This window comes from Thalia democratica, chromosome 6 (genome assembly GCF_965202585.1).
Source record: "Thalia democratica chromosome 6, ktThaDemo2.hap1.1, whole genome shotgun sequence".
Taxonomy (NCBI): domain Eukaryota; kingdom Metazoa; phylum Chordata; class Thaliacea; order Salpida; family Salpidae; genus Thalia; species Thalia democratica.
This window is the reverse complement of record NC_139170.1, coordinates 21,065,921-21,354,278: the sequence shown is the minus strand read 5'-3', so window position 1 is coordinate 21,354,278 and position 288,358 is coordinate 21,065,921. Positions and strand designations below refer to the sequence as shown.

Genomic DNA, 288,358 nt, shown 5'->3' with positions numbered 1-288,358 from the left:
TTTTCTAACACAAATTATTAATACCTCATTCTCATTTTTCTTCTTTAATAATAAAAGGAAGGTTGTATGTATATGCTTCTGCATTAAATTTATGAAAAAAACTGTTTTCAAAAACTCAATCTTAAAAGATTTAAACCAATTAAAAACTAAAAACTAAATTTTTGCACAACTTTATGTAAACTTGTTAGTTAACTTTCTACATAAAAGAATAAAGTTTAATTTGTTTGACATTTTAATTGACAGAATTTAATTATACTATAATAATAATTTCACATGAAGAACTCACTTAAATGCATACATAATAACTTCATTATGACTTGTATGTCTTTCCTAGCAACTGTTCTGAATGCAGTAAATAAAACTTAAAAGTTTAACATTAATGTAAAAAAACCTGCAAAAAGAAAGTTTAAAGAAATAGCTAAAGAAATATCTCATATCGAAGTACAACTTAATACCTAACAACTGATACAAAATAATCTAAAATTAAATTTTTTTTATGTCTTCTAGATGTTTGTACACAATATATTTTAAATAACTGAAAACATAATTTTGATTTTAAAACAATTTCACATTACCCAATAAAAAAATCTTAATACTGTTTTTTTAAGTATGCAATTTCTTAATCAATAGTTTTAATTTTATTTTCAAGTTTATTTGCGTTGTCCTTAGCAGCTATTCCTCTTGCTAATAATTCTTTCATTGCTTCTAAATCAGACTGTTTGTTGGCATCTGCAGTATATTTGTCATAGTCTTCATTCAAACATTTGAGTTGCTTTGTAAGTTTACTTTTTTTGTTCTCCTAACTTGCTCAAAGCATCACCTTTATTTGGAACATTTTTAGCAAAGCGCTGTTGCTCAAGATATGCCAAATATTGGGCCCTAGAAGATTTTACAAATTTTAACAATTCAGAACTTAGTTCAACTGTGCTTGGTTCTAGACTGTTTGCATATAGATGATCTTTGATCATTCTTCGGGACCTTATTGTCATCTCTCCCATATTAGTTGATATTACTTCCTTATTTAAGCTAAAGCCCCGTTCAACACTTGCCTATTTTACTTAAGTAAATATAAATTTAAAACTTAAAAAAACTACAATGTTAATACTAAGAATATTGAAGAACTAGCCGCAAGGCTAAAAAGATTCTAAATAACCACTTAAATAAAAAAAATTACTACTTTTGAACAAAACATTGAAACTGGATTAACTAAACCTCATTCTAGATCTAGAAAAAAATTTCCCTGAGATTTTCAAAAACTTCCCTGAAATTTAGAGATAAATTAAAACTTCCCTGAGTTTCCCTGAGTTAAAAGAAAAATGCCAAAATTCCCTGAGTTTCCCTGTGATTTTCTACAGTTTGAAAATTCCCTGAGATTCCCTGAGTTCCCTGAGTGTGTGGCAACCCTGAGTGCAGTAAAACTGGCTAGTGCAACAAATCATCAATATATTAATTTTGAGTTTTAGATAAAAAGTTAAAGTTAAATTATATGTTATCTGCATTAATTTATTTATTTTAAAAGTTTAATAGTTATTAAATTTTTTATAGTTTTATTACACACTAGATAGAAATTTATTTAATTTTTAGTTTATTGTTTAAGTGGTTTGAAAAGTATTAGATATCTACAAGATCTTCAAGTGTTTTATAGTTTACTCAAAAAAATTTGATTACTTACTTCTTAGTTGCTTTTGTACTAAAGATTTATAAAGTTCACTATACTGTTAAAGATAAAAAAACAGTTTTTGTTAATTTTTTACAGATGAATAATAGTAGTAATTTAAGTATAATTCTGGGAGATTGCCTACCAACAACTTAGGATGTTGCTATTAACATTTTTAACATTTGTTCTAACCCAAAATCACAAAAGATGAAAAATTGTGTTAAGGCGTATGCAACAGCTCTCATTTTACAGTGGACCAAAGCATTTGGTGAAGAATATGTTCTGAAAATAAAACAAGTACAATCAAAGTTGTTAACTGTAGTAAATAATTACTTTAGTAAAGTGTATAAGGAGCAGACCCGAGATAAATCAGGTGTCAAAAAGAGTTTGAGGCAGCTCAACAAAGAATGGAGACAATCTAATATATTTACAGGTAGACATAAAAACGTACCTCTAGTTGTTAACAAGTTGTTTGACATAGGCAAAAACATGGATACTCTTACTGGAGATGAGGCATGTTTTTATACTGATCAACTAAGTTCCCGTTGTGGCCGTATAAGTGAAGATGTTGATTTGAAATATGTAACTGAAAAGCAAACTGAGTTAGAATTAGCACAAGCAGCTCTGAAGCGAGACATGTGTGAGAAGTCATACATTTCGGAAGTTGATGTTGAACCTTCAGTTTCCAGTTCAAATGATGGTAGAAGTACTATCATTAGCACTAATCATTAACTTAATGATGCCATAAAAAATTATCTTGCCTATAATACACTATAATTTTTTAATGTTCGGTTATTTATTTTGTTGTTATACTAATTGAATAATTATCTAAGAGTTTTTTAAACACTTATGACTAAATGAATTATGACATCAAACATCACGCTAATATACATACCAGTACCACATCATTTAAATCTTTAAAGGTAAGTAAGAAGTTTGTTTAAAATGTTAAAGTAACTGTTACTTTTAGAATAAAAAATTTTAAATAGAGCTATGCTTATTAAATTTTTAAAAAGTACTATTTTATCGAAAACATTTACATATTTTGTGTGATTATGACATCATAATGTAACAAAAACAGTTGAAATGTCTTTAAATGTTTGCCTATAACTGTAAACTTTAATTTAAGATAAAAACTATAAGTATAGGACATGTATAAGTGACTTTATTACTATTTAAGTCAAAAATAATGAAAATAAGTGATTTTTGGGGTCAAAATCAATTTTTGGGTTCGGAATTTTTTTTTTGGCAATTTTTTTTTTTTAATATTAAATTCTTCTTAATGATGCTAAAACACATCTAAATCAAAAAGAAAAATATAAATTTTACAACATGACCAAAAAAATGTGGTGTACTCCCTACCCCTAGCTTTAAAAATAAAGGAGGGGATAAATTTTTAGTGAAACAGTCTTTTTTTGCGTTTTTAGTTGTTGCCTTCAATTAGGAACCTATTGAAGTCAACAAATTTTATTGCTCATATCTCAAAAACTACTTTGTATTTTTTCAAGGAGTTAAAAATTTCTGATAGCTCAGATAAAACTCTATAAGTAGGTCAACTTGTAAAAATAAGAGGCATTTTGAATAGCTTTTAGAAGGTCTAATATACTTTATATAGCAAAAAAAATATCAAAAACACTTCAGTCTTTTATTTCTGAATAACAACATAGTAGATATAGTAGTTGTTTAAATACTTTTAGATTTTTATCATCAAAAATAGGACAATAATGTCCATCTGAGTTTTTTGTAATTGGCTATTAAAGCTTTCATCAAAATGTGTCAATTTTTTTTAAACAACTTTCATGCAAAAATGTATGTTTCCACTCATAAAATCATACAAAAAATTGATGCTAAAATATTCTTGTTACAGCAACAAGAATATCTTTTAAATGCTCTTTATGTTTTGCACCAAAAAAAAAAGGGCATATAACTCTAAAATACAAATAAAGCTTATAAAACCAAAAAATACATACTGGTTATATTATCACATAAATTTCAATCTTCAAGCAAAACAACGTAATTTCTAGAGATTTTCAGATATTTTTCAATTTTTTCTAGAGATTTATAGGAGTTCTTTAGAATATTGCAAATTTCTAGGGATTTATAGGGAAATGAAAACATTGTTTTTTGTTTTAAATAAAAATTTTACTACTTAACATGTAATAATTGTTTAAAACTACTGGTTTTTTAGTTAAATTTGTTCAAAATTCTAGTTTTTTCCAGGTCTTTTAGCCTAAATTGTCAAATTCCAGGTTTTTTCAGGATTCAAGGTTTTGTGGCAAGCCTGTTATACACTCTGAAAGCTTGGATTTTTCGGAACATATTTTTTATCAGAACTTAATTTTAATTATTATTGATCTAGTTTTTATAACTTAACATACTCCAAAATACAAATAAACTATTACTTGAGCACAGTTTATAAGTTTTGTAGTTTATATGTTTTATTATTATTATTACTTAACAATCTTTTGTGCACAAGAATTATTCTTAAGTTAGCTACTGTGCACAGATTTTTAACAGTCAGAAAACTACTGACTATAGTTTATATCACAGTGTCCACATTTTAAGTAGCCAAAAAATAGCTTAATTTACATCAAGCTCTCCTGAGTTTAGGCAAATTTTGTTATACATGGGCAAAAACAGAAAAATAATTTCTTTCAGCTTAAACATTTTAAAATATTTAAAAATAACAAAATGAAACTTTAAAAAATATAAAATTTAAAAACTTATAATTTTGTAAACCAAAAAAAATTCTGAGGTTTAAGAAAATATTAATACTTGCAAAAAAATTCAAAATCAATTAAAATAGGCCTTAGTTTTTTTTTTAAAGTTATAACTATTTGTAGTTATCTGGCAATCCTGAAATAAAACTTATCCATTGCAACTTGGTTGCTGACAACTTTTTAAGAAACTTAAAAAATCACTAAAATCAATATAAAAACTTTCTTATTTTTTGATAAACATACCCCAAATTCTTAAGAAGTGTCCCCTGCAACAGTTAGCAAATTGTGTTTTTTTTAGGATCACTAACTTTTTATTATTTAATTTATTATTAATATTAGTTTTAGTTGAAAACTTAAGGGCATAGGGGGTTAACACCCTTTTTTAATTTTTGATCTTATTTAATACAGATTTTACTAAGCTACAAGATGCTTTTTACAGATTCTAAAAATTCAAAATAACTTTTGAGATATAGCCAGTCAAAGTTGGAGGCAACAATAGGATCATTATGGGAGGCGCAAACTAAAACAGCATATAACTAGAAATCACTAAAAATCTATCTCCTCCTAGGTTTTTTGAGATAACTACTTTAAATTTTCAGGAAATGTTCCTTGCAATATTTAAAAAAATTCTGTTAAAATAGAATTTTGTAAAATTTAAAATTTTTAACAAGAAAACTAAAAAAAAACTTTTTTTTTTTTAAATAAAATTTAGATTTTTTAATATTTTTTAAATTCTTTCTGACAGAATTTTCTAAATTTATTAAAGAACGTTTCCTGAAAATTTGGGGAAGTTATCTCAAAAAACATAGGAGAAGATAGATTTTTAGTGATTTCTAGTTATTTGCTGTTCCAGTTTGTGCATCCCATAAGGATCCTATTGTTGCCTCTGACTTTGACCAGCTATACCTCAAAAATTATTTTTAATTCTTAAAATCTGTAAAAAGCATCTTGTAGCTTAGTCAAAACTATATAAAATAAGATCAAAAATCAAAAATGGGTGTTTACCCCCCCCCCCTATGCCCTTAATAACTCTTTCTATATTTAAAAACTGTAGAAGATAAATTTTATTGATAAAGTTTTTTTTTTGCCTTGCTAGTTTTGACTTTGATAAAAATATTTGATATGTCATAAGTTACTTTTAACTTGATTAAAACAATAAAAACCAACTGGTAAATTAGTGAATAAGAAAACTAGCCTAGTTTTATAAACTAAAATAAATGAATAAACAAACAAACCATATGATGCAGCTTTTTTCTAACTCGGTAAGCTTATAATATTTCCTAGTAAGCAAAAATATTCTTTAACATAAAAATTTATGCTGAAATTTATGTAAAACTGGTATCTTAATATGCTATGTAACACTAAGAAAATTAAAGTCAGCATGAGAAACTAACCAAAAGCTAGCTAAAGTTACATCAAGCTAGCCTGAGAAAAATATTGAAAAAATAATTTTATTCAGGACAGAAACTGAAAAATAGGGTTATTTAAAGTCATAGGGGGGTAAGACATGTTTTTTACAAATTGATCATATTTTATAAAGTTTTTTCTAAGCTTCAAGATGCTTTTTATCGTTTCAAAAAATTAAAATTATTTTTTGAGATATGATCAGTCAAAGTCAGGCCGCATAATAGGTTTCCTATGGGAATAGAAAACTAAAACAGCAAAAAAAGACTACATCATTTAAAATCTATCTCCTCCTACATTTTTCAAGCAATCTTCTTCAAACTTTCACAGTCTAATCTTTACACAATAACAAAAAAAAAATACTTTGGAATTTAAAAAAAATTTGTAATTTTTTTTTTTTCTAAAAAAAAACACTTTTTTTTTAATTTCTGTGATAAAATTTTTATTTTTTTAAATTACTAAAACTCTAAAGTAACGTTTTTTCCTTTTATTTCAAGGAACATTTCCTGAAAATTTGAAAAAGATTGCTTGAAAAATGAAGGAGAAGATAGATTTTTAGTGAATTTTAAAATTTCAAAGAAAAAGGACCCTAAAAAATTTGCGGTCCATACGTTTAATATAGGAAAATTTTTACAAAAAATGAAATATCTCAATTAAATGATATTTAAAACTGGCTTGTAATTTGTACTTAAAGCTTTTATATAAAAATCAAAGTTAATTTTTGTAAAAAAAATGTTGGAACCCCCCTATGGTCTAAAGCTTGTATACCTAAAAAATTCAGATTAATAAAATAGGGACTAAATAAAAACATTTTTAAGAAAAAAATTATATCAAGTCAAAAAACAGAATTGTATACATAAAGCTTTCTACTTAATGTTTACAGAATGCAGTGAAAAATACCTTCACTATATAACAATATAATTAGCTGCAAAGACAAAAAATTAGATAAAAATAATTAAAACCTAAAATGTAACTTAAGCACATAGGTGAACATATTTTTTACAAACTTATCTTATTTCAAAAATATTTAAATTAACATACAGTTGCTTTAAACCATTTTCTATATTTATATTAGTCATTTAAATATGAGGGTGGTTCAATTTGGAAGGGGCAATTTAAAAGAACAAAAAAAAAAGACTATTTCATTTTAAATTTATTTTGCTAGTGTTTAGATTTTTTTTTACTTAGTCAGTCTAATCTTAACTAAATAATTTAAAAAATTGTTGTAGAAATTTTGACGGATCCCTTCCTTAATAAAATTATTTCAAATGTTTTGTTGTCATTTGGTCATAAAATCCTCATGTTTTCCATAAAGGATTTTTTTTTTATGCATTTCTTAAAAACTCAAGGTTAATTGCTGAAAAAGTTTTGGAGATAGATTTATAATGGAACTTTCATTTTCAAAAAAGATTCCAAAAAAATTTAGTCTTCATGTTTGAATTGGAAGTATTTTACAAAAATGACCATATCTCTCAAGTTAATTTATTTATTTATATTGTGTAAATGCTGACTTATAATTTTTTTTTTTTTTTTTCTAAACTAGCTATTGTTGTATTTAGTAAAAATATTTTTTTTATGAAATCTGATCTCCTGTGCCCTTAACTATAATTAAAACATAGAACATAAGTTAACCACAAATATCAAAATACATAGTTAAATTCAAACTCATTTAGAATATAACATGGTTGATAGTGTTTGAGAAAACAATTCAATAAGGGATACAACAAACTAGCTTTAATCAGCCTGAGTTTATGAGAAATTTTAAAAAAGAACTGATATTATCTATAAACTTTTCAAAATTACTGCTAATCAAGCTTATATACCTAAAAATACCAAAACAATTACATAAGGACTTACAATTTTTATGAAAAATAAGATTTTAAGTCATAAAATATAGTCCAAGATTTCAAAAATATATTCAAACTGGCATAAGCAAGTTTGAAAAATCAAACAAGCCTGAGTTATCTTAACATTAAGTTCAAACTAGCTAAGTTAGTTTAGTTTCTCAACAAATTCACAACTAGCCTGGCATCTCAAAAAAACAAAGCTTAGTCACAATTTTGTAGTTTTAAAAACATACCAAAAAGTTCAGACTACCATAATTTCAAACTATTTTTAATATCATGAGTGTGTGTGTGGCAACCCTGTTAGGGGCATAGGGGGGTTAACACCCTTTTTTGGTCAAATCAACATTTTACCACTTAACATACAGATTTTGTTTTAATTCCAGGTTTTTCTACTCTAGGTTTTTTGGTGATTTTTGTTCAATATTTTAGTTATTCTAATTTTATTACAAAATTTCTCAAATTTTAGGTTTTTTAGCCTAAATTGTCAAATTCTTCATTATTCTTTTTTCAGGACTCCAGGTTTTATGGCTATTAGGTTATAAGTATTTAAGTAGTGTGCAACTTGATACCCAAAAGGTTCTTTGTGCACTAAGTCCTAGAACTAAATATTTTGAGTTTTTATAGTTATTAATAATTTATTAATTTAGAGAAAAACAATTACAGTGTTTCTAGGCAAAGCAGATTTTCAAATTGTAAATCTATAAAAAAAAAATGATAAAAATGGCAAATAAATAAAATTTTGTATGCATTAATCAAGTCTTTTGTTAAGAATACTAAAATTAAAAATTAAAAAAAAGTTAAGAAAAATATTAATGCTAAAAATATTAAAAATATAAATTATTAAAATATAGGCTCTAAACACAAACAATCGAACTACAGTATATTTTTGTTATTCTGAAACTAAACATGATTTAAGTTTTAAAATATATTTTATCGTTGTTAAGATACTGTAATACTATTTTAAATGTATCAAAATATAATAAAATAAAAAAATACTTTTTGTGTTTATTTCTCTTCTAATTTTTTTTTACATGATAAATATTTTTTATTCAAGATTTTCTAAAATTCCAAGCTTCTTTTAGGTTTTTTGGCTAAATTTTCAAATTCCAGGTTTTTTAAGAATTCCAGACTAAATTAAGATGAAATATTGTAGCAACCAGTAAAGAAAAGTAATCTCTTGAGCAAATTCATACAATTTTTGACTTTTTTTTTTCAAGTTTTTTAATTATAAATATTTTCTAAGACCCTTCTTTTGTGATAATTAGTTATTTTTATTCAAATTTTAAAAGTCAATTTAATTCTATTTATTCAAAAAAAAAACTTTCAACTTTATACAAAATTTATCTAAAACATTTGTCAATAAGCAACCAATTAAATAGCACATTTTTTAATTTAAATATAGAACTTTTTTTTAAATACTTATAAATTATTTTACAAGAACTTTGTTTAGTTTTATACAGGGTTGCCACTCTTTTAGTCAAAAAACTATCCAGAGTAGCCAATAATTTTCCTGAGCTACCTTAAAATGTCCTTAGTTAATTTGAGTTTTTTCAATTTATAAAAACTATTAAAAGTGGAGTTTTAAGAACAAAGTTTGTTGTTAAGTAATAAAATATTGAAACTAAATTAACTTAATTGTTTTCAAAATCAATTGGTCAAAGTTTATAAATAGTTGCATGCTGATAAACTTCTAATTAACTATTAACAGGGTTGCCACTTGTTTTTCAAAAACTTTTCCAGGTTTTCTAAATTTCTTCCAGGTTTTTAAAAGTACACATTTTTGGGTCTATTTATGGTTTAAAGTTAATTTTTATAAAAGACACTGTGTTAAATAGTACAAAAACATTTAAGAGATGCTGTAGAGCTACTTTAAAGGTGTTTTTTAATAAAAAACTTTTTGATGATGACAAAAAAAATTTATTTATATGATTGATTTTTTCTGTCAAATTGAAATTTTAGTACTGAAAATGTTAAAATTATTAAAAATAGGTTTTTTGATCAAAATTCCAGATTTTTCCAGTTTTTTTTCAAAATTTCTCAAATTCCAGGTTTTTCCAGGTTATTTTTGCCTAAATTGTCAAATTCCAGGTTTCCAGGTAAAGTGGCAACCCTGTTTTTAATAAAAAAAATTTAACAATGACAGTTTTTTTTTTATTTATATGATAGATTTTTTGGGTCAAATCAAAATTTTACTACTGAACATCTGAAAATTGTTAAAATTTCAGGTTTTTCCAGGAATTTTGTTCAAAATTTTAGGTTTTTCACGGTTATTTTTGCCTAAATTGTCAAATTCCAGGTTTTTCCAGGTAAAGTGGCAACCCTGCATTAAGGGCATAAGGGGGTTAACACCCTTTTTTGGTTTTTGATCTCATTTTATGCTTTTTACAGATTATAAAAATTCAAAATAATTTGAGATATAAGAGGTTAAAGTTGGAGGCAACAATAGGTTCCTTATGGGAGGCAAAAACTAAAATGGCAAAATTAGACTATTTGACTAAAAATTTATCTTCTTCTACGTTTTTTGAGATAACTACCTCAAATTTTCAGGAAATGTTCTTTGTAATATTTAAAAAATTCTGTTAAAATAGAATTTTAAAAAAAAATTAAAATTTTATATAAAAAATAAACAAAAAAAAAATTTTTCTTTTTTTTTGTTATAATTTTTTTTTTTAATTCTGTTCTGATAGAATTTTCTAAATATTGGAAGAAACATTTCCTGAAAATTTGAGGTAGTTATCTCAAAAAACGTAGGATATAGATTTTTAATGATTTCTAGTTATTTGCTGTTCTAGTTTGCGCCTCCCATACAGATCTTATTGTTGCCTTTGACTTTCACCAGCTATATCTCAAAAATTATTTTTAATTTTTTAAATCTGTAAAAAGCATCTTGTAGCTTAGTAAAAACTATATAAAATCAAAAAAGGGTGTTAACCCCCCTATGCCCTTGAAATACAAAATTTTTGCTTTTCAATAAAACTTCAAAAAATTGTGAATTTAGTGTTAAGATCAATGGTTTTCTTATTGAGAAGAGTGATTGTATAAAATACTTGGGTGTGGTTTTGGATGATAAGCTGAATTGGAAGAAATATTTGAGTTATCTGAAATCAAAATTGTCAAGTGAGTTGTTATGTTTTGTCAAAATTGAGATATTATTTGGACACAATTTCTTTTAAACAAGTATATTATAGTTTGTTTTATCAGCACATATAATATTGTATATCTGCTTGGAGTGGTGCTGCTGACCGTTACTTAAAACAAATTTTTTGGATGCAAAAAAGAGTAATCAGCTATTTTTGTCATGTGCCTACCTTGACCACAACAAACCTTATGATTAAAAATACTGGTGTGCTAAAATTAAATGATGTGTATAAATTGCAAATTTGTAAGTTGATGAGTAATACTATAACAAGGTTTGATGTAGAGCACAACAGATTTACACTTGCTAGCTCTGTTCACTCACACAAAACAAGATTTTCAATGAAAATGAATTTTATAACTGAAACACCTAGAACAAGACTTGGCCTAAACTGCTTGGTATTTGGGTCTCAAGTTTTGGTCTAGTGTCCCTGAAACTTTCAAAAAATTAAAAATTAAAAAAAGATTGTTTTTAAATTAATTATAAAAACTTTCTGTTAAATGACTTCAAGGAGTAGATCTAGAGTGCTTTTACATGTGTGTTATGTTTGTGTTAAGGGATTAGGGGGTAAACCTTGATTTTTACAAGTTGTTCTTATTTTATAGAGTTTCATTTGAGCTATCAGACATTTTTAATGTCCTAACTGAAGGCACAAACTAAAAACGCAAATAAAGACCATTTCACTAAAAATCAATCTCCTCCTTCATTAATTAAGCAGTCTTCTTCAAATTTTCACAGAAAGTGTAATGTTAAATTTTAAAAAGATTGAATGCAGGAATTTTTGAAATTTTGAAAAATAATTTTTTTATTAAAAAAAAACCACCTATTTTATTGTTTTTTTTTTTGGTCAAAAAAGTTTTTTTAATATTTCTAAAATTCCAACATTTAAAGTCTTTTAAACTTAAAAGGAATATTTCTGAAAATTTGAGGTCTCTAGCTCAAAAAATGAAGGAGAAGATTGATTTTTAGTGAAGATTGATTTTTAATGATTTTTTAAATTTCCAAAAAATTGACCCCAAAAAATTTGCGGTCCATAAGTTTGTATCAGAAACTTTTTATAAAAATTACAATATCTCAAAAGTTAAATAAGATTTTTTAATTTCATAAAAACTGGCTTCTAGCTTGTACTTAAAGCCTTCATATATAATCCATTGTTATTTTTACTAAAAATAAATGTCAGACCCCGCCCCTATTCCCTTAAACTTTGATTCATGTTATATGGGCATCAGATTGTGATGTGTGGGTCTTTTATTTTATAGGATCCTTGTAATGAAAGAGTGAAAGAAAAAATACTAAGATAAATTATATTTATTGACTTTTTGTTACTGAGTTAGATTTAAGATAGATCATTTTAATATTAATTACTTTATTTTTTTTTATTCTTTAGTATAATTTAGAGGTATAAGTACAAAATTAATACAATTTTTTATTTTTCATTATTTTGTGAGTTTTAATTTCAAGTTTATACTAACAAAATTATATAATACTTACTATTTTATTGATTTTATTGTTGATATATTTATATATACTAAATACAAACAGTATTTATTTTTGGCTACTTATATTTCTCTATTTTAACTTTTTTTTGTAGAACTTAATACTTTCAATTAAATATTGGTTTATTTGAGTTTGTAACAACTGATTGTAAGTTCACACTGGTGGCAGTGATCACATGATTGGATTATTGATGTTTTTTTGTTGTGATACTTGTTTGGGATTTGAGCTTCGAGATTTTCCCACACTCTGTAGATTTAGTGCTGATATTCTAACCTTGTGAGTGTTTGCTAAATGCCATGTCACCAAGTTAATTTTTTCAGTTAAATAGATTTTTTTTTGGTTAGTTTGGTTTCAATTATAAAATGGAGGTATAATTACTGGTGATGACAAATTGATTGCTTGAACTTCAAAAACCATTTATTGTTGTAGAGGGAAAAGTAAGTCTGATGTTTTTCTACCATTAAAAAAAGTCTACTTTAGTTAAACTTACAGATCTTAGTATTAAAATCAGCAATAAGATGGCAGGCCACAGTTTATTTTTAACCTAAAACAATTTAGAAAAAAATTAAAACTTTTACAAAATACAATACTAGTAAAGCTAAATTTTCTACACATTTAGCCCATTGAGTTTTACTTAAACAGTACAGTATTGTTCAGATTGGCTCTAGAAATAAAGTACAAAAAAGAAAGCTAAGCAGGGTAGATTGAATATTTTACGATTCTTAGTTTGATAAACAATTTTTATTTTATTTAAATAAGAAAACCACAATACACCTTACAAACCTACCATTTCAACATCTTTTTTTTTTTTTTGCTTATGACTAATCTTTGTATTTATATTCCTAACGTCGACGTTAGTAGGCGATTAAAACTTGGTACAGAAAAGTCACATGACGTCACAAACAATCAATAACAGATTTTGATTTTAAAACGTCATAAAAAAAATTTCAAGCTCCATAATTTTTTCATTTAACTTTCGGTTATAACTTAAATTACATCGCAGCATTTAGTGTAGTATTCGCAAAGTATTCGATGATTAAAAAAAAAATATCTTATAAAAAACTATAAAGTTAAAAAAAAAGAACCATCTTGTTGTATAAGGACAGAAGTTTAGAAAATATTTTTTACTTCTGCGTATATTTTTCTTAAGACATTTTCAAATACGTCACAAAAGAAATCATTTTTTGTTAAATGTAGCATACTAAAATCATATTTATCAGCTATTTTTTTTAAAAAGAGTCATATTTTATCTTAAGAATAATTAGATACTTTTTTCTTCAAAGTCTTTCTGTAGTTTTGTACTTGAGTCTTTGACTTTTTAAGTTATGTAAAGTTTTTTTATAAATAACATCACAAAAATGTCAATTTTCGCCTTGAAAATATTTTATAAACGATTTACGCTTAAAAGTAAATTTAATCTTTATAAATAGTATAAATGTCTTTCTCAAGATCTTTAATTCTGCAAATAAGTCTTTGGTTTTTTTTTTTACTTATTTAGTTTAAAAATAAAGTAAAAAAAATAAAGTTTTTTATGTTAGTAATCTTATTTCAATTATCTTATAAAAGTCAAAAATAATCTTTAAAATGGAATGGAGGGTCTAAAGCAGGGGTCGGCAAACTGCGGCCCGCCAGCCAATTGCGGCCCGCGAAGGGTAAATCTGCGGCCCGCGAACACGTTATTTTTTTGAATGGAATGCGGCCCGCGAAAGAAAATTTTGTGGCCCGCGAGCATGTAAAAGTGGCCCGCTGAGCAAAAATGTATTTCAAGTATAATTTTTTTGGTAATTCGATTTAATTTGTTTAGTTAGGTTTAAAGTCTCTGTATAACATTTTAAAATAATTAGAAGAAGTTGCTACTTTAATTTAAAAATGTGAAAAAGACAGATTAGCATTCTAACAGGATATTTTTCTGAGTTTCATAATAACTTCTATTTTACAACAGAAAGTAATTATCTGAAAAAAGAGTACTTGAATTTAATAAGTTAGTTATATTATACCTATTTATCAAATAAACTAAATGCAAATGTTTTCCATTTTGTACAAAAGTAATGCACAGTAATTAACTAAAGTGTCATATCTTTATAGCTTAGATATCCTTTCCAATATTTTTTATACCTAAGTTTCTTTTATATATTTTTTATTTGTAAATGATATGTTTTAGTTTAAAAACATTTAAAATAACATAGTAATAAGAAAAAAAGGTTTATTTAAGTTTTGTTTTGACACATTTTAATTTTTTAGAAGTTTTCTTTGCACTTGAACTAATTTATATGCACACCAACGTAAAAAAATGCTCATATTTTAAACCACTTTTTGTAAAATACTTTAGTTAGTTTAAGTTTAGTTTATGCATAATTTTCTAAGTTTGTTTTTTCTACATGTAATATCTAAATTTGTACAGACACAATTAAAACAATATAAATGACATAAACTAATATAGTTTTTGTTAGGTATACATTTTCATTTTTCAAACATTGATTTTGTCAAACTAAGTTAACTTTTATGCTTTGCATATCAATACACACATTTGCTGTTTTTTGGAGCTACCTATTTAATATAAACTAGACTTAGGGATAGTTTATAAACATTGACACACACTCAGACTATCACTATTTGAAGACTTCAAATCTCAGGCCAACCAAGTCATTTTATAAGTTTTTGGCTAGAATTGTTTTTTGTATACAAAAATATCAGGTATGTTTTTGTTAATTCAGGCTGGCTTTTTTGCTTAAAAGAGTGGCGAATTAAACTTATGATGTAAGTTTTGCTCAACCCAAAGTATTAGTTTCAGTTTTAATATATGTTATAATATATCAAGTTCAAGCTTTGAACTTGAAAATTTATGCTTAAAAATTTTGGAAAAATACTTGAATTTGAGAATTTTTGAAAAAGCCTGGAGTTTCAAAAAATTTTTACATGTAAAGTAGTGAAATTTCGATTTGACACAAAAAATTTAGCAAATAAACATTTCTTTATTAAAAATATCTTAAGTAGCTTAACAGTGTTTTTTAATATTGGTATACTTTATAAGACACTTTTTAAACTTTATTAAACTTTTTACTAAACATAAAAGAAGGAATTGTACTTCTAAAAACTTTTGGTGCATTGCACCTTTATTTGTAAAATTTCACCGATTGTTGTGCTTTGTGTTTGAACTAAACCAAGAAATTATACTAAAGTGTCAAAGTTAAAAAAACATCTCTAATGAAAATTCTCAGATGAGCAATAGTTTTTCTATCAGTGCTCTCATCTTAACATATTGGTTAGAGTCATATTTGATTTATGCGACTTTATAACCTTAATGCATTTCCTAAATAGAACTTTTTGTTGTCATTGAAGAAATAAACAAAAGTTTTTCATTATTGCCAACAAAAATTCTTTAAAAAAGTTTTCAGTTATAAACGGTATCTCATTATTAATAATAAATTTTGCTACTTTATAACTTGCCTTAACAACTCTTTCTGATAATCTGTAGTTACTGAAGATAATCATGTGCTTTGTTGGAACTGATTTTGGTGATTTGTTTTTTTATCGTTTCTCGCAATAACTCCTAACTAACGTTTTTTTTGTTGCTCGTCTTTTATTTTACAACTAATATTTTTAAATTCTTATTGCAGATAAAGAATTGCTGTAATGATTAATAAAAAAGAGGTTTTTATCTTCGCTAATGACTCAATTAAGTTTTATACTTTTGTTAAAAATGTTAAAGAAAGTTATTTGTCCATTCCAGCTGACTTATATTTTTTTGGCATGTAATTTGTTTACTGTTAATAAGTTTCGTTATTTCTTTATGTTTTGAACTTTGTTTTAACTGGGTTGCTACACAAACAGGCTATTTTAAAAGCTTTAAAACTCAGATGTGTGTAAAACTTTTATTTTAAACACTTTAAATAAATTTTAGAATTCCAAGAATAGTTTTTATGACTATAGTGTAGTTTACTAATTGTAGTTTTTTCTTGTTTTTTTACACTTTGTGTACTTTTTAATGATGATGATATTTTTACTAGGTACTTGAGCTTGATTTACAACGATTTACTAGCTTTTTAAACTTTTAATGAACTTAGGCTGGTTTGATACAACTCAGACATTTTTCCTTTTATGTGACAACCATGTAAAAGACTAGTTACTAAAAAGATATTTTATTTAAGTATTCGAGAATTAATTATATTAAAGAATTTGTTCTAGCTTTCTATAATACAAACAGGTATTAATTTTATTAAATTAACTAATTACTAAATTTTAAAATGAATGTAAACTATTTAACACGCAAAAACTTTTTTTTGAAGTTAATATTTTTAGAAATATGAAAAAAGGGGTTGATAATATAACAAATATATAAAAGTAACTAATAAATTTTTTTTCAAGTTTTGTTTTTATAGAGAGTTAAATTGTATGTAAAATTACAAAAGTATTTAATTTAACTTAGTAAATGCTTATGAAAGTACATAGTTTATTAACACTTAAGTATATTAGTCAATGTAAACTTTATTCTAATTTTATCTAACTTAATTTAAATAGTCATTCTATGTATAGCTAAAAGTTATTTAAAATGATAAGGTGAATAAAAGTAAAACTTTTCTCTAGTGTGACTAAAACTAAAACCAAAAGATTATTCAAATGTCACTAAAACTAAAACTGCGGCCCGCGAAGACTTTGTAAACTTGAAATTTTGCCCGCGACCACCAACTGCCTGCCGACCCCTGGTCTAAAGCAAGGTCTGTAGGAGTTGATCAAGTCAGTGTTTTATTTTAAATTTGTTGTTTTTTCGATATTACTTAACAAAAAATGCAAATTTTGGACTTAAAAACCTTGTATCAGCAAGTTTTATATGAAAAGTCTAATTTGGTTTTCCTAAAGTTAGTTTTGCACTTAAGTTTTTATTTTTTTATAATTTACTTTTTGTTTTCAAAAATGACGTCACAAAAAAAAACTGTTTCAGAAATCTTTTGTCAAAAAAATTCTTATTTTGAGTCAAAATTGATCTTTGAAAATTGTATAAGAGTCTTTCGCAAGGTCTGTAGTTTTGCAATTCAGTCTTTGACTTTTAAATTTTTATTAATTTTGTCCTCGACAAGACAAAAAACTCTATCTGTGATGTATGACTCGATAACCGAAAGGTTTTTCCTACATCAATTCCTTTGACATAACTTTTTGAACACACTTTTTATTTTTGTCGTTGAATAAACAGTATTCTTTTATTAATGTTTTCCAAAAATGACGTCACAAAAAAGTAAATTTTCGTCTTTAATTTTTTTTCGAAGACTTTTCTCATGAGGAGCAACAAATGGTTGAAAAAAGTCCAAGAATTTTTACCAATGTTTGTAGTTTTGCAAATTAGTCTCTGAATGTTTTAAAAACTTGTCTAAGTTATAGTTATTTGACTACAATAACATATACGCCGAAAATATTTGGTTCAGAACCTGGTGCACGAAGAAACTTTCGGTTTTCGAGTCGCCCATCACAAATACATTTTAAAGTCTTTTTAAGGACAATGGTAGGAAACACCTCAACTTTTTTGATGATGGCGAAATAAATACTGATTAAAAACGTCTAGAAATAAAGTTAATTTTAGTTTGAGAAGATTATATCAAAAATTTATATATTTAAAAAAAAGTTAGTATAAAAAAAATTTTTTGTCGTGTTCCTTTAAGTCTTGAATTTTGCAAGGTTCCCTTTAATTTTAAATTTTATAATTTCAAAATTAAAATAAAATAACTTTTTAAAATTTCTAATTAATATAAAGTGAACTTGTATATTTTTTTTTAATAAACTACTTTTTAATACTTACATTACAATTAGATTTTTTTTTAATTATGTTTTTTACAGTAAACAAAGTTGTAATTTATAAGTATTTCACAATATCAATTAAATATATATATTATGTGTAAAGTATAAGTACTAGTAATGTAATTTAAAACTATAGTTAATATAAGGCACATAAAAAAACTATCTATAAAAACCGATAAAAAAGGTTTTATCCTATTAAAGTCGAAACAGTGTCTTGAAACACTAGTAAAATAAAAAATAAAGTTCAAGCTTAATTTTAACATATTAGTTTAGTAACAAAATAGCAAATTAAGTAGTTACTTACAGTAACTTTTGATTTTTTAAATAAAATTTATTATGTAATTTTAGTTTTAAAGTTTGTTTTACCATCTAATCGTTAACACTTGTGTTAATATTTTTGACTCATTTTACGAGAAAGCTGTGAAAATTAAATTAAGAAGAAGTTCATTAATTCTTAAAAGTTATTTTTTAAAGTAGTTAATTTTTAGCTTTTAAGACTTGTTTGTATTAGTTTTAAATACTTTTAACTTTTTTCAAACAACTTAATTTTTGAGAGCGAGTACTAAAATATTAAATTTTGTATTAACGTATTTAAAGTTATTAAATTATAAATATAAGCTAATATTTGCAAGAAGAGGGTGTCTTGCCAAACGTGAACTTTTTACCTTTAAATAAGGTGGCTTCGCGTTTAGCCACTAAATCCTTTGCTCTACTATGCACGAAAGATAGACTTTTTCAAGAGAGTGTTCAACGTTTAAAAAAAGGTTATTGTTATCTAACATAAAAAATTATTATGTAAATAGTTATAAATAGTTAAATAACGATGAAACCAATGCGTGTTTGATAAATACAGTTCCAGTATCAGTTTTAAACGGACATTCTTAATTGTTTTTTACAGTTTTCTTACACTACTTTATCTAACTTTCACTATTTATACAAATTAGTTATGTTGTTTTTTAAGTTAAAATATCTAAATAAATATAACTTTATTTCAAAATTACATGTAAAAATCAACGCTACCTATTCAAAAATTAATTTATATATAAATAAAGTATTAAGATAAAATGAATGTTTTTAAATAAAACTTATAATAATAAATAAAAGTTTTAAACAAGAAAGATTTAAAGTAAAATAAAAATACACGATTTAAAAAAACATTTTAATATAAGCATAAAATAAAATATTATATTTAAAAATAAATCTACTTACACAAAGGGATATATTTAAGATAAATTAATTTATTAATTGTATCTTACTTAAACATAAACTAATAAAAAGTATCATTTACTTACTTTTAGTATAATAATAAATTTTATATAGAAAAGAGTTTAGATTTTAAGATATGAATTTGATTAAAACTGGTAAACAAATATATTTTTTTTTCTTGAAACTAAAATGAAACTGTTAAAACATAATAAAACAAATTTATAGATTAAATGGTTGGAATTCGATCAGTTTTAACTGAAAAATCATATTAATAAAATTTATATTGAAAAAACAAATATGTTTAAACGTAATAAATAGAACCAATTTTTAGTAGTTTTAAGTGTTAATTTTAAAAGTTTCAATTTAATGTTTTTAATAATAAGTTTTTCAGTTAAAATAAACCCGAAAAACCGTTTAAACGTCCTTATTATAACCTTTTTGTACATGATTAACATTAGTAATTGGTCGAGGCATGGCTTTATAGGCAATTTGAATAGAGAATAAATGTACTTTTAAGGTTTAATAGACACGAAAACAAAGTTATTGCATCCAAAACTTTAAAATATTGTTTTTGTACATAAATTAGACAGACAGTTTTAATAAAAAAATAAATAAGTTTACTTTTTAGTAACAAACATAAAAACGCTTATAAAACCTATTATGTAGAGGTTTGTCGCACAAAAGTTAGATAAAATAATAAAAATGTAGTTTAATCAGGTATAGTATATAAACTTACAATAAATAAACTTTTTAACAGAAACAAAAACACAATTAAAGCGTCTTTAAAGTTATTTTTAACAAAGTTTTTTGAAAAAAAAATCAATTGCTGTATTTAATAAAGAAAATAACTTTTCATAAAACTTTTTGTCTACAATCCTTATTTACAACATATATCAATTCAGATAGTCTCATAATCCGTTCGGCAGTTAAACTTCGTAACAGTTTGTATAGGTAATATAATTTCCTATGATAATAAACAATTTAAAATTGTTTGGTAAGCAGTTATAAAAAAGATAATCTTACAAAGTACAAACTTTTTGGTTAAAACAAATACAAAAAAAAATTTTAAACGTCCTAAATGGAGTTTTTTACCACATAAATAAGAAAAATAGTTAAAAAATGTAAGTTGAACATGTTTAATAAAATTTTTTACAATAAATGAACTTTTAGGCTTAAACAAATACAAAAGAACATTTAAAACGACTTTTAAGTTGTTGTTAACAAATTATTTCTAAAGTAAATAAGTCTGTATCTTAAATTTGTTTAAGGAATTAATTTTTCATTTTGTTTTTTTGTAATATTAGCAAAATATATATATAGTTAATTGTTTTATCATATATTCGTTGAACTTACATTAAGAATATAATTGCAGTGCTGAAATTTTTGAAAAACTTCTTAAGTTATAAAATTTATAAAACCTAAATATGAAATTCAAGCAAGGCCCAAGTTCCAATCAGTTGAGGCGCTAAGCCTTCAATCGTTATAACCTCAAATGTTTGGGTTGAAAACCCGTCACGACTAATTTTTCATCATTTATTGATGACCCACTTTTTAGGATCCGAACCGATTCTAAACATTTTATGTTTCATGTAATTTTAATAGAGAAAAATAAACTTATAAAAATAAATTATAATAACTCTTTTATATAAATATTATTTATAGTATATACTCTAAAATTTCAAAGAAGAGTCAATGTATACATTGTAAAAAAAATTCCAACTCCCTATGACCTTAAAAAATGAATAGTTTAGTCATGAGCTTCTAATTTTTTTTTCAAACTGTTGATATAGGATTTTTTCTACTAATGCATGAATCACTTCCTGAAAATTTGAGGTCAATTTATTATAAAACTAAAAAGAAGACAAAATTTTAGTAATTTTCTTTTTAATTTAGAGGAAATCATCAATGAAAAGTTAAGAACTTCAACTAAACAAATAGACTTAAAATACTATAATATTCACATTATTATCACATTCTTAGATTAGACTAAAATCATTTTTATTTATCTATGTGCTGTTAACTGTGTCACAATTACTACTGTTTATAACTTCAAATATTATAAGATTTTATTGTTTCACTAAAAAAAAATTATGTTGCATTTACTGTTTAGCATCAATTTATACGATTGAATGATTTTATCTAAATGAAAAAAGCTATCTTTCGTGCTCAGTAGAGCAAAAAATTTGATGGCTAAAAGCGAAGCCACCCCTATAAATATACACCAGTTTTTATTGCAGGTTTAATGGTATACTGAGCACAAAATAACATTGTTTTAGAATTACAGTAATAACAACCAAAACAAACAAAGTTGAAAAACAATAATGAAGTTAAAAATATCCTAAACTATTCAAAGTAATGTACAAGAAATCATTTTAGTAGATTTTAATTAGGCATAAACTAAGTCTGGTGAATTTTTAATTTTAAAGGGAGATTGTTTTGTCTTTAAACTAAGGGTTGCTGTGTTCGTTTAGCTTTTTATTTAAAAAAAATAATTTTTTGGCTTTTAACTCAAGGTGCAATGTTTGTTTAGTTTTTTAATTTAAAAGACTAATTTTTTGGCGTTAAGCTCAGGGTTGCTGTGTTTTTTTAGTTTTTTAATTTAAAATTAACTTTTCGGCTTTAAACTCAGGGTTGCTGTGTTTTGTTAATTTTTTTATTTAAAGTTAAATTTTTTGGATTTAAACTCAGGAAACTCAGGATGGCATTGTTTATAATAAGACAGTTATTTATCTTATTATTAAATGTGCGCACTTGGTAGTACTAAGTTTTTTGTTTTTTGACTTAAAGTTACATTAACATAAATATTTGGTGCTATCATTTCCTTCCCGTTGGTCACTGCCGTTACGAAGTTTACCAAACTACTTTATATTAAGAGTATATAAAAACTTATAGGATTAGTCTTAATTGTTTAATGTGATTAGTTGTTTAAACTTCAAGCCAAAGTCCACTTAGATAATAATAACAAAGTATAAAAATTCAGAATAGTTTCTGCTTTTTGAATCTCAAGACAGGTTGACTCCAATTTGAAATATTAGGGGACAAAGTCGTTCAATAAAAACAATTTCTTTTCAAAATTCTTTATAGCGTCCATTTTCTGTAGTTGAAGCTAACTGATTTGTTGTATATAGTCTTTTAACTAATTAAAAATACTATTTTCAAACAGTCATACAGTTAAAATACACACTAAACAACATTTTGTAGTCATAAGTACAAATAAAAAGCTAAATATTTTTGAGGAAACAATGGTCTAAAATGATCCACTGATCAGTTTTGAACCCTTTAATCATAAAAAACAAAAATATTTAAAACGCACTAGACCGCTCGGCCATCGTGACTTCTGTGGTAAGGCAAGTTTTGCGAATATATATTTGATAAATTTTGCTTTTTGAAGACAAAATTATTTTTTGCGGTTATACTTGATACACATCTATTATTTCAAGAAATATCTAGAAAAATAATTTTTTGTTGTTTGTAAATAAAAAATAATAAACTTAATTTAAGACATACTATTGAAACTAGTATAAAGTCTTCAAATAGTTTTTATTTTCATCTTACTTCTTATTCTATACTACTATCTTTCACATTTAAGTCATTATTCAATCAATATACACTTGAAATAGGTTGTTGAGATTGGTATAATTACTTAGGTAAGTCAATTGTAAAAGGGTATAGCTGCAGAGCGGACTTTTCTCCTTGTGAACTACTGCTAATTACTTAAATAAATACAAATGTAAAGACATTGAATGTAGTTTTTTTACATCTTTATATTTTATTGTCATCAAACCTAAATATTTGCAAATTAAAAGGCTGTTTAGTAAAACAAAAAAATTAAAAGAAATTTTATTTTTGATTAACCACAAATAAAGTTCTTTTTTTTTTTTTTTAATTTACATTTTTAATAAAGCTATACATTTGATTACTCTTTTGGGCTAATTTAGTGGCAATGGGTAGTCCACTAGACCCTATTTTAGCCAACATTTTTGTTGGATATTTTGAATCAATGCTCTTTTCCGAGTATCAAAAACAAATAAACTATATTAGATATGTTGATGACATTTTTGTGTATTACATATTGATTATGACATTGAAGGATTATTTAGCAAAATTTAGAATTTACACCCGAATTTAAAATTTACAATTGAGAAAGAAAAAGACAATTGCTTACCTTTCTTGGATGTTCATCTGTTACGTTTATCTTCTGAGTTGCTTACTACTGTCTATAGAAAACCAACATTTGCTGGCGAATATATTCCATTTCAGTCATTTTGTCCTTTATCCCAAAAACTTGGCTTAATATCCTGTTTAGTATTCAGAGCACACAAGATTTGTTCGAAAAAGTTTTTAAAGGAAAGCTAGATAATATTAAAAATATTTTTGAAGCCCTTGGTTATCTATTAAAATATAATCAAAAAGACAATTAACAATACAATCTCAAAACTTGAAAAACCTGTTAAATTTAGTCCTAGTAAATGCCCTGTATATTTAAGACTGTAATATTTTGGTAAAGTAGCAACTGCTCTTGAAAAGAATGTCAAAAACACAGTAAGCTACTTTTTTAATTCTGAACAATTAAGAATCAGTCATGCTACAAGAAAGCCCTTAAATGGAATTTATAAAGATCATACTGCCGATCTCAAAAAAAGTAAAGTAATTTATAAGTACAAATGGCACTGTGACAGTGTGTACATCGGCAGAAAGTCCCAGAGATTCAATATAAGAAGAGACCAACTTGTTTTTAAAGCTCTCAGAAGTTGGATGGACACGGGTTAAAAAAACCATCTAACAGATCATCAGCGATTGCCGAACACTTATTAAACAATTCAGGTTGTGCAAAGAACTATAGTGATAGTAATTTTTCAATTATAAGTAAAGCTCGTAATGATTATCACCTTAGTGTTTTAGAATCTTTATTTATAAAAACGTTCAAACTTAATTTGTGCAAGCAACAATACATTTGTAATTCTAATCTTTGTAGGTTGTTATAAATTGAATAAAATAGAATAAAATTTTAAATTTTGTTTACTTTTATTCAACTTATGTCGCTTGTTTTATTGTTTGTTTTGTTATTATTTATTATCTTAGTTAAATTACTGATCAACTGTTTTTAAATATGTATTTATGAATTGTGAATGTCTAATTAATTTTTGCTCAATTATGCTAATTAGTGTTAATTGATTGGTTTTTCTGATGTAACCTCTAATTATTTATTTAACCAAAATTTAATCTTAAAATTAGTTGCTAACAAAAGTATTTCATAAGCGTTAGCCGAAATCGATTTATTTGTTGTTTGCTTTGATAAAGATGTTTTTGAATGAATCCTGTCTTATATTTTTGTATAATATATGTAGTACTAAAAAGTTATATAATAAGTTTAATTTTCTTTTATATAAACAAATATATAGTTTAAATTACAGAAAAATTAAATTTAATTCTATTAAAAGGGTTGATCATGCCAATTCGATCATCAGACCACAAGTTTCGGTAGACTGAGACCGGTTTCGTCCTTATTAGGACTCATCAGTCAGTCACAACCGAAAAACTTGTAGTCGTCAATCTACAAACGGTTTATCATGCTTTCGCATGAAGCAACCATTTGCTGGCAATGATTAGTGACGTCAGCATTGTCTTTGCCGTGCAACGTTTAAAACATTGTCCACTAGGCAAGACATCTGGTACGCTCGTTTTAGTACAATCAACAAAATCGGCGAAAGTCTGCAGAACAAGTCCGGACTTTCGTTTGCCGTGAGACAAGCTCAAATTTAACAAAAGGGTTGATCATGCCAATTCGATCATCAGACCACAAGTTTCGGTAGACTGAGACCGGTTTTGTCCTTATTAGGACTCATCAGTCAGTCACAACCGAAAAACTTGTAGTCGTCAATCTACAAACGGTTTATCATGCTTTCGCATGAAGCAACCATTTGCTGGCAATGATTAGTGACGTCAGCATTGTCTTTGCCGTGCAACGTTTAAAAAGTTTTTCGGTTGTGACTGACTGATGAGTCCTAATAAGGACGAAACCGGTCTCAGTCTACCGAAACTTGTGGTCTGATGATCGAATTGGCATGATCAACCCTTTTGTTAAATTTGAGCTTGTCTCACGGCAAACGAAAGTCCGGACTTGTTCTGCAGACTTTCGCCGATTTTGTTGATTGTACTAAAACGAGCGTACCAGATGTCTTGCCTAGTGGACAATGTTTTAAACGTTGCACGGCAAAGACAATGCTGACGTCACTAATCATTGCCAGCAAATGGTTGCTTCATGCGAAAGCATGATAAACCGTTTGTAGATTGACGACTACAAGTTTTTCGGTTGTGACTGACTGATGAGTCCTAATAAGGACGAAACCGGTCTCAGTCTACCGAAACTTGTGGTCTGATGATCGAATTGGCATGATCAACCCTTTTGTTAAATTTGAGCTTGTCTCACGGCAAACGAAAGTCCGGACTTGTTCTGCAGACTTTCGCCGATTTTGTTGATTGTACTAAAACGAGCGTACCAGATGTCTTGCCTAGTGGACAATGTTTTAAACGTTGCACGGCAAAGACAATGCTGACGTCACTAATCATTGCCAGCAAATGGTTGCTTCATGCGAAAGCATGATAAACCGTTTGTAGATTGACGACTACAAGTTTTTCGGTTGTGACTGACTGATGAGTCCTAATAAGGACGGAACCGGTCTCAGTCTACCGAAACTTGTGGTCTGATGATCGAATTGGCATGATCAACCCTTTTGTTAAATTTGAGCTTGTCTCACGGCAAACGAAAGTCCGGACTTGTTCTGCAGACTTTCGCCGATTTTGTTGATTGTTAATTCTATTAAATGTAACTTCGTTGATGGAGTAAACTAAAACACAAATGTTAAGTTATTTGTAAGATTTTTTTTATTAAAATTTACCTATGTGTAGTGTTTATAGTGCTGGTAGAATGAGTTAAATAATATTACCTTGCTGAAAGTTACAAGTTTTTAGCATTTAATTTAAATACTTATTGTATGTATTAAGTAATTATTAGGTTCTAATTTTCATAAATGAGGTGAGGATTCTAATATTATGAAAAATATTTCTAGCAATATACAATTTTAATAAAAAATTCTAAAGTATGAACAGATCTTTCTATCTATTTAGCCTTTTAAGTACTAATTATGTTTATTATTTCAAGTATTTATGCTTAGAGTTTTTTTGTTTGAAATATTAATTTTAAGTGTATAATTAGATTAGTATTTTTATTAGTCAGGTAGTTTTAACTTAACTAAAAACTTAACAAAAATTAAAAAATTTACTATCTCTTACAAAATTTCTTTTATATAATATACACTTTACAAATAATCGTAAAAATTTATGCTTATTAAATAAACCAATTTGGGTTATTTTTTAGTCATTCGAAAAAGTATTTACAAAATAATTTATAGGCTCGGTTCGGTTGTTCTAGTTTACCAAGTGAAAATATAATAAACAGTTAAAAAGTTTGTTTATAAATCAATTTAGTTTTTAACGAGATCAAATTAAAGTATTTTGAATTATAACTAATTTAAAAAAGAAAAAAAAAAGCATTCAAAAGAATTTTTACCTGATTTACAGAACCTTCTTCCGAAAGTTAGAAAAAAAGTGGAATTTTGTTAAAACAACGTAGAAAAAATAAATATAGAATTTAGTAAATTAATTATTTTGTAAGGCATCTACATCATACATAATCGTTTTTTCAACATAAAACTAAAAAATTAAATATTTTTTATAGTAATTATGTTTTATAATTTATTATTTTATTTTATTTTTTGTTTACATACCTTCTTTAGCTAGTTAAAAAATTAACGATATTTTATAATTCACTTTCTTTTTTTGTTGTTGCTAAATTGATTTATAAGCTTACATATTGTCTTTAATTTGTTTGAGTTGAACTTTGAAAAATATTACTTAACTGCATATTTTGTGATGCTTAGTGAACCACTAAAAACTGGAGTACAGTAACCTCTCGCATCTTTACGTACTCGTGACGTTACGCACTCTCGTTTAGTTACGCATTTTAAAATTTCTAAAAAATTCAAAACATAAAAATTTAATTTTTTTTATATTGCTCAAATTAAGTTTATTGTATATATATATTTTTTTAAATATGCTTTTTAATGCTAACTCACCTCTCTTTATCTTTAGACTTTGTAAACTTATGTTCCTTGACTAAATAATAAACATTTAGTTTTAACCTCAGTATATCACAAACTTCATTCCTACTCAAAAAATCCATTAATATATTTTTAATACAATGCAAGACAAGTTTATCCTTATGTTGGCAAAGGTCAAATTAAAAAAAATTGTAGTAACATAAAAAAACATATTAAACATTTTTTTATTTTTATATTTTTTTGTTCAAAACAAGAAATCCATTACAGCACCAAATGCATATTTTTATAAAAGGCTATAGAAACAAATTTTAATATAGACACCACATTATTTCTTGATTGTAAACAAACGCTTAATTATAAATTGAATTTGCTAAGTAGAGTAAAAAATAAATGCTAAGTATCAAATAATTCACATATAAATAAAGAAAAAAATAAAATCTATTTATTATTAAAATTAGTAAAAATTTTTTACATGTATTATTGTTTTATATAAATTTAAATTTTTTTTATTATATGTATAGTTTTATCCTTTGGTTTCATACTTATAAATAAAGTAAACAAATTGTTTTAAGTTGGAACGTCCCCAGTCTGCTTTTAATTAGAAGCAATATCAAAAAACAGCCATTATAGTAAGAATATTTGGTACCTCTCGTATATTTACGCATTTTTTATGTGGACGCAATGTGCGTAAATAAGCGAGAGGTTACTGTATATTCAAAGGAAAAAATTTCGCGTTTGGCAAGACACCCGCAAGAACATGCTAAAAATTGTGGTGTTTATGTATTTAAGTTTGGAATTTGGATTCAAGTTACAAAGTTTAGAGTTTCCTAAGATAGACAATTAGTTTAACTGCATATTTTTAAATATTTCTAGAGTTAAGCTAATTTCTCATTTAATAAATTAATTATTTTTAAGGAAACTACAAGCAGCAACATACTTTATAAAAAAGTATCCATGTTTTACGCAAGAAAAAAAGTTGAAAACAGATGAAACAGAACTTAAACAAAAGAGATTTATCAGAGCTGCTATTTTATAGCAAGATGGAGTTTTTTTTTAATGTTGTGCTTTTCACAGCGTATCTTTTATAAATTTCATAAATTATGTCAAAAATTTTCTTATTTTAGTTTAAGTGCTGATTAAAAAATTTAAAATAAATAAAAAATTGAAGTATAGCTCATGTTTTGCTAATAAATTAAACTAAATTTGTAACTGCCAAGTCAGTGACTTAATTTGTAACTATTCAAACTTTAAAGCTTTAATCATAGAATTAATCATTAAAATAGGGTATTTGTGCGCAGTAGGTATATAACTATTTTAGTTTTAAAATATATGAGTATTGTGTAATAAAATTATCAAGTAAATAAACAAGTATAAAACAAAAACCAAAGACTGAGTTGCAAGCTACATATAAGACCTTGTGGTAAACGCCCAAACTTTAAAAAAAAAACATTTTTGACTTCTTATAGGACAATTCTCTGATATAAGGTTTTAAAGCTAAAAAATGAATGTTTTAAAAGTTTTAATTTACCAACCTTTATACTTTAGATTTTTTACAAGAAATATATTAATATTAAATTAATAAAACTCATTACTATTAGCCAAGTATTAGAAGTTTTTTTTCAAAGCATAATTTATCTTATAAAAAATTAAAAAACTCTCAAAAATATCAAAACAATTATGTTCTAAAAGGACTGAATTTGCAGTAAACAGTTTACCATTTAATTTTAAATGTTCTAGTATGTTTATTTAACAGTTGAAAAAAAGTTAAATTTTTAAATTTTCTAATTTATATAAAGTAAACTTGTATAGTTTTTTTAATAAACTAATTTTAATACTTAAACTACAATTATATTTTTTTCAAGTTCTATTTGTTACACTAAACAAAGTTGTAATTTACCAATAAGTTTTTTGCAATTTCAATCAACTATATATAACATGCGTCAAGTATAAGTAGTAGTATTGTAATTTAAGACTATAGTTAAGATAAGGCACATAAAAATACTAAAAATAAAGATTGACTATCTTTTTAATCTTAACTTGAAAAATTAGTTTAAGATTTAATTAATTTAAAATCGTAAATTAATAGGTACTAATGTACCATATAAAGGTTTAGTATTAACTAAATTTACAAACTATTTAGTATAATTTTTCTACCGCTTCGACAACTATTTATCTTTAGTTTTTGTAAAAAAAAAATAGTTTTTTAATGAATAATATAAATTTTCTTATCTTTAATTAATCTAATTAATAGTTTAGATAACTTTCTTTTTTTTCTTACCTAGTCTAACAACTCAAATTTTAAACGAAAATATTCAAAAATTCCAACTGTAGTTAAAACTTCAAGGTTTATAAAATTTATATTTTTGTCCTGTACAAGACGTTAAAAGGTATCTGTGGTGTGCAACTCTATGACCGAAAGGTTCTTTGTGCATTAGACCTAAGGACCAATTCTTTGAGCGTCTTTCTAAATGTTGTTCAATAAATTATAGTATAGCCTGTTTAACATATAAATAAGGTTTTTAATTTACCTACTCTGACTAGAAGTAAAACTATACTACAACTTAACTAAGACGAGATTTTTTATTATCAAAAATCTAAATCTATCTGATTTTAATTATATAAATAAACAAATTTTTATTTATATTGTAAAAACTGTTTCAAATATTTAAGTTAATGAATATATAAAACTTAAAACTTGCTCAAAAACCTTGCTAAAAAAATTGTCATAAATGTTAAGTTAAAAAAAAATAATGTTTATTTAACATTACAAAAGTATAAATAACATAAAAACAATAACATAAAAAGTAAATTTTGTAATATTTGCTTACTAAGCAGTGCTTAGTAAATAAAATCAGATAGTATAACCCAAGTAATTAGAATTCGAGTATTGAGTAAACCTAGCAGATTTAAATGTTATTATTATTTGATTTTAAGCAGGGGGTAACGTGGGGAGGGACACTGACGCATGCGTGCCACCCAATAAAAGAAAAGAAGTAAAAAAAAATGTAATATCTTTATCCTTTATTGTTATTTTTTTGCTTAATTTGCCTTTTTCAACTATGATAATCTAGTATTCGAAAAGTTAAACAAAATTTTGAATACTAATTAGTGACAAGTTAGGGAAATTACCCAATATACTGATTCGGTGCGCAAGCGAAAGTGCCTACCGATGTTGATAAAAAACTCCATAAGAAAAAAATTTATAACTTCATTAACTTCTTAAGAATTTAGACTCAAAAAGAACGCAACTAATTAGTGCACCACAGTATTATAACCCTATTATGACAGATTTTTCTACAAAAAATTTACTAAATTACATCACGCTTAAAGGAAAATTAAACAGTATTACAATTTTTTTTATTTATTTTACAATAAGTGTTAAAACTACTGCTAGTTTTCTGATCTTTATATTTGTAATCATACAAGAAAAAGCGTGTCGGCCTATGAGAAATAAACTTTGTTTGTGATTTTTAGTTTAAACAAATACAATCAGATGATTAAATTTAAAAACTATACTTTTAAATTTTATACAAGATTGTAATAAGTTGTAATAACAGTTATAAAATTGGTCTATTTTAACTTATGTGTAACTTTATTTAAATTATGTGCAACGAGGTGTTGTTATCACTGTTGTATTGTATGTTAATAAGATTGACATTTTTTTCGTAATTAAAACAGATACATCGTTTTATTGAGTATGCTATGTTCATTTTAAAAGGTATAAAGTTGTAAATGCAAATTTTATTTAGTAAATTAACATTTGTAAAAGTTTAAGTAATTCTAATGAAATTTTGAAATTTATCCTTTTTTTAATTGTAAATTTTGTAGTATATAAGTAAATTTCAAAACAGTTACTTCGAACTTATTTTACTTAATGAGTTTATTTCAATTATATTACTTATAAAACGATCTTTTTATAGCTAATTACAAAAGTTTTAATTTAGGGAATTTTTTGAGAAAAAAAATTGAGCACCTCCTGACCAAAATACCACGCTACGCCACTGATCTAAGTAGTCAAGTAAGAGTCTAGTCTCGAGAAATTAAGATAAAAAACAGAAGTTTTAAACAGCTAGACTAGAATTTGACAGACATGTTTTAATAGAAAAATTAGGAGAACATTTTATATTAAATTAAATTTGATTTATTTTTGAAAGCATACTATTGTAACCGACGTTTAAAAATAGGCGTAAGAACATTTACTGTCTAAATTGATCTTTAAAAAGGAAAGTATCATTATAATAACAAAAAGAGTTGCCATTGCTAATAAATGTTACCGAAAATTATTCGAGCATAAAAATTTAGATTAGAAATTCAATAATGAAGCTTGTTAAGTATTCAGCGTTCACATTTTATTTTTAGAAAAGCTGATAACGAAGGCTAGTAAACTAGAAGATCAGTATGAACTGAAAAAAGCTGAATCAGCAAAAAAAGCGTTTTTTTCATTTTATTTTTATTTTAGTCATTAAAACTTTATTCTTTGATAAATTTTTTATATGTTTTGTTAAGGTGGTTAGGGATATGATATTTTTATAAATAAAAAATAAATAAAAGCTGTAAATAAAAATTCTGACTCAACTTTTTCAGCTCAGACTGATCTTGAAGTGTACTGTAGTCTGTACTGTACTCTACGATAATGAGTAAATATGAATTTATTTCTTGAATCATAGTTTTTAAGTTTATAAAAAAATCCAAATAGAATTGTGAAATTTGAAAAAAAAAAATCGAGGAAAGGTTTTTAAATTTATTAGATGATTTAAATTAAAGAAATATTTTAAAAAGAAGATTTAATTTTTTTTAAGATGCTTGACAAAGAATTTAAAACATTAGCACTTTTTTTAACTGTTATTAAACTACTGAAATTATTTCAAATTACTTTGTTTAAAAAACTATTAAATTTTGAATTGAATGGTTAAGCTCATATTTATTTTTACACGATTTCTTTTAATAAGTCTCTCTTGACTCTTGATAAACTTTTATGCAAGTTTTAGAAAAGGTAATTTTCTTACGCCTGACTAATCTAGACTGTAATTCAAAAGTACTCTCTTAATTGTTAATGCAACCATGGGGTTGATTGATGACTGCATTGAATGCTTTTCAACAAGATGTTTCTATGAAGTTCTTAAAATATCTAAAGATGCAGTAGATACACAAATAAAAAAATCTTATAGAAAAATATCTTTAAAAGTTCATCCAGATAGAGCTTTAGCAACTGATAAAGAACTAGCAACTACTAAGTTTCAGGTAAGTAACTTCATATTTGTTCCATCTTTTTCAACTTTAATTAGAAAGGTTATCAGGATTTCATTCTTCTAAGCTACCTTGTAGTAAAAATTGAACATTAAAAACCTCAAATTTTGTTTTTAGCTTGATGACCAAAAGCGATTTTTCACACCAGGTCTTTTGACCATATTTATAAGAAATGTTTTTCTGTTTGACAAACTTGTTATTTTTTTAATTAGCACTATATCTTATTTTATATATTTCATGGTTGTCACAAAATATATTGATAGTTGTAAAAGCCCTTATTAAGCAAATAATGAAATATTGAATATCAATACATAAATAATGAACATCAAAATGTGTGCGGACCTTTTGTACTCAATAACCAAAGTATTTAAGTTTTTAAGTCCTTAATTATTATTGTGTTTAGTACTAAAGAGGTATTTGTATCCTCTGACCATGTTATGTACATGGTGTGTTGTATAATAATTATGGTTGCTAAAGGTCAGTAAAAGTCAGGAAATCAGGAAAAGTAAGTAAAAAATAAGTGTTTTTGAAAAAAAAGTCTAGAAAAGTCGGGCAATTTGACAAAATTTAAAACAAATTTAGATTTTGTAGGTTTAAATTTACAAAATGCCATATTTTCTAAAGCCTTCAAGTGTTGAAAAATTAATTAAAAGTCTAATGCCTTAATCTGGTATAAATTAATAAAATATCCTTTGTAAAACTGCAAAATTTTTCTATTAACATATTAAACAACTACCCTACTTGAACAAGCAGTTTTTGTACGCTTTTTAGTATTGATGACCTGTAGCAAGGACACTTCCATAGTGAAACTGTGATATAAACACATAAGTTTAACTAGCATAATTTTAGAATCAAAATGTTTTTTTTATGTAAATAATTGAGTTCTGTATAATTAATCAGTTACTTAAGTATTTTATGTAACAAGTTGATGTGTATACTTTACCTCTTTATAATTTTTTCAAAGTTGTTTAAATTTGTAAAATAAGTTATAAGAGAGATATATGCCATAATTAAATTTACTTATTTGTGTTTTTTGAAATTAACTTGAATTTTTGAAATAAATATGAGTATATTTATTTGTTACAAATTTAATACAAAATGATAAGAAGAAATTTTTTATATAGCAGATATATAGTTTACTTATCTTTTTTTACAGTTACTTAAGTGTATTCTTTTTTAATTGATTTTAATTTAACTATTTTTTATTAAATGGTTTAGATAGTGTTTTATTAAAATAAGTGAACAATTTATATAGGTATTACATGTTTTAGATAAAAAAATTTATTATTAAAAATTATGACCTTCTAGGTAGTTTTAAATTTTTTATGCCAAGTCTGAGTATGTTTTGTTGATAGAGTTGTTTATTAAAAATACATCAATCACACACAGATGGTTTAAATGATGTAATGGAAATTAGATGATCTAATTCCGAAAAAAAAAAAAAAAAAAATTGTTGTATTAACCTAAATAATAATAAGGTTAAAGCTTAAGATAGTTTCAGGAAGTTTTTAGAATAAATTTAAATTAATGAGTTTGATTTAGAAAAGTCAGAAAATTTTAGTAAAAAGTAAGATTTTTTTTCAGTTTGAACTAAGGCAACCGTGAATAACATTGAAAAATGTCAATGTTTTAAGTGTTAACAAGTAGTTATTAGGGCCATCATCAACAGAGTTGAGATGTTTCGCGCCATAAATAATAATTAATGAACTTAAATGCAAGATCAACAACAACAGCATCCGCAACAACCTACAACAAGTTTTGTCCTAATTAGGACTCATCAGGCAGGCATAGTTGCATTAAATTGCTGTTGAGAACTTACTAAACGGGATTAAGTACGAAGTACTGAAGTGCCCGTTTGTGGGCAATGTTGAAAAAATTATGGCTAAATTAATAAACTATTATTGATTGTGAGAAACATCTTAACGCTGTTGATGATGGCTGTAATAACTACTGGTTAAAACTGATAAAACAAGCACAGACTGTAATCTTGCAATAAGCTGACAATTTCTGAAACGTTGGGCTGTGAATGATTTAGCTGGTCAATTTTTTCAACTTTGCCCACAAACGGTCACTACAGTACTTTGTACTTAAAGCCCGCTTGGTTAGGTCTAAACAGCAGTTTCACGCAACTATGCCTGCCTGAAGAGTCCTAATTAGGACAAAACGGGTTGTAGGTTGTCTTGGATGCTGCTGTTGTTGATCTTGTGGTTAAGTTCATTAATTATCAAGTTTAACTTTAAAAGAAATTAGTTGTTAATTTTAGAAAACAGATACTAAATAAGCTAAAGTATTATGTGATACTCTACTTCAGTTTTCAAAAACTATTTGATAATTAATCTTACATTAAAATTGTAAGTTAAAATATAAAACTTCACAAGTAAATAAAAATCTAGATAAAAAAATTTACTTTGTTAATTTTTAGGTGTTGTCAAAAGTTACTAAAATACTGTTGGATAAAGATCAAAGAAGTTTGTATGATGAAACTGGTCAAGTGTTAGATGATTGTGACAATGATGATGTTATAAACTTAAAAAACTGGAACGATTATTTTAAAAGTTTGTATAAGGTGAGATTTGAAATAAATTTTGATAAAATTAAAAATAATAAACTTGAAAATATATGATACAAAAAGTATCATGGCTTTTTAAGTTTCTGTGCACCATGAATTAAATTCTCATCACACTACTGTGATCAATAAACTAACTTAGTTTACGTACCGACTACTGTGGACATTAAAAAAAATACTTGCTTAGCAGTAAAACACAAGTAAACAACATAAGTTAACATATGATTGCCACACACTCAGCAAAACTCCAAATATTTTGAAACTCTATAGAATCTCCTGGAGACTCAAGATATTTCGATCTTTTTTTAAAACTGTGTGACTCAAGACAGTTTTGATTTTTTATAAAAATTTCAGAATAGTTTCAAGATTTTTTACGTCTCAGGATAGATTTTTTCTAGATCTTGAATGAGATTTATTTGATCCATCTTTAATATTTTGTTAGTTGATATACACCCAATTTTATCAAAAAAATGTTTTTTTTTTGATTTTGGTTTGATTAATTAAATTTTTAAAATCTTGCGGCTGGGTAGCTGTCAAATTTGCACGAGTGTTCAAAATTGCTCAAGGAGACAAAATTTCACAAGCGCACAGAATTGCACTAAGATACTTTTGCACTAAGACACTTTTGCACAAAGACACTTTAACACTAGCAGACAATTGTGCTCTGAGAGATTTTTGACGGGTTGAACTTTATTTTTTATAGTTATTTAATAATAATTTTTTTATTTTAATTTTTTTTTGTTATCACTGTTAACCTTAACCCTTATCCTCAGTTGGTAACTTTTTTTCTTTTTTTAATTATTATTATTTTTTAAATAACAATTTTTTTAATATATATATATGTATTTTATACTTTAACTGTTACCTCTAACCCTTACCCTCGATTGGTAGCTTTTTTTTATTCTCTTTTTAATTTTTAATTTTTTTATAATTTATTTTTATTAGTTAGTTTTTTTATCTTGTTTTACTATCACTGTTACCCTTACCCTTGGTCAGTAATGTTTTTTTTTCTGTTTTTTCAGTATATACTTTTTTGTTTTTTTTAATCTTGTGCAATTTTGTGCCCTTGTGCAAATTTGTCTTTGTGCAAAAGTATCTTTGTGCAATTTTGACCAGTTACCCTAGCACTTCAATATTCTTAGAAATAATAACATAGTTTTTTTCTAAACCTGAAATTAATATTTATTATTATTTGAGTATATATTAAACATAAAGTGTTGAGAGATATGAAAATTAATTAATGCTTAAAAATTTTTTATTATACATTATAATTCTAGTTATATTTATAGTTATAATAAGTTAGTTTGTTTTCTACATCTTTAAATCATAGACAAAGTTGTTGGTTATATACACATACAACCTTCCTTTTAGTTGTTAATAAGAAAAATGAACATGAGGTACAAGTAGTTTGAGCCAGAGGCAGTTTTTTTTAAGGATTTGAAAAAAAATCTCAGGATAACTCATGGCAGTTTTTTGGCTCAAAGATTGACAACCCATAAAAATACACTTTTGGTCTTATTTTCACAATTATTTTTATTTTGTTGTTTAAAAAGCTTTGGTTTTTAAGCAACTGACTGCCCTTTAGGTTTTTTTTCTAAATACAAAACAAAGTATTGGAATAAGGTATGACAATAGCAACAATCGAAACTTAAAGAGTATAGGGGGGAGGCCAACTTATTTTTACAAGTTGATCTTGCTTAGTATAGTTTTATCTTGGCTATCAGATATTTTTTACTGCTCAATGAAATTCAAAGTAATTTTTGAGGTATAAGTGATCAAAGTTGGTATGTACAATAGGTTCCTTGTTATTATATGGTGCAAATCAAAAACGTTAAAACAGACTAATCATTAAAAACTTATCTTCTCCTTATTATAACCCAGTTAGTACATAACTTAAATTTAAATAATTTAAAAACTGTTTTTTTCTTACAAACTAAAGTTTTATTAAAAAAATATATTTTAAGTTTTTTATCTAAAATTTATAATTTTATATAAAAATAATATTTTTGAAAATAAAATATTCAAAGTTTTGTAAACTATTTTAGGAATTTTTTTCTAAAAGTTTGCGGTCTTTAACTCAATAAATGAAGAAGAAAAAAGATTTTTAATAAGTTTTGTAAATTTCCAAGAAAATTGACGGTGAAAAAACTTCTCTAGATACATTTGTATTCTATTATTTTTATTATTCTCTTAAAACTGACAATTAATTGCTACTCTGAGCTTTAATATAAAAACAATATAAAATTTTGTAAAATAAGGTTTACTCCCCTATGACCTTAAAACAATTGTTTTCATTTGTTGAATTTAGCATCACAAAAAAACTAATAAATCTGAAAAAAATTAAAAGAAACGACAATAAAGACAACACATAATGGCTTTTTATAGTAAGGGTGGGCAACATTTTTTAACAAAGGACCGGATAATAATAAAATACCTTTTTGTTGAACAGAGTATTTAAATTTAATTTAGTCCATAAGTATTACTCAGCAATTTTGGCTAAATTCTATTTCAGTGTGACCTTTTTTTACTCTTTCAATCTAGATTAAGTTTTACTCTCCATTTTTTAGACCTTTTTTATTTTTGTTTTATTATTATTATTATATTGTTTATTGTGTAATGTTGGACTCAGGCATCAAAACCTGAGCCACTTAAACAGGACACACAAAAAGAGAAAAAGAAAATAAACTTATATTTAAAGTTTTAAGATAAATTATATATATATAAACATAATTTAAATAAAAACACGAAGTTAAACACAATATGATATACAAATGAACTAAATTAAAAATTCAATTCAAAAAATAAAAAAATTTCATAGTATTTAATTTGGATTAGCAGACCAGATTTACAAGTCCCTGGCCACACACTTTTTGGGGGTTAGGTTTAACGTAACTCCATAGGGGGTCCCAACATTTTTTACAAAAAATAACATAGGCTTTTATATTAAAGCTTAATATGTAAATTACAAACCTTTTTTTTATAAAATGTAAAAACTTAAATAAATTTTTGAGATATTAACGCTTAAATAAATTAAAAGTTTATTAAAAATGTATTATCACCTTTACTTGTTGTTTATTGAACAACAAAAAAAGGACTCAAAATATTTGGCGGTCGAACCTGGTGCACCAAAAATCTTTTATGGTTATCAAGTTGCATACCACTTGAATACATTTTAAAGTCTTTTCCAGGACCTTTTTTTGACCTAGAGACCTCAAAATTTCATCAAACATTTCTTTTGTATTTAAAAAGACTTAAAATGTTGGCTTTACAAAAATGTTAGAAAATGAAAGTTATATTAGATATAAAACAAAAAAAAAAATTAAGTGGTTTTTCTTAAATTAATTGTTATAAAAAAAAACCTGCATTAAATTGATTTATATTATAATAATTAACCTACTGTGAAAATTTGAAGAAGATTGGTTAAAAAATGGAGAAGAAGATATAATTTTAATGGAACAGTATTTTTTACTGGTTTTGGTTTGCGCCTTTTAAAAGAAACCTATTGAGGTCATAGACTTTGATTAGGATTTTTTTGTTGAGTTGTTAAAAATGTCTGATTGAAAACTACAAAAAAAGATCAACTTCTTGTAAAAATTAAGGTGGCTCCCCTTGACCTTGGTTTTGTAAACATTTAACAGTCATAAAAACTGCGGGCTGTACGTTGCCCACCCCTATCTTACTTGCAAAGTGCAATTTGAGCCACCTGAAATGTTAATGTATTTTGTTTGTATGCAGTTATGTAAAAACTTCGAAAATAAATGGAAAATGGAAGTATGAGAAATAACTTTAAACAAGGTAGTGTAAGTTGCTCTGCTCACCCTACTACCTCTAGTGTTGCCACTAATGTACTTCTATTAAAACGTTCATTCTAAATAATCACGGCAAACGAAAGTCCCGGGTTCTGCTCTGTTGACTTTTGCTGATGTTTTTGTTGAAAATAACCACAAAAAACTCAAGTTTTAAAAAACTAAATTAGATTAGTATAAACTTGATTCTTTTTATATAATTCTCTGAAATACAATGTAAAAAAACTCATTTAAACAAAAGTTCAAGTTAAAGAACTCTGGTTGTGTATTTGTATTCATATTATATCTATAATCCAAGGTTAATATGTTTCATGAAAAGCTTACTTAAATATTTGTTTAAATAAATTTCTTAAAAATAAGTCAATAGATCAATATTGCAAAACTTTCACTATCTATATTTCCTATATCTCCTTTAGTTATGTTCTCTTGTTTAGTTACACACTATTGCTGTGGACGTAATGTGCGTAGATTCGCGAGAGGTGACTGTAATGTTAAGTTTAAATGTTTTTTATTTGAATTAATTAAACTGATAACTGTGTATTTATTGTTGTATAAATATCAGGGTTGCCAAAAAACCGTGAATTCTGGAAAAACCTGGAATTTGACAATTTAGGACAAAAAAACCTTGAAAAACCTAGAATTTGAGAAATTTTGAAAAAAAAACCTGGAATTTTGAACAATTTTTAGGGTTTTAAGTAGTACAATTTCAATCAATTCTATTGTATTGATAAGTTTTTTTTTGTGATCCTCAAAATTATTTTTCATAAAAAACTATGTTTATATAAGCTTAGATATCTTTTCAATGCTTTTATATTATTTAGCACAGTACTTAACCTGATTTTAAACTAAAAATAGACCCTACAACGTGTAATTTCAAAATTCTGGAGAAAATTTACTGAAAAGATTTGGCAACCCTACTAAATGGAAAGACTAAATATCGGGTCATATAAAAAAAAAATTAGTTAGTGCAAAGAGCATTACTTATAAATAAAGAAGTTTCATTTTTCTAACATGTGCTGTATTTAAAGCTTAAAGTAGGTTAACGGTATCTTTTCAATATTTTTACATTTCTTAACATAGTTTTTAACCTTGAACTTAACTTAAAACTAAAAATAGTCTTAAAAACGTGTACTTTCAAATACTATGGAATAAATTTTTCAAAAACCAATAGAAACTCTGTTAAAATAATTAAAAATTACTTATGTAACTAGGTATGCTTGGATATAAATAATAATAAATCAAAAACATTTTAACTTCAACACCTGTTACTGTGGTTACTACACTTCACCAGTATGATTTACAAAATAAGTTCAAAAAAAAAGTTTATGACAATATTATACACAAATTTCAAACAAAGTTTTTTCAAAAAATGCAACTATCCTGTCTGCAATTTATTCGTTTTGCTTTAGTTACTCCGAATTGTTCGTTTTTATCTTTTCTTTCTTTTCAGTATTATATACACAAAGACCGTTTTAAAAAATATATCTTATGTCTTATTGATTTTAAATAATTTTAATAAATTTAAAACTTTTCATTTTATTTTCATTTGTACTGAAAAATTTAAGGATACACTGTATTTTGTTTAGTTTTTAAAGTTATACATATTAACTCTAATGTTTTCTCAATCTTATATTTTCGTTCGCCTATAACACAGCTAGATATCTCAGATGTTAAAAAGTTTCATGCTGAGTACAGATACTCTGACATAGAAGTTGAAGATTTGAAGCAAAATTATGTTGATATTGAAGGTGATATGAATAAATTATTTGAGTTTCAGCTTTGTAGTGAAATTGATGACGAACCTAGGTTCAGGTATAAAATCTTATTTTTCCTACAAATTTTTAGCTACTTTAAGTTAAGTTAAATTTAAAAAAAGTATTTTTACTGTTGAATTAAGTTAAAAAACCTTAATGTAAAGTATTTTGTTTTTAAAAGAAATGATAAAAGTAAAATTTCAAACGCAAGTTTTTTTTTTTTTGTAAATTAGATTTGGTCATTTAACATCGTTGTTAGATTTCAAAAGTAGCAAAATTTGGAAAAAAAGTATAACTGATTTTGGTTTTACTTTTTCCAAAAAGTAATTTAACTTAAGATTTAATCAATGTTTTTAGAAATTAAGAATAACATTTAAATGAAAGCTTATATTGAATACTGTTGTGTGTAATTAAATACTTAAAACAAAAAAAAATAATTTAATGAGAAAATAGTATTAAACAATTATTAAAAACAAGACTTAATAAAGATATATTTTCATATTTAAAAATTCTATACATATATATGTATATAAATAATGAGAAATGTTTTTCAACAAGAAATATATTACTACCTAGACGCAAAGATTAGTTAATATTGTAAACTGTTTCTATAACTTATTAAATATATCACAATTTAAAAATACAACAAAAACAATCTAGTAAAAAATACGAAAGAATATCCCGAAAAAATGACATTCTTCAACAAATTATTTATTTTTTTGACAAATTGACAAACATTTATAAAGTGGAAAAATAGTTACAATAAACTTTTAAAGAAATACATTACAAAAGGATACAATAAAGCAGAAATTGACGCAATCCATAAAAAAAAAAAAGGTATTTACTACCTTTTTTGACACTTCGATGTAAAAGGTAAAATTTAAAAATAGAACTAAGTGCTGTAATTATCACCATAAATGACCATGAATAAATTTTTCCAAACGAACTAAACTGTAGACTTTTAAATGCTTCTAAATTTCCTTTTAACAAATTTTCTGAATTTAGATTAGACACAACAAATAAAATAACAATAATATATGAAATAAATCATGTGAAAAAACCAATGCCACAAATTTATATTGGTAAAGGATCATACAATGGAGCTGAGATATGAGACACAGTATGAACCTTTTAGCCAAACATAATTAAAATGTCAAAATTGAAAAAATAAGACTAACTTAATTAGTATGATACGTTATGATGTGTATGTTTGTAAAGTTTGTAATAATTCACTCAATAAACTTAATTTTATTTTTTTCTTTGACAATTGGTGCAATTAGCAGTACTGAAAAAAAAAACAGTTTTATGAATATTTTGTTATACTCGAGATAAATATAGCTAGTTACTAGTAATTCAGGCCAGTTTATGGTCAATAAAGGTAAGTTTTTTTCTATTTTGAAAAGTGGTTACTCTGAAACAAACACACGAATACTGTAATATTTAATTATTATGAAAAATATAAATTAAGTATTTATTACTGTCTATATTTATTGTAACAATACTAATAATAATTTTAATGTTTCTTCAGTTAAATTGATTACATTTTTCAATTTAAAATAAGTTGAAACTTTTAATTACTTTTTAAAGATACGAAAGAGAAAGCAAAATCATTATTAAATTCTTCAAGTTAACCTAACTTGTTTTGTTGTCAGTATATTTGATGTAGCTAGTATAGATTTAAAGTTCTCAACACTTATAGTTTTGTTGAACTTAAAGGTTCATGTTTGTATATATTATAGGATACTTATTTTTCAGCTACTTTTGGTTTTCCGGCTGGAAAGAATTTAATGCTCCAAAAATATCATAAAAACAACCTGTGCAAAATTTTAAATGATTTGAAAAAACTTTCACCTTGGCTCCAACTCATTTTTTTAAAAACCACCCCAATGCAAAATGTATGGGATCCAAAAAAATGCGACCTTACAGTTATAAGCTGAAATTTTTTATACATGTGGCTAGTTATCACACAAACACATTGCGAATAATTTTAAACGATTCAAAGAAAGTTTTATGGTAGCATTTCTTGTTTTTTGAAAATAAAAGTTGTAAATTCTAGAAAACATATACAAAGTGAAAAAAAATTACATAAAATCAAGAAATTCAACAGTGAAAATTTTTTAGAATAATTTTAAATTGTTCACAATGTATTTGTGATAATTAGCCACATGTATAAAAAAGGTCGCATTTTTTTGGATCCCATACATTTTGCATTATGGTGGTTTTAAGAAAATCGGTTGGAGCCAAGGTAAAGTTTCTTCAAATCATCTAAATTTTTGCATAGGGTGTTTATATAATACTTCCAAATCAAATTTTTTTTCCAGCTGGAAAACTAATAGTAGCTGAAAAAATAAGCACCTTAATATATTAACATCCTACTGCAGTAATTCATATTTATATATTATGTATAATACTATTCCAGTGGTTATCTACTTATCCGGACATGTTAGGCAAAACTTTTCCTGAAAATATATCCGGATAAGTACAAAAAGTATTTTTTTTTAAATAATATAACTGCTGTATATTATGAAATGCATAATATATAATAAAAGCATTACAGTAAAAGCAAGTAGTAATTGTGAATAAAAGATAATAAAATGATAAATAATAATTTGAGGTAGAACGATATCAGACTTACTAACCTTTTGCAATGATATACGTTTTTTGAGGGTCAAGCAATTAATATCATCATTTCTTATTCAACATGCCCTAAATTTTAGTTTAAAAAAAGATGTTTAAGAAAAAATTAAATTAGATTAACTTAAAAAACAAAAACATATTAATCAAAATGTTAAACATTTAAACCTTTCATTAACTTAAAACAAAATTGAGTGTAAGGTTTAGTAGTATTATTACATCATAATTATGAACTAAATTGCAGAATTTTTAACTACACTGAAAATTTTCTTAAAGCATGGAAGCTTAAATATTTGTATCACAAAAAAATCTATGTGTGTTATAATGAAATATTTTGAATTTTTTTCTCAACTAAAACTGTCCGGATAAGTGGTTAAGCACTGTACTAGTATTCTATTATTATTATTATTGTTCTACTTTAGAAAAATCATTGACGAAGCTATTGAAAAGGGTGAAGTTCCTAGCTTTGATAAATATGTAAATGAAAGTGAAGCGAAAAAGAAAAAAAGAAAAAATAGATGGGTGAAGGAAAGAAAAGAGGCTAAAAAAGCTATCGAAAAAATGGGCGTTTCAGGTGGGTTTCTTACATTTAAGTAAACTACAATCAAGATTCCATGTAAATTTCACAAAGTGAATATTATTTTTTACTTTTGTTCTTCAATAACTTTTATTGCTTTTATACATTCAAGTCTTTTTTTTAACTTCCTTTATTAGTTTAATTTAAACTATGATTTACATATATAGAATATTTTCGCTAAGTAGAACTAGCTTAAATTACATAAACTCTCTTTTACGAAATTTAGTACTAGTTTTAACTTATTTATAAGATTAATTAGTAGTCTGGTATCTAGTTTAAAACTTTTTTTAGTGGATAGTCCACAGTGCCCCCTCTCATTAGAATTTAGCTCAAAAAATCATTACGGAAAATAACCAATAAGTTGTTAGCAATTTTGAGCTAGTAAGATTACAAAATTCAGCATTAATAATAGGTAGAACCTGTTTTTTTTTGCAACAATGTTCATAAACTAAGTATTATGTAAAATTTAATAGCTTCAATAAGTTAATGACAGTAACAATCTTTAAAAAAATTCCTCTATTGATTTTTATAAAAACTAAATAAAAACAAAGCGTTACTATTTAAAGGTCAATTAAACAATGAATAAACCAATGATTTATTTAAGTCAAATTTACTAAGGTAAGTTTACTCAAAATGCAATAATATTTTTGATTTTATTAGTCTTGCCTTCTATAAAGAACATGTTGAACTCATTAATTTTGATCCTTGGCATCTCAAATTTTACCTTAAATTATGTCAAGCAATTAAAGTTTTATGATGGTGTGATCAAACTCTTCTAATAAAGATCAAATTAAAAAAAAAAAACTATTTATACCTCTATAAATATAATAATATTTGTATTATACCTTAGATTGAGTAAGATATAAATTTTCAATTGATTACTAGCTCAAAATTGTTAACAGCTAGGAATTTAAATTTCTTTAGTCCGTTCTATACAAATTTATAGAGAATGAAATAAGCTTAACCATAATGTATGAGTACTGGGGACACATTAGTGCTCGTATTTCATTTTATATTGTTACACAATGTTTGTGACTTAATGAAAATGTCCGATAAGTCACATTGCAAAAAGTTTTATAATAATACAAATGTGTATGATACCATTTTAACCATTTCTTAAACTATTTTTGTAAGATACCATTAAATTAAATATTAGTTTACAAAACTTAGTTTTAAGCAGATTGCCATTTTTACTTGAGGTAAAATTTAAAATAAAGTTAGAGCTTTTCATACAAAAAAAAATTCTTTGTTTATAGATCTACTCTATAAGAACCAATAGTTTTTGTTTAGATTAAATATTCAAATGAATACGTTTTTTAGAAATCTGTAAGTCTAAATAGTTGTATTTGTATGCCATGAGTTGTAAACTTAACTAGTTGATAAGATTCCTTATTAAGTATTTTATTTCAATGATCAATTGAAAATTTACAGTTGATCAATCAAAAGAAGATCTTAGTATGATGATAAAAAACAAGAACAAATCACGTCAAGATAGTTTTCTTGCTGAACTTGAAGCTAAGTATTGTAAACCAAAAAAAAAAGCTAGAAAAAAAGCTTCTTAGTTGTACAAGCTGAAGCAAATTAATTACTTCTTGTATTAGACTAAATGTATTGTGTACAGTGGAAAATGAAAGTATATAAGTTTTTGATTTATAACAAATGTTGTAGCAACATTGACATTAAATATTTAGTTTTGAGATTTGAAAAGTTATAAAAATATCATAAACTCACATTATAATGTCAATTAAGCAACTGTATAAAGTAAATTTTGTATTAGTTAAAAATAAAGTATGTTGTTAATTTTTTTGTGACTTTTTGTGTCAAGTTATTAATTTAAATAGTTTTTTGAACTAATTGTTTATTTTCTTAATGGTAAATAAATAACCATAACTGAACGTTTTTAATAGAATACAATTATTTATAATAAATATTATAGAGATTAGAAATCTACGACTAAATAAATTGATATATTTTTCAAGAATTCATTAGTTAGAAATTGATCAGTAGTATGCTTATTGAATTTTAAAGATAAGTGATCTACCGCACTAAAAAAATTAGTATACGGCTAAATCCGAATCTCGTTTTAAGGTTAGTATCCGGCCGGTTCCGAATCTAACTTTGTAATCAAGGATCCGGCTGGTACCTTTAAATCTCTTAGATTTCCCGTTATATCTACTGTAACTTTGAAAACTACCCTAAAATTCACCTAAGACTAATTTTTTGCTCTTTATTATGCACTCCAGAGTATCTAATAGAAATTTCAAAACCTTCAATATATCTTTAATTTTCTTATTGAAGAAAAAAATTAACGAATAAATTATCAGTGACCTACCAGGTTTTAGATAAGGATTCGGCCGGATCCGATTATTATTTCAAATTAGTATCCGGCCGAATTTGAATAATTTTTTGTAACTAAGATCAGACTGGATCCGGATACAAAAAGACATCTTGCTGAATCTGAATACTAGATACGGTAGATCAGTGCTTCTGAACCTTTCTCTAGTGGCGGAGCTCTTTTATAAAGTTAACTTTTCCGCGGAACCCCCAATTTTAATTTTATTTAAAATGTTGAATTAATGAAAATGTTGAATTAATGTTGAATAAATGTTCTTTTTCAATTTCGAAAGGCTTAGCGGAACCCTAAGGTTCCGCGAAACCCCATTTCAGAAGCACTGCGGTAGATCACTACTTTAAATTAAATTAAAACCTGGACTGTTTTTTTAACTTAAAAAAAAAACTTTTTTTATCTGTCTGGAACAATTTGTCTTTTCGTAACGTGTTTGTATTTAAGTACTCCGTTAAAAAACACTAAGTTGATAGCGTTAAGATAATAAGAAGTAAAAAATTACTATAAAAGCTTTGTATGAAATAAACGTTTTTGATTTTAAAAGTAATCTTTACTTTTTTATTTTAATTTGCATTCATTGTTTCCAACTTTTCAAAACAACTTCTTTTTAGGTTAAGACAAATAACTATTACAACTTCCCAAAAGAAAATATCTGGAGTCGAAAGATAGATAGTGAATTCAATTAGCTTAATAGTAACCGCAGTTAGGAATTTGAACTAAGAAATAGTTCTAGTAAATAAAACCGAATGATACAACCTACTTTAAGTCAAAATTTCAGTCTTATTCAAACTAGCCTTAGGTTTATTGAAAGAAAACAAGCCTGTAAGATATATATGTGTAGAGGAGTTATGTTTAACTTAATAAATTTAAAAAAATGTTTATGAATTATGATTTTTGCTTATTAAAACTCGCTTATAAATTCTTACCAATGTACACAAAGCTGAGTGCATATTTGTAACTTTCAGCTTATTAAAGTTGTGCCTGTTCAAAGAACTATAAAAATTTTTATGGAGCCACATTTACATTTTGTAAAAAAGCCTCGATTGATCCTCTTGCTTAAAAGCTAAGCACTATATATGAAAATTCAGAACTTTTTTTATTCGAAGGCCAGGTTTATGATAAATTTTATTTTGAAAAATCAGTTCCAAAATTTACTTAGTTAATTTTTACTACATTTTAAGAGCTGAAAAACCTTCAAGCAACTTTATATCTCGCTGTTATATTAATTTTAAAGCTAAAGTGAGTTACACTAGGAAACTAAATTACTTGTTGTAGTCTTCTTATAACTCAAACTGTTTGTAAAATTAAAAAAAAAAGTTAATAAGTTTAATTTTAGAATAATCTTTTCTTATAGGAATGCACCAACGTTATGCAAAATTTAAGTATGAGCTAAAGAACAAAAAACGCTAATTAATGAAATAAACAAATAAAAATAATCATAACAGTGTATTTATGAATTAAACGTTTATAAAAAATACAGAATAAATATTAACATCATTTCACTTTTTTATTTAAATTTAAGCTACATTTCTTTCCTATTAGATTTTACATTTTGTAACTTTGGTGATAGTGTACTTTCTTTTCCATTGAAATCTATATTCACCGCATTTAAATATTTAGTTGTTAGTAAGACCACTAAAACTCTTATCTTAAACAGAAGAACCAGACTAAAGTTAAAAACTAACATTTTATTTTGAGGATTTTTACTATAACATTTTTTTAACCATGTTTATGTAGTATTTGAAAATTTAAACAACTTTTCGAATACAAAATACACTGATTCAGTGCGTAAATATCATTATGTACCGGCTTTAATGAAAACTTTTATAAGAAAACTTTTATAAGTTCATAAACTCCAAAAAAATTTCGACTTAAAAAGTGCACAGCTATCGTAGTGAACCACAGTAGTATAACAGTTATAATTGATTTTTTTATAAGGAAAAATGCGAACATTTTGTAAACAAGCCTTCAAGCTAAACCTATTCTATGGTAATAATGTATCAAGAACAAACAAATTTTGATAAAAATAGAAATAATTAACTACTAATAAAGTAAAAAATAACAAATGATAAAAACAGATAGTATAGAAAACTTAATAAAAAATAATATGAATAAAATCTATAACAATAAGCAAAACAATATTATAAATGGAAGTTATAATAGTAGTCAATAAAAAAAAAAACAAGTAACTAATAAACACTAAACATTTCATACTGTGATTACAGTGTTAACCTTATTTTATAATTTTTTTTCTAAATTTCATTAAATTAAAAATTTTAGTAAAAATAGTTGCTAATTTACTCAAATATTGAAGAAATCAAAGATTGTTATTCTAATAACCATTATAATTAAAAAGTTTAGCATTTTTGTAGAAAATTAGTCAATAAATTTTTTTCACTTATCTTTTAGAATACTATGACTCTCTATTTTCATCAGTTAAATTATTTTCATTTTATGTAGTTGTGGGTTAAAAAACTAAATAAAGTTTTAACATTATATTGGTTGCTTAAGGACCAAAATTTTAGTATGTTTAAACTAAAGTTTAAGAAATAGTTTTTCATATGTAAACAAGTGTCTGGTTATTAAAATCAACTTTTAAAAAAGAAGGGTCTCTGAGTTCTGGTTTTAGAATATATATTTAACTAAGGAAAATTAAAGTTGAGTAATAATTAAATCTTAAACAATTTGATAAAAACAAAATTTTAATTTTTCATCAAGTGTTTTTTGTCTACAAACTCTACAAACAATAAACTATCAAAATGGTCATAAACTATCAAAATTTCATTTATAAAAGTTTGCTTTCTAAAAACTATTTATGATGTTAAAAAATGTTTTCAAAAAATCTTTTTTGAAAAAATTAAATAAAAATAATCTTCTTTTTACATTTGAAAAAAAATATAAAAAATTTACCTTTAAATATTTGCTTTTTATACACTTGTTTAGTATCAGATACTTTTGTAAAACTGGTTATATCTGAGAGTTGCCACACACTCAAGATTCTCAGGACACTTAGGATATATTGAAGTTTTAGAGAATGTCTGTATGACTAAGTACAGCGCAGAATATTTGGAAACTTTTTTTTAAAACTCAGGCTGAATCAGGATAGTTTTGTTTAATAAAAAAAACTCAGGATAGTTTTAATATCAATTTAAATTTTCAGGACAGTTATTTTTTAAAGATTTTAAATGAGGTTTACTTAATTTAGTTGCAATTTTGTTATTTTATGACCAGTTTTGTTAAAGAACTCAATTTTAAAGTTTTTAAAAAATATAAATAAAATTCAAGGATTTGTAAAACCTTAAATTTAATGATTTAAGACTGTTTAAGATCTTTTAGGACGGTTTTTAATTACCTCAGGACACCTTTTTTGTCTTGAAGAGTGGCAATCTAGACAATTTTAAGTTAAACAATTTTTGTTTGTTTAAAAAAAGTATATAGTAGTTTATGACAAATTAAATAATAATGCTTCTTGTTTATTACTTAGATTTTTTATAAAAAAATATGGAAAGTAGTATCAGTGATATTGTATAGAAAGTTGCATAATTAAAAAATAATTATTAGCTAATTGTCGAAGTTATCAAGATCAAGTTAAAAAATAACAGACAAACACCAGATGTTTCTATTGCTTTAAATGAAGTTCAAATGATATGAAGTTTGTTCTATTAATTTTGCTAAAATATTAATTATTTTACAACTTTCCATCTACAAATTTTTACAAACCTATGTATAACAAAGGTTAAGAAAACCACATATAAAAGAGTCTATTATAATAAGTTTTTACAAATTTTAGTTTCGTAAGTTTACAAACAGTAGACTAATATATCTGTTTTAACTTCCTTGTTTATTCTGTGTATCTAAAATTAAGTATGACATAATTTTATTTTTTTATAATTTATTTTTAAATTTTATATATTATGAATCAAAGTTTTTTATACAAAAATAAAAATTTAACTTAAATTAAATCTAATCATTTTTAAAGTGTTTTTTTACTTTTTATTTTCTTAGTTGCAATTGGTGAATTATTAAAAATATTTTTCTATGTTTGTTAATTGTGTTTATTCAAAGCAAAGTCTGAATAAAATCTGGCTTCTAATTTTTACTTGTATTGAGAAAAGTTTTGACTTTTTGAAAATTATTACATTTAGATAAATATTTTTTGATATTAGGTGTTACTATTATCTGTAGTTTATATTTTTTGCTAAGCCTGACTAAGCTTTATATTTTATTTTTTTTATCTTACAATGTTGTTTACCTGTTTAATTTATATTTTTTATAAGATATTAATAATTTTTTTAATGTTTTCCTAGTTACTTGATAAATATTTTATTTCAATATTAAAGTTATTGTTTATTAATAATAAGTTAAGAATTAATTTTATGTTAATTACTTTACATTTGTCCAAGTACAAAAAAAACTCTAATTGAATTAAAAAAAAATGTTAGTTATAGTTGTTTATAAAACGCTTAAATTTGAAATAAAACTTCTTTTTTTTAACAGTAACCTAGTACTTTTTGTATACTAAAATTGTTTTAGTTGAAGTACGTAGAATAGGGTTCTTATATAGCTTAAAACAAAAGTTTTAAGTTAGTGAACTTTTGTCTGAAATTAGTATATTTTGCGCAACTCTTTATCAAATATATCACGCTACGCCACTGGCTGAGATGTTACAAAAGTATTGTTATTTTCTTAAATATTTTTTAATCATATATGACATTTTTTTTTAAAGTACTTTAGTTTTTTCAATGCTTAACACAAAACAAACATTCAATTTATTTTACATATGTAAAAAGGAGTTTTTTTTTAAAGACTGAATTTCCAATGCCAAAAATGCATGTCTAGGCTTTTTTAAGTGGTGTAACATATTTTTGTTAAATACTAGAAGATCTTGTATAGAAGCTTTTAATATAATAAAATGATGTAGTGTAGGTACTAAAAGTCAAAGAAAATTGTTTGTTACAATTAGTATTTATAAGTATTTATAATTTACAATTTACATTTATAATATAATAGTATTTATAATTACAATAAGCATTTATAATATTAGTATTAAAATAATAATAAAGTATTCTTAATCATTTATTTAAACTTATTTTTTATCATTTTTTTAAAAACAGTATCTCACTTAATGAGCTCATTACTATACGTAAATCTAATAAAAAAAAAAGTTTCTTGGTGTTTAGTTATAAGAAGTAGAAACTAACTATAGCCTAAAAATCTAATATAGGACAAAATAAATTATAGTTAAAAAACAAATACTATACAAGTTTTAAAAAACAAATATTTGTTAAGTATGCAGATTGCAGGTATTATTAGAAGATACTAGTAGTGGGTTGAAAAAGACACAAAAAAATATAAATCATAGATAAAAACTAAATAAGTAAAAAATGAACAACTAATACTTATTAAATTTATAGATAGCGTATTAGAGATTAGTCATTGGTTTTAATTTTTAAAACAAAAACAAATAGTAAGTAAAAAAAAAAAACTTACATTAACTATAAATTAGTAACTAAAAACTTGAAAATTACAATTGTTTAGTTTAAAAAAAAAGTATTGATTATCAAAATTTGAAATGCTAAAGTGAAAAATGTACTGCTTTAACATTAAGATTATTAAAATATGTTTAAAAGATAAAACAACATAAAACATTTAAAGACAAATCCTAAGTAAACTAAACATTATTAAATTACAATTACAGCTTTTACAAAATACCCTTAAATACTCTACTACACGATTTTTAAATCAAATTCGAGCCAAATCAATTATCGCCTGATCAATTCTTACCCAAAATAATTGTCACTTTTGTAAGGGTCTTCACTTTTGCACGGTTTCATTTTAGAACGGTTTCTATTTTTTCTCTTTAATCGTTATTTACGTATGGCGTAACTTTTAAACAAGTCGTCAGCTAAGCACTAGTCGTCACTTTTGCACAGGTGACACTATCGACGAAGAGTCAACTTTGTAGATTTGAACTTTGTAAAACTAAAACTTAACTATTTTTAAAGAAAATAAATTTTGTTCAACTGTTATTTCACATATTAAAAAAAGTCAAATGTAATTTATTCCAAAACTGTATTTTAGTTTATAATGTAGTAAAAAATAAATATTTTTAGAATAAATTTATAATGTTACAAAAACTTATACTTGAAAAAAAATTGATTTTGAAAAATTGCTTTCAAAAATTCATTTATAGGTAAGTAAGAAAAAGAGTTGATTACTTTATTTTAGTTGTTTTTTTATATAAATATAATTAGTAAATTTTTAAAGTTTCTTTTAAATTTTAATAACAAAAAAGTCAACCTTGCAAAACTGTCATTTGCAAATAAGCTTTAAAAAAGTCGTGGTTCATGGAAAAGTGATTCCTATGCAAAACTGACACCGTACAAAAGTGCCTTTCCTTTCAAAGGTAATGCTGTGCAAAAATGACGTGGAAATTTGATTAAGAGGAAGTTAATCTTGTGGGACTAGATTTGGGTAGGAATTAATTCGGTTTAGAATCGATCGGGTGAAAAATATGAGTAGTTTTAAACTGAGTGTGTCCCGTAAACTCCCGTTTCCGTATTTTCGATAAAACTTTTTTACTTTGCTTTTATCTACAACGTAAAAAAAAATAGTACAAATTGTTACGTATCTAAGCAACATTTGGCTAAAAAGGGGCTTATCAAAAAAAAGCTAGTATTTTAATAAGATTGCTAACAGTTATAACTCATAAGTAGGATGCATAGTACTTGAAAGTTTGCTGTTCAATTTATGTTGTCATATGAATTATTTTTTACAAAAGGTAACAACATAAAATTGTAATGAATTTTACTTGTGTTTAATTTTGTTACTCATTTCTTTATAGTTTTATTATATTATTTATTTTAACAGATTAATAATATTAACATACTTTGGTTTTTGTGATACAACTGTTTCACTAGTATTTTAATAAAGAAAGTATTACCAGCCTCTTAATAAGAATTAAATAAAATAGTAAAGATTTGTTACTACTTTACAACTTATATTGTTTTTGGCAGAACTACTACATAAAACCTTACTTATCCTATTTTCAAATTTGTTCTAGCAAAAAAAAACATCAGTTTCATACTATATTCTTTGAAATTATATACATTTTCTAGGCAGAAGCCAGTGTGTTACATCATGTGTAATTTTATTTGCCTTATTACTACTTAACTTTTAGTTAACCTATAAATTAGAAAGAAAATTAATTTTATTTTGTTTCATTATTTTTTAGATATACTTAATTAATTACTTTTTATCTTTATTGTGTTTAAAATTGTTTTAATTGTTGTTTATTCTGTACATAAATAATCATTTGTTAGCACAATACTCATAGCCAATTTTGGTTGATAGCTAGCTTATTTTATTAATAACATAAATAATTAAAAAATGCTATAACCCAGACTGAATCAATGTTATCTGATTTAGATCAACATAACTATTAACAACGACCAGCTAGAAAGATAAATTTATCTATCAGTATGACTAAAACCATAAAAAAATAGTATCTCATGCAAATTTTATATTTTATTGTTCAATTGCTTTGTAAGTAAAATATTCCTCAATAAATTTAATTATTCTAAAATATTTCATATTTTACTCCATAACTTACTACCAACATATGCAAGGGACTTAAAAATGTTACTTTTTAAAGGTGTTTCTGGATTTATCTTTTGTTAAAAAAGTAGAGTGTGATCTAGTCTTTATTTAAATTAGGAGTAAGTAGTAACGTTTGCAGGGTTGCCAAAAAACCTGTAATCCTGAATATATCTTAAATTTGACAATTTAGGCAAAAAAACCTGGTGTTGCTGATGGAGGTGTTCTATTTATACAATGTTAGGGGCCTAGTTTACAACTCAACGTGCGCTTTAAATTATATAAGAGATGTTCCCAAGCTAACACTTAAACTATATATGGTAAATAATCTAATATAACTTAGTACTTAATATTTATTAAGTACTTTGTACTTAATCCCGCTTGTTAAGATCACAACAGCGGTTACTTGCTACTATGCGTACCTTATGAGCAGGGTTGCTACTCGGTCAGGAAAAGTCAGGAAAAATTAAAAAAAAATGTCAAAAGTCAGGAAAAGGCAGGAAAAAATGGGAGGTTTTGAAAAAAAGTCAAGAAAAGTCAGGAAATTTGATAAAATAAAAAATAAAAAAGTCTAAAAATGTCACTTTAAATTTACTAAATTCCTTGTTTTCCAAAGCCTTCAAATTGTAGAAATTAATTAAAAGTCCTTTAAAGTCAGAAAAAATTCCAAAATTTTCCTAGAAATTTACAAAAATATTTAATTTTATTTCCAATGCCTTCATCTGGTATAAATTAGTAAAATATCCTTTATAAAACTGCAAAAATTTTCTTTTAACATATTGAACAAGTACTGTACTTGAACTAGCAGATTTTGTAAGCTTTTTAGTATTGATGATCTGTAGCAAGGACACTTTGATAGTGAAACTGTGATATATACACAAAAGTTTATCTAGCATTATTTTAAAATCAAAGTGTTTTTTGTTGAAGTAAATAATTGAGTTTTTTATAAATTTTTCAATTAGATTAGTATTTTATGTAACTTTACCTCTTTATATTTTTTTCAAAGTTGTTTAAATTTATAAGATAAGTTATGAAATTGAAAGCTTTATATAGTTTCAAGTGTTAGATTATGTAATTTAGAGTAAGTTTAATCTAAAAGTTTGATTTAGAAAAGTCAGGAAAGTTTTGGTAAAAAGTCAGGAAAAGTCAGGAAATTTTTCTCAGCTTGATCAGTGGCAACCATAGATGAGTCCTAATAAGGGCTAAACCGGTCGTAGTTTGTCTCGGATGCTGTTGTTGTTGGTTGTGTAAAGTTCATTATTTATTGTTTTAATTTATAAAAATGTTTTTAACTTTAAATTTAACTTAATACCAAAAGTGGACCAAAATACTTTTTTTTTTGAAAACCTAGAAGAAATTTACAAAAAAACATATGGAAATCTTGCGTAAGGCTAATGATGTGAAAGTGCCTAGCTTGCAAATATTTTCAAAGTTTAAGTAGAATCCGGCCCACAAAAGGCCCTATGAACCAAAGTTTTGAAAGTTACACTAATTATTCTTGGGTTTGAAATGAACATCAAATGAGTTGGTAGTTTTCATGAATCAAATAAGATTGAAATGCTCTGTCCTGCAAAGAACTAAGATTTTTCACATCTATTCAGTAACTAAAAACATTGCTAACCCCTAAATTAAAAGCTAGTAGAACAATTGTCTAACAAAAACTGATTATTTTTATTATAACTTATATCATAAATACATAAATGTTCAAAAGTATGGCTTGATAATAATGTTTGCTAATAAAATTCATAAAAGCTTGGTTTAACTAAGCTAGTAACTGCACAGAGAATCCCAAAGTTAATACTTACAAAATAATGTAAATAACCTAAATAAACCTAAGTTTTGTGTCAAAAGTAATCAGTTACAAGTTAATGTATATAAATTTAAGAATGACCAGCAAAAAAGAAAAAGCTGCTCCAAGAACCGGCCCAGGTAGTACATATGATGCTGTACCTGAAGTAACTAGGGTACACTTAAAACGAAATGGTAATAAAATCAATGTGGATATGAACACTTACTTATTAATTGTTAGTTTTTGTATTAATTGTTGTTTTATTTTAGAAGTGTAATATAGTATGTATAATTTGTTTAAACTAAATGATTATTTAGATAATAGTGTTCCAAGTTTAAATATTTTTATATTTCTGAAAATTGCAAAAATTGAAGAAAACTACTGTACAGTTTCAAAATAATTATCTTAAAAGTTCTTAAAAATTAATTTGTATTTAATTTTTTAGAATGTTCCTGAAGAAATATATGCTAACGAAGAAGTAAGTAGAATGATGGAAACTTTAAAATTACCCCACAACTATCTAAAAAAATTACCTCCAGCTATAGAAAATTTAGTTAACTGCACTGAAATTGACCTAAGTGGTAACGGTATTGGTAAGTTTTTTTAGACAAAATTTTTATTTTTTTAATCATATCATAGTAAATGAGTAAAAAGATAATTCAAGTTAATAAATAATAGATATAAATTTAGTCTCAACCCATCTAATATTTTATTAAGGTATAATAATTTTTTGAAAATAAATTAAGAATACTATTTATATTAAGTTACTGTTTTCTTTACATACAGCTTTATGTTAGCTGATTAGATAATATCTGTTGGCTTATTAAAAAAAATAAAAACTTTGACAAATAAGTCTGTTTTGAAAAAAAAAAGTTTTTTATAGTAATTAAGAATAAGTCTAAAAGTTTGTACAGCTTTGTTTTTAATACTCTTGAAGGAGGCATAATTTGAAAAAGTTGTTTTATTTGTGGTTTTAGTTAATACCTTCTAGATTTTCTAACTATCTGAGTATTATCCTTATTGCTTCAATACGTTTTGCTTTAAAAAGATCTTGTGTGCTACAGAAAAAACTACAAAATAAATCTAAGTTGTAAAAATAAAGCTGTTGTGTGCTCTTAAATAAATAAATTATTGCAAAAAGTTTTAATGATTTTATAGCAAAAATACCTAAACCTATTGATAAACTTCGACGACTTGAAACTTTAAAAATGGATGGTAACAATCTAAAAGCATTACCAAAAAGTATATGTAAAACACCAAATCTAGAGCATTGTGAGGTTTCTAACAACAAAATTAAAAAGCTTCCTAAGCAAATAGGGAAAGCTGCTTTGATGAACTGGTTAGATGTGTCTTATAATGAAATATCGTCTCTGCCTAAAACAATTTATAATTTACCAAAGTCTTTAGACGCGTCTGGTAATAAATTGTCTGCTCTCCCTGAAGTTAAGTACAAAGGAAAAAAGTTTGCGCCAATTGGTCATATGGATTTGTCAAATAATAATATTTCACGTATGCCTAAAACAATGAAAAAGCTAGTAAGACTTTCATCAATCAATTTAGAAAATAACAACATAGAATCTTTCCCAGAAGGTTTGTTTTGTTTTAGTTGTTATCTTGTTTCACTATTTAATAAAAAAAAAAACAGATATTGGGGAGTTGAAATACTTGCACAAACTGAATGCTTCTAAAAATAAATTGAAAGCTTTGCCAGATTCATTCTATCAACTTGTGTATTGTTTAGACACTCTTAATCTTAGTGAAAATCAGTAAGTCTGTTAGTATATTTAATAACAAGTCTAAAATTTTCTATATCAAGTTATATTTATATAGAATTTCTTACAAATTATCACATTCAAAATTAACAGTAAATTTTTTTATGAAGTTTATTGCTATAATCCTCAGCTGTTTAAATGTAATATGTATATATTAGTACAACATTAAGATTTTTTTAAAGAATTAATTCACTATTCTGTTAAGACCATAGGGGGTCCAACACTTTTTTTTACAAAAAATGACTTAGGTTTTTATATGAAAGCTTTAAGTACAAACTACAAGCCAGTTTTACAGAATACAAAATTATCATTTAAGTTGAGATATCTTATTTTTTGTAAAAAGTTACCGATACAAACGTATGGACTACAAATTTTTAAGGGTCATTTTTCTTGGAAATTTTAAAAATCACTAAAAATCTATCTCCTTCTTCATTTTTCAAGTAATGTTCCTTAAATAATCAAAAATTTTTTTTCTTTCGTTATAAGAAAAAAAAAACATTAATTATGAATTTTAATAATTTCAAAAAATATCAAAAATTTAAAAAAAATGTGTTTTTTTTTAAAGGTATTTTTACTTAAAATTTTTCAAGTCTAAAGTAACAATATTTTGTTATTGTGCATAGATTAGACTGTGAAAGTTTGAAGAAGATTGCTTGAAAAATGTAGGAGGAGATAAATTTTAATTAAAATAATATATTTTTGCTCTTTTATTTTTCCTTTCCCATAGGGAGCATATTATGCAGCCCGACTTTGACCGGTCATATCTCAAAAACTAATTTGAATTTTTTTAATCGGTAAAAAGCAACTTGAAGCTTAGTAAAAACTCTATAAAATAAGATCAACTTGTAAAAAACATATCTTACCCCCTTTGGCCTTTAATATAATAGATTATCAGTCAGTTTATTAAGCAGTTATTAAAATAAAACATAAATTAAAGTACACGTTAAATTAAGCTAAAAATTTAGGTAATTAAGCTGTTTATATATTTATATTCTTAAAATTTTTATTTCTATTAGCATATAAGAATATGAAAATTTCAATTTAAAAACAGTTATATGTTTCTTTTTATACTGCTATATTTTAAAGGTAATATTTAAAAAAATTTTTGTACAGTATAATTTTACTCATATAGAGTTTAGAATAATTGTTTTAGTTACATTTAACTGTAATCATTGTGTTTTAAGTACGTTGCGTTCTTTTATTTTTTTATGAAGACATTAAATACTCTGTAACTAAATAAAACTAAACTTGTTTTAATAAATTACATTTTAACTTAAATTGTTTTTTTACTTTTTACTGATCTTCATGTTTGATGATGTTAAACATTTTTTAATGTGAATAAGTTAATACCTATTTTTTTTATTGAAAATTTAACTTTTATTAATATGTTAACCTTTTAACATTTAAACAAATTTATTTCTTTAATGTTTAATAGTTCAAATTTGATTTAAACGATATTTTAACTTTAGTTATTGTGTATTAACTAAGTAAAATTTAAACTTTTTTGTTTGGTTAAATTTGTGCTTAATATTATTAATATAGTTCTAAATTATTTTGTTTTTATTTATTTTGTTACATTTTAACTTGTTTCAATTTTATTAATTTAATAATATACTAACTATCCTTTTATTTAATCTAAGCCTTTAATTTTTGTCTCATTTTTTTTGTGATGTTTAACTGTTTATAATTGTAAATTTTAGGGTTTGTTTAATCCAACAAAACACTGTTTTTTACTAATTGTTATACAGTATTGCTTTATTTAATATATCATATTCAAGTAACACACGATCCAATTTTTTTAACCATAATTTTGGATTTTTAGTTTTTATAACTTAAATTAATCAATTCTTGCTAATTAAATACAAGATTTTTTTTTCTAAAACATGTTCACTTTTTAGATGCAAATTACTAATTAAGTCAAGGTGATTTACAAACTAAAGCAACTGTGACTTGAAGCCCCCTAAAGTACTACACAGTGGGCTGAAAAGGGGGTCAAGTGGCATTTAATTACAAAAAATGTTTTAGACTAGAAAATAAAACATAGTATTTTACATAGTTTAATAGAACTGGATTTGATTCTTTTTTGCTTTAAATATTTTAGAAGTTTTGTTATTTCAAATGCAGCCAGTTTTAATTATTTTGAGCTTCAAATATTACTTCTTAAAGTTTCATCATAAGTTTTGTTAAAAATTGACTTGCAAAAGCTACACAAACATACCTCAAATAGTTATTTACTACTAATTTGTCTATGTTTTTTTTGTTTATTACGGTATAGTGTTTATCGAAAAACAACAAAAGTTTATTGAAAAATTGAAATTTTATATTTTTTTTCAAGTAGGTTTTTTTTTGAAAAAATCGTAAAATATTTTCAAAATATTGCGTATGAAAACGTAAAAAAAGTTTTGTACATTTAAATTGAATTTTATGAAACTTTTATATTATTATTTTTTATTATTTTGTAGTTCTAGCCTTAGACAAAAAAAAAGGATGGTCTCTCAATAGGTTTTTGAGTTTTGTGACCATCAGTCTTTCCTTAAATTATCCAAAAAAACATGTGAGTCAAAAAAAAAAAATATTTTTTAAAACACTTATGTTAGTTTTCAATGGGAACTATTACATATCAGATAGAAAATTTAAAAATAATGTGTATAAGTATTTCAGGTGCTTTTGTGTAGTTGTTGCTAGCTATAATTTTGACGTAAATTTAAGAACTATTCTGAGTAAGACTTGAAGAGAAAATTAAAAAAAGATAGCCGCATTTAAATTCTTATAAGTTCTTGAATAATTGAAGCTGAAAAGAAACAAAACCAGTTTTGAAAAGAATAAAGTCCGTTCTTTTCATCAATGTATAAGTCTCAATCATCATGAAGTTATTTACCGCTTGCCAGTTTGGGTGTACTACAACTAAAAAAGCTGAATATCTAAAATAAGTAAAACGGTACTACTAAAAACTTTATTTCGATAAATCAAAAAATAAAACAATATTATCACTGTTAAACTTAGGTCATTAAAAAAGTTGAAATGTCACAAAAAAAAGATTATTACAAATTAACTTGAATTTGATAAAGAATTAAGTTTAACCTTATGTACTTTTTTCTTTTATATTACATAAAAAAGAAACCAAAAATGTTTCAGTTGGAAGAAATTAGTTTAAGGCCTTATGGAGAAAGATTACTGATTTTTACGAGTTTGTCTTATTTTGTAGAGTTTAGTCTGAACTACCAGACACTTTTAACCACTTAGAAAAATTCAAAGTAACTTTCACGATATAAGCAAAGTCTGTGACCTCAATAGGTTCCTTATGGAAGGCGCAAACCAAAAACACAAAAAAGACTATTTCACTAAAAATCTATCTTCTTTATTTTAAAATCAATCTTACTCAAATTTTCACAATTAGTCCATAAACAATATTTAAATCGATTAAATACAGGAATTGTTTTCAAACTGTGAAAAATTAAATTTATGTAAGTAAGATAACCACCTCTTTTTAATATTTTTTTATTTGAAATTTACATTTTTTGATATTTTAAAAACTCAACATTAAAAGTATTTGAAACTATAAAAGGAATGTTTAATGAAAATTTGAGGTCTCTAGCTCAAAATATGAAAGAAAAAAAATATATTTTTAATTTCTTTTTAAGTTTCCTAAAATATAAACAATGCAAAAATTACTGTCCATACTTTTGTATTGAAAACTTTTTAAAAACAAGTTTATTTCTCAAAAAACAATTAATATAAATATATTCTATAAAATTCTATAAAAACTTACTTATATTTTGTACTTAAAGATTACATTTAGTAATTTTTGTATAAAAAAAATGTTGGACCCCTATGCCCTTATGTTGAAATGTCATTTCAATAGATTTTTTTAGTATAGTTTTAAATGCGAGAATTTTAGTTGTCCAAATTTGAAATTTTTATACTTGAAGTATCATAGTTTAAAATGTCGTATTTGATTTATCTTATTTTGAATAGTCATTTTTGATAGTTTGAAATTCGAACGTTTGTTGTCATAATTTGAATTGTGAAAATTAAAATTATTATAGTTTAAGTGTTCTGTAATTTGAATTGTCATACACCCTATAACTATGTAAGTTTAAAATTTAAATCGTTAAACACTATCTAAGAGGTATCTTTTTTTTATGTATGTAAGAAACCAAAATGTACATTGATTTAAAAATAATACATTAGTTTCTATACAATATTTTAAAACATAAATATAAATTTGTTATTTAGATCTTTTTGTGTACATTTTCTATATAGTAAAAGTGTAATAAAAACATTTTTTTTACAAAATTTAGGCTTGAAGAATTTCAGCCAGAGATAGGAAAATTAGAGCGTTTAAGATTTTTCCAATTTAGTCATAATGAGATAAAGAACTTGCCAGATGAAATGAAAGATTTAAAAAGCTTGGAAGAAATAGATTTTTCACACAATCATGTTGAAGTGTTCGATTCATTAAGCGGTGTGTTTAAAATTTGTTTTGTTTAAAAATAAGTTAAACTACAGTAACCTCTCACTTATTTACGCTCATTGTGTCCACAGAAAAACTGCGTAAAGATACGAGAGATCGTAAAGATACGAGGGGTACCAAATTTACTTACTATAATGGCTGTTTTTTGATATTGCTTCTTATTAAAAACAGACTGGGGACTTTCTCACTTTTCAAAAATTTGTTTAATTTATTTATAATATGAAAACAAAAGATAAAACTATACATATATTAAAAAAAGATTTAAATTTAAATAAAATAATAATGCTTTTAGAAAATTTATACTAATTTTAATAATAAGTAGATTTTATCTTTATTTATATGTGATTTATTTGATAGTAAACATTTATATTCTATTCTACTTAGCAAACTCAATTTATAATTAAGCATTTGTGTTAAATGTAAACTCTATATATTTTAAGTATCACTGCTACTTTTTGCTAGGAAGTTTCATAAGATTTCTTTTTTAGATATTTGTTCATATATAGGACAAGAGTGCTTTATTATTGGTTTGTGTTTTAAACTTTCATTATTTCATTATACTTTCATTATTTAACACAGTCATATTTCTTTCAGAATTTTAATTTAAACTCTTATTGTTAACAAAATTTATGATATACTGACGTATAACTAAATGTTCACAGTTAGTCAAGGAACATAAGTTTACAAAGTCTAAAGATATAGTGAAGTGAGTTAGCATTGAAAAACATATTTTACATTAAAAATATAAAATAAACCTATATTGTGCAATATTAAAAAATATTAAAAAAATTTTGTGAATTTTTTAGAATTCAAAAATGCGTAACTAAACGAGAGTGTGTAACGTCACGAGTGCGTAAAAATGCGAGAGGTTACTGTAACTATTTAATTATTATTGTTTTGAATCTATTTTTAAATATTTTATGAACACAATGTAAAATTTAAGCTTAAAAGCTACTTGTCCTAGCCGTTAAGTTTGTTATAGCTTGAAAAGAAACTAGAGATTTGTTATTAAAAACTACAAGTTTTTTTAAATTAAAAAACTTTATGTAGGATCAGTAAGTAACTAGGAAGTAAAAAAACTTAAAAATATATAATAGGAAAAAAAAACTACTGTTCGTGTAAACGTTTGAAACATATCCTGATCAAATAATAAGTGCTGTGTAGAAGTTTAATTTAAGCTACTTAAAAAGCTTTATTTTGAAAAATAAACGAAAAACCTGTGATAGTGAAACATTTTAGTTAAAATATTACTAAAAAATTTACAATTAACATAAAATTGTTTACTAATTTGATCTAGAAAATTTAAGGTTTGTACATAGTAAGAATTTTAATTGTTTAATGTTTTCAGTGATAGATTATAAATATTTTCAAGGAGTTTTGTGTGTAAGTCAGTTTTAGAATTTAGTCTTAGTTTGCCTAACTTTTACCAAGCTACCACATGCTTTTAACATTCAAAGTAATTTTTTGAAATCTAATCAATCAAAGTTGGTGAGCTAAATAGGTTCTTTGTGGAAAGAGAAAATTTAATCAAAGGAAAAAGACTGTTAAAATAAAAGTCTACTATGTACAATTTTAAATCAGTTGTTTTTAAACTTTCGTAGTCTAATCTTTATTAGATGATAAACAATCATTTTTTAGTTTTTTATTTTTCGTTAAAAGCACTAAAAATAAACATACTTTAAAAAATTTTAACCATAAAATGCTTATTTTTATTTTTTTTTTTTTAATTTCTACAATTTTTAATAATCATGCAAGGAACGTTGCTGAAAGTTTGAGGTCTTTTACATAAAAAAACTTAAAAGATAGTATTTTTATATTAAGTTTTTTATGTTGAAAAACTCTTGAACTTGAGCTAAAAATTGTAGTGTTCTATGAACGATAAAAAAGCGCTCAAAAAGTTTGGTCTAAGGACTGGGTGTACGAAGGAACTTTTTGGTTATTGAGTCGTACTCCACATTAGGGCAAAGACATTTTTATTCAATTTTAGAAGCTAACGTCTATACTTTTGTATTTCTTTGTTAATATTAATCTAAAGAATTTAGGGCAGTAAGTCTTAAGGTATGACTGTTCGGCTCTGTATAAATTTTTGTTTATTTTTTCTACTCTTAGTTCCTACTTATTGATAATTCAATTAATTTTCACTGATTTACCCGTTTAAGAATTTAAGGGTATATTGAGGTACAAAATATCTTTATCAAAAAGAATTTAGAAAAATATATATAAAATAAAGTATACCTGAATCAGAAGTAAAAGTTTTGTTTTATTCATAAACGAGCATTCTGTTTTCAGTTATAAGAATTTTTGGCTTTCTTGGATTGTGTCTTTTTTTAAGGACAAGTATACTAAAGTAAAAGAAATCGAAAAAGCTATCGACTATGTCTCTCATTGCAATTCAACAAAAATATATCCCCGTACAAAATTCATAATAGTTTAGTTAGTTAGTTCAAAGAGTTTTTTCATGTAAGGACCCAATAAGTAGTAATTGGTAAAACATTTTCAAAATTTTTACCTATTCTTACTTAGTTAGCTCCTCAAAGAGAGGTTATTGGTCCACTTTTATTTATAGTATACATAAATGATATAATTTTGGAAGTTTATCCTATCAGCAACATTAACCTCTTCGCAGACAACAAACAAATATTTTTCCAGTCAAACATAATTTTACAAATGCTTTTGATAAGATTTACCATTGACTAAATGAAAAAAAGAAGTTGAATCATAGTTATAATCCTCTGCTGTTACAGTTGGGTCTGATAACACATCGTGTTGGTCAGGAACTGCATCAAGCTCGGGATTACCTTTATGAGTTTGCCTACTAGTGCCTGATGTCTTCTCGGCCGGTTGGGCACGCTTAGCGTGCTTAGCAACTAGCTTTGTAAGGCTATTGGCTGAGAGCGCCTTGGGCTTTTTACTGGTAGTAGTCATAGCTTACTATAAATAGAATATCTTATTTGTGACCAACTAGATCGTATCTACGTTTAACTAGTTGTCTTGAGATATTCTTAATGAAACGTTTTATACAACTCTTAATATTAACTATCGTAATTATTTAACCTAGTCCACGAAGATTCTAATATTTACTTAATATATAATCTTAAAATAGACTAGAAAGTAGATTCTTAATTTAATCTTAGTGATTTCAACGTATACTTCACTATATAGTTTTAAAAGAGAACAAAATACGATACATTAATTAGATTAATATTACGCTTACTTAATTACCTTTTATTGTTAATACTAAAAGTATAGATTCGGCACTCTAAATTTATTTTACCATGTTTAACCAGAAGCCCAAAAAAACAACACTCACACGCATGCAAGTCGGAGCTTGATGATTTGTTTGCAAAGCAACTTTATTAAATGTATTAACGTTTGTTTAGTCCTCAGCTATTCTTACTGAAGTCAGAGCCAAGTTAGTACTTGAAGCGTATGAAACGTCTAAAAGTCCGCTTTGGTTAAACTACAATAGAAGTTTCTACTAGAGAAACGGTTGTTAAAAAACAACAAGCTGAAAATCACTTGCTTCCGTTTTTCAGCGATTCTTACAGGAGTATAATTCACTGTAGAAGTGTAAAGCTCGAAAAACGGTCGTAGCGATCAACGAAAGCTGGGAAGTGAAATGAATTACACTTGCTTTCATTTCTCAGCGGTATTAATTAAAGTCAGTAGACTACAAAATAAAGTGCAATGATGAGCAATAGTCGCTAAAAAACAACGAAAGCTGAACGTATATATTCGCTAAAATACAATTTAAGTGATATTAAATGTGATTCTAACAAAAACAAAGTGAAAGCTGGTTCACTAGGAATCTAAAAAGTGTTTGCTAAAACAAAAGAGCGTTTGCTTTGATTGTAGCGTATTATAACTATGCTTGCCAACAATGTCAGCTAACCGAAACAAAAGCGATAACGAACGACCCTTCTCTCGTGGCGTTTGGCTTTTTATAGCCACGCTACAATCAAAAACTCTTCTTTCTTTCTCTCGGCGAGCAAGCGATAGTGCTTGCATAGTAAATGCTTTGTTCCAAAATTTATTAAATTTCTCAAACCGTTCTTCTGGTATGTCAATTATCATTTGTAATTTTGTTGTCTTTATCCTAGTTGTTATATATTTAAAATTGTTGTAGTTCATAAAAGTCAACAAAGCTAAATGCTTTTACCATTTTATACTCATTAGTATTGCAGTCATCTTTACTTTTCTCAGAAAACTTGAAATTTCATTAAAATTCTACCTGTTTTGTTTTTTGATGGTGAAGATCTCAAATTTCCAAGAAGATTTCCTTGAAATATCTAGATAAATCTATCGAAAATATAAAACACAAGTTTTATTGCAGAAAAAGAAAAAAACTTATTTTGAAAAAAAAAGTCAAAACTTAAAAAGATTTAAGAGAATTTTCTGAAGTTTATAAAGATTAGACTAAAAAATTTATAAAGTTATTGCATAGAAATTTGAGGAAATTATATATTTTTAGTTAAACAGTTTCTTTTTTCTTACCATTTTAGTTTGTGCCTTTCGTAAGAATCCTATGAAGCTCTTAAAATTTGATCGCTTTTAAAACAAAAATTAAATTAAATTTACAAACAGTACGAGTAGCTAGTGCAGGGTTTCCCAAACTTATTTACTAAATCGCCCCCTTTTCAGAAATTTGAAAAAAAATCGCCCCCCACGATTTTACAAAGTAGTTTATCTCTTGAGTACAAAATTTTAAGCCAAAAAAGTTGTGTTTGAAATGTAATTCAGTCCGGTACTTCTTATGCACGCACTTTTGGGCTATGTTTAAAGTAGTTTACAGGGCTTTAGAAAATAATCTACAGTTATTTTCTTATAAGCCCAGTAAAGTATATAAAAATACTTAATTATTAAAAATCCTTTAGTAACTTGTAATCAATCCTTTTTAAATATGAATTGTTTCAAAAATAATAAAACTTTTAGGTTAGTGGTGGACAACTTTTGTAGTCAGCAATTCATATTTACTAAAAAGTCTTTTCTAGTTTCAACTCGTTAAAAAATAAGATTGCGGGCTGCATAATTTAAAAAAATAACGTATAAGAAAATAAAAAAACTGGAGGGAAATTGTAATAAAATGTTTAGTATTATTGTGATCTAAGAAATACTATTGTGAACTGATACCCAAGTTGAAAGCGTATTTCAAATATATTAAGTTTCAAAAAACTAATTTTATTTATTTTTTCAGAAAATAGTTTTCAAGTTATTTAGCGGGTCAAAATTTGACTGAATCTGAACCGTATGCTACCCATCTAAAATCTTAACTGAAACCTGGCATTGTAATAGTCTCTCATAATGAATTTTGGACATTTAGTAGTTAATACTAAGTAACTTATTTAAGCCGCACAAAATACTTAATTTTTTTTTATAAATAGGCATATTCTAAAATTACTATACCAGAGATTAAAAAACTATAAAAGAATGAACAGTTTATTTTACACATAATGAAATTAATATTAAAACATAATTTCTGATCTTGTTTGAGGAAGTTTGACCGACTGATTGATTATCTCACATGAAAAGTAGTTTCATCAACAGCTTCAGTTAATGCAGTAAAATTATAAATTTCAATGCAAAGATATATTATAAGCAAGTTAGCTGTAAAGTTAAAAATTTAATTTTAAACATTTTAAAATATATGTTGCGTAGTAGAATACCATGAAATAGTATTTGACTTGGAATAACCTTAAGGATACTAAACCTTAATTCTAACAATTTTTTTTATCTTAATTTAAGTTAAAAAAAAAATCAAATGTTTTACAGTTAATTCTGTGAACAGATAGTAATCAATTAAAAAAAAACTGTTAATTAGGTTAAAATTTTGTTTTGTAACTGTAGCAGTCTTTTTGATGGCTTATTTAGTTGTGTTTTTTTTTCTAGCTATTAACCTATAATAATTTATCAGAGAAAAATAGTGAAAAACTAAAAGCTAGTGTTGAAATATTAAAATAAACAACACATTCTAATTGCTAAGATACTTTGAATTAAGATAAAACAAAAAACAGTTGTATTAATAGTTTGAAAATCCTCAATATATGAATTTCTTAACAATAATAAATCAAGTTAGAAAATAAAAATGAGTTTAAGAATCTTTTTGATGAAAAATTTTAAGTCATCTCAAATAAAGACCTTAAATCTATACTCTTTTAAAACCAAAAAAATCTTTTTTGACATAAAAACTTTAATGGTTATCAAGATTTTTTTATTTATTGAATAAACAGATTAAACAAGATTAAATAAATATTTTTCAAACAAATATTTTAATCACTATGCTTTAAAAACTTTTAGTGTAATGTAAAACGACAAATATAAACTACAAAATTAACCAGGTCAAAAAAAAACTATTAACATTTTTAAAACATAAACCATCTAATAGTTTCAGTAGACTTCCGCTTAAGTTCGCACTTTGAACAAAATCGAAAAAAGGCGAACTCAAAAATGCATTATCATTTATTTTTACAAAATGACAAATTTCAATATGTTATATGCAATAATGTTATGAATAAACATGAAATCCACTAAAACATAAAACAAACATTCATTTAAAAAATAGATCTATATGAGCTATAAAATATTATATTTTTTTTTGTTTTATTGATACTTAGTTAGTAATAGACTTTTTTTTATCTTAAACTTAAGAAAATATAAATTTGCACTTTTTTTAGGTAAAAAGTGCGAACTCAAGAGAAAGTCTACCGTAATTAATATTTATTAGGCATTATGCAAACCTGTTATAGAATAAATAACTTAATAAATTTTTAATATAAAAAGACTACTTAAATACAATACAAACCAGGTTAAACAAGAAGTATTTTAAAAGATCAAATAAATAAATAAACTTTCATAAAATAATGTCTGCTACTGAATTCAAATATAATGCGAAGGATGAGGTTCATGAATTCTTGCAAGTTTTTTTTAATCTGATTCTAAATCAGTAAAATAAAGCTTTAAGTCACCTCCTTTACAAATATCTAGATTAGATCTTCTGCTCAAAATGTTAATAACTGAACTGAAAGTTTTTTTAATACCATAGCTAGAAGGAAAATCTATAAAGAACAATCTAAATTTCTCTTAAATGATTGGAAGCTTTTGTCTTAGTTTTTGTTGAGTCTAAAAGCTTTAAGATCGTTCTTTGGAAAAATTTACTTTAAGTTCAAGGTCAGTTTGTAAGTCTGAGAACGTTTCCTGTAAGTCGTTTACTTCAAAAAGATCTGCCTCAAAATGATCTATATTTTTATCTATATGATAGCTTTATTGTGACAAATCGAAATTTTACTTTTTGATAATTCAAAATTGTTAAACATTCCAGATTTTTCCAGGTTTTTTTTTTGCCTAAATTGTCAAACTCCAGGTTTTTCCAGGTTTCTAGGTAAATTGGCAACCCTGTATAGTTTTATTTCTTAGTCTAACGTAGTAAATTTTCAAAAAACAATTGGAAATATCATGAGGTGATACTTAATAATAGACACCATAGATTTTTATAAACCATTTATGATCACAAATAACATATATGTCAGGTTATAAAATGTCGAGATGGATTCCGATCGTCTATGATTTATGTAATTTTTAAGTAAAAAAATATATGAATGAAAATATGTAATTTACTTGAAAGTAGGAATCACAAGCAATTGGTTATTTTCTATATTTTACATAAACAAAATAAACTTTTTTGTTTAAGTTTTACCTCAGGGTCAAATATTTAATAGCAAGCTAAAACTAGTAAAAAAGAAAGATAAAAAGTAAAAATTTTATAACTGCCCAAAATTTTAAAATCGCCCCCTTTTCGCCCCCTTACTAGTTATCGCCCACCCTTTCGCCCCCTTACTAATTATCGCCCCCCGACTTACTAAAATCGCCCCCAGGGGGGCGATATCGCCCACTTTGGGAAACCCTGAGCTAGTGACTTAATTATTTATGCAAAAAAAAGACTAAAAAAAGTTAAATATTTTTTTATTTCGTTTAAGCCCTTGTTTTTATGTTAAGAAATATAAAACCTAAAAATTTTATTATATTATATGTCGTCGTAATATCTGTAATTTTAATGTTTAAATTTTTAGTACACACCAGAAGCTTGGCGTGGTATTTTTATTAGGGGGTGCAGCAAATTTACGAGTATTTAAAAACCCTTAACTTGATAATTTTAAGAACTAATTTAGGAGAATAAAAATACTACAATTACAACAAGGCGTTTGTAAACTACAGTTTATTTAAAAATAATAGTTTTAATAGGTGTATAGTATTATAATAGGTTTTTTTAAGTTTCACAAGTGGAGCATTTGCTCCATTGCTCTACCCCACGCGATGCCCCTTGTATATACTTTTCATAGATAACTAGACTGATAGTTATTAGTCATTTAGAGAGTGTTTTCCAAATAAATTTTTACAGTAATATATATTATACAGAATAAATTGCTTTATGTAAGTTTGCTTGTTTTTTATAGTCTCTGTACCTATACATATGAGAGATCTTTTATTTTTTAAACTTTTTACAATTTCTTAAACGCAAGTTTCAAAAAACTTTATACAAGATCTATGTTGAAATAACAAACAATTATTGTGTACCAATTTCTCATTAATAGACCTTAAAACCATAGGACGTTTTAAGGATAAAGTTTACCTTAAAACAATAGTTTATAAAATTTAAATTACCTAAAATAATTATAAAACTTCATTATTAGTTCTAGAAATTGTTTGATGATGATATAACTATTTTACATAGTACTGGTGTTGTTTAACTACTAAGTCTCTTTATCTTTTCTTAAACTTTTTGAAGTGGAAATGAAATTTATAGCACAATTTTTAGCATTATAATAAAACCTAGCCACAATAATTGTACCAATAAAGTGAATTCTTCTATATAGCTGTATGTTTGCTCAAATGTTAAATTAAAAGAAATTTTTGTTATTGAAAACAATGCGTTTTGTTATCACATACTATTCTAGCGTTAGCCTTTCTCAACTTTCTAATTAATGTGTACCAAAATTAAGTACTAAGAACATTGTTTGCTGTTAATTTTTCAAACTATTTTTATCGTAGTTATTTATCACAATCACAATACAAATTAAGAAATTTTTTTCTAATCAATAATGTTATTTTTACTAATTTTATTTATCACTCAACTTGAAACAATTTTTGTATTAACTTATATTTTCATAGAATTATCGGAATTAATATCTTTAAATGGATCATTTAATAAGATATCACAACTTCCAGATGACCTTTCAAAAATGACGTAAGATTTAATTAATAAATTGAAAATTAAAAATAAGAAGTACTAAAATGTGTAATATGTTTTTTATATTGTACAATGACTTTTTACTTGCACTAAAGTTTCTTTATAATAGTTTATTATTAATACAGATAGTTATTTTAAGGTACAATTTTAAGATGAATTAAAAGGTTAAAGAATAGTAAATAAATTTGTAAAAGTATTAAAATCTGTAGTATTATTAAAAAAGTATTGTTCTAAAACATAAATCAAATTGTAAACTAAATTATCAATTACGTCAAGCTTTTTTCTATTTTTTCGTATGAATTTTTCGATTTTGTTTCTAAAAGTTTTAAGTTAAGTAGTACGATTTGTATTTGTAAAGAAGATTAATAGCAGAGTTACAATATAATAATATAAACAAAAATAAGTTTTGTAAAACTTTTTTTATAAAGAAATCAATATTTGAAGATGGCTTATTACTCTTGACTTGAGCCACAATGAAATTACACATTTGCCTGATACAATTGGAAAAGCTAGATCTCTTAAACATTTGCTACTTGAAAACAATAAAATCGAGCATATACCTGAGACTTTAGGCGATGAAAACTTGCTGATAACTCTTGACCTTACTAATAATCTACTTTCGCAGCTTCCAACGAATATTAGAAAGCTTAGAAGCCTTGAAGTTCTTCGTCTAAAAGATAATGCTCTGGATTCTGTTCCAAAGAGTATTAGGTAGATATGTAATAAAAACTGCTAAATAAAGTTTTCAGATGTTATTTTAAATTAAGATAGTTAAGTGTTAGGATCAGACAGTTTAAAAACTCACAGTGAAATTAAATCATAGTTGGTAAATAAATTATAATATTTGAAATATTTTATTTATTGTAGTGTAGTTGAAGTCAAAAATATTTCAATTTTAATCGGATAGATATTTAAACTGTTTGACGGAACTCGATTTGAGTGGCAATCAGTTAGAAGAATCACCACTGCCTGTAGCCGAAGAAAACCCTTTGGTTTTAAATAAAATAGTTGCATCTAATAACGCTTGGGTACTTCCTGACGCAGCTGTTGAAGATCCAAATAATTTTATTACTCACATTGCCAGGTTAGTACGCAAAAGTTGTTTAATGTAGTCTATTTTACTGTGCATTATTTTTAACTAAGATTGAAACAGTATAGTTTGTTAATTTCATACAATGTCAACTTATATTTTCCAGAGAAATGTCTGTTTGTATGACATCAATTGATCTTTCTCAGAGTGGTCTAGAAGAAATTCCTAGTCAATTCTTTCTTTGTCTAAACCTTAAAGAAATGTTTTTTTCAAAAAATGAGATTAAAAGTTTGTTGAGCTAAATTTAGCTTTACTAGTTTCGTAAAATTAAACTACTGTTGAACTAACTTTGTTTTTTAAAATACAGTTTTAAGTAAGAAGCTTGTTTTAAGAAAAATTTTAAAAAGAAACAAAGTACTAAAACTTTGAAGAATAATAAAAAAATATAAGTGTATTTAAGTCTGAATTTTTATCAGCTACTAAAATTTATTTATTCTATAATATTTTTGTACAATTGTTTTCATTTTCATAAAAATTAGTCATCATTAATTCATAATTAATTAAATTAATTTTAAATTTCAGTTATTTTATTATTCAATACACATATAATTTAGTTAAAGCAACTTGTAACATCAGAACCATTTAGTTGTAAAGTATTAAACAAATAAAAAGTTTATTTTTTATTTTAAAAAATATATTTGATAGAATGCTCTTACTGTATTTATTCAGCAATGAATTAAAATTTTGCTTCAATAAAAAAAGTATTAACAAATTTTTATCTACCCTATTCGAATTACAAAACTTAGTTACACTAGTTTAGTCTACTAATTTTAAAGTTCACTGATGAAGGACTGTTGTCCGAAATTAATTTGAACAAAATGTTGCAATAAACTGGTAGATTTTTAAACCATCGTTTATTTATTTTTGTAAAAACTTAGTTAAGTGTGCTTTTTGTATACGTTTTAGTAAAGTTAAAAATTGTCATTTAGTATTTTGTTTTTACATTTACACAAAAAGTACTTTTATATAAAGTTTTACGTCACTGTTAGAAATACCATGTGCTATCGGATGTTTACATCAATTGAAGATTTTAGATGTTTCAAACAACCAAGTTGAATCTTTGCCAACTCAAATTTCGAATCTCCGCTTACTTGAGCAACTTCATTTGCAGTATAACAAAATTGATAGGTTTCATAAGAACATTACTACTCTAAAGTTTGTTTTAGTTAACTGTATTATTATATATTTATTGTTTATCTACCTAAAAGTATTTTAAATGGTGCATTTGATTTATTTTTTTGGTTAACAGTCGTTTGTTTGGAAATTTTATTTTAGTAAAAACCTGAAATCTAAGAAAGTTTAAACTATTACTATAAGAAGTCTTGTATTTTTGAACTAATGTCGACCCTTGTTTGAATGCTTAAAGTATAAAATATAAAAGACTTATTTTTAATTATAAAAATTTTACTAACTTCTGAGATCAAGTTAGTTATGTAAAATATTTCTGATATAAGCTAATTGATGAGAAAGTTTTTTCTTGCTTTTTTAAATACTAAAATTTATCTCCTCCTAGCTAGGTTTTAATGCTAAAAAACTCAAGTTAAAAAAATCATTGCCTAACATTGCTTAGTTGTAAAAAATCCTATCTTAGCACTAAAAAAATATGATTAAAATCATAAAAACCTGTTTTTTTATAGTATTTTATGTACGAATTGAAAAATATACACTTCTATTTTTTAGTACTTGATAAAAATTATACTGTGAATAATAAAAAAAAACTTAAAAGCTCTTGGAGAAAGATATATTTGAAATTAAGATAGTTGTTATTCATCATTTGAGTTTGCTTCTTCAATAAAAACATATTGAACTGCCTAACTTTGAACCGCTATATATTCAAGGTAATTTGAGTGTTAAACAGCGGTAAAAATCAACTTTTAGCTCTTTTAAAAAATTGAAAAAAATTAAAAAATTAATACCGAGTTGCAAAAAAAAGTTTTAACCTTCATACAGCTTTAATATTATAAAATCAACTTTTAATGTAGTAATAAATATAATTTTTATCTTGAATTAAATAGTTTAAAATATAATTTAGTTTTGTTTTTAGATCATTGCAAATCATAAATTTATCTTTTAATCTTATCAAAAAGTTACCAAAAAATTTTGGAGAATTAAATCAGCTGAAGTCGCTAAATTTATCAGGTAAGATAAAAGGCTTTTACTTTGTTTTTATTCATCTTCAAATCTTTATATCATCGTCCAATAGTTACTTTTTTGAAACATGTTATATCTCATAAATATCCAAACTTATATATAATAAACATTTAACTATAATTAAAAGAATAAATTTCTATTAATTTTTGGAACCAGGCAACAAGCTTCAAAGTTTTCCAATCGATCAAATGGAAGTTTTTGCGACTTTAAAAAAGCTTTATCTTGCTGAAAATAGAATTAAACATATTCCAAATAACTTAGGATTTCTTTACAGACTTGAGGTATATGTTTATAAATTTTGATTTACTAACAACAATATACTTAGTGTTTTTAGTATTGTGAAACATGTAACACTTAAATCTTAAAAGAATTAAGATAGTATGAGTTTAAGGTAGTTTAGATAGGTAGGTGTCAAGTTTGCACGAACGGACAAAATTGCACGAACAAAATTTTTCACGGAGACATTCTTGCACCCTTCAAAAATTGACCCTTCGTGCAAGTTTGTCTTTGGGTACTTTAGTCCCCTCGTGCAAATTTGTCTTCGTTTAAAAGTATCTTCGTGCAAAATTGACCCTTCGTGCAATTTTGTCTTTGTGCAATTTAGTCCCCTCGTGCAATTTATTCCTTCGTGTATTTTTGACCGGTTCCCAGTTTAGATTGCTTGTTTTAGCTTGTCATAAAAGGTTTAAGCTTCTTGATATAATTCAAACTGCAAGTGAAGTTTTTAAGGTTTGAAAAGTGTAAACTTCAGAAGATTTTCAAAGTACAACAAAATTAAAAACTTACAGTTCAATAAGTACTTAGTAGATTTTATAAGAATAAGTGCTCTTTTTAATTGGAAGTTTATCTTTTTCTGACATTTTTTGAACAAAAGTCTTTAAAGTTATTCTAGTTTTGTATAAAGTTTACAATATAAATTTTATGCCGTAATTTATCTATGTTTAAAAATAACTTAAAAAGACAAATAACAATTTTTTAACTGTATAAAACAAATTGGCAACCAATCTTTTTTCAAATTAAAAAATAATAATTGTTTTGCAACCTAGTCAAAAGGTAGCAGCAAAGGTTTTTTTCACACTTATACAAATTTATTATCTAACATTAATTAAAAAAATAAATAGCAGAAGTTTTCAAATAATAAAACACTTTTTACAATAAAATTTTATTTTTTACATCCCATGCCATGAAACTAGTCATTATGTCCCACAACAAATATATAACATTAAAAATTCTCACCATAACTGTTTGAGCTATTTTTGTAAAAAAAAATTACACTGTTTGTTTGAATTTCAGCTCTTAGGTGCTTTTTATTATAGTAATATACTTTTCCGAATAATTATATTATTTAAGGGCATAGGGGGATGGGTAGTTTTTTACATGTTGATGTTATTTTAAAGATCTTTAACTTAGCTAACAGTTTTTTTACTGTTTCTTATAATTAAAATTAGTTTTTAAGATACGAGGCAACAAAGTTAGAGAGTTCAATAGAATTCTTATGTATTACAATTTACCATATTCTAATGTACATTAAAAAGACAAAAAAAGACTATTTCATGTTGCCACTACAGTTTATAGGCGATATTTCTAAAGTATATCTTAATTTAATAAAATACAATTGTGTTGTTTATTCTTTAAATTTTGAGTAAAAATATTAATTATTCGTAACAGTAGGATTTTTTCTTAATAAACAAGTAACATTTCCTAAAAGTTTGAAGTCAATAGCTTGAAAAATTAAGGAGAAGATAGATCTTCAGTGAACTTTTAAATTTTTTAATAAATTGACAGTTAAAAAAAGTTAAGCTTTCATATAAGTGCCAATATTTTTTTTTTTGCAAAAAAAAAAGCCGAACACCCAATGCCCTTAACTTATTTATATAACTTAAAATGAACAAGTTCAGTTTAGTTTATAACTTTTACTCAAGATTACTTATTGTTACATAATATGAATAGACAATTTTGAAAATGTTGCAGATTGTTGATTTGTCTGTAAACGATCTAGAAAGTGTTCCAAATGAAATTGGAAAGTGGTCACAATTGAAGTCTTTAGATTTGCATGATAACCTACTTGAAAGTATTCCGGAATCGGTTGAAAATTTAAAAAATATAAAAGTAAGATTATATTTATGTATTCTCTTTTCTACTATACCAGAAATAGTAATATTTCTCACTATCATAATAAAATAATTACCTAAAACATTCTTATAAAACGAGAGTTTTTTTTATTAAAAATATGTTTTTTTGAATGGTTTTACTTGTCCTTAAAAGTCCATTTAAACCTAGGTAATTCCTTCCTTTAATTTTTTATTATTATTAACTAATACCATAGTTTATTACTTTAGAAAAATTATGACAAGTAAAGTTATAATGTTTAATAATGCTATGCAGAAAATAGATGTAAGTGACAACAAATTATCACGTTACCCTAAATGTTTTGGAGCTTGGAGAAATGCAATTGAAGTTGTGGAAAGTGATCAAAGTACTCGCAAGACGAAAGACCCTGTAAGTAGTGATGAAGAGCAAGAAACAGTAGAACGTTAGTTGCAAATATAAGAGATCGTAGTTAAGTATAAATAAATGATATTTCAAAAAAAGTCTTATAGTGTTTTAGTAACGAAATTTAGTTATATAATTATTTTTATCTAAGCTTTAACTACTTTAAGCATACGCCTGTGTAATATTTTCTTAAATTGTATTCATTTGATAGTGGTTTATTTTTTACGAAATATAAGTTCTGTAATAGCTACTATTTTCAAAATTTATGCATTAATACTTTTAAAATTGATTTTCTAAGATTATTACAAGTTTTATATGATATTTTGTACAAATATAAACTTTTATTAAATATGTTGATTATTAGCTGTGTTATTTTTTAAAAATTAGTTGTATTTTGAAAAATACTCCAGGAATAATTTTAAATTAAAGTTACCAATACATATCATTTAAGTACTTTCCAAAGCAGTTCTTATTTGTTTTAGAAATAAATAGTATATGTTTTTTTTGAGAATAGTTTTTTGTTTAAAATTAGTGCACAATATAAAAAAAGTAACCAATTAAATAAAGTCTCAAGTTTTAACACTTTTTATAGTTTTTATATGTAAAAAAGTTTATGCAAAAAAGCTGTATAGAAAATGTTCAAGTGTCCAAAATAAAGTTGTTATCAGGGCTGCCACAAAGTCAAGAAAAATGAAAAAAAAAAACTGTCAGGAAAAAAAGGAGGATTTTGAAAAGATATCAGGAAACTTAATATGCTCTAAATAAGAAAGCTTGTCATTACTATAAACAGAATTTTGCTAAAATTATTTTCAAAAAAAATTTGCCTTTGCAATTCTTTTTTTTTCGGGGTCTAACTGAATTTTGTAATAAATTAAAATTTTCTATAATCTCACGTGTCTATTTAGTACAAAGTACTTTGCTTATAGAGCTGTTTATTGCATGTACATACATCGATCGGGTATGTGTCAAATATGCACGAAGGGACACTTTTTAACGAAAGAACAATTTTGCACAACCATACTTTTGCACGGCGTCAATTTTGCACGAGCAGTAACTTTTGCACAAAGACACTTTTGCAAGGATTGAATTTTTTTAAACTATATTATTGATTTATTAATTTTAATGTTATATTTATTCTACTTTTACTATCACTGTTACCTCTTACCCTCGGTCAACAACTTTTTTTTCTTTTTTGTTTTTAATAAATTTTATTTTCTTGTTGTTTTTATTAATAATTTTAATTAGTTATTTTTATTCTTACTATAACTGCTACCCCTAATCCGTACCCTCGGTCGATTAATTTTGTTCTTTTTGTTTTTTTATTAATTTATATTTTTGTATTTCTTCTTGTTTTGTTTTTATTTTTTATTTTATTTTATCATTTTTTTTTACTCTTGTGCAAAAATGACCTTTAGTGCACAATTGTCTTCGTGCATATTTGACCTGTTCCCACATCAATTATACACAGATGGTTCAAATGGTGCAATTGAATCCAGCAAAAGAACTGTAGTTTTAGGGGACGGGTCAAATATGCACAAAGACGCTTTTGCACGAAGAAAGTTTTGCACAAAGATAATTTTGCTCGAAGGGTCACTTTTGTACAAAGGGTCAATTTTGCACAAATGACAACTTTGCACAAAAATAAAAAAAAATACCGACCAAGGGTAACAGTGAAATAAATAAAAAAAAAAGTATAAAGATAACAATAATGAGAAAAAAAAATACCGACCAAGACTAAAGGTTAGGGGTAACAGTGATAGTAAAAGGAAAAAGTAATTTCAACCTGTGCACAAGTGTCTTCGTGCAAAAATGTCTTTGTGCAAAAGTGACGCCGTGCTAAATGGTCTTGTTGCAAAAAATACCCAATGTGCAGAAGTCAACACTCGTGCAAAAGCGTCCTTTCGTGCATTTTTGACATCTACCCGTTGTTTTAACCTGTATAAAATAAAGATTGAAACCATTAAACAATTTCAATTCTTTTTTACTTATTTTTGAATCGGTTTTAATTAAGAATTTGATCAAAAAATCAGGAAAAGTCAAAAAGAAAAGTCAGGAAAAACTTTTCAGCTCAGTTTGTGGCAACCCTGTGTTATATTTATATTTAAATATCAATTGATCTTTGTTTAACAGTTAATAGAAAACCCATACTCATCAAATATAAAAAAAAATGCTCTAATTAAACTGTTAAAAATTTTTTAGCTGTTATTATAATAGATTAAATACAAAATAATTATTTTATTAAAAACAATCGAACTAAATATGGTCGTAAACCTTTTATACTATTTATTTGCTTCATTTTAGAATAAATTTCAGTAAATTGAGCATTCTTTTTTAGTTAAGGCAAATAACTATAGAATAAATTTCTATAAAAATAAGCACTAGTTTAGCAATAATACAATTTAGGTAGTACATTTTTTCATTTGTTTTTGTAACTTTAAACTTGTTTTAATTTAAGTGTCAATTCAAACACTAACACACATGAGTTTACTTTGTGACAACTTCGTTACGACATTTTCTTAGTCATTTTCTAAAATGTGTATAAAAATATACAGTCATTAAGATTGTATTAACAGAGTTAACACACGTTCAAAAAAATTTATTTGAAAATCTCAGGATAACTCAGTATAACTTATGATTTTATGAGTTTTTAAAACTTTGGCTGACTCAGGATAAATTTAACATTTTTAAAAAGTGTCAGGACAGGTTTTTTCTAGATCTTAAATGAGGTTTAGTTGATTTATTCTAATATTTTATATAACCAGTTTTGTTCAAGAACTGGATTTTTATTGATTTTCAAATGCTTATTTTTTTTTTGCCTTTCGGCTAGCTCTTCACTACTGTTAGAAGTAAGATTGTAGTTTATAAATCTAAAATTTTGTTTATACTGATTTTATTTTATGTTAAACATAAACAGTTTAGAGATATAAAAGTTTGAATATGCAATATAAAGTTTTGGTAAGTTTTCAATTTTTAGTTATTTTTTAAGCTTATTAAAATTATATTATTTTTTATGACGTTAGTTCATAGATAAAGTTGTTTGCTTTATGTATTTTAAAGAGTTTCAAAGGATTCAAAAACTTTAGATGACTCAGGATAGTTTAAGGTCGCTCAGGATAGATTTTTTGACTCAAAAAAATGGAAACCCTAACTAAGTATAAATTTATTAATTAAACTGTGATAAAAGTAATATAGACCATATTTTAACTTCAAGCTAAATAAACAACGACATATGCATAACTTAAAAAAGTTGTTTGAGTACAAGATTATACATTATAATACTAGGCATATAAATACTTGATATAAAATTTTCAAAATTTGGTGAATTAACGGTTTTGTAAGTTGTTTATTTATCAATAAATTATATCGAAATAACTTCAACTGAATGTCTGAAAAAAAAGACTTGGAGAAGTTCGGCCCACGGACAGGATCCGTGTCACCCAGCTGCAGTCTCTGACCCGCGACGTATTTTTTAAAAGTTACTTGTGCAAAAAAAAGTTAAGATTTTTTATATAAATATGTTCAAATGTATTTTCAATTTAGTTTTTAGTACACAAAATTATTTTTGTTTAATAATTTTGCTTTTAAAAATAAAATAAAAGTAATAACCTAAACAAGAAAATACTCGATTTGCTAATACGTTTTTTAACAATTCCGGCCCGAATTTTTTTTGGTTAATCTGGTCCCCTGATTTATAATGTTGCCTTCCCCTAGTTTCAATCCAAGTTTGAAAATTACTCAGTAAAGTTGAAACAATGTTGTCTTAAAACAAACTATACACACTCTCTATTTGTCTTTTAATTCTTACTTATTAGTTAAAATGTCTCTTCCGAAGTTGTTGTTCTAAATTAATAATCTTGAATATCAAACTATAAACATAAATTGTCTTAGCTTGCTTACCCTCATTGTAGTTTAAACTTTGAAAAGTTTTATATGATATTAATTTTGAGAGCTTAACTTTTTTTTAAAATAAATAAAACTTTTTATACTTTTACAAATATTTGTTAGTTCTTTAATTTTTGTTGCATAGTTTAAATCGTTATTGTTGTGAGACTAACTAAATCTAAAAAACAGATGCAGAAATACCAAATAACAAAAAAGGTTGGTTTTCCTTATTGAATCATTGGATTTAACTTAAAATCAATACTTGCTTTTCATTTACAATTTTTACAGTTCTTTATAAGTTGTTAAGTTTTGTGTAGTTAAATTTGGATAGTTTCTTAAATAGTTTATATATTTTTTTATATACCACAGAAAAGGTTGGTAAAGCATCATCGGGTAAAAGAAGTCATAATTCAAATAGAACGTCTAGTGCAAAATCAACAAGGTCTACTAAAGTAAAGTAACAACTTCTAAACATTTTCTGTAGCTATATTGATTTTATATTTTTAATTATTGTTTGTGTAAACCCCTGAAACTTTGTAATATGTTTCTTTTCATTGCCAATATTGTTTTTAGTTGTATATTTTATTCAATGACTTTAAAAAGCATGAACATTTTACTAAATAAAGCTAAAGATGCTTAAAAAAATGAGGTTTTTAGTCTTTACGCATTTTGTAGAATATAACATTAGTCTAAAGTTTGAGAACCTTTGCACCTGTTTTCGTTTTATATTATGATTTTTTGACTTCGTTTTATTTTAGATATTTTAATTAGTAGTGGGAAACGTACGCATAATTCTTAGACGTATTTTTTAGCTTGAAAACATCTTGTGAAATCAAATAAAAGTGAGCCTTTTAAAAACAAACACTAACTGTCTCTTATAAGTTTATTAATAAACTAGTATAATATTTAAAAATTACGCGGTCCGCTAAGGCATTTTTTAACAAGCACAGCCTATGAAAATCTGCCCCACCGACCTTATCTTTCCCTGCTGTAAACGTTATATTAAGTATTTTATATAGGTTAATTTCAAAAGGTTACTCCGAAAATTTTTTGACTGTAATAACAACTTCTATAATCTATAAATTCAAACAAAATAAAGTTTTTTTCTTTTCTGTGACACATAAAAAAATAATTAACGACTTATAAAATGAAATTCAATTAATATTTGTTTTAAACAAATTTTTGGAATAGAAATATCATATTCGTTTTTTAAGAAATACCATATTAGTTATTTTGTTTAAACAAACCATTTTAGTAAAACTAAAAAAGTAAACATTTTCAATTAATATTTTTTCGTATATTGATATTATAAACAATAAATAGACCTTAGTTTGTTTTATTTTGAGCCTCACTATTTTCGGTTAACGTTAGTAAAATTCTAGTTATAAAAGATTAGAATTTAATCATTCAATAAAGTTTGACTACTGTTATTTTAATTGTATATGCATACTTCCCATTAAAACAGTTTTTATAATAATAGAATTGATTTTTTTTTACCACAATAAAAAGTTAGCCTAAGAATTTTCTAATTTTGATAAATTGACTTATTTAAATTTATTTTTAACATTAATAATTATTAGGTATTAAAAAGAAATAAATAATTAGACATTTAGTAGTTTATTTCTAACTACCATTATAAAAGTTTACTGCTAAAACTTTGTTCCCAATAATTTTTGTAAAAATCGTATAAGACAAAAGACTGATAAACCTTATTTCAAATGGATAAAAGCATAAGTTTAATTTTTTTTATCATTATTTTCACAAAAAGGCAGTAATTAAATTTCAAGAATTGAATCACATTTTATATACTTAAGTTTCCCCTTACGACTAAAAATGTTCTGCTAAAAGTTATTATAAATGTAAGAATATAGTTTTAATATTAAATGTTTGTTTGTATATCAATTTTATTTCACTGTTTAATTGAATTGTATAGTAAAAGCTACTTATAGATAATAAATACTCCCTGCCGTAGTTTAATAGATAACATGTACGATATTTTGTAGTTAAATTAAGTAAGAAAATGAGTTTTTAATTAGCTGATTTATATTTTTAACAAAGTCAGCGGTAGGTAATTTTGTTTGGTTAGACAATGCTTTGCCTAACACTGATTTAAATCTTTAACTTAATAATAAATAAAATAGAAGGATAAACTAGTATTAAAAAGTTTCTAAAAATATTACAATATGTTCTCTGTTATTTTCGCTTAAAAACCGTTAATTTATTAATCAACTTTTTTACTAAAAAGTTTACTTTGTTAATATCATTACTTATATTTAAGAAAAGTCACGGTTATTTATCGTTTATGCTTTTGATTAACTACAACTATAGTTAACTGCTAGTTCTGTTTTAATTAAACATGACAAAATATAAAATCAAACTTTGCCTTAATATTTTTCCATTAATAAATTAAATAACAACATTAAAGTTTAATTTTACTATTCCTTAGAACATACATAATGCAAAGTTATAATGAACTAATATATGCAAAAATTACTTCGACTATTAATATTTGAAATTAGTTCTGTTAAAATGTTTTTTTTTAACTTTAAAAACTGAAGTTAGCATAATCTAAGGCTTTACTAAGACGACCTATATACAATTTTTTAATTTGAATTATTTATTTCTAATTTTGAGATTTTTTTGTGCAACTTTAATGATATAGATAAAAATAAAATTTAAGGTGTTTTAGAAACCGTTAGCTGGTTTTTATTTATGGTACGTGTCAAATTTGCACGAGCGGACTAAGTTGCACGAAGATACTTTTGCAAGGAGACATTTTTGCGCGGGTTGGGTTTTATTATATATATTTTTTTTTACTATCACTTTTACCCTCGGTCAGTAACTTTTTTTTTAATTATTTTTTTTACTATCACTGTTACCCCTTTTTCTAGGTCGGTAGCTTTTTCTTTTTAATTAATTATTTTATTTTTAAATAAATTTCTATTAGTTATTTTTACTATTACCTCTAACCCTTACCCTCGGTCAGTAACTTTTTTTTAGTTTTTTTATATATATTTTTTTCTGTTTTGTATTACTCTCGTGCAAAAGTGACCTTTGCTGAAAAATTTTAACTTTTGCGAAATTGATCTTTGGTGCAAAATTGTCTCGGTGCAATTTTGTCCTCTCGTGCAAATTTGTCTTCGTGCCAAAGTATCTCCGTGCAAAATTGATCCTTCGTGCAATTTCGTTTTCGTGCAACTTTGACCTGTTCCCTTAACTTATTGTTTATTGGACGACAAAAGAAAAACCGCTCAAAATATTTTGTCCAAAGTCTTGGTGTACGAAAGAACTTTTCGGTCATCGAGTCGTACACCACTTGGATACAGTTCAACGTCGTTGTCCAGGACAAAAAATAATTAAGTGTGTTCACTTTTTAGTTTTATGTTTTTTTTTAAGTTTATAGCTTCTTAAAATAAAAAAAAATAGATAAATCTTATCTTTTTATTTTTGATTAAGAATTTGTTGTATACTAGAAGGTTATTAAACAGTTAAAAACTTATCTTTTAGAACTTTAGTTATTTAAAATTACAAAAAACTTTAGAAAGTTTCAGGTAAAACATAGAAGTAAAGAAAATACCTTAATTTTTGTCAATCATCTAAAAGATAGATAGTAGACCCTCCAAAATTATTTCAAAAACTTTTAAAATATCTTTTTTTATTTAATATAATTAAAATTTTATATCCTCTGAGGTTGATACTTCTTTACCAAATCTACTACTTATTTACTTTAAAGAAAAAAATCTAAGACTTTTTTCTGGTAAATATTTTTGCTTCATTTTTTTTTTTAATAGACTTTATAATGTTTAAAAAATTTCAAAGTTTTAGTAACAAAACTGCCAATAATTTATTTAAAAATGATAATTATTTTAAAAACTTAGAATCATCGAGTATTTTAATGATTAATCAAATAACTCTTCCATTTCAACTAACAGGACTAAGCTCGGTAAATAGCAGTGATATATTAAATTAAGCGTGAAATTATTAACATAAAACAAACAAAAAATTTTACACTTTAGTGCTCATTTGGCATGAAATCTACTAGCATTTTAACAACCCTTATTCAGGACCGTAAATTTAAATGCAGCACAATCGTTGTTTAGTAAACGAGCATAAAGTTAATTTTATAGGCAAATTTATTAATTTTTCAAAAAAAAACATCAAACTTTAATGTCAATTATTTTCCTTATCTTAAAGGCTATCTAATATTTTTTTTTAGAGAACGCACCTTTGTCTTTAATTTAAAAAAATATATTTGGTTTGGGGTTTGAATTATTTCATGGGGTCCCTCCAAAAATAAGGTTTTTTTTTTCATTATTATGGCTTAGAACCAAAAATAAATATTATTTTTTTATTTTATTTTTTTTCCCTTAGTTTTCATGTTTTTTAGACTCTTAAATGTTTATTTTATAAATAATGTTAATATCTTTTACGATTTGGCCTCAATCAAGGACCGGATTTGCTAAAACTTAAAAACATGATAAAAAGATAAAAAATAGTTAATTAAATTATTTTAGTTTAATTAAATTTGTTGTAATCCACACTATTATTTATTTATTTTCCTTTTATCAATTTTTTATCTAGGAAATGGCCAAGGCAAATAATAGTGTAATATACATCATTTTGCTTGTTTCTCCTCTTATTTCACTTTAATCGTTTATGAAATTCCCTTAATTCTGTTAATTAGATAATGGATGCCATTACTGTTATAGATGAATCTAAAGCTAAAATGTTACTTTAATTTGATATTCATATTGAATTGAACATTATAATTTACGACTTTTTTTACTTTATTTTTCAATTTTATTATATTTAATTGATAAATCAATGAATTTAATTATCATTCAGTAATATTTAGTTGCTTTAAAATTAATAAAGATATTTGTTATGGCAATTTGTTGTACAATTGCCTTAAAAGTATTTATAGATTTTAAGTCAACTTAGATTAGTGATGTACCAGATCCGGACTTTTTTTTTTCAAATCAGAATCCGGCCGGAACCGGACTTTTTTTTCAAATTAGAATCCGGCCGGATCCGGATATCAGACAAAAATGGCAATATCCGGCCGGACCCGGATAGTGAGTCCGGTACATCATTAGTATAAACTAGCCTGAGTCAGAATGAGGTTTTTAAAAACTAGAAAAAAAAGAACTTTAATCTAATAATAAGTAGAACAGCTAGCCACAAGCTTTACAAATTTAGGTGTTATTTACAATTAAAAATCTGAAATCAAGTTCTTCAACAAAATACACTAGAAAATTACAAAATATTGAAAACTGGATCAGCTCAAACTCATTCAAAATCTAAAAGAAAACTAGCCTCAGTTTTTATAAAAAAGTAAACTAGCTTGAGGCAGTCCAAGATTTTATAAAATTCCCAAAAATTTTCAAACTAGCAGGGTTGCCACTGTTTAAGTCAATTAAACTAGCTAGAGTGAGTATAAACAAGCCTGAGTCAGAATGAGGTTTTTAAAAACTGAAAAAATTACTTTAATATAATAATCAGATAACAGGTAGCAAAGGTTGACAATTTGGTAGTAAAGTTGTGGACTGACTGTGGTACACTTAACTTATTAGTACTACCCATCATAATTAATTCCTACCTTATTTAATTAATATCTAACAAATACTAAATTCAAACTGAGACTACTTTCTATAATCAGACACGACAGTTTTGAGTGATGAATCTTTTATATAGAACACAACAAGAAATACTAGCATATACAAAATTATTAATTACTTTGGTTACACTTTGAAAACTGGAAGCTATTTAAATCTATATCAAAAAACTTAAAACAATATACTAAAAATTAAATAAAACTTTTAGTAAACAAGAAACTGTAAAATTTTTCATAAACTATTAAACTATAAACCTGGCTTAAATATTTTAACAATTAAACATCAGTTGAAATATTCACTTTTAAAACAAAACACTACTTACAATAAGCATTCACAAAAAGTACAAGATATTTTGTTTCTTCAAGCTGCACACCAAACTAACTAACTGCTTACATATAAACTGCCTGTCATGTTCTGATGTTTTGTTGTATCAGTATTTAGTTTAAAACATTTCGTCATATGATTCTCATTGGCTCGTACATTCAACCGTGTTAACTCTAAATATTCTCTGAGCTCAACTTTAAACAACAAATAATGCAAGTATTCATTCCAAAGTTTTCAATTTTACAACATATGTAAAGAGTTGCATTTCTGAAATGTTTATTTCATAGTTTAAATGTAAACAAGTGTAAATTAGTCACGTGTACAAAATGAGTCAATCGGGGTAGGTGTTTAATTTTAAGTGACGAAAATGACTCTTATTAATTTACGCAGGATTTGTTTTTGAAAAAATACTTTTCAGTATGCTCTTTTTTACTAACTAGATCCGGGTCCGGCCGGACCCGGACTTTTTTTTTTCAGATTAGAATCCGGCCGGAACCGGATCCGGACTTTATTTTCAAATTAGAATCCGGCCGGATCCGGATATCAGACAAAAATGGCAATATCCGGCCGGACCCGGATAGCGAGTCCAGTACATCACTAACTTGGATATCTTCATATAGGTTTATGGTAATTTAACATTTGACAAGCGTAAAATTTTTATTAGCTTACTTTTGTCTAACAGTCTAATGGTCTTATATTACCAATTAAACTGTTCAAACATAAGCATTCTACAAACTTTAAGCAACAAACATAAGCATGCTAAATAAATAGATGCTTATTAGCTTCAATTAAAAAAAAACATTGTTATTAATTCAACCTACTGATCAACGTCCCCAACTACATCTTGACGTTGATCATGCAGTAACGAAAAAAACAAAAAAAAAAAAACTACTTAACATTGAACACTTAAAGAAATTTCTGAACAATAAGATGTAAAAAACGACTAAACATTTTATTTGGTTTTTTATTTTTCTTTTATTTCTAGGGTTCGTGCGCGAAATTTTTTTCATTTAGCCTGACTGGGACCAATTTAGTCTGACATTTTTTCAAAGCAAGGAAAATCCCCTTTAGAAGTCATTTTAGATATTGAGGGGTCTTAATTAGTACTAATGTAGTCTCAGACTTCAACTAGCTTTATCTCAAAAACATTTTGAGCTTTAAAAATCTGCAAAAACCAACTCATAACTTAGTTACAACTCAATAAAATAAGACTATATAGTGAAAAAGGTGACTAACCCCCCTATGCCCTTAACATAACAAATTCAGTGATAAGTTTTAAAATAAGTGTTATATCTAATACTAATGTAAAAGTTTAATACATACTAATAAAAAAATTGTTCAATTTAATTAAGCACTAAGTAAATACATTATAACCAGAAGATTTTTAACATAACGACGTGCATTGTCGTGTATTATTAGAATTTCAAATGAAACGCTTACACGAGTATTGAAATTAAAACAAACAGCTAAGTTGTTGAACTAAACGCTAATGTTTAAACTGTTTTTTTTTATGAATTTTCATAATTATGACGTATATAATCTACTCAAAACAAAATAATGAAGATTCTTAAAAAATTTTTAGAGATTAAACAAAAGGTTTTAAGCATTTATCTTTACAAATACTGACTGATTTTGTCTTTAATAATAAATCATTATTTAGAAATAAATTCACATCTTAATTTGATCTTAAAAAGATTTCTCAGTTCATTTAAATCAAAAATTTTGAAGCATTTAAACTGAGAAAAACCGAGATTCTCAAATTTATAAATAAAAAAACTGATTTAACCTGACTTAGCCTGATTTAGCCTGATGCGCACGAACCCTGATTTTTTTTTAAACAACTCAACATTGAACACTTAAAGAAATTTCTAAACAATAAGATGTAAAATACAACTGAACATTTTTATTTGATTTTTTATTTTATATATTTTTAAAATTTTTTTTTTTAAACAACTCAACATTGAACATTTTAAGTTAATAATAATGTTAATAAATAAACAATAACCCACAATTTACAAATACTATTAATATAGTTATAAATAAAAATTTGGAACTTTGAACTGTGGAACCACTGTTGAAAAATTTTGTTGAGTCCTTGAATTCATCTGAAAAACACTACAAAAAATACTAATAAGTAATCAAAATTAAAATATTCACACAACAAATTTGATTTTGGAATTGGCCTGTTTATAAATAAATATACAATAATATAATGTAAATAAACAAACGTGTTTTGTATAGTAACTGTCTTTGATTATCAATTTTATTTTTTATATAAGTTTAATAATAATATCTTTTAATAGACTCAATATCAGTTAATACTTGACAGTTACTAAATTATCTAACTAAACTTATCTAAACAACAGAATTAGGGGAATTTCCTAAACGATTAAAGTGAAATAAGAGGAGAAACAAGCAAAATAATATATATTACACTATCATTTGCCTTGGCCATTTCCTAGATAAAAAATTTATAAAAGGAAAAAAAAAAGAATAATAGTGTGGATTACAACAAATTTAATTAACTATTTTTTATCTTTTTTATCATGCTTTTAAGTTTTAGCAAATCCAGTCCTTGATTAAGGCCAAATCGTAAAAGATATTAACATTATTTATAAAATAAACATTTAAAAGTTTAAATAACATGCAAACTAAGGGAAAAATTAAATTAAAAAAATAATATTTATTTTTGGTTCCAAGGCCATGATAATGAAAAAAAAACCTTTATTTTTGGAGTGACCCCATGAAATAATTCAAACCCCAAACCAAATATTCTTTTTTTAATTAAAGACTGGATGTATAGTACGTTCTCTAAAAAAAAAATATTAGATAGCCTTTAAGATAAGGAAAATAATTGACATTAAAGTTTGATGTTTTTTTTTTGAAAAATTAATAAATTTGCCTATAAAATTAACTTTATGCTCGTGTTTAGTAATTGGATGTGATCAATCTTTTTCTAAATTTTTTAAAAATGCCATAAATTATGCTGACTAAGCAAATATGCAATATAGCTTTTTTCAATGAGGTAAAATCATTCAACCGTATTAATTGATGCTAACAGCGAAACAGTCTTACATAACATAAAATTTTATGAGTGAACCAATAAAATCTTTTAATATTAGAACTTATAAACAGTAGTAACGGTGACACAGTTAATAGCACATAAATAAATAAAATTGATGTTAGCCTAATCTAAGAATGTGATAATAATGTGTATATTACAGTATTTTAAGTCCATTTGTTTAGTTGAAGTATTCACTATTTATAAAAGATATTTAATTAATATATATCCCTTTTTAAAAGCTTAAAGTATATACTAAAATATTTTTTTATTGGAAAAAATGGTAATTTCCTAGGATGATTTCGCACCAATATCAAAGCAAAAATATTTTACACTTTTTAATTTTACATTCTGATAAGACAAGTATAGAGTTGAATAGCTCAAAATCTAAACTATACCATAATCATTGATACCTTAAGGTAAATAAAACGAATTTTTGATTAAAAAAAGCTACCGATCGAGGGTAAGGGTTAGGGGTAACAGTGATAGTAAAGATAAAAATAACTATTAGAAATTATTTTTAAATATAAAACTGAAAGGTAAATTAATTTAAAATCAAAACAAACTACCGATCATGAATAAGGGTTAGGATAGCAGTGGTAGTAAAATAAAAAACTAATAAAAAATATTAAAAAAAAAAAATTGAAAAATAAATTAATAAAAAAAAATAGCTACCAATCAGGAGTAAGGGTTAAGGGTAGCAGTGATAATAAAAAAAACTGATAAAAACTATTAATTCAATATTATACTTGTCTTATCAGAGTATAAAATTAGAAAGTGTAAAATATTTTTGCTTTGATATTGGTGCAAAAATCATCCTGGGAAATTACTGGAAAAATTTAATTATTGATAGTTATAAATTAAATACTTTTATATGTACTCTATTCTGTCAAAGTTTCATTTTTTGTGTTTATTCAAAAAAAAAAAAAATAACGCTCACAACTAAGGGTCGATGGGTTGGTGTGGAGAAAAACCTTTCGGTCATGAGCTGCACACCATTTACTTGTATTGTGACTAGTAAATTGAGCTAACTTAAAAGTAATAATGAAATAATAAAAACAAAAAACTTCAAAAGTATTTATATATACATTAAAAATTTCCTTTTTGTTTTTTAAAGTTTAAACACGGTAAGCACCCTTTTTTAACCCATTACTGCCAATATTTACCATGGAAACCATAGTCTACCATGGGCTTCATACTGTCTTCTCCCCTAGTTTTCGATTTTTATGATCATGTACATTCACATTTTTCTTGTTGCCCTCCCTACAAGAGCAACCACAAAAATGCAACAAATATCTTAAAATTAAATAAGAGGGAAGAATTAGTAATGTCAGTATACGTAAAATTTTTAGTATAGTCATAAAACTGTAAGAGCACCATGTATAACATGTAAGCTAACTTATAGTTAATACTTGGGTTTTTATTTAACACCTAGTATTAAATTTTCTTTACAAAATTGATTGACCCCTCCCTATAATAGCCTTAGTAACAGTTTGTTAGTTTCTTTGCTCATACAATTTAAATTTACCTTTATAAAATCATTTGAACTGTATTGATATAAAAAAGATGGAGGAGATTGATTTTTACTGAGTTTTAAAAGTTCAAAAAAAATTTTACATACCCTCTCCCCTTTGTACTTTACATAAAATTATAAATAAATAAAGTTTAGATAAAAAGCCTTTTTATTAATTTTTAAAACCTTTCTAAAACCCAGTGCCCACATTGTTTCTGTTTTTAAATCAAATTTATATTTTTTATTAGGAAAAGTCAAATTAAAGTGGAAGAACTTAAACATTATAATTAGTATTATTAAAATTTCAGTAAGGTAATTTAAATTAGCCCTGCTATATATGAGCAGAGCTAATGTGATTCCTCTACTATTTTATTTAAACAATTTTTAGAGAAATAAAAAACTTGGACTTAAAACTTTTTGAGTCTAAAGTGAGTACTAAGTTTTTTTTATGAATCTGGAACCACTCTTATGCTTTTTGAACCCTTTATCAAATTTTTTTTTTAGATTTCAATATATTTATGAACACTAAAATTATATACCATAAGATATTTTTCACAGAATAAAAAATTGCTAATTAATTTTGTTTAAAAAGTTTTTTTCAAAACTTTCAAAAAATTTTCATTGGTGATTTTCTCTAGATTAAAAAAAAAAAACTAAATTAGGTCATTTCTTAGTTTTTTAATAAATTGACCTCATATTTTCAGGAAGTGATTCATTTTTTAGTCGTAAAGATCCTATTTTAACAGTCCGAAAAAAAAAAAGAAACTTTTTACCAAACAAGTTAACACTAATCAATTTATTATATTTTTCAAGGCCATTGTGAGTATGATTTTTTTTACAAAATATAAAGTTGACTTTTCTTTGAAAGTTTAAAATATATACTATAAGATAATATTTATAAAAAAGAATTATTTTAGTTCAATTTTATAGTTTTATTTTCTCTATTAAAATTATATGAAACATAAAAGTAGTACTCTAATTATGTAAAAAAAAGACTAATTTTCTAAAAAAAAAAATCCCCTTCCCTCACCCCCCTATGCCCTTAATATTTTAAGTGATAAACCAAAATTATTTAATTGTTAATCTAAATTTGACACTGCTTAGAATATTTTAAGCTTGTAGATGCTGATAGTTTAAAACGTTTTATTTCAAAAAAAATTATATAAAGATAGTTTTTTATTAAATCCTTCTATAAAAAACCCATTGAACTTTTCATCTTTATTCATCTTTTTTCTCTTATCTCAATAACTAAAGAATATTGAAGTTTAAGTAAACATTTTTGGCTGCCTAACTTAAATTTCCCAACCCATGGTCTTACATGTAATATAGTTTTCTTTTAGAAAAGATCTATGTTTTTTTCAAGATGTTTTTCAAAATTTTCAAATAAGTTTGAACTACAGTAAAAATAAGTTTGAAGCTAATTTTATACACTATACTTTAATAACATGTTTTACATTTATCAAAAACTTAAGGGCATAATGTGATGGAATAAAAAAAAAATATGCTGATGCCAGAATTCGAAGTTTTGACCACTCTTCGATTAAGCATTATATTCTACCGCCTTAACCGCTCAGCTATTTTGGCTTGATTAAATCTCTACTTTTGCAGTTATAAATGTAATAAGTTGAACAACTTAAAACAAATTTTTGCATTGCTCTTTATACTTAGTTTATAATTAAATAAATATTTAATTATATAGTTAACTATGTACATTTTTTGTTATTTATGGTGATTTAAAAAAAACTAAAACAAATAAGTTAACTAACAATTATTATTTTTTAATAGGAAATCTAATTATAAGTAGTATTCCTTTTATTTGAGTTGTTATACCGAAAAAAAAGCCTAATATATTAACTTAGACTTACAAAATGCTAAACAACTTTGTCTCTTACACTCTTTATGTCTACTTTGTATGGATCTAACAAAATTTACTGTTTTTTTTCAAGTACCCACTTATTTAATTTTACATTAGTTCAAACAAAAAGATTTCCTCTTTTTTTATACAAAAACAAAAGATGGTTAGAGTAGAGCCATCAAAAAAATCACTGTCTACAGTCTTTTACAAACACTTTGATAGGTATTTCGTTTATTAAAAAATAAACATTGTCAAATCTTATTCAAATATTTTTCAATAAGCGAAAATATTTTCAAGTGTTAGTAAAAGCTTTTTATCTAAAAGTTTATTTATTGCCAGTTTTTATATTATCCTGCTTAACTTACATTTTCAAATATTTTTTCTTATGTTTTACAAACATCTGTTTAAGACGTTTCAAAGTTTTTTTGTATTTTTTTACCAAAAAGTTTGTTCATTGAATGGTTTATTTTAAAAACTGTTAAACTTTAATAATTATTTAATAATTTTTTTTAAGTTGGTTATACTGAAATTTAGGATATTATAGATATTTTATAAAGAGTTATTTTCTAAACATTTAATTTACTGAATTGGAACAATGTTTGTACATAAATATACGCTGTATATAAAAGAAATATTTATTTTGATTTAGATATTTAGATAGGGTTATAAAAAGACAATAAACAGACTATAAACATTTAGACTTTAAGTAAAAAATAAGTATAGCATAGCTTAAAAAAGTTTATAAACTCGGTAACATACAGCTTTTTTTATTAATTATAAATAAATATTATTACCTTTCTTTTATTTTTTTTAATCTATCGTAAACTTAACATGATTGATGAAATTTTATTTTGTAGAATTTTACGTTGTTTTTATTTTGTACCTTATTAAATTTATTTATAAGTAATTAAATTATCATGTTATATACAAAACATAAGAAATGCACTTAATTTTACATAACGTATGTTATCGAAGTTTTTATACTTTCTAATCCTTACTTTTTATTACTTACTTTCTATTTGTAATTATTTAAATTACATTTTAGAAATTATAATCTATATTAAAGGTTTATATCTAACTAATTTAGATTTTATAAAATACTAGTAAAACTTATTTTTACTTCAAAAGTTACGTTTTAAAAATAGTTGTATATATAAAATTATGATTTATAATAAAAAAATTAAACACAAGTAGCTAGTTTAAACATTTGCATATTTCCTTAAATAAGATTTTAATAAATAATTATATGACTAAATAATTAAATAACAACTAAATCTAAAGAATTCATTAAATTAATAACGATAGTAATGTTTTATATTACAATATTTTTTTTCTTAAGGTTATTTACTTCCTTTCATATGGTTTACGTCTTTACGATCTTATGGTTATTATTCTTTGCTATTGCATTCTTTATTTCACAGTTTGTCCTGCTTTTAAAATTAAGAAAAAAAATTCAAATTAGGGGATGTTCGGTGAAAACTGATCACATTCTTAGTAATCAGTTTAGGGAACTATTCTTAATTTTTTGTTACTACAAGTGCCAAAGTCTGTAATGCATACAGATTAACAAATTATTTTTTTTATATAGAAGTTAAAACATCAGTATTATTCTTCCCTCTACAACAGGGGATTACGCGGGCTGCAGTTTATAGTAAGTTATTGTAGTAAATAATACCAAAGTACTATTTAAATCAAAAAGTGGGGCAAAATAAGCTATAAAACAGCACTAGTAATGAGTAATTACTTAAATTAAACCCTATTTGTAAATTTTCACCACCAAAACTTTTTTTAAATTGTTTTAGAAAAGAATGTTTTTAGCTGAAATGCACCTTGCTGGCCGCAGATTTTGTCTTCAAGGGTCGCATTTGGCCTGCTGACCGCAGTTTGCCGACCCCTGCTCTACAACAATAAACCATTTAAAAATTATTAACCATAATTAAATTTAAAAAATGATATTTTAAATATCATATTCACATCTCAAAATATATTTATGTTTCAAGTTGATAGTTTGGTGCTTATAGTAGACATTATTGCCAAATGTACATTATACTCAGGCTTACTTAAGGGCAAAGTAGTTTTTAATGCTAGTTTTAATTTTTATAAACTTGGTAAAATTCAAGTTGAAATTGAAATTAAATTGAGTTGATTAATTTTAGTTAACTTATATTTTACATTTTATTTAAAAATTTATACAGGGTTAATTTCCGTGGTTATGTAGAGTTTACAGTTGATTTGTGAGCCAATTATAATATAAAAGTTATAAGTTTCATTTGAATACTTGAACTTTGATGATAGCATAAACAGTTTAGATTAAAAGTTAGTTTTACTAAGTCATACTATATTGTAGGTGATAGGGTAGCCAAGAATTATTTTATCTTAGTTCAAAAATTTGTAACTAATAAAAGATGTGTACTAAAATAAGTACTTAATGAAAGATTGAGATCTTAATTGGCTAAGATTTTTTTCTGGCTAAGATTTAAAAAAAGTCTGAAAACGTCTGCTTGAATAACTTCATCGCGGCTAATGTTGGCTAAAGTAAAAACTGGCTAATGTTGGCTAAAGTAAAAACTGGCTAATGTTGGCTAAAGTAAAAACTGGCTAATTTTGGCTAAAGTAAGAATTCGAATAAGAATTCGAATAAGAATAAACTAAAAAAACAAAATAAAAATTAATAAACTCAAGTTCAAAAGTTAACAAAAAAAAAAACAAAATCAAAAAAATTAAGAAAATACTCTTGATTGTTAATATTTATTAAACAAAAAAAAAACGCTTATAAAGTATGTTTTAAGAATCTCTTACATAAATCAAAAATCTTTAAGATATCGAGTAATACATCATCATACTACAATACATTTTTTTACAATATACTTAAAAAGCTAATAACAATTTAAATTAATTAGAATAATAATAAAAACGTTATAGTCACGTACAAATTAAATGAAAAACCTTATATTTAAACTGCGCGTTATTTGTAAAAGTATTTGTTTTAGAGCTTAACACTATTCTTGCATAAAAATCTCCACAGTTAAACACAAATTTATTTAAAACTTTATACAAATATGTTGGATTAAAAAAATTAGAATTTTAAACAAATCACTTTTATATATTAGCTAAAGTTGGCAAAAGTATAAACTTTCAATAAAAATAAAACATTAATAACATTTTATTTATAAAACTAATCAGTTTAATTTGAAAGATGTTATTACTCAATGTAAACCTCAGTGAAAGAGGTAATCATGATGTTAAAAATAGAGAGAGTAGCTCTTTAACGCTGTATCCTAAAATGGTTTGGAATTTGAAATATCAGCAGAACAACAACCTAGAAAATATTATATTTTAAGTTGGTGAAACAGAATATAATTTGGTAAAGAATTTTAATAAGTAAAATAAATAAGTAATATGTATTAGAATTTTAATTTAAAACAATAAATTAAACTAATATAATTTATATACATTTAAAGTACCGTAACAGTAAAATTATAATTAATTTATACTGTTAAAAAAAAAAACTTTATAATAGTCTCATAACCGAAACAGAATAACTCTAGACCATTTCAAACGTTACATTAAAAGAGTTAAAAAAGTACTAAGAGAATAAAAGATAGACTATGTCCTTGCCATAATCATAACTTTAACAGTTTTATTTAAAATCTTGTCAAACTTTGTAAAATTCTTTTTAAATGTTAACAAAACAACCCATTTAAACTAAATTTGTATATATCATGTACTTAAAAAGTTATGGTCTTTTTAAAATTACCTTTTTTACGTGAATGATCTGCTATTAAACTTAGCGCTGTAACAAAAAGCATATATTTAAGAACTTAACACTTTGTTTCTAGGGTTCATAACTTCTATGTTTTTACTTGAAATCTTGTCAAACTTTGTAAAATCCTTTTTAAATGTTAAGAAAACAACCCATTTAAACAAAACTTGTATATATCATGTACTTAAAAAGTTATGGTCTTTTTAAAATTACCTTTTTTACGTTAATGATCTGCTATTAAACTTAGCGCTGTAACAAAAAGCATATATTTAAGAACTTAACACTTTGTTTCTAGGGTTCATAACTTCTATGTTTTTACTTGAAATGTTGTCAAACTTTGTAAAATCCTTTTTAAATGTTAACAAAACAACCCATTTAAACAAAATTTGTATATATCATGTACTTAAAAAGTTATGGTCTTTTTAAAATTACCTTTTTACGTGAATGATCTGCTATTAAACTTAGCGTTGTAACAAAAAGCATATATTTAAGAACTTAACACTTTGTTTCTAGGGTTCATAACTTCTATGTTTTTACTTGAAATGTTGTTAAACTTTGTAAAATCCTTTTTAAATGTTAAAAAATAACCCATTTAAACAAATTTGTATATATCATGTACTTAAAAAGTTATGGTCTTTTTAAAATTACCTTTTTTACGTGAATGATCTGCTATTAAACTTAGCGCTGTAACAAAAAGCATATATTTAAGAACTTAACACTTTGTTTCTAGGGTTCATAACTTCTATGTTTTTACTTGAAATATTGTCAATTTTTGTAAAATCATTTTTAAATGTTAACAACCTTTTTCACATGAATGATCTGCGTTTAAAACTTAGCTCTGTTTGCATAAATAGTAGTTTTAGAACTTTAATTTTTTGTATATCATGTAACATTATTGATTATTTTGAATAACCTTTGTATTTTTATCTAGCTTTGCAAAGTCTTTCATTAATAAAATAATACTTTTATAGAACACTCTTTGAGAAGTTTTTTTTTCATTTAAAACACAAAACTAAAAACACAAAATTGCAAAAAACTCTTGATCATCAATCAAATAAACATAGATTACTATAAACCTGATACAAACTTTAAGTTATAATTTATGCTATTTAAACGAAATAAAAAACAGAAAAATGTTTAAAAATAGTACTATCTTCTCGTTTTGCACATATTGCAAATCCACTTTTTAGTCCTAGGTGGGTTCTTTCTTAAACCTAAGCATTCAAAATGAAACCAACGCTTACATTCTTTTCTTTCGCAGAAGATCTTAATGTAATTTCAATATTAAATAACCAGAGTATATTGTATACATTTATTTATAATACCAAAAAATAAGTTATCGGCATGTTTACTGCAGTTTTAAAGTGTTGAACAAATAATCAAAACAATAAGGTTGATTATTAGCAAGTTTTTAAGCAAAATAAAATTACACATTTTGAATATCAAATTAAGTTGAATAAACTTAGGGACCTCCTTTAAAAAACAACTTCTGTGTAAGCTAACTTTTTTAGCAAGAAAACAACAGCAGTAGATATTTGTTGAACCGCAGTAAACGTATCGTAAGGTTATTGATATTTTTTAATTAAATATTATTCTATGCTTTTCATAGACAACTTTTATATTTGTCAAAAAATTATCAATTTCTTTATTTTAATAATAAAGCTTAACAAAAACTACCCAAGTGTCTGTTTATAAATTTTTTAACTTTTTGCTTTCTTCGACAGTTTTTCTTCCACAATCAAAACAAACATTTCTGTCCTATAGAGAGTTTGACGGTCCACCGCATAACAAAATATCAAAGGCGACTTCTTGTCTGTACTCTCTAGAGTTTTCGAAAACTTGCAATTGCCCAGTCTCTTCATTTTTCATAAGTTGCTGGGCGTACTAAGTATAATAATTGAAATCGTTTTAATATATATAATACTTTTTTGTCACGTTTAATATATGTAGAAGACTCACTTTCAATATAGCTAATTCAGAGTCATTAACTCTATCCTTAGGCAAGTATTCTTGATGAAACGTTTTTCTGATTATGTTTTTGATGCCAACTAAATCTCCTATATACTTTCTTCTTTCCTCGTTTGGTTCTTCGTTAGCAAAAGGATTGAGAATGGTTAAAGACTTCAGGTTTTTGTTGACATACTGTAAAATTTTGCAAAACTATTAGCGTAAATAAAGTTTTTAATTTAGAATACAAATTATTAGCTGAAAAACAAAAGTTTCTTAATTTGAATAAGTGTCAAAATACTTACAATTATTCTTGGTATTCTGCTTCTTACAAGAATGATTATTTTTTTGGCCTTGAGCATTTGTTCTATTTGTTTTACATGTAGACTACTCAGTACAGTTTTCTTTTCAATTTGTTTTTCATGAACCACTATCACACATGTATCTAAAAAATTATTTTTTAAGGTTAATTTTAGTTAAAATTTTTGTAACATGTTTAAGTTATTTCGAAATTATAGTTAACCTGGACTTTTATAGTTTTTCAGAAAATATTCTGTAACAATAGGTGATACTTTGTTTGGGTTCTTTATAGATAAAAAGTCGTAATGCCTAAGAATTGTGTCACAATTAACATTGGTACTGGCAATGACTCTCGATCCTTCGCATTTCCACAAGTGCTCTCTCTGAAATTAAAATTTATTTCAATATTAGCTTCTAAAATGTTGTTTATAACGACTTACATCTTTGAATGTTTGGCACATCTTTGCTTCGTTGGATTTGTTTTTTTCGCCTTCTTGTAGCTCAGCCTCTATCAGCTGTTTGTTTTTAAGGTAGTAAAATGTTTTAAAAAGAATTCAGTTACAATAAATTTCACTGCTTTAACATACCTGATGATCTTGATTCCAGTAAGACGTAATTAACTTTGCATTTGGATTAGCTTTTTTCCAGGCAAAGGTAATACCGTCTTCAGCTACGGCTGGGTGATCAGCTTCTAGTATTTTCTCGTCTTCTGAGTCAGTTTCATCGTATACTTTATGATTGTCTTTATAAACCAGTTGATTTAGTCTAAAATGTTAATAAAAATTAAAAAAACAACTGAAAGCGTGTTTATTTACTAAAAATACCAAAGCTACTTAGTGATTTAAAGAGCGAAATCTAAGAAATCTACATAAAGAAAGTAGCTACTGCCATAATAATAAAAAGTATACGTATTTTGTTAAAGATATATCATTGTTGTTGTAAACTACCTGTACCGATCATTTGTCGCTCTTAAAAATGCTCCTACTTCCTATACATTTCTTCTTTTGGTGAAGTCATTTCTTGCATCTTCTTCTAACTTGGGATCACGCAGCTGGTATCTTTTCAAAGAAGAAAAATGGGCTTCTACAGCTTGGTTATTCTGGAATGATTTTTGATTCATTATGAAGCAATTTTTATATACATTGTATATACAAATATATACAAATTTTGTTTAAATGGGTTGTTTTCTTAACATTTAAAAAGGATTTTACAAAGTTTGACAAGATTTCAAGTAAAAACATAGAAATTATGAACCCTAGAAACAAAGTGTTAAGTTCTTAAATATATGCTTTTTGTTACAGCGCTAAGTTTAATAGCAGATCATTCACGTAAAAAAGGTAATTTTAAAAAGACCATAACTTTTTAAGTACATGATATATACAAATTTGTTTAAATGGGTTATTTTTTAACATTTAAAAAGGATTTTACAAAGTTTAACAACATTTCAAGTAAAAACATAGAAGTTATGAACCCTAGAAACAAAGTGTTAAGTTCTTAAATATATGCTTTTTGTTACAACGCGAAGTTTAATAGCAGATCATTCACGTAAAAAGGTAATTTTAAAAAGACCATAACTTTTTAAGTACAATATATATACAAATTTAGTTTAAATGGGTTGTTTTCTTAACATTTAAAAAGGATTTTACAAAGTTTGACAAGATTTCAAGTAAAAACATAGAAGTTATGAACCCTAGAAACAAAGTGTTAAGTTCTTAAATATATGCTTTTTGTTACAGCGCTAAGTTTAATAGCAGATCATTCACAGAAAAAAGGTAATTTTAAAAAGACCATAACTTTTTAAGTACAATATATATACAAATTTAGTTTAAATGGGTTGTTTTGTTAACATTTAAAAAGGATTTTACAAAGTTTGACAAGATTTCAAGTAAAAACATAGAAGTTATGAACCCTAGAAACAAAGTGTTAAGTTCTTAAATATATGCTTTTTGTTACAGCGCTAAGTTTAATAGCAGATCATTTACGTAAAAAAGGTAATTTTAAAAAGACCATAACTTTTTAAGTACATGATATATACAAATTTGTTTAAATGGGTTATTTTTTAACATTTAAAAAGGATTTTACAAAGTTTAACAACATTTCAAGTAAAAACATAGAAGTTATGAACCCTAGAAACAAAGTGTTAAGTTCTTAAATATATGCTTTTTGTTACAACGCTAAGTTTAATAGCAGATCATTCACGTAAAAAGGTAATTTTAAAAAGACCATAACTTTTTAAGTACATGATATATACAAATTTAGTTTAAATGGGTTGTTTTGTTAACATTTAAAAAGGATTTTACAAAGTTTGACAACATTTCAAGTAAAAACATAGAAGTTATGAACCCTAGAAACAAAGTGTTAAGTTCTTAAATATATGCTTTTTGTTACAGCGCTAAGTTTAATAGCAGATCATTCACGTAAAAAAGGTAATTTTAAAAAGACCATAACTTTTTAAGTACAATATATATACAAATTTAGTTTAAATGGGTTGTTTTGTTAACATTTAAAAACGATTTTACAAAGTTTGACAAGATTTCAAGTAAAAACATAGAAGTTATGAACCCTAGAAACAAATTGTTAAGTTCTTAAATATATGCTTTTTGTTACAGCGCTAAGTTTAATAGCAGATCATTCACGTAAAAAGGTAATTTTAAAAACACCATAACTTTTTAAGTACAATATATATACAAATTTAGTTTAAATGGGTTGTTTTGTTAACATTTAAAAACGATTTTACAAAGTTTGACAAGATTTCAAGTAAAAACATAGAAGTTATGAACGTTGGAAAAACAGTGTTAAGCTCTTAAAAATATGCTTTTTCTTACAGCGCCAAGTTTAAACGCAGATCATTCATGTAAAAAAGGTAATTTTAAAAAGACTATAACTATTTAAGTACAACATATGAAAACATTTTGTTTCTTTGGTAAAGTTAGGTAACATTTAAGAACGATTTTACATAGTTTAACAAGATTTCAAGTATAACTGTGGAAGTTATGATAATGGCAAGGACAGTGTTTAGTTCTTGAACAAATTCTTTTTAATACAGCACTAAGTTTTAAACGCAGATTATTCATGTAACAAAGGTAATTTAAATAACATATTTTCCAAAATCGCTTTATAAATTATTCAAAATACTTTAAATAAAATATGCCCGCGATTAAATTTTAATTAAATTCGTCGAATTTAAATTTAAGGTTGTCAACGGCTGTACTGATCAGATAATGTAGTTTAAGTTTATGTAACAGTTATATATATTTTTAAAAAATTTTTAATGTTTACTTAAGATAGTTGTTAAATTGTTTAGAAACTAAATTATGTGTTCAGTTATACAAGATATAAAGAGATTTAAAACCTTAGCTTATAAAAGTTAGGTAATAAACGTTTATATCAAACAAAGGATACAAATATATGTAGCTTAATTTATAATAAATGGCGTATGGAAACAAATTATTTTTATTATTTTTACTTTGATATAACTAACCTATTAAATTTTAGAAAAAAAAAATTATTATCTTAAAATAGTAATTTGTATAAAGTTCTTACTTTTTAAACTCTACATGCAATAACAGTTTTATGCTTTAAAACATATACTTTTACAGATATCGCGAAGTTTTAATGTTAGATTTTTCATGTATAAGAGGTACTTTGTAAAATACTTTACTTTTTTTAATACTATTTTTAAATTCATCAATAGTGTATGACTCGATTGCCTCATATGCAAGGTTCTTAAAACAATTACTCGCGAAGTTTTAATAATAGAAATTTAATGTATAAAAGGTACTTCGTAAAATACTTTACTTTATTTATTACTATTTTTAAAATCGTCAATAGTGATATGACTTTTCTCAAAGCTTTTTTTAGTTTAATAAATAATAACCATCAACATATTTTTTTTTAATAAAGTTTAAAAACTTAAGTTTTTTTGTTTAGAATTTTTTAAAAATTGTTATGATTTAATTTTTTAGTTCGAGTTTTAGATTAGTTAAAACTGAGTTTTTTTATTTATGTTTTTTGCTTTTATTTTTTCATCAGTTTGTAAGCCTTTTTATTGTTACTTTAGCTTTTTATTAATTTTATTAATTTTTTTGAATCTTCGCCAGAAAAAAATCTTAGCCAAGTTTTACTTTAGCCAACATTAGCCGCGATGAAGTTATTCAAGCAGAACGTTTTCAGACTTTTTAAAAATCTTAGCCAGAAAAAAATCTTAGCCAATTAAGATCTCAATTAATGAAAGTGCATAACATAAATGCTTCTTTCTAAACATGCATACTAGAAATGCATATTTAATAAGAAGAAAGTACTCAAAAAAAAAAAAAACTAGAGGAAGGTAAACATCAGGCTAAATCAGTCAAAATTGTGAAATATCAGGCTAAATTTTTTTAAATTTGTGCACAAACCCTGTGGTTTGTTGTTGTTTTTTTGAAACCTAAGATAATTTTGGATATTTTTCCTACAGGTCTGGCTAGTTTTTATTACTTTATGTTTTTTCTGAGGACTATCACTTTTTAAGCTTGATTTTAAACAAACAAAAGTTTTTAAGGGCATGGGGGGGTTAACACCCTTTTTTAGTTTTTGATCTTATTTTATATAGTTTTTACTAAGCTACAAGATGCTTTTTACATATTTTAAAAATTCAAAATAACTTTTGAGATATAGCTGGTCAAAGTTAGAAGCAACAATAGGATCCTTATGGGAGGCGCAAACTAAAACGGCAAATAACTAGAAATCACTAAAAATCTATCTTTACATTTTTGAGGTAACTATCTCAAAATTTTAGGAAATGTTCCTTGATATATTTAGAAAATTCTGTCGGAAATAATTTTTGAAAAATTAATTGTTTTTTGTTGTTTATTTAGTGTATAGAATTTTTGTTTTTTAAGTTTTCAAAAATTCTTTCTAACATAATTTTCTAAATATATCAAGGAACATTTCCTAAAAATTTGAGGTAGTTATCTCAAAAAACGTAGGAGAAGATGGATTTTTAGTAAAATAGTCTATTTTTGCCGTTTTAGTTTGCACTTCCCATAAGGAAACTATTGTTAGCTCTGACTTTGACCAACTATTTCTCAAAAATTATTTTGAGTTTTTTAAACCTGTAAAAAGCATCTTGTAGCTTAGTAAAAACTATATAAAATAAGATCAAAAACCAAAAAAGGGTGTTTTAATCCCCCCCCCCCCCCCCCCCTATGCCCTTAAGTTTGACTATTACAGTTTTTTTTTTGTTCTCTAATTTTCTAAGTGTATTATATATGGGAATAGAGTCCTTGTAAAAAAAAATATTATATACATACTATTAGAAGACCTTTATTTTACAATAATATTTCCAAATTTACTGCTCATGTAGTTATAATTTTTTTTTATACATGCTACTGATTACTATTGATTTATTTTAAAGTATTCAAAATTACATTAACCTATTAAGTATTTATGACCTGCTAACACTTAATTTATTCAAAACTACACTCTAATTATATTCCAGTAAAAAATCTATTAATTAAAGTTTCACCATAAATATAATAAAAAAAGAAGTTATAGCAGTATATATTTTGAGCTAAGTGTATATTTTAATTTATAAGAAGTAAAAAAAAAGAAATAGTAATGAAGTTTGTGCAAATTTATATGCATTTTAAATTATAAATTATAAATTACATGTGTATTTGAAGTACTTGATGTTATATCAGTAAATCAGGGTCACCCAAACTAGGCCATTACAGAAATTACTTTTTCCCCTTGGGGGCCATTATAGAAATATAGGGGGCTATGAGCAGCAAAGGGGCCACTGGGGACTATGAATCATAATTTGAAACTTACACTAGATGTTATGGAATTTTTTTAGAAAATTAGAAGACCACGAGCCGTAAAAGGGGGAGCCACAAAGCCATTTGAAACTTACACTAGATACGTTGAAGTTTATGATGAAAAACAAAAAAAAAGTTTGTTTTAATGGTAGTTTTTGGAGAAATCTTGTTAAAGGTAGCCATAACTTTTTTAATTTCTCTTAGGCGTTTTGAAAAAAAAAGTTTAGGAAAACCTGCTATAGATCAACACATTTTTTATACCAGTAGTAAATAAAATAGATATATTTGGATAGTGTTGATTTTTTTTCCAAAATATACTAATAAAGTTTATTGATATAATTTCGTTTTGGTTTATTGTGCATAGTTAGATAAATTTTCTTAATTTTTAATAATACTTAGACTATTATATCAATAGTTTTTATAAATAGACTTTTTTTTAAATGTTTTGTTCTTATTTATTACTATTGAAAACTAAATCAAAGAAAACATTAGCATAAGTCTACTAGGCATGGGCTAAACCTGGACTTACTTGTGATGTGAGTCAAGCTCAAGTTAAAATAAAGACAATCATACCAATTTGATCATCAGACAACAAGCTTTTTTGGTCGTGACTGACTGACTGACAAATTTTAATAATAACAAAACCTAAGTCTCAGGATACCAAAAGCTTTTGGTCTGATGATTGAAGCGGCATGATTAAACCTTAAATTAAAAAGTTAAATGTAAACCCTTATTTATCTACATGCAAACTTTTTACAGAAAACCTATAAACTATCATTCGATTTATATTCAGTAGATAGTAGTTAATGCCAGAGATTATAATTTGCCTGTTTTGTGGTTTGCCTGGTACTGGCAAAACTTCAATTTGTTCAAAAATTCAACAAGTTGACAAAGAAAATGCATATTTACATGTTGAATATGATAGTTTGATAGGTAATATCAGTGATTTCTATAATGCAAGTTGGAAAGAAAGAAGAAATCAAGTACATGAATTGATTGAAGTATTAGTTGAAGGTCTTAAAAACAATAATACAATTAAAAAAAAAGAATGGAAATTGCTAAATTCAAATGAAATTATAAGTATTTACAAAACTGTAGAAAACATCAGAAGTAAAGGCAATAATAAAGTTTGTATACTTGTTGATGATAATATGTTTTTAAGTTCAATGAGGAAAGTTTATTTACAAACTGCAATAAAAAACCAAACTTGCTATCTTCAAGTTTATTTTAAAGGCAATTTTGACCTTTGTAAAGAAAGGTTAAAAAAGCGTACAACTAATATTGTTGATGAAACTACATGGCTTAAAATGAACTCTCAATTTGAAGTTCCTATCTTAAATAAATTTCAAATTGTTTTTCAAGATACTTGTGAACTAAATGAGTGTGTCAATGAAATAGTTTTATCCATCAACAAACAAAAACCTATAAAAAAACTAGAACAGCAGATTGAACAACAGTTTTTTGCAAATAACTGCAGACAGATAAATTCAGAAAACACTGCACATCAGTGTGATCTTATTCTAAGAAAAGTTATAAAAAGTCTATTTTCATGTTCAGATATGCATGTGAAAAACCTAATTGAGAAGATTGACAAAAGTAATATATCAAAAGCAAAAAAGAGAGTTCTATTTGAAATAAAATCTGGAAATTTTATTATTGATTTAGGATGTGAAGAAGAAAATACTGAGAACAAGTTAAAACAATTGTTGATAAATACTCTTAAAAGTTATTATAATAAGTCATAGTTTTAAATTCTATAAAATGTAGTACATTTTTCATAAAACAAGTAGTTCATACTTATAAAATAAAGTTTTATCTAGTTTAATGTGCAATAAGATTGTGAAATCTTATGTTGTTTGGAGTATTTTTTGTAGTTTTGAAAAGTTTGTTGTAATCTTTTCTTTGCGGTGATTAAAAATACTTTTTTTTTTAGATAAAATTATAATTAAATTTTGTAATGTCGCAAGAGTTAGCTTCAGTTGGAGTTGATGGAAGAAATGACTTGTACCATGCATTAGTCACTACTTCAGACCCAATGACTGCTATTGCTGAGTTTCAAAAGGTAAATTCTATTCTAATTCCATCACTACAGCCTGCTCTACAGCTACTTGGTTTGTTTTATATTTATTTAACAACTATTAAATTTATTTGTTCAAATATTAAGAAAAAATATTTTTATTTATAACTTTTATCAGTAATAAAATCAATTAATAGTTTTTAAGTTTACTTTTGGTTATCGTTTTTATGTTTAGATATCTAGTACACAGAACCTTATCTACTACTTGTACTTATTGCGAGATTGAAAATATTTTTGTATCTAAAATATTGCGTTTTGTGGTTATTAATTTAATTTTTGACAATAAAAGTATAATTTTTTTATTAAATATGAAAAAAAAAAAATTCAAATTTTTTTATTGCCAGTAGGTGATCAATCGTTTAGGTTATTTAAGTCTTTGAAGTTATAGAAAAATTCAGAACTTTACATTTTTTTTCAAAACATGGCTAGCTTGTTGTTGTTCTAACTATCATAACAATATTTAAACTCTATTTTGAAAATTAAGTTTATATTAAGGGCATGAGGGGGGATCTAACATTTTTTTACTAAAATTAACATTGGTTCTTATACTAAAGCTAAAATTATAAATTGTGAGTCAGTTTTTATAGAAAAAAAAAAGGTTGTTGAGATGTAGATGTCTTTGTAAATAATTTTTATACCGCAAATTTTTTGTTTTCTGTTTTCTCAAAAATTTAAAGGTTCATTAAAAATATATCTCCTCCTTCATTTATTAAACTAGAGACCTCAGATTTCTTGGAAGTGTTCCTAATATAGTTTTGAATGTTGTGATTTTAAAGAAATTCAAAATTTAAAAAATTCCTCCACGCAATCAATTTAGATATTAATAATGGCATTTCTGTGAAAATTTTAGGAAGATTAGTTGAAAAAAGAAACAGTAGACATATTTTTGATAAAACAGTTTTTTTTGTGTTTTGATTTGCTCCTTCTATTAGGAACCTATTGAGCACACAGACTTTGATCGCTTATATCTCAAAAGTTGCTTTGAATTTTTTGAGGTGTATAATAATTTCTAATAGCTCAAATTAAACTCTCCAAAATAAAATTAACCTGTTAAAAACAAGGTGGACCCCCTATTCCCTTATCAAATTAATTTTTATATTTAAGATTTTTACTATTTGAAATAGTTAAATATTATACATTTGTACCATGCGGCTACAATTAATAAAAATATTATATTGTAATTATAAGTTATAGTCATAAACTGAGGTTAGTAAATAGTGACTAAGAATTTTTTTGCTTCAAATAGTCACAATCCTGTATTTATTGATAAGTTTTTTCTAAAATCTTATTTCAAATAGTCTCAACCAAATATAAAATTAGTTTTGTCAATCAGTTTTCATCAAATACCTACTAAATCAAAATTAATTTATATGTTTAATATATAGTTTAAAATATTATTAAGTAAAAAAAATCTAAAACTTGTTACTATATCAAAATTAATTTGTATGCTTAGTATATAGTTTAGGTGATATTATAAAGTAAAAAAAGTCTAAAAATTGTTACTGAATACTTCTAAAGTATTACTTATTTAAAATTTCAACTAAGTTTAGGATAGGAGTAAACTATGTCCAATCAAACAAATTTAACAAAAAAATCAAAAGTATAAAAAAATAAAAATAAACATGGTCGAAAAAAAACCTAGAATAAGCTAGAAAAACCTGTAATTTTGAAATTCAGGCTAAAAAACCTGGAATTTTTGACAATTTTAACATGTTCAGTAGTAAAATTTCAATTTGACACAAAAATATATGTAGATATGTATATATATTATGTAGATAATTTTTTTTAACTGTCCAAAAAATAAAATTAAACGTTTCTTAACAAAAGATCCTAGCGAGTTAACTGGAATTATAATAATAACAAATTATACAGTATCCTTTTTTTATTACATTGACATATGTTTCTGTGTGTTAAACAAGTCACCACACTTCAACTGAACTCTGTATGAAAATAAAAATACTGTAAGGAAAGAATAGAAGCTAAAGTAGGTATACACATGTGTCCATTAAAAATAAAATAATTGCTATAGGTTTTTATAGGTTAATAATAGATGAAATACTTAATGTTAAATCCAACTGTTATAAAACTATTTAATATTTGTAATTACCAAGTCTAAATTAAGTAAATTAAAGTACAAATACAAAATAAGATAACAGAACATAATATCAACTACTTACATGAAAATGGAGGAAGTACTAGTTCTAAAATATTTACTGGTTCCTAATCATTGAAAATAATGTATCTAATAAATATGTCACAATATATATGAACATTAGGACTAGCTTGTACTTTGTAGTATAAATTAACATTTGTAGTATAAGTTAACAAGCTAGTCCTAATGTTCATATATATTGTGACGTAATTATTAGATACATTTTTTTCAATGATAAGCAACCAGTAAATATTTAAGAATTAGTACTTCCTCCATATACATGTAAATAGTTAATATTATGATATGTTATCTTGTTTTGTATTTTTAGTTTAATTTATTCACATTAGACTTTATAATTATAAATATTATATAACTTTATAACAGTCGGATTTATCATTAAGTATTTCGTCTGTTATTAACCTATAAAAGCCTATAGCAATTATTTTTATTTTTAATGGACACCTTAGCTTCTATCAGGGTTGCCACTTTACCTGGAAAAGCCTGGAATTCGACAATTTAGGCAAAAATATCCTGGAAAAATCTGGAATTTTGATCAAAAAACCTGGAATTTTTAATATGTTTAGTAGAAAAGTTTTGATTTGACGCAAAAAAATCTATCATATAAAAATGATTTTTTGTCATCATCAAAAAATTTTTTTTATTAAAAAACACATTTAAAGTAACTTTAAAATATCTTTTCAGTGTTTTTATACTATTTAACACAATTTCTTATATAGAAATTAACTTAAAACTAAAAATAGATCCAACAATGTGTACTTTTAAAAACCTGGAAGAAATTTGGAAAACTTGGAAATTTTTTTTTTAAAGGAGTGGCAACCCAGTTCTATTCTTTCCTTACAGTATTTATTTTTTTACAGAGCTCAGTTGAAGTGTGTTGACTTGTTTAACACACAGAAACATATGTCAGTGTAATAAAAGAAGAGTACTGTATAATTTGTTATTTAAAAAAGATTTTAGTCATCTCAAAATTTTATTTTATTAAAAAGCACATTTCAAGTAGCTTTACAGTATATTTTCAACGTTTTTATAGTATTTAACATAGTTTTTTACCTTAAACTTAACTTTAAACTAAAAATAGACCCAAAATTATCTACTTCTAAAAACCTGCAGAAAATTTTGAAAACCTGGAGAAAATTTGCAAAAAACATTTAGCAGTCCTGTATAAATCTGCAGTTAAAAAATAAAATCAGGGTTGCCACACACTTAGCCAATTCAGGATAACTCAGGCTTTTTTGATTTTTTTTTGCAAAACTCCTGGTACTTTTAATATTTCTCCAAATCCAAGGCTAGTTTTTTAGAATATTTTTCAAAAAAAAGGGGTTGCCACTTTACCTGGAAACTTTGAAAAACCTAGAAGTTGACAATTAAGGCAAAAAAAACCTGGAAAAACCTGGAACTTTAAAAAAAAAACCTGGAATTTTTTAAGTTTGACTTTTTGATAATTTTTATGAAGTAGATAAAATTAAAATAATTATAGTTTTTATGACTTATAAATCTGTAGTTTTATGTAACTTTGTTGTTATGGAAACAATAATGTTTTAACATTAATTTTTTGTTGATATTGTTTGTGAGTGGAAATCATTAGGAATGAAATAAAGCATTACTCTGTACTTGTAACAAAAGTTTACAAATTTTTACAGAAAAATATGAAGAGAACACAAAAATCTTCACATTTTTTAACAAAAAATATAGTAAACTAAACAATGCACATTTTGTATGTTGTCATTCTTCTAATTTAGCACAAGATGAACTTAATATACTTAAGACAAATTATTTTTTTTTCTTAAATTTATTTAAAAAGTTTTATTAAGCTTGTAATCGCTATGTGTCCTTGCGTTGTGATAATAGTTAATAAGTTTACAAATTAACTAGTTGTAAACACTGACAAGTTTAAATTTATTAAAGCACTATAACGTTTGCTTAACGACCAATTTTTAATACAAAATGCTATTCTTGTTGTAGCAACGGTCAGTTATTGATGAACTCTGATTGATGACAGCACATCCACCTTATTGAATTGAACCTCTGAGTGGATAGCAGTTAAGCGTTTGAACTTTTGTAAACTTGTTGCTTTAAAAGAAAGTGCCAAATTATAGATTAAACTTTGTTGCTTATTAAAAAAAATATTGAATTATTCTTTAGCTTTATTAACTTTTTGTATAATTAAGTTAATACGTATTTTTAAAATAACATTTGTCATTAAATATTGTATATTAAATTGTGCTGTGTAACTTATAACCAGTTGTTTTTAATTTAAGCTACTATTTAAGTGATTACTATACTATTAGAAATGATTAAGACTAAGAAGGGCTTAAGACAAAAAAATAAGTTAACAGGTCTTGCAGATACTGAGCCATCAGTATCTGCTGACTTCAAGCTTATAAAGTATTATTTAGATTAGTTACAATCTATGTATACTCTAATGATATAGCAGTTTCACTTGTTATTTTGTTTAGTTATAAATGACTAATATAAAATCATTCAGCAGGAGCAAAATATTAATGTAATAAGAAGTTGAATTGCAGGAGAAAATAAAACTCATGTAAGTATTTATCATGGTAGGAGAAATAGTATGTATATATGAGTATGTTGAGAAGAAGTTAGTTTTATTGCATTGAGCCTTAAGTCAAGACCTTCCAGATGTAGTTCCAGAATTAACTTTATTATTATTTATATTTTATTGTAAAGTTTTATTTATTAACAATGTTTACTTTTTATAACTATTTTCTGATTAAAATTTAAATAGTTAAGTATCTTTTTATTCAAAACATTCTTCAGTATATTTCTCAAGGATTTAAATTGTTTTAAAAAATTACTTTTAGATTTAAGGATTTTAATTTTCTTAAAAGTAAGTGTTGTTTTTTATTTTAAGTTATCTTTACCTACAACTTATAGCTATTTGTATTAAACCAACATAACTGCTTTTGAACAACCATCTTAGAAGAATTTAGTACAGGTTCCAACATAATAAAATAAATTGCAATACTTACGGTAACTCTTAAGTAATTTATATCTTTTGAACAGCAGTTTTTTAACTTAATGTTTACTACTAAAAATTATCAAAAATAGATGTGCTTTCAAAAACCTAGAAGAAAACCTGAAAAACCTCGAAGAAATTTAGAAAACCTGGAAGAAATTCGGTAAAATGTGTGGCAACCCTGTTAAAAGCTGCGGTTTTATCAAGTCCTTTTGTTATGTTTTTAGTTATTAGGAAGTCTGCGTGATACAGTAGTTTTTAAAGTTTTTTGGTCATAAAGGTTTTGTTTTCAATTGTCTCAAATAATCCAGCCAATTCAGACTAGCTTGTAACTTGGGCTAGTTTTTGTCTTATAGGCTGGCTTTTTTATATAAGAGTGGCAACTCTATTTCTACAAACTTGAAAATATTAAATAGTACAACTGTTACTGTAAAACCAATAAATCATTGTAAGTCGATCCTAACTTTTTATTAGTTAATTACTAAAATTAGGAAACATTATAAAAACTTAGTGATAGTCATAAAATGTATAACTAAAAATATTTCTAAACCCAAAAGGCTAGTACAGTTAAATAAGAAAGGTATAAATAAAAATCTAACAGAATTAAAATTTTAAACTATGTAATGTAATTTTTTTACAGAATTACATGACATCAAAAGACTAGAGTTTCACCGATCTTGCTTTAAGCTTTTAAAAGAAGTTTTGATTAAGCAAATTGAGGAAGAGTCCCAGAAAAGTGATGCAGAGTCTAAAGAAAAGATACTTAAAATTCTTGACAGAAGTTTTAAGCTCATCAAAGTACCTACTATGGCTTCAGTTCCTATAACTGTACTAAAAAATTTGAAAAAAGTAATATTTTATTGGCTAAAATACTCTGTATATATATATTAAAATTTATTTTTACTTAATTTAAAAATAATTTATTAAATAACTTTATTGTGTTAGTATAACCGTTTTGAATTTTTTTTTAATAAAAATTTAACAAAGTATTTTTCATTTGAAAAATTAGTAATAAGCTTTAATTTTTTTTTATAAATTTACTTAATATTAGTATTTAAAAAATATAACAAAACACATTTCATATTTTCTTAAATTTATTTGAATACTTTCGAAGTAAGTCTTGTCAAAAATTGTATGTTATTAAATTAAACTCAATTGAAATAAAACTATAACTATGTAAGTAACTGTAGTTTAAAGTTTTAAACTAAAAATTTTTATATTTGCTAATACGTCATTTTATATTTTAAAGCTTTAAACTACAGTGTAGTTTTATTTCAATTTCAAATAAGTTAAATTATTAGTAATTTTGTAACTTACACTAAATATTCTTGAGTTGCAGATGAAGAGCAAAAAAAAAAGGTCTTAAGTGTTTTAAACGGTAGTTTTTTGAGTAGTCTTGTTGGAGGGTGGCCATAGCCTTTTTAATTTCTTTAAATTGGGGCCATTTTAAAAAAAGTTTAGGAAACTAAGTTGTACACTATAGTTTTAATAATTTACATATATTGAAACTCTGTTTTCTATTTAAATTTTTTCACAAATTATTAAACTTACAGTTGTTTAATACTGATATTCTTTACTGTTTTAGATCCAAACAAGCTAAAACTGTTGTTAATGTAATTTAATTAATTTCTTATTAAACCTAATAGATACAAGGTTGCATAAAAAAAAACCTGGAATTTTAAACTATTTTTAAGTGTAAAGTTGTACGGCTCTGCAGCGTTTAGCGTTAGAAATTGGCCTCCCTTTTCTCTCTTCTTTCAAACTATCTTTCTTAAACATCAAACCTGCTTAGTTTTGGCAGTCGTCTTGCTAGTGTTTCGACTTTGCCTTCATTTCAGCTTTGTTGTTTTCTTTTAAAAGTTATGTGTTTACCGTTGTCACTAGCGTAACGTTGTCGATTGTTTTTAACATTGGCTTTAAGTCAAAGTATTTTATTTCGTATTAGTTTTCTAGTACAGTTTGTTGTATTTTGTCGCACTTTTATTTATTGTAAATACAGTCTAAGCTTATTGACTTGATTTCATTATAAAAGTAGTTTAAGCTTTCTAACAATCTTATAAACCTACTTCAATAAATAGTAATAAAAAGTAGCGTAGAACTTTCTAAGGATATTATTATATTAGCGCGTTATAGTCAGTAACCGCCATGCCCGCGTATATAACTAAGCATATCCTCGATTGGTTTAAAGTACAGTAACCTCTCGCTTATTTACGCACATTGTTTCGACATAAAAAATGCGTAAAGATACACGAGAGATTGTAAAGATACGAGAGGTACCAAGTATACTTACTATAATGGCTGTTTTTTTGATATTGCTTCTAGTTAAAAGCAGACTGGGGACTTTCCCACTTTTAACAATTTCTTTACTTAATTTATTAATATGATAACAAAAGATAAAACTATACATATACCAAAAAAAAGGTTTAACTTTATATAAAACAGTAATACTTGTAGAAAAAATTTACTAATTTTGTTTTTAAGTAGATTTTATTTTATCTTTATTTATATGTGACCTATTTGATACTTAACATTTATATTCTATTCTACTTAGCAAATTCAATTTATAATTAAGCATTTGTTTACAATTAAGAAATGGTGTGGTGTCTGTAATAAAATTTGTTTCTATAGTCTTTTACAAAAATATGCATTTGGCGCTGTAATGAATTTCTTCTTTTGAACAAAAATAGAAAAAATAAGTATAATAAAAATTGTCTATGTTACTACTACTATTTTTATTTGATCTTTGCCTACATTAGGATAAACTTGTCTTGCATTGTATTAAAGATATATTAATGGATTGCGAAAAATTCCAACGCTTGCTGTGCAAAGCAAGTGTTACAGAAGAAGAACTTAAACTAAAAAAAACGTCAAATGAAAATTAGTGATATTTTTACTAAAAAAACAATTGAGATTTGTGTTAAGTGTGAGCTCTATATGTATTAAGTATCACTGCTACTTTTTGCTAGGAAGTTTCATTAGATTTCTTTTTTAGATGTTTATTCATATATAGGGCAAGAGTGCTGTATTATTTATTTGTGTTTTAAACTCTCATTATCTCACTATATTTTCATTATTTAACACAGTCATATTTCATTCAGAATTTTAATTTAAGCTCTATTGTTAACAAAATTTCTGATATACTGAGGTATAACTAAGTGTTTATTAATTAGTCAAGGAACATAAGTTTACAAAGTATAAAAATATAGAGAGGTCAGTTAGCATTTAAAAACATATTCTAAATAAAAAACATACAATAAACCTGTTTTGTGCAATTTAATTTTTTTTTTTAATTTTTTTAATTTTTAGAATTCTAAAATGAGTAACTAAACGAGAGTGCGTAACGTCACGAGTGCGTAAAGATGCGAAAGGCTACTGTAATGAAATTTCGATTAGATACAAAAAACTTATCATATAGATAAAATTATTTTAGTATCATTAAAATCCTTATTAAAAAACCCATTTAAAGTAGCTTCAATTATCTGTTTAGTGATTTTATACTGTTTAAGACCGTTTTTTACCTTAAATTTAATTTTATACAAAAATAGATAAAAACGAGTTCATTAAAAAACCTGTAAGAAATTCAGAAAACCCGGAGAAAGTTTTCAAAAAACTTTTGGCAATTCTAGATACCAATATAAATAAATACCATATTATCTCTTACCTATGATGCCTCTCTTCAAATTAATTTAGTTTGTATAAAACGTGCAGAGTACAAAATTAAATATCATAAATTGCTTCTTCTTGCAAATATTAAGAAAAGGAACCTATCTAAAAACAAAAACTTTGAAAGATATGTCACAATAATAAATATGAAAAGCACTTTAGATTTCTGTCTTGTGTCATTTTTGCCAAGTTTTATGTTATTTATCTATAAATCTTTGAGAAGTTTTCTAATATCTTTTATTTTTGTGGTTTTGACTTAAATTTCAGTAAAGAGTACATACTGTACCTTTAGGTGCTTATTAATACATCAACCTTCGAGTTTTCAGCTAAAAAAGTTTTTACATTTACCAAGTAACACAAAAACACCCTGTGCAAAACTTTAGATGATTTGAAGAAACTTTCACCATGGCACCATTTAATTTTCTGAAAAACCTCCCATTGCAAACTGTATGGTACCTAAAAAATTTGACCTAAGAGTTTTTAGCTGGAATTTTTTTTACATATAGCAATTATTACAAAAACAAACTGGCATATGATTTAAAAGTTTTAAAAAAGCATTTCTTGATAACAAACTGGAAATTTAAGAAAACTTACAAAAAATAATAGAAATTACATGAAATCAAGAAGTGCCATAATACTTTCTTAAAATCGTCTAAGTTGTGCACAATGTGATAACTGACACATGTAAAAAAAATCCATCTGATAACTCCATAGTCGAATTTTTGAGTCCCATATAGTTTGCATTGGGGTGGTTTTTAGAAAATTGAATGGTGCCAAGCTGAAAATTTCTTCAAATCATCTTAAATTTTGCAGAGGGTTTTTGGAGTATTTGCTAATTGTAAAAAAAAATTAACTGGGTACTTAGAGTTTGCCCGGATGTTTATTTAAGCACCCTAGTGTACACACAGTCCTGACCAATTATACAGTTCTGTTTGACAAACAATTACGCGCTCATCTACATCTTCTAGTTGTATTACCAAAAAATGTTTAAAGTATTTTTTATCTAATTAATTGCAAAAAATAGAATGTGCTTTTATTATCGCTATAAATGAACATATTTCAATTACAGTTTGTATATTTCAGGTGCCTGAGAAGTATTTGAGCTTACTTACAAACGACAAGCAACTTTATAAAAGCTGCCCTATTGAAGTTAAACGACAAATTTGGCAGAAAAACCAAACACTCTTTGGAGATGAAGTATTACCACTTCTGAGTAGATATACTGCCGTTAGTATAACTTTAATACAACTTTATATACTTATTAATGTTAGCTAATTCTTGTAGAAAAGGGTAATAAATGAAAGTTTGTCTAAATAGTACTTCAGATTTTTTTGCGGTTTGATTTATAACTAAAGCTTCAACATACAAAATATAGTTTGCGAAATTTTTAATATTCAAGTTTAAGAAGAAAAAGTTATAAGTTTTTACATAGTTTGTTTTTCTAAATTGCTACAACTTTAACAAAAAAGTCAGGAAAAATGTTTTTCTATTGAAAATGACTAGAAAAACTAGGGAAATTGGATGTTACTACTAACTTTTGTTCAAAACTAAATTTTTTTTTTCTTCTATTAAGTGTAAACTGTTTTAAATATAAAAAAGTTAATGTTTTTTTGTTTTTAAACTCTTGAAATATAACTCTAAAATAACTATAAGCTGTCATAAAGAAAGCTATTGAAAACAACAAAGCGAAAATTAGGAGGGGTTAAAGTCAAAATACAGCTATGATAGACACTATATTTCTGATATTTCCACAATATCATTATCTTAAGAATAACACGCGCACCATAACATCGTTAAGTCTGGAGAGTTAATCATAAACAATAACGATTGCCTCAAAGATTTTTAATAAAGTTAGATCACTTCATATTAGTGTTCAACCAAACCCAAATGCCTTATCTTGCCAAGATCTGGATAAAACCAGATTTAAAAATGTAAAATAGGTTTTTTTTTAGTTTGGGCTGGATCTTGATTTAAAAAAAAAATCTATCCATTTCTAGTTTAACCTGAACTTAGATTAAAGATCTGGATCTGGTAAAGCTTATTTTTAGATTGAGCATTACCGGGTCTTAAATCTTTAGGAAATTAAAATAGTCAAATTAAAATCTGGATGGATCCAGATCTTGGCAAACTATGACCAAATCTGTCATTTAGATCTGTAGAACATTACTTCAGGTTTATATTAAATAAATCTCACACTGAAAAAAAAAAGTTGAGCTCTCTAAATGAAAACTCTAAAGACAAACAAAAATTAAAGAAATAGTGGGTTAACATTTGATTATAACTTATACTAAACATTTGCCTACTTAAAACAGGCAAAATTTAGTTTTTTACTTAAGCTATTTTTTAATGTATGCGTCTTATAATATATTATGCTCATTAAAAAATTCTTAACTTGATTGTAGTTTTTATCTCTTGATAAGGATACAAAGATTGTGAAGACATTCTTACGTGTAAAAATAAAAGGACCACAAAAATGTTTTTTTCTTAAGTTGCAATTGATTTCAAAATACAAAAAACAATCTACAATGATACATATGATATTCTAAAACTTTAAAAATTATTTAAATTTTTATGTTTAGAATTTTATTTCTCATTGTATCTTTCTTTTTTAACTTTTTGTTATAAAATCTAACTTTATTTGTTTCAGTTTAGGAGCTATACATTTAATTGGAATAAGAAATATCAAGTAGTTTTAATTATGTTAATCGAAGTCAAAAATAGATTTTTTTCTCACTAATTTTAGATGAAAGAACAAGAGTTTCTTGAACAAGGTGCAGCATTTTTCAAAATACCTCCTAAAAAACGTCGAAACAATCCTATACTCAAGCAGTTTTCTGAGTTTATTGGTTAGTTGCATAATAAATGTTAATAATGATGGTTTTAAATCTTAAATTGAAAAAAAAATCTTTACATAAAAGTATGCATTTGTCTTAAAAAAAAATTACTTAAAATCGTTAAATAAAGTTTAATTTGTTGGTAAATAACATCTTTAAGCACTTTTAAATTTAATATTTTCTGAGTAACCATTTAATTGACTTACAAAATTTTTCCTGGAAAAACAATAGTTTAATTTTGATAAAATGCTATTTTTCAAATATCAAAATATTTTTTTTAGCAAAATTTTTTTTTGTATAAAACATATAATAAAAAAGGGCATAACTTTTAAAATAATAAATGTTTTGTAAATTTTAAACATGCTTACTATTTATATTAAAATTTGAAATTTTATAGGTTCTGAGTTTATGTATATACTTTTGTACTCTATTGTGCCAACTTTTGTCTGTAGAAGAGATCAGTTTTATATTTTTTGATATTATTTATTCATGTTTATATTTATACTTTACTAGCATTATACTTTTATTTGAAATATATCATTTTTTAATGTAAAGGACGAAAAAAGGCCTACGATTTTTGTAGCATATTTCTATATAATTAGTTTCTTTTAGAGTTTAATTATTAATAAAACTATCATAAACATACAAAATAAATTAGCTAGTTTTTAGTGTAAGTTAAGGCCATTGGGGGGGGGGGGGTAAACCATGTTTTTTACAAGTTGATCTTATTTTATAGAGTTTTTTCTAAGCTTCAAGGTGCTTTTTATCATTAAAAAAATTCGAATTATTTTTTGAGATATGACCAGTCAAAGTCGGGCCGCATAATAGGTTCCCTATGGGAAGGGAAAACTAGAACAGCGAAAAAAGACTATTTCATTTAAAATCTATCTCCTCCTACACTTTTCAAGCAATCTTCTTTAAACTTTCACAGTCTAATTTTTATACAATAACAAATAAACGTTACTTTGGAATTTGAAATTTTTGTAAAAAAATTTTTTTTTTGAAAAAAAAAACTTTTTTTTTTAATTTTTGTGATAAATTTTTTATTTTTTAAAATTACTAAAATTCTTAAGTAAGGTTTTTCCTTTTACAATAATGAATTTTTCCTGAAAATTTGAAGAAGATTGCTTGAAAAATGAAGGAGGAGATAGATTTTTAGTGAATTTTAAAATTTCCGAGAACATTGGCCCGGAAAATTTGCAGTCCATACGTTTTTATTAGAAAATTTTTACAAAAAATTAAATATCTCAAAACAGGGTTGCCACTTTACCTGGAAACCTGGAAAAACCTTGAAAAACCTGGAATTCCACAATTTAGGCAAAAATAACCTGGAAAAACCTGGAATATTTAATAATATAAACATTTTCAGTAGTAAAACTTTTAATTTTCACAAGAAATCTATCATATAGGTGAGATTGTTGTCATCATCAAATTTTTTTTTTATAAAAAAACTTATTTAAAGTAACTCCAAAGTATCTTTTCAATGTTTTTATACTATTTAACACAGTTTCTTATTGAGAAATAAATTTAAAACTAAAAATAGACCAAGTGTGTACTTATAAAAACCTGAAAGAAATTTGGAAAACCTGGAAAAAATTTTGAAAAAACGAGTAGCAACCCTGTCAAAAGTTAAATGATATTTTTGAATTCTATAAAAACTGGCTTGTAACTTGTACTTGCAGCTTTCATATAAAAGCAAAAGTTAATTTTTGTAATAAAAAAATGTTGGACCCCCCTATGGCCTTAATCGAATTGTTTTAAATGTTAATATATAAATGTAATATCGTGACGTAATTGTTATATGTTTTTTTCACTAGTTAGTAGCGTTTAAACATTTCGAATCAGTAGTTTCTTGATTTTCATGTAGGTGGTTTTAAATTATGATTAGTTATTTTATTTTTTACTTTACTTTATCTAATTTAGACTTAATAGTTACAAATATTATATGGTTTTATAACAGTCGGATTTAACATTATGTATTGTATCTGTTATTGGCCATTAATCTACAATAGTCTATAGTTTTTATTTTTAATAAACACACATATATATATGTATATATGTTTAAAAAATTTTTACTTTGTTCTTTATTTCGTTCTGAGGATATGCACAAAGCATTGAAACTAAGTAAACAATTCGAAAATTAGTTGTTTTTTCATATTATAAATAAATAAGTATATTTATATATATATATGTATAAGATGTAACGTTAAAAAGCGTTAAATCCTGTAGATCCTGATAAGCTAAGCTTATCGGAATATATACTGCTCTATATAATATTATATATCGGAAAATGCTCTAAGAATAGAGCTTTTTCGAAACTCCGTAGATCTGTTCTTAAATTTATTTAAGAGCAGTGAAACGCCGTTAGTCAGAATAAAGTTTTAATACAAAAACATCTGTGGTATATATATATTATTATGTTAAGTTAACTTTCATTTGTGTGTTTTGTTTTGTGCTTTATTTTAAACTTGTTTTGAAGCTGATGAGTGCATAAGCACGAAACTCGAGTCCTTTGAATTTTACATCTTGAAATAATCTTTTTTATTAACAAAGTCCTTAAGGTGGGCTCAGTGTGAAAGATTTAATTTATCAAGTTAAATAACTTAATTCATTATATATATATATATATATATATGTACCTACTTTAGCTTCTATTCTTTCCTTACAGTATTTATTTTTTACAGAGCGTGTTGACCGTTGAAGTGTGTTAACCCGTCAACACACAAAAACATGTGTTAATATTCAAAAAAAGAATACTGTTTTATTTGTTATTATTAAAACTATCATTTATGTTTTCAAATATTAATTGCTAATGTTTTTTTTACAATAAATCAAAACAAACTCGTTTGAATATATCAATTGCATCAGTTTGAAAAGTACTTGCTGTATTTCACTTTCTCTGAACTAATACATTGTTCCATGTCTTTTTTCTTTACTTTTAATACATATTGTTTATATTTACAGTGTTGTCAAAAAACTTAGAATCATGGAAAATTCTAAAATTTGACCATTAAAAACTTGAATTTGAGAAACTTTGAAAAAACATTCCTGGAATTTCGAACAAAATCACTAAAAAACCTGAAAAAAGCTTTAAACTATTTCTACAGCTTAAGTAATGAAATTTCAATAAAGTACATAAAATGTATCAAAGGATAAAAATATATTTTTATCATTTTAGAATATTTTTATAAAAAATGCATTTAAAGTAGCTTTACGGTATCTTTTAATGTTTTTATACATTTTTTATAATGAGGTACTAAATTTTGAGGTAGTTATCTCAAAAAACGTAGGAGAAGATAGATTTTTAGTGAAATAGTCTAATTTTGCCGTTTTAGTTTGCACCTCCCATAAGGATCCTATTGTCGGCTCTGACTTTGACCGGCTATATCTCAAAAATTATTTTGAATTTTTTAAATCTGTAAAAAGCATCTTGTAGCTTAGTAAAAACTATATAAAATAAGATCAAAAACCAAAAAAGGGTGTTTACCCCCCCCCCCCCCCCCGATGCCCTTAATCCAGATAATGTAGAAAATTTTCCATTAAAAAATTCAAACTTCCTTGATAAAATTATCTATAATGAAAAGTATGGCTATCCTTATTTTTAAAGAATACATTTATAATTGGTTTGTTTTTATTTATTTAGTATTTTTGAAAAGCAAGCTAATGAAATTTAACGACTTAATATGTACAAAAAACTTTTTTTAACAATATTTTAAATTTTTTACATTTTAAACTTAGTATTATATATTTAATCTAGGAAAGGATGCTTTTTTTATCTTTTCAAATAAATATTTGTAAAGATGAAGTTATAAAAAAATTGTAACATTTTTATCTTTGTGATTGAAAAACGTTGTGGTTTTAGTTTATACTTGATTCTTCTAAGATTAAGTCCACAAAACTTTCAAAAATCTAATGATTGTGATCACTATATATTTAGGGACGAACATAAGACTTTATGACATGGTGTTGCAATTTCTTAGAACATTTTATATCAAGACACAGAATGTTTATTACTGCTGCATGCGAAATGAAATACTCATGTGCCTCCACGACAATGATCTAGCTGATGTTTGCCAGGTTGAAACACGATTTTATACTACTAATAGAAATTATTTCATCTTATAACACTTAATATCCTTACACTATATACGAGGCAAAATTGCTCTAACAATCAATATAAATAAACTAAGAGTCGAGAAAATATATTTAGATTTGACTAAATTGTTCTTTTTACTAAAAATATTTATAGATATAATCACAACTTAATTAAAAAGTTATTGTCATATATATTTTTAGTCTTACATGTTCACTAAAGCAGTATAATTTTTAATGGTACGTAACAAAATGATACACTATGGTTTTTTTTTAGGTTGATCCATGTTACAAATTTACATGGTGTTTAAATGCTTGTATTAGAGAAAATTTTATTCCTCCTAAACGTGCCAGAGAACTGCAAACTTTTCTTGATAATGTTGAAAGAAACGAAGAGAAAGTGCTTGGGTTTGTTAAATCATCATTTGTTATTAGTTACATTTAGTTTAAAATTTTATGCTTATAAAATATAATATTTTTAACAAATTTCAAAAACTAGTAGCATTTAAAAAGTATTTTTATTTCAGGGACTTGTCAATGGTATTGAACGACCCTTTTGCTATGAATACAGTTCTTAGCACAATGTGCAAGTACATGAACGAATGCTGTATCAAGGAAATGCTTCCGAGGGTTTGTCATTTTTAGTATTACTAAATATTATTAGTGAGTATTTTCAAAGGTTTGTTGTTTAGTACTATTAATTAAAGTTTTACTAGTACAAGTATATAACTGTTTTAAAGTTTATATTTAATAGAACGTTTTAGTTATTTTAATTATTACAGCGTAAATGCATGTAAATAGTTATTGCAACCAGTAGCAAGATTACTATCATAAACATATAGAACAGTTAACATCTATAATTAATTTATTTTTTCGTTAAACTTAAAAGGTTAAATTATACTACTAACATACTAACAATTTTTAAAATAGGATAATGGCGAGTTTACACTGCTTATAAGGATGTTAAGTTTAGGACAGTCTGCTTGGAGTATAATTGATAAACAGGTAAATTATTGTAATTGCCTTAAGTCTTTAGATCAAATGATAATTTTAACTAGTGATAAAGAATTAATTTATTTCTATTTGTATATTTAAAGTTTTGGATTAACATTATCGCCGAGAAATTTTTAGGTTTTTAAAGAGCCGAAGATGGACAAAGAAATTGTTTCAAAATTTGTAACTTCACTAGTATTGCAACAAATAAACGACCACATAAATGCAAATCGCAATAAGTTAAAAGTAATAAAAAATGAACCCATTGAGGAACCTCCAAAGAAAAAAAGTAAAAAGGTAGTTTATATTTTAAGTTGAGTTTAATTTGCAGTTGTATACTTACTAGAACAATTTTATTTTTACTTTTCGTTTTCAACGTTTAAAATCTGTTGTAAAATGTTTTGCTTTAAAAGTTTATTTATCTCATTAAAACTTGCTTTTTAATCAGTTTTATTGTAAAATACAGTTTTACTATTTGATTATATTATTTAGACAACTACAAACAAAAAACAATCTGATGATGGTTTTTCAAAAATTCTGCAAGTTATTGGGAAGTTAGTTTGGGTTTACCAGATTGTAGAAATGCTTTATGAATTAAAATATCGACAGATTATACAAAATAGGTTACCTTAAACTTATTCATTTCCAAGTTTAACAACAGTTGTAAATCTTAAAAAGTACTATAGAGAATGTACTATTAGTTTTGCTTAATCATAGGTTTAAGATTTTTTATTTTTTATTCACAAATACCAAAAATATTTCGTCTTAATATATAACTTATTCACAGCATGTTTTGCTTTAATATAAATTAGACAGCTGTTTTTATTTAGTACTTCAATAAATTTTGTTATGTTTAAAAAATTTTGGTGGCAACTTCAAAATATATATCATTAATTTCTTATTAAGTCATTAAATAGTATAGTGATTACGTTTATAAACAGTTACTTTTTATTAACTATAACGTCTAATAAAAGATGTTTTTCAGGTACTACAGTTCAGAGTTAATTTGCAAAAGTATTTTATTATGGCAAGTAGTTAATATGGCTAAGCTAAAGAAAAAGAATGTTGTTGCTGAGCTTATTCAAACAATTTGTTAGTTTTTAAAGTTTCTAACATCATTTTTCTTTAAGTTGTTTAAAATTTGGACTAACTGTGACTTTATTATAAGTTTTTATAATATGATTTTGTACTTAAATAAGTTTTTAAAATTATGTTTTATTTAAAGTGACTTTAAAATAATTGCATCTAGGTAAAACTGCTAAAGACATAAAAGAGTTTTTAGGAAATACTTTAAACTTTATGTTGTTTTGCTCAATAATAAGCACTGAAATGCTTCAAGATGAAGAAATATTTAATCTAGTTTTTACTAAACTTCTGAAAAATTCTCCATCTATAAAGTAAGTCGACATCGGTTTTATATAATTTTGATTTACAGTTATTATAAAAATTTTGTTGTTAAAAAAAACGATTATGTAGATTATATTTTTATGCTTTCTCAGCTTAATAATAATAATAAACAAAAGTACATTTGTTTTCTACAATCTAACAGTTTATTATTATTTATTTAATTGTTAGGGTTGGAAATAAAGTATCTTCGTACACTAAAAATAGAACTTATTTATTTTTATTTAGAATTATAATTTAACTGTATTGACGTATTATTATAGTAATTGTATTACTTTCATTTTAGGACTAAATAGTTGAATATTTTGAAATAAAAAGTAATAAAGGTTTACTATTAAAAAATTCACTGTTCATAAATTTCAAAGTACATCAGAATATTAATGTGTATCTGGTCGTTCAATAACTAGTTTTTAATTGCAATTGATAAAATAATTACTGAAGTTTTTATGTATCAAGCTTATTTTAATTTTTTACAGATAGTTTTTTGTAAACATTCGTTTCGAGAAAAATGTAATATTTCGTTTCTATAATTTAAGAAGTTTTATTTAAAAAAATAAACTTTTAGATACATTTTTTGTTAAAATTTATGAGACGTTTATGTGTACGATAAAAGTTTTTATAATATTTTTAAGTTTGTTCATTAAATATTTAAATCATAAATATTTTTACTATAAAAATAAAAAATAAGAACACTGTTGTCTTTTTATGTGATATAAATAGCTTCTTGATATTAAAACAAAATATTTCTTTTAATTTCTATGATAACTAAAATGATTTACAATTCTTGTTTATTAATAACTAAAAAGCTTCATTAATAAACTAATATTTTTAAAAGGTTATTTAGACCATCTATTAATTATGCAGAAATAGTCTAATTAACTTTTGTTTCAACAATAGAGCTCTATAAAAAACTTATAATTTTATTACACCTTACAAATTACTATGTTTTAAATTTGCTTTGATTAAATAAAAACTTGAAGTTTATTTTAACTGAATAAAATAATTTTTTTGTTAATTTAATTAGTAGTTTGAAGTGCATGCATTTGAATTAATTTGTTCTATACTATATATATAGCAATGTTATTAATTTCTAATATTTGTGAATAGCGATTCGAAAGATACAAGTTCGTTGAAATATAACGATAGGAATGTTGTAAATACTTGTATATGTATTTTTATAAAACTAATCTTTTTATTTAATATAATACTATTATTACACACTATCTTAATATAATTAATTTCGATATATTCTTATTACAGAGAAGTACATCAAAAGTGTATATTAAAAATGCTAACTGAATTTTGTACAAAGTGTAATGTAGAAAAAGTTAACTCACTTGCAATTAAGTTTGAACCAAAGAAAAAAGTAAGATTTTTATATTTTTGTATCGTTTTAATATTTACTACTACTTTTTAATAGATTAATACCAAAAATCTCTTTGTAGAATTTTTAAACAAATTGTTAATTTTAGACTTATACATTATATATTGTATTTCTTTATCTAAAATTAAACAACTTCTTACAGCATTTTTTCTCCCTGTTATCTGAACTTATTTAAATGTTTTGTAAGTGTTTTATATTTTTAGTATAAAAAATTTTTGAAAACTAATTATATTTAAAATTTTTTGCTGTTATTCCATAATGTAAACTAGTAACAATATTTCAACTATGTCATGAATTTACCATCATACAATAACCAATAAACTGCTCCCGCACGACAATCAACAGCATTTTTCGAGACAATCTACGACAAAAACCCTTTGTATGCCTGATGAGTCCTAATAAGAACGAAACAGGTCGTAGATTGTCTCGAAGATTGTTGTTGGTGGTCGTTCGAGAGCAATACAGTGCCATAAAGTAAAGAAAAATTCTGTTTTAACGTATAAAAGAAATAAAACTGTACCATAGCCAATTATATAACTAATATTGTATGATATACCATTGTTTAGTTTAATTTACTATAATTTTATATAATTTTTAAGGTAAGCCAACAAGTTATCGAACTTGATAAGCTTCTTAAAGTAAAAATAAGTCAGTGCATGACTGCTTCAACACAAAATGAGAAATGATTTTTTTTGAAAACATAGATGCGTATTATAAAGTACTGCGCTAACAACAAGGATGAAGATTCAAAGTTATTTATTTTTAAACATTTGAATGTAAAATAATAAACATTATGTCTGATCGAGTTTTACGATTAAAATTAAAAAAGTTTATTTCTAATTATCATGACTATGTTGCTTTTTTACTTAAATATAAGTTATTTTATAGTTTTGTACATTTTAAACGAAATATTTTTTGATTTTACTATTTAATTGTTAAAACAAAGTTATTGTTGCTTAATTAAGAAATACAATGATAAAGTAATTTGCAAAATTACTTGTATATTTTTTGTATATTTAGTTATTAAATTGAGAAATTTGCTTAATTTTACTTTATAGTAAATAGTATAACTTTTTTTGATTTGTTTTTAATGTTGTTTAATAAAACAATGTGTTAATGTAATGTTAGAGATATCCAATTTCAAATTTTAGTTTTTGAAATTACTGCAATAAAAGTATTTATAGTAATACTTATTCTCTTTGCTTGTATTAGCTATTTAGTTAAAATAAAAATTTGAAAATGTTTTTTAAAATACCCAGTTGTTGTATACTATTTAGAAACTAATAAAAGTACTAATAAGGCATAGGGGGAGGGGTAAATTACCTTTTTTTACAATTTAGTCTTATTTAATTGAGTTTTAACTAAGCTACTAGTTGCTTTTTACAGTTTCTTAAAACTCTTTTTTTTTTTGAGGTATAGCCGGTCAAAGTCGACGACTACAATAGGTTCTTTATGGGAGGTGCAAACTAAAACGGCAAATAACTAGAAATCACAAAAGTATATATGTTTTTCTATGTATCAAAAGTATATGTATAGAAAAGTATGTATGTCTCTTATGTTTTTTGAGATAACTATCTCAAACTTTCAGGAAATGTTCCTTGAAATATTTAGAAAATTCTGTTAGAATAAAAAAAAAATTATGACAAAACTGTCTTTTCTGTTTATCTTTTAATAAAATTTTTATCTTTTTGTTTTTTGAAAATTCATTCCGACAGAATTTTTTAAATATTGCAAGGAACATTTCCTGAAAGTTTGTGGTGTTTATCTTAAAAAACGAAGGAGATAAATTTTTAGTGAAATAATCTGTTTTCGCAGTTTTAGTTGGCGCCTCCCATAAGGAACCTATTTTTGCCTCACGACTTTGAAGGGCTATATCTCAAAAATTGTTTTGAATTTTTAGAATCTGTAAAAAGCATTATGTAGCTTAGTAAAAACTATATTATTAAATAAGATCAAATTGTAAAAAAAAAGTAATAACCCCCTATGCCCAGTGTAATTAATCTTTATTAACTAAATACACTAAAACAGGTTTTAAAAATTCTTGATAAAATACTAGAAAAAGTTACAAAATAGTTTTAATGAAAATTCAAATGTTTTACCTTAATTTAGTTTTTATTTACTTTCTAAATAATAAATTAAAACACCATATTTTTTACTTTTTAGCCACTAATAAAAAGCTTTAAGAAAAGATTAAAGTATTTAAATGTTGACTTTTCTTGTCTTTGTTTTTATCAGAACATAAGTTTAAAGTTGTTTATGTACAACTTTTATTAGTTTAGTAAAACAACTTACATAGTAATGCATTTTTCAATAATCGCTTTTCATGAAACATTTAAGTTTAAAATATCATACGTATGTCCTTAATTTATTTGGGACGGATCAAATGTGCACGAAGACAATTTTGCACGAGCGTAAAAAATAAAAAAATACCGACTAAGGGTTAAGAGTAACATAGATAGTCAAAAAAGAAGTTAATTAATAAAAATAGAAAAGCATTTAAAGAAAAATACCGATCAAGGGTTAGGGGCAACAGTTATAGTAAAAAAAAAAAAGATTTAATAAATAAAATAATAATGAGGAAAAAAAAGTTACCGACCAAGGGTTAGGGGTAACAGTGAAAAAACTAAGAAAAAAAAAATTACCCCTTCTTAACTATCCCTTCGTGCGTATTTGACACCTACCCTAATTGGTCAGTTTGTTTATTTTAGTGGCTAATACCTCTATACTCTTTTTATTTTTTCACACTCTTTCGTCTTATATATAAATATATATGAAAGTTTATTTGCTAATTTATTAAGCATTAGTTTATTATAATACATACAAACCACTAAAATTTACCAAGTATAGTTTTTTTTTCTAACAGCTTAACTAATGAAAATCTATAAAGCGCCACTATGTAAACTTTTTAAAAGTGTGTACAGTAGGTTTTTGCAAACTTACCCTTTCTAACAACTCCACGTCTAACTCTACTTTTAGTTTCTTTTTAACTCTAATTAAACAATTTGGGTCGGTGTCAATTTTACATTGGTAACCTAATCAATACTGTTAGCCCATAATTCAACTCTAAACCTAGATCAATGAAAATAAAACTGTTTGTAGCCCTAACTTATAAGTGAAAATTTTATCTAACCATACTTAAACATAAAGGAGTAAGTAACTTACGTTCAAAATAATATCTAGGAAATTGTTTTGCTAGTAAATGAATTAGATTTAAGGATGTATTGAACTTACCTACGAACTTTTTAAACTGGTTTCCTAAGCATCAGGCTAAATAAGGGTCATATCTAAAACATAATTCCAAAAGTCCTAATATTAATCGGATATAACGTTACACCTAAACTTATTGGCTACGTGCTAAATGGGATAAAGGTTATCAAAAAAACTGAAATTTGACAGCTTAGGCTAAAAAAAACTGGAATTTAAGAATAAAAAAAAAACCTGGAATTTGGAACAAAAATCAATAAAATCTAGTAATTTATACAATTTTTACATGTTAAGTATTAAAATTTCGATTTGACAGAAAAAATATTTTGTATTGATAACTTTTTTTATCATCATCAAAAGTATTTTTAATATAAAACACATTTAAAGAAGCTTTAATATATGTTTTTAATGTCGTTATACTATTTAACACAGTTTTTCATCTTAAACTTAATTTTAAACAAAAAATAGACCCTAAACGTGTAATTTTAAAAATCTAGAGGAAATTTGCTAGAAACATTTGGTAATCCTGTGGGATGCGGCAAGTGAAAGGTAAAACTGCGGTCTGCGAATATGCAAATTAAGCCTACGAACGAAAATTTTGGAGCTAAACAAAGTATTCTGGGGTTTGAAATGAAGAGCATAACAAGGTCTTTGGTAGAGTTTATGGAAAATTCAAAACTTAAAGTTGATATTTCGGAAAAGTAAAAACTACAACTGTGGCCCATGAACACTATTATTTTTGAAACTTTTTCTGCAACCATCAAATATCTGTCAAACACTACATAGGTTTATTATTTTCCAATACGGGGAATATACTCCAGTGTACTCTAAAACTTATTGTTGTAGTTTCCTAAAATAGTAATGATAACTACGTTTCTTTACAATTAGGTATTCTAAAAAATTAGTTGTGTCATTTTTTCGAAAGTACCGACTGTTGATTATAAGTAACTTTGATTACAATAGCTTTTAAAGGACCGTTGCTATCAATTCGACGTGCCTATGGTTTCTTTCTTTAAAGCTAAAATTTGAGATCTTGTAGCCTTAAACGCTTCAATTTTCTATTTAAAGTTCAAACTATTATAACCGTACTGAATAACGATTATGTTAGGTTGGGTATTGATACAGTTAACGCTGCGCTTAAGTGTCATAGAAATTGTCTTTTCAGAAGGAAGGCCGGATAATTCATCGACATTTTTTTCATCCAATAGAATTACTCAAAAGTTGTTAAGATAAATAGTTTTTAAATAAAAATATTAATGCTTAATATCTTCTTAAAACTAATAGTCATCTAGTTTAAATCCCGTGTTCGCTGTCAAGTTCAGTTATACAATTGTGTTTAAACTTTTCTTTTGAAGAAAAATCAAAGTTTGTGAACTGTTCTTAAACTTTTGCTATTGTCGCTTCTTAGAGTTTTTTTTTCTTAAAAAACTTTGTACAACACAAAAAATTTACGTTGTTTTTACAAAACTTATACGCGCACCAAACTATACTTTCTGTTTAAAAAGGTTTCGTCAGTAATCTTAAGTAGACAATAAAAGAACGAAACTATAATTGTTTTCAATATTAACTCTATTAGTTTTAATATTTTGTGTTGAATAAAATAATTTACAACTTAGACTTTTTCAAACTAAGTATGCAAAAAAGGAAAATACGCTTTTGTGCGAAAAACTCTTTAAATTATTGTTACCCAGACTAGGAGCCTCACTGATTTCCTTCGAAATTGCCTCTGTCTCAGGCTCGACACATCAGATTCCAGGTTAGCAGTAGTTTTGGAACAACTCATTTCGGTTCGCGAACGTGTGCGTGGCGCTTTTAAGATTAATGCCTTTTTTAGGGGTTTTAAGGACATAACTATATAATTTATACAACTAAAGATAATAAAACTAAGTAATGTTGTTTTATTATGTACAAATAAACGCAATGACAGCTCACAATAAGTCTAAACACTTAAAGTTAATAATTAGAAGGGAAACGTGCTCTGGATTCTCTCCTTGACGTGTCACTGGTCTCCGGTCGCTCAGTTTCTGGCACTCGACGTTGGTCCGCCTCGTGTACAGAAACTTGATGAACGTTTGCTTGGTCTTCTTTCGGTTCCTTTCCGTAATCGGAGCGTGGCGATAAAATACTATATCAAATAGGCACGATGATATAAATATGTATAAATATTACAATACAAGTACAATATTAAGTAGATACGATAATATGAATATGTATAAATATTACAACGGAATTAATTAAATGTACAAAAACAACTTGTTCGTAGAAGTGTAGCTAAGGTTGACGCCACAGTCTGTGTGGGCTTAAGCGTGGAGTTCAATGTTCAAATTGATCCAAAGAAGTTGTCTACTACAGTATGCGTAGGCTTATGAGTATGGCACGCTAACAACTCAAATCGAGTTGTTCGTCCCGTCGACGTTGTTGAATAAGAAGGTTTTCCCGGAGGTCATCTAGCTTTTCCAAGATGGCGACTTATGTTCAGATCGCCAAGAGAAGGTTTTCCCGGAGATCAGCTAGCTTTTCCAAGATGGCGGATAACGCTCAAATTTGCTAGCAGCAGAGTGTCGCTTCGTGCTTGTTTCGAGGTGGAATGCCCGCTTCAACTCTGATTGGGCGTATTTATAGTTTTTCGATTCTTTTTCTAGAGTTTCTGATGGACTTTGGACTGTAGATCACGCGATCTCTCATTTGATTCTCTCATTTTCCCTGGACTTTGGACTGTAGATCACACGATCTTTCATTTAATTCTCTCATTTCCCTAAGCTAACAAGTTATTTCCAGTTCAATCAAGAAATCAGAAACACAATCATTATAAATTAACACTAACTTTGTTTGTGAAAAATAGTTTTTTTTGGGAATTAGTTTTACTATATTTATTTGTTGTTTTTTTAAGGAAAAACATTAATTTCTTTAAATTATCAAAATTTTGACACACAAGGGAAAATAAAATTTTGCATAAGTGTCCAACAAAATAAGTACAAAAAAAACTTAAAATTCGCTAATTGACAATTTTACTGTATTTCTTTGTAACTCCATCAATTTATAAGTTAACTTTAAATAAACAAGTGTTTTCATATCTTATTAACAAAATAACTAATTCTAATATAGAAACCTTTGTTTAGTAATATACAACTTTAATAACTTTTTTAATGTAATTATTCTAATAACGAATTATTTTTTTATTTTATAAAAAACAAATCAATAAAGTACTAGTTAAGAAGTACATTACATACTAGAAAGTTTCAAAAAATCCTTGGTTTATCAAGTATCAAGTTTAGAAACCACATTTTTATTAATTCCTACCTTAAAAAACTCTTTTTCAGATTAAGAACTTAAAACTTTGGTGACAGGTGAAACTAAAATAAATAAATAGTTTTTCAATATAATCAGGTAAAATCATGTTTTTTTGGTATTGTTATCTCTAAAAGTTACCTTGAAACCCCATTGCTAGCATTAAACAGCAACAGGCTTGTATAAACAAAAGTATTGTATCATTTAATAGAGCAAAAATATTAAAACTAAATAAAATCGATATTGTTAAAATTTAAACTATTGTTAAAGTACTTTCATTTACAATCAAATATATTTTTTGTTCAATTTCAGCACCAACTTTGTTACTCAACTTGTTTTGTGAGATTTTATCATTGAAAATTTTAAAAAGTGTACAAGTACAGTGGTCTACATGTTTAAAAATTTTGTGGTACAATAGCTTCTTGAAAGGTACAAAAAGGATCTTGAAAAAAAATTGGCAAAAATTTAACAAGAAGCATACATATATAGTAATATTAGCTAAATAGTTTGTTAAACTACGTGGGTCTAAGTATTTACACTAAAAAAATAACAATTTTACTAAGCCAAGGTTGTAAATTTATCATTAAGCAAACTAAAACTTATAAAGTTAATAATTTAGCCTGCTGTCTTCTAAAAATTATTTTTAATTAATATATTGCTAATAGTTTTTTGTAAATAACGTGTAAGAAATATTTTTTTTCTGTTCATAAAATAATACAATAGCTTTCCTGCAACTTAAAAGATATAATAGAAATATAATGAAGTAAAATATAAGCAGTTTATAAATATTTTTTGCACATCAAAACAAAACTTAAATTAAAAAGGAGGACTCTTTATATTTATCAAGCTAAGTGAGAATCTGACGTGACACTGAAGGCACATTGAAGTACCACGAACTGATTTTAGATGACGCTGAAAGCACCTTAAAGTACCATGACCAGATGAGATGACTGGTGCAGTTGCGATTGTCAAAGCTGATAAAACAGAAAACATAAAAAAAATATAATTAACTACACCTACCCTTGCTTCAAAAACGGTACTTCAAAACTTATTTTTTTAAATATTACGCATGCTTAAAAAATGGTTGAAAAAGAAGCAACAGCTAAGTTTTATTTATTTTACACTTTTTAGCTATTTACAGATAACAACCTACTCAAAACGAGCGTAATAGCTGTCTTTCTTATTTGTATCAAACATTGCATGGCATATAAACGAAGATGACGTTACTGACAATGCCAGCAAACGGTAGCTTTATATTAAAGCATCATAAAATGTTTGTAGATTGACGACCGCAAGTTTTCCGGTTGCGACTTGCTGACTACTTTCAATATGAACGAAACCTGGATCTTGGTCTGGTGATCGAATTTGTATGATAAACCCTTACATTTTTAGTTTTAATAATATTTTAAAAATCACTAGCTTTCCCAAAAGTAATAAATTTAGATTTATCAGCTATGAACTAATACTAAATACTTAAGTGGTCTGTTTAGATAAGTACAACACCCAAACCGGTTTTGCCAAAACAACTTAGTCATTATATTTATATTTCTAATGAAATCTAAAATTTCACTCGCGTCTATCATTAGGTAGTTATATCACTGACGGAAAACAAAAAACGAAGCTTTACTTTGTTAGCTAAATTCCTTACACAAAAAAGTTCTTTTTATTTATTTTATTAAATTCTCATGAGTTGCTTAGTTCTAAAACAGAGAATAAAATTGGTGATATATGGCTATCTATTAGAATTGTTTAAAAGTTGTAGTCACATATTGACAATCTCAAAAAAACTTAAATTGTCAGGACTGGTTAAGAAATTACCATATCTTAGTAGCATATCACACTTATCTAAGAAAAAAAATAAAAGATCTTATACAATCAACTTGCAATCAGAAAAAAAAAACCAGAGCTGTGTTTATTTCAACCAAATTCTAAGATTGAAGCTCAAAGACCCAATATCCTATCTAGATAAAAACTGTATCGTACAAAGACTTAATTGCTTCTATGAAAGAAGTTACATTGGGTAGAACTTCAGCCATCTTAAAACAAGGGTAAAACAACATATATTTAAATGAGTGTCGAATTTCATGTAAGAAAATACTAAAATAAAACAGATACCAATGCTGCGAAAAGATAATCTACAGCGGAGCATTTGATTAATAACATTGATTGTGCTAATAGCTGTAAGCTATTAAGATTTATAGCTATTAACCATTGTAGTAAATTTATTGATCTAATTAGACCAAGTCTATTTTATCTTTTTATTAATTAATCGGAATAATGTAAACTAAAAGATTTTAATTATGAAGTGCCTTTATTTAATTGACTAATTTGTTTCGTTTGTACTATACTTAGTTTAATGGTTATTTTTGTGTTGATTATTTTTTTACTTATATTAATCCCATTAATCACTTATCATAAGGTTGCCAAAGGTTTATTGAAAAAAGTTTTTTGGTTTTCTAAAGTACAAGTATTTTTGTTAATTTTTAGTAAAAAATTAAATTTAAGGTAACAAATGATTTAATTAGTTTAGAAATATCGAAAAGGTACTATAATGCTGCTTAACAAATGTTTTTTAATAAACAAAATTATAAATGATACAAAAAAAAAAATGGTATAAGAGAGATTTTTAGTATCAAAACGAAACTTTAAAATTTTACATGTAAAACTTTTGTTTAAAATTCAAGGTTTTTTTCCTAAATTGTCAAAACCTAATGTTTTTTAGATTATTCAATTTTTAGCAACCCTTTTATAAGTTTTTTACATTTTTGTGCATTCTAATTAAAAAACTGTGTTTTTAAATTATCATTGTTAATTAGATTATTAGAAATTACAGTCATTACCAATTGGTAGCTGTAGTTTTTTATTATATACGAAATTAACAATCAAGTATATTTGGTCTAACTTGAATAAATATTTTGCATTTTAAAAATGAAATTAACTTATTGTGCAACTAAAGATTTTTTGTATTTTTTTTCTCGTAGAGATTCTTAAAAATTAACTTAAATTTAATAACATAGTGTTTATTAGATAAAACAATGTAAAATATTTTTTACTCGAATACGGTAAGCTCAAAAAATACCTTTAAAATAACAGTAAACTTTCATACTTAATTTACTATTATGAGCGAACTTAATACATTACATAGAACTAATAATAATTTTAAGATTTGAAATTTCGTATTCCTGATAATAAAACATATATAAAAAAAATGATTACGCAGTAAAAAAAAGTGGTGCTAGAAATAATGAAAAATATTATTTAATAAAATAACTTAAAAGTTAGAAAAATTACTTGTCATGAAAGAGTTTTTTCATGCATGTCAAATTCTCAGTGCGCAATTTTGCTTACAAACCGTTAACAATATAAAAGCAATCTAACTAAAATCAATTTTTGAACAATATATATTTCAAAAGTCGATAAATTTTAATTTAGCTTTTTATGTCATACAAAATTGACCACACTAAACAAAAAAATCATTTGAATAACTACTAGACTATGAATTTTTTTTTGTTTTATTACTTATTTAGACGTTTTAAGCTATCTTATAAGCTTTATTTGTTATACTTGAATAACGCGTTAGAAGTTTAAGAATTTCCATACTACTTTGACAAAACTAATTAGGTTTTAAACATTTAAGGTCACTGATAAGATTATTTACTTAAATAACATTATGCTGTTTAAAAATCGGCATATTTGTAATTTACAGGGTTGCCACAAATCAAGCTGAGAAAAATTTCCTGACTTTTTTAAACCAAACTCTTAATTAAAACTTAATCTAAAATACATAATTAAACACTTGAAACTATATAAAGCTTTCAATAATATTTTTAGACAGGTTAAAGCAACAGTTATTTTTTGCTGAATTTAATCATTATCTTAATATAAAATTTTTATAGTTTTATTAGGATATTTTTTCACTTTTTACCAGATGAAGGCATTGGAAACTAAGTAATTTTGTAAACTTCTAGGAAATTTTGCAATTTTAGTCTAACTTTAAAGGGTTTTTTATTATTTTTTACAATTTCAAGGCTTTGGAAAATAAGGAATTTTGTAAATTTAAACTGACAAAATCTGACGTTTTTTCAAATTCTGTCAAATTTTCTGACTTAAGTCATTTGTTTTTAGTTTTTCCCGACTTTTCCTAAACTTGTGGCAGCCAAGAATTTATTTAGGTTGTTTCATTAGGTTTCTTGATTTGTTACTCACAAACCATAATTTTAAGTTGTTTAGCCAGAATTTTTACATTTAACTCTTTGTAGATTTTAAAGAAAATACCTAATTTAAGATTAGTCCATGTATATAGGCGATTAATTTTGTTACTAAATTTTTTTTTTGTAGATAACACTGAAATTTTTATAAAGATTTTTTTAATTATTTCGCTTATTACTTACTATAAGGAAAGCTGTAAAAAGTTTGTAAACATTAACGAAATTACAAACAAGAGCAGGTTTAAAAGGTCTAGAATTTGAAAGTATTTTTATTCTTTTAACAGAAAAAATTGCAGTGAAACTATACAAATTGTCTGCTTTTAATATGTAAAATCTAATAGTTTTAAAGTTTTTGTTATAATTTAAAAATAATACTTAAATAATTTATTCCGAAAAATACAGTACACAAAACATTTCGAAAAGCGATTTTATTAAATATTAAACTATAAGTTTAAGAATCAAGGCATAAGTTTCGCTGAACAGATATAACATAACTATCTGAACGACTCACATTTAAAAAAAAATACAGTTTTGTTACAAAGTGATAAAACTACCTTTTAATTCTAAATACAAAAGCTAAACATAATTTTTTATAACAAAATAGAAAGACTTAACAAATTGAAATGTTCAAAACTTTTCTCGACTAGTAGAAACGCTAAAATATTCAACTTAAATCAATAAAACTATAAAACTATATAATTAAAAATATTAATTACTATCAAAATCTAATTCATTTAAGTACGTAGATTAAATAAAATTAATTAAGTCTAATAGTTTACAAGAAATTCAGCAAGAACGTTAAAAAAAGACAGTGGTTTTAATTTTTTTAAGTAAAAATAAGACTTCGTTTTAAACAGTAATAAGTGAAGTCTGTAATAAACTTTCTGGTGTACTATATTTAGTTATCTAATTAATGCTGAAGTTAAAGGTATATTGTTGTGCAAAAATTAATTGAAAGTACTTGTTTTAGTAAATTTTATTATTTCTTAAGTAACTCTAAATTCAGTTAACTAACACTAAAAGAAGTTGAATACTTCAAAATAAATAATTACTTATTCAGAATACAATAAACAAAATTTATGATTGTAAATATCAAAAGAAAAGACAAAAGTTATAAATCTAAAATTGCAGCTTGTTTTTAAAATTTTTACCAGAACTTAAGCATGAAAAAAAATTATTTAATATTAAGTTGCATCTTTTTTTTTATACTTAAATAAGCATTAGAATTCAAGAAACTGTAAAAGAGTAGAAAACAAACATAACCAAGCATGAGCAACACAAACTTATTTTTTTCAATCCAACCTTTTTTATCATTCTGTATCGAAGTAAAAGAACTTACTTTTCCGGCCAAATAGTCATGAATAAACCTTCTGTGACAATTTGGCGTGTAGACAAACAAGTACTTAACCCTTACCATCTGGTCGTTTCGCACAACTATGTATGAATCCGGGACTTTACCACCTTCAGCACCACTAATTTTTGTTTTTCTAACCAAGTGCGATGACTTTGATGTAACATTAGAGCATACAACGTGATTAGGATCATCTACAACGTCACAACAGGCAACAATACTAATATTGGGGCCAAACACTGAATACTGCCAGTTTTTAGAATAGAAGGGAGAATAATTAAGAGAAGTTCTAATGCAAGTTGTAAGGTAAGTTCCTTCCCCAAATAATGATGTCTGCAAATGAATATTACGTGTATCAAGATACTAAATAAAACAATATTTAAGATGTAAATATCTTTACAAAAGGATCATGGCCAACTTTAAAATACTAATTCGAGGAAGTGTTTAAAAAAGTTTATGATTTGTATGTAAATATAAACACAATATATTTAACTAATTCAGTTAAGGTCATAGTGCAATCTAGTAAAATTTTAGAAAAAATAAAAGATATCAAAATAAGTGCATGATGTTAAAATTATCTCTTTGTATAAGAACAAGGGTACCAGATCAGATTACAGAGATTTTATAAAAAAACTAGGAAAAATTTATAAATAAGTCTTTATTGCTAACTTATAATTTGCGACTTAAACTAAGATCTACTGAACTTTAACTTTGATATATTTAATTTCAAAAAAATTATTTAAGCTTTGTGTAATTATTAAACTAATCAAGTATGTAAAATTTATAAAACCAACTTTTAAAAAACATTTACTTATTATAATTAAAAGTATAACTATTCAAAATATAAATTTTAGCGTTTGTTAACAAAAGATCCTAGCAAAACAAGTTCACTGGAATATATAATAATAAAAATTATAAAGTATCCTTCTTAATTTAGACTTAATAAAAATAAAGGATACTGAATATTTTATTACCTTTATAATTAAAAGTATATATTTTCTTAATAATTAAAACAAGTCTATATAGCATTTTTGTAACACATACGTACAAATTTATTAGAGAAAAGTACTCCAACTTTCTTAATAAAAATATGTTTTATAAAGTTACTTATTAAAATTTTAGCTTTTGTAAATAATTATAGTTTAACTTTTAGAAATTATAAAAGTTATGTTTTTAGAAAGTTATTTTACAAAAACTGTTTAATTTTACTAAAAACTTGTGACTTTTTACTTATTTAAAACTTTGATAAACTTAAGATTGAAATAGTTAAATACAACAAATCAGTTTTCAATAAAAAGAACTAAACTTTTTTTTAATGTAAAAAAGAATACCATTTAGTTTTATACAATAGTTTCCTATGTTTTACTTTTAAGACTATTTAAAACAGTTATACTTTTTAGGATAATTTTCGAAACTAACTTTATTTAGACTGTTAGTAAGTCCGTGAACTAGAATAGAATAAAAGTTTTCGACTGAACTACCATGGAAAGCACTTATAACTTTGTTTTTGCCTTTTATTAATTGAAAATTTAAATTTTCTTCTTGATTGTAAACAAGTTCGACAACAAAGTTTGGCACAACTGATTTGGTTACAGCTAAGCTCATTTTGTTGTTGGAAGAAGGCATTCTATCAATTATTTCTTTAAACTGTTTTGAGTAAACGAAAATATTAGAAGGTACGTTTATCAGTTAGAAAACATTTTTTTTTTTAATAAATAACTACATAATTTTCAAAGTACTAAAACATTTATACATTCACAAACTACTAATCATCCTATTATATCAACGCCTTTAAACTTATAAAGAATTCGGTTTTATCGGTTAAAAAATTTCAAACTTAAGAAAATTGTTTGTTTATATTTAAACTTTAAACTTCTAAAACATTCTTTTAAATAATGAGCCCTTTTGGTGAAATCTGGTATTGTAGTAAATTTAAAAAAATTAAAGCTTATACTCTATTTCCTTAAATTTACTGAAGTTAGAACTTATTTTTTTTTAACTATAAGCTTATTATTAAGGGCATAGGGGAGGTAAACACCCTTTTTTGGTTTTTGATCTTACTTTATATAGTTTTTACTAAGCTACAAGATGCTTTTTACAGCTTTAAAAAATTCAAAATATTTTTTGAGATATAGCCGGTCAAAGTCAGAGGCAACAATAGGATCCTTATGGGAGGTGCAAACTAAAACAGCAAATAACTAGAAATCACTAAAAATCTATCTCCTCCTACGTTTTTTGAGATAACTACCTCAAATTTTCAGAAAATGTTCTTTGCAGTATTTAGGAAATTCCTCGAAACAGAATTTAAAAAATTAAAAAATAAAAATTTTATAACAAAAAAAACAAAAAAAAAACTGTTATTTTGTTTATTTTTTATACAAATTTTTATATTTTATTTTTTTCAAAATTCCTTCCGACAGAATTTTTTTAATATATCAAGAAACGTTTCCTGAAAGTTTGAGGTAGTTATCTCAAAAAACGTAGGAGAAGATAGATTTTTAGTAAAATAGTCTATTTTTGCCGTTTTAGTTTGCACCTCCCATAAGGATCCTATTGTTGGCTCTGACTTTGACCGGCTATATCTCAAAAATTATTTTGAATTTTTAAAATCTGTAAAAAGCATCTTGTAGCTTAGTAAAAACAATATAAAATAAGATCAAAAACCAAAAAAGGGTGTTTACCCCCCCCCCCCCCCCTATGCCCTTAATATAGTTTACCACAAAATATACTAACACTTATTATAAATAACTATATTAATCAAAATTCAAAACAATGTAAACAAAGCAAACTCTACAGTCTGGAATCAATATTGATTGAGGAAGAAAGATCCAAGTTAAATAAGCAAACAGCATTAAATGAAAAAGTAAAACTATTAATAATTTATCAATTGACACATCTTTACTTAAGTTTTACTTGCTAAACTCTAATCTAAATTTTGTACTTACTTGTATAATTAATACTTCATAATAGCATGGGGGGGGAGGGGTTAAAACACTTTTTTTTACAACTTGATCTTATTTTGTAAAATTTAATCTGAGCTATCAGACACTTTTAACCGCTTAAAAAAACTCAAAGTAACTTTTGAGATATAAGCGATCAAAGAAAGGGCGTTCAATAGGTTCCTTATGGAAGGCAAAAACTAAAAATGCGAAAAAAGACTATTTCACTAAAAATCTATCTCCTCCTTCATTTTTTGAGTAATCTTTCTCAAATTTTTACAGAATGTGTATCATTAAACTTTAAAAAGATCTAATGTAGGATTTTTTTTAATTTTGAGTAAAAAAAAAATTATTGTCAAAAAACAACCCTTTTTTTTAGTTTTTTGTGGATAAAATTTTTATTTTTCAAAATTTCAAAAATTCCAACATTCAGATTCTTCAAAATATTAAAAGGAACATTTCCTAAAAATTTGAAGTCTCTAGGTCAAAAAATGAAGGAGCAGATAGGTTTTTAGTGAATTTTTAAATTTCCGAGAAAATTGATCCCAAAAAATTTGCGGTCCATACGTTTGTATTGGAAACTTTTTACAAAAAATAAAATATCTCAAAAGTTAAATTATATTTTTGAATTTTATAAAAACAGGCTTGTAGTTTGTATTTAAAGCTTTCATATAAAAGCCAAAGTTATTTTTTGTAAAAAAAAAGTCGGACCCCCCCCCCTATGGCCTTAATAATCTGGAAAATTACAGTCTAATTATAAATAAATAAAAATGCATTTAATTTTTTTTTTTGAAAAAACATACAACTGAAGATTTTCCTGAAACTAACTTTCATGACCAACCAAAAATTTTTTTTTCAATTTAAGTAAAAAAATAAATGTTAAAAAAATTATTAGAAATAAAAGAAGACTTTTCAATAAAATTTATGTACTTGATTGGAGTTTTAATCATTTTTATCTACTATGACCATCTAGAAAAAGTATAAATTTTTGTTAGCTCGGCATTAGTAAATAATGAAATTTTAACTATAAGTTTGTAAGTAAATAAAAATCAATGCTAATATAAAAAACTATAAACTTTATTATGAAACACTATAGTAAATAAATGTTTATAAAATTTAACATACTGTGTTTCTTGCATTGTTATGAAACTTTAGCTTATACTTTTTTGGGTTTGTAATTGAGTTGATGAGAGCTTGCAAGTTTGAGTTTAACAAGCTTGTTTGTTTTTCGTCTACTAATCCATGCACACAATTACAGTCTTCCTGCTAAAAGATGTGAAATACAAACATTTAATAACTTCATTAACAAAATTTTTGAATAAAATTACCATTAATGAATTATATCAAAAAGACTTTTAACTTTAAAATTTATTCATTGCAATTACAGTTTTAAATTTAAAACAAGTAAAATAGTTCCATTACATAAAAAAATTATTATATTTGGGAGATTAATGTAAGCCTGATTACTTCTTAAGATAAAACTAGTAACCAAACCAAAATTAAATTCTGAAAATAGAAAAGTTTTATATGGTAAAATTGCAATCATTTAAGAACCTTGCTACAAAACTTTTACAAAACTTATATACTTTTGTAATTATCAATATTAAAAACCTTATAATTTACCACCTAAACAAATTTGATACTTAACAACAGAGTTGCAAAAACTCTGGTTATAATTTTTTTCAAATAAATGATTATTTATTTAAAACTTAAATATTTCCTCAGGTATTTTTTTTACTTTTTACTCATACAGAATCTAGTAACTATTTTCAACAACTACTTTTAAAAATTATGGTTTCAACTATACTAACATCATAGTTATTTTTAAGTAAATGTTTTAAATATATGTGAAACTTAAAAATTTAAGAAAAGTCTCATTAAAAAAAAATATCTTAAAACTCTGCAGGATGTTTTTTTTTGTCAAAACTTATTATGACATATATTTTTTAATTAAAAAACTTATAACAACTTACAAGTGCCTCAAAATCTTTTTGATTATTTTTGAATCTATATGCATTGGGATAAGGCCTAATAAGCTTGTCTTTGTTACAACTGTTTAATGCAGCCATAAAAAGTGAAAACAATAAATCTTTTGACAAAAATTCTTTTGATTGAGAAGGCTTAGATATTGTATCTGATGAAGATTTTTTACCTATCAATTCATACTTTGTACTTACCATGTTCTTTTTTGTTTTAATATCCATAACTACTATTCATATGGTAACTGCAAAACTTTTCAATTTAAAATATTTATTACATAGCTAATAAAATATATAATTTAAGTTATTAAGATATTTCATCATAAAAATTACTTGGCTTACTTGTTATAAACACACCAATGCAAAAAAAAACTAGTCTGAGTTTTTTAACAATTTTAATTTTCATCTATGGTTTATTAAGGGCAGAATTGTATATATATATATGGCCTGCTTGTACCTCTGTGTTTACAAAAATCTATTAAAGTTTATTTAGTAAAATCGTACATAGCTCAAAACATTTAAAACATTGATGACTTTAAAAAGTGTAAAGGCATATTTTTTAGTAAGCATACTCATATTATATCTTTATAAACTGTTCTCATTTTCAAAGTATGTTTTGAAGAAATTATTTAATTTGTCATATTTATAAACTCATTTTCTTTAAATTTAATTTACTCACCTCATAACAAACTTGACAACATACTTACTGCTGAATAAGTATATTTTCTAAACAACTGCTCTAAAAGAATTAATTATTCTAGCCTTAAATTTTTTATTTTTTTGACACTAGCTTTAAAATAAATCTGCAAAACAAAATACTCAATGCTTATTAAACAAATATTCATTAAAGATAAAACTATAAATTCTGTTTTTTTTTTAATTTAACCACAAGTGAGTATAATGAGTGATTTATTTTTAGAAATTATTTGTTATTACAATAAATAGACATAAGAAAACTGAAATTCAATTTAGTTTTGTAAATTAAAGTAACCTATCTTGAAAAACTTACTTATTCTTGTTTTTGTGAGTGTTTTATTTGATTAATTTTATTCTTTATTGTTTTATTTTGTTGGTGTTATTTTATATTAAATTCAATAAATAAACAAGTAACCCTATAGATCAGGGGTCGGCAGGCAATTGGTGGTCGCGGGCCAAATTTCAAAATTCCAAAGTCTTCGCGGGCCGCAGTTTTAGTTTTATTGACACTTGAATAATATTTTTGTTTTAGTTTTAATTACACTAGAAAAAAATTTTACTTTTGTTCACCTTACTATTTTAAATTACTTTTATGTGTATATAGAATGCCTATTTAAATTAATATTTGATAGAATAGAATTTACATTGACTAACATACTTAAGTGTTAATAAACTATGTACTTTAATAAGCACTTAATAAGTTAAACTGATGTAATTTCACTTAAAACCTAATTCTCTATAAAAAACCAAACTCCAAAGACAATTTTTGGGTTACTTTTATATATTGGAGTCATTTTGTAGAAATTCCGGAATATATTAATAAAAAGAAAAAATTAGGTTTCATTTTGGCCGTAACTATTGTATAATGATTTTAATTTTTAATTTATAGCTTGCAGCTTGATAGAAAGAAAAGCATTTAATTTTTAAATAGTCCTAACCGGTTTTTTTTTTGGAATTTTGACACTAAGATCAGTCGTTATTGAACGATTTACATTGTAAACGGTTAAAGTTTTGTCTTCTTTTTTTGCTAGTTTTTTGTTATCATGAAAAATTTATAACATTAATTTTGAAAGAAGTAACTAGCAAATATAAATTATTAAATTTTTAAAATGTTAAGGGGATAAGGGGTTCTAACATTTTAAATAAATAAATAAGCCTTACATTTCAAAGCTTAATTTATATGCTATAAGATAGTTTTTACAAAACTAATAACTAATTACTTTTGAGATATAACAATTTTTGTAAAATAATTAGGATACAACCATATAGAATTAAAAATTTTAAGGGCAATTTTCTCATAAATAAAACAAATTCATCGAAAACCTATCTCGTCCTTCATTTTAAAAGCAATATAATTTAAAATATCATAAAATTTATTTTAGAACAAACTTGGTTAAAATTTGATCAACAATTTTTTTGGTTTAATGACCTGAATAGCAAAAATACCTCTCGGTCATCGAGTTGCATACCCAAACTTAATAAAAATTATAATGAGCTAAAAATTAAAAATAAATTTAAACTCTAAAACAAAGAGCTCTTTGAAAAATGAGATTATTAAACTTTACAACCAACATTTAATATTTTTCTCAAAAAGAAAAAAAATAAATAAAATAAAAATATTTGATGTTTTTTTTTTTTTTATGTGTGTTTAAGAATTTCGACTCTACTACCAACTTATTTTAAATTATCCAAAAATAATTAACAGTAAAATAAAGCTATAACATTGAAAAAAAAGAAAATAAATAAAGCTGCAATATTTAAAAAAAAAGTAAAATAAAGCTGTTTCCATAAAAATAAATGTTTAAACTAAAAAATAGTATAAAACAAATATATCATTTTAATTAAAACTATCTTTTTTTTACAAACTTAAATAGATGTTTAAATATATGAGTTTAACTATACCAAAATAATAATGTATACAACCACAAAAAACACTGAAAATAGTAAATAATTTTTTTCTTTTTGAAAAAAATAAATAAATAGTAAAAATAAATAAATAACAATAAAATTAAGATAAAAAACACTGATAATCATAAAATATGTCAACCTATTGCTAGTTTAAAATTTTATCAGTGATTTTAGCTCATAATTTAAATTTTTAAATTTCTATGTTTAAAAAAAAATGGCATTAAAAATTTTATGATAGAAATTATTAAAAAAAGAAATATTATTTATTAAAAAAAAAAAATAAAAATCTGTTTCTAACAAGTTGTTTAAAATTTATAAACAACTACTCTGAATCTACCTTTGGTTTTGGTCCCTTATATCTTGTTAGCTACTTTAATCTAACAAGCGGTAAAGTGTAACAAGTATATTATCTGATTATAAACAAAAAAGGACAAAATTTGAAAAAAAAAGTTTTAGTCCCCTATGCCCTTAAATTAGTTTATTGGAAATTTATAAAATATTTGATAATATTTTTTAATTCTATGAGTCTATTATACAATTCGGTTTTGTTTAACATAAAAATGTAACAAGGTTGAAAAGCGACTCTTTAAAAATATGAATCATATTTTATAAATTAAAACAGTAGGGGTGGGGGATCCACCATTAGTTTATCAAATTTTAAGAGTTTCAACTTAGCTACCAGAAGTTTTTAAAGACTTAAGAAAATTCAAAGTAACTTTAGAGTTATGAGCGATCAAAGTTAGTGAACTCGATAGGTTCTAATGGAGTTAATACCATACCTTATAAAACTTTTAATTAAGGAAAAAATGTAGTACTCCGATTCAAGAAAAAATATAACAAAAATCTCAAACATAATGACTTAAAAAAAAATTAATTCATATTAAAAAAATACAGAAAATCTTTTTAGTTAAATAAATATGCACTGTAGTTTATAGTTAAATTTTGCATATTATAACCAATATTATTTTATATTAAAAAAAATGTTAGACTACTCTATGACCATAAGAAAAGCTTGCTTTACAAGTTTAAAAATGAAGACAAAAAATTTTATTAAATATTGTAAGTTACTAATCAAGTATACGAGAAAACTTTCTAGAAAATAATTAACATGCATAGTCTTTTCAAATAAATATAATTTTTTGATAAAAAAAAAATTAATAAATACCATTGTTTTGATTAAAATTATGTTAGAACAAAATTGTATTTACAAAATGAATGAAATATTTTTGTTAAGTAATCTCAACTGTTCATTTGTTCAGAAAAATAACTATAAATTAAAAAAAAAAATATTTGATGATCTACAACTTAGTATATTTTTCAAAATAAAACATAAATAAACAAAATTATAATTCTTAAACTTTTAGATGACAAACAACATGAAAATAAAAACTTATCTATCATTTATAATTGTCTTACACTTTTTTGAAAATTACTTATTATATCATCATATTAATAGTTAAATAAAAAAAAAATTGAAATAAATAATACATATTGAATATTTTTTGTATCATTGTCAATGAATATAGTTATTTTTGATCCTCTGTATGTGTCAAAGATTTGATTCTATAGGCTCCCAAATTGTGATGGAAAATGCTGTCTGTACTCTGTATTCCATGAGTTGCTCTGGTGTTTTAGTCATGTCCATTTGTTTTATACTACAATTAATTAGTATAAATCTGAAAAACATTGAAGTATAAAATATGGTGCATGTCTGTTATTAAAGTTATTACTTTTTTTTTTAAATCCCATGGTGGGAACGTTATTCTGTAGATAATCCTTGGTTAAAATATCAAAATTAAAATCTACTAAGTGTGGGAAAATCATTAAGCCCAAAACTAAAAGTCAAAATAGAATTTTGGTAGAAAAACATCAGTCTCATTGTTCCTTCTACAGCAATAAACGTATTTTGAAGTGAGTTGTCATCACCTGTAATTCTACCTTCCCCTTTAAAATTAACATTAAACTAACCAAAAAAAACTATCTATTTAACTGAAATAAAAATCCCTTGGTGACACGTCATTTGGCAAACACTCACAAGGTTATAAACTCAACATTAAAACCACAAAGTGTGGGAAAATCATGAAGATTAAATTCCCAAGCAAGTATATGCTGACGCTGAAACAAAAAAATACATCAACAATCCAATTGTGTGGTCACTGCCACCAATGTGAACTCACAATCAGCTGTTGCAACTTTAAACCAACAAATATCTAACTAAAACTATTAAAAACTCTACAAAAATATTTTTAAATTCTAAAATACTAACAAAAATCAACATATGTTATTATTTTTAACAAATAAATATAACAAATAAAAAACTCTTATAAAAAAGTCACAGGAGAATTTGTCTGAAACTATTTTAAAAAGGGTAATCTGCAAATTTATGCTAAATAATCTAAAAACAAAATTAATATCGTCCAAAAAATATCATTTATTAAATATAATTAAATTAAAATTTATTAAATGTATTAATTTATATCAAAAATATATTTTTATTAATATCATCCAATTTAAAATAACAGTTACTAGCATTATTAATTTGTGCATTAGGTATATCAGAATTAATTAAGATATTAGCTACAAAAAGATTATCTAATTTATATTTTTTAGCAAGTGAATTCATATCTTTTTTCAAATCTACTTCATTATATTTAAACACTGTTACGCCAATACCATTAGAAGCAGTATTAGTTGATGACTCAGGAGAAGACACTAACCTAGTTGTTCTATTATGACAAGGTGACAGTGGCCCACAGATTTCAGTGGAATTAGCTAAATTAGGTACCAAACCTTCCTTAACCAAAACTGGACCTGAGACATTTATTTTAAATGGACCTAGACCGCTCCTACCTAAAGCATTCAGTGGCTCAAAGACATTAGAAGAGTTGACCAAATTTGGTACCAACCCTTTCTTAACCGAAATTGGCCCTAGGACATTTATTTGACTATTTGATGTACCTAGAACCCTCTTACCCAGAATATTCAGTGGTTCAAAAACTTTAGAAGAGGTTGGAAAATTTGGTACCATCCCTTTCTTAACCAATTTTAATGGACCTGAAACATGACCACCATGTGTAATAGGTAAACTATTTGTTGAGTCCTGGTGAGGGAAAAATGAATAATCTTTAGTAAAATCTAATTGAAGTGTATTTTCAAGATTTTTAACTATTTTTTTATAAAAAGAAAAGATTCATTATTTTTTAACAATAATTTTTCAAAATCATTATTTGAAATACCTTCTGGAAATTTTTCTTTAATTTCAATAATAAATTTAATGAAGTTGTTGGCTATTTTTTATTCTAAACAAAATCTGAAAATAAACAAAGCTATGATAAAATTTTCTATTTAATCATAGCTTAAAAATATAAATGTATAATCTTGTATAGAAGATAAATAGTATGAGGGTTAATCTCACATTTATATTTGTTTGATTAGTGTTTATTTTTTAATTTTTCATTATATCACCCTGTTGTTACTAGGATAACTAGTTAATACTTCTTGTTTTTGTTTATATTATTTTGTTGTTACTAAGAACAATTTGTTGAAAGTTTTAAAGTTGAAAGTCGAAAGTCAGCAAAAAACTGGGAATTCCGGAACATGTACAATCGGACCCTATATATTGTTATACAATCAACCCTTTTTTCATATTTCTCAGAACATTTACTTTATTTTCAGATTTGATTAGTCTTTTACATGGTTGCCACTTTTAAAGCAAAATATCAGAGTTGTATCAAACCAGCCTAAGTTTATTAAAAGTTGAAAAAGCTAATAAATAGTTGTTAATAAAGCTTAAATATCTAGTTAAAATATCATCATTATCAAAAAGTGTAAGAAAACAAGAAAAAATTACAATAAGTTTACTACACTACAATCATAAAAACTATTCTGAGAATTAAAAGATTTCTTCAAAGTGTTTGAAATAAAAGTTTCACACAAACCTGAGTTTTTAAGCTTTTAAAATTGCCTTTTTGTGTAGCAACCCAGTTAAAATAAAGTTCTTAACATAAAGAAATAAAGAAGGTTGTTAAGAGTAAATAAATTACATGCCAAAAATATAAGTCAGCTGGAATAGACAATTAAGTTTCTTAAATAAATTTAAGAAAAGTATAAAACTTTATTCAGTCATTAGCGAAGTAGAAAGACTAATCTTTTATAAGGCATTATAGCAATTCTTTATCTGCAATAACAATATTGCATTTAAAAATAGTAATTGTAAAATATAAGACGAGCTACAAAAATAAATAAAAAACGTTAGTTAGGAGTTATTGCGAGAAACGATAAAAAAAACAAATCATCAAAGTCAGTTCCAACAAAGCATATGATTATCTTCAGTAACTACAGAATGATCAGAAAAAATTGTTAAGGCAAGTTATTAAGTAGCAAAATTTATTACTTAAAATGAGACACCGTTTATAATTGAAAACTTTTTAAAGAACTTATGTTGGCGGTAATGAAAAACTTTTGTTTATTTCTTCAACGACAACAAGAAGTCGTGTTCAGGAAATGCATTAAGGTTATAAAGTCGCATAAATCAAATTAGGACTTTAATCAATCTGTTAATATGAGAGCACTGATAGAAAAACTATTGCTCATTTAATAACTTTTGTTAGAGATGTTTTTACTAATTTTGACATTTTAGTAGAATTTTTGGTTTAGTTCCAACGCGAAGCACACAATCGGTGAAATTTTACAAGTACAGGTGCAATGAACCAATACAAAGTTTTTAGAAGTACAATCCTTTCTTTTATTTTTAGTATAAAGTTTAATTAAAGTTTAAAAAATGTCTTAAAAAATATATCAATATTAAAAAATACTGTTAAGCTACTTAAATATATTTTATAATAAAAAAATGTTTATTTGCTAAATTTTTTGTGTCAAACCGAAATTTCATTACTTTGCATGTAAAAATTGTTTGAAATTGTAGATTTTTTCAAAAATTCTCAAATTCAAGTTTTTTTCCAGAATTTTTAAGCATAAATTTTCAAATTCAAAGCTTTTCCGGGATTCAAATTTTTTGGCAACACTGATTGTTCAAATTCAAATGTTAACAATAATATTAATAACTTTTAGAATTTTATCAGCTGCAAGACTTAAAATTTAACATAAATTATAACTAAAACTAACACCGTGGATTGAGAAAAACATACATCATAAGTTTAATTTGCCACTCTTTCAAGCAAAAAAGCCAACCTGAGTCAACAAAAACATTCCTGATATTTTTCTATTCAAAAAGTAATTATATACAAAAACTTATAAAATGACTTAGTTGGCCTGAGATTTAAAGTCTTCAAATAGTGATAATTTAAGTGTGTGTCAATGTTTAGTTGTTTATTTGCTTAAATTTAAACTATTTTGATTTACAATGCACAAACTTAATAAATTTACTATCCTTAAATCTAGTTTATATTAAATAGGTAGCTCCAAAAAACAGCAATTGTGTGTAATGATATGCAAGACATAAAAATTAATTTAGTTTTACAAAAAGATGTTTGAAAAATGAAAAATGTTTACCTAACAAAAATTATATTAATTTATGTCATATATATCAATTTAAATGTGTCTGTACAGATTTAGATACTACATGTAGAAACAACAATGTTAGAAAATTACGCATAAACTAAAATTAAACTAACTAAAGTATTAAATAAAAAGTGGTTTAAAATATGAGCATTTTTTTAAGTTGGTTTGCATAGAAATTAATTTAAAGTTTAGAGGAAATCCTAAAAATTAAAATGTGTCAAAACAAAAATCAAATAAACCTTATTTCTTATTACTATGTTATTTTAAATTTTTTTACACTAAAATATAAAATTTACAAATAAAATATCTATAAAAGAAACTCAGGAATAAAAAAAAATTAAAAAGAATATCTAAGCTATAAAGAAACGACACTTTAGTTAATTACTGTGCATTACTTTTGTAAAAATAGAAAACATTTGCATTTAGTTTGTTTAACAAATAGGTATTATATAGCTAACTTATTATATTCAAGCACTCTCTACACTCTTTTTTCAGATAATTACTTGCTATTGTAAAAAAGAAGTTATTATGAAACTGAGAAAAATATCCTGTTAGAATGCTTATATGCCTTTTTCACAATTTCAAACTTTGTTAAACTAAATTACTAAAGCAGTAATTTCTTCTAATTATTTAAAATGTTAAACAGAGACTTAAAACCAAACTAATCAAATTAAATCAACTTACCGAAAAAAAAATTAACTTGATTATATATTTTTGCTCAGCGGGCCACATTTACATGCTCGCGGGCCACAAAATTTTCCTTCGCGGGCCGCATTCCATTCAAAAAAATAACGTGCTCGCGGGCCGCAGATTTACCCTTCGCGGGCCGCAATTGGCCCGCGGGCCGCAGTTTGCCGACCCCTGATCTAGTTCATCAACAAAAATAAATACGAAGTATTAGTATTAGAAAATAACTGTTATTAGTTAAAACTAAGTTTTATATAAGTAATATATTTATGTTATAATAAAAAAGTTACTAACTAGTCCAATACAGTGATTATTGGCTTTAAGATGACAGAACCCAAAGAATGATTCGCTCTCAATAATCTACATACTGAATTTTGTTTTAATCTGATTAATTTTACAAAATGTTATACTAGTAACTTACTAATTTTAGAAAATTATGCTCTACTTTCTCTCCCATATACAGTTTTTCTAATTGCATTCTTTCATTTGAATCATTCACAAGCAGTATGTTATTAGCTTTTTTACCATTTAAATTTGTCAAAAAGGAGCCATAAATGATTTGTTACTTATGGAAAATTTGCAATTGTTAAACCAATGATTAAACTGCATTTTTACTTACTAGAAAAATTTGTAAACTAAAATCAACATAAATTAGATATAAGCTCTCCTTTTTTAGCTTTGTACATAGAATAGATGTCCCAATGGTGTATCTCCCTTATAACTCCTGTGCTATTCCTCCTCGCTGTTGTTATAAGTTCATATCTACTTTCATCTGGTTCGTTATCCCACAGAAATTGGACCTACAAAGTAGTTGCTCTAGTTTAACTTTGTTTTACAAAAACATTAGGATAAATTAATTATTTACTAGTTTTTCAGGATATCTAGGTCGATTCTTCGAAAATTTGGTTCTACTCTTCTCTTCCGTTTTTTCTTGGTTGGTGAGTCAGATTCTTTTGCTTTTTTTTTAGTTTCATGATTTTCTGATGTTTCCATTATACTTTTATTTTTTAAGTTTGAAATACCTGAAACCTATAAAAGCACGAGTTAGCAAAAATTTTACACTATTTTGTTAAACTATTATATTATAGTTTATTTATAAGTTAACTAAAGTAAGTATAATAAGGTTCAAGTAAGGTAAAAAAACCACAACCTGTTTAGCGTCGTTTGGTACGATTTCGCAGTCAGATCCCGAACTATTGTCGTTCTGTTATAATAATTAAATTAGAGTTTTACATCAATTTTTAAAGCTACAAAACCAATAAACTAACGTCATTTTCGATTTGATTGCTTTCAGGGACAAAGACCTATCAAAATAAATTTCATAATCTTCTAAAATATAACTTTTAGTATTTTAAAAATTTTGAAACTTTTACAAAAAAAATCTTCCAATTATAACTAACAGACTTTTCTAAACATAAAGCAGTCGATAAAGTATTATTACTTAATAATTGACAAAAAGCAAAAATTAAGGAAAAATTTGAAAAAAAAATTCCTTGTTATGACAACAAGTTACTTGTATTTTTAGCTGATATCTGTTTTTTTATTTTAGTCTTTGTTCCTTGATTTTTCTTCGGCTTGGTGAGCTATAATAAAGACGAAATTATGCCTGTAAAATATTTTTGTTTCTACAAAAGTTTAAAAAAAAATCTACCTTATCTAAATAAATCTTGGAAAAAAATGTCGCATTTTTATTTGTTTTTTCTTTTTTCGGCTGAACTCTCCGCTTTGACCATCTTTCTTTTTTATAAAAATTTTCAACATACTTTTGAATTGTTAAGTTAATGATTGGGTTATCAGCCATGTGCGTTATATATCTACAAAATGAAATTATTCAAAAACTATTACTTTTCTTATTACAACTAAATATAAAACAGTATACCTGATTCTTATAGATTTTTCTACTTCCAGTAGAAACTCTTGTATACTTATTAGTTTGTTTTTGAACCTGTTTCTTTTGTTTTCTGTTTCAATCAAAATATTATTTTTTAAAATTCGAAATCAATTCTCAACATGAGAATTGGTATCTCTTTTTATTCTAAGGTTATGAAACGGTATGCCACACCACAACGGCAAAACTCCCATATATAACCTGACCAATGCTTCGGGTAGTTTTGGGGCATAATAGTGATTATCATTTATTTCCGTTTTATTAGAGATTGTATCATTAAATTCGCTGTAAATTCCTGTTTTAATTGGTTTTTATTTTAGTTAAATTTTGTAAGAAGGGACTTGTACAAAAATTAATTTACCACAAAAAAATTGCCTATAAAAAGTTCTCTTATATAGTAACATATCATTCATATTCTTCTGGCTTACCACATCTAAATCACTGTTTACTTTGTTTTCAACATCATCTTCATTAATTTCAGTGCTTACTATTTTTTGAAGATAGTCCAAGCTTTGTGCAGTAGCTTTACTTGTGCTTCAGCTCAATGCCAGTATACATAGATGCTTAAAGATTACTTTTATTTGTTGTAAGCTGTCACAGTTAATCTGTAATAGTTCTTTTTTAATAAAAAAAAAACATTATTGACATTAAAAAAATTTACAAACCATGTTGCCCATAACGTGTTTGTAAAGAAGAATTACGTTTTTATTTTCACTGGATCTGTTGATATGGCTTGCTAGAGCCTTCATTATATGAGCACCGCAAACGTGGACTATAACTTTATCGCTTCTGTACCTTTATGGACTATACCTTTGTAACATCTGTTAAAGAATTAAAGATAAATTAGTTTATAAAAGTAGTTTTACAACAATTACTTACCTTGATAAATAGTCATCTAATGACTCTGTGTTCATTACATTTAATACCAAATGTATGAACACGTAACTAAAGTCTGTTTCAACTTAATATGGCAACAGCTTTGAAAATTTTTTAACATTGTACAGCCATTTTCTTAAAAACCCTGAAACATCTGGCACTGTGTGACCGTTGCTTAGCATTTCGGCTACTGGCAAAGATGGTCTGCCTCTTCCAGCACCAGGCAATACTATGGCGTAGTAAAAAATTTTGCCCTTCATTTTTGATGGTTTTTTTACAACACCACCCGTGGCGTCTATGTATAAGCTTAAGTTTTCTGACTTTAGATATTGTTTCAGATTTTTGATACCTAGAATAAAAACATTTGAATTTAACCTTTTACTGTTAAAGATAGTGTTATAGTTTAATAATGACTTATTTTTAATGCCTTTTTCTGTAAACATGTACATTCCGAAGGTTTCTTTATTTAACTGTTGAATATATCCCTTCAGAATTTTACTCGAGTTGTCATTTCTCTCAAAAAACACTTTAGTTGCTTCAGCTAAATCGAACCAGTCGTAGTGTTTACTTTTTTTTTGCTCGGACAAGATTTGACTTAGTTGCTAATTGTGTTTATAAAAAAATGTATGAACAGTTGAATAAAATATGTATTAAGTTATATAACTTAATTTAAAATATTATTTTAAAGTACTAATGTATTTTAATAACCGAGCAGTGGAGTTACCACTACGAAGCTGTTCAACTACTCCCTCTCCACGAACGCTGTCTTCTACAACTTGTCGTTGCGTTTGGCCTTCGTTAGTTACTTTTTCAGCGACACGTCTTCGTTTACTCTTATTTAAGAGTCTCGAATGAGACTCTTCAACCTGATGAGATATTTTTCCTTTGTAGGTGTAAACACATTCAATGTAGGTTTTACCATCAATTTTTCTGTGCAAATATACAACTGGTAAATAATGTATTAAAAAAATAATAAAGAAAAAACAAAAACTTACAATTTTCTCATTGTGAATGTGTGATTTGTTTTGCAGCTCGAATGTTTGCAACGAGTCGTTGCTCGAAAAAATGGCATTTTTTTTTCTTGAATTTTCTTTTTTTACATGTTTATATTTGAAAACTAGAACACAATACGGGTTATGCTTAACTATAAAACTATCAAAAACAATATTAGACCAATCTTCCTTTACATCATTAATTTTAAAATTGAAAAACTTTTTACTTTATCTTTAGAAACTGACCATTTTTTTATATTATCAATGGCCCTAAGATTTTTAAAGCTTAAAGATACATTTTCTATGTTTTCCTGCTCTGATTCACTTTCGCTTGTTATAGTTAGACTTTCAGATTCAGAAGTGTTTTAATATTCTGAAGAATTATCATCACTAGATTTGCTATTTTTAATTTCCTCTAGTTCAGTAGTTACCATTTCAATATCATTCTTGCTTTTTATTCTACAAAAGCTTTTTTTGTATGAAAACTTGTCCATTTCATTTGTATTGTTAAGATTGCTTTCTTGTTCTACTAAATCCCATTCTCTAATATTTATAGAATCATTTCTAACATACATTATTTCTTCTACTACTTTGCTGCCAGCTACAGAATTTTTTTCTCTTTTTTTTCTGATAAACTTATTTTGTTAAAGTATCTTTGTTGTTTTTCTATATAATCTTGAGACATTTAACATTATCATATTTTAGCTTTTTTGTCCATGTTCGATTTTTGTAAATATTATTCAAATACATATTAAAAGCGTCATTCTCATTTACTTTCAAATTTTCTAAAAACATTGCTTCTATTGCAGCAACAACAAATATAGACCTGTTAGACTTAAAAAGTCTAGATATAGGTGAATCCTTTTTCATTTCTGTTGCTTGAGACAGGTAAGTATTTAATAGATATAACTTTTATGTAACACTTGGTTTATGATAAACCAGAAATACTAGTATTTCTATAATGACGTAATACTAACAATTTTTGAGTAAAATAGTAAAGAAAGTAACTTTTTGTACTGTACATAAAATGGCACATTACTTTCAAATGAACTACAAAATTACTTTTACGTTGGTTTTCTTTAGACTAAATAACAAATGTGATATATGCAAAGCAGTACAAATTGTTTTATATGAGTTTTGTTCAATAATTTTAAACTAAAGGTTACTACTTGCAACCGGATCTAGTTTCAACCGTATTTTTTTTTACTTAGACTTAAAATCTGTCCTTAAAACTAAGTTTATATCTAAAGTTTCTAAAAATCCGTCTAATATAAATTGGTCTATAACCTAAACTCGTAAGAGAAAGGTGATAAACTTTTATATCAGTTAGTTATATTAAAAAATAAGTTTACAAAAATTTAAGCGAGATTTATGAAAAAGTGTACGATAAACAATGGCTATTACAAGTATTTCGTCTTAAACAGCCGATTATGACGTAAATAATTGTTTTTATTTTTTGAAACTTATAATCCAAAGAAAAGAGGTTTATTAGATTAGCTGTACGAAATATTAAAAGGATATTAACAGTAAAATTAAAATAAATCAAATAGTGTACGATAAACAATGGCTATTACAAGTATTTCGTCTTAAACAGCCGATTATGACGTCAATAATTGTTTTTATTTTTTGTAACTTATAATCCAAAGCAAAGAGGCTTATTAGATTGGCTGTACGAAATATTACAAGGTTATTATCACTAAAAATTGAAATAAATCAAATAGTGTACGATAAATAATGGCTAATACACGTATTTCGTCTTAAACAGCCGATTATGACGTCAATAGTTGTTTTTATTTTTTGAAACTTATAATCCAAAGAAAAGAGGTTTATTAGATTAGCTGTACGAAATATTACAAGGATATTATCAGCAAAAATTGAAATATTTTTAATAGTGTTGAATTTCAATCTTGGCCTTTGAATATGGAGCCAACTATAGAATCGTTATATATTTTATGTGTATATAATGTTACATATATGTGTGTATAAACTTTTTTTTTTATGTTAAAAAAACATCAGTCTCAAACTCCACCCCTTGCAACGATAAACGTTTTCTGGGGAATAATTTATTTTAATAAACTTTAGTTTAATTTGTTTTTTAGGAAAATATATAATGTTGTAGAGTTTCAAACTACGTCAAAGTAACTTTATTATAAATCTGAGAAACTGAGCATTAAAATGATATATTTTTTTATATATTAGCTAAAAATATAAGAAAGTTATGTTATCATGAAGTTGTACAAAAATACAGCCAAATGTGTACATGGAGGTCATTAATTTCCCTGCTAAACTATTTTTTTTCAAATTTTTATATTTGATGTTCAAAATGTTCGTAAAACTGGATAAGCAAGCTCAATCTGTGTCAGCTGCATTTTAAACGTACACAAGTTTTCAATACAAAAAAAATACGAGCGTGAACTTAGCTTGAGAGCGTTTTTTAGGAATTTTATAAAAACGTCCAAACTTAAGACCCAATTTTGTCCTTATCTTAATAGATAATTAATTTTTTTTTTCTAAAGAAGGGTCCTTTGTCTTTAATTAAAAAAATTTATTGAACTGGGGTTTGACTTTTTTAATAGAGCTCCTTTAAAATTTTTGTTTTTTTTTCTAGTTTTTTTATTTATACAACCTTTTCTTACATAGTTATTTGCCTTAACTAAAAAAGATTGCTCAATTTACTGGGATGTAAAGAGCTTATTTAAATAGATTTATAGACTAAGTGCCAATCAACTAAAAAACGTATATCTACACACAACACAACTATAAAAAGCAATCCAAATGACAAAAACTTCCTCCAGTATAAACAAGCAACTGAACTCTCAAAATTAATCCATAAATTAAAACATGAAAATAAGAAATACATAATAAGTTGGAAAATATTACAAAGGGAAAAAAAATCTAAACCAGGAATTATGACATGCAGATTGTGCGTAAAAGAAGCTTTATTAATACTTAAACCTGGTACAAATTGCATCAACAAAAGAACATAATTAATGAACTCATGCAGACACAGAAACAAATTTTTATTAATAAACTGAAAAGCAGACAAAACTTAAACCAAATTATAATTATAGTACAAAATAGGTTATTTTTCTTGACTTTCTCATTGAGTTTTTCTTGACATTTGGCTTAAATTAAAAAAAAAATTAGATAGTGCTTAATTCAACTTAGATAAATTTCTATAATGTTTTTAGATAGTTCTTAAATCCGTCTAAATTTTGACTGTTATGTTAACTTAACACAAATTAGATTTAAAAATTTTCAGCGACTTTGAGTTTTATTAATGTTTTGTTAAATCTTGGCTTAAAATCACAATTTTAGACAATTCTTAATTTCGTTAAGATAAATTTCAAGGTGGAAATAATTTTTTTTTTTGAAAGCTCTGAATTCAGTTTTTTCTTTGACTCATTATATTAACATTAATTCAATTCGTTTTTTTTTAAACTAGTTACAATTTTACCTAATTTTACTTTGACATGCTTGAATTTTCGAATATGCAACATTTTAGTTTTTGTTTATAACCTTCACGCATGAATAAGTTTTTTAATAACAATATAAATAATCAACATTGTTATATGCAGTTTAGTGTTTTATTTTTTGCTTGATAAGGTCGCAATCTCTTGCCACTGAAACCAGTCGCGAATAAAATATATAATTTGCATAAATCTATTTACAACCTTTTCTTAAAATATAATTACTTTTTTTCAAATTTTTTTCTTAAACATACTTATTTAAATGAGTTTAATGATGCTATAAACTTTTTTTTTTTCAATTTTTATTTGTATACCATAAGCCTGAATAAACTTTACAGAAAAATTCCAATTTTGCACGATTTTCGTTTTTCAGATATACAACCTTTTATGCAAAAATAAAATATTCTTTTAGTAATTTTTATTTTTAAAGACTTGTATAGTTATGTTTTATGATGTTGTGATATTTTTTCCCAGTTTGTTATTGCTTTTAAAATATATGACCCATACAAGTTTTACCTAAATTCTTAGCAACGCTATTTGAGGGATTTCTTGCTCAAGTGCTAAGAATTTAGGTAAAACTTGTATGGGTCATATATTTTAAAAGCAATAATAAACAGGGAAAAAATATCACAACATCATAAAACATAACTATATATATTCAGGCTTATGATATACAAAAAAAAATTGAAAAAAAAAAATTCAGTATCATCAAACTCATTTTAATAAGTATGTTTAAGAAAAAAAAATTGAAAAAAATAGTTTTTTTTCAAGAAAACGTTGTATAAATAAAAAATTAGAAAAAAACACAAAATTTTTTAAGGGACCTTATTCAAAAATTCAAACCCCAATTCAATGGATTTTTTTTAAAGACAAATGACCGTTCTTTAGAATAAAAAAAAAGTTTTTGATTATCTATTAAGATAAGGACATAATTGGGTCTTAAGTTTGGACGTTTTTTTTAAGTTCCTAAAAATGCTCTAAAGCTAAGTTCACGCTCGTCAAAAAAATGTAGAAAAGTTGAATTCTGGAGCTGCATGAACTTTCAGCACCATGTGAATTAAATCATGATCTTTGTTGAAATTTTACTACAACGCGAAAACAAAAAGACAATTTAAACTCGAGCAGAAGAAACTCGAAAAGAAGCAATTCAAGCAGTGAAAATTTGAGCAGGGAAAACTTGAGAAGGGGTAACTTGAGCAGGAACAACTCGAGCAGGGGCAATTCAGGCAGGGAAAATTCGAGCAGGAGCAACTCAAGCAGGGGCAACCTCGTTTTTTGAACTTTTTTTTAATTGTTTAGACAAGTCATTAAATTTAGTTAGTAAGTATATAAACAAAGCTAAGAAACGGTGATGATATACAAAGGTATGAGATACGTACTTTTTTAAGTTTATTTATTATTTAATTAAACAAATATTTTAAACTATTTTTCTGAAAAACTTGCTATTTCTTCATATTACCTTTATGTTTTAGTCTAAATGTTTCAAATTAGGGGATAACGGAGTTAGTAAACTAAATTTTGTTTTAGATTCAGTGTGAAGTTACAAAATGTAGAAGATGGTTTCATATAAATTGTGTTGGATTAAGTATAGAGCCATCAAAAGAGTTTAAATGTATGATGTGTGAAAACTCTTAATTGATTAGAAATTGTATTTTTAATTTTTTTTTGTTGCTGACATGTACAACAAAATTTAAGTTGAGTACAAGCATTTTTAATTATTTTTTCTCAATTAATAATTTAGCTCCCAAGTAATAGTTATACATACCTAAGCTTAATGAATTTGTACAATATTTTAAAAGAGTAAACGACTTATTATAACGATTTATTTGTTTTAAAGTTGGTTCTGACACTACATTTCAGTTATTTTGTATAATCTTTGCATTACAACGAATATAAGTTAAAAAACTAATACTGAAGACACATCTGAAAAAATATATTTTTAAACATTTTATTTAGCATAATGTAAAAAGCTATTAACAAACAAAAAAATATTTTTTGAAACACATTTTGCTGTAATATACATTTTTTATAAATAACTTAGTTGAAATAACTCTCGAAAACTGAAGGAATTAGTAAAGTGTTATACTTATTTATTATTGTTATTATTGCAGTTTTATTGTCCATATGATGGACCTAAGCATCAAAACCTAAGCCACTTAAACAGAAACACACGTAATGAAACAAATAAAAAATAAAAATAACACAAATAGTACATTGTTTAAAACAAAAAAAAAACATATTTCAGTATAGTATTTATAAACTAACATAAAAAGCAATTTTTATAACCACAAACTTATACTTGTTAACGTTTTGATGTAAAACGATCAATCATGAAAAGTTTAAATGCATTAACTGACAAGACAACAAAAAATAAAAACATAAAGCTCCAAGCACATAAAAATAGACTGGCCAGATAAATAATTATTTATTATATTGAAAAAAGACTCATCATTAATGATTAATAAAAGAAAGTCGCTGATTAAAAATTGAACTATGGACTAAGTTAAATCTCAAAATTAAATCCACGATTAATAAAAAACTACTAATTATTTTTACTAACAAAAATTTTATTTAAATCAAACTTTTTTAACTTTGATCGAAATTCTTCAAATTTTTTGCAAGAATTAATTTATTTGGAATTTATTTCATATTTGAACTAACCGATAGAAAAAAGAAATATGCTAAGCCTCATCATTGAAATGATTTCTGCATGTAAATTTTTTGCTATTTCCTCTTAGCAAGTAATTATTTCGATAAGGTTCAAAAATTTATTGTATATTAATTGTAGTTTTACCGTTAACTAGTTTAAAAAAAGTACTGAGGTCAAATTCAAGTCTCCTGTATTCTAGAGATTTTATATTTGTTAATCTATCAAGGTAAGATGTATAAGAGGTATTGCAGCGGTTAAAGATTAATCTGGTATATTTTATTTGAACAGATTCTATATAATTAATATATTTTTTTAAGTATGGAGAGCAGATTGGTGTATTGTATTCGAACTTAGGACGAATGTAAATGAGAAACAATTTTTTAAGGATGTTTATATCCATAGATTTAAAGCCCTTTAAAACTTGAAATTTAATTCTGATATAAAATTTAGTTTCAAAGGATCAAACAAAGAAAATATGGTTTTTATAAACGTTTATTTGCTATTTAGAATAACTTTTTTATCTAGCCCTGATGTTTATTACTAGGCTAATTATAAATTATCTCCGTGTACGGTCGGCGGGCCGGGTTAGACAGTGTTTTTTTTAGCTTGTAAATAACTTGTGCGAAACAAATGTATAGAAGTTAAAAGGGTAGCTGTCAAATTTGCTCGAACGTACAAAGTTGCACGAGGGCACAAAATTGCACGAAGACACATTTGCACAAGCAGACAATTTTGCACGAGTTGGTTTTTTTATTTAGTTAATCTTAACTTTATTTTACTATCACTATTACCCCTTAACCTTGGTCGGTAAATTTTCTTTTTTTGATTAAGTTGTGCCGGAAATCGCGAATTATTCTACGATTTATCAATAAGAGTTACACTTATTTATAAACAAATTACAAATAAACACTGCTAAGTTTAAAAGTGTCTGCTGACTCCAACGTGATATCGAACCCACAATCTTCCAGAGTTTTTCAAGCGACCATAAACAGCACTTATGACATAGAAGAAAGCGCTCAGGCTAGGGAAAGTAAAGAAGTTGTAGATATTGATAGTTCAAATGAAGTTGATTTAGATAACGAGGATTTAACTTACTTTATAGAGCAAGCTAAGGTTTTAGAAAAATAAAGTTAAACAAGGAATTAAAATCAATTTATTGGAGACAAAATAGAAATAACACAATAAATAGTAGCGGCCTCGCTTTAAACAATCAGACCTCGCACGCTTTAGACGAAACGACAATACAAAGGAGTTTTTAAATAAAACTCTTGAAAACTGTAAGTTCTTCCAAAATATTGATGCCGTACGTGATCCGGCAGTAGAATTACATTTTTTTTAGACCGATGTACGGCCTACGGGATCACCACTGACAGTGAGAAATTTGAAATTCTTCAGAGAATATGGCCCCGTTCTGATATTATAGACTTTGTGGAAACACATGACGAAGAAAGAACGTACAACAATCTTATTATGTTTTTACAAGGAAAAGATAGTAAATTGCCTCGTATCTTAGGTGTAAGCCCATCATGGCCAGAGCCAGTAAAATTTCAGAATTTTTTTTGTCAGCTAAACAATGGGCAAAGCCAAAGGAGAAAGATAGGTTTAAATGTTTTATGCATAAATATGCCCGCAGTGATTTAAAAAAACAAGATTAAGGAATGTTTTGGGCTCGAATATGACGAATTTCTTAGGCGTACGGAGTTAATATGCGATGTTGAACAACAGATGGTCTTTGAAAATGCTAAAAAAAATTCATACGAACCTCAGCGTTAAGTAAACTTAGCCTTTTTTTCAATTTAAAAAATATGTCTTGTTTTCTTATTATTAATAGTTTGCACCAATTGACAGTTATATGCAAATTAGACACTTTTGAAAAATCTCGGGGTCATTGTTTTTTAAAATCTTTGCAGGACACTTAAGAAAAAAAAAGTTTCGGAAACTCTTGCCTATATAGACTAAAAAAATTAATGAAATTTTAAATTAAACTAAAAAACACTGAATAGAAATTTATAAAACATAACTAGTTTATAATTTAACTAGTAATTAAGAAATTGTAATGAATTAACAACTTTTATTTGCCATTAAATGAATGAAAAGTTTTAGAAGTATGTTAAACTAAATATTACTTACTTCTAAAGTAAATAAAGAAACATGTAGAAAAGTGGCTAGTTTTCAATAGATTGAGTGCTTGTCCAATTGCCGTTGTTACTTTTAAAGTATAAAAAGTATACACAATCATTTTTATAACATTTTTCTATTTATCTTCAATTTGAAAATAAAGACAGGATATTACTTTTGGTTTGTTTACAAAAAAAAAATAATACGATAAAAATACTGTTTCATTAAATAGTGAAATAATAGTTGTACAGAAAATATTTAAAATTTAAGAAGTGTTCCATGAATGTTTTTTTTTTCTTTTACATACTAAGTAAACATTTTTGATATTTAGAAAAACCATAGATTTATTTTGATAGAGTTAAAATAAAATAATTTTTTTACTTAGAAAAACTAACAGCACGTTTGATTCTTAGAACACATTTTTCAATAATACAAAAAATGTATTTTACAGCTATAATATTTTTTATTAACGAAGAATACTACAAAGTAAAACACAGACTTTCAAATTACAACTAGAAGTATTTGATTAAATTTATTAAAAAAAGTCTTGAAAAAATTCAATTTCATTCTAATATATGTACCTGAAGTATTTAGTATATTTACAAATTAATCAAATACAGACTTAAAGTTTTAAAAAAACAATGATTCACACTTCCGTGATGTAAAATATCACACCTTATTTAGTATTTTATAATTTAAATTTATGATATGCATAATCTTTTTGGGTGTAATTCAAAATTTCAAAACAAAACCCTGAGATAAATTAGAACTAAATAAGAAAATAAAATGCATCAAATTTCTTAAAAATTAAAACATTTGCAAAAATAAGGCAAAAGTTGATTTAAATAAATAATGAAAATGATGAAAAAAAATATTATAATGCTTACACCACCGTGAAAAAAAAAATTGGTGTTTAATAATTTTAAATACTAGTACTAAAAACTTTATAATATAGATAATAATATTAAATTTTTATCAGAAAAATAATTAATCATTTTATATACGAATAAGAAATTGTAGTACTTTTTGTATAAATTTTTTAATAATAATAATTTTTTTAACTAGTAAAATAATGAAGTTTCGATTCAGTTTAAATATCACCTTTGAAGTTAAAAAAGAATTAATATACCAAAGTTAGATCATTTAATATAGATTGTAAAATTTTACGAACTTAATTAACTAAGTGAGGCAAAAACAATAAATTTATTAACTTCTTCCACCTCTTGTAACTCAATATACAAAGTTATCTTTTTGCACTCATCTAATGATGGTGGTGATGACCCATATTGAGCAGGAGAGGGAAAACACACCCTAACACAAGGACCACTACTTCGCGACTACTCAGCTTTCCATGGTTACCATGGACGATATCAGATAACACATGGACGGTTGCGACGTAGAGAAAAGTACCTGCTGAGAATAACATAGCAATACCAGTTGCATTCACTTCAGCCATATATTCCTTGTTACTCTGTGTTACAGTTTTGTAAATCTTATAAAGTTAACCATTGTTAACAAGCTAGAAACTTTTGCAAAAAGCTTAAGTCTTTGTAAACTGTACAGCTTTATCTTTCTTCACTTACTTTTAAGTATTATAGGACTTATAATAAATAATTTTCTACGACCAAGTTAAATTTCAGAACCTGAATACTTTTTGCTGAACATGTATTTAAATAAAATTATAAGTATTTTAAAATTAATTCAAACGACGTAGATATTATATAGTGGTCTAGGTTTAAAAAATAAGCTAGTTGAATTAATTATTATTTTAATATATGCTTTTTGAGCAAAAAAGTTTTGTTTAAACATAAATGTTTAGTTAATCTGTTTAAATAACAAAACCATTTTTAAGTCCTTTAGAAGTAGTATGCATACTTCTAAAATGTATTGTTTAATATGCATTGTTTTAAGTTTCATAAGTCTTAAGATTATATTATCAATATCCCCGTTGTTTAAATCATCACATATATGAAAAATATTGTTAAGCGCTTATTGAGATAAAATTTGTGATACTCAATTACAATACAATTTTATTTTTAATAAATTTTAAATGTATTTTTACTCATTTTTTACAGTAAAAACCTATACAATGCTAAAATATTCTGTATCAATAAAAGCCTATTAAAGTAAGCCTAGTGTTTTAAGTTAAAGTAACGAAAAAATTGAATAAACATTTAAAATAATAGAGTTTTATGCTATAGATTAAGTCATAAAAAGTTATTTTTGTAGTCAATTTTAATCAAAGTTAAGAGAATAAACTAGTACTATTAAAACAATCAGGGAGCTGTTTATTAAACAAAAATAAAAACCAAATATACTTAAAGCTTACTTGGTTTAAAAAAATATAAGTTATTATAGCCATCAATGGAGCGGCCAGTGCAAAAGCAAGAATGTGTTTCTTCGCTCTTCGTGGTTCTAATCCTTCGTGAATCAAAAACGTTGATAAACCAAAAGCTGCTGGCGCCTGTTTGTTTTAAATTAAAATTAACAATTATTTTTTAGTATCATTGCTCTTTACCACACAATTTAACAACAAAATTCAAAAAATTAAAACTTTTATACGCTTTTTAAATCTCTTCCGCATCGATATTATAACATAATGTGTGAGTTACAAAAGAAAATAAACAAGTTATTTTGATATATGAAGAAAAGTTAAATAAACAAAAAGTATGCCTTTTTACATTAGTTAAATACCAAGAATTTCAATTTAAACTTACCATAATTTGGTTATCGAATCTTTTGTGAGTATGCTAGGTCAATATTAAAAAAAATTTTTTAAGTTTCACTAAGGCACTAAAGTTAAACTAAGCATTAATAATATATATTTAAATAATGATTTAAAAGTATTAAACACGAGCAAAATTAATCTAACGATTTCATTACAAAACCTATCTGAAAAATAAACAATGAAATTATAACATGTACTGTAAACGTATAAAACATACTCTGGACAAAGGTGTTAGTTTATTATATGAAACAAAAAAAAATTAAATCTTGTGAATAAAAAACGACTAAATGTCCAAAACATCAAGTATATAGTAACCAAATAAAAGTATATTTTAAACTTTCAATATTTATATACATTATTGACAAATTACAATAAAGATATTCCTTAGAAATACGACAAAAATTTAAAGATAGAATAATTTGGGTAAAAATTCACAAATTTCATATTTGTTACTTTACGTAAATCATTCTATCAAAGCTAAATCATTGATTATAAAAATGATTAAAAATAGTTTTTAAAAGATTAATTTTTTGTTACTTACTGGCTTGGTACTACGTTTAAGTGTGATTTTTGAAATGAATTGACTATGTTAGTAAATTTCAATTAAAATTAAACATTTTACATTTTTAAATTTTAGATACAAATTACTAACTTTGATTTCAAAAAAAAAAAAAAAATAATACAAATTACTTAAAACTTTCAAAAATTTGTTTATAAAAAATCTTTAACATAAGTTATGAGTATAAAAAATGTTAGCAGTTATAGTAATGGTTAACCTTATATTGTTAAAACAGAAATCATTCTACAAATAATTGCAATATCTATTTTTAATTTAGTAGAATACTTTAATTCAAGTTGCTGATCTATTTTATTTGAAAAAAACATCAAACTAATACATTACATCATACCATTATTGCAAAATTTAAAGCTAAATTAATAATATATAGTAAGCCAACCAAACTAACTTTGTGCAACATTATAGCTAGAAAGACTATCAATTGCAAATCATTTCTATCAGTTGAAGCAGCTGCACCTAGTGCAATACCATCTGCAGCAGCATGAACTACTAGACCAATTGTTGCTGTTTGCGTTTTTGACTTAGGAGATCCAACTTTGCTTTGATTTAATTCATCTAGTTTATAAACAATTTCCGTAATTGTTCAAGGTAAAGAAAAATTACTTTACACCCTAGCTTTTTATAGAACATTATTAAATGCTTGAAATGAACTACTTGTAAAACTACAGACAAAAAATATACAACTTAATAATAATTATTTTTTAACAAAAACAATTTGTACAGTACTTTTCTTTATTAGACTAAAATATGTTTTTCTGTGTTGACTTGATTAACACAGAGAAACATATTTTAGTCAAACAAAAAAAGCTCCATGGAGTTGTGTAAAAAAAATTCGTACTACGGGAAAGATTTGAATAATGTATTGACTTGTTTGACACAGAGAAACATATGCTAGTTCAATGAAGAAAAGTAATGTGTATAAATTGTTTTTATTATATATTCCAGCAATCTTGTTTCGCTAGAATCTGTGTTAACAAACCATCAGCTAGTAATTAAGAGTATTTAAACATTTTTTATTGATTTTATTTAAAACAAATGCTTAAAAACTGTACAGTAATAATAAAGTCATAATTTGATCAAAACTTTAACATGTTTATGGAATAATAAAAAAACATTACAAAAAGTTTTTAAATTTTTATAGCAAAAATATACTTTTCCTTATTACTTTCCAAGTTATTAATTGATGTAACGTAATTATTATAGAATAACAGTCATTATATTTTATTCATTGACAAGCTCTTGGAGTAAAAAATTGTTTGCTACAATAACTATATACTTTTTTTTCAATGATGTAAAGATCTCTTTTTTTTTACCATCAAGCAAAACTTTGTTACAATTTTTATAAAATTAACATTAAAATTTGAAGAATTTCTCAACATGTTTTATAATTAAATTTAGATTTAATGAGAAACTCAGGAAATTAATTATCAGTTATTGAAAAACATATTTAATTATTTTAAAATATTACTTTTGTGAAAAATAACTCTTGAGTTATATTTTATTTGTATATGCATGGTTAAGTATTTTAAAAACGATGTAACCTTTTTTAAAAAATATCTATACACATGTTGGGTTTACTATAATACTATTTCTTTCTTAGTAATTCTAAATAAGTCAGATCAAAAAACATGCTGACTAACGATTCAATTTTACTCTAGTTAATTTTAATTTTAATTAACTTTTAAAAATACCACTTTAAAATATTTTTTTTTTTAAATACACCTTTTAAGTCTATTTAATTTTTATAACTTTTTAGTAAAACAACATCTGACGATTGAAGTATGCAAACAAAACTGACCAAGTCTTATTTCTGAGCTCGCATGTGAATGGTTACTTCCTCCAATTTGATCAACCAACAACATGAACACAAAACCAATCAACAATGAAATTCCCACTGCTTTGTGAGAACTTTCGCCTGTTTCTTCTGTTTGGAAGTTATTCAACAAGTTATTTACATACATATGTTAATAACCATTAAGGTAGTTTCATATACAGAAATACATTAAGAAATATATGTACAGTACATATTCAGAGTTTTTTGTCATTAAATCAAGAATATCTTTTGTAATTGTTATTTCTTACTAACAAATATTTTAACTAATTTAAAAAAAATTTTAAAAGCTTTCACATGAAATTAAAATTTACAAAAATTAATTTACAGAACGAATTTCTTGTAGATTTATGACATTTTATACATGTTTTTCTGTTTTAAGAATATAATATTCTTAAGTTTAGTCATTGTTAGAAGCAATACAAAAAAAATTTGATCTAGTTCTTAATTTAAAGTTAGCTACTAATACTATTTAAAATCATGTTTTAATTAACACTTAGAACTCCAAATAAAAACTGAATAAGAAATTTTGTTACAAAAGTTCAAGAAATAAAGAGTTCTAAATATTTTTTATATTAAAATGTCATGCTGTGATTGTGTGACAATTGATTATAGAAATCTATGATACTTCTTGTTAGTTTTTTTAGGCATATTTTGCACACAAAATTGTTAATTTAAAAACCATATTAGTCATAAAAAATAGGTTTAAAATTAAGTTGTAAAGTACTAATATTAACAATAAGTACGAAACTTAGTTTTAAAGAGTAATTGAGTACAAAACTAGATACTAACCTTTACATAACTTCATTATAGCAATTTTTTAGTATATTAATAAACTTTTAAAAACCACACTTGTACAAAAAGTATCTTACTTTGAATTTTATCATCAACATGCATTGTTATTTCATCTATTTTATTGTCAGTATTAAGATTTGTTTGAATAATTCCTGATACAAAAACTTATTAATTATCATGCAGTAAAGAAGCATTTTTTTTTATACAATTTCAACTAATTCTAAACCTGTATACTCATTAGTTTTATATACATTGCAACTCTAAAAATCAATGCCTTCTAAAATTTTATATCGAGTTTAAAAGTATCAATTTAAAAAGTGTGTATAAAAATTTTAGTATAAGCAAAAAATTATCATAATAGATTGATTGCATTAGAAAAAATTATCATTTTATCCAAGTTCACTAAAATTCATAAATTATTTTTTACTTTGCAATAACTTTTTTATGAATTAAATTATGTTTTTGATACATATTATAAGTGAACATTGTAAAAAACAATCAAGTACATACTAATTAAAAAAATTCTCTTGGTATAATTATACAGAATATTTTTTATTTTACTTACTACAACTAAATCTTTTTTTTATTCTATGACATATTTCTAAAGCTTCAACTATGAAAAAGGCAGCATATAATTTACTAACAGTTATATTTTTATTGAAGAATGTTTTATAAAAGTACTTATTTTATCATTTAAAAAATTATGTAATTACATAACTTTTGGTAGTCATTGTTAAGCTATTTACAGCTAATCAACAATTTATAAAATTTATATTAAATTAGAATACCTATACAGTTAGATAAAAAATTAAATACATGTTAATTAAAAAATAAATAAATAAACCTTATAAGGAAAGTTTTATCTCTAAAACCAACACCAATATAAATAAGTACATAAACTATTTTAAAAAGTATTTATTTATAGAACTTATGATTATTATGTTTAAACTGAAAAATGTTTTTGTTGTATATTAAACCAAATCTTTAAAAGAAAACGTAAATAAAAATACACACATATATATATTTATATATAATTAAGTTATTTAACTTAATAAATTAAATTTTTCACACTGAGCCCACCTTGAGGGCTTTATTATTAAAAAGGTTTATTTAAAGATGCAAAACTCAAAGAACTCAAATTCGTGACTATTCACTCATCAGCTTCAAAACAAGTTTAAAATAAAGCACAAAACAAAATCACTAATGAAAGTTAAAAAATTTTTGCATAAATAGATTATGACGTAATTTTGAAAATATCGAAAATCATGCAAAACGGCTTGTGCAAAAATTAATGTACCAATCGACAATAAACTAGCAAAAACTCATATAACTTCAGTGAGTAACTATATATTAGGACAGATAATTGAAAGAGATAAAGATAAAATTAAGATGCAAATTAAAATTTAGGTTATTTTAAGATGAAATTAAAACTTCTTAAACTTTAAAATCAAACTAAAAATTTTAAATCAAAACTCAGGAATTCAAAGTCAATGTGGCTGCGCTGGTAGCTGTAAATATAATTTGAAAGGGGGTAATTGCCGTTCAGAGAACATTGTCTACAAGGCCACAGTTAAGTCTGGCGTTGAGACGAGGTTCTATGTTGGCTTGTGCTTGACTCATTTTAGATTAAGGTATGCCAATCATAAAAAATCTTTTAAAGGCGGCATATATGAAAATGACACTGAACTTTCAAAGTATGTTTGTGGCTTAAAGCGCAGCGGCATTGACTTCGAAATATCCTGGGAAGTTATGAAAAGAGCACAGCCTATAGCTGACAGCAATAGCCCAATATGTAGGCTGTGTCTCAAAGAAGCATCAGCCGTTGTATATGCACTGAAAGACAAGAGATGCCTAAACAAATGAAGCGAGTTTGTATCGTCTTGTAGACATATAAAAAAGTCGTTTTTAAAGTTTAACAAGTTTTAATTTCATCTTAAAATAACCTAAATTTTAATTTGCATCTTAATTATATCTTTATCTCTTTCAATTATCTGTCCTAATATATAGTTACTCACTGAAGTTATATGAGTTTTTGCTAGTTTATTGTCAATTGGTACATTTAATTTTTTCACAAGCCGTTTTGCATGATTTTTGATAGTTTCAAAATTAAGTCATAATCTATTTATGCAAAAAAATTTTAACTTTCATTAGTGATTTTGTTTTGTGCTTTATTTTAAACTTGTTTTGAAGCTGATGAGTGAATAGTCACGAAACTTGAGTTCTTTGAGTTTTGCATCTTTAAATAAACCTTTATATGTATATATATATAAAATTTAGATTTCAGTTCAGTAATAATCTTCAGCTTGTATAATAAAAGATGTATATTTTATACAAAAGCCAAGATTTTTTAACTACAATCATACTAATTGCATTCATGTCAATAAATTATTGCTTATGGTTAAAAAGTTACACTACAGTTACATAAGTAGTTAGTATAAGTTTTTACTTTTTTGCTTTTTATTGTGGTCGAACTAAAAAGTAAGTTTATGAAAAGTTTTAAAAACAAAGTGACTTCAATGATTTAATAATTTTTATGGAATACAATATATCTACACTTATTTTTAAAGTTATCTATGCCAAAGCTTCTTAAAATAAAAACTAACACTAGTATGAAAACAAATTTATCATTTTTTGGTTAAAATTAAAATAGCATGAAACCATTAGAGATTATCAAAAAAACTTATATTGTTTTGTTAGAACAAGGAAATTGTTTGCAAAATTCTATCAGGCCATAGCCTGGATTTCTGTGTGCAGTGAGACAAGCTCAAGTTTTGAGCATAAAGGTTTGACTATGCAACTTTGATCATCAGACCACAAGCTTTTGGTAGATTGAGACAAGGGATTTTTATTTTAAACTCATCAGTCAGTCGCAACCAAAAAACCTACCATTGACAATTTACAAACAGCTTGTCATGTTTTACCATGAAGCTAACGTTTGCTGGTATGATCAGTAACCTCAGCTTTGTCTAGTTGCTGTGCAACATTTAATACATTGTACACTTAGAAAGATAACTGGCTTAGCTACAAAAATATTATAGTAATTCATTTAATATAGTTAAACTATATACATTTATATATGTAACTATTAAACAGAATAGTGTAATTTTTCAATTAACAAAAACTACCTTTTTCACTTAAGGATTTTTCGTGGTGATGATTATGGTGACCATACATTGTCTCGACACCTTCTGGTATAATTACAACTAATGAAGTACCAACTAGCAATCCCGCACCAAAAATTGTTACCAATTGCAATGTTTTCTAACAGATTAAATTTTATCATTTAATTTTTAAATAACACTTATGTATTGAACTTATAAATTACAGCATAGTTTCATATTTAAATTTTCTATTTAAAAAACCAGTTATCTGCTTTTAAATCAAAATCATGGTACATATTTTACATTATCAAATTTTACTTAGTTTAAAATAAAATAACAGTTCACTTTAATTCACGTAAGGTAAACAACATAGAAGCAACTAAAACAACAATAAGTAGTTTATAACCATATCTACACTCATTTAGACTGCTCCACAAAGCTAAAAACTCTTATAATGAATATAGTATAATAATTTTTGCTGTTTTAAACATGAACTAACTTGTGACAAGTTAAAAGCCATTGGAATCCATCCAAACAAGAGACATCCAACAAACATTGCAACTGAAAGGCCACATATACTAATAAAGTCAGACATTTTAAACATTAATCAACAGACTCCTTATCTGTAAAATAAATTTTGAAATGGAATTGTTTAAATAGTTGCTTATTTTAAACCCATTGTAATTCTATAAATCTATTCATAATCTTAAATATAAAACTGAAATTATAAAATCTGCAAACTTTACATTTGCAATTTGGTATAACTAAATTTTTACAATAACTAAACTTAAGTTGTTTCAGTGAGAAAGAAAAAAGTTGAATGCTCGCAGTCAAAACTATGGTCAAGTTAATGGTGTAAAGAAAGACCTTTTGGCCATCAGGGAACAAACATTTTGCTTTGTGATTATGGATCTAACACAACAACCATATTTATAAAATATTAATATAACATGCTTCATATTAATATTAACATTACAATTAGTTAAAGAAAGTTTTAGCTTGACCTTTTGAACTGTAATGTAAACATAATTATGAACTTTTTAATTTTTTATTATGAATTTTTTTAAACTTTTATATTTAGAAAATGTTAATTATCAAACTGTTTTTTTTTTTTCTTTTACAATTTAAAAGTATTATTTACAAAAAATATATAAAGGACTGATAGCAAATTAGAAACAAACAATAACATACCTTAACAAATAAGAAAAAGACTACCATAAAAATGATTTAAAAAAATTGCAATTAAAAAAGAATAAATAAAAGGCCTACTATTTTTCAAACAAGATGTCAAACACCGTGATATTTTAAATAGTTAGTTCAATTTTGTTTTAGATAAATTGTTATAAACATAACTCTAAAATATTTAATTTATAAAATTTATTTTGAGAATTTAAATAAAATATAAAAATTATGTAAACAATAATTTATTTCAAAGTTGTTACTAACATTCTTTTTATATTTTAAACAAAATATTTGAAAGATAAAAGTTCCATCATTAAATTTTTTCTTTTATGCAAAACAGAGGTCTTCAACCTTTTCAAAAGGTGAGTACATGGGAACAATTGCACGAAGACAAAATTGCACAGGGGACTAAATTGCACAAATTGTCAATTTTGCACAAAGAAAAATTTGCAGGAAGGAACAAAATTTCAAAACGACAATTTTGCACCAATGGTCATTTTTGCATGAGAGTAAAATAATAATATATATATATATATATAAAAGCAAAACAGAAAAAAAAACTAAAAGATAATTTAATAAAAAAAGTTACTGACCAAGGGTGAGGGTTAGGGGTAACAGTGATAGTAAAAATTAAATTAATAAAAACCATTAAAAAAACAAGAAATATGAATAAATAAAAATGAATTATTTAAAAAGAAAAAGCTACTGACCAAGGGTAAGGGTTAGGGGTAACAGTGACAGTAAAATATAATAAATAAACAAACTAAATTAATATAAAAAAATTATATAAAATTTATAAAAAAATAAATTGTAAAACTAAATAAAAATTTCAACCAGTGCAAAAATTTATGCCTGTGCAAAAGTATCTTTGTGCAATTTAGTCTTGCAAATTTGACACCTACCCAAGTACAGTATATTACTGTAAAACTAATTTCTATGTACACTAGACTACAAAAAATAAAACTTAATATTAAAAAAAAAACTATTCAATAAATGGTGTAATAAAGAAAGGATATTGTATAATTTGTTATTAATATTAAAAAATATGGTTATGGTTAACTTAAATTGAGCACCAATATCAAACTGAAAATATAATACATTCAATGTCTTATTTAACCACAATTTTAGGCTAAAAAAAAATAAAGTAAAAACAATATTTAAAAAATATTTTTGCGGATAAATAAATTTTTTGAACACAGTAAAACAATCTCTTAAGCAATACTGTGCACACCATTAAGACTAATGGTTCAAAAAAGATAAGCTTTAAAATGTTTGTTAAGATTGTATTTAAATTCAAACTAACAAAATTTGTGAAACAGCTGATTAACTAACAACTTTCTTACAAATTACAACGTTCAGCATTCTTTATTGACGTGTTTAAATTGTATATAGACAATGCAGCAGACGTATGTTATAATACTTCCTTACTCCAGTATATTTTTAAATTAACAAACTAACTTTTCTGAGAATAAAAAACTGACAATGAAAAAAATCCAAAAGTTTCAAACGCGAATAGTTCAAAAGTTACTCATGCTAAGACGATGATATTTATAGAAAACTTTTCATCGCGATCAGCAGTCAGCACAATCAAAATAGAATAGGAATATAGTAAAATGGGGATATAATTATGAACAAAAAGGTATTGTGGTGAGTGCGTGGGTGTTAAATTGTACATTAAAAGGATCCAACTTATTATAAACATTAAACATTGCAAGTTTTACAAAAAATATCAAATACTAGAACATAAGTGAACACTGAACAGTAATTATATAACAAGATAAACAAGACACACAATTTTAACAAAACTAGATATATTTCGAGAAATTCTCATCATTAAGATCAGTAAGAAAACAAAGCTAATAAGAGATAAGACTTTACAAAATTTAATATTTTTGATCTTAAGAAGCTATTTGTATTTTATTTAGGAAACCTGTTTTATGTAAGCCAAAAGATTTTGTTTTGACTATACTGTTTTTTTATTTTCGTAGTCATTGATAAGTGTTATTTTCATTACATAATTTGTCCTGGACATGACTTTAAACTGTATCCTGGTGTATGACTCGATAATTGAAAGGTTTTTTCGTACACGAGGTCCTAGGACCAAGTATTTGAGCGCTTCTTTTTTTCGTTCAATAAAAAATATTATTATATTGATGTACAGTTTTATTTTAGATTAATTATAACGTAAGTGAACTTAAATTATTTTAGTTGTTACTAATTGTTTTTATCTTTTATTAATCTTTTTATACTAAATAAGTTTGTTACTAAATAAGTTTGTAAAATCTTATCTCTTGTTAGCTTTGTACTTTACTGATGAGAGTTTCTTAAAATATACTTAGTTTTATTGAAATTATGTGTCTTTTATATGTTAAAAATAACAATTTGTTTTACTAAAAAAGATTTTGCATATGTATTTATTTCAATCTGACAAGAAATAAGAAAGTTGTGATTTGACCGTTTGAAAATTAAATCCTTAATAAACTTTTTATTGTTTTTCACCTTGAAAAAATTGATTTTTGTCTGTAAAGCGTTTTAAAGCGTATAACGTAAATTAAAAGTTAAAGTGCTTTAGTTTAGAAAAAAATTAAGGTTGGGCAAAAAATAAAGTTGTACTAGTTTTATTCACTTTTAAATTTGTTTTACTTTTTTTTATTTTCTCGCTAATATAAAAGTATAACAACTTTAAACGTGAATTTGTGTCTATTTGCTAACTATAAGTCTTTTTTTTGTCCTTATTGCTAACTATAGCTATTTGATTTTGCTTATATACTGCTAAACAAAAAGAAACTCATGTAAGTTTTATTTTCAAATTACTGCGTGGCCTAATAATTAGGGCTACTGATTTCTAATCAGAAAATTCTAGGTCCCAGTCTTGGCATGTTGTGTATTCTAATTCTTAATTACAAGCTATTTAATACTTCTTTATTTATTACTAAACAATTATAAACACATTGTAAGTTTTTATTTCAACTAAGTATCGGTTAAATGGCTAGTGTTACTTACTTCTGATCATAAGATTCAGAGTTCAGACCCCGGCGTGGTCTATATTTTAATTCTTCACCACAGTTACTTGATACTTTATTATTTAGTATTGAACAATAATTTAGTTTAAATGTAAGTTTTCATTCCAACTAACCTATTGTCTAATTGTAAGGGTTATGTTACGTACATCTGATCAGAAAATTCCGGATTCGAGTTTTGGCGTGGTCGGTATTTTTATTCTAAACTACAGCTATTTGATACTAAATTAATTAATAATAAACATTAATAGTTTGAATGTAAGTTTTAATTTCAAGTGATACTAAACAATAATAAAACACAATGTGATTTTTTCTTTCAACTAAGTGCGTGGCTAAAAAGTTAGGGTATTTCATTGCGTATCAGGAAATTCTGGGTTCGAGTTTCAGCGTGGTCTGTATTTTTATTGTTAACTACAGCTATTTGATACTTTTTTATTTAATATCAAACAATAATATACATAGGTTATAATAATTATACAAAAAATACGCTCAAAATATTTGGTCATAGGACCTGGTGCACGTAAAAACCTTTAGGTTATCGAATGAATTAAATATAAACTTCTATTTTAAGTGACCGCGTGGCTTAATGGTTAGGGATACTGATTTCTGACCAAAAACTTCAAGGTTCAGGTCCCGGCATGGTTAATATTATTTTTAATTACTAGCTATTTGATATTTTTTTATTTAATACTAAACAAATATGACATAAATGTAAGTTTACATCTACTTACCGCATGACCTTATGGTTAAGGCTACTGACTTCTGATCAAAAAATTTCGGCTTCAAGTCCCAGTATGGTCAGCACTTTTAATCTTAGTTCAACTGTTTTAAACTTGTCTATTTAATACTATGCAACAATGAATTAAATGAAAGTAATCATTTCAAGAGACTGCTTGGCTTAAGGGTTATGTCATCTGATTGCAGATCGGGAAATTCTGGGTTCGAGTCCCTGTGTGGACTGTATTTTTATTAATAACTACAGATATTTAATACTTTTATATTTATTATTTAACAACAAAATAATAAATGCTAGTTTTTATTTCAAGTTTCCTAATGGTGAGGGTTACTGATCAGAAGATTCCATGCTCGAGTTCCGGCGTGGCCTATTTTTAATTATAGCTTTTTGATACTTGTTTACTTTATACTAATCAATAATAAATTGAGTAAAAATTAAATCTAACTGACTGCGTAAGCCTAATGGTTAGGGCATTTGATTGCTGTTCGAGTTGTAGCTTGTTTTATATTTCTATCCTAACTACAGCTAATTTATACTTTTTATTAAATACTAAACAATAACAAGCTAAATTTTAGTTTTCATTTCAAATGACCGCGTGGTCTAGTGGGTAAAACTACTGACTTCTGCTAGGGTGCTAAATTGTACATCAAAAGGGGCCAATTTAGCATAAACATCAAATATTTTGCTCAAACAAAATAAATTTTGAACAAAAAGTTGTTCAACTCAAAAAGATGCATTAAAAAAAAATCTGATAAGAAATAAGGAAGTTATGACTTATGACCGTTTGTAAGTTGAATTTATATATATTTTTACTGTTTCACACCATCACAAAATTTATTGTTATCCTTAAAGCTTTTTTAAGAATAATACGTATACATACTTTTAAAATGCTTTAACTTACGTAAAAAAAACATTAAGTACAAATAAATAAAAGTTTAATTAGTTTTAGTTATTTTTTAATTTTCCTAGTAATTTTAAACAAAATAACGTATTTTAAAATGATTTATGTTTATTTGCTTAGTTTTTTTCTGTCTTTATTGCTATATTTTTATTGCTAATGCAGCTATTTGATACTTTTTCATTTAATACTAAACAATAATAAACACAAAGTAAACTTATTTCTCAAGCGAACGCATGGCCTAATAGCTAAGGCTACTGACTTTTAATGAGAAGATTCCGGAATCGAGTATCGGCGTGGACTGTAATTCTAATCCTAATTACAGCTATTCAATACTTGTTTACTTAATATTAAACGATAACAATCTTAATAAAAATTTTCATTTCAAAAACTGCGTGACCTAATGGTTAGACCATCTGAATGCGGATCAGGATTCTTGTAATAAATTTTACGTAAGTATTCGCACTTCTTTTACATACAAAATTTAACTGGTACCAAAGTCTGAGTAAATAGTAACACTACGACAGAAAAAAAAATATATATATAAAGTTTATTTTCACTAAGCGAATTTTTACTAAATTAAGGCATACACAATTTTCTAAGAACTTAAAAGCCATGTAAGCAAAACTATAAATAAAATTTACAAAAAAAATCTAACAACTTTTTACTTACTAAGACAACAAATATTTTTTTATAATGTAAATTTCGAAAACGAACATTGAAAATAAGATATTATTTATCATCTTGAATTTCAAACTATTACATTTTTTCAAAATACAAACTTAAATAAAACTGTTAGCGGAATTCAAATTAAAATTTTAATTGTCTTTTGATTTTCTTATTTTTAGGAAAAAAGATCATTAGAGATAGAACATAAGGTATATGTTAGAAAATTACTTATAATGAAATTTGATGAATTATACGATTAAATAGATTAAAATGTTTCTTATTTAAAACACAGTTTCAACGAGTTTTGAGTTAAAACTTTTAATACAATACAGTAAAACACTATTTTAGAACAGTTAAGAGCTAAAATAAAATATGTCACTAGGTGTTAATCAGTTTTAAAATTGATAGTATATTTAGTTGTTTAAGGGGAGAGTTCACAGTAATGATACTTAAAGGTTATAAATATATAGCTATACCATTATAAATAATAAACATAATCCAAGTAAGGGGAAGAAACTTTCTTATACTTATAAGCTTGAAAATTTTTGGACTATTTTTAGCCTACTATATTTAACAATTTTTAAGATAGTTTAAATGTTTGAACATAGCCTTGTAACAAATTATAGTAAAACTAAAATATAACGAAAACACTCTTATAATTAGTTTATAAAGAAATAAAGTTGTTTAAGCCTCAACTAATAATTTATAATTGTCTAATGATAAACTTATGTCTATAATAAACAAAGGTAAAATTGTACAAATTAAATAAGTATTACAGTTCAAGCTTTTGCTATGAAGAACCATTTTTAACATTAAAATACTCAAGGTCAGGATGAAACTCTGCCTGGTCGAAAATAAGTGGAGTCTTAGGAAACTTAACTGGATCACTTGCGTTTGGCTTTTCATCGAATATTAATCCAAAACTTCCTGTTCCCAAGCTCAATCGGCTTCCTGTGATAATCTTCTCACTGACGCCTGATAACATGTCACTTTGACCTCTATAAGCCGCCTCAAAAAGATGCTTGTGGCAAGTTTCAAACGAAGCCAAGTTCAGCACCGACGATTTGGTGTTTTTTAACCCTGTTCTAGTGTACCCGTTTACTTTGCCCTTGTAAGTCATCGTACTGGCCAGCAACATAAAGTGACGATCGTCAATTGTCATTCCATGTTCCTCCATGCACGACTTCATCTGTTTGCAAATAGTCGCCCACGCTGCTTCAACTCCAAGAACTTTGTAAACCTAATTTTTTTAATAGTTTCAATACTTTTTAATAAAAAATTTAATAATAAACAGTAAGTTCAAGTATAAACAGCTTGAATTAAACTAATATAGCGGTTGCATTTTTTGGAACATAATCATATACTAGAATCATAATAACCACATTTGAAATTAATGAACTTTTTGTAAATTGAGCGATAAAGAATTATTTTACGAGAACGTATTGTAATTACAGATTTCTTCCAAAAGGTTTATCAGTCCGAAATAATTCTAACGATATACTAAAAGAAGATAGTAAGGATAGTGTATAAAAGAGTCGCCTTTAAAACTTTCAATTTCTGAAACAGGCCAACTTAGTGTCATTTAAATTGAAAAATTCTGGTTTTTACCAAAAAAAAGTCTTTATACAAACCTCAAAAATTTTAACCTAGTCTGAGTGTATAAAAACGTGTTTGTTATAAACTTTTTCAAAAAGTGCTTAATTTGAACTTTAATCAACTACATATTTATCAATATTATAAGCAAATAATTCAACATAACAAGTTTATACTTCAAGCATATGTATAACAATATTGAATGGAAGCTAAATATTACTTGAAAATAAACAATAAAATACATTATTTGAATTAGTAACAATAAATGTTAAATGAAGCATTGTCTACAGCAAACATTAAAAAGGTTACAGCTTTCTATTCTTTTTAAACCTGAAACATTTGTGCAATTAAAACTGCAAAAAAATATTTTTACAAATAAGTATTAGTCTATCAAAAGTTCTAGCACATATAAAAAGATTTAAATTTACTTACTTAATTGTTATACTAATTAACTACAAAAAGAATACTTAAACAGAGTTGCCAAATGTTTTTTGTAAATTTCTTCCAGGTTTTCTTTCTTTTTTTTCTAGACTTTTAAATAACAAGTTTTTTGGTTCATTTTTAGTATCAAATTAAACTTAAGTTAAAAAATTGTCTTAATAGTTAAACAACATTAAAAAGAAAATGTAAAATAAAATAACTTTAAATGTGTTTTTGAATGAAAAAAATTCTTAACTATACAACTTTTTTAATCTTTTTTAGTATCATTATATTGTTAATTGTGAAATGTTGGACTCAGGCATTAAAACCTGAGCCACTTAAACAGGACACACAACGAGAAAATAAAATTAAATAAATTTATACTCAACAATTTAAGATAAAAAATAAACATAAACAAAAAATTAAACAAAGTTAAATTTATAAAGTACTCATTAATAAGCTAAAATTTATTTGTTTAATATTAAAGGCGATAACTTAATACACATAAAACAGAAATAGTAAATGCACTTCAGTAAGAAAGTATAACCAAATAGATGACTATCCAGAAGAATTTTTATAAGACATAACACATTTGTACAAAACTAGTAAAAGTAAATTTAGAGTCTGTTAGTCTGTAGTAAAAGTAAATTAATGAAAGAATTAGTAGTTAATTTAGATGAGACAAATATTAATGCAAATTTTATGATAGATTTTCGTATGTAATCGAGATTTTGTTACTTAACATATAAAAATAGTTGAAAATTACAAGTTTTTTCTATAGTTCTAGGTTTCTGTGCCTAAATTGTCAAAATCCATGTTTTTTAAGGACTCCAGGTTTCTTGGCAACCTTGCTTTAGGTTTTACATAAAAGTTTCATTAATTAAGAAACTATTGTTTGCAGTAAAAAATAAAAAACTGCATAATTTAGTATTGCAAAATTAAAACTAATAGTGTCACAAAACACAAACTAAAACATTCATTTTTATAAAACAAAACTAATATGCCATTAAAAATAATTTTTCAAAATATATACATGTGCACTACAAAAAATAACAATAACATTATAACTTAACTAAACTGACAAATTTATTTAAAAATTTTTTAACTTTAATTTGCTGCAAAGATAAACTTGTTGCTGCTGATTTAGAGTTGCAAATAATTTTTAAAGCAGTAAAACAGGTTAAAATCACCAAAAACTATACTAGGTAATTAGTTAATTAGTTTAACCTATAATTGTTAAAAAATAAATAAAATTATGCTAATAAGATTTATTGACAAAATTGAGTAATAAAACTTAAAAACATAAATATTAGTCTTTATTTAAGTCAAAATTTTCATAAAATTAAACATGTTATTTCTTTAAAGTTCAAACAACTTTGAGCTTTTTAAAAATAGCCTGAGTTAAAAAAAAAAGTTTTAAACTATTCTGAGTTAATCTGAGTTAGTAGTATCTATGTGCTTAAAAGAACAAATTAGTCATTTAAATACTGTAGTAACATAATTAAATTTAATAATACTTTGTATTTTTAGACAGTTTCAGTAAAATATATTTGAATAAGCTTTTGTTTGCGTCTGATGAACTGCTCTGCAGGGAAACGGCGTAACGCAATAAAAGTTAAACAACAAATTAATTTAAAGTAAAACATATGTCTAAAAATATGACCAAAAAAACTTGATTACCAGTTATAAAATATAAGAAGTTATATGTTAATAATATAAATTAAAACAAACCATTTTAAAAGAATTATAAAAAAAGACATTTTACTGAGTTTTAAAAAATTACAAACATTATCTACTTAAAAATAGCTACAAACTATTATTGACTAAACAATAGCTAAGAACAAAACTTACAAAACACTGTATTAAAAAGAAATTCTTAAACAATTTCAAATTTTAACTCAATTAAAAAAAAAGTAAGCTTTGTGCATTGTTGTTTTTTTTTTTTTGAAGTTTAAAAGCCAGCCTGAGTGAACAAAAATAGCCTGAGTCACAATAAACTAGTCTGAGTTATTAAAATACAATAACTTCTAGCAAATCTACGCACACTGCGTCTAAATCAAAAATGCGTAGTTAAACAAGAGGTAGCAAATATGTCTACTATATGGCTATTTCTTTAGATGAATATTCCTGAATAGAGTAAGAGCACTGCATCATATGTTTGTGTACTGAACTTTCATTATTTTTATTCAAACAATCATGGTTCTTTTAGAATGTTAATTAAAACTGCTATTAACTATTAAAACTTATGGTACAACGAAGCACAATTAAATGTTTGTCCATCTGTCTAGGAACATAACTTTTTAAAGTCTAAAGATACAGAGATAGGTTAATTCAAAAGATATAATAAATTTAAATCGTATAATACTAAATATTTTTCGAACAGTTTTTATTCTTTGAGTATTTTAAAATGAGTTACTATACAAGAGTGTATAATCAAATGAGTGCTTTGATTCGCAAGATATTACTGTAATTGAAAAATAGTAGTACATGCCAAAAACAGAACAAATTCACCATTAATCAAACTTGAATCGTCTAAAAACTAAGTTCTGAAAAAGAATGGTGAGAGTAGGGTGAGATTTGAAAAAAAAAAGTTAACAAGCCTGAGTTTTTAAAATAACTTGAGAACATCTTTACTAGCCTGAGTTGACCGGAGTTTTTCTAAAATATGAAACTTGACTGAGTGTGTGGCAACCCTGTATAAAATTTATCTTTTAATTAAACTGTTACATACAAAAAGTTACAACTGACTTAAACAAACATGTCTAGGTTTCTACTTGTGTAATGATTTTTTACAAAAAACAATTGATATAATTATTAGTAAACATTTAAAATTAAAAAATTAATTTGTACTATAGAAATTAAAATTTAAAAAAGTTTTACAGAGTACTACAAACTTTCATTTTTAATAACAAAATTACTAAAAACAACTTTTAATTTACTTAAGTAAATACATTGTAAATATATACTTTATAAGAGGTAAGTTTGACCTTAATAAGTAAATTATTTAGGTTTTAAGAAGTATTAAATTAAAATATAGTTACGAAATTACTATACTCTTACCTCTAAAGTACTGTTTGAAATTGTTTTAGTTGCTTTTACACCTCTGGTAGTCATAACACCCATAAGATCTGTACCTTCAACTACCAGTTTGTATTCATCCCTAAAATCTTTTTTGTTATCCTTCTTTTGTTTTTTATCTACTACAGCTCGATTAATGTTGGTGAGACCTGATACCTGAACTTCACCTAGGTTATAATGCAGTCCTTTGAAAACTTTATCAAATGAGACCTTATCAGCAGCTCCTTTTATTAAAATTGATATAACATTTGGTGCTTTTACTTCCAGTTGAGCATTTGCTATCAACTTTTTTAATTTTATATCTTTTTCTATGCTTTCCTTAATTGAAAATGCATTCAATTGAATTCTTAAAGATTGCATAATGTTAGTATCAAGTTGCACAAAAATTACTGCTAATTTTCTAAATAATCTGTATGAAACAGAATGTATAACTTGCTTTAACTTAGTTTTTTCTAACTTTTGCTGTATGATACTAGCTTTAATATTATCAAAGCAATTTTCAAGCTCTGCTTCAATTATTGGAGTGGCTATTTTTCCACTTCCATTAATTATTTCTTTAATTCTAGGTACTCCTTGAGTAATGTTCATAGAAGCAACACCAGCAAAATGAAAAGTTTTTAATGTCATTTGTGTTCCTGGCTCCCCAACACTTTGAGCACATATAGCCCCAACAGCAGTTCCTGGTTCTACAACTGATTTCTTTAGTTTTGCACAAACTTTGTTAATAAATGTTGTAAGTTGAGTTGAAGTAATTCTTCGACTATCAAATCTAGAAAGATTTTTTATATCACCATTTTTTTCATACTCAATAACTTTTTTAACTATTTCATCTTCTATAAAACATTTTAATTCAGAATACAAATTACTGTTCTTTTCATTACTACACTGACTTTTTATAAGAGAGTTTGATAAACTCTTAATTTCAATAGAAGATAGCCCACTTTTATTTTGGCAAGGATGGTTGACTTTGGTAACTTTTAAAACTCTATCTAGATTTACTGGTTTACTTTTACCTTCCATAAAAAGTGGATCTAATCCATCACCACCATATAAAAATTGAACTATTTGATTTGTTGCAGATCTGACAGTACCATCATATTCTGCAGATAAGTCTTCTAAGCACTTTACTAAGCGTCTTTGCATATAACCAGTGTCTGCTGTTTTTACAGCTGTATCTACTAAACCTTCTCTACCTGCTTGAGTATGAAAAATATATTCATGAGGGTTAAGACCAGAATAAAAACTGTTTTCCACAAACCCTCCTGCCTCAGGAGCTTTAGATTTTTCTTCAAAAAAATGTAGAGGTCTAGAGTCAAAACACAATGGCACTCGTTTTCCACTTATAGCTTGTTGACCAACTAAAGCTGCCATTTGAGACAAGTTAACAAAGGATCCTTTAGAACCACATTGAGCCATGTTTTTAGGAGCACATGTTACATGCATAAGCTTTTTACAACTATCACCTGCATCATTTCTTATTTTTGATAGTTCACCTAACAACTTTAATTCTAAAGTTTCTTCTTTTGTGCAACCTGGTAATGCCTGAAGATGATCATGTTTAAACTTTTCTATATAAACTTCACACTTTTTATAACCATCATTCAACTTTTTCCTTTTTTCATTTAAAACATATTTATTAGGAGTTACATCCCCAACACCAATGGAAAAACCACGATCTGAAAGAAACTCGGTTGTTAATCTTGCTAATCTTTTCATTGCATCAGCAGCACTCTGTTGACCATAATCAATTAACAAAGTATAAAATACACTATTTTTTGAACCTGCTCCTAAAGTTACTTTGTCCATTCGACCTGATAATAACTCAGAATTATAGATAATGACATATCCATCATCTGGGCAAAATTCAGGCTTTATTAATTTTTTTTTATTCTTATAAACAGTTTTCGATTGGGTTTCAAGAAAAATTTTTACCTTGGAAAACACGCTTGGTTTAAAAATTAAACTAAAAATTTGTTTACCTGTCCACAAAACTTCTGGTTTATAAAATGCAGGTTTAGGTAGATCAAAATAGAAGTTTTGATTCATGGCAGATACTAACCTAGCTACCTGTGTCTTATTTAAAAACACATCTTTAGATGTCATTAAATATCCAGCTGTAATAAAGTCTTGTATAGCTGAAATTATAGGAGCACCATCTTTAGGAGTGCAAATATTACTTTTTGTTCCCATTAAGATATTTGCTTCTGCTCTTGCTTCTTCAGTTTGAGGTAAATGTATGTTCATTTCATCACCATCAAAATCAGCATTATAAGGATTGCAAACACATTCATTAAACCTAAAAGTTCTATGATTACCAATTTTTGCAAAATGAGACATTATGCTTATTCTATGAAGAGAAGGTTGGCGATTAAATAGAACAATATCTTTATCAATCATATGTCTTTCTACAATATCCCCTTGCTTTAGTCTACTTATAACAGTATCGTAATTAGCATACTTTAAATCATAAATGATTTTTGTTTTATCCATTAACCTAACTTTATTGGCTCCAGGCCACTTGTTTGCACCATTTTTTATAAGTGTAATTAATATTTTTCTGTTTTTATCAGTTACACGCTCAGGATAAGTTAATATTTTTGCAAGATAAACTGGTATACCAACTTCATCAATACCTAAATAAGGATCTGGTGAAATAACAGTTCTCCCAGAATAGTTAACACGTTTTCCAGACAAGTTTTGACGAAATCTTCCTTGCTTACCTTTTAATCTTTGAATAACTCCTCTAGATGGCTTTTTTGGTCTAACATTAAAAGGCATAGAAGTAGGTTGACCATTAATCAAAGTAGCATGTACAGCATTACTTTTATAATTTATATCCTGATACAAACCTGCTTGACTTTTATTTCTTTTTTTTTCGTCAAGAAATAATTTAATTTTTGCTAATTCAGACAATTTTACTGTTATATCATCTTCGGTTGTTCCTGTCCCTGTCATTGATGGTGCAGATGGTCTTATAGTGTTTGGTGGTACAATAACTACTTTAACAATAATATCTTCAGGACGACCTTCTTTATCATATAAAATAAACTTCAAATCTTCTTTTTTAACCTGCTTAAACAGTTGATATGCTTTTTCAGGTAAAACATCTTCAACAAAGTGATTAATAGAGTTTTCATAACTATTATCATTTAAAAAACTTTTTTTTGATTTGTTATAAAAATCTTTAATTTGAGGATATAGAAACTTTTTTTCATTTCTCAATTCTGTAAATTCGTGTGAAATTTTCAAAAAACCACCTTTTTTTACTTTACCATTAACTGCTTTGCAATAAGGACAAATTTTACACATTTTAGCTTCATTTTTTAACTGGTTTTTAGTAAAATCACCCTGATCTAGTTGCTTTCTAATTATTTTTCTTTTATCAGGAGGTATCAAAACTCGGCTGCAGTTTTTACATATCATTTGCAATATAAAAACTGTATTATCAAAATAACCAATCTGATAAAGATAATTTGTTAAACAAAGGTGTCCAAAGTGTCCTGGACAGCCTGTTGAATCTTTGTGACATGTATAGCATAGTACATCTTGATTACTTGTATTTGGGCCAAATTTATAGTCCAAAGGTCCATTTTCTTGGGGTATGAGTGTTTGATTTTTATACAGCTGATGATTTATAACTTCACCGACGCTTATATTGCTGTTAAAGGTACTTCCACCAACAGAAAACTCTAATGCTTTAAGAATTTGATCGGTGTCTTCTCGCTTAAAAATGTCTTTCATTTTAGAAATTCTAAAAAGTACAAGGCACAGTTAAAAATTTATATTTAATTACATATGAACTTAGTAATGATATTTTGTTAAAACATAATAGACAAATTTTTAAACAAAATTGTGTTATTTATGTTGGATTTATATTCATCCATTTAAACGCAAAAAGTATCATTGTTCCTTAAAATAGTTTATATATATAATCTTGCAATGATATAGGTAACTAATGGCAATATGAATAAGGCTAAAAATTTCCTTCACAATTAAAGACTGAGACTTAAATTTAATTTTGACAACAAAATTAACAAATTTTAATTATTAATTTTATAAAGTAAAAAAATAAACATTAATTTCACATTTTATACTACATTAAACAGGTTAATTACAAAAAAAGTACAATTGCTTTGCTATAATAAAAAGTTAAAGTTATAAGTATACTAATAATATATTACTAGTATTGTATATAATGATTATACTATAAAAAAAGATATATGTCAGTATACTATAAAATAAATAAAATCATTTTTCAGGGTTGCCACTCTTTGAGCCAAAAAAACTGTCCTGAGTGACCTTAAACTGTCATAATAATCAACTTTATCTATAAATTGAGAGTATCAAAAGGGTTGATCATACCTATTCCATCATCAGACCGCAAGCCTTTGGTAGACTGAGACAGGGATCGTCCTTGTGGTCTGATGATCAAATTGGTAAAATCAACCCCTTTGTTAAACTTGAGTTTGTCTCACAGCATACAAAGTCCAGGCTTCTGCTCTAAAGACTTTCACCAATGTTTTTGTTATAATGAATTAATGGTGTATAAAACAATATAGTTTTACTTAACTATAAGTAACAATAATTATAAAATATATTTAAACTTTTTAATGCATTATTAAATGTTTATATTTCTAAACTGCTTCTGATTAATATAAAATCAAATCATGATAAATATTAATTTCAGATTTAAAACAAATACTAAAATTTTATTTTCAATAATAGTAAAGAGCTAGCCGCAAGGCTAAAAAAGTTTTAAATAACCTCTTAAAAATCAAGTTCTTAAAAATAGGGTATATAAAATAACAAAGTATTGAAACTAAATCAACTAAACCTCATTTTAGATCAAGAAAAAAATGCTCCCTTAAATTTTTAAAAAACTTAAAACTGTCTTCAGATTTTTGTTATAAAAAAAAACTGCTTTAGTTATCATGAGTTTGAAAAATAAGTCAAAGTGTGCTGAGTTATTATGTGTCTCCCTGAGATTTTATAGAGTTTCAAAATATCTTGAGTTTCCCTGAGTGTGTGGCAACCCTGTTCTTTGCAATAAAAAAACACCCTGTTTTTGATAATCAGTTTTTGTGATACTTAATATTAGCAGGCTCAAAAGGTTTCTTAAACAGTCAAGTAAAATGAAAATATTTTGTTATATCTAATTTATTTAGCACTTATTAAAATTTTATTGTGATTTTACTTATGAAATTTAGTAATCTTCCATTTGGATTTGGAACTTTTAAATTAAAAACTTTTTGTTAAAAAAGCAATTTTTTTATTTATACTGGTATATATTCTTAGCTACTAACTCCTGTTGAGTTATCACTTTTAGGCTGTGTTCAAAGTGCATAGTGAAATGAAAGATTATTGTACTTAAGAGCATGGGGGTAAATCACCCTTTTTGCAATTTAGTCTTATTTCATTGAGTTTTAACTAAGCTACAAGTTGCTTTATACAGATTTTTTAAACTCACAATAATTTTTGAGATATAGCTGGTCAAAGTCTGAGACTACAATAGGTGGCTCAAACTAAAATGGCAAATAACTAGAAATTACTAAAAATCTAAATCTTACGTTTTTTTAGATAACAACCACAAACTTTCAAGAAATTTTTCTTGCACTATTTAAAAAAGTTCTGTCAGAAAAAAATTAAAATAAAAAAAATTTATGAATAAAAACAAAAAAAATTCTTAAATTGTTATTTAAAAGACTATTTTTTTCTTCTTGAGTTTTAAATATTATTTGAGAAATGGCCTAAATTAGTATAAAAATATTAAATTTTCTTACATTTATAGTATAAAATCAAACTTAAGCTAAAAATCTGTTGTTATTAATATCAAATTATTGTAATTTTTTAACTTTTTGACAATATAAAGCTTAAAATTGTTTAAAATATTTCTTAAAAACTAAAACAATCCTTCCAGCTAAAGTCATCTATGTGTTAAGTTTGATGAGTCCTTTATTTTTTTGTATAAACTTTCCTAGTTAATCCTTTTCTTTTATATTAACATCTTTTGGCAGCTTTATTCTCAAACAGTGTTTATAACTTTATCATGTAGCAATTTCCCAGGTTCTAAACTTTCAAACTGCTTGGTATTTATATATAACTTTCTATTTCACCTTCAATTAAAAATTTAATTTCGACTACAATAATAAGAACTTTAGTTTTTTTAGTACCGGATTTCCCAATTTTTTTTTCAAATGGCCCCCTTTAAAAAAATTAAAAAAGATATGGCCCCCCTCAACATGGTAACTTAAAAAACTACCATTAAAAACTCCTAAGACTTTTTTTTTGCTCTTCATCAACAACTTTAGAATATCTAGTGTAAGTTTCAAATTATAACCTCATGGCTAACTGAGTATTTGTTAAGGCCCCTTAGGGGGCTACTTGGCCCACTCTGGAAAACTCTGCTTTAGTAGATACAATCTTCTTAAATATTTCTTTGTAAAATGAGCAGGGTTGCCACTTGTTTTTTCAAAAATTTTTCCAGGTTTTTCAAATTTCTTTCAGGTTTTTAAAAGTACACATTTTTGGGTCTATTTCTAGTTTAAATTTAAATCTAAGGTAAGAAACTGTGCTAAATAGTATAAAAAGATTGAAAAGATACTGTAAAGCTACTTAAAATGTGTTTTTTTAATAAAAAGTTTTTAGTAATAACAAATTTTTTTTTATCTATATGATAAATTTATTGAGTCAAACCAAAATTTTACTACTGAAAAAGTTAAAATTCTTAAAAATTCCAGGTATTTTTATTCAAAATTTCAGGTTTTTCCAGGTTTTTTTTTTGCTTAAATTGTCAAATTCCAGGTTTTTCCAGGTTTCCAGGTAAAGTGGCAACCCTAAACGAGGGTCTTGTATTGTTGTAATCTATTATTTTTAACAGTTGATTTACTATTACTATTGCACCAATCTGAGTTTTGAATGCGCCTTGATAAAACCCTTTTGTTGCGTTGTTTTTTTTCTTTTTTTTTTTAAGTAGTATCTCATTCATCATCTACGTAGAACTCATTTTTCTTTTTTTTGGCATCTTTGTCAATTCAGTCTTGTTAATTGCTTGGTTGAGCATATGAGTTTCATAGTCTTTGTTGTGAAATTCTTATTTTTTCAAATAGTGATGATAGCTCCATCTTGTATTAATTTTGTCATCATCATCCTCTGCCTTGTATTCCCTTCTGTGTTTCCTTTTGTCCATATTCTTATGTTTTAATGAAGAAAACCACGATTTAGGGCTAGTGGTTTTATTTTACCTCTGATTTTGCTATATGTAGAATTATAGCTGTTCAAAGAGGGATATTAAGAGCACATGACCGCAAAAAGTATGTTACACATTTTTCAAAGTGCATGTCATTTTCAACATTTGAATTTTAAGTTTTTTTTTTCTTTACATTTTTATTCTTTAAATTTTATAAAAACGGTGATTTTGCACTGCTACATGTGCGCAAAGTTTTGGTTTTTGTAATGATTTTTTGCTTAAAATGCTTCAAGTAATGGCTTATAGTTTGAAAAAGCAAATATAGGTGTTTTTTAGAAGTAAAGTTCAGATAATCATAAAATTAATAATACATTAGTTTAAACAATAAAAATATATTATATACTAGACTATACAACATGTGTGCAAAATTTGAACAAGTTTTGTAAAGACGTTTTGGGTTAAAATGCTTTTGGTAATGGCTTATAGTTTGAAAAAGCCAATGTAGGTGTTTTTTTCAGCATATATGTGTTTTTTAAAGGTAAAGTTCAGATGATTGTAAAATTTATAATACATTGATGAAAAAAATTAAAATCATTTATATACTAGACTATTCATTAAACTTCATTTGTGCAAAATTTGAACGATATTTGTAAAAAAGTTTTAGGTTGAAATGCTTTTAGTAAAGGCTTATAATATGAAAAAGTAAATATAGATGTTTTTAGAGGTAAGTAAAGTTCAGACAATTGTAAAATTTTCAAAACATTAGTTTAAACACTAAAAACAAATTATATACTAGATTATACTTTTAACGACAAGTGTACAAAACTTTAACAGTTTAGGCAAAAAAAAATTGCGTTAAAATGATTTTAGTAATGGCTTATACAGTACTTATTCACTTATCTGGACACATGGGGCAAGATTTTAATAAAATAATATAACTGCTGTATAATATGCAATGCATAATAAAAGTTCAGCTCCTCTTTTTCTGCTTTAAACTTTGTAAACTTTTCTTCATTTTTCATAGAAGTCGTACAAAGTTGACCTGTCTATGTAAAACTGATCCATTATAAAAGACTTGTCACAATGTTTTTTATCATTTACAAACTTCTAGTTTATTTGTAATGCTTAGTTAAACTTGTTTTCTTTTTTGATGTCTTGTCTATTTCTAAAACCTGGTATGTTGAGTGTATCAAACTTTTATAACTTACAAATAAAAACAAAAAAATTGTCTTGCACCTCATCTTAAACAAAAAGTGTTTGAATTAACAACTTTTATAATACAGTTTAAATCAAAAATAAAACATAAAAGAATTGTTATACATTTATTTTCTAAAAAATTTAGAATTAAATCAGCAATCAAAAATACTTAATAAGTTTTAATAAAAAACTTTACGTACATAGGTTTTTGATAACTAAACTAGTTTTGAACAAAGTTTAATTGTAAGCTTTAGTAGTTTTATATCATCATAATAATAAACTAAATTGCAAAATTTATAAAATTCTTTAAAGCTTTTTTGCATGATTTTTGTATCACACAAAAATGTTTGTTTAATAATGATTTTTTATTTTGAATTTTCTTCTCTACTAAACTGTCCAGAAAAGTGAATGAGCAGTGTAGTTTGAAAAAGCAACTATAGATGTTTCTTAATGATAAAGTTAAAAAGATTGTTCATGGTTGCCACTGATCAAGCTGATAAAAATTTCCTGACTTTTCCTGACTTTTTACCAAAATTTTCCTGACTTTTCTAAATCAAACTCTTAAATTAAACTTATTCTAAAATACATAATCTAACACTTGAAACTATATAAAGCTGTTCAATATGTTAATAGAAAATTTTTGCAGTTTTATAAAGGATATTTTACTAATTTATACCAGATGAAGGCATTGGAAATAAAATTTGAAAAAATTGTAAATTTCTAGGAAAATTTTGGAAATTTTTTTTGACTTTAAAGGACTTTTAATTAATTTTTACCATTTGAAGGCTTTGGAAAACAAGGAATTTTGTAAATTTAAACTGACAAAATCTGACTTTTTTTTTATTTTATCAAATTTCCTGACTTTTGTCATTTTTTTAAATTTTTCCTGACTTTTCCTGATTTCCTGACTTTTCCTGACCAAGTGGCAACCCTGATTGTTAAATTTATAATACATTACTCAAAACCAATAATTTAAAAAATAAAAACAAATGTTTAAATGGTGTACACTTTGTTTTAAACATAAATTCAACAAGTAATCAACTTTTAAAAAGTTTTAACTTTAACTGTTTGTTTTGATTTATAAAAATGAGTAAATATATTTTAATTTATAACCTCAATATCTTTTTTTTTCTTAGAAGGGTCGCAATTTCTTGTCACTGAAACCGGTCGCGAATAAAATATATAATTTGCATAAATCTATTTAACCTAAATATCTATATTCTAAAGTAGTCTATAACCTAAATTCATTACAGAATGGTGAGAAATGTTTCTATCATTCTGTATCAAAAGGTTTACTTTATTTTCGAGGTTTTCTTATTTTACATTTATGTTTTCTTTTTTAGATTTTAATTTATTTTTTTCATACATTTATAATAGTTTATTATAACTTTGAAAAACAATAATTTCTATTTAATTTATTTTAGAATATAATATTATAATAATTTTTTTTTTATAATGTTGTTAATTATTATACTTAAATATATAATATTATCAGTTTTTACAAGTTTAAAAGAATATTATTAAAATTTTATCTTTTTTAAAGTTAGATTCAGCCAATTTTAAAATTGTCTAATTCAGGTTTTAGCAAGTGACTAACTTTAGTCAAATATAAAACTGAAAATTTTTGTCCAGTCTGATTTTGTCCAGGTTGTACGACTATTCAAATTTGGACAACTCAAATTCTTAAAAAAAATTGAAGTTTCACAACTAAAAAAGTCATGCATATTTGTCAAATATAAAAAATACATGTGTAAGTCCTATAAATATCTACAAGTAATTTTTTTCTTTTTGCACTATTACGTCACAATAAATAACCTCATTTATATTGTGACGTAATTACTAGATGTAATGAATGTATTTTGTTTATTTATTATTTTGAATCAGTTTTCTTTCCATTAAAGTGAGTTGTTTGTTTATATTATTATTTGTTGTTTTGTTGTCTATTTTAGTTTACTTTACTTTATTTTAGACTAAATAATCACAAATATTATATAGTTTTAAAGCAGTCGGATTTAATATTAAGTATTTTACCTATTATTAACTATTATCTGTAGAAAATATTTTATTTTAATGAAAACATGTATACACCTACTTTATTCTATGCTTCTGTTCTTTCATTACAGTAATTATTTTTTTACAGAACCCAGTTGAAGTGTGTTGATTTGTTAACACACAGAAACATATGTTGGTACAATAAATAAAGGAAGATTACTGTACAATTTGTTTTTAATTACATTCCAGTGTAGTTACTTCACTAGGATCTTTTGTTAGCAAACAATTAAACCTATATTTTTGAACAGTTTTATTATTATATACATTTTTTAACAGTTTTAACGAAGTTCTTATTTTTTGAAAATCACAATAAACTGTTAATGTCATTTCAAACAACAAATAATCAACTATAATATTACTTTAATGAGATTTATAGATTTAAATTTATATTCTTATTTATAATTAAATATCCCTAGTACATAAAATAAATTTTCTATTCTCAAGGTGAGACAAGAAAGACAAGGAAAGACACCAAATAGGAACAGGGTCCTTCTTTTAAAGGGATTAATATTATTTATAGTTTTTCCAAAATTGATAAAAAGTAAACATAGACTAAAAATAGGTTGAGCTTAAGGCTAAAAAAATACAATTGAGGGAATTCCTGTGTTTTTTTTTTAGTATTGCAATTATCTAGGGAAAAAAGTGGGCGACCTATTTAAACATAAATAAAATCTCTTTAAAGAAGGCAGCAACTTTTTGAAGGAAAAAAAAAACTTTAATTTTTTTAATAATTTTTTTTAAGTATAAGGCTGTAAGGGGGGAAGACGTGGTAAGCCATGTTCTTTACATCTTGATCTTATTTTATAGATTTTTTATCAAGCTTTAAGTTGCTTGTTACCGTATTAAAAAATTCAAACTATTTTTTGAGAAATAACCTGTCAAAGTCTGGCCACATAATAGGTTCCCTGTGGGAAGGGTAAATTAAAACAAAAAAAAAACTATTTCATTTAAAATCTATCTTCTACATTTTTCAAGCAATTTTCTGCAAACTTTCACAGTCTAATCCTTATATAACAAAAAAAACGCTACATTGGACTTTAAAAAATTTCAAGTAAGAATACTTTTTTAAAATTTTTGTCATAAAATTTTTACCTTTTAAAATTATTAAAATACGTAAGTAACATGTTTTTGCTTATAATATAAGGAACTTTTCCTGAAAATTTGAAGAAGATTGCTTGAAAAATGAACAAGGAAGTAGATTTTTAATGAAATTTAAAATTTCTGAGAAATCTAACTAAAAAATTTTTTTAAGTTTGTAAATTTGCCATACATTTGTATGGAAACATTTTTTAAAAAGAAAACATCTCAAAACTTAAATGTTGATATTTTTGAATTCTATAAAAACTGGCTAGTAGTTTGTACTTAAAGCTTTCATATAAAGACCAAAGATAATTTTTGTAAAAAAAAGTGTTGGACTCCCCTATGGACATAACTAACTTTTTTGGTAAAAAGTAGAACTAGACAAAGATATCAATTGTTGGTGGGGAGATATGAATTATATAAATTTATTGTTTAACTTTTATTGCGTTACACTGTTTTCCCCGCAGAGCAGTTAATCAGACGCTAAAAATGCTGAAAACAAAAGTATACAGAGCAATGAATTAGAAAATAAAAGTACACAAAAAGTAAATTAAATTTTGTTTAAAAAATGAGTTATTATTAATATGTTGTTTACAAAAGTTAAATTAGTTTAAAATGAAATACAGGTAAGTTTAATTTTAGTTCATTGCTCTGTATACTTTTGTTTTCAGCTTTTTTTAGCATCTGATGAACTGCTCTGCAGAGAAACAGTGTAATGCAATAAAAGTTAGACAATAAATTTATATAACTAACTTTAAGAAAAAGATTAATAGACTAAGGTTTATTTAAAAATATCAAAGAAGTTGAATGTGTATGTATGTTTACATGCTCTATGTCTACACAAATTTAAAAATATATTTTTGGCAATCCTAAATTAAGTAAAAATACAATACTAGGGTTGCCAATGAAATTTAAGAATTTCTTCAAGGCTACTTTAGTTTTTGGGTCTACTTTAGGTATAAAGTTAAGTTTAAAAACTATGTTAAGTAGTATACAACAAAAAAAAGTTGCTCAAAATATTTGGTCCTAGAAGCTTGTGCACTTAAAAACCTTTTGGTTATCAAGTCGCACACCACTTGGATACCTTTTAAGTCTTGTCCAGCACTAACTATACTAACATTAAAAAGATACTATAAAGCTAGTTTAAATGTGATTTTAAATAAAAAACATTTTTGATGATAACAAAAATGTTTAATCTATATGATAGATATGTTCAGTGTTAGATGAAAATTTTACTACTTAGGGGCATGGGGGGTGAACACTTTTTCAGAATTTGATCTTATTTTATATAGTTTATACTAAGCTACAAGATGCTTTTTACAGGTTTTTAAAATTCCAAATATTTTTTAAAATATAGCTGGTCAAAGTTGGAGACAACAATAGGTTCCTTATGGGAGGCGCACTAAAACGCAAATAACTAGAAATCACTAAAAATATATCTCCTCCTACGTTTTTTGAGATAACTACCTCAAATTTTCAGAAAATGTTCCTTGCAATATTTAGAAAATTATATTAGAACAAAATAAAAATGAAAATTTTATAATATTAAAAAAAAATGTTTTTTATGTTTATTATTTATATAAAACTTTTTTTTTAATTGTTTTAAAATTGTTTCTGACAGAATTTTGTAAATATATTAAGGAACACTTCCTAAAATTTTTAGGTAGTCATCTCAAAAAAGGTAGAAGATATATTTTTAGTGAAATAGCTTATTTTTGCTGTTTTGGTTTGCGCCTCCGACTTTTAACCTGCTATATCACAAAAGTTATTTTGAATTTTTAAAGTCTGTATAAAGCATCTTGTAGCTTTGTAAAAACTATATAAAATATGATCAAATTGTGAAAAAAGTGTTTTTACCTCCTATGCCCTTAACATGTTAAAACTGTTTAAAACTCTAGGTTTTTCCAGGTTACTTGGTAATTTTTGTTCAAAATTTTGGATATTTTAAAATATTTCTCAAATTCAAGATTTTTCCAGGTTTTTTGGGCTAAGTTGTCAAATTCCAGGTTTTTCCAGGATTTCAGGTTTTGTGGCAACCTTGAGTACAAAGATATAGTGGGCTGGCAAAAAGCAACTGATTTTTTGATGACAATAAAACCAAACTAAGTTTTATATTAAAGTTGTGTTTAAATAAATTTTAATTTTGTCCTTTTAATAATGTTTATCTTTGCAGAGGGGAGAGTGAGTACTTCTGATGTTTTTCTACCTTGAAAAAAAATTTTAAACTAATTTTCTTTTAAAAAAAGTAAAAACTTAAGAGTTAAAAAGAAAAAAAATTGGTTATGATTAACTTTAGGTGGGCACCAATATTGAAGTATAATTCAATATACAGGAATTTTTCAGCTTTCTTTTAAATAATTTCAGTTTTATTTTGAAAGTATACTTATACTACTGAATGTAATTTTAGGTGACTCTTCAACTGTATATAACAGTGTCATTTCAACAATGCGACTTTAAACTATTTTTTATTCTTTTAGTATTATGGTTTATGTAGGTTAAATACCACTGGGAATTAATTATAAAAACTAAGTCGGTTTTTAGGCCTTATTTAAATCTAACTATAGTGTCATTACAACTAAGAAATATGTAACCTACATAAACATTTTACATTATCTATTAATGTAAAATATAATTGGAAATGACACTATCATTAGATTTAAATAAGGCCTAAAAACTGACTTAATTTTTATAATTAATTCACAGCAATATGTAACCTACATAAATCATAATACTAAAAGAATAAAAAATAGCTTAAAAGTCGCAATGTTGAAATGACACTGTTGAAGAGTTGAAGAGTCATCTAAAATTATTGATTAGTATAGTATTATATTATACAGTTGAAGAGTCATCTAAAGTTGCATTAAGTAGTATAAGTACATAAGCAGGGCGAAACAAAACTATAAAAATATTTAAAATAAATCTGAAAAATTCCTGTACATTGAATTTCACTTCGATATTGGTGCCCACCTTAAGTTAATCATAACCAAAAAATTTGTACGAGCATAAAGTTATTGTTATAGGAAAATTTATTAATTTTTCAAAAAACATAAAACTTTAATGTCAATTATTTTCCTTATCTTAAAAGCTATCTAAAATTTTTTTTTTTATTTTAGAGAACGCACCTTTGCCTTTAATTTAAAAAAAAAATTATTTAATTTGGGGTTGGAATTATTTCATGGGGTCCCTCCAAAAATAAAGGTTTTTTTTCGTTTTTTTTCATCAAATGGTATTAGAACCAAAAATAAATATTTTTTTTTAATTTTTTTTTTGATTTCCCTTAGTTTGCATGTTATAAAAACTCTTAAATAGTTATTTTATAAATAATGTTAATATCTTTTACGATTTGGCCCAAAATCAAAATGTAGTATATTACACTATCATTTGCCTTGGCCATTTCCTAGATAAAAAATTGATAAAAGGAAAAAAAAAGTTAATAAGAATGTGAATATACAACAAACTTAAATAAATTATTTTATTTTTATTTAGTTCGATGTAATTCACATTCTTATTAACTTTTTTTTTCCTTTTATCAATTTTTTATCTAGGAAATGGCCAAGGCAAATGATAGTGTAATATACTACATTTTGATTTTGGGCCAAATCGTAAAAGATATTAACATTATTTATAAAATAACTATTTAAGAGTTTTTATAACATGCAAACTAAGGGAAATCAAAATAAAAAATTAAAAAAAAATATTTATTTTTGGTTCTAATACCATTTGATAAAAAAAAAACGAAAAAAAACCTTTATTTTTGGAGGGACCCCATGAAATAATTCCAACCCCAAATTAAATAATTTTTTTTTTAAATTAAAGGCAAAGGTGCGTTCTCTAAAATAAAAAAAAAAATTTTAGATAGCTTTTAAGATAAGGAAAATAATTGACATTAAAGTTTTATGTTTTTTGAAAAATTAATAAATTTTCCTATAACAATAACTTTATGCTCGTAAAATTTGTTTATACAATATTTAAATTTACTTAAAACTTTTAAATTTAAGTAATATAAAAGCTTGCAACAACTGCTGACTGAAAACTCTGAGCTTTTGACAGTAAAGCTTTTGACAGAGCTCAGCTAATCTTTACCTTTTCAGACTAACTTTTTTTTATTTTGTTTTGATGTTTTAGTATTTTGATTCCAGGTCTAGAATCAATTTATCTAATTTACGTTGTGTATAAATTTTAGGGACAAGTGTCAAATATTTTCAAGGGACACCTTTGCACGAACGGTCACTTTTTGACGAAAAGAATTTTTTTTTAATAATTTTATTTTTTTATTAATTTTAGTTTTTTATTATTATTTTTTTTTTTTAATTTCATACTAATTTTAACTTTTTTTTAATTTTAATTTAACTATCACTGTTACCCCTAAATTTTACCTTCGGTGGGTAACTTTTTTTTGTTCGTTGTAATTTTTTAAGAGATAATTTTTTTTTCTTATTAATAACTTTTATTAGTTATTATTTGTTTTTACTTTTTTATACAACCACTGTTACCCTTAACCTAACCCTTACCCTTGGTCGTGACTTTTTTTTTTAATTAATTTCTTTTTATTTCTTTTTTGAAGTAAATTTTCTTCTTTTAGGTTTTTCTTTTAATTTTAATTTAGTTTTTTTTTATTTATTTTCTTGTTTTTTTTTTTTTTTTGTTTTGTACTCTCGTGCAAAAGTGATCCTTCGCGCAAAAAATTCTTCGTGCATATTAGACCTGTTCCCATAAATTATTATAAGGCGTGTCTAGACTTTTTAGTGGGGTTGCACAATTTTTTTTTATTCAATAATAGATTATTTCATTTTGTGGCTTTTATTAAACACTTTGGAAAATTATTTAACTGTCTACAACATAACTGATTAAAATTTTACAGGTACATAAAAATAATTAAACTTAAAACAATTTGAAAACACTCGTAAAACTAAATAAAAATCTTTATAAGTAATACAGTTCTTTAATTTTACGTAAAGAAATTTTAATATAAACCTAACTCCTAAGTCTTGTTTTAATTGATAACGTGAACGTTTTGCCTTAAATAGTGAAACTAAAATGTATAACGAAATGCTTTATACATAAGAAGCTAAAAAAGATGTTCTAATCAAAATTAGTTATTAATTTGTCTTAGTAATAAAAAAACATAAACAATGATATGTAAACAAATTACTTAGTCAAAACGATCCAGTTAAAATAATCTAGCTAAAAACCAAAATTTATATAAAAAAAAATTGGTTTTTGAAAACAAATTTATAGCAGACGACGTATACATTTATTTTACATTTGATAATAAAAACAACTTGTAAAAATACGGTTTTTTAAATGTAGTACAAATAAAAACAATAAGCGAATTGGTCAAAAATTTTCAAAATTGAAAATGAAACTCTTTAAGTTTTAAAATCTTTCAAAAATAGTTTTTTTTTAATTTTGATTGGCTAATTTTGAGTAAAAAATTTCCATTATCAAATTGTGCAAATTTTGTAAATATAAAATTTCTGCATTTTTTTTTTTTCTAAAAAACTTTTAATACTTCGTAATTTTTGACTTGGTTCTTAAAAAAATATGAACTAAACTTTACATGATACCAAAAAATTAATATACAGATATGAAATTTTAATAAAATATTTTTACAGAAAATTAAATTCAATCGCTTTTTTATAATGTTTATTTCAGTTTTTTAGGGGACGCATAGGAAACAGGAAACCAGTCGAAACATGCTTCTGATATAAAGTACATTTAAACGGAAAGTAAAGTATATTTAAAGTTCTGTCTGATATGCATATTTGCTAAGTTAGCAAATTCTTTCAAAGTGTTTTTATTTTTATCTCTACCCTTATCACTAACCCACTTACCCAAACATATTAAAATATAATCAAAAAAAGAAGGTGTATAAAATATAATTAAAAAATAAATGAAAAAAGGACTTTTGCTGACTCAGCAAATATGCAAATTAGACTGACCTTTAAGTATACTAGCTCATTTAAACCAAGTATAAATTATATGTAAATTATATAAAATGTGTCTGAGTTAAATAAATATACTTTAATTGTTTGTAAACAACTTTAAATAAAATTTAAAGTAAATAGCTTGACAAAAAATAAATATTTTTGAACTTAACTATTCAAAAATATATTTTAACGTTTGTTAAAAAGATCAGAGCGAAACAAGTTTACTGGAATATGTAATAACAACAAATTAATCAGTATTCTTTTTTCATTACACTAAAACATGTTTATCTTATTTTTATTAAACACACATATATATATATATATATATACATCTACTTTAACTTCTATTATTTCCTTGCAGTTTTTACTTTTTTACAAAGCTTTGTTAAAGTGTATTAACTCGTTTAATGTTGTGTTAACCCGTTTACACACAGAAACATGTCTTAGTGTTATAAAAATGAATACTGTTTAACCTGTTATTGTTATTATTAAAATTATTGTTTTCTTATTGTTTAAACGTTTTACTTAGAACAATACTACAAAATCTAAATATAGGAGTAAGCAACTTTTTCATTCGATGGGTTATACTTACCACAAAAATGTTTGTGGATTTGACTTTAATAGAAAAATCTTAACATGTTACTTTAAAAAAAACTATATTTAATCAATTTCAAAAAACTCTTTAGTCCATAAAATAATGAAATAATCATTATAGCTAAACTTTTGTTTACTGGATAAGAAATCAAATAACTATTTCGATGTATATGTTTTTAAAAAACTAAATTTTATTTTATTTGCATACATTTTTTTTTAAAAATAAAAGATAAATTGCAAACCAGAGTTATATGTTGATTGTTAAAATATTGTACTAGAACAAATGTTTTAAAAAGTATAAATGTAAAATTTTTAAAACAGAAACTTATTCTTCTACTAAGATAATTATTTATTTAATCACCATTCATATTGAATATTGGATCTTACTTAATGACTATTAGATTTTCACATTAAACATTTGCTTTTATTATCAACCATCTGATCTTCCTTATCGACCAACATATGTTATGTTATATACTTTGGATATTCCTTATCAACCATCGGATCTTCCAAAATAAAACTTGGGTATTCTTTTTTGATCATCGGATCTTCCACATTAACTACTAGAACTCCCACGTTGACTAATGGGTATTCAACGTTGGACATTGAATCTTTGATTAAAGCCAGTGGTTTTGTAAATTCAGTTACACAGTATTCAGATTTTGTCAATAATTGATTGCAAGCACTAGATTACCTAGCTTGTCTTGCGCTCATTTGTATAGCTCAACTCCTGCAAGATCAATGCTTGTACTTTACCTTAACTTAAATGATTCCTATTTTTTAAGAAACTCTAGCCATGTCTCTTTACTAATCTCTTAGTCAATCTTTGGTAGAATTAGTGTTGTTGTGTTTGAAACAAATAAGTGGGTTGATTAGTAGTTATTGTCCTAACTTTTACTCGTCCTTGACAAGACGTTAAAAGGTACCCAAGAGGTTTGCGACTCAACAACTCATACATAATATTTGTACTGAGACCACAAGATTCAGGAAAATAACTTGCATTAAAACTGAGGTTAATTGTATTGTATTACTCACTAGGAAATTCAACAAGATTCATTCTTTCCTATTCTACTCACTTTATTAATTTTTTTAAATCAATTTTAAACATATAAAAAAAAATTATAAAACATAACTCTATACCTTATTTGTTTAGCTCATTTAGTTTTTATAAAAGATCGGTATGTAAAGATAAAAATAGTTAATTAAAAGAATACGATGAAATGAGCTACATAACTGTACAGTGCTAAGGTTCTAACATAAAACTTTTAACACTTTTTTATATAGTCAGCTTTTTTGCTTGTTTGTTAGATCTATTTTTCACAGCAAAGTAAGTTTTTAATGATAAGCAAGATAATATATACATTTACCAAGTAGCTTGCCAGTGGAACTAAATCTAGCTCCTAACATATTTTTTTTAATACTGTTTATAAAGTTTACAGCGAATGAAACTGTACCAATTATCCGATACAAAATTAATTTTCAATTACAAAATACAGTGATGCTTAAAAAACAATTAAAGGGCAAGCAACGTTTTTCTGTCTGCAAGTATAAAACATTATTTATATGTTTGACAACGAGTATGTAAACAATGAATATGGATTTTAATTTATTAAACATGATAAGTGATACCAAACGGTTTTTTTTAAGTTTTTCAATGTCTTTTTGTGTGGTTTAATTTAACATTAAATTTTGTGACAAATGTAAACAAATAGGGTTTTTTTGTTAATAAAAATAGAAATTAAATGAAAAATATTACTGACTAAAACAATAATAGATATCTTTACGCTTTAGTTAGCCTTTGAGTTTATTTTGATTGTTCAATATGATCTTACTGTTTAACTTTTATTAATAATATTTACATCAGTAAAACTTTAATGCTTTGCGCTCCACTTTTATGATAGATTTATTGTTACTGTTTACAACTTAATTAAAAACTTCAACGTTACATATAATATAGATTACCATATAATCGTTACATATAATATAGCAATAAGATAGATTACCTTTATATCATTGTAAAAGCATTTTTATTACAACTTTAAAAATTAAAATAAATCTGTTACACTATATCCAACTGACAAAAATGTTTTAGTTAGCTTTTATATTTTGTTAAAACTATTCATCGTTATAATATTTTTACTGCCATAGTGCAGCGTTGTGTTTCGACTGATTTCCTGCGCAATCTTTGATAAAAAAAGAAAAAAAAGCGTAGATTGTTTATTAAAAACGTTGTTTATAGGTTTTGTTTAGCTTATTTGCAAAATTTTAAAATAATGAGTGTTGAACTTACTAGTTACATGACAATTCAAACTCGGACAACTCAAATTCCGAAAACTCAAATTATTAAGAAATATTTAAAAGACTATATCTCAAAAAGTAATATAAATTTTAAAAAATTGAAGAACTCATATGTAAATCTTATTAAAATCTACAAGATATTTTTTCTTTTTTGCAAAGTATTAAATATTTTTCAGCATATTTTAAAACTACTAAAAATAACTATGTTTTTTACTTTTTTTAAGCAAATATTTAATGTTTAGCAAAAAGAAAAAAAAAGGCTTGTAGATATTAATAGGACCTACATATGTATTATTTATATTTGACAAATATACATTACTATTTTAGTTGTAGCCCTTTCAATTTTTTATTATTTTATAATTTGAATTGTCCGAATTTGGATAGTCGTGCAATCGAACTTACTAAATAGAAACAATAAACATTAGAAAGTTTAACCATTTGCTTGTGCTCCTTCACTGGATGTCAGCTGAAGTACATTAAAAAATAAAATACAATCGTGATGTCCCAATGAACAATATTTTCAAAAATTCTGTTTGTAAAAGGAATATTTATTACTAAAAGCTCAACAATGTAAATAAATTATGATTATGCTTTTTTTTGCACAAGAAAGTACAATTTTATTTTAAAAATATTTAATGTAGTTACTAAAGTTTAATTTCACTTACTTGATTGTATAGTATAAATTAATTTGAACCAAACCTAATCAATTTGAATTATATATGATTTAAAAATTATATCGTTTATTCAACGACAAAAAATACGCTCAAAAAGTTTGGTCTTAGGATCTGGTGTAGAAAAAACCTTTCGGTTATCGAGTCGTACACCAGAACAGTTTAACGTCATGCCCAGGACAATTAAATTAAGTTTTGCAAAAAAAAACCAACAGATCGACATATATTATTTTCAAAATTTTTATTACAATAGTTCACTAAAAACTGACCATATCATTTCAACTTCTCAACAATGACAATAATATAGTAAGATTTTAGCATTTAAAAGCATTATTTAACTCAAAATAATTTACATACACTTTTTTTGTATATGTAACGACTACTGGGTTTCCATCTTGAAATCTTTAATTGAAAAGTTTATATAACCATCATTAGGACTCTTACACCATCAGACCACACATTTAATTATCATTTAAAGGTCTTTTAAATTTATCACTTAATTTTTATACTAAAGTCTTTTTTTTTCCAAATGATTTTTCAAATTTAATTAACAAAGTTATTTATAAAAAATTAATTTAATTAAAAAAATATGTAATGTAAAGGAAGTTGAGTTGCAGATTATAAAGAAAAATTGAAAGGACACTGTATAGAGTTTAATCTTTAAACTTTAAAGATTAAAATACAACTTATGACTATTTATGATAGTCTATCTATAGTATATAGAACGATAAAAAAAAATGTTAGTTTATGGAATATATATAATATATATGGAATATAATAGTATATGGAAGATAAAAAAAACCTCAGAAATTTGGTCCTAGGACCTGGTGCACGAAGAACCTTTCGGTTATCAAGTCGCACACCACGATACCTTTTAATGTCTTGTCCAGGATAGTCTTAAATATTTTATAATACAATTTTTTTTAATAAAAGGCTAACTTTTTATAGAGTAAAATTGAGCAAGATACTGTTTATAAAATACACTACTGATAGAATCAAAATAAAACAATAAGTAAAAATTGAAAAAAATTGAATATAATATATTTATAACTTTATAAATACATAATTTAATTCTATGTATAATAAACAAATACTTTATTATTGAACAAAAATAATTGTGCTACCCACTGAAAAAAATTCTATACACGCCCTTATTATAGCGTAAACTTATGTTCAGAAGACGTATTAGAGTATTAGACGATGCAACATTAAGTTGTATTAGTAGTAGTAAGAGAATTCGTAAAGTATTCGTATTTATGTTTATACGTTACTAATCTTGTAAAAACCTGTAAAAAAAAGTACTCATCTGATTTTTTAAGGTCTAAAGTTTTATAAAAAATATTTTTTATTTTTGATTTAAATATTACTTTAAGTTACGTCAAAAAAGTAATCTTTTTTTCCAAACGTACTATCAAAAAAAAAAATTGTTAGAAAATTCTAATGTAAAGAGTCAAAATAGGTCTTTAAAAGTTGTATGGGCGTCTTTCCCAAGGTCTGTAGATTTGCAATGCAAACTTTGGTTTAATTTTCATTTTAAATGTAGTCTAAAATTTCAGTTTTCACTTTTAAACTTTTTATCAGCGAATTACTGTATAAAAATTCAAAATTAAAAAATAGTATGTACGGCTGTTGTTTTGCAATTAAGTCTTTAATTCTAAAATTTGTACTTGTTTGTAAGTTAAGCTGAAAAAAAGGAAAAAAATTAAAATTTCAAGCTAAAAATTTCTTAATACAAACCTTAGCGAAGCAACCTCGTTGGAACATATAGTAAAAACAATCTGCATACAACTTTTTTTAAAGATCTGACATATGTTTCTCTGTGTTAAAAAAGTTAACACACTTATACCGAATTCTGTAAAAGTTTAATAAAAACTGCAAGAACAGAATAGAGATCAAGTCGGTGGCTTTACTAAATATAAGCCACAATTACTACAGATTAATAGTAAATATTAGATATCTATCATACATGTTAGTTGATTTGTCAGAAACTTTTAGCAAACAAAGACTACAATTTAAGATGAGAAATACTCTGGAAAACTAAGACAAAGCAAAAAAAAAACAACTAAACATGTACTTAATGTAGCACATTGAAAAAACTATAAAACATCGCTAAAAAAAGAGAAAAGAAACAAAGCAACTCTGTCAATATATGTATTTAAAAAAATCAAATAGCAACAAAGCAAAACTAAAATAAGAACAAACAATACAAAACGAAATATAAATTAACTTATACAGAAGTTTATATAAATTTATTCAAATTTGTTTGACACATCATCATGTGCACTTTTGTTGTTTTTTGAAAGTTTTCTATTAATTCTACTATTATTCTGATGATATGCTTAAAGCATAGAAACTGAAGTATACAAATCAAAAACTAGTCTTTTTTTATATTATTGATAAAATATATGTTATATAGTCCGATTATTGTAAAATATGAAAAAGAAGTAAATCAGTAAGCATTAGTTAAAATTTTATATATTAAAATACAACGAAGTACTGTTTACTTATCATTTAATTGTAGTTTAAGATGTTTGAAGCTATATAAGTTAAAAGTAATATAAAAGTTTATAATGTTGTACGCTTAGTTAATTTAATTTGTATTTTATTTTACTGTACCGGAAATCGCGAAACGTCCCTGATTTATAAATAAGAGTTACACTTATTTATAAACAAATTATCAAGAAACACAGCTAAGTTTAAATTTGAAAATGTTATTATGACTATTGCATAACCACTGATTTTAGATATAAATACAGCTTTTAGCGTTAGTAACGACTGTTTAGAGATGAACTCTTGTTGATGACATTGAATCAATATTTAAGTTGGAACTTCATTTAAGCGAATAAACTGTTATTAAACTTTATTGCTTTAAATTTCAAAAAAAAGTACCAAATTATTAAGTTATTTATTTTAGCTTCATTAATTTTTTATGCAATTTATTTACTTTAATACGTCTTTTTTAATTAAAATTTTTTATTGAATACTGTTTATTAAACTTTTTTGTTGTAACCAGTGGTTTTAATTCTAATTATCATTTAGAATTTTTATCTAAGTTGTTACCTAGACATATTCTCCACTATACTTAGTAAAATGATTAAGTCGCCGAAGAAGAGCTTAAAATTAAAAAATAAACGTCTTCTAAGCGATCTAGAGTTAATGGGTCTTGCAGATATTGAGCCATCAGTGTCTGCTGACTTCATTACTTTTAATCTATTTTAGATTTAATTATTACTTAGGTTATATAACTTTTTCAGCATTATTTATAAAAAAGGGGATAATAAATCATTTTATACTTAAGGTGTACAGATAAACACCGTGACAACATTCTAAGTAGAGCTTAGTGAGTATATAACGGACTAAAAAGTTAAAAATGGAGTTTTAAGAGATCTACTAGTAAAATGAAGAAAAACACCAAAAAAAAATTTTTAGAACGTCCTAAACACATTTTATACACAAGTTAGTGACAAAAACTAAAATATTAAAAATTTTGCAGCTTTAATTGAAAAACTTAAAACAATTTTTTTTTATCACTTAAATACATTTCATAAAATATTACATTTTAGTCTATATATGTAACAAATAGTGAAAACATATTTTCAAAACTTTTACAAAACAAAACAGACAAAATGTCATTTCAGCTAGAATAAACACAAAAACACTGTTAAAACTTCATTAAAAATTTTTTTTTTAAGCGTTAATAGCAAAAAGTGATTGATACTTGTTTTTTTTAAGCAATTTTAGTTGAAAAATAAACAATAAACACAGCTTAAACGTAATAAAAGTAATAATAATGATAATCCTAATAGTAAAAATTTTATTTATGGTAACAATAATGTGAAACATATTAAAACTTTAAACATTAAAGATATAAGCTGTAATGATAACTTTAGTACTAATGATAATGAAAATATCCATATTAATAGTACTAATAATAGTGTAGATTATAACAATCAACGTATAACTAGAAGCATTTCTAAAATGATAAAAGAAAACTTAGAACAAGTAAGTGATAATAGCGCTAAAAGTATAAGCAAAATGCATAACAATAAAACTATAAATAAATATTTAAAACCAACTAACCCTAATAGTAATAAGTTAAGTAATATGCCTAAAACATGTAATTGCCGTAAAATAAATAAAGATAACTGCCCATTAAAAGGTAATTGTTTAATTAAAAATGTAATTTATAAAGTTAAAGTTGAAAGTAAGGGCCAAGATAAAATTTATATCGGAAGTACAGCAGGTAGTTTCAAGGATAGATATGCTAACCATAAACATACTTTTAAAAATGTAAATAAAAAACAAAGCACGCGTTTATCGGATTATGTCTGGAGCTTTTTTCACAGGTACGGTAAAAGGCCAAACATGGAGTGGAGTATTGTTTCAAAGATTAACATGCATCCAAAGAAGTAAGTAGAATTTGCCCAACTTGCAATACAGAAAGAGCAGTAATTGCAGCATAAGATAAAGACCTACTTCTGAATAAGCGGCAAGATTATCGAATATTTGTCCCCACAACCGACGATTCTACTTTAAATAACTCTGTCTACTTATGTACTAATTTATTTCTCAGCACTCACATTACAATCACAAACACTTGCAAGTTTAATACTTCATGTTTTTAAGCTGTATAAATTATTGACCAATTTGTTAAATATAATATGACGTAACATTTCTGCACAACTCAATTTAATTTTCATTTTAAAAACTTGCCTATTCTTAGAACTTTTTGAGGTTAGTGCCTACTTTTATTAAATATGTATTTTTTGTAGAAAATTTTAAAATTTTATGTTTTTATCCCAAACTTTGTTTTTAAACCATAAAGTTCATTTATAGTTATTACCTACATAAACACTATACATAATTATACATACTTTTTCTGCTTTTTTTCTAATGTGTGTTAATATTTTATAGACTCCGTAGATTTGTTCTTAAATTTTTTTGAGAGCAGTGAAACGCCGTTAGTTGAAATAAAGTTTTAACACAAGAACATCTGTGGTATATATTCCGATAAGCTTAGCTTATCAGGATCTCAGGTTTTAACGCCTTTTAACGTTACATCTTATATGTATATATATATATATATATACATATAAGATGTAACGTTAAAAGGCGTGAAATCCTGGAGATCCTGGAGATATGTTATAAAAGTATTTTAAAAAATACTTATAAAAATATTGTGAAAATATTAAATTTAAAGGATTAGTTGTAAAAAAAAAGACCTTAAGAAAGACACCCACATCATTTTTTAACATCATTTTTGAATTTCAATATATTAATTTGCCGATAGAAGGTTTTTATGGCGAAAAATTACTTCTTTTAATTGTGCCATTTTTGAAAAAAATTAAGTTTAAACAGCTAAACTACAGACTTTGAAGAAAAGTCACAGACTATTTTTTAAAGACCAATATGATTACTTATAAGAATACTCGTTGAAAAAAGATTTCATCGTATACTAAACTAAATGTTTCAACGTATGTTTTAGTTAATTGAAACTAATTCAAAAAATTCTTTTTTACTTAGTGTAGAAACTAGGGGAACGGGTCAGAAAAGCACGGTTGACACTTTAGCACAGAGTGACACTTTAGCACGGGGTGACACTTTAGCACAAAGTGACACTATAGCACGGGGTGACACTTTAGCACGGGGTAAAACTTTAGCACGGAGCGACACTTTAGCACGGATTGACACTTTAGCACGGCTCACTTTAGCACGGAGTGACACTTTAGCACGGCGTCACTTTAGCACGTAGTGACACTTTATCACGGAGTGACATATTAACACGGCGTCACTTTAGCACAGGGTGACACTTTAGCACGGCGTCACTTTAGTATGGACTAACACATTTTTTATTCGCACATACATTAAAATTATAAAAACAAACTATGCAACATGTAGAACAAAAGTTAAAAAGTTTTAAATTTGTTACAAGTTAAAGTTTTAACAAAAAACCTATCTTATCTTTCTATAATAATATTAAAACAGATTAATAAATTTTATTAACTTATTCACCAAAACATTTTAACGAAAGCATTTTCAAAACTTTTAGTTTAATGTTTTCAACATAAAAATATTTGTATAAAACTAGCCACATAAATAAGCTCAAGGGGTTTTTTATACCATTTAATTAGCTTAATTTCATTTTAGTTAGTAAATATAACTATTAATAAATACTGATATTTAAATTGCTTTTGATTTTAAAACACCAATAACTAAAAACATTAAAATTCATTAATGTTTGAATATCGCAATACAAAAAGATATTAAGTTTCTCTACTTCTATATCTACGTGTGTCGCAAATTTTAATACGATTGTATGTGTTATAAGATTTATGTATAGACTACTGCAAAGGTGAATAAACTTATTTTACAATTTTTTAATCTATATAGCTTTTTTATACTTTTAGAATTTTAATAAACAGCATAATTAAAAGTTTTACTAGCAAAACTTTTATTTTTTAAGACGATAGTTTTAAAAGTTTTAGGATTCATGTTTTTATTTTTTAGTTTTTAAGCTTGATAAATATAAAAAACTTGAACATCATTTATAGGTACAGTCTAAAAAATCTAATAAAATAAAATTACTGACTTTAATAAAAAAAATTGATGGCTAAAGAAGTTTTCTTAACACAAAAATACAAATAAACAAACGTTAATTTGATCGGTCTACAAAAGAGTAGTTTTAGATGTGTATTTGCTGTCATTAAAGGAATATTTATGCCGTTTACTTATTGTACATATACTTATAACTAGTTTATGTATTTTTTAGGTTTCAAACAGATTCTAACTTTGCTAAAGATGCGAAAATGATTTTGTCATTGGCATTTCTACCAACAGAGAAGGTAATCGACGGACTACAGGCTATTATTGCAAATGTTTCTAAAGAACTAGTCACAGTCTTGGAATGGTTCCGCTACTATTATGTTGAATGTTAAGAACAACTTAATTAGTTTTTGTACTAATGTTTTGTACACTTAAACTTATTGCCTAAAATTATTTTGTTAGTACGTCTAAATTAAACTATAGTAAAGTATATTTATTAATAATCTAATTGTAATACTTGTAATTTAAATTTTTAATTCATATAATGATATGTAAATAAATAACAGATTTCATTAATTTCTAAAAGAATGTAAAAATACATTAAACTTATAGGTGCTAGAGGTTCGCCTTTATTTCCATTCACTTTGTGGAATCAGTACCAACGAGTCCTTGCAAGAAGTGATAGGACAAATAATATCGCGGAAGCAGCTCACCGAGCATTGTACTCTGTACTCAACGGTAGCCATCCTAATCTTTGGAGTTTCGTTGATGGATTGAAAATCACCCAAAGTTCTCGAGATTTGGGTGTCGAGCACCTTTTGGCAGGGATACAACCAGATCCTAAAAGAATAAGGTTCCGGCAAGCGGACGAACGGGTGTTTCATCTTGTTTCAAATTTTAATAAAAATTATAACATATCGGAATTCCTACGCGGAATACAGTATAATTTGAGTATGGATTAATAAAGTTTTTAAATTTTTTTTTGTTCGTTCTTCATGTAAAGTTTAAAACTAACTTGTGTTTTACATTAATAAAGTATTTAATCCAACCTTGTCAACCAAGCAATAATATTTTATTGTGTGTAATAAAATAGTATAATTTTAAGAACTTTAGTTTAAGTATTTAATTGTTCAATTACCAGTTATTTACTAAATTTTTGTTTTCTAGTAATTTTTTTGGTATTAAGTATAGTACTTCTCAAAAAATATAGCCTACTAAAGATATTAACACTTATTACTACCTACGAATGATTTCTCTAATTATAAATCTTAATTAATTCTAAAAGGCTACCAAGCTTTGTCTTAAATTTACTTCTTGCTTAACTATAATTTAAATAAAAATAACTTTGGTAAATATACTTCCCTTTAGTTTCACAGTTTAAAATGCCTAAAATTCTTAATCAACAGGATGCTGAATAAGTTAAGTTTTAAACATTTTAACAAATATATTCTTAATTACTATTTCATTTAATTGCATAAAAGTACCGAATGTACTAAAGTGACGCTGTGCTAAAGTGTCACTTCGTGCTAAAGTGTCACCCCGTGCTAAAGTGTCGACCCGTGCTAAAGTAACGCTGTGCTTTTCTGACACCTACCCACAACAGGGTTGCCAAAAGTTTTTTGAAAAAATTTTCCAGGTTATCTATATATTATCGAGGTCTTTGAAAGTATAAGTTTTACTGTCCAATTTTAATAAAAAACTAATTTTAGGGTAAAAACGTTCTTAAATAGTATAAAAATAATGAAAAACTACGGCAATGCTTCATTAAATTCTAAATAATACAATAAACAACAACTTTTGTACTTAAATCAAAATTTCATCATTTAACATATAAAAATTGTAAACTTTTTGTCTTAATTGTAAAATTCAAGGTGTTTTGGCAACCCTGGTATAAGTAAAATGTATAAAATAGTTAACAAATTTTGTTTCAATAAATATAGCATGAGGTTTGTTAATAGTTTTTTTTATGATGGTTAAACTTAGTTTGATGTCTTTTAGTTTTGTTTAAAATACTTTGTATAATTTAAATAATATAAATTCGTTTACTAATCTGTTGTAATGTCACTTTACTTACAATTAAAAGTGCTCTCAGAAAAGTCAGTACTTAACAAACAAATAGTCATACTAAACTTAATGGTTAATACTATTTTAGGTTTTTTCAGAGATTATCCAAATACTGAACAAAGTTTGAATTAATTGCTTGAAATACTTTAAAACTATTTTACTTCGTACACATAATAGTATTTAAAAGAAAAAATTATCCCAAAATAATTATGAAAGTATATTAGAGGTAAAAATTACATTATTATAAAAAAATCGCACTATTTAATTAGCAGTTTTCACTTGAATGACATTGTCTTAATTGAACACATAAATAGTATTTATAAATTAATTTTTTATATGTGTTAGAAAAAGTAGTTACACTTGCACACTTATCAGGTTATTATACACGAAAAAACACTTTATTGAAGATAAATTTCTAACTGTTAAACTTAAAAAATTTAATCAAAATTTTGTACTTGAAAAACTTAAGTTAAAAAAGCAATAAATCTCGGTTGAATGAGATTTTTAATAATAAACTTTTTACCACTTAAACAGTATTATACTGAATTAAAACGTTACAAAAATCAAACATTTACTTATTTTATTTATCAATGCTAAAGATGTTTTACCTAAAATGAAAGTAGAAACAACTAACTTTTGTATAATTGTATTTAATTTTTTTATTTTATTAATTGAATAAATTGTTTAAATGTATAGTTTTGTATTCTTCAAGTTGTGTAAAATAAAGCTAGGGAAAAACAAGAGGTGTTTATATTATACAATTTTATTTGTAAAGATACGTAACAAATGAGAATTGTTATGCTTTAATAAAGTTTTGTTGTTGTTGAAAAAATGAATTAAACAATCATGAGTTTTCAAGATATAAAAATTATTTAATTCAAGAAGTTCAACAAATCAACTTTTATATTAAAATAACACTTTTTTTTTGAAACTACTACTTTTAGTAATTGGGTTTACTTCAGACATATTATTTTATAATTAGTAAAAAAACAATTAAAAAAAAACTAAAATTAAAACAGCGTTAAAAAACATAAAAGTAATAAATCTATAAAAAAAACGAGTAAAATTTATTTGTAGAATTAAATAAAACTACTTAAAAATAGAAAAAGTAAATGGTGATTGTTCGTTATTCTTCTTTAAGTTGTTAAGGTTTGATTTGTTTGACGGCGTTGATGTTTTACTAAATCTGTTCACATTCCATTTGTCATCACTTGTTTGTTGATTGGATTGTAAACTGATAATTAAAAAAAATCTGTTTAAAATGATAGTTCTATTCTATTTATAGTTAAATATGAATTAGAAGTATTACAAAAACAAAGAAGTTTTATTTCTAAAGTATAATTACTTGACACTATTTTGAATCAGTTTATTTTTAATTAAGTAGATCTTTTTTTAGAATATTTTGTTTTTAATTATAGTATAGCCTTTTGAATTAATTGTGAATAAAGAGCAAAAAATAAACTTACTTGCCTGGTAGTAAGGGTGAACATGTTAAATTAAACTTCTGATTTAGTGTACCTATAGTTATTATTAGTTTATTTTGATGCTTAACGTTCATAAGTAGCTTTATAACTAAAATATCTTTTTTTTTTACTTTTGACTTAAAAAGATCAAATTTAATTACATAAAAAATAAAGTTGTTTAATAATAATAAGTAGTAGATTTTTTATAGGTTTTTAAAAGGCTTGTAACGTCATTGACTTTAAATTTAATAATTTTAGGGCAAATGGGGTGGTAAGGGCACTGCAATTTTAAGTTTACAAAAACTAGCTCTTATATGAAACACTAGCTATTATATAAAAGCTATGAAAACAATTAAAAAATAAACTATTATATGACCAAGGAAGGAAATCGTTACTTAAGAAAAACGTAATTTTACTTAAAATTTCAAAAACTTCACAACAAGATTATTTATTATCATTTAATATTAGACAAAAAAAGTTTGAAAATGATTGTTAAAAACTATAGGAGTTTATAACTTTGTAATGAAACAGTCTTTTTACTCCTATCTAACATGACGCATACATTAAAAACTATTTAAATTTTTCGTCTTTGTTTAACTAAAAATTAATTTAAGTTTTAATAAACTGCGAAAAGCAACTGTTAGCTAACTTAAAAGTTTTTAAAATGAAGTCAAAATTTTAAAAATGTGCCATACCTTCCAATTATTATGCCCTTAAAGAAAACTATGAATAAAATAATATATATTTTACTATACAAACTAGCTTATCTAAATCAATTTCTTTAAAAATCTGGACAGACTACATATAAATTAATTTAACTAACCCATTGCATTCGGTATTGGTGATTTGTCCCAAATAGCAAGATCATTACTACTAAAATTTTAATTATATATTGGTAAAAAAATCAACGTAAAAGATGAATGTCCAAAACTATGTACTTTTTGTTAGTATAAATAATACTTAAAATGTATTACAAAAAGTGGCATGCATATTAAAAATAAGTATAATTTATCTGATTTTTTTTACACTATAAACGTAGATTTTTACTCATTTAAGTTTAAGCTCTTTACTTTTTTATTAAATGATTTTGTTAAAAATTTTAAAACACTTTATAAAAAAATTAATAGCTATATTTCAAAGCAAGTACTTTTCTAAAATTATTTTGGTAAAAAACCTTGTAGCAGTACCAGCTATTCCTTGTACATTATTTCGGTGTTTGATGACATAATTTCTATCTTTAGGAGAAACTGTTACGTGATTGAAATTTTTTAAATCAACATCAAAACACATATGTTATAACATAGTAAAAATACTCTAACTTAAGAACCATTGATATAAATACCTTTTTTTTAAACATCATATACCACTTATTGAAGAAAAAAAATACCAATTCAAAATATTTTAGCAAATGCTTGGTCATTACTAAGAAAGGCAGCAATTAAGAGAAAAATATGACAATTACGTTCAATTTGCCTTTGGAAAACGCAATTTCATAAATAATTTAGATTTAATGTATTTAAGTGCTTAATGTTTTGCAGATTCAGCAATAGAAACTCATAAATAAATAAGCAGCAGGCAAATATAGCTAAGATTAAATTTGTCAGATTCAATCAATAAATAAACGCTAAAATTTTTGTTTACATATTGCAATAGTATAAACTTACCAAATCAAACTTATACTTGTGACAAACTCTTTTACGATAGACATAGATAGTTAACTAGTAAAGCCTAATAAAATATACACTATTAATTTTCGTTTTAATAATAATCTGATTGAGTAAAAAACCCGTTAAGGCCAATTTTTTTTTACAAAAATTAACATTAGCTGTTATATGAAAACTTTAAGCAGACTAAAAGTCAATTTCATACAATAATATAGATCTATTTAAGTGATAAGATATAGTAAAAAAAGTTGTAATATTTTAAATTTTAATTGTTACGGTGTTTTCGAATAAAAATATAATATATTTTTTTTATATATAACAAGATAAAAATAAGTTTATAATGCAAAAATGTTAATAAAAAAAAGAATAAAAATATATTTATGATATTAAACATAAGAAATATTTGAAATATATATTAGTATCTTTAAAATGTAGTTTAACAGATACTATTAATCTTAATAATATTTGTTTTTTTAGTTGTTTATTAGTGCGAATCAACAAAACAAAAAATACAAAACTTAATTGTTTAACTTTACAGGTAACTTAACAAATGCAATTGAAATTTATCAAAACACTGCAAAAGTTTTTTTAGAATAGAATACCCGACTTTCTTGAGTAAGTATTAGATAACAAAGAAAATACATAAATCATTTGTTGATCTTATGAAAAGACTTTAAAAGTAAAAATGTACTGTACAGTAATCTGCTGGCTAACTTTTTATATGAGCCTCAGAAAATAAACCTCAAAAGTACAAAACTATACGGTAGAGGACTAAAAAACCATGTCAAATTTATTTTAAACTAATTACCAAAAAGTTCAATTTTATTAATTGTACGACTTAAATTGCTCATACAATTGTTCCATACATTACAATTAAAGCTTTAATTTGATAAATCAAATAATTAACTTTTACAAACTAACTATCTAATAAACTAAAAATGCTTAAAAACTATTTTTTACAAAAAGGTAATGACATTAAAAGTTGAAAGACAACATAACAATTAGCAGGCACAAAAAGGACAAGTAGATTATGTAATGTTTGACAGCTTAGATGACAATTCAAACTTCGACAAATGAAGTTCTTAAAAAATATTTAAAGGGCCACAACTCAAAAAGTAGTACATATTTGAAATATAAAAAAATTCTCCTGTAAGTTCAAGTTATAAGGTCATGATGGTTAAAAAAACAAAAAAGATTATTTAAAACAGTCGGTCAACTTCAAATACTCTGATAGCAACATACCTATTCTTCCATCGAATGGAGGTGATATTAATGAGACTCGTTTACTTTTTTGAAACTGACTTTGTATCTAAGAAAAAATAATATAAATATAACTATTCAAAGTTTCTAATACTTTTATGTGTAGAAAACTATTTTTTGAATAATGTATAAAACAAAGTATATAAGAAAATAATTTTAGCTCTATTTTTTGTTATTGAAATCTATACAAACTTTTTAGTTTAGTTCAAAATAAATAAAACTAACAAAACTTGTGCCAAAAACAAATCAACGCAGTTTAAAAACAAAAATATAATTTGAAGTTTAAGTTAAAAGTTCAAGTTTGAAAACAAAAATCATATAAAAATTTTGTTTTTCACTTCTCACCAAGTTACAAATTTCAGTAGATGCCAAAAACAACATAAAATTATAAGTTAAATAAGCTTTGCGACAAATCTAGTAACGATTTTTCGTCGTGAAACAAACTATGAACTTTTTGTGGCTATATAATGTATAAATATATTTTCAAAACAAACCTTGTAAATTTCGTAAAATTTAACAAAACCCAAAATTATAACTTAATAAACACTTTTATAACAATAAAAGTTTAAACTAGTATAAGAAAGGAAAAATTACTTAATATTACTTTTAAAAATGATTACTTGAAAATAACAAAATTCAATAAATTTTTTGAAATAATTCAAAAATAAAATTAACTTTAAATATATAGATAAGTTATTTTCAGAGGAAAAATAAGTTTTATTGGCAACTTTTAAAACGTTACAAAAGTACACATTAAGAACAAACAAACTAAGCAAAAAAGTATTAACTTTTACAAAAAGTGTTTTTTAATTGGGCTAACTAAACTTAATCAAATTTATTCGATGCGTCACAATATGCATCATAGTAACTTTATATAAAAGTTGTCAATAAAACTTTTTTTGCTCTAAGGATACGCATAAAGGGGTGCACGACAATTCAATTATTAAAAAAAAATTAAAGGTTTGAACTCAAAAAGTTATGTATACTAAAAAAAAGAAAAAACACGTATGTAGTTCTTAATAGTATCTACACGCCATTTTTATTATTATAATTTTTCAAAGATTTTTTGAGATATGATTAAAATAAGTTTGAAATATGGTTATTTTTTTTTAAATCTCGAAAAAAAATTAATTTTGCAAAAATAAAAAATGGCTTAGAGATGAAACCTACACATGTTTTTTTATTTTAATATCTATAAATTTTTCAGATATAGTTTATTAAATATTTTTTTTAGAATTTGAATTGTCATGTAACCCACTTGAAAACTTGAAAAAGTTATAAGAAACTTAAAGAATAGTTGTATTCTTTATGAATTTTAATCTTTCCAATTTGCATAGAGAACTTTGACAATTGTCAATTAAAACAAAAATTTCTAATAAAATTTATTTAAAAGACTTTATTGTTTAATTAAATTTGGTTTAAAGTGATCTTTACTTTGTGGATAAATTAGAATAAAATTTATTTATAATAAACAATAACCAATAGATTTCAATTGTTTCGCACACAAAGCTTTATACTTTAAGCGTTCATCAGACTATGTTTAATATTAAATTAGAATCGAAATTTGAATATATAAAAAAAATTTGATGATAAAAACAAACAAAGTCTGATGTACACTCAAAGAATGATACTTTGAGTGCAAAACAATTAAAATCTGTAGTTTTTTGCTTATCACAAATATGATTAATTTTAATTTCTTTAATCTTAATCTAGAAAACAGCAGTGATTTAGCAACACAGAAATACAAACAAACTGATACAAAACAAAAATAGCTACATAAAAATTAGTCTAAATAAAATTATTAAAATTTGTGACAAACGGTTTAAACAATTTTAATATATATTTAAAGTATTAACACAGTATTTAAAATTAGAAGAAACTTTTAAAAGAAACTTGAAATAGATAAATATTTTAATGGTTTTTATTTTTGTTTATCTCTAATAAAAAAACTCTCAACTCTAAAGCGCTTAATAACTGAAGGTAATGTAAACAAAAAGAAATTATACAGTAATCTTCCTTTATTGTACCAATATATGTTTCTGTGTGTTAATGAATCAACACACTTTAACTGGGTTCTGTAAAAAAAATAATTACTGTAATGTAAGAATAGAAGCATAGAATTAAGGTGTATACATGTTTTCATTAAAATTAAAACAATTTCTACAGATTTTTACAGATTAGTATCCACTAACGTTAATACAAACTAAGTGGTTTGTTTATATAATGATTTGTTGTTTTGTTGTGTATTTTAGCTTAGTTTACTTAATTTAGACTTAATAATTACAAATATTATATAGTTTTATAACAGTCGGATTTAACATTAAGTATTTTACCTATTATTAACTATTAACCTGTGAAAATCTGCAGAAATTATTTTAATTTAATTTTAATGAAAACATGTATACACCTACTTTATTCTATGCTTCTATTCTTACACTACAGTAATTATTTTTACAAGCCCAGTTGAAGTGTGTTGATTCTTAACACATAGAAACATATGTTGGTACAATAAAGGAAGATTACTGTATAATTTGTTTTTATTCATATTCCAGTGAACTTGTTTCACTAGGATCGTTTGTTAGCAAACGATTAAATCTTTATTTTTTAACAGGTAATGTAAATAAGTATTTTATCAATTTTTTTCAAGTTTTATAACATGTTTATGTGTACATATATATAAAGTTGTTTTATGAATTAATAACTATATACTTATCCGCTTATAATCTAAAATAAAAATTATGTCTATAATATATTAAAAAAAATTATATAACTTAACTATTTGTTATACGTTCTGCCAAACTATTCTGAAAATATACCATACAACAAAAATACTATAACAACTATAAAGCAAATAAAAAGACTAAAATAGAAACGAGTTGCATTTAAAAGCTTAGAACTAACAATTAGTAGGCAAAATTAGTGTAGTATTTTTTAATGTTTTAAAACACTATTTATGTAAAAAAACATTTTAAAGTATACAAACAAATAATGGCAATCAAGTACTGTTGTAAATCTTTACAAACTTTATATAAAACATTTATTTTAATAAAGTTACAGTATTTTATATAACTTTAGAACAAAAAAGACTTTAAAAAACTAAACTAAAGACTAAAAGCATAGATATTACAACAACAACAAAAAAAAAAACATAAATATAAAAGAAGAAACAAGAATTAAAACTATGCATACTTAATATACTAGTATATAGAAAGGTATCATCTAATTACAAAAGAAAACCGAGTATGTAAACTTACTGCAGAGCTGAATTCTTTAGGCTTTATGATAGTTCTGGGACTAAAAAATATTATTTGATTATAACTAGCAAACAGTTTAGCATTTTTAATATAAAAAGAAACTTTTCTTAATTCGAAAAAATTCATGTGATAATTAACAAGTAAAAACACTGGATACTTAGTATTTTAATTTGTCTTTAATCTTTGTATAACACTCAAATTTTAGATTTTAACTCATTTAGTATAAACTTTTACATAGATATTTATTGTAACGTGAATATAAAATTTAGTACTAGGAGTTAAATCATATAAAACACATATGACAGTACTTGATAGCAGTTTTTGTTTGGTACTGATAAATAAACCTGCTGTAAAAAAAGTTAAATAATATGATAATAAGAAGTTAAGGCAATAGGTGGGTTAATAACTTTTTAACATCTTTTAGTTTGCTGATGATTTTTACCTAGCTACCCAGTTGCTTTTTACCACTTTTTAAAACTTTGTTGAAAGTTAAAAACTTTTATAACTTATGAAAAGAGTAAATTAAAACGATTAAAAAAACTATTTTGTTAAAACTTTATGTTTTCATACAATTTTTATTAATATTTTACAAACTTACTCAGTTATAAATATTTTTTAGATAATAACAATGGTATTGTAGGAGTTTTATTCATCTTTGGAAAAAACACTTCACCAGTAAAAACTTTGAAAACAACCTCCTTGAAAAGTTTAAGTCGGAAATTAAAAACTGATATAACAAAAAGAAGTGCTTACGTGTTTGGTATACTAGAAGAAGCATATGGAATCATTTTACTATAGTTAGCAATACTAGGAGATGCATTTCTAGAGTTTGAAGGTAACTTTAAGCCTTGATTATAAGTCGGAGTACCTATTATTTATTTGTTTGTAAGATATTATTACATTTTTTTACATAAAAAAAAGTTTAGTTTTAGAGTTTAACTTTTATTGCCATATGTAATTTCATTAGCAAATTGTTTATAATAACTTAAAAGTTTGTATAATAGGTAATATTGACTTTTTTTAACATATTATATTTTAAAAAGTAACACTAGTATAATTTAAATGCTATTTAGCATAGCTTGTATAAGTTTGTATATGTGAGTACTTGATTAATTTATTATGTTAAAACAACGAAATAATAAATAAAACTCAAAGTTGTTATAACAAATAAAAAGTAATTTAAAACTGAAGGTTAACTTATTTTTTTTCCTAAATACAAGTTACCAGTGTACGGCGAATATCTGTTGGAGTTATTGGGTATTTTAAAGCCTTCTTGAACTTGACCTGAATGACCTCCTAAATAAAAATTGAATGCATTTTTAAAATATAACAAACATTTACTTACACTGTGTTTTCAAGATTATTAATAAATATTTTTGATTTTTTTTTTTGCTATAAAAAATTTCGTCGTCGTAACGTAACATATTCGTTATTAAGGATTAAAGATAAATACATACCTTGTTTAATAAATTAGTAAAATCCAAATTAAAATAAATGAATTGAATGTTTTTTTACATTCTTTACTAATTACGTCATTTTATATAACTGATTTTGATTAATTGAAGTGAAATTAAAACATAATATAACACTACTAACTAAATCACTCAAAAAAAGAAGATATTTTTAGTATTTAAAATTAATGACATGATTAAAAAGTCAAACATTTTTAAAATTTGTCAGTGATTTATTGGTTTCATGTTTTGGGCTCGATATCCACTAAAACTATAATATGTATACATTCGAAAAGTAGTAAAAAATGTTAATCTAGTACAGTCAATTTCCTAATTTATTTAGATGCATAATTATTTTACCATCAATTTTATTCAAAACTAAAGACAATAGGTAAATAAAAAAGACAACAAAATTATTTAAGTTACAGACAGTTGCGAGTCTAAAGAATTAACTTTAAGGTGTGACACATTAACTGTTTCATTATAATAATTTCATATATAATAATGACCTATGATTGGTGCATTGATGTTAAATTAATAGACAATTAGTTGAAAGTAAAAGTGAGCATAATTAATTAAGGAAACGAAAACTGCTTTGAAGTTTTGTGCTTATCATTTTTAAAAACTAACTTTAATTAAAAAATAAAATTTTGTATAAAACTATTGCTAACGTAGAAAACATTCAGATTTAAAAACTAATAATATTTTTTTATCAAGTATTGCATATAATTTCTTAAGTATTTCAATAATATTACACAAATTATTACTCAATGTTTCAAAATTGTCACATTTATTAAGTTAAACAGTTTACACGATGTAAATACTATACAAAACTATTAAAAACATTAAAACTACTGACATAACGTGTATAAATATAATACCAGAACTTTATATAATTTAACAAACAGGTATATCAAAGCAAACTACAGATATTTTTGAAAAACTCTTACTTTAACTGAAAACATTGATTTTTTTGGAAATTTAGTCCAGAAGTAAAAAAGTATAAATTAACTTAAATTTCTTAAGTAAATATTCAACCCATTAAAAAAATTACTGAGTATTAATGAAATGATTATAAAAAGTGTATGTACCGTAGATTAAGATTAAATGTAGAATTAGTATAATAATAGAATAAGCAGAAAATATTTGCACAGACAGATGCTAAACTATAGTGCATACCTTAAAACTTTACCCCATGAATAAATTCCAACTGCGGTAAGAAGGTGTGTTGAATTACACAGCATTAATTTGCAGCTCAGCGGATAGCGTGCATAGCGCTTATGAAATTCAAGTTTACATAAATTTAATATGGTTTCCGTTTAAAAAAAAACATTGGATGCGAAAAATAGCTGCGAGGTAATCCGTTCTACATAATTTAACGTGTAAAAACCACGCGCATCGAAATATACTAAAAGCAGCTAGGATGTTTGGCCAGATAGTTAGGGGAATTAAATTAATACATAATCTGAAAGCTTAAACAAGCTAAGTAGTTGTTGGCTTAGTTTTAAACTTCTCCTAAATCTAAAAATCAAAGTTTTTCTAAAACCATTTATCTTGTTAAGAAATTAACAACGCGATTTACTATATGATACTATTAAACAAACAAATTAAGAATGTACTAATTTTATTTTAACTACAGTTACTAGAGTAACTAATAAATAGTTTAAAATCAACAGACTTCTTTGTCAAAAAACATGATAAATTAGTTTCAGGAAAATCATTAAAAAGTCATCGTGTAAAGAAATCAATAACAGCTTAAATCCTGTTATAGATTTAAAAAGCTTACTGTTTTCATGCTAAAAGAAAGTTGTAGATTTCATCACTACCATAAGATCGTTTCGTAATTAATTTTGAATAAACTTAAACCATTACACTATGTACCTGACGTAATAATATTTGAATGTTTCTATACTACAAAATATTTGTATACTTATTTACTGTTAATGAAAATAAATTGCTTGTAAAAAACTTAAAGGTGAATACAAAGAAAAACTAAGTAAAAAAAAAATTACATTGAATTTAAAATACCAATCAAAACTTTTAACAGACAAAACAATCTAATCAATAATATAATCAAACTGAAAGGTTAAAATTAATTTTGACATACTTAGAAATAAAAAAATGTTTGCAATGAATAATTTTTTTTAGATCAAACTTCCAAAAAAATAAACGTTGTTTGTTGTTTTTAAAATTTACCACATGGTTTGTAAAAAAATATCGTTTAACAAATTTTTGCTCTAAAATATTGAAAAATATTTAACATTTAAAAATACTTAAAAACTGAATTTTGTTATTATTCAAATTAAAATGTTCCAATAACAAAACTAGAAAATAACTTATATTTAATAGTTTATTAATTTTGTTAATACTTTTAAGTTATTGTTATTAAACTATTTTACTCATTTCGACGCTTGCTTACAGAAAATTTACAATTTTTCCATACAAAACTATTACAGAAAAACACAAATCACCGTTGCGAACAATATTTAAAACACTAAAGTAGTTAATAGAAAGGACAAAATAAGCAATTGAATATATTCCATTCTACAATAATACTATTCCAGGTTTCTGTCAAAAACGAAATATTTGCAACTACTTTAGCAAAAACAAATTTAAAATTCAAACTATAACTTAAAAAGTTAGCAGATAAGCAAATTCATACTAAAAATATTCCTAAATTAATGTTTTTATGGTCAACGCTTACCATATTTTAGTAAAAATTAAATTATACTCTTAAATTTTGACAACCTTAAAAAACCATGTTATAATAGAGTTTTTCGAGAAAATAAACATATTAATTGAAATATAAGATACAATAATCACTACACCAACTTGAAAAATTACTCTCAAGCAATTTTTTTTTAATTTAAAAGGTAAATAATAATAGTTATTAAAAATAACAAAACCTTTTAATTAATGAACTTAATCTAAAGTTGTTATAGACAAAATATATTAAAACCTAAACTATATTGTAAAAAATAAGCAAGACTCTAACAAATTATAATTAAAAAACTTTATTTAGTTGTCTTTGTTTTTATTTTTGATAAAGAGCATCAAAAAACATTTCAAAGAACTTAAGTTGCAAGTCAACCTTTTTAAACAAACGTTCATTAAATTCTTTTTAGGAAAATTTAAACTAATAGCAGTACTAAAAGATAACTTTTTAAATATACTTTGTGATAACAAATGAAAAAAATATTGTTTTAAGTAAATATTAAGCATAACATTTTGAAACAAATTCGAAATACTAAGCGTTAATTGTTTTCTATTTGGTTGATGTTCTGATATAATTAATTAAGTTGAAGCAAATAAAAGCTTAAAGTGATACTTAAATTACCTTGAATATGTTTGTACAAAAATAAAACTATAAAACTTATTAAAGTTTCTAGACATATGACTAAAAAAAAATTTAGCATTGTAGAAAACAAATGTACTTGTTTAAGAACATTATACCACATTTTTGATCTTATAAAAGGTTGTTTTAATTTATAAAAAGCATGTTGTGACATTAACATTTGCATATATCACAATTAGTTAAAACCTGGACAATTTTTTTTAAGTTGGTTAATTATATTCTACATACACTTTATCTAGTAAAACGATTAAACTTACTTTTTACTGCCTTTGCACTAGGAGAAACACTAAAAATATATTTTTTTTTTTTTGTTTGGCTACAATAAAAAAAAACATCAACTATATTATAAAAACTTACTATGCTTGATTTGTGGTTTTCTCAAATAATTCTTTTAACTGCGAGTTTTTCTTTTTAAGCTTTCTATAAAAAACTAAATGATTAAAAATTTTAATAAACAAATATAACTTTTTCTTATATTCTAATGTGTAACAACTTTAAATTTTTGTTTTGCAAAATCAAGACAATTTCATTTACTCTGATTTTTTCATTAGAAATACTTTTCTGTTAACATTAGAAAGACTTAATTAATTTATTTAGTTTTAATATCTTATTTAAAACGAAGGGCTTTGGTATTGAAATTTTATTCCTAAAGATTTACCAGCATATTGATTAATGTTTAAATGAGCAACCTCACTTGTTGATAAATAAGGTAAACCCATTTTTAGATTTATTCATAAGACTCATAAGAAAATAAAAACTTATATTTATGTAAATATCAAAGATGCCAAAAATTTTTTAAACTCGTTATGCCTAATTTAAATGATAATTTAAAATCACAAAAAAATACATGGACAAATTTAGGTGTCCGGAATAATAAATAAATGCCAGCACAAAAATATTGAAACTATAGCATGAAAAAACTTAACAGATTTAAATACTGAGACTAGCTTCTTCAGCCATACTCGAAAAATTAGTATTTTTTCATCAATAATTTAAATATGCAGACAAAGCTTCAAATGAAAACATTAAATATTAAAAAGGGACTCTTAAAATAGCTGTGACTTTTAACTTGGGATATAACTCTTGTTTTAATCTTTCATTTGTTTTGTTTTTATATAACATGGTGTTGCATAAGGCATAGTTAATTACAATTACCAAGAAAAAAATTCTGTACGTAATCATTTGTTTAGTGTCCTATGTCTTAAAAATAAAAACAAGTTTGAGATATAAAAAGTCATAAATAAAGCAGCCACTATGATACTAAAAAATATTCCTGTAATTAAAACATGTAGTTCAAAAATTTAGCTATAAACTAGCTCTAATGGTCGCTGAAAAAACTTAACAGCAAGCATTTTCATCAAATACATGTAACAAACTACTTGAACAACGAATAAAAAAAAACTTCATAATATATACTTAGTTAAATCATTAGTAACTTAAGACTTTTCAACATGTAAAACTATATATACTTTGATAAGCTTAATTGTTTTTTAAGAAAAAAAAGATTTCAACTATTAAAAGGTATTTCTACAAAACAAAAAAGTCTAAACAAAACAAACTCAATGCTTTCCATGCAGGTCTTCAACACAATTTGACTTTTTACTGCCTAAAAAAGTACAACTAGTTTTCTTAAACAATCAAAACCTGTAATGAATTTGCGGATAAAATACTAATTTTGCCCTTTTAACAACTTACATACTTACATACTATGAAATAGGTTTTCAAACTAAAATTTATCATATAATTAAATTTGTTGTCTATTTTAATCATATCATTAATTTATAATCAAAACATATCTAAACTTATAGCTGTTTTTTTTAGATAAATTTTATCTAATCATAAAAAGATGTTTTCATTTTCATTTAATTCTAAAACTTGTCTACTGCAAATATAAATTTTTTATAAAGAATTTTATTTAAGAATCTAATTTGAGTAGTAGAATATAAATTTTATAAAAAGCTTTAAATAAATACTATAAGACTTAATATTAGCAATAACTATACCTAAATACGTTAGTAATACAAAATTGAAATGCTTAAAAAATGTTAGCTGTAAAAATAAGCAATTGTAAACCTGTATGTAGTCATTTCAAAGTAAAAATCATAAGTATTGATACAAACTGTAATACTGCAGACAAAAATTAATGTTTGATACTAACATTTAAAGTACAACAAATTAAAATAATAAAAGTTAATCTTTATTATTTGATTTCGTTTCTAAGAAAAATTTAGAAAACTAAATCTATATAGTATAACTTAATAATTATAAATTTACACGTTTTTGAATGTTAAAAAATGAAGTATTTAGATATTGTAATGTTCAAACTTCCACAAGTAGCACTTAAAAATATTTCTATAGGTATAACAAATTTTTACTTGGTAAAAAATTTGGAACATATAAAATATTTTTTTAACAAATTTATACAAAAACTACTTTTTTTCGTTCTCCTTCCCTTAACATACTCATGTGTTTTTGTTGAAATTTCCGAATCTAAAGAATAAACATTTAAAATCAAAAAAAAAAATATATGTATAAGTTACATGCAATAAAAAATCACAAATAGTCATTTTCTTATTTCACGTTTTTTTTTTCTTATTTAATTTTGTGTAAATAAAGGTAAATAGTTGTACCAAGCAATGAAAATTAATTTAAAGTGAACTTTTGACTTATTTTTTTTAGATATAAATGTTTTATTTAACTTTAATATTTATTAATAGGAGATTTGGAGTAGCATTAAAATATGTACTAATAGCTTTCGCTTACTTCACGTGCTCTTTGTAGTGTTGCTAATGCTTTCTTTTCCATATCATCACAAGGCTTAAAAAACTCTTTAAAAATAGGATTCATCTAAAAATTTATAATAGTATATAAATAAAAACTTTTATAATAAAACAAACCTTTGCTCTCAAAACATTAATATTTTATTAAAAAAATAATATTAAAAATTTTAAAATAACTTATACTGTAAATAGCTGCTAGTATTTTAATTATATCAAATTTAGAAAGTGTATTCCATTATTATGGTTAAAATCAAAAACTTGACTAAAATAGTGTATCTAATAACTAGCAACACTTAAACATGCAAATTTAAAAGTTCAACTTAGCAGAGTAAATAAAATTTCGATTATACAAGGAAATAGCATCGATTCAATTAAAACCATGAAGTAAGCTTTTTGTTTTCGCGCTAACAAATTAACAACAACTAAAATTTCGAAAAGATTATACTAATCACATTTGGTTTTATTAACATGGTAATGTGATAACCCTTATTATTATAATAAAATTAGTTTAAAGCTATTAAAACTTAAATATAAAATTTCAAAATAAGCATTTATTTTGTTTTTAATCAATACAACTTATCAGGCAACTATAACAGTGTACAGGATTTATCATTGTAAATAATGCTATAATTGGCAACAAAATACAACTAATTTAAAAAAACCTAAAATACATTAAATCTTACTGGCAAAAAAAAATTAAAGAAAATAATCAAAAGCTTAAAACAAATAAAAATTTAAAATTACTATCTTAAATTCTTTCAAAAATTAAGTATACTGAAATCTGTTATTCATGGGACTAGTAGTACATAATAATAACTTTTTCATAATCATTCTTAGTCTCAATGGTTATCATTTTAAACCTTAAGTTTGTTAACTTAGAAATAGTTGATTTGTTTATTGTTTGAATTTAAAGTTAATAAGTAAAATGTTTAATTAAAGGTTATAACATAAACTGTTTAAATAATTGGCTTTAAATAATAAGTTTATAAGTCTTTTTTTTATCATGTGTATAATATATATGTACTATAATATTGGACTTGTAATTTTAAAATTAAAAAAAAAAACCTTAGCTTAGAAATATATTTTTAAAATAATTACTTGAATAATTTTTTTTTAAACTTCGAAGTAACAATATAATAATAACATCTAGTTGAAAACAAAATTAACAAATTTCTCCACTCAAAACATTGATTATTTAAAATTAAGTACTGTTAACAAAATGTTTACTAAATAGATGAAAACTTATCAAAATACTTTTAAAAGTTTATTAAGAAACTTTCATAGAATTGGTATGTCTTGAAAATAGGGTAACTGTATATGAAAGCTCAAAAACTAACTTTGTCACCAATCCATTGATAAGAACAACTTTTATTGCAAATAACACATTTTGGAGAAGTTGCTGAAATGTTTTATAAAAAAGCTTGTATCAAAAAGAAACATAAATTAAGATGTTTAGAACAATTACTAGTTCGAAACACAATTTTAAACTATTGTATAGTAAAAAATATTTTTTCACCTCAACATAACCTAAGCTTCAGTATAATTGTGTAAATCATTAAACGTAAATAAATATCACTGAAATTTTGTAAATTCATATAAAAAAGAAACAGTTTTAAAGTTTACAACAGCTTTAAATTTTACCTATATGTAAGTGTCAAAGCTTTTTAGAAATCTATGTAAACTTTTAAACGAAAAAATATCCTGAATCAAGTAAAAACTTTATATTTCATAAAATATTTATAACACTAAACTTTTAGATAAAAGAAAAGTTTTGTGCATTAAAAACTGTTAATAAAACTTAAAAAAGTTCTAACAAACAAAAATAAAGTAACTACCTAATATTTATTAAACGTAAATTTATTATTAGGTCAATAAAAAAAAATTAAATACTTTTATTTATACATAACATTTTTATACATAAAATTAACGGAAAAACTTTTAATGCACTTCACAACGAATATGTATGTTTTATCAATCAAAAAAACTGTCTGAAGTAATTAACAATACAACTGTTTTAACCGTTTTGTTGACTTTGATTGATATTTTTGTTTTTCTCACGTTTTTTATGTAATTAGTATTTTTTTAATATATCTATTTATTTACAGTTTAAATTTATTTATCGGTTATTTGCATTAGAATTCTACTGTACTAACTTTGTTGTTATAAAAATTATAACCAAACAATACTTAAAGAAACTGAAATTTTTAAAGTTTAAGTACACTAAAAATTTCCAGGCAGAGAAAAAAACTTTAAGCTTTTTAAAACTTTTATTACTTAAGGAAAATAGTAACATACGATTATGGCCTCAAAGTTCCAATATTTTTTTTAAATAAACATTAAACCTTGGTAGAAGTCAAAAATGCACAAAGGGTCACTTTTACACCAAGGCACTTTTGCACAGACTGAATTTTTTTACTATCACTGTGCCCTCTAAGTCAAACCCTTGGTCAGTTTTTACTTCTTTTTTTTTTGTTTTTTTTATTCATTTGGATTTATTTTTTATTACAATCACTGTTACCCCTAGCCCTTAACCTGTATTTTTATCAAATTTTTTATTTATTTCTCCTATTTTATTATCACTGTTACTATTATCACTGTTACCCTTAAGCCTTACCCTTGGTCTGTAATTTTATTTTATTTTTTTAATTTTTGTGTGAAATTGACAACTTAAGTAAAACTGTCTTTGTGCAAAAATTTCCCTTTGTTCAAAAGGGTCTTTGTGCAAAAGCAACCCTTTGCTCATATTTAATTTTTTATGCAAAAGTGTCTTCATGCATATTCGACCCATCCCCGAACCTTATATGATAGCTCAAATTTTATACCCAAAAAGTACTTAGAGTACATAAAAACTTACTATTGAGATGTAGACATTTTTGTTCAAATTTTTAATTACAATTAAAAAGAATATTTAGCTTAAAACTTTTATGAAGTGTTCTATGATTTATAAGAAAAATTTTATTGTTTAGCTGATCACTGGTTTTTTTTTGATTTTTTTACTTCTTTCAGATTATCTGATTTTATTCCAGGTTATTAAAAGCAAGTTTGTTTGCCCTTTTTTTAGATAACTTAAATTAAACAAAAAATATATTATTGAAAATAAAAAATCATTTAAAAAATATAGTATAGCTACTGCAATGCATTTTATTCCATTGAAATGTAATTTTTTATAAATTTCTTTGTAATTTCCTTGTAATTTTTTCTTTGTTCTAATTTTTTCAGTTAAGTTCTTTAAAGTCCTTGTCATAAGAATGTTTTAAAGCCATAGAACTGATACAACATAAATAATCTTAATTCTATGTAATGTACTATTTACTTACTTAGATAGTTTTTAATTTAAGATTTATATCGGAAAAGTGCTTGTTTTTATTTTCATTTTATTTAAATTTATTTTTACATATAAAATATCATAATAATATAAAAAATCTTCTAGCCTTTACAAATTTAGTTTTAAACACAGTTTTGAATTACTTTGTAATATATTTTTTCACAAATTTTTACTTAGTTGCATAAATGTGTTTTAGTTCTATTAGTTTATCATAAGTTTACTGAACACGGATTTTTATTTGAAAACGTTTTGAATTTATGTAATATGCAAAAAAATAGTAGATTTTTCAAAACTATTTTTTGAATTTTTCAAAACTATTTTTTGAATTTTTCAAAACTATCTTTTGAATTTTTCTAATGTACTACTAAAAATTAGTTTTGAAGTTTCTCTTAGTTATTTTATAAGTACTGATATACTAGAGGCACTTTCTAAAAACAATTTGTCAAATATTATGTGAATTTTTTGCATAAACAATAATTATAATTCATGATATAATTTAAGTTGATAATTATTGACAATAACTGAAGTAAACACAAATAACAATAATGATTTTTTGAAAGAAACAATTACTTAAAAAAAGAGAATAAATTATTTAATTATGAATAAATTATAGTTTTCTACAACTTTTTATAGGAGTTGATTGTCATTAATATACTACAAGTTAGTAGTTTGTTTTATAAGTTTCTAACAATAACTATTATTTGATAAAATCAAAAATAGTCTATATACAACAAAATAAAAGCACCCAAAAATAGTTGGTCCAAGGAACTAGTTTATATTAAAAAAGCTTTTGGTTATTGAGTAGTAAACTACTTGTCCAGGACTAGTCTATTATATTATTTTGAAATTAGCTTTTAGTTTATGTACATTTTTTATGTACTATTTACTTTGCAAGATATATAGTTATTGCTTAAACATATGTAGCAAAATCTAATTGAATAATCTATTATCTAGTTTGTACAACAATACTAAAGCAAAACAAAAATTTAAGCATTTTGTAAAGATTAAAATATTTTCATTAACAAATGCTTGATTCTGTTTATTGATTAGATTGTTAAAGTTCTTAAATGAAATCTTTTAAATTATAAACAACAAATTAAATAACGTTGCTAGAAAAATTTTAGAACAAAATTCAAAAATATATGGTTGACAAAAAAAAATTAATTAATATTATATTTTAGTAATAATTTTATAACATTTTTTTTTAAACTTAATAAAGATTAGTCTGAGAAAAACTTAAAAAGACTACTCAAAAATTGTGGAGCATAATAGATTTTAAGTAATATTGCTTTTTTTGACTTATAGTTTGCTTCTTACATAAGAAATATATGAAACTACTAACTTTATTCTCATTTTTTCTTAATTTTAACAAATCATACAAAACATCTGGTCCGTTTATTATTTAAGTAAACTTAAATAAAAAAGGTGTCTTACTCCCATACATGATAATACTATAAGTTTTAATATTAAAAATTAACTAATAAAAAAAAAAAAATTTTACAATACTTACTGTAAATGACTAAAAAAAGTATCAACAAAAGTCATGTAAAGTAGAACAATGACAGATTATTAATTTAAATTAAAAAGTATCCACACATGGACAAAAACTATATATTTATTTTAGTATTATATGAATTTAAAGTACATTATTTTTAACATTTTAAAAAAGGAGTATTCAACAACCTGTCTTTTCACATTTACCACAGAAGATATGTCTACAATTTGTAACTAGAAAAATTTTCTGTTTAGCTGTTGGTCTTGCCAAACATAAATTACAGTGCAGCCATCGATCCATTTATTATTGTATTTGGTTATTAGTTATTAAATGAATACCATGAAACATTTTTATTTTGATTTCTAGTTGTGTAAACAATATAGTGTTTGCTTCTAAGTCAAAGTTTAAATTTTTAAATAAGTAAATAAGTAAATTAGACCATTTTCGTAAATACATACATAACTGAAAAATATAGGAGAAGTAATTGAGGAAAAAAAGCTTTATAATTATATCAGTGAGTAGTTATAAATACTACATTGAGAATATAATCTTACTGTAACATTAGATAAGATACGTACATGCTTTAAAAACTTTAATAAAATCAGTTTAACTATTTACAAACAGACATTATTGTAGATATAATTTTTTTTAAAGATTTTTTTTTACTTTGATATTTTAGTTATAAAAAATATTTGTTTAGTATATACTTCTTTAGTTTAAGGTTTTTATAAATAACGTAAGAATGTAACAATATAATGTATTACTTTAAATATTTAGCACAAACAAAAAAAAAACAATCTAATCCTACTTCTCTTTTATTTGAAATTTTAGTATTCTAAATAAAAAGGTTCGGATGCAGTATTTAAGTTTTAGAAAAAAGTTCTTATTTATAATGTTTTGAAAATGAATAAGGTAAAAAACAATACAGAAGTACATAATTAACATTAAATCTTCTACCCCGTACCCATTTAACCCAAAATTTTAAATCTAAATCGTTACCCCTAAGGCCATAACCCACCTTATCCATACGAGTGTCCGCTTAAAGCAAGTTTTATTTAAAAAAATTTAACCTTAAGGAATACAGAAATCAGGTTTAAGCTAATCAGAATATAATTTATTTATCAGCTGACAGAAAAAATACTGAAAACTTGTTTAGCTCTTAATTGCGCAACTAAATTTTACAAAAAGCTTACTTGTTTTGGAAAATATGATACCGAGTTTAGTAACTTTTTTTAATAATGCTTTAGGAAAAGTATAAAACTTAAAATATTATTTTATGTAAGTAGACACTTGAAAGTATTTAGAACAACTAACTAAACTGCTTACCGAAAGTGTAACACTTTTATTAAAAACTAGGAATAACTCTAAACTGGTAGCAATCAACTTATTTTTTATCATTATCATATTTACTACTTTTGTCAACTTAAATTAAAATTATTTTAAGATTTCAGAAATATGCAGAAACTAAGAAAATTAAACACTAGTATAACATAAAACTTAATTTATATATACTATAAAAATAGTTTTTAAATACGGTTTATTTTGTATATTTTAGATTGCAATGTGTATGCATGTTGTCAAATAAGCAAACGTGACTATTTTAATAGTATTTCTATTATAAAAAGAAATTTTTGAGTTTTTGTTTCTTCATAAGAGTTTATTCACTCAAATTTTGAACTTTGTTAAAACAAACCTTAATTGTGTATTAATTGACAAAATTATAATTTGCATTTATTGATTGAAAAACACTATTTAAAATAACATTTATTATTATAAAAAGCTTAGTACTTAAAACTAAAGTTAACTTTAGATAACCTAGATAAAATATAAGTAGTTTAATTTTTAAGGTTTAAAAACGTTGCTCAAGTATACTAAAATATATATAATAAGTTAAATAATTGATAAAACTAATTTATTAAAACAAAAATTGTTCGTATTATTAGTGTATCTTGAATAGCGCACATTAACTCACGTCAAAACCTTTTTTATTTAATATTAATTATTTAATCTTACTTAGTAATAAGACTTTGAAGGACATGAAGTTAAATACAATTAAAATACAAATAATTAAAATACAAATAATTTATTGTTGTTGGTATTTCTACTTAATACGCTAATGTATTCAGTTTTTAACTAATATTGTTTTAAACTGAAGTCAACAATATTTTAAATTGAAAGTACTAAAAAAGCGAGATAGCGATGCACGAAAAAAGGGAGTCGATTAATAGCTTTATTCCCGCCATTGTAAAACACCATTCATTAAATAAGAAAGTGCTAAAAGTAGCTTAGACATTTTAAATGAGTTTTTTTAAGATGTTTATTAATTGCTCTTGAGTATTTTGTTTTATTTTGTTTGAGAAACATCAAAAGGTTATAAAACTTAGTTTGTAAATAAAAAGTTCACTAGCTGACTGTGTGAGAATTATTTTATTCCGAAATAACTTATTAACTTATATTAACAAAAACCAAAAACTACTTCAAAAGAAATAAAAATTAAACACTTACTTAAGTATTTAAAAACATTAAACGTTGTCCTTAGTAGCTAAATTTTATTATAAAAAATTTATATTGTAAACGTGTTTTTGTAATAAATAGCTGTTACTATAAGCTATTCGTTGACTACATTTTTTAGTAGAAATAAAATAAACAACAACGTACTAAATGTATACAAATACTTGTTAATCTAACAAATATTTTTGCTTTTGTTTTAACTTTATAACACTTAACAACAAAAACTTTGAATCTAAATCTAATACTTGAATTTATAATAAGTAAGTATATATGAGATTAAGTATTTTGGTTAATTATTGCGTTTTAATAAAGCTAAAAACTTTCATTTTATTGTAGAAAATTATATCAAATTACAAAAACAAATTTGATTTCTGAACCAAAAAATATCTAGTTATGAATAGATTACAGTGATATAAATATATTTTATGGAAATGAAAACATACAGAAAACGTTTAATTTTTTTAGTACCTAAGTTATCGTAATAAGTGAAACAATAAAGCTTTTAAAACTAGTAAAACAGATTAAAAATAACAATATGAAAATAAAGTTGGTGCTACAAAATTTAAAATTATGTCTTAAAATAAAAAATATTCGTGTATATATGTTAAGAAAACATTAAAAACTGTTTGTATTTGTACTAATTTAAAAAAAAAAATACAAAAAATTATCCTAGTTTAGTTTGTATAAAATATTAGTATCTCTTAAACTTTCATTTAAGTAGTTTATATTTTGATTTGTCATTTTATTTTGTTTTTTACTTTACTTTATTATAATTTAGATTTAATCATTACAAATATTATTGAGTTTTATAACAGTGGGATTTAGCACCATATATTGTATATTTTATTAACCATAAATCTATAGTAACTATTCTCGACTTTAGTAAACACATATATACAACTACTTTAGCTTCTATTCTTTTCTTACAATATTTTTTTTTTACAGGGCTCAGTTGTAGTGTGTTAACTTGTTAAAACACAGAAACATGTGTTGATTTAATGTGGATAGAGTACTGTGTAAATTTGTTATTTTGTATTCCAGTGAACTTGCTTCACTAGGATCTCTATTAGCAAACGATTAACTTTAAATTCTGAATAGTTGAAATATTTAGGTAAATATATTCGTAACTTTGGATAATTTATAAGCTTTATATTACTGATAAATATGATACAAAATGAAACAAAAAAAATTAATGACCAAAAAACTGATAGTAGTACTCTATTGATTAAAGATTTATATACTTTTCCATTAAAAACAAACTACTAAGTATTAAAAAAACTTTTACTGAAACTAAAATTTAAATAAGTTGACTTATTTAATTTTTATGATAGAGATTCATTTAATTTTTTTAAATTAATTTCTAAGGTAAAAGAAAACTATTTTTCTTCGGAATTTAGTTTAATAAATTTCGTATCTATGAGCTCTTAAGTTTAGTTCGACTTTTTTATTTCTCAAATAACTATTTAACCCTAAACTGTGTTTAAAAAACATTAACAGTAGTGAAAACAAAAAAATATATTTTATTACATAGTAGATAAAAAGATAAAGTTATTTCTATCTAGGTTTTGATTTTGTAGTTTTTTGCACAAATGCGATTTTTGTTGTCTAGAAGTTGTAATATTTAATGTACTTATAAAGCTAATTTGGTCGAAAACTATACTTTTGGTAAAATGTAAGTGGATGAATGTTTTTATAACAAGTATACCTAATCATTTTTTTAGAAGTTCAAAAAGTCACCTAACTTTACGTATTATAATGTTACTTACTTTAATGACTTACTTAAACATAATTTTTCTATAAGCGTAGTTCTTTTGTTAACAGTATTTTTATGGACAATAATTTAAATTACTACACTGTTTATTCAAATTCAATTTTCAAGTTTTTATCTTAAAACATTGAAATATCTTAACGCTGCTAAACTTTAAGTAAGATACATTCGTAAGAAAAAAAATACTTAGACAACGATTGCAAAATCAAAAATTTTAAACAGAAGGCAGTGTGTACGTAGTTATATTTTGTAAACTAAATTGTTTACTTTATGTTGTTTGTTAACAAATATTTGGATTGTTAAGGATAATACAGCGGTTTTCAACTACTAGAAAATAAATAAGTTTGTTCCTCGAAGCTTTTTAAAAAGTTACTACTTATAGTTTAGTCAAAGAAGTGTACTTTTTTTATATGTAAACTAGCTGATACGGATCATTTTCCATATCTACACTCTACAGTTTTTTTTACATTTAATATTTACTTTTATGCTACATAACTTACTTTTATTGATACTTTTTTGAGTAAAAAAGTAGAACTTATTTCTAGAATTGTATTATTTTCAAAAATTATTGCTTTGGTGTCATTGATTATTTATAAATTATCTTGAAAACGATATATTATATTTGCTCCTTTTTAGACTAAACTTTCATTTTGAGAAGTTTCAACTTCTCTTGCCAAAGATAACAAACACTAAATAATAGAATACAAAGAAGTGCTGACATTGTCTTTTCTATATGCTATAGTTGAATTGATACTTTGCAAATGATTGCGACGGGTATTTTAACTTGTATTTTTTTAATTAATTAGAATTTCGCTTAAAAACAATTACAAATAAAAGAACAATATACTTTATTGGTTTCCCAAATTTAATAATAGTATACCTTTAAACTTTACACAAAAGTAATTAAAACAAAAAAGAAGAACATTATTTCGGCTAGACTTAAAGATTACTGCTTAGTTTTGAAACCAAAGAAGTTCGACAGTAGAATAGATAAATTGTTTTGTTTGTCGTTTAGTTATACAAAAAACTATAACAATAACTGTTTTAAAAACAGTAAAAAAATTTGTTTATTTAATTTTGAAAAATTAAGACACTAAAACTAAATAAAAAATTTCAAAAGAGAAAATATATGTATCGTAAAACTTTATTTATAGGCTGAAATAACTACAGCGCACTTACATGTCATTGAAAATCCCTGTTTAAGTGCTTAAAAAAGTTTTTTTTGACCTAATACTAGTAGAATAGTAGTTTCTTCAGTTTTTCTTACATGTACTTATTAATTCAGCTGTAACGAGTTTACTTACTGCACTTTCTTTATAAGTAAAACTGTAAGTTGGGAAATTATGCTTTGAAAAAATATCGATTGTTGAAGAAATGTAGTTTTTACAAGCTATTGTAACAAGTTTATGTGAAAATTTTTATTTTTAGTAGATCGTTAAATATGCATAATTCATATTTTTGAGTTCTAAACAATCATAATTGTTTTCAAAGCTTGTGTATAGAAAAATTGAAATGAAAACTGCTAATGATTTAAATGTATAAGCAACATTTATTGATTTATTTATTGTTTAGTAATTGTTTAAGAAACCATGTTTTAAGCAAATTAAAGAAAATTTAAATACAAAAGATTAGGAAACTAACTTATAATTTTCATTGTGACTACTACCTTATTTGTTTACTCAAAATACTAGTTTATTACAGACATTTAAAAAAAAATATTTTTATGCTAATTTTTATTTTGTTTGTTAATTTTTTTACTAATCAGCTAGTAATAAAAATACGTAAAATTTGTTTCTAAAGTTTTTTTGACTTTATTTAAAAGATAACAGAAAATTTTAGAGCACTAAAAAAAAGTTAAGCAAAGTTAAAAACAAAAAATAATAAAATAAAATAGTAAATTTAATGCATTAAGATAATTAATAATTTAACATTAATTTCGTATTGTTTAATATATTTACACACATTTTTTAATCTTAAAATACTTTTCACAATCTTACTTAATATTCTAATACTACAAACTTTTTTTATGTACTTTTGGTTTTAATTGTAACAATTACTTTTAAGTTTTAAGTATGAATATTCAATTAAAAAAATGAACTTTTATTATTTTCGATTTGTAAATTCAAAAACCAAACTGAAACGACTAAAACTTGGAACTAAAAAATAACAACACAGTAATTTACAGTTTTTACAATCAAACTAATATAGATATGAACTGCTACAAGCAATTGGTTCAACAGCAAGCAGAGTTTGTATTTTTACCATCATCTGCTGAACAACAGAGAGTTTTACCTAGTCAAACTCTAAATCATCATCAGGGCATCTTAACCCAGAATATTTTTTTACCTAGCCAGTCAGCAACTACTTTTCCAGTCCAGTTGGCAACAAACGGATCACAAATAAACCATCATGTACAAGGAATCCAGGACAACTATCTTTTTCAACCTAGCATAACTACTATTCCATACATTCATGGTTTACAGCAAGTTTCCTGTTTTCAACCCCGATTAAATCATCAAGTCTTGCCTCCAACTACTAGCAACGCACAGATGATACAAGCTAACCAGCTGCAAGTTTTAGCATCACATCAAAGTTCAGCTCCACAACAGCTTCATATTTCACATCAAAGTAAACTTGATCCGTTACAAAACCCTTCAACTCAACAAAGAAACATTTTGAGAGCAAAACGTAGATCTATAAATCAACAGCAAAAACATGGTTAGTTGTTTTATCTTAGTTTCCCTTAAAGTTGGATAAACCAAACATTTCATATAGTGACCAATATATGTTTTAAAGTAGCGTATAATGCATTAGCGTTGAAGCTTTTTATTTTTTAGAAATCCTTAACCAGCCATTATTCAGCCAAACAAGTTGTGGTATTTTTAAAGAAGTACTAAAAACACCAGTTTTCCCTAACAAGCGGTTGATCGACAATGTTGATGATGTTGTTCATGGTAAGTAGTTAGCTTATTTAGAATGCATGTGAATTTGTTTATTTGTAGATAGACTTAAAACAAAAAGTTTATTTAGCAGTAATGCTTAATTTTATGCTTCATCAAGTTCAAACTAATATAATAATAAAGCAAAGTACGAGAGCTATTTGAATTTTTACCTACATAGTTGACAAAATTTCTAATTGTAAATAATAATAATTTATAGAATATTTTATGACAATTTTTTATATAAATTAAAACAAAAAAATTAACTACGTATGTCATATATCTTACATATGTCTTTTTTTGTTGTGTTGATGTCGTGTCATGATGTTATTGTTGTTATAATATAGAAATTTATAAATGATTACACTTACCAGTAAATGACTTTAGTCATATTTACTATAAAAGTACAATTGTTTTAATATCTCTTGTCACTTAACGATTTTTATTTTAACTTATACAAGCATTTTTATTTTTATTTTTTAAAAAATAGATAGATAATTTTTTTTCTAAAACTTCCATTAGATTTTTGTTTCAAAAGCTACTAGTAATATTATTTTTTATAAGTTTTAAGCAGTTTTTATGATGATGACAATAAACCAAGTTTGACTGAAGTAGTAAGTAGATTATCTAAAAAAATACATTCACGTACATAAAAAATATGAACGGTTTATTTACCTTCTGAAATTTTCAAAATAAGTTTAAGTCGAACACGATAAATACTCCAACCCTAAGGCAACGGTTAAATAACAAACTACCACGGTTGAGAGGATAATTTGAAATTATATGATAAATTTTGCTACTAAAAAGATTTTCTACTATCATTGTTTCTATTAAAAAAAAGTTAGGTGTAGTTTATTTGCGCCTTTTATCACTATTTATCACATTTTTAAACATAGCTACAACACAAAGCTTATGCCAAATTCGCTCGACAAAAGTTTTAAATACGATGACCGTTAATGTGATGTCACATTAGCTTTGCGGCTAATCTTCTGATATCAAGCCATATTTTATTTGACTTTTTAGAATTTAGATTATAATTTGCATTCTATTTCACAAAAGTTTGTACACACGCATAATTTTTTTTTTGGATTTGTTTTTTAAGTATACATAGATTTTAAAATAAGTTGCCTGTAGTGCGTATTTTGTAAAAACATTTGATTTTTCTTATTATAAAATTATTACTAATCAAATTATCAAAGAAAACTAGAATATTTTTTAATTAACATATTTAAGAAGTTAAGTTGCTTAAATGAAATATCTAAAAAACAAATTTATATAAAACATGCTTTTCAAAATTTAAACACGTTGTAATATTATCCAAAATGAAATAAAATCTAAAGTTTCTAATCAGAAACTTGCTTTCGTTACATATTTGAACTACCTTTTATCATTTTTGTAAAATCACTTAAGGTTTTTCTCATGAGATTTGATAAATTGAATGTATCAGTATGCAACCTAAGGCTTCAAGCATGAGACATTAAGCTCCACATTTTATTAAATTGACAATCTATATCTCAAATTTTTACATCCTTTTGGTACAAAATTTCCACATGCTTGAGTAAATTTTCTTTGTGTTGTACCACAGTGTAGACTATTTTATTACAATACTTTTACGAAAAGTGTTTTTATATTAATGCTTGCAAAAATGTATTATATGTTACTACTTTAATGTTGTTGGTCATGTTAAAGAATACATACAAAACGTCAACTATATATAAATTTCTAACAAGAGCTTAAATATATTTTAGTAAGTTTGTTTTTTATTTCAAGCAATTTATATTGCAATTAAAAATACCGAAAGTTTATGTAATTTCAAAAATACTAATAGAAAAACGTTAGAATCTATTTAAAAGAAATGAAGACTACAACAAAACTAACAAGTTATTTTATTGTAATATAGTTATTATCATTAGTTGCTTAATCACGTGACTTGCAGGCAGTCAATCGAAACGTGCAACAACCACCGCAATAGGTGGCGTTCGCAATGATATAGTCATGGCAGCAACATTGACGCCTAAAATTGTTCATTACCATCCACACCAAACTTCTCTGCATCATGTTTTCAAACCTGAAAACCAAGTGACTACGGCATCATTAGTGGCGAAAGTTATGCGCACGGTGGAACATTACTTTTGTAATGAAAATCTTGCCAAGAACGCTTACTTGCTGAAACACGTGAGTATGTGATATGAAAAACAATAAAGCTTATTAAGTCAACAAAAGTGTGTAAACTGGTTATTACAGTTTCAACAGGGCTGTATAATATTATTTTGTTAAATTTTGAATATATTATCTGGTAATTAACTTTTATAACTTATATAAAAATACGGAATGCTCAAAAGCTGTCGAAAAAACATTGTTAACTTTTTTTTGAAAATGTAAATAGAAGCAATATTAAGTAATTGACTTTATGAAATATTACTTATACGCAATAAAAATGTTTGAATGTAATTTTATTTAAAAAAAGACTTTTAAAATTCAAAAAAGCTGCTTATAAATTATTGTTGAACCAATTTATAATATAGCATAAAAGTACTTTTATGTAGATTACTTTTAACGAAAAGTTATGCATTGGTGTTGTATATAAATAAAAACTTACATAAAATGAAAATATTTTGTAGAAAAAACATTCTTTATTAAATATCAAATGTTATAAATGTTTTAACTGTTTTATCCACACCAAGTTTAAATTTGTTTTAGAAAGAATAAATCTAAAGAAAAATTAAAACATAGTTTTATTCATGGTTAAACCAAGCAATTAAGAAAAAAAAAAGTAGATGATAAATACTTAATATCTAATAACAGTGAAATAATTTTTCGAGTTTTACACTAAATTAGAATCCTAGCTTAAATTTAAAGTAGATATTATAGCGGTGGCTAACAATGCTATTCAGGTAAAATACTTAAAACTCGGTAATTAACAGATAATGCAAGATAAGGAGGGAGGTTACATGTCTGTAAGAAAAGTAGCAGCATTAAAAAGAGTGAAGTCTCTCACAAGAGACGTTAACATAGTAAACGAAGCAATACAAATGTCTAACAAGCTTGAACTTAGTGCTGATACATTGAAAGTTCGTTATTGCTATATATACTGAGTATGCATATATGAAACTAACTTACATAACAAATAGTTTTTTTTTTTCTGGCTGTAACATAAGCAGTTTTAATTTCGCTTTGTTAATCAAATATAGAAATACATGTGTAAAAAACAAAAAAATTAAGGTTTCGAAAGAAAGTATACTCTTTCTAAATGTTATGTTCTTAGTTACAAACAATTGTTTACAGATGCGTAGAAAAGATAACACACTACCAAATAACATTGAAGTGCAGCAGTGTGCAAGAAAGCTAATTGCAATAAATTTACCTTTAGAAACACCAACCGTAGAATCAGTAACGGGCTTATTTAGTAAATACGGAGAACTAACACAAGTGTGTGTACTAAAGCCTGGAGTTGAGCCTCCACAAAGGCTGAGAAGTTTTAAAATGGTATATTTTTAAAGTATTTATACTTTTAAAGCTTAATTGATTTTTTAAAGCATTTTAATGACTGTTTTTTTTGCAATTTAACACACTTGTAACTTTTTTTGCTGGATTTTAACAAAGGTCTTTTAATTCAAATAGTTTTCAACATGATCAAAAAAAAAAGGATGAACTTATTATTAAATTAAAAATATTAAATTTTTTTTGTTATAAATTGAAAATGTTTGATACTTAAATATGTTAACTTTATCTCTAAAGCTTTGTTTATAAAAAAACATTTCAAAAGTATGTACCCGATCTCGGAATGAAGTACTGTGCTGAAATTGAGTTTCTTTCTATTGATAGTGCACAGAAGGCTTGTAGAGAAATTAACATGCAAAACAGAGAAGCCAATCAATTTCGTGTAGCTCTTCTTAAAGGGGGTTCCAGGCTAAAAAGGACGTTGTATCGTATTTATAAAGGTACAAATTAGATAAATAAAACTAAGTATGCATATAATTCTTAAAGTACATATTTATTGAGTTGTATTTAGAAATCATATAAAGTTTAAGTCATAAAAGTTTTTTGTTACAAAAATAAATTAAAAAAAAACACAAATTATATAGTACGAGATTATTTTAAATTTAAAGTCAATTAAAAGAGTAGTTTTATATTTATTGTTAGTTTTTATCGCTGGTATATTTTAAAATGATTTTTTCTAATAAGTTTTATTAATACAGCAAAGTTCTTTAGTATTAGCACTTAGTAAACTTTCGCACTTGATTATTACGTCATTTTATATTTTTTAATTTTAACGTCATAACTAAATTATAGTTTTATTTTAATATAAATTTAGTTTAATTTATGAGATACAATTTTTGACAAGACTTACTTGAAAGTATGTAATCAAATAAATTTACGAAAAATGAAATGTTTTTTGTTATATTTCTTGAGTAAGTTATGCACCAGAAAAAAGTTGTTCAAATTTTTAAGTAAAACAAAGAAAAAAAGAAGTTTATTTTATTAACGAAAACTTTGATTACAAAATAGCTTTGTTTAAATAAAATAAAAAAGCTGCTGATTCCAAATCGATATGTTGTGTTGTTGTACACCAGTATAATAATAAGTAGAATTCCATTAGCTGTTGCAATCGATTTTACGTTGTTTTTCCTTTTTGTATTTATTGCCAAAGACCAGCACTTATCAAGAGATTTCATCTTAATTTTGCTGCGGTTTCAATTTAGCCAGACACTTTTTAGTTTTCTAGCTAATGGCGATGATAAGAAACATTTAGAGAAAAAAATCACAAGCACTTTTAAATTAAAAATAGCTGGTTGCTCAGCTCTGCAACCGCAAATTAAACGTTAAGAAAGTACAAGTTAAATTATTAACTTAATCTCTAAAAACAATACAAAAAGCAGGTAAGTAATACAACAACAAAAAAATTTGTTAAAAGCAATGGTCTTTATTTTCTTAAAACGTATTCAAAATAAAATACAGTTATTAAAGCACAAATTGTTCAACGAATGTCGATTAAAGAAGAGTGGAACACAAAAGAAAACAGCTTTTTATAGGAGTGGCTAAAATACCTATAAGCCAAATTATATGATATATCTTTTTTTTTCAAATACAATAAAAAGCAATTTTATTTGTTTATTTAGAATGAGCTTCATGAACTACCCGTGTCACTTATCACTACTTTGTTTAAAGTAAGCACTGAAAGTTGGTCTTATTTTTGTTTGAAAGTGCCTAAAAAGGTACATGATCTGTTTATTTTTTAAGAATTCACTTCTACATTTTTACTTACTGCATGTTTTTGTACTCTTATTATAAAATAAATTAAAATAATAAACGTATACTTTATTGAGTTGTAAGAATAAAATTATATAAACTAAATTTGATAATTTTTAATTAAAAACTTTGTAAAATAATAATAGAATTAGCCAAAGTTATTTTATGAACAAAAAAATACAAAAAAAATAGAAAAACATAAATTTGAATTTCGAATTGAATAACCATTAAAACATTTGAAATTTCAATAATGGTTTTCACGATTTGATTTATTTTTCGAGATACATTATACAACTTTTGAAATAAATGTCGTACTCAAGTTATCTATAAATTATTTACCTACAAGCATTAGGAATAGAAATGCATGTAATAGTAATAAACAAATGTAATAAATATCCTTAAGCTTGATACAACGTGGAGTAGTTTGTAAACATTTTTTTTAAACAGACGAAAACGAGCAGGCAAGAGCATATTCTCCTTCATCTAACAATGACACAGCATCAACTACAAGTTCCCCAAAATTCAGCGTTGCCAACGACGAATAGAATTTTTCTGCAGATGATTGCTTTTGTTATGCCTTCATCTCATCGTATTTCGATTGTGTTACCATAATGACCGTTGACGTTTATTATGATTTTGTTTCTTTTTTTTTCAGTTGAACTAGATTAGTTATATAAGTAACAAACTGATTTTAAAAATCTTCGCTTATGAGATTTTTAATATTACTTAATACTATTTAAAATTAAATTAATAGTATAATTTTATTTGTTATAAAACAAACTATAAAAAATTATGGAATGATTAAGCAATCAGTACAAGAAGAAATTAAATTGAATTTTAAGAATATTTTTCTTCAAGATAAACTATTAAAAGCATTTAGAATTATACTTTTTTATTAAGAATTTGCCTATATATACATTTCAATATAAATCTAAACTACTTTTATGTAAAACTGAGACTATTACTTCTAAATGAATCCTTGAACTGTAAACTTTTACAATAGTTTTTGTTTTACTACTTTGGCTTCTAGCAAAAAAATGGTATTATATGCTTAGTAAAAACTATATGTTAAAGTTTTTAATTTTATATATGCATTTAATATTTATCTTTTAAATATTTAACAAATGAAAACAAATAAAACTTGTTTTAATACGTATGATAAAATTGCATTTACAAATTTACATTATACAAATAACAAGCATTAAACAGTTATTGTTTAAAAAGGTAAAGCAAAAAATAATTTTAATAGTTTAGAGGTAGTTATAATGAAATAGTATTAAAACGATTCGCTTAATGAATCACTTTTTCTCGATATGTATATTTAATTAAATCTATTATTTACATAGAAGCCAAACATACAAAAAGATAATGAATTTGCTTTCTAACTTGATCAAAACAAATTGTTAGGAAAACTGTTTGGAATTACATTTCTTAACTATAAACTAAGCTTTAAATTATAATCATAATAGTTCAAAACGTTTTTTCAAGATGATTTTTATTCAACATTACAAATAAACTCCTAAGTGTAAATTAAAAAACTAATATAATAAAAATTAACTAATTCAAATTGAAATTTTAATAATCCGATATCTTTGACAAAAATAGAAGTGCGTTATAGCTTTGACTACTTTTTTATAAATCATAGTCAGTCCTATGCTAGAAAACTTCTATAAGATACCTTAAAGAAAAAATGAACAGCTACATTTTCTGTATTAAAAAATGACATTTTGTAGTAATCATAGTTCTATATTAAAATAAAAATAAATTAATATCAAGAACGTAGAATACTAGTTTTAGCAAAACTTTCATGTGTTTAAAAGTAATTATTAGTAGAATAAAAATAAAAACTTCAAAATATAGGTGATGATAATTTTTGTTTATTGTAGTTTTATTTTGTAAAAATAGGTATATATTCTTTCAACTACAAAATTAAAGTTAATAGTTTAAATACTATATAAATCATAAGTCAGATACAGTTTAAATAAATCAGAATTTTGAAAAATGTACTGTTATATATTTAACAAAACTACATCCAAATGTTTTTATCTTCGATAACCGATCTTCGTAGTTTTAAACAGCAGTAGAAAGTTTTCTCATGTTTTATTTTTCGTTGAAGAATTTTAATTAAAAAATCCAAATTTGTTTTTCAAGTAATACTTATACATTTTTAAATTTCTTTAATTTTTTAAGACTATTTAAAAATATTTTACTCGTTGTTATGATTTTTAAAATGAGCTTAATAACTGAAAAGATCAAATTGTTTACTGATAACATAAACTTTACAACAGTTTTAAGTTTTCTTTAAATCTTTTACAAAACTAGCTATTTAAACAATGAAAGTTAAGCTCTACTAGGCAAGAAACAAACGAGAAGTTGTAAATTTAAACTTTAAACTTTGCTGTTTTATTTCAAACAACTTTCTTGTAAACTTTGGTTACAAGTATGTTAATAAATTACTTGTACAAAATTAATTTAAAATTTAATGAAGAATTTAATGCTTAAAGGAAATATATATACGAAAAATTCCATTGTATTTAACTTTACCACTAATTGACAGTCGATCAATCTCAATTCAACCAGAAAATTATCTAGCTAATGAAAGGATTAGCTTATATGCGCTGTATATTATTATAGACTGCACATTAAACATTGTGAAAAGTTAAAATATTTATTAAATGGTAGTTAACTTACACCAAATCAAGTAAGGTACTTTTATCAAATTGTACTTTGTGCAATTTTAAAATTTTTGTAACGACTTATTTGTTTTAGTTTTTTCATTCATGCAATAAATTTCATATTTAAAAAAATAAATGACCATGGGGTATTTAAAGTAAAATTCTTATAAAATAAACTTTTTGTGTTTTTTAATACGGGTAATTTAAAATATTGATTCAATATTATTATTATAAAATATTTTTTTATCCATTGACATAAAAAAAATGTTGAGGATTTTAAACTAAAAACTTACTTTAATTTCTAATCTACAAGTTTTTTTTGTAAAATATTCTATAATTGTCGTAAAAAAGTACAAAAAAAAATTCAAAGACATTTTCTAACACTTATAAATAGGTAATTAAAGCTATATAAATACATAGAGTTTTTAAGTTAAACTAGATAAAGTTGTTTTAATTATGTTGGCTTTTAGAAATCCTTGTTTAATATGCTTATCTTAAATATTTTTGAGGTTGTTGAGATTGTACAATTTTTTTACTGTCTCTAAACTGTTATATAAATTGTAAATTATCTGTTTTAAACTGTTCATCAAAAGTAACAAATAATTTCAAAACGGGAAGTAGTATAATTGTTAATAACATTATAAAATTGTTAAATAAATTTTAAAGTTATTGTTTGCAAAATAATTGTTTATTGAAGTTTAAATCTTACATTTATAAAACATTAAAAAGTAGATTAACAAAATGTTTAAACATAGAATTATTAGTTATGTGAAAAAAATTTAGTGATAAAAGTTGTTTTCAAGTTTAGAAAAAATATATACTTAACTTTATATAATTAGTAAGTAAACCAAGTATTTGAAAACAAAAAAAAAAGAACGTATATGAAAATCAGCAAAAAATTCTTGTAATTTGCAAAATATAATAAAAGTCATAGAAAACATACTTATATTGTAGTTGTAATTCCATTTTTTAAATGAACAAAACGTTTTAATTGTTCACTTAATTGAAAAATAAAATTAAAAAAAAAATTTATGTGCTTAAACAGTTCAGAAATTGTTTCTATGAATTGTTGTTGAAATTATTTTTATTTGTATTAAACTTAGTAAATATAAAACTAAATTACATTTTTATAAAAAATGAATTTACTTAACAATCTGGTGTGCATAGGACTTTTCATTTCTTATCTACTGTGCACAGATATTTAAAAATTTCAGAATTACTGACTTTTGCTAACGTTCATAATTACCTTTATTTATATTTTATAAAGTTTTACTATTTGATACTATTGTACTTAATCAATCGTATACTTTAAGCTTACTTAGGTAAAAAAATGTTTGCTTAAAAAGTTTTTGTGAACATAATATATCATTCATAGCAAGTCTAATACAGGGGCTGGCTGGCATATCATTGTTGCGAGAAGAATTTCGACAATAAATACAATTATAACAAACTATTCAGTATCCTTATTTTACTACACTATTTTTCCCTAGGATCTTTTGCTAACAAACGATTAAATTTATATTTTTAATAGTTAGACAATAAATAAATGCACGAGCCGCAGTTGTAGTTTTAGTTTTAGTCTTTACAGATCCAGAATGTCTAGTGTAAATTTCAAATTTCCTATAGATGGTGCCTAAGACCTATTTTTTACTCTTAAATTAAAATCCAAAAATACCTAGTGCACATTTCAAAATTTACGTTGGTCAGATTCGCATGCTCGCGGACCAAATTTTACTTTTCGCCGGCAGTAGTTTTACCTTTCACAGGCCGCTATCCGCATCCCATTTTACATAGAAATATGCTCGCATGCCGCAGTTTACCAACCCATGGTATAATACCACAATGAAAATAATTTGAGGTAAAAAAGTTAAGCTAAGTGCAGGAGCAGCATTCTAATAGACTTAATACGATTAAATATCAAAGGCTTTCTAATTATTTTAAGAGATTTTATCTTATTTTTGGACATTTAAATATTTATGAAAAAATCATCATAAATATAGTTTTTAAATTTTATCCAGATAAATCTAAGAAAATCAATAGAAGAAAAATCTCTGTAAAAAAGTATTTTATTCACGGTGTAAAGTTCATTATTTTCTAAATTTATCTTTACAAATCAATGACAGTGAAATTTCTTCTGTTTTTCTTAAAATAAAGTTATACTACATAAAAAATTTTAGATTTCTATAATAAAAACTAACTAAATGAAATTCTATTTTAGGAATAAATTTTAGACATTATGTGATATCATTTTTATAAGAATGTTTTTACCTGAAAGTTTATAAACTAAGATAGTAAAGCTATGTTGCTCGTATTTTTAATTGTAATTTTATACCAATAAGTGAAGGTTATTAATAGTAGTTTTTGTAATTGTGCGACAGTAGTTATTATTAAATAATAAAATATTTTTATCACAACTAAAACTTAATAGATAGAATGCAGTAGATACATACTAGCTGGTGTTAAAAAGTTTATACAAGAAGAAAATACTTTATAGTTAGTAAAACCTAAAACATAACCTTAGTTTATTTGAATTAGAGAAATATAAGTTTTGAAATAGGTTGAAATTTCAACTGCTTTGACATAAGTTTTCAATATCTGTACTATACTTATTATTAATTTTACATTAAAAAACAAATAAAATATGATTTAAAAACATGAATGAAATAATGAATTTATTCTTTTAAGAATTTATTTTACAAACTAAGTTTCGGTCAAAGACCTCGTCAGTGGTAACTTATAAGTAAAAACTATACTTAATAATAGTTTAAAATATTATGTTTTACCTTTTATTTCAACAAAAACTAATTAAACATACTAGTTTGTTGCAGTATTAGCATTGGAAAAAATGTTGTCAAATTAAAATAGTCAGTCAAAAATTATTTTATCTTTATGACGGTATTTTTACATACTTATAATCTTGAAAACTGAGAAAATAGACCTAAAATATCAGTTTTAAGTATAACAAGCAATTTTTAAACTTATAAAACTTCATTTTTATAACTTCGACAGTTGTTTTAAAATATTAAGACTACTAAAGTTACTAATATTTTACTAAAAAGTCTTTTTTTTTATCTTAGTTCTTAGCCTTTAGTTTTTAGGTCCGTGTGAATGTACTTGAAAAAGAGAAACTTTGATGCTGTTATGTTAATTCTTTAAAAGATGTAACTCTAATTACTTCTAACAATTTTAAAATGTTTAATATCTCTTTATGTTTAATGAAAAAATTGAAAAACGGCAAACACTTTTAGTAAGATATTGATTAATAGATCAGTTTCAAATTAAGTACTTATTACAATAAGAAATATAATAAAGTAATTGATTGATCGTTTCATGTACTTTAACAATTAAAATGGGATGAAGGTAGTCTTCCTCTTTTGATTTTAAAGACCGGACAGGATTGAATTTTAGATAAACAAAATAAAAATGGTAAGAACCATTAAAAAAATCAGTCACAGTTTTATACAAGCACTTTGAAGAGATCTTTCGTTTATTAAAAAACTAACATTTTCAATTCTGTAGAAAACAAAAAAATATACTAGCAACTAGAGAAAATTAAGTACCGTAAATTAAATCTTTTTAGTAAAATTTAAAATAAAACTAAAAACTACCATATCATTAAAATACTGAATTTCATACTTTTACTGCGAAGTACTTCTTGTGGAAATATTGGAAACTGTAATAAAAGTATGATAAGTAATAATTAAACAATACAAAATATGAAATTTAAACAACATTTAAATTGCAAAAATTACGGAATTTATGCAGCTACATGCAACATATGCAAAAATTTATACATTGGACAGACTATGAATAGCTTTACTAAGAGGTGGAATGCCCACAGAAACATATGGAGAAACAATAAAACTGAACTAAACCATGAAATAAAAGACCAATTTGCTCTAATTATACATTATAATAAATTTCACAAAAATAATATACCAGAAAAAATAGAAAATGCCTACACAGTCCAGTTTTTAGAAAGCCCTATAAGAACTAATTTAGACTACACAGAACAATGGTGGATTAAAAAAACTAAGGCATAATTTAATTTAAACAGTGTTTTTAAAGAATAGTCTTAATAAAAAATTTAAAATGTCATCAAAAAATTTTTTTTTATCAAGTACAATACTAGGAGATTTTTTTAATTGTTTGTTATTTATAGAAATAGTTTTTCTTACTTACAGTAAACAAAAATAATTTTCTAAAGTGTCGTTTTCTCGGTTTCTCAAATTGAAAAATTATATCAAACTTTACTGACTAATATTAAATATAAGTGTTCCATTAATTTTGCAGTAAAAGTATGAAATTCAGTATTTTAATGATATGGTAGTTTTTAGTTTTATTTTAAATTTTACTAAAAAGATTTAATTTACGGTACTTAATTTTCTCTAGTTGCTAGTATATTTTTTTGTTTTCTGCAGAATTGAAAATGTTAGTTTTTTAATAAACGAAAGATCTCTTCAAAGTGCTTGTATAAGACTGTGACTGATTTTTTAATGGTTCTTACCATTTTTATTTTGTACTTTAACAAGGTGCAAAAGTTTTATAAATTTAAACTTAAAAAATAATACTTATAATAGTCCAGAGGTTAATTAAAATTTATTGCTAGATATCAAAGGGTGAATGTTTAACTTAGTAGAAAGTCTAATTTTATACTTTATTATTTGCTTCTTTTTGAAAAATGAACTTGAAAATCAGGTGAGGAATTCTTTAACAGGTACTAGTACCACACAGTTATGAAGAGACAATTTAAATTATGTCCTAATCTTAAAAACCCTCAAAGCTAAGTCTCTTTACAATGTTTTTAATACTACTGATCACTAGATAAGTATTGTAAGTTTTGTTTTTCATTTTCTGTTAATTATAATAAGAACCCTAACTTGTTAGTTACTAAGTATATAATTGATTTAGAAAAATTCTCGTAAAACGCTTGTTCATGTTTTTTTTTATAATAAGATTATAGTAAGAACCCTAACTAGTTAGTTACTAAGTATATAATTAATTTAGAAAAATTATTTTTAAACACTTTTTCATTTATTATTTAAATATTTACTTATGAACCGATCATTTCCATTTCGGAATAAACTTCTTTCCAAGTTATTCTCTTTCAGATAAGCTGCTACCCTATTTGTTTATAATGTTTTAATTACCCATAAAGTTATTACCCATTCAATTTGTTTTAACTTAAGTTATTTTTCTCATCCGTTCTACTTATATTTAATTTCACTCGTGTTTAATTAGTTTTCATATTAATTATTTATATCTAAATCAACTCGAATCTTATCAAACCATTTCAAATGTATTCACTATTAAGTATTTCGTTTCCAATTGGTTATTAAAAAAATCTTTTTGCTAAAATCACATTTTAGCGAGTCAAAGACAAGTTTAATACCTATTGATGTATCTACTAGATTTAACAATTTTTTTTTATTTAAGGGCGGAATTTTAAATTTCTTAAAATAAATTTAAAAATCGTAAGTTTATTTTTTAAAGCCAAAAAATTTAAGTGGATTTACTTTGTTTGTACTAGTAAATATTGATAAATACTACCAATTTACTACTTAATCTAGTATACTTGGAATGAGTTTTACATTTAAATATACAACAGGTAAGACTTTAGATTTAGACTGATTTGTTGGAGCCGGTGCTGACCGTGAAAAAATAAAATTATACTATTTAGTAATGTAATTTGAGACAAAAAAATAATTTGTTAATCAATATGCGTATTCAATTTTATAGTTGTTGAATCTACAGTTTGTTAAATAATTTCTAAAAGTGTAAGCACTAAATAAAAAAGTAAAAATAATTTTTCGAACCTTTCGAGATGACCTAGAAATAGTTTTGAATTATGTATTCATAACGCTGTCAAAATAAACTTATTGAGAATAAATGTAAAAAATAACATTTTAATTAATAACATAAATTTTTAATTAGAACCCAGTAGACGTGCCAACGCTAATATAGGAAAAAAAAAAAACTTTTTTAACTTTTGGCTAGAAAGCTAAGATTCAAATGCTTTTAGAGCTTTAAGTTACATTAAAAGAATGTCTACAACAACACTAACTATCTAATATAGAACAATTACACTAACTATCCACTATTTAACGGTAAGCTTAGTGTAGTCTGTAGTGATTTACTATTTTAAGAACAAAATTTGCTTACACGTTACATAAGTCCTGAAGACAATTTTCACATAACTAACAAGAACAATATGGCATATTTAAATTTATAGCTCGACTAAACTACTTAAATTTAAACGTAAAATATTAAATAAAAAGTTTTCAATAGCAATTAAAGCAATAAACTGAAAAAATAAGTCAAAACAATTCATTTTTCTCTTTTTTTTGTACAGGATAAATTAAACTATTTTAGTCTCATAAAACAGATCATCTGTTTTATTTTAAACTAAGTTCTAACTTAATTTAAGGTGACAGTTAGTAAGTAAAACATACACTCATTTGACATCTACAAAATTTTAATTCATCTTGATCACAAACGGAAAGAGTAATGAAGATGTCCTGGACAAGACGTTAAAAATTATCTAAATGGTGTACGACTCGATAACCGAAAGGTTTTTTCGTGGACCGGGTCTTTGGACCAAAAGTTTTAACCTTTTTTTTTCCTTCAATAAACAGTTAATGTATTTAAGATTTTAAGTAAGCTAGACCTGTAAGCTGAAAATGTTTAAAAATGTATTTTTTAGTTATTGAAACAATCAAAAGCTAATTCTCCAAACCTCCTTATCTGAATACTAAATATGCTAAAAACGTTTTTGAACATAGAAATTATTTTTCAACGTTATTTTGCTTACTCCACTTTTTATACTTGGTGACATTTTGGCTAACTTGAATTTGTTGTCACTGTGAAGGACTAGTTTTTTCTGGCAAGCTGTGCTTTTAAGCAACTCAGCTTCTTTTCCAATTCATAGTGCAATCCCATATTTGATATACTTTTATACAATTTTAAATACAATTTTAACATCTAACAAAACACATTTGTTCTTGTGTTCAGTTAACTTCCATTCGAAATACAAAAACTAAATTGTAAAATTTTAGTTTTGTAGTTAGAACTTCTTGACAATACTTGTTAATTGTACTAGTATTAGTGTTTTTGAAAATTTATAAACTAGCTAAAAATTAAAGTTTGTTTGTTTAATTGATTTTCAAATTTAAGCGAATAGTTAGTGTCCTATCACCAACATTGTCTTTAAAACCAGGATGCTCCCTATTAAAGAAAAACTGCGGCTTGCAAAATAAAAGTTTTAAACTAACACAAGATGTTCTGCAACAAAATAAGTTGAAAATACCACAGAAAAACACTTTGTCAACTCTTTAAAACCGATAATAACAGATTCAGAGATCTTTCGTTCTATTAAAACATTTCAACTCTATCTACTTAAGTAGAGTTGAGACAGCTTTTTTCTATGGCTTATTTAAACTAACTTTATTCCATGCTCAAGTTATTTAAACCTATCTAATTTATAATATAAAAAAAGCAGACTACCTCCTTCAAACCAATCATATTAGGTGTTTTGAGATTTGAAACGAATCTTGAAAATAAATGATCTTAGGTACAATTAAAAGAAAGTATTAAGCTTTTACGAGATTTTTTAGGTATGTTATGAAAATTAAAAACTACCACTTCTGCAGAATTCTGCCCGTAAACTTTTTATTCTCGATGTTTTGCCTGTTAAGTGCTGACACCTACTATATTGGGTAGCTGTCTAAATTGCACGAGCGTACAAAATTGCACGAGTTCACAAAATTGCACGAGGGGATAAAATTGCACGAATGGTCATTTATGCGTAAAGACACTTTTGCACGAGTAGACGATTTCGCACGGAGACATTTCTGCATGGGTTAATTTTTTTTAATTTTTAATTGTTATTATTTTATTAATTTTTTAGTTTTTATTGATTTTTTTTAATTATGTTTTTTTTTTACTATCACTGTTACCCCTAACCCTTACCCTCGGTCGGCAAGTTAAAATTTTTTATTGTTCTTTCTTTGATTTTTTAAATAATATATTTTAATTTATTATATTTTTTACTATCACTGTTTCCCTTAACCCTTACCCTCGGTCAGTAGCTTTTTTTTCTACTTTTGCGATCACTTTTACCCCTAACCCTTACCCTCGGTCAGTAATTATTTTTTATTTTTTTAATTAAATTGTTTTATAGTATTTTTTTCTGTTTATTTTTAATTTTTTCTTTATTTTTTTATCTACGTGCAAAAATGTAACTCGTGAAAAATTGACCCTTGATGCAAAATCGTCTTCATGCAATTTTGTTCCCTCGTGCAAATTAGTCCCCTCGTGCAATTTAGTAACAGTTCAATTTTGTCTTAGTGCAATTTAGACCCGTTCCCACTATATTATATGATTAATTTATTGTGTACTTTTTATAGATCACAATAAAAGTTCTCGACATAATAAAACGGAGAAAAATCAACTCTAATTTTAAAATTTCATTGTCAAAACAATGTTTTACGCATTCGAAATAAGAAAATCTTATTCAAAAGAATTCTTTCGAATTTTGTTTAAACTATTTCAAACGAGTAAAATAAAGTTTTGACAATAAAGTTTAAAAAAAAATCAGATGGATTTAACTATATTTATTAACTCATTCGTGGAAGTTTGTAAAAAAAAGTTTTACTTAACTAGTAAATTTAAACAATACCTGAAAAAATATTAAGAATAAAACTTTGCTAAATTTTTTAATAAAATGTTAATACTATTAAAATTTAAATCTCAATACCTTTCGTTTTAAATAAGTAAACAATTTAATAAATCAAAAACACAAACTGCAGCTAGTATATTTAAAGAAAGGTCAGTCTGATTTGCATGTTTTCTGAACCAGCAAAAAAAAGATTTTTTCATGTTTTTTTAAATTTTAGTTATTTTAACTTAATTTTAGATTAATTTTTAATATGTTTTTCTAAGGTGGGTTGATGAAAATAATAAGGGTATAGGAAAAAATTGTAAAAAAAGGATTAAAAAAAGTTTGATGACTCAGAAAAAATGCAAATTAGAGATCAGACTGACCTTTCAAAAAACTTTCCCACAAACTATCTTGTTTATAAGCATAAAATATAAAGAAAACTATTTGCAGTTTAAAGTAATGTAAGACTTAACTTTTTTTTTTATACAACTTTAGACTTTAAAAAAAAGTTTTCTTAACGTACATTTTTCATACTTTTGTTTTTTTTCCTAAGCCTTTTAAGATTAGTTTTTATACTATACAGTTTTTCTGCTTATGCCTTTATTTATTGCCTTGTTTACAAGTTTTACTAAGAATTCTCTTCAATGTTTGTATTAGGGGACTTTTTAAACTTTTAATGTTTTGATTATCTTAAAATTCAATTCAGGTCACCAGTTAAATTAAAAAAATATTTTTTAAATAGTAAAAAAATATAGAATTTGTATTTATTGGTGAAATTTTAGCTGGTCATTGTTAAATTTAATTAAGTGATGGCCAACTTTCTTAATCTTCATGCCAGATGTACTGGAGGATATCGTTTGTTTCCTGGATAACTTTTTCTAAAGGTAAAAAAACATTAGTCTCAAACTACCCTTTTCAAGCTAGTGTGCTACCCCTTTTGGGAAACCTACTGTGTTACTTCATGTGTAGTTTTATCTGCCCTATTAATATTCATTTGTGAGTTTAAAAAAACAATAGATAAAAACTATCTTTTTTTTCTTTATGGTAAAAAACATCAGTCTCAAACTCCACCCCTTGCAACGATAAAAGTTTTCTGGGGAAAAGTGAGTGTGTTACATCATATTTAATTTTACTTACTCCATTAATATTTAACTTTAACTATCTAAAAAAAAAAAAAAACTATCTTTTAAACAAATAAAAAAAACCTTGGTGAGAAGCCATTTGGAGAACACTCACAAGGCTAGAGTCTCAACACTAAAAACCACAAAGTGTGGGAAAATCATTAAGCTCAAATCCCCAAGTAAGTGTTCACAGGTGCTACAACAAAAAAATCACACCAACAATCCAATCAGGTCATCACTGCCACCATACTGAACTAACAATCAGTTGTTGAGCAAATGCATAAAACTAATATTATAATCAGTACTCTAGCATCAAATAACTATCTTAAAGCTTGGTAACTAACTAATTTACTGAAATGTTACTCAGAAAAAATTTAAAATTAAGCTAAATTACAAAAAGAAAAAAACTATTAAGAAAAATGTAGTTTCTGAAACTTGTATTGATAATTAATATTATTCTAATAAAAGTAAGAAGAAAAAAACTTATATTTATGCAACAGTAATTAATATATACAGCTAACAAATAAAACATAACAAAAGTATAATAAAAACTGGATAACAGCAAATAAAAAATCACAAAAAACAAAAAAAAAACCTTTGTGACATGTGTGGTGAACACTCAAACACAAAAATTCTAAAGTAATGTTTTTTCCTTATATTATAAGGAATGTTTCCTGAAAATTTGAAGAAGATTACTTGAAAAATGAAGGAGGAGATAGATTTTTAGTGAATTTTAAAATTTTCAAGAAAATTGACCCCAAAAGATTTGCGGTCCATACGTTTATATTAAAAAATTTTTATAAAAAATTAAATATCTCAAAAGTTAAATGATATTTTTGAATACTATAAAAACTGGCTTGTAGTTTGTACTTAAAGCTTTTATATAAAAGCTAATGTTAATTAAAAAAAAAATGTTGGACCCCCCCCCCTATGGCCTTAATGTTTTTTATTTTGTCAAATGTATATTACTTTTAAAGTTGTTAGCCTTTAAAATAAAATTTAAGAAATAGAATTCTTGGAATTTTATTGTCCTGATTTTGATAGTAATGCACTCTTGATAAAAGCACTAAATTTGATTCAGTTATTTTTATAAAGAACTAACATTGGCATTTATTTAAAAGCACTATTTATAAAATAAAAATTACATTTATGGAGCATAAAAACATCAACTATATATCAATATATACATGGTTGTCACACACTTGGGATTCTCAGGATGAATCAGGACACTTTTTCTAGAACTAGAATGAGGTTTAGTTGATCCAGTTTCAATATTTTGTTATTTTATATACCCAATTTTGTCTAAAAATAAGATTTTATTGATTTTCAAACTTTTATCTAAAAACTTTTTAGCCGTGTTGCTAGTTGTAGTTAGAAACTATTATAAGAAATACATTATAGTTTTTGTTTAAAATCTAAAATAAATGTGGAAAGACTGTAATTAGTCAATTAAAATTTCAGAAAATAAAAATTCAAACTATTTTATATTATATATGAAGTTGAGAGATTACATAAAATTATCCGCAAATTCTGTTTTTTTAATCTCATAAGATTCTCAAACTAATTCTCATAAGTTTAGTGAACATGTAATGCAGAGAATACACATACAACTATCCTTTTAATTATCAAGAAGAAAAATGAACATAAGGTATAAGTAGTTTGCACCATAGACAAAATGATTTTTTTAAGGATTAAAAAAAGAACTCATGAATGCTCAAGACAGTTTTTTGACTAAAACAGTAGCAACCTTGAATTTTAAGTAACTTTTGAGACATAAATTATCAAAGTTTGTGAGTTCAATAGGTTTTTTATAAAAGAAGCTAACCAAAAACGCAAAAAAAAGATTTACTCACTAAAAATCTGTCTTCTTTTAAATTTTAAACCTATCTTATTGAAAATTTAACAGTATGTCCATTACTAATATTTTAATTTCTTCTATGCAGAAATTTGTTATTTAAAAAAAATAAAAATTATAAAACTGTCTTTTTTTGTTATCTAAAACTTTTAAACCTTTCCTGAAAGTTTGAAATATCTATTTCAAAAAACAAAGAAGGTAAATTATTGGTGAATTTTTGAACTTAAGAGAATATTAACTATGAAAAATTTGCAGTTCATACGTTTGTATCAGAAACTAAAATACCTCAGAAATTAGATAAAATTTAAAATTTTATAAAACTGGCTTGTAGTTGCTAAGGTTACCACACACTCAGGGTACTCATAAACCAGTTATTTTGAAATTTTTGAAAATCTCAGGTTGACTCAGGACAGCTGATTATAACTTGGCATATTTTGATTTTTTTATACTTAAGCTGACTCAGGAAAGATTAATTTTTTATAAAAAACTCAAGGTAGTTTAAGATAGAAAAAATCAGGAATGGATTTTTTAGATTTCAATGAGAATTAGTTGATTTAGTTTCAATATTTTTTTATTTTACAATAGATTTGTTGAAGATATTAGCTTTTATTGATTTAAATTTTTTTAAAGGAATGAAAAACCTCATGACAGCTTTTTGACTCAAAAAGTGGCAACCCTGTTGTACTTAAAGTTTTTATATAAGATTCTATGATAATTTTTGTAACAAAATTTTTCACCATTCTAATAGCCATAATGTAATTGTTTAGCAAATAAAGATAAAAATTAAGTAAATGACAGTTATAAACAGGTTATATTTGGTTAATATAAATTTTATAAAATTATCTAAATTTTTGTTGTAATTAGATCCTATTCTGCAGCAACATTGAAAAGCCTCAAATGACCACCTTTTATTGTTTATGTTTCTCTTTAATATTTAAATGTATTGTTTTCACTTCCCTTTTTTACATCAGCTTTAAAATTCCACTGAAACATATAAGGTTTGTTCTTAAAACAAGTTGTATAACTTATATACCTATAAGTTTTGTAAAGTCTTAAATTGATTGCAAAAGTGATATATTTTTGAAGTCAGTTTTATCAAGTTAAGCTGTGATTTTTAGAAGGAGAAACTATAAAATAGTTTATTTATATTTTATAGCTCTAATTTTACTAAAAGTCAATATGAATTTGTTTAATATGGACTTCATGGATCTTGGAAATGGCAGTGGAAGATTTATGAAAACTTACAGATGCTTTTCAACTACTGTTTCTGAACTCTCTGAGAAAAAAAGCGATGATGTAAGAAAAGGAGGAAAAATTTTGATGCCTCCTTCCGCTCTTGAACTTCTCACTAGACTTAATGTTAATTACCCTATGATGTTTAAAATTACAAAGAAAAGTAACCGTTCAAAATGTATGCATTGTGGTGTTCTAGAATTTATTGCTGATGAAGGCTTGGTTTTACTACCTTATTGGATGATGCAAAACTTAGATATATCTGAGGGTCAAGAAGTAACACTTGAAAGTGTTACATTACCAATTGGTTCATATGTAAAGTTTCAGCCCAAAACATCTTCGTTTTTAGAAATAGCAAACCAAAAAGCTGTGCTTGAAAATGCTCTTAGAAATTTTTCTTGCCTCACAAGAGGTGATGTTGTTGCTATATATTATAACAATGTTCAGTTTGATCTTTTAGTAAAAGAGTTGAAGCCTTCTGATGCTGTTAACATAATAGAATGTGATTTAAATCTTGATATAGAACCACCAGAAGGGTACGAAGAGAGTTTACCAGAAAATAAAGATGAACAAGATGCTTCTGCAATGATAACGGGAACTCCCACAATGAAGGAGGATATGGAGGCTTATATGAAAGAACAGTTGTCAAAAAAGTTCATACCTTTCAGTGGAAATGGAAGTAGAGTAGATGGAAAGAAAAAAAAGACTCATAAAAAAAGAGTTGAAGTTGACGTTAATAACTTATCTAGAGGTGTTCCCAATTATCATTGGAGTTTTGGTTCTTTAGCTTTTATCAGAAACAATGAACCTAAAGGTATTGAAGAAAATGATGATAGTTTTAGATTTGAAGCTTTTACTGGTAAGGGGAATCAGTTAAGAAGAAAGAAAAATCGTTAATTTTTTTTTTACAAAATATTTATCTATACATTTTTGTTTATTATTTTAAATACTACTAAAATTAATATATTTAGTAAGAGTTAAACTATAAAGTAAAACATCTTTTTTTAAATTTCAAACGTTTTGGTTAAATCTTAATAAAATTAAAGTTAAATCAGTGTATTTATTGAAAACAAGAAATTTAAAACTGGGTCCTTATTTTATTTATTTTTTTATTATTAATAAACATTTATTTTGTACAGAATTGTGACTCATTTATCAACGTTATGATCGTCAAAAACCCGAACCTTTTTAGCTTGTGTATTTTAGCAATTTAATCATAAGTTTATTTTTTGTTCTAAAGAATATTTTTCATGATAAGATATTTTTATACTTAACATAAATAAATAACTTCCCGTTGTTAATATTGTTTTAAAGACTAAGATGCAAATATTTATCTGTTTTCAAGAAGTTTAAAATTGTAGTTTAAAATACATTAGATTCGAGCAGGGTTTGCCAAACATTTTTTTTAACTCTCCCTTCAAAGAAATTTAAAAAGCAAATGCCCCCACCCCTAGGGGATTTTCAAAAATCTACTACGCGAACACTTTTGCAATTAGCTGTGAATTGGTGCACACTGTTGTACGCACTAATAAGCACTGAATCATACTACTGTTAACACTCGTGGAAAACACTCTATAAAACAGTCTTTATGTCAGTTAGTGCATATCTATTTCCAGATTTTTATAAATTCTTTTTACACTTTTAGTCTTATTTAAAAAAATAACGTAACAAACTTAAAGTTTTATTTAATTGAAAGCTTTTCTATATTTATTAAAACTTGTTACAGTAAATTAAATAATTCAAAATGCAGATGTCATTAGAAAATAAATTTAAATAACTAATATTTTGATAATAATTTTAATGGTTTTCATGTAACATAAAAATTGCAAACAAGTGATTAGTTTATTGAACAAAAATGTAACAAATTTGAAAAAAGAATTAGATAATCTATCCCAGGGTTTCAAAACTCATTTTCACAAAAGCTTTTTTTCAGAAAAAATAAAATTATCTATGCCATTCATTACAACAGGGTTTCCACTTCCCTATTATTCCCTCTGAATCCTTAAAAAATTTTAATGTTCTGAAAAATCTCTAGAAAAAATTGAAAAATATGTGAAAACCCCTATAAATTACATTTTTTGCTTGGTGATTGAAATTTGAAAGCCAAAACAGTAGCACCGCAAGGTGAATAAACACGTAAAAAAATAGTTTAATAATTTTTTATAAATCAACATCTTTGCAATCTCAGTACAAAACTGTGTGTCACCTAAGATAAAAGTTTTCCTTTTTTATATTAAATACAATTTATCTAAAGTTTGCTTATTTAAGTAAAATTACAGCTCAAAAACCCTCGAAATTTTGTAATTTTTTTTTATTAAGACTGCTTATAAACGGTTACTGACATATTTTACTTTATGTACTATAAAAATATGTTTGGAACGTTTAAAATTAATTGTTTTTTTGATAATTTCCCTATAAATTTGCTATATTTTATGGATTTCCTCGTAATTTTTTTGAAATTTAAAGGGGAACCCTCTTACAATTCCCAGCATTTCTATTGTAAGTTTCAAATCTCGTGTAAATTGTGCCAAATACTTTTTTGCTCTAATACAATCCCGGAATATCTAGTGGTTAATTTCTCGTGAAATGTAAAGTACCCCCTTAAAGGCCCGTTACAACAAGTCATGGCCCCTTTGCAGCTATCGCCCCTTAACTTCCTAAGAAGGCCCCCAAGCAACCAATTTACGAAACCCTATTTAGATAATTTAATTTTGTTCTATTACACCAATGAAATATCTTTCAAATAAACTTGAAACTTCAATGTTACAAATAAATAAAGACATCTTTTTCTTGTTAAAAAAGGCAACTGTAGGAAAAGGTTGAAAACTATCACATTTTTTATAAAAAGAGTTAGACATACTAATATTTATTTTTAAACGCTCGTATAATAAATGAACTTGAGTATTACTTTAACATAAAAAAATACTACAAACCACATATGCTGTACAAATTCTAACTAATACACAAATATTATTAGATTAGTATTTAATTGTCCCCTACTAAAAATATTAGTAATATGATAACAAAAGTATTACTATAGTTAGCAATAAGTTAAGCCTATATATATTGCTAGTACAGTGCTAAACCGCTCCATTATAAAAGACTTAGGCACATTTTTTTACCATTCACAAAACTACTAGTTTATTTTTAATGGTCATAATAACTCGTTTTCTTTTTTTTGTATATCTTGTTAATTTTTAAAACCTGGTATGTTGATTGTGTCAAACTTACACAGCTTATAAATAAATAAAAAAAATCATGGGCCTCATCTTAAACAAAAAGTTTTTAAATTAACAACTTTTGTAATACAGTTTCAATAAAAAAACAAACATTAAAGAACTGTTGTACATTAATTTTCTAAAAGAGCTTAGAATTTGTTCAACTATCAAGAAAAAATTAAGAGTTTGAATAAAAAACTATAAGTCATGTTTTAAATTAAAATTTTTGTTTTTAAAACTGATTTACTTTACACACTAAAGTCTTTAATATTTCTTATAGTTTTGAACAAAGTTTAAATGTAAGTTTTAGTAGTATGATTACGTCATAACAATGAACTAAATTGCAGACTTGATATAATCACAAATTTTTTTTTTGCAGCATTAAAACTTGAATATTTGTATCACACAAAATTGTTTGTGATAATTTTGTTAAATAAGACGCTCAAAATATTTGGTCCTAAGATCTGGTGTAAGAAAAAACCTTTCGGTTATCGAGTCGCACACCACGGATACCTTTTAACGCCTTGTCCAAGACTAAAAGTATTGAAAATTTTTTAAACTTTCTTCTCCACTTAAACTGTCCGGATAAGTTAATAGGCACTGTACTTAAAAAATAATGATATAGTTTGATACTGCAATAATAAATAGGTTATTTAGTAAGATAAATATCATTTCTTAAGTAACAAAGTTAATTTAATAATAAAAGATAAATAGAGTTTATTATTTCAGAGTAGCTACGCTTTAGATTTCTTTTGGTTTTTACCAGTGTTTGGTAGCCTTTTTTAAGTCGCAGGCCATTTTACTAAAAAAGAAAATATAAGTATTTCCAGGAGTTTAATACATTTAAGCTGGTTGAAAGTAAATATGTGTTTTTTTACTGACACGTTAACATGTTTAAATTATACGTACAATAATATGCTAATAATATATTATTTACAAAAGGTTATAAATTTATTAAAAAAAAAAACACTGGAAAAAATAAAACTGTTCTTAAATCTAAACAACTACATACTATACTAAATTAAAACTATAATGCAGTAGACTTAAATGCTGCTTTTGTAGAAAGATTTCTATTAGTTTTAAGATACCATTTGCAAGGTAGTGTAAAAAAACAGAAACTTTTCATTTTATTAGATACGAAGTTTTTCCACATAGTATTTATGTACTTACCAAATAATAAATTAATTAAGAATCACATACTAAGTTAAAAGTTTTAAAATTTTTTTTAACGATACTATGACATGTACAAACCAGCTGTTCATTAAATACATACTTTTAGCGTGGTTAAGTAAATAAAAGCAAAGTAAAAGTTTGCTAGTTGGTAAATAGTTAGTTAACTTCGATCATGTCATTGATTTCAGGTAGTATTTTTATTATAACTCTTAAAGTTTTGCACAATGTCTGAATTTTGGCAATGTTTGCAATTAGATGTTTCGTCTGTTTCGTAGTGGTTTGCAATCATTTGGAAAAATTCTTTTGATGGTGTGTCTAGATTATTTTTCAGTGGGATTTCACTTTTTTTTTCAAAAGTAGAGTATTTTCTATAGTTGCTTTTAATAATATACTTTAGAAAATTACATATTTGTCTACTACATAACTGTCTAAAATTTCTTAGGTACATAAAAGTGTTTAAATTTGAATTAATTTGAAAACACAAGTATAACAGAATGCAAAATCTTATTAAGTAATTCATTTTTCAACTTTTAGTAAAATAACTGAAATATCAAGCTAAGTCCTGTTTTTTTTTTTGACAATGTAACAGTTTTGCCTTACATTGTGATGCTAACATGAATAAAAAATATTTATTTTTAATCATTAGAAACTAAAAACTAAGTATGTACTAATAAATTTTAGTAAATAGCTTATCTAAATAACAAAAATACATATTCAATGTTATGTAAATAGATTATTTAGCCATACAGCTCTAGTTACAATAATTTAGCTAAAAATAAAATTTAAACTAATAACAAATTATATTTTTGTAAACAATCTTATAGCAGAGGTGAACAGTTGTTTTACAACTTGATGAAAAATTAGAAACAAGGTTTTGCTAATGTTTTGAAAATAAAAACAGTATGTGTTTTGGTTAAAAGTTATTAAAGTTAAAAATAAAACCCTTCGATTTTAAAAATCATTAAAAATTAATATTTTAAAATTCTTTTGATTTGCTAATTTCGAATAAGAAGCTTTTCAATTCAAATTGTTCAACTTTGTTTTAATAAATTTTTTTTACAGCTTTTACTTTTTTTTCTACAAAAACGCTTATAAAACTACGTCATTTTTGAAGTAGTTCTTTTTTAGTTATTCGCCTTAACTAAAAAAGAATGCTCAATTTACTGGGATGTAAAAAGCTTATTTAAATAGGTTTATGCAAATTGTATATTTTATTCGCGACCGGTTTCGGTGGCAAGTACTCCCAAGTAGTTCTTTAAAAATATGAGTTAAATTTTACTTGGTACAAAAGATTTAACATATAGATATGACTTCCTATTGAAATATTTTACAACAAAATCATATTCAATTGCTTTTCTATTACGTTTATTCCAGCGTTTTAAAGATCGCACAAGAAACACGAAACCAGTCAAAACACGCCCCTGGTAGGAGATGCTCTAATCTGCAGTATTTATAAATGATATTGTGTCAAATATTCTTGACTTTGCTTCTGTAGCTGAATTAGTCAGTAGATTTTTGCTGGTATATGCCGATTTGATTACAGTATTGTGTTTTGATTATATATGCTTTAAATTTTTTAATTGCTAACGTAAATTTCTATAAAATGTAAATTTTTTTCAATGTTTGGCTTGTCTTCGGTGTTTATGTCAATATCTTGTTTTATTTTTATTTTGAAAGTCAGTTTTATGAACTTCCAGGAGTTTGTTAACTTTAGCCTCTATAAGTTTTTGTAAAAATATATTAAATTTTTCGATAATACTTCTTCAAAAACTAAAAAAAAGCTAGAATATGTATTAAGCGTTCTATTTAGAAAAAAAACTGTACTAAAACAAGCTTCAAAGGTTTTGGACAGACAATAGTGTATTGCATTATTTGACCTATATCTGTTGGTTAGGTTGGTCTGTTCTATATATGTAAATGGTAAAAACTTAGTATGGTAGTCTTAATACTGTTATACACTTTTATTATAAAAAGTTTATGTTTTACAAGCGTAATCAACCGTGTAACATATAAGTTTTTTAGGGTAGACCAGTTCGAGCTATAGTGCGTTTTACTATTTTATTTTACTAGTTATCTAAATACTTTGAAATGATTCATATTGAATAACACACTAAAGATTAAAACAAGCAAATACTAAAAAAATAGGTGAAAATTGTTTAACATTATTTTCGTTGTTTTTTAGAATTTTAGGAAATATAACACTTTATTTAAAATTTATAATAATATCAACTTTAAAGTATGGTTTAAGATTTTTAGTTGTACTCCAAGTGAAAAAAAAAGGTATCACTTTCAGTGTCAGCAGTTAAGTTATCTTTAAAAGTTTTAATGTAATCACAGTCTCTTTTTAAAAAACGTTGCTTTCAACAGCGATAGCACAGCACGGTAATGATATTTGACATTCGTTCCTAGCAGTAAACAGATAATGAATATAAGAAGATAAACAGAAAAGTTAGTATAAAAACTTTTAAGAATTTTACCCTAAATTGTGTGTAATTTTTCAATAAAACTTTCAATTAAAATTTGGTTTTATCTTAGTTATATTTAGATTTTAATTGTTTTTAACTTAAGTTTAGCTCTAACTATTAATTGCTACCTAGTCTCTGCTTTTGTATTTTGAAATATAAACTAAGAAAGCACAAAAGTAGTATTTATTTCATTTCTAAGTTAAAGTAGCATTTATTTTACTTTAAAATGTTTAATAAAAATATTAATAAACCAGTGATTTAGACTTTCTTAAAATAAAATAGTTTTTGACCAAGCAAACCGACCAAAACTGAAAAAACAAAAATGAGCAGTTTTCAAAAAGTGTTAAGCTTAAATAAAAACACTAATCGACTAAGTTCATTAATTTAAGTTTTTTTTAATAAAAAAAAATGTTTTATTAGAGATATAGTACTAAAAATTAAAAATAATCCAAAATGTCTCACTTTTCTGTAGGTTCGAGCACCGACCCGGTGAATCCTAACTGAAATAGCATCCAACTTTTACCTTTATAATTTAGCTATAAGACTCTGTATAAAACATGCTTTAAGTACGAAAAAATTGTTATCTGTTTAAGTTTTTAATTTAAGAAAAAATTCGCAAATTTCAACTTATTTTAGAACGATTGTCTTAATAAAACAAAATTATCGGCCTTAACCAAATATAAAATCTTTAAATTAAATAGTATAACTGTTCAAAATATAGTTTTAATTGTTTGCTAACAAAAGATCCTAGTAAAGTAACTTCATATTACCTAGTAAAGTAATTTGTTTTGATTAAATTAAATAGTCTATATTATTATCTAATGAAAAAAAAAAACAAAAGTTAATAAAAAATTTAAAAGTAAGGGCCCAGGAAGCATCTACATCGGGTCGACAGGAAAATGTTTTAAGGATTTATATCAACAATAACACTTTAATTAGGATATCTAATAAAAAAACCAAGTACTCATATATTAAAGTTAGTCGGTAAGCTTTGTTAATACATTGTCAGAATAAAGTATACCTAAACAGAAGAAATTGAAAACATTTCAGTTACAAAGTTGTATATGCTGCGTAGCATACATCTAAAATATTATAATTGTACTACTTAAATTCTTTGTTTTACTTGCGCTAAAAATGGTGTTCGAAATGAGCTCCTTGGCGATTCAGACTTACTTGGACCTGGTAGGAAAATTTTTAAGCAGCACCAGCATTTCTCCTTTGGAATCGCTCTTATTGCGACAACTATTCTTGATTTTTTGTGTTAGATATATCTTATATATAGTTAGCATAGACCTGGATCTTTAGGGTATCCAAAATACAAAAGTCTAGAGGGTTTAAGTTTCTATTTTATTATCTTAGTAGAAATGTATAGATATTACAATTTAAGCTTCTTAACTTTGTTGAATTTTTTTTCATAATTATATTTGATTATTTAATTTAGAATTCTTTTTTCATTTTTATATCTCTATTTCTTCAACATAACTCTTATGCAGAGGTAATGAAGAGTATAATGAGTTCAATATTTTCAAGTTTAACTGAAATAAGTTAAGTATCAAACCATTTCAAGTCTTCTAGTAGCTAGATTACATGCATCTACCAAGGCACGTTGCTTTAACCGCGTTTAAAATTATTTTTTAGTCGTACTTCAAATAAATATTCATCACTTTTTTAATGTTTTGCTTAATTGTATATTTATTTTTCGTTTTTTCTAATATCAAACTAAACTATTTTTATTTGGTTTTGTTTTATAAACTAAACATAAACGTGTTTATTTCGTTATTGAACTTTCGTTTTTTTTTTGTTTGTCTTCTGTTTAAATTTCTCAGGTGTTGATGTCTGGATCAAATGCTGCAGAATAAACAAAAATAATAATACTTTTAATTTAAAAATATACCATGAATTCAAATAAAACTAATTTAAGTTTTTGTTTAGGTATACTTGTTATCTTACAAAATAAAAATTTGTAATTTCAATGGTTTACTATCACTTCTAACCCGCGATCATTTCTAACCCAATCATTTCTAACACGATCATTTCTAACCCAATCACTTCTAACCCGATTATATCTAACGCGATTATTTCTAACCCGATCTAATTTGATCATTTCTAACCTGATAAATGCTAACCCGGTTATTTCTAACTCGATTGTTTTTAACCCGATCAGTAAAAAAATCTTGCTTTTTAGATTTATTTTAATCACTGTTTAGTTTGAAACCAAGGTAATGTTAACAAAATTGTTCTTATTTTAAAATATAGCTTACATTGTCTTTTCAAATTTTTATATTTTATTAACAAAACAATGTTTCACTCATTTAAACTCAATCAAACGAGATCATCAGTTCAATAAAATGTTATTCAAATAGAGCTTGTTAAAACTTTATTTTCAATATAATTTATTTCAAATAAAATACTTTGTCTTAACAAAAACTTAATTTTTTTATAGTTTTATTTAGTATAAGTTTTAATAATAATTTTATTTTAACTTATTTTAACTTCTAATAGTTTTTCTTATTTTGAATTTTTTAATATCAACGTGCTTAAGTCAAACTTTTTTTATTCACACTAAATCAATTTTACTAGATTTTTTTATTATAAAATGCTTTGTTGAGTTCCTAAAGTAAGCTGTTTTTACAATACTAAAATTAAATATCCTTGTCATTTAAGTAACTAGAATATTATTTTTACACAATTAAATAAAAAAAATCAAAGTGTTACAAATGTTTAAATACAAAGATTTTCATATTACAGTCTATAAGTTTTGTTGTAAGTCTACCGCAAGCGTTGTAAAGTAGTTGAGTAATCTGTTACCATTTTTTAGTCTGTAAATTTCCACTTTAAGCTTAAATACTTGCACTAATTGTTCCACAACTTGCAAAAACCTGTTTAGATAATAAAATTAAATAAACAATAAAGAATTTAGAACACTTTTGTTGTTTTTTGTGGAAAATCACTATTTTTAGATATAACCACTTAAACAGATTTCTTTATTAATGTAACAAGTCCGAAGGTTATAAAATTTCGTCTAGTTTATCTTCTTAAAAACTTTCATTTAAGTTTATATAGTACCCAAAATATTTTAATTACGACTTGAATTAGTACTTAATTTACTATATTTAATTTTTTACAGTTACATTTACTTTATAAAAAGAGTTTTTACAATCTTTTGCTCGTAATTATAATTAATTTAATTATAAGTATTTTTTATTTATATAAAGTGTTTTTTTTCTTGTTATTTGTTTGTGCTTACGTTTTTTATACTCTTTTAATTAAGTAAATAAAAAATAATAGATGTATCAACATAAGTTTTAATTTAGTTGTACTTAAAACAATTAAACTGAATCAAATGGTAATACTTTTCATATATTATAAAAACTTAACTGAAAATTATAAAGAAGATTAACTAGATGAAATTTGATCATCCTCGTACTTGTCGTACTTGTTGTTTAATGAACAAGTTGTTGAAGTATCTTTGATTGTTCTGCTCTAGATCTAGGTAGATAAATGTTATATCTATTTTCTTGAAAATATCAACAAACAAAAATTTATTTGTATTTAAAGTATATATCATTTAAAACTTTATAGAAAAATGATACAGATAAAACAAGTTAGGTTTTTTTTTTTTGTTTTCGGTTTTATTGGGTCGGTAATGAGCCCATAGAAAAAGTTGTACATTTTGGCTCTTTTTAGTTTGCGTAGCATATCTCAAAAAATACATATAAATATTTACTAGTTTTTAGTGTAATATTTTTCAGTGAACTAACTACCATAGTAAGTGTTTTTGTTTTTATATAAACTTAATGTTTATTAGGATGTTGGCAAGTTATGGTTTTTAAATTTTTTGGGTTTATTAAAGTCTTCTTACTTGGTCAAAAAAAAAAACTAAGAAAATATAATTTCACTGACAAATAATGATGTTTTTGTTTAAAAAAAAATGCTAAACATAACTTTTTTTTTAATACTACGGAAACTAAAAAAAACATTAATAGACCCTTTTGTGGTTTATAATTTGCGTAGCATACTAAAAAAATATAGTTCTAAGTTTTTCTAATTTTTTACACAGCAACTTTTATTTGTCAGTAAATTTAGATTGAGATAAACATTTTTAAGCAAGAAGACCCTGATTTCTTTTTAATTTAGAATGATTGTCGTGTAATCAATCTTATATATTCAAAAACCAAAGTTCGATATGAGCAGATTGGTACTAAGAAAAAAGTAAAAATTAAGAAAAAAATGTAAGTATAATAAGTTGAAATGAAGTTAATACTATAAGTATATTTTAAATAGAACATAATAAACACTAAGTTTGTTTAAAACAGAAAACATAAATTTCAATAAAAGAACATTTTTGCCAAGTTTAGTTTTTTTTTTAAACAAATTCTGATTAAAGAAATTTAAAAATCAAAATAAATTTACTGATCGAGTTAGAAGTGATCGGGTTAGAAGTGATCGGGTCAGAAGTGATCGGGTTAGAAATGATCGGCTCCCAACTTCAATTTATGTTACAATGGAAAGTTAGTTGTAAAAACAAGTATTATAAAGTATGTACAAAAAAACTAACCACTTTTAAACAAGCATATGAAATAAAGGGTTGCTTTAAATTAATGTGTTAGCTTTGTTTATATCTGCTTCATACACATGCAATATTTTACTATCGACACGCATAAGTGAGTTTATTTCCTTATTAAAAAAAAACATCATAATACAGTTTTTAGCTCTATTATAAATGCGTATACTAACCTGACAATTATCCTAACTTTAAAAGTTTTAAAAACAAATTGCATATATGTATATAAAGCATTCTAATTTTTTGCCACTAGTAGTGCTACAAATTCGGCCAATACTTAAAAGTATCCCAAAGTTACTTAAAAGTAATCATTAAAACCACTGTAAGTACATTATATTGAGCACTATATTTAAAATTTAAGCAAGGTTATAAACTATTTATATAGTTTTATGATAGTTTAGAGCAGATTCGGCAAACTGCAGCCCATGAAAGATAAAATGCGTTCAGCGAGCATGTAGTTTCGAAAATTATACTAGGTTTCTAGGAATCTAAAATAAAGAGCTAAAAAGCTCTAAGGTACAATTTACGAGAAATTAAAAAGATTTCACTAGATTTTTTAGTATTTTAAGTAAAAAAGGTCAAAGGTATAACTGGCGGAAAATTAAAAAAAAAAAGGTGACGTTGTAGCTAAAACTACAACTGCTGCTGACCACTTGTTTAGAGAAAAAAATCAATAAATAACCGATATTTAAACTTTAAAGTTAGTTTTTTAAAGTAAACTGCAACTAACTATTTAGAGTTGAGCCTAAATTGAAAAAATACCCTTACCAACTTAAATGTAATTTTAACAAATAGTAGAAAAGTAGTTAAAAAAAAAAGGTTGATTATAAAATTGATTTTTGACACAAAACAGTACATAAAATGTATTGTAAACTGATTTCAATTACTTATCTCTGACATTAAATTATCATTTTTAGATTTTAAGTAATATTACACTTTATAAACTTCATATATATAATAAAGACATTCAAAACGTACAAAGAACAAAGTAAATCATTTTAAATATCATAAATAGGGCCTGGAAATTTTATATTTTAAATCTTAAAGATATGAAATAAACCAAAAAGCTGTAAAACTAAAGTACAAAATCAAACCGTTAGGTGTTAAAATTTAATGTATATGGGGTTAATTATTTAAACTTACATTAATTGTTGCACGTTTTTTATACTAGAACTTTAACTATAAATTTTCTGATTTTTTTAATTATGCAGAATACAAATGTTTAAGTTTTAATGCTTTTGTTTATACAGTTAACACTTCAGTTTTTTGAACAAAAGAGCTAATGAATTATACAAAAATCTTTTAAAACAACTTCACCAGCTGAATCTACCAAAGAGATGAAGTTTTCTTTTACCATGATTGTTTCATACTTTTAGTTTATTAATTAGAAAAATTATATTAAAATTACAAAATAAACTGTTTAATTTTTGAAATAAGTTTTAGATTTAATTAGAAATATAATTATGACAATAACATCGTTTTCTAAATTTTAAACAATTTTTAGAATATGTTTAAGATAAATTGAATTATTTTATTGTACAATTTTACGTAGCTAGAGTCTTTAATAAACAAACATATTTGATATTGCGTACTAATTATTTTAAACACTGTAGATTAAAAATTAAATAAAAAAAATTTAGAACAAAAATAAAAAAAAGTCTGTGTAAAAGTAATACAAAAATTTTAAACAGTACAACTTAAGAAAAGCTTATTTCTAACAAAAATAATTAAACTATTTATATTAATGTTATTACTTTAACTAGAATTAAGTTTTCACGAGTAAAAGTAAACAAAATTATTTTTTTTCTTTTTTTTTCTTTAAAAAATCTTAATTTATAGTCGCTTAAAACAAAACTTTATTTGCGTAACAGATTAAGTAGTCAATGCCTAAAATAAAATTTAATATTTTGTTACTATTAAAACAAAATGAAAAATTATGCTTAAAAATGTTTTGTTTAAACAGAACCTTATACATTTTTGTAAGTACAGATTTAGTATAGATCAATTTAAATATGTTTAAGTAAACCTTTGATTACTTTGTGCACAGCCAGTAGTTTTTATATAAACTATTGTGCTTGTTTACGTATTTTTAGTAACATTGTTAAATAGCAGCAAAAAAAAACTTTAGAATATTAAAAACACTGTTTAATATGATTAAACGCTTTTTAAGCTGAAATTTGACACTTGAAAAAATACAAAATTTTGTTTTGCAAATCATTACTAAATGAAAACAAAATACTTTTTTACTATCTACAAAATTATTTTCCATTAAAATAGAAATTGAAGTATAAATACAAAACTTTAAATACTTCTACCTTTTTTAAAAACTATAATAAAGAAAGTATTTTTTATTCTACTTCTCTACTTTTACTTTACTACTAATTTCTAGACTCCGTAGAGCTGTTCATACTTTATGGACAGCGAAACGCCGTCAGTCAAATAAACTATATACCTACATAAACAATGAACTTTTACTTTAGTTGACCATTTCTAGTATTAAAACTCTATGTTAAATTATTAAAAAAATACTTAGGTTGATTTAACTCGAATTGAAAGTCATATTTTACGAGTCAAATTTTTAAACTTGTAAATATTTTTGAAGACTTAATAAAAGCTGAAAAGCATTAAAAGCTACTTATTTGCTGCCTCATTTATCGTTTTGTTGAAAAAAAAATATAGAAAAGTAATTTGTATATTATACTAGCTGTTAAAGAGACTTTTTAACATATAAAAGTTAAAAAAATTAAAATAAGTTAACGAAGTATTTTCTAAGAAAAGTGTTCTAAATACTTTTTTACAAAAAGCTCTTTAATAGTTTTATTCATAAGTAAAATATATAATACTTTTTGTATTGAAAAAAGTTAAACTAACTCTTTGATGTTTGTAAGCATTAATTTTACGCATGATTAATTGAGTTGATAGTCGAGAGAGCATAGTTAAAAGAAAGAAAGTTTTATAAAGATTGTTTCAAAATGTTTATAGTAAATCTCAGTATCTTAACATCTTAGTAGTAATCCATTTTATTTTTTTTAAATTTTGCTTGATGCTTTAGAAAAAAATTAAAATAAGAATGTTTATTTAGTCTGTAAAGCTTGTGTTGTTAGATAAATTAAGATTTACTTTTACTTGATTTGTGTTTAAATTTTAGCTATTGAATGAAACACTTATTATATTACAAACTCGTTTTGTTGTACTTTTACTTTTATTTGTTACTTTCTGAGTTTAATAGCATTTTATAAAAGTTATAAAAAATGTTAATAAATGAAACATGTTTTTAAAGTATAATTGTGTTCATAATAATTTACTCATTTTTTCTAACAATATGATATTCGAGTTTGTTAGTTACGGTGTTCCAGTAGGCCATTTAAGTCATTTTAACGTTCTACCCTTCAGAAACTTGATAAAATTAAATTAAAATATGATTTTATTAAAAGCTTTTTACTCTAACTTACTAAATAGGCAATGATATTAAGCATTTCTACAAGTTCTGTGTTATTTTTTAAAGCTTTTATGAAATAAATTTTGAATGCTTATCAGATGTCAATTAAATTAAACTACCTTTTTTAGTTTTCTAGAATGACTATTAGTTTTTAGCTAAACGCTCAAAAATGTTGTTTATTTTATATCACTTTACATTTTAGTTTCATTTTACTGATAGGTACATTATCTACACAAACATAAAACTAAAAAGCTAAACATTAGTTTTCTAACTTAAATCTAAACTATTAAAACTAGTATTTTTTAATTCAGATTAATATTTTTAGGATATGAATAAAAACTAATTGTTTAATTTTGGCTGTGTTTGCCGTCAAACGCATTTTAACAATTTGAAATAAAAAAAAAAACTAGAAAGTATTTTTATTATTATTATTATTAAAGTTATTCTTTATTAATAGTAGTTTTAAATCTGTATTTACTTTTGGATGTTATTTAACTTCGTTATTTCTTTAATTATTAAGTTATATCTTGATTTTTGTTTATATTACGAAAAAGTAATCTATCCAATTTATTCATAGGTTTTATGTTTGTAAAATATTTTTGATAGTGTCCGTATAATATATTATAGCAAAACTAGTTGTAAGTACTTACATCTCGTCGTAAGACAACAAAAAGGCTAGTTAAAAATTAAATAAGTTTATTTACAAGGTAAAATAGGCAAACAAATGTTTCGCACGCTTTTATGATAGTTATTTTTTTCAAACAAAAGACTGCAATATTTAATTAATGATGTCCTAAATATTAAAAAAATCAAGTCAAAGTACAAAGTACGGAGAATACTAAACAAGTTTTACTAAATCGAAGTATAAAATCAAGTATTTTTTTAAATAAAGTTATGTTACGAACTAAATAAGCATTTTTGTTTTAACTAAAGCTTCAGTGTAGTGTAGACAAACTCTTAGTAAAAAACTAAAAATTTCACTAGTTTATAAATATGAAATCCTTTATAGTTATTGTAAAAACGTTTATGACACAATTTCTGTTTAACCCAAATAGTTTTTTATTAAGTTTATTGTAGTGTAACTATAAAAGAAACATAAAACTAAACTATAAGTATAAAAAATTGAGTACATATAATTACATTCTGCATTAAAAAAAATTAGTCACAACAACAATAAATTTTTGTAGTTTTTTAAAATTAGTTTGCCTAATGTGTATTTGTAAGAAAAAATTGCTTAGAATATCTTTTTAATGTTAATTATTTTGAAAATTCAAGATCCTACTATAAAAATAAAGATATTAATTAAGTTATAACACGTTTTATTTACGAATCTCTAATTTTAAATATATTTTTCTAATGTATATTTGTAAAAAATACACCCTAAGAATATTTTTTAAATGTTAGTTACTTTGATATTTTAAGATGTTATCATAAAAACAACGATAGTTATTAAAGTATATAAAGTTTCATTCAAGAAGGTCTATTATATCAAACTATATATTAGTTTTAATTATAAACTAATAGCAGCTTATTATACTATTTTTGTTTATTTAGTAATTTTATTAATGTACAAAGTTAACAAACATTATTGATTTAGAATTTTTGAGTTAAATTCGTATGTAATGTAGTTAATAAACAAAAAGCTTTTTTTATAAAATAGAAAAGACTATACAAGCAAAAAAGTACGTTCTTTTATTAACAAACACTTAACAATTACTGTGGTTTATTAAAGTTAATTTAAACACTACTAAGTACAAATCGAGATATTTTAAATATTAGAAAATTCCGCAAGAAGTTAAATTTTTAACATAAAGTTAACTTGTTGTGACAAATTCTCACAGTAATAAAGTCATATTATAAACTTTATCTTTAAATATTATCTAGCTGTTTAAAAGGAAAAAAAATCTTCCGTCAAAGAAAAATCGATAATTGGAAGAAAATAAGATCTTTAAACAAATTTTATTATAAAATTCTTTCTAATGTTTTAGACTGAAAATGAACATTTGTGTTACACACAATATTAGTTATTTATATTAAAAATCATAGCATCTATGGTTGTAAATTAAGTACATATAATTTTTTCTACAAAAATAAAATTTATTGAATCAGAAGCTCAGCTGTATGCTTTTTGAAAACTATATAAATACCTAAAAACTTACAAACGTGAAAACAGTACTTTAGTTTAATAAATTAGTTGCTTTATTTTTACTTTAGTATTTTTTATAGCTTTTAAATTGTTTCAACATAACTTAACTTTTTATAAATTTAAAACAACAAGTTTAATAAATAACTATTTCTTATTGAGCATAAAATTTATGTTTACGCTAAAAAAAAGCTGTTTAAAACCAGCTAATTCTTTTTTATAAAATATAGATACCAAATTTTAAGTTTTTTAACAGATTTTTATACTTTAATATAAAATAAAACTAGTTATGGCTCCGAATTGTATGGATAAATTTGAAATTGTACACGAAACGGAGATTCTTAACAGTGATGAATCTTGGACATGTGAACTTTTTTATGACCATTTACACAATAATACTGTGTTATGCAATCACCAAATTTGTAACTTATACCGTGGTTTTGAATTTGAGCACGTTAGTTTTTGAATTTAAAAAAATCTGAACTGTAAATAGAATTTAAATTGTTTTCATTAAATTAAAGATATATACTTAAAAAATCAAAATATCAAAATCAAATATACTCAAAAGACGTGATATTTCAAACAACTGTGCACACAACCGACGGTTTTTCTTCAAATAACACCTGGCGCCTTCTCACCTTCCATACTTTTCATTCACCTTCCACATACACACACACACTCACTTAACATATATTAGTATAATTATATATCCTAAGTAACATATAGTTTTATTCATTTATAATTTATATCTATTTCACACAAGTCACTTTCTATTCTCCGAAATTTCATATATTCACTTTACCCTCCGACCATAATTCTTCACACCTTTATATGTTAAGTTCCAAGTTTAATTGGAAGCCTGTATTCAAATCACAGATAAACCGTGCTTTTTTACCTACTACGCCCAAGAGAGCTAGTAGGTTTTTTACTGCAGGTTTACACTTAACATATGACTACCTTGTTATTTTACATTTTAACTTTCATGTATAACACAACTTACTTAATAATTATTTAAAATATCTGTAATATTATTACAGCTATATTATTGTAATATTGATATTTTAAATTAAACAGCCGACTCCTACTTTACCAATTAATTATTTTATTAATTATAAGATAAGATATATATTAAATTTAGTTCATTATGATTTTATGTATGTCGCTGTAAATTAATTATCGGTCAGTACATCGTAAGCCTAATAACTATTTTGTTTTTTTGTGTTTTGGTTTTTTCTTAAAGTTTAATTTTTTCATTTTGATTTTTAAATTTGAACTAAATCTGCTTCCTAATTCTATATAACTTTGATTCAATCATTACAAACATTCAATATATAATATACATGTTACATCGAGTTTCTGTGACTCTTATTGCCTTCACCGTCGTTAAGTTTTATTAAATTTTATTGATCAACTATTTAATGGTTAATGTTTTATTTTTGTTCAAAATAGATTACATAAAAACTAAATTAATTATCTTTGCATTACAAATTAAATAGTTTAAATAACCTCGTTTACATTGTGACGTAATTATTAGTTGCAATGAATATATTTTTCATTAGTTGACGACAATAAATTTTGAATCAGTTATCTTTCCCATTAACGTGAGTTGTTTGTTTATATTATAATTTGTTATTTTGTTGTTTAATTTAGCTTACTTTACTTATTTTACACTTAATAATCATAAATATTATATAGTTTTATAACAGTCGGATTTAATATTAAGTATTTTACCTATTAATAACTATTATCTGTAGAAAATATCTTATTTTAATGAAAACATGTATACACATATTATATTCTATGCTTCTATTCTCTCATTACAGTAATTATCTTTTTACAGAACCCAGTTGAAGTGTGTTGATTCGTTGACACACAGAAACATATGTTGGTAGAATAAAGGAAGATTACTGTATAATTTGTTTTTACTTAAAAATCATTATATATTAAAAAAATTAAGATTATCTACAGTTACAAAGAATCAAGTGGTTCTTTTTTAACCATTTTTAGTATTATTATTTATTATTAGGAAAAAATCCAGTTAAATACTTTAAACTAGACATAAAAAACCCTTATCAAAGTTGTAATTGCAAACAATTTTTTTTTCTTAAAACGAACTTTTTTTTTGTAAATTAGTGTTCACTTTATAAGTATTTGTATAGAAACTAGTTAATTTTTATTTATAATGAGACTGAGGAAGCATACTATTGTACCACTAGTTTACATATATGACTTTAAAATATTCTTAAACCTTACACGCACTTATCAAACAGTCTGTACCAGATAAAAAAATATGTCAATTAATTTTTTGTTTTATTCATAAAGATAATTTATCTTTAAATTGGTCCTAAAAGTAATGTTTTATAATATTGCTATTTAAATAAAATGATCCTTATCAAAAGTAAGTTTTATTTTTTCTATCATTTTGTATTGTTTTTAATTTTATTTTATATAACATATACAGATAATAACGTAAATATCTTTTTTGAAATACTATTTTATTATTTAAAACTCCGAAAAAAAGTTTAAACTGTTACTTAGTCATACCCAATGAATTTGTTATTTATTAATATAGTTTTTGGTTTCTATAAACAATGTCTTAACATATTAACGTACAGGTAAAGATACAAAAATAACGTTTGAGTCGTTACATCTTTAAATAAAACAATTTAATACTGAAAAAACTAATCTAGAAATAATAAAATATTTTTAATGCACATCGTTATGGTATATTTTTTTCATTAAATTTTTTTACATCGTAAAATTTTATAGATTAGCGTGTTAAAAGATTAAAATCATATACTAAGGTTCTTAATTAATATTGAAATAATGTTAAATAAACAAAGTACAGACATTTTATATGTACGAAGTTTAAAATCTTTAAAATAGATTTCTAGAATTTAAATTTTATTTTAATTTTTTATGGCTTTTTACTTCTTTTTTTTTTTTCTAAAAAAGTAGCAAAAATATTAACTATTAACTAAAAATTAAAACTTTTTTTAGTTGGTCTCTTAAAAAATGTGTATTAAGATAAGTTATTTGATAAAAAAGTTTAATACAAAGTTTGCAATACCTTTTTTCTTAAAAAGTCTTTATACAATACTAATCTAAGTAAATATCAATAATGAAGAGCTCTTAGTTTTTTTAAATATAATTTTGAAATTTCCGGAGAACTCTTTTCAATTGCATATTCTGGAAGCCTTATGTATTCAATCTTTAAGGCCCAGTTTATGTAAGCAGAAAAAGTTCGTTTACCAAACTAGACTTTTTAAATCCTTATATTAGTAATTTTAAAGTAATTAGTTTCTTGTTAAACTTTATTTTTAAGCATAGTTTTAATTTAAAATTTTTATCGCTTCTTTATTTAGACTGTTTTTATTCTACCGAGTTTTATTAGTATACCAAATTTGTTTAGCATTAGAACTTATTTAATTTTAAACTTTTGATTATTACGTCATTTTATATCTTAAAACTTTAACTGCAGTATAATTTTATTTCAATTTGTATTCATTGCAATCCAGTAGGAAACAATTTCTGACGAGTCCTATTTGAAAGTACTTAAATAAATTTAAACAAAATGAAATGCACTCTGTTATATATTTTTAGTAATTGTAAACATTTTCAAGCTTTATTTTAAATAATTTTGAACATTTATGAAAACTTAGTGTGTTTTATATTTTTTAATGATCTATTTAGTGACGTAGCAATCCTTAAAGTTTTTTCTTAGTTTCATGTACATTTTGACTTATGTTGGAAGATATTATTACAATAAACAATCTGAAGATCTGTTCTGTTTAACAAAACAGTGAAACAATTGTATTTGAAAATTTAGTGTTTTATTAATGTATATATAATTTAAGTAGACTTTTGCATCTATGTTTAGTAAAGTGCTTTTTATTTTAAATCAAACTGGCTGATGATTAAGGCGTCTAGTCTTATGAAACATATGTACCAGTATTTTAAAATCGTACATTTCAATAAGTTATATATATATATATATATATATATATAATTTATTCAAATGGCGATTTTAAAAATTCTGGAACATATGTTTCACAAAGCTTTAATTTTTTATAAAGCTTTGATCATCAGCCAGTTAAATTCAAAATACAAAGCACTGTACTAAACAAAGCTTTGTGAAACATACGTTTCAGAATTTTTAAAATCGCCATTTGAATAAATTATTTAAAAGCCCTTCAAGTGGGCTCAGTTGAAAGTGTTTATGTTTAAACATTAACCTTATTTTATATATATATATATATATATATTTATTTATTTATTTAATTATATAAAAACTATAATTCAAACAGCTGTTTCACACATTGAAATGTAAAATTTCATGTGATCTTCAGTGAGTTGTAGTTTATTATAATAGTAAACAGAAATTTCGATTTTAGAATTTTTTATGGTAATTATGACGTAGTAATGGTACAGTTTATTGTACGATTAGTTGAATTTGAAATACGCTGTAAATGTTATTCTATGCTTTTTAGGAAAGTTTAAAAAGGTTATTTTGGAAAAAATGTTTTAAGCTATTAGAAAAATTTTTTAGGCTGTTGGGAAAAATGTTATAAAATGCTATAAAATACTCGTGTTTGCCGCTTCGATTTTATTTTGTTTTAATATTTAGTTGGTTTTAATTTTGTTAAAAAAGTATTTTTGATAATGGATGCATATGTTTTGTCTTTCGCTTTTCTTGTTTAGTGTTACGTTCTTATCTGATTTTTCGATTTCTATTTTTTCTAAGTTACAAAGTTTGCAGCCGAATTTAGTATTGAATTTTAATTTTGTCCTGTTTAATATTTCCCATTTAATTTTGTAGTCTGTATTGTTGTCTTTTAAGTTCCATATGTAATTCGCTACTTCTGTTGTGTGTCTTTTGTTAATATTGTTGAATGATGATTTGTGGTTTCTGTATCTTTGTTTAAAGGTATTTCCTGTCGACCCTATATACTGCTTTGTTGTTTTATTTGATGTTACTGTTGCTTTATAAATTATATTTGACACTAGGCATTCGTTATTTAAAGGGCAAGGTTCTTTACGGCAATTACAAATTTTATCTTTTATGGTGCTTTTATCGTCTATATTGCTTTTGTTTAATATTTTGTTGTTGTGAGCTATTATTTTACTTCTGAAATTATTTGTGCAACTGTAAGATATTTTGATTGTGTTTCGGTTGAATATTTTATGGAATGGGTGGTTTTCGTCAAATGATGTAGTAATCAGGTTTAAGAATTGTTTGCCTATTTTTGAACTTATATTTAGACGGAATGGTGGGTTGAAATATATTATGTCTCTTTTTCTTTGTTTTTTATTTCTTTCTGGTAAAGTGGTTTTATCGTATTTTAAGGTGTTTTTATAATTGGCCGAATTTAATGCTTTTTGGTATTCATTTTTTACATTGTTGAAGGATTCTTCGTTATTAGATAGTTTTATTAGTCTTCTGTTTATTGTTTCGTGTAGTTGTTTTAGTATTTGTCGGGGGTGGTTGGAGTTGTAGTTTACGTATAAAATTGGTGAGTTTGGTTTGTTGTATGGTTGGTAACTTGAGTTTGATATGTTGAAGGATACATCTAAGAAGTCTGTTTGGAATAATCCGGATTCTATTGTTATTTTAAAGCCGTTTTGTTTGAATAATTTTGAAATATTTAAATATTTATTTAAATTATTCAAACAAAACGGCTTTAAAATAACAATAGAATCCGGATTATTCCAAACAGACTTCTTAGATGTATCCTTCAACATATCAAACTCAAGTTACCAACCATACAACAAACCAAACTCACCAATTTTATACGTAAACTACAACTCCAACCACCCCCGACAAATACTAAAACAACTACCCGAAACAATAAACAGAAGACTAATAAAACTATCTAATAACGAAGAATCCTTCAACAATGTAAAAAATGAATACCAAAAAGCATTAAGTTCGGCCAATTATAAAAACACCTTAAAATACGATAAAACCACTTTACCAGAAAGAAATAAAAAACAAAGAAAAAGAGACATAATATATTTCAACCCACCATTCAGTCTAAATATAAGTTCAAAAATAGGCAAACAATTCTTAAACCTGATTACTACATCATTTGACGAAAACCACCCATTCCATAAAATATTCAACCGAAACACAATCAAAATATCTTACAGTTGCACAAATAATTTCAGAAGTAAAATAATAGCTCACAACAACAAAATATTAAGCAAAAGCAATATAGACGATAAAAGCACCATAAAAGATAAAATTTGTAATTGCCGTAAAGAACCTTGCCCTTTAAATAACGAATGCCTAGTGTCAAATATAATTTATAAAGCAACAGTAACATCAAATAAAACAACAAAGCAGTATATAGGGTCGACAGGAAATACCTTTAAACAAAGATACAGAAACCACAAATCATCATTCAACAATATTAACAAAAGACACACAACAGAAGTAGCGAATTACATATGGAACTTAAAAGACAACAATACAGACTACAAAATTAAATGGGAAATATTAAACAGGACAAAATTAAAATTCAATACTAAATTCGGCTGCAAACTTTGTAACTTAGAAAAAATAGAAATCGAAAAATCAGATAAGAACGTAACACTAAACAAGAAAAGCGAAAGACAAAACATATGCATCCATTATCAAAAATACTTTTTTAACAAAATTAAAACCAACTAAATATTAAAACAAAATAAAATCGAAGCGGCAAACACGAGTATTTTATAGCATTTTATAACATTTTTCCCAACAGCCTAAAAAATTTTTCTAATAGCTTAAAACATTTTTTCCAAAATAACCTTTTTAAACTTTCCTAAAAAGCATAGAATAACATTTACAGCGTATTTCAAATTCAACTAATCGTACAATAAACTGTACCATTACTACGTCATAATTACCATAAAAAATTCTAAAATCGAAATTTCTGTTTACTATTATAATAAACTACAACTCACTGAAGATCACATGAAATTTTACATTTCAATGTGTGAAACAGCTGTTTGAATTATAGTTTTTATATAATTAAATAAACAAATATTAAGCTCCAATTTGATTTGTCGAGCACTATCGATCAGAACTTTGTATAAAACCTTTAATATATATATATATATATATATATTTATAATTTATTGAAATGGCGATTTTAAAAATTCAAATTAATTTATGCATTTTAGGAAAGTTTAGAAAGATTATTGTAGAAAATTGTTTTAAGCTATTAAAAATTATTTTTTTGGATTGTTGGAAAAATGTTATAAAATACTCGTGTTTGCCGCTTTAGTTTTATTTTGTTTTAATATTTAAACTTTACAACTTAGAAAAAATAGAAATCGAAAAATCAGATAAAAACGTAACACTAAACAAGAAGCGAAAGACAAAACATATGTATCCATCATCAAAAATACTTTTTTAACAAAATTAAAACCAACTAAATATTAAAACAAAACAAAATTTAAGCGGCAAACACGAGTATTTTATAACATTTTTCAAACAGTCCAAAAAAATTTTTCTAATAGCTTAAAATTATTTTTTTTAAATAACCTTTCTAAACTTTCCTAAAATGCATAAATTAACCATTACAGCGTATACCAAAGTGCTATTTATTTTAAATTGAAACAGCTGAAGATTAAGAAAATCTTTTTTTTGTGTTTATGAAACATATGTTCTTGAACTTTTAAAATCGCATTTTCCTAAGAAATTATTCAAAAGCCCTCCAAGTGGGCTCTGTAGAAAGTGATTAAGTTTAAATAATCACCTTATTTTATATATATATGTATATAAATTATTAGAAAAATAAGATTTTAAAAATACTAGTACACATGTTTGATAAGACTAGACGCCTTAATCCTCAGCCAGTTAAATTTAAAGTAAAAAGCACTTTGCTAAACATAGATGCAAAAGTTATACAAAAAAACAAAAAAAATCATGACGTAATATTGTGCATTACAAAAATTCAGTACAAAAATCTATCTACCATCTAACTTTCAAACAACTAAAATTAACAAAAACAACAGTTAAGTGACTATAAAATACTTCAAAATTTATTGTATCTTAAGATGAGCTTTTTCGTATGTCGACAAGACGATATGAATTCACTCCTCTTATTTAAACAACCTTCCTTTTTTAACGCATACATAACGGCTGTTAATTCTTTTAAGCACAGCCTACAAACAGGGTTATTACCATCTGATATTGGCTGCGCTCTTTTTATCACCTCCCAAGTTAATTTAAAGTCAATGTTTTTGCGCTTTAGGCCGCAAACATACTTCGAAAGCTCAGTTTCATTTTCGTATACACCACCTTTAAAAGATTTTTTATGGTTAGCATACCGAAATCTGAACTGAGTGGAGCATAAGCCGATGTAGAACTTCTTTTTAAGGTCAGAGTTAACTGTTGCCTTGTAAATAATGTTCTCTGAACGGCAATTGCCCCCCTTCAAATTATATTTACAGCCACCAGCGCAATTACACTGATTTTCGATTAAATTACTTTTGTTTAAAATCCTTTGATTGTGTGACTTAATTAATCTCTCCAAATTCGCCATACATGAATAACTGATTCGCATATTGATAATGGGCTATTTTTGTTGAAATGGGCTCAGTAGAAGAAGTTTAAGTTTAAAAAATAATCTTATTTTTAATCACTTTCATTTGTGTGTTTTTGTTTTGTGCTTTATTTTAAACTTGTTTTGAAGCTGATGAGTGTATAGGCACGAAACTCGAATC

At 24.9% G+C, this 288,358-nt stretch overlaps 9 protein-coding genes across 14 annotated transcripts; 6 read left to right on the top strand and 3 right to left on the bottom strand.

Moving 5' to 3' along the window:
- The first annotated feature begins 32,435 nt into the window (after positions 1-32,435).
- Positions 32,436-45,841, top strand: LOC145838361 (dnaJ homolog subfamily C member 9-like). Its single transcript, XM_082945937.1, has 5 exons — positions 32,436-32,615; positions 35,044-35,187; positions 40,648-40,805; positions 43,804-43,955; positions 45,390-45,841. Exons 1-5 carry the CDS (start codon positions 32,436-32,438, stop codon positions 45,518-45,520), a joined length of 765 nt encoding a protein of 254 aa, XP_082802063.1. The 3' UTR covers positions 45,521-45,841.
- Positions 45,842-52,999: 7,158 nt separating this feature from the next.
- LOC145838138 (uncharacterized) lies at positions 53,000-81,901 on the top strand. Of its 2 annotated transcripts, XM_082945683.1 has the most exons (17): positions 53,000-53,086; positions 55,787-55,925; positions 56,136-56,283; positions 56,849-57,280; positions 57,336-57,456; positions 61,764-61,927; positions 71,099-71,174; positions 71,622-71,888; positions 72,085-72,261; positions 72,374-72,495; positions 73,257-73,422; positions 74,312-74,406; positions 74,575-74,699; positions 76,390-76,527; positions 76,804-76,951; positions 80,983-81,009; positions 81,163-81,901. In XM_082945683.1, exons 2-17 carry the CDS (start codon positions 55,788-55,790, stop codon positions 81,252-81,254), a joined length of 2,436 nt encoding a protein of 811 aa, XP_082801809.1. In that variant the 5' UTR covers positions 53,000-53,086; position 55,787; the 3' UTR covers positions 81,255-81,901. The 2 variants fall into 2 exon arrangements, with proteins under 2 accessions (XP_082801809.1, XP_082801810.1); XM_082945684.1 differs by lacking the exon at positions 56,849-57,280.
- A 23,874-nt stretch (positions 81,902-105,775) lies between these two features.
- LOC145838533 (uncharacterized) lies at positions 105,776-106,781 on the top strand. Its single transcript, XM_082946145.1, has one exon. The coding sequence runs from the start codon at positions 105,776-105,778 to the stop codon at positions 106,712-106,714; it is 939 nt and encodes a 312-aa protein (XP_082802271.1). The 3' UTR covers positions 106,715-106,781.
- A 127-nt stretch (positions 106,782-106,908) lies between these two features.
- LOC145837991 (negative elongation factor B-like) lies at positions 106,909-127,400 on the top strand. 3 transcript variants are annotated; one of them, XM_082945504.1, is made up of 14 exons: positions 106,909-107,080; positions 112,837-113,045; positions 116,943-117,086; positions 118,603-118,705; positions 122,631-122,770; positions 123,063-123,193; positions 123,313-123,415; positions 123,716-123,790; positions 123,917-124,075; positions 124,271-124,332; positions 124,764-124,870; positions 125,028-125,175; positions 126,443-126,548; positions 127,166-127,400. In XM_082945504.1, the coding sequence occupies exons 1-14, from the start codon at positions 106,927-106,929 to the stop codon at positions 127,250-127,252; spliced, it is 1,728 nt and encodes a 575-aa protein (XP_082801630.1). In that variant the 5' UTR covers positions 106,909-106,926; the 3' UTR covers positions 127,253-127,400. The 3 variants fall into 3 exon arrangements, with proteins under 3 accessions (XP_082801630.1, XP_082801629.1, XP_082801631.1); XM_082945503.1 differs by having other exon boundaries at positions 124,271-124,401; XM_082945505.1 differs by having other exon boundaries at positions 106,955-107,031; positions 124,271-124,401.
- A 10,977-nt stretch (positions 127,401-138,377) lies between these two features.
- Positions 138,378-144,770, bottom strand: LOC145838180 (protein mono-ADP-ribosyltransferase PARP16-like). Of its 2 annotated transcripts, XM_082945738.1 has the most exons (5): positions 144,647-144,770; positions 143,530-143,780; positions 142,682-142,822; positions 140,037-140,264; positions 138,378-138,950 (listed from the first exon to the last, which is right to left on the bottom strand). In XM_082945738.1, the coding sequence occupies exons 2-5, from the start codon at positions 143,758-143,760 to the stop codon at positions 138,441-138,443; spliced, it is 1,110 nt and encodes a 369-aa protein (XP_082801864.1). In that variant the 5' UTR covers positions 143,761-143,780; positions 144,647-144,770; the 3' UTR covers positions 138,378-138,440. The 2 variants fall into 2 exon arrangements, with proteins under 2 accessions (XP_082801864.1, XP_082801865.1); XM_082945739.1 differs by lacking the exon at positions 144,647-144,770 and having other exon boundaries at positions 142,682-142,819; positions 143,530-144,319.
- Positions 144,771-165,071: 20,301 nt separating this feature from the next.
- Positions 165,072-173,997, bottom strand: LOC145839511 (zinc transporter ZIP9-like). Of its 2 annotated transcripts, XM_082947106.1 has the most exons (7): positions 173,872-173,997; positions 173,397-173,532; positions 170,349-170,423; positions 169,444-169,569; positions 168,034-168,200; positions 166,670-166,804; positions 165,072-165,811 (listed from the first exon to the last, which is right to left on the bottom strand). In XM_082947106.1, the coding sequence occupies exons 1-7, from the start codon at positions 173,974-173,976 to the stop codon at positions 165,602-165,604; spliced, it is 954 nt and encodes a 317-aa protein (XP_082803232.1). In that variant the 5' UTR covers positions 173,977-173,997; the 3' UTR covers positions 165,072-165,601. The 2 variants fall into 2 exon arrangements, with proteins under 2 accessions (XP_082803232.1, XP_082803233.1); XM_082947107.1 differs by lacking the exon at positions 170,349-170,423.
- A 6,072-nt stretch (positions 173,998-180,069) lies between these two features.
- On the bottom strand, positions 180,070-203,613 carry LOC145838890 (DNA-directed RNA polymerase III subunit RPC1-like). Its single transcript, XM_082946511.1, has 3 exons — positions 203,486-203,613; positions 184,951-188,719; positions 180,070-181,117 (listed from the first exon to the last, which is right to left on the bottom strand). Exons 1-3 carry the CDS (start codon positions 203,611-203,613, stop codon positions 180,668-180,670), a joined length of 4,347 nt encoding a protein of 1,448 aa, XP_082802637.1. The 3' UTR covers positions 180,070-180,667.
- A 37,458-nt stretch (positions 203,614-241,071) lies between these two features.
- LOC145838359 (uncharacterized) lies at positions 241,072-248,077 on the top strand. The gene is made up of 7 exons (XM_082945934.1): positions 241,072-241,627; positions 241,747-241,863; positions 243,785-244,023; positions 244,773-244,919; positions 245,134-245,334; positions 245,615-245,789; positions 247,546-248,077. Exons 1-7 carry the CDS (start codon positions 241,120-241,122, stop codon positions 247,641-247,643), a joined length of 1,485 nt encoding a protein of 494 aa, XP_082802060.1. The 5' UTR covers positions 241,072-241,119; the 3' UTR covers positions 247,644-248,077.
- Positions 248,078-262,568: 14,491 nt separating this feature from the next.
- LOC145838277 (ubiquitin recognition factor in ER-associated degradation protein 1-like) lies at positions 262,569-263,911 on the top strand. The gene has a single exon (XM_082945845.1). It carries the CDS (start codon positions 262,588-262,590, stop codon positions 263,536-263,538), a length of 951 nt encoding a protein of 316 aa, XP_082801971.1. The 5' UTR covers positions 262,569-262,587; the 3' UTR covers positions 263,539-263,911.
- Positions 263,912-288,358: the final 24,447 nt, after the last annotated feature.

Bases quoted from the DNA above. Each gene is read 5' to 3' on its own strand.
- LOC145838138 (XM_082945683.1), top strand. From the start codon at position 55,788: ATGACCAGCAAAAAAGAAAAAGCTGCTCCAAGAACCGGCCCAGGTAGT. The intron at 72,262-72,373 runs GTTAGTACGCAA...TATATTTTCCAG, and splicing joins TTTATTACTCACATTGCCAG to AGAAATGTCTGTTTGTATGA. The intron at 76,952-80,982 runs GTTAGTTGCAAA...TCTAAAAAACAG, and splicing joins AGAGCAAGAAACAGTAGAAC to ATGCAGAAATACCAAATAAC.
- LOC145838533 (XM_082946145.1), top strand. From the start codon at position 105,776: ATGCCAGAGATTATAATTTGCCTGTTTTGTGGTTTGCCTGGTACTGGC.
- LOC145838180 (XM_082945738.1), bottom strand. From the start codon at position 143,760: ATGGATATTAAAACAAAAAAGAACATGGTAAGTACAAAGTATGAATTG. The intron at 142,823-143,529 runs GTAAGTTGTTAT...CACATCTTTTAG, and splicing joins AAAAAGATTTTGAGGCACTT to CAGGAAGACTGTAATTGTGT. The intron at 138,951-140,036 runs GTTAGTTTCGAA...ATTCATTTGCAG, and splicing joins TTACTAACAGTCTAAATAAA to ACATCATTATTTGGGGAAGG.
- LOC145838361 (XM_082945937.1), top strand. From the start codon at position 32,436: ATGGGGTTGATTGATGACTGCATTGAATGCTTTTCAACAAGATGTTTC. The intron at 32,616-35,043 runs GTAAGTAACTTC...GTTAATTTTTAG, and splicing joins TAGCAACTACTAAGTTTCAG to GTGTTGTCAAAAGTTACTAA. The intron at 40,806-43,803 runs GTATAAAATCTT...GTTCTACTTTAG, and splicing joins GATGACGAACCTAGGTTCAG to AAAAATCATTGACGAAGCTA.
- LOC145838890 (XM_082946511.1), bottom strand. From the start codon at position 203,613: ATGTCCAACGTTGAATACCCATTAGTCAACGTGGGAGTTCTAGTAGTT. The intron at 188,720-203,485 runs GTATATAACATA...TGTACTTTTTAG, and splicing joins GTTGATAAGGAATATCCAAA to AATTTCTAAAATGAAAGACA. The intron at 181,118-184,950 runs GTAAGAGTATAG...TAAAAAAATTAG, and splicing joins TTTCAAACAGTACTTTAGAG to GTTTACAAAGTTCTTGGAGT.
- LOC145839511 (XM_082947106.1), bottom strand. From the start codon at position 173,976: ATGTTTAAAATGTCTGACTTTATTAGTATATGTGGCCTTTCAGTTGCA. The intron at 168,201-169,443 runs GTCAGTTTTGTT...TTTATAAACTAG, and splicing joins GAGCTCAGAAATAAGACTTG to ATGAATTAAATCAAAGCAAA. The intron at 166,805-168,033 runs GTTAGTTTGGTT...TAAAACAAACAG, and splicing joins TAGCTATAATGTTGCACAAA to GCGCCAGCAGCTTTTGGTTT.
- LOC145838359 (XM_082945934.1), top strand. From the start codon at position 241,120: ATGAACTGCTACAAGCAATTGGTTCAACAGCAAGCAGAGTTTGTATTT. The intron at 245,335-245,614 runs GTATATTTTTAA...ACATTTCAAAAG, and splicing joins GGCTGAGAAGTTTTAAAATG to TATGTACCCGATCTCGGAAT. The intron at 245,790-247,545 runs GTACAAATTAGA...TTTTTTAAACAG, and splicing joins GTTGTATCGTATTTATAAAG to ACGAAAACGAGCAGGCAAGA.
- LOC145838277 (XM_082945845.1), top strand. From the start codon at position 262,588: ATGAATTTGTTTAATATGGACTTCATGGATCTTGGAAATGGCAGTGGA.
- LOC145837991 (XM_082945503.1), top strand. From the start codon at position 106,927: ATGTCGCAAGAGTTAGCTTCAGTTGGAGTTGATGGAAGAAATGACTTG. The intron at 113,046-116,942 runs GTAATATTTTAT...TGTATATTTCAG, and splicing joins TACTAAAAAATTTGAAAAAA to GTGCCTGAGAAGTATTTGAG. The intron at 117,087-118,602 runs GTTAGTATAACT...CACTAATTTTAG, and splicing joins TTCTGAGTAGATATACTGCC to ATGAAAGAACAAGAGTTTCT.